Raw genomic sequence first — 245,522 nt, forward strand, 5'->3', positions numbered from 1 at the left:
CCACTCTGCCATCGTGTGTGTCCTGGGAAGGAGAGGCCACCTTCCACAGTGCCAGAAGTTCAAAGCATTCTGGTTTATGTCCAGACAACAGCAAGGTAGCACACCAACAGAAAGAAGAGATACCAGCACTAAACATGTAACCTGTGCAGCCTGTGTTGGTGTTTCCAATTCAAACTCAAACCTTACCCTCAGACTGCAGCAGGGACCTTTTCTTCAAATAAAGAAATAATCACAGAATCCTTTAGGTTGGAAAAGACCTCTGAGAGCATCCAGGCCAACCTCTGACCAAACACCACCATGTCAATTAGAACATGCCACTAAGTGCTACATCCTGTCTTTTCTAGAACACCTTCAGGAATAGTGATTCCACCATCTCCCTGGGCAGTCCATTCCAACGTTTAACAACCCTTTCTGTGAAGAAATTCCTCCTAATGTCCAACCTGACCTTCCTGTGGGTCAGCTTGAGACTCAAGCAAAGTAATGATTTCAAATATTACTGGACAGAGGCCCCCATACTGTTTCAGTCCTTCGACTTCCTCTGCAGTTCCATAAATGGCAATGGCATTTTTACAAAGATCACTATAAATTGCATAGAGATTGTCAAGTCATTGATCTCTGGTCACTGAACAGTTGCCAGCAGCAAACCTGAATCATTAGCACTATAAGTTATTTTCCATGTCTTAGTTAGGAAACAAATTAATAGGCAAGTGTTAGAGCATTTGAGCTATTCAGTATTGGATATCAGTACTTGCTGTCTTGCTTTATTCAGAAAAAATAAGAAATGGCATTCTACATTTTGCTTTTTCTTATCCACAGCTGTCTGCATCTCTGTTTTCTGCTGAGAAGAATGTACAGGTAAAGCAAAAATACAGGCTACAGCAACATTTCCTGCTCTGTTGTTTTGTGCTGGCTACTACCACAGCCCTTTGATTCAGAGGGTTTGGTTGCTCTTGGAAATGCAGATGTTCCATTTCAGCAACCACAGTCCAAAGAGAGCGTTTCTGCAAGCTACAGGGTGTAGGCTTGGGATAATTTCATATGCGAAGCAGTTATTTCTAAAATACACAGAAAATGCTTCTTGCAGTCTTCATCTAAAGCAAGATGAAAATCATCACTAGAGATACAGAGCCTAATTCGCAGCGCTTTTGGGCACCTGATTTAGGCATTAGGGATGATGCCAGGCCTCAGCAGGGTGATTTGAGGCACCTAACTGAAAACAATGCAAAATTCATGAGTCTGTAACAGTGTATGGAAGAGGAAGCCTGAATTTGCAGCTTAGTGGGCAGGATCACCACTATGATCAACAGGTGCCAGTTATCTGTTTTATCCAGTGTCTGTGGGAAAACTTACAGGTACTCTTGGAAATGCAAAACACCTTGCATCCTCTCCAGATCTCCCTGCAACAAAGCTACATGGGTCTTGCTCTCTCTTGCTCTTTGCTTATTTGCATTTTTTATTTTTTTTCCACTGTGGCTCAGATTCAACACAGAAAGTGGAGAGAAGCACCATCCCATTGTTTGGCAACTTGGAGAATTCACAGAGATGAGAGCTGGGCATCAGACAGGCCCAGCCTCACATGTTTATTTGGCAGTGAAGGATCTTGTCTCTGGAGCACTTCTACCTGGAAACTTCTACCAATGTTTGTGGTGAGCAAAGCTGCTGTGTTTGTGTTCATCTGCATGCAAACTCTGTGTGTTTCAAACATGTCTGTGAGACTGGGCTTTTCTCACAACTGTGGTGGACTAAAACTGCTTGTCTGTCTGTCTCAAATAGAATAGAATTTGTGTGGGAGGTACTCATGCAGCTGTCTAGGAAACTCTGAGCACTGCTTTGAAACTGTAAAAGGCAAGCTTTGGCTACCAGCATCAAAAAGGATAATAGATTCTAATTTTTAAAAGCAGGTATGGGTTAAGTGTCCAGTGTGATAAAGTACTCATGTTGTAACGTGAGAGAGTAATGTAATAGTTTTTAATCCAGAGAACACTCATTCACATGCTGGGATCTTAAAGCCTGTTTTCACATACTTCAGTCAGACTATTTGTGTCTATATGATTAGGAACTTGCGTATTTCTGGCATTGGCCCCTTAGAAATCATATGAATCCCATCCTACACAACCAGCTAGTGCATTGAACTCTTGAACGTTGAATTGTTTTATCTTCCTGATATATAAACTAAAAATGGGTAATTTTTTATTGTTGCTTTTGTTATGTCACGTTTTGGATTGAACTAAGTTTTGTTGAGTGAGATAGGAATTACTCAACATATACATGACCTGAAAACACTGAGCTGATAAAACATGCAAACCTAAAAGATAATTTTTTCTCTCTTCAAAACCACGTCATCTCTAGTTCTTCAAAGTGTCTCTAAGTAAGTTGATGTCCATACAAAGTAAACAAACTGATAATACTAATAAAACCAAAACCATGGTACCCATATCCATATTCTCTTGCCTGTTTCATAAGATATTTAAATGTTCTTGCTTCTGCTGTGATAAAAATTGACACTGACTTAAGAACTGATTGTTTGGCAGAGATTGAAATTTCTTATTAAATACAGAATATCAGTAAACTGTTGAATGACTACATTGGCTTCCTCTAAACCATAATAAAATACTTATAAAAAGTACGAGTAATACTGTTTATTTTGCAAATAACATTCTTGTACATGAGAGTAATAAAACTGCATGTAAGAGGTTTCAGTAGTGCTCATTTCAGGAACATTTAGCAAACAGCAAGAACACAAGAACAGTGGAATACTCAAAGTATTGGCTCAGCCCTCTCTGAGCAGGTACTGTTACTTCCATCCTCTTGTGAAAAAGCTAAGAAGAATTAAGCAAAAGAGATTGTAATAAAGTCAAAGGCCATTTGCATTTTTCAGGTCACTGAGTGTGCACATTAAAAGGCATACACTCAGAATGAGAGAACAGGCTGGGACACCCATGTTCCTGAAGTAGCTGCTGACTTCAGAAGAGTTGCACAAGACAGAAATGAGACTATATCCTGTTCACCATATTAGGCCAAGTTAGTAATGCATGAGGTCCCCTCACATTCAGCTTCCAATTTAGTCAGCATGAAGGTTAAATCACATTATATTAAGCCTGCCTTTGGTCCACCGCCCTCTCTCCTCCTTTGCCCTGCAAAACTGGCTTAGTTTAGCCTCTGCTCTAGTCCTAGGGACAGTTAATAGCACAGGCCAGTGTGGCTTGAAGCTCTGGGAGGAAAACTGGTCAACAAATCCAGTCCTTGGGCAAAATATTTTATCATTGCTAAAGCCCATCTGTGCAACAGGCTACTTGCAGGAGCTTCCTGCTTCAGGCAAGGTGTGATGGATGCTCAAGCAGACATCTGAACTGACTTTGAGTAATGATAAAGTCACACTAGCATTGATCTTAGTGTGCTTGCAAAATCTGGAAGGTAAAGGCTGCGTTAGGTAATGAATGCTGGTGTCTCTAAGTAGCTGATTTAAAGTTGCAGTCACAGTGGTGACCACACTGCAGCCCCCTCACGTCCCTTGAGGACTCAACTATGCACTGAAAAGACTCCTCAGGGAATTACAGACTGAAAGCTTGAGGTGCAAAGTGCTCTGAGCAGTGAACACATTAAAATGCTCTATGAGTAGGAGAGAGAAAGTAAAGAAATGAGAGAGATATTAGTCAACATTCAGTATGCTGAGAAAAGTCATCTTGGCTCTTGATGAGGCAAAACATATGACCTATAACAGAAATAGAATAGAAGTGGCCTGGGCAATAAGAACTGCTAGCATGAGAAAACCCTTTTGCATATAATAGATCAAAAGAGAATTTCCTATGGGTAGGCACAACCAAAGCAGTATCTTTCAAACATCTGTTGGCAAACATATATTTGATGTTGAAAAGTGCAACATATACCTATACATATACAAATATGTTTTTTCTGCATGTCACCAGATTTAATAAAGGTGTGAGGGTCCAGGCATGTGGCCTTTCCTGTTCCAATGTATCCCAGCTTCCCAGCAGAGGGTAGCTGCTGCTGTTCTCTATTACAGTGCATTTTCAAGCACTGTAGTACTTGTGCTGGAACCCTGATGAGAACTTGCTCCCACTGCCTGTGAGTGGTGAGTGATGAGTAAGAAATGGGGCACCTGATTCTGAATCTTTGTTGTATGTTCTTGAACAAACTAGAAATAGAGGTGGGGAATCACCTTTTGGAACTTCATGGCTCAGTTTGATGGAGAGGATCCAGTCTGAAAACAAACTTCTGCAAGGGAGGAAGTAAACTGGATGGCATTGTCTGTTCCAGTGCAAACGCAGATGTGTTTGCTGCCAGCAGACAAGGGCATTGTTGTATAAACAGCATAGACACTCCCAAAGTAACTTCTGTTGTATCTGGAAAGGAGGGCAGCTGTGAGCCCAGAGATAGATAGCAGCTCCCATATCTGGTCACCATATGGCTTAGGCCAACATCAGCCACAAGTATGTATACAGCACAAGCTCCCTCTGCTTTTATGCTTTAAAGGTGCAGGAAAAAATCCTTTAACCAATGTATGTCAAAAGCTCACAAACTGATTTGAAAGCAAATCAAAATTCTACTGGAATACTGAAAGATTCATACCCTAGAAAGGACCATTTCCGTGGCAAATACTATTTTCCCGTTAAAGCCACTTAATGGGTACAAAAAATGTCAATATGCCAGAAATTCTTCCTTGAGAAAAAGCTTTTTTATTTTCACTACCCCAGGGCTTAAAAATGGCCCAAGTACTTCTTGTTGGAAATCTTTGAAAAGCCAAACAAATTCAACTCTAAGTCAACAAAAAACTGTGGAAAAAATTGCCTGAAAAAACAAAGGTTTCAGAAATGTAGGAGTATATTAAAGCAGGAGCTAAAAAGTAATCTCCTTATGGTCTCATTCACCAGGATATAAACAGAAGTAATACATCTTTTGTGTCTATATATTTACATTGTATACATGGAAATATAAATAAATATGTATTTCTATTAAAAGTAGAGTGATTATCATCATTTTAGACCTCTTAAAAGCTATCATGAATCTGATTTTCTACACTGCTGTTATCTTGTTAACTCTGAATCACCGCTGAAATTAAGGAGTTTTCTTCATATTTCTCCAGTTCATAACCCTAAGTGCGCTCTCTTAAAACAAATTTCTCCCACTCCACCTTACTCCTATTTCCCTGGCATACACATATCACATTTCCTCTGGTCGGATTAGTTTTGCAGTCCTTGCTCAAATAGTTCTTCTGAAGACAAAAGTTAAAAGTAAACTAGGCTGAGTTTAAAAGTAAACTAGCTTCGATTGCCCTGGCTTTGTTTTTATGTATGCTGTCCTAAATATCTACACTCCTTGTAAATGCTTTGCTCAGATGAAGACTATGACAAATCCATAAAAAGCCATGTTTTTTATCTTGGGCCTGAGAAATATTTAACAGTTTCAGCCCTTAACAGATAATTAACTTCTAAATTACACATCTCATAACTTTGCTGGTATAAACAGAGAGAACTCTGTGTGATCCTTTTCGGGACAGAACGGCAGAAGTTGCCATTCCTGACACTCACAGTGTGAAGATTCTTAACACAAGTCATAGACAATTGCTTTTATGCCATGAAGCCTCACAAGATTCTACATGTCTTGTCTTAAATTAAATGCACTCAAATTCCATTAAATATGTAGTTTTTAAAAAAATGCATGTGTTTCATATGACTATCTTCTGGATATCAAAAAAAAGTTTAGTCACTGAAAAAGAATTCAAATTCATTGCAACTTCAGGAATTATAAATCAGTTAAGTTAGTAATTTTTTGGTGAATTCTCATAACTAAATCCCAGAATCTGATTTTGTTCACAATTGGGATATTTTAAAATTCTTTTTAATCTCATGCCACTAGGCAATCGTTAACCCTTATTTTATACCAATGCTACCACTGTTGTTTTCTTTATAGAGCTCTGGTACTCTTTGGAGACATCTATAAGGTTGAGAGTCTAGTCTTAGACAACAGAGATTATTTATATATTGACTTTTATTATAATTCTGTTTTCATTTGGCCATAACAACCCAAACTCCAGAAATGAAAATTTTACAGGTGTGATCATAGACAGAAAACGATGTGTATGAAAGTGTGAGCAAGCTCTTTCTCATCAAAGAGTTAATCTTATTCTTCTTATTCTTCTCTTCCTCCCCTCTTGAAAGACACCAGACTTCCTTCTTCCTGTGATAAAATGCTATGCAAGATTGTTGGGTAATTCAACTCTTAATACTCAGAAGATGGCAATTTTATATCAGTTTAACCTCATTATTTTGCTTCTTTATTATTATAATAATATTTATTATAATTATGGCTACTCCAAATCCCCAGAACTGACTTATTTGAAATGAAGAGAAATAGGACAAGAAAAAATGGCCTCAAGTTGCAGGAGGGAGGGTTTAGATTGGATATTAGGAAAAAGTTTTTCCTGACAAACCAAAAGGATTTTCCAGCATTGAAACAGGCTGCCAAGGGAAGTGGTTGAGTCTCCTTTTCAAAGATGTGCAGATGTGGCACGAGGGGACATGGTTTAAGTGGTGGACTTGGCAGTGTTGGGTTAATGGTTGGACTTTTCCAACAGAAACCATTCCATGATTCTATAGACTCCTAATTTGATTATAGCAAAAATAATCTGTCAAAGGGACAAATCAAAGGCCAGGAACCGGCCATTTCAAAAATGTAGTAGATGCAAAGTAATACCTTCTTGATGGAGAGTTTTTAGGCAGAGGGGGAAAAGAGCCAACTCAGTTTGCTTTTTCCAGAGTCAAATAAAGCCCATCCACCAGGACTGGAGAATGCCAGCATTGTCCTAAGCTACCTCTACACCATAAGAATAGATGAGGCTGCTCTATAAAGCACTGGATTAAAAAAAGTACAAGGTGATTGACTCATTCGTGGCCCATAGCCATACTAATACTTGCAAAATTGCCTCTGGCTGATGTTCTAGACCCTTTACCACAGAAACAAAAGGTACTGTGGCAAACAAAGCTGTCCCTCAGGAGTCTTATACAATGAAAACAAAGCTGGGAACATGCATATGCAAAGCAGTATTTGTAAAGAGTTACATCATTACACCTTTGCAATCACTTTGGTTTTTGTGCCAAACTTTGCTGAAATTATGGAACAACTCAGAACTAGAGTGAGTTCTTTTAAACAGATTATTGAAACTGTAAGTACTATGACCAAATTATTATGGAGTTTGAGTTTGTTTTAATGAAAATGTCTTTTGTTTACCTGTTTGCATGGAGTTCCCAGCACTCCTTTGTGGTGGCCATGCCATCATTTTATATTCCTATGAAGGCAGAAATGTTATATTGCCTGCACTGTAAAATACCCACAGCAGCTTAGACCACATCCACAACATTTTCACAGACATGATTGTATAATCCAGCTGGCTGAGGTCAAAGCAGGTAACATGATTTACCTACTAGCCCCAGGTTTTAAGACCAGAAGTTTATCCCTTTGCTTGTCAATGTGCATGCAGAAAAGGGACATACACCTCTGTAGCTCCAGACTTACCTGAGCTAGTTTCTAGCCAGCTGGCTGAGGCACCTACAGTGACACAATCAGCCTCCACAGACCATCATGTTATTTGCCCAGGCCCCAAATCCCGTGTTGCTGAAGCTTCATGCAGCTGTTCCTCAATCAGCTGGATTACACCATCACATCCTCTGAGCACAGCATGGACATGGTCTGAATTCCTATGGGCATTTCATGGTGCTGGAAGCATAACGCTGCTACCTGCACGTGTAGAAAATGATGGCACCATCACCACAGGGGCCTGCTGGGCACTACTTCAAGTTGGATAAACACAAGACCTTTTCACAGAAGGAAACCTGAACTCTGTTATAGCTTGGATATGGTACTTGTAGTTTCAGTAATTTGAATATAGGAATCTGTCCAATTATAAAAAATCATGCAGTTATAACAGTCAGTGGTCAGTGATGTTATCTGCACTGTGGGTAACTATGGCAAGAATTTCTTGTGGCCAGTATTTCTACTATTTGATGACCTCATGATTTTTTTTTTTGGTTAGTTGTTGCTATTTCCTTCTTGACTCACTCCCAAAGGGCACTGAAACATCACAGACTTATCACTCACACAGCAATAACTGCAACTGTCCTTAAATCAGTTTTGCAAACCTGCATCCAGAGCATCCCCTACCAGAAGGGTGCATGCTCTGCATCTTGTTAAGTTGAAGTCCCCCACTTTCTATTGATGTGAGCCATGGGATCCAGCCTTTCATTTGGGCTTATTTAGACTAGATTGGGTCTGAGGGGAAGCGCCTGCAAAGCACTGGAGGTAATGCCACACCATGGGAAAATTAGGAAAGAAATGTATGTCTCCTGCAGCATGGGAGACAATCAGCTATTAGCCACCATTCTTCTCAGCTGGGTGGAGGTTTTAATCCCCCCAGCTCACCCTGGGCAGCCAACAGATCATTTCACAGCAGCCATCTTTATAGCATCTATGTGAGCATGGTGGGGTGCCTTGTACTTCTGAACAGACATTTCATTAACGTCTCTTTTCATGTCCTGATCAGACTATTGCAAAACCCCACACGCAGACTCCCCAAAATGAGTCATGTCTGCCGGCAGGGATGTCTGCAAGATGTCTTTGTGCAGAGGTGCAGAGCTGTGCAGGAAGCGTGGGAGAAGACCACCCTAGCACAGCACAAAAGCTTATTTATTAGAGAGAATGCCTTGGTGGAGCAGAGAAGGCCTAGCAGGTCTACCCCAGGGGCCAATCCATTAGCTTCCAGGTAAAATGTAGTGGGTTCATTGTGAGCTCCAAAGTCTGACTGCCATGGGGGCTGTCCCTCTATGAAATATGTCTCCCCGTGCATCTGCAGAGAATTGAAGTTTTGCTCTGGAAGGGTAATCCTCCAGTGGGACTTGGGACACTGGAACATGATCTACTCTGCCTATCCGAGTCCCCAACTTCTCCTTTCTCATGGCATGTTCTTATTTGTCTGGTTTTACACCCACTGTCCATGAGATTTTTCCTGTACATCAAATCTGATGCTGGGAGAAGGAGCTGCATTACTCATACATAATTTCAAAATTGTGGGCAAACTGGATGGTTTCCTGCTCCCATAGACATATGACTTCATCATGTCTATCTTCCCAACTTCATGCACTGATACTTTTTGCTTCAGAGGCCTTATCACCAGCTGAGAAAGAATTCCTTCCTTATCACCTGTTAAATTGAAGGATCATTTGGGGCAGCCATGTTGCATCTCCTGGTTTCTGTCTGCCAGTAAGTTAGCTGCATTCAGTTTCAATAACATGACTTTTCTTAATATGTTCATTCATTTTTTGTTATTTAAATTAGAAAAAAATAGGTTGGCATGTTAAAATTCAGACCCTCTAAAGCATAGTAGACTAATACAATAATGCCTTGATTTTGAATGCCTGACAAGTATTTTCCCCTTTGACTCCAGAGTTTTCCACAGCATAGTTGCCTGAGCAATTTACTCATGTTATTCATGAGTAAGTTTGATTAGCAATATGCTATTAATGCTGAAACCCTTTGGTTTGCTGCTATTGTCCATAAATGATAAAAAAGCACTTAGGCAGCCCAGTCCATTTCCAGCCCTACAATTTAAACTCACTAAATTACTAGGCCAAATCTATATTCAGAAATTGTTCCATCCTACTCTATATGCTTTCTCACTCTGTTTCCTCTCATCTTTTTCCAAGCATGTATTGGACAACTTACATGCAGAAAATAATATCTGTAAGACTTACCTTGATTTTTAAAATATTTATTCTCCTATCGATCAAAACACACCAAAAAATCCCAAAAAACAACCAACCAAACAAAAAACCAAGTTACAAAGCTGTGTGCAAACTGATAGAGAAATGGTAATGCAAATTTACCCATCTTTCACACTCAATAGCTGTTTCTAGTACTCTGTCTTTGTCCTTAGGATTTAATTAAATCTCTCACAGAAAACAGAATTTGCTAGTACTTGACCTTTGTTTTCAGAGCCCCGAAACACAAAAGGCATTTAGAATCAATGACAAGGCACAAAACACAACGCACTCCATTTAGCGCTCAGGGCAACACAATGCTCATCCTTCATATGGAGAGACCCGGGGTTAAAAAAGGATTAAAATTAAGCCACAGTATTCTTTTCTAGGTTGTCTCCTGAAGAATCACCACTGCTGCCTCAAGCTGATTATATGTTTTGCAGTCCATCAGCACATGATGCCCAATGCAACCCCTAATCTTTTTTTCACTACATAAACGATATCTCCACTCTTTATTTGCCTTCACTGGCTTCCTTCCTGTCGTAATTCCTCACTGCAAGCTCCTCACCCTCCACTTGAAGACCAAACACAAACTCCCGGCTCCCATTTCTGCTCCCACTTCCCCTTCCTCCCATCCGGGCCGCCTACAGCCAACTTTGTTCCAGCAGCCTTTCTGCTTTTGTTTCCCAGCTGCTCTCTCCTGCGTCTCTTCAGCTGCTCTTTATACCACTTACATCCCTTTCCTACATGGCTTTTTGCAGAGATTCCTCACACTTTCTCTTCCTTTTCTCTCACTGATTTCTTGCTGGATTTTTTTTTCTTCACTTTGGTGTTAATGGCAGAGAAATGGTGGATTTATGATAAATAGTGAGAAAAAATTCAGTTCTTGCAGAACTCATGGAAGCAAGTCTGAAAATTAACACTTAACTAAAACAAAAACTGGTAGAAAGCTAATTAAGGGAAAGCATGATGTTCAATGGCCTTGAACTACATAGAAAAAGGCCACTGAATGAGAAGCTACAGAGAATAATTTGCTTCTGTTCATGTTAACAGGGGATAGTAAGCCACACATTAATTATATTCCTCGAATTAGAAGGAGTTTTGAGAGTGAAACTCTCCTTAGCCCTCGCAGAGTGGCTCACAGTAGGAGAAAGGTGTGCTCTGCCTGTCACACCAGCCAGCCCAGCCCATAACATTTCTTTCTGTTGATCTCTTACTCATTTACCATCCCACAAGCTGCAAGAAAGCCAGTTCACAGCTTCTTTCCCATCCAGTGGCAGGCTACACCTCTGCCTGCTATTCATGCAGCTGGAAAAAGTTTGTCTGCTTCCCTGAGCTAAAAAGTGTCATTCTTGTATCTTTTAAAATATTGCCAGTCAGCACAGCTTACAGTCCCAAGGTTCACAGCCTGGCTTTTAGCTTAACTAGAACCTGGGCATGTTTTTGTTTGGGTTTTTCAGTTTTGTTTTGTTTTTTTTTTTAATGTGGGAGTAGAAGAAGCAACAAATACAAGCTAATTTATTTGAGGAAAATAATTAGAATAATTTAATAATAACAATAATTAAAATTATATTGTAACTCAAGTTATTGCCACAAGTATCCTGCAGAAGGACTACCAGGTTTGCTTTGGCATTTTAGACCCCCTCCCTCCCATAATATTGCTCACTGCAATTTATACTGCTGAGAGGCCTTCTACCTCCTGGGACACCTTCAGGGATACCTTCAGAGATACCTGGGTCTGGCCCATATGGTACAAATCACGTATTTTAAGCCATCTGTGGGAAAAGCAAAAGGTGTCCAAAACTTGTGAAAAAAAAGAAGACTGGGGAAGATGCATTGGCACTGGTCCCATTTCCATCTTCTTTGTTGGTTAAAATAGTTAAACACTGTTTTAACTAACTACTATTTTTTTTAAGTACAAATTATTCTGTCGGTCATTTCAACAAATTCCCATAATCTACACAAAATCTGAAGACTTTTAAAGGTCCCTTCCAACCCAAACACACACACACACACACACACACATATATATATATAGGAATTCACCTCTGCCTCTGCTGGGCCTCTCCAGCAGCTCTGTTGGCAGGAGCTGCTTCGAGGATGTGTGAATCACTAAGGTTTTTCCAGTTTCTACAGGCTGTTTTACCAGGTGCCAGGCAAGTTGCAAGGCTACAACCCCCAGCTGGAGGGACTCTCTCTTGCTCATGGTCCTCTGCCGGGCTCGGCACAAGCAGGGGCCTGATTCTGCAGACAGATGCAGGGGGGAAAGGCAGATGTTCTCCCGAAGGAAAAAAAACACATGAACTGAAGACACATCCTGTACCACAACCGCACATGCCTACAGAAAATGCTCCACATTACTCTGCTCCAGGACTTGCACTTCCTTTGATTTTCCTATGACCAGAAACAGCAAATAACAAATTGGGAATCAAATGCAATACCCACCCCTGAAACCCTCTGCATTTAACAGAAACCAGCTGGTTTTCTGCAGCACTTTTACAGTAATCTATTAAGCTATTTTCAGACTGCTTCAACCAAGAATAGCAGTGAATGTCAAGTCCTTCTATGCATGGCTGTACCCTTCCTTTCTCTGCGAGATACGTTTCCAGGCAAGTATTAGGCCTCGACAACTATATCAAACGTTCAGATCAGGAAATGTTGCGTCCAAGAGGTAGATAATTCCCCCCCCTGCTGTGGCCAGAAACAATATTCTACAACCCAGCTCTTCTGTTCCTTCCCATCACATATGCCAGGCACCACTGTTTTCCTTATTCTGTCTTTGTCCAGAGTTTTGACCTCTGATTGACTTTGAAGTTTACATATGAGGAAAAACAGTCAGGCAGCTGCTAAAACAAGCAGAGAGATCAAACGGTTCTGAAAGAATTAAAAACAAACAACTTTTATCTTTTTCTTTTGTGTTTACCAATACATTAACAGATCCAGATAGATGGAGAGATACTCAAATGCGCATACATATATATTTAAATGGTAATGTTAAAAATTACATTAAAGGATATTGTTTAGAAGGATAAGGAAATTAGGAAAATTAGGAAATACCAGATTAAGACTGCTATGCTAATTTCTTTCTGCTACTGGGTGTGATTATCCTGTATTGTACAGAATGAGGCATGCATCCTGTGGGAAAGTCTAAAATCTGACTGTGTCATGGAAGGGTTTGTAAGAAAACATATGCACATGGGGAGGGACAAAAAAAGATTGTCCAGAGTGTCTTAAATCTGCCACTTTCTAATGTATCAGGAATGGAACTGTAGCTTTAGTGGCACGATTTAATGACTGGAGCATGGGGAATTGGATGTTCTAGCTTGTTTTCAAGGGAGAAAAAAGCTAGCAGAGGGAAGTCCCCTGTGACATGCATAGAGAAACACAGACTCTTGACATTTATTGAGTCATTGCAGACATTTCATTAATTGGGTTTGGAGTATCAGGCATAAGTAGGAGTTACTTGGTCTGGAGCTGGAAGACCACTTAGTAGAAATCAAGTTTTGTTTCCTCTATCATACTAAACCTTTTTAAGCTTCATCTATATTAAATTGAGTCCAGAAATTTCATTCTGCTTTTGCTGTACAATTTCTTCTAATGCTTAATCTTCTATTACTGTTTCAGTGTCAGCAAGAACTTGGGTCTTTAAAACAGTGATGTTGCCCAATTACTATACCGGCAGACTGCCTTGACCTTTCCTAGAGAAACCAGCAAGAAAAAAGCAGTGGTGGTTCCCAACAGTTTCCATCTCAATGACTCTCACATAGAAATTCACAGAACACAGGAAAAATGTTGTCTCTGAGATGAATGACTTTGAATTTCAAAGGTCTGCTGAAAGTAATAAAGATGTTAAACTTTCCAAAATATGTCAAATTTTACAAATACCTAAAAAATATTTCTGCAGATACCATATAAGTATGAATAATAATCTAAACCAGAATGTTTTAATTTACAATGGAGTTCTATTTGGTTTGTGAGAAGTTTCCTTTTTTTTTTTTAATAAGATTATTGTGGCCTGTATAATATGAACTCTGTAGGGCTCTGTAACTTGTGGCAGAGGCAAACCAGTCTGTGCATTCTCCCACCTCTTGATATTGCTTGTACATGTAAGATAATTTCCATAGTCAGTTAGTTCAAATCTGCTTTCTTAAATGCTTAAAAAGCAATAAGTTATAGGGTGAAAAATTCTACCAAATCACAACTCCCTGTGTGTCATTTTCCCTTTCTGCCATAGATAAGCCATTGTCTCTTATATGGGCTACAAATAGTGTAAAAGGACCAGTTTGGATAAATGTAAATACACTTTCCTGTGGTTTGGGGTTTTTTTTCAATGCTGAATTTCACAGATTGTTAAGATAATTTTTGTAGAGCAAAATAGTAGTATAAACAGAGGTAAAATTGTCTTTTCAGTATTAGCTTCAGAGCTGAAGCAGTTTGTGTACAGTTATCTTTTCCATCTATCCCTTGGGCATAAAGGCAGTGAAAGAATTCCTAAAGAGGGGAAGGAAATTGCGTTGGTCAAGATCAAATTGCAAGCATGCATAATTTGATGTACTGATGACTGTCCACCAGATATCACAGCAGGAGACTTGCCAAGATGTTAATTGTCCCAAGGACTGGAGTTTGATGCTTAACAAACATCTCAGTTTCCTTGTGGAATGAAAGCTATGACAGCTGGAAAGACTCCTTTTCTTAGTTACATGCGCAGTAGTGAGTAGCATTGAGAGAAATCCTGATTTTAAATGAAAATGTCTTCTGCTTGCAAATAGCAGTTATTGGTAGGGTTACTAGAGAGAGAGGAAGTGTAACTTCATAGCTTCAGTATGTGGAGTCAGTATAAAACTCCAGGGTTGACTTTGTGGCTTCAAATCAACTCAGACATTAGGGGAGCATGTAATTTTGTGTAGCTCTTTCTGCTTTTGAAAATGTCAGGTTGTATCTTAGAGACAGGCCCACAGTGCAGTCCTTGTATAAAACAACTCAAACCTCTATTTCATAGTCTTTGCATAGAAGTCTGCAGGTTGCAAATCTGGCATACTGCAAGTTGGTAGATGTCATTTGTCACCTCTCATGTCCAGACATACGAACCTACAAACAAACAGGCTACTTTTTTTACTGTTTTTGAAGCAAAGGGGTCAGTCAACAGCCCATTAAAAAGACTTATGGTGAATAAAATATTTCTAAACACAGAAGACTCCCCTAATCTGACTTCTCTTAAGCAAGCCTGCTATTCATCACCCCAGTCCTGAGCAGTGTACATAATGAGAAGAAATACTTCTCCATTTAGGACAGAAATTTTTCTCACTTTGATGGCTAGGATTTCATCCCAGATATTAAGAAAACTCTGACTGCAGTAATTGTAGATCTGCTGGTTGTGCAGGGAGCATTAGCCTCATACCAGCCAAGTAATTGTTGTCCAACTGGAGAATGGTATGGCCTTTCCCTCTGATATTTCCCCTTACCACCAGATGGAGAAGAATCCTTCGACACAAATGTTACCACGTCTGATTTGTTGTAGTTGTTAATGTGGAAAATGTACACATGGGCTTGGATTCTGTTTTTGGCTGAAGCAGATTAAACTGCAGAGGGAATAACTGGAATTAACCAAGAGCTATCACACATATGCTGGATTACTGAAGCATGTAGGTGATCAGCATTTCCCATGTGCACCAGTAAAAATAAGCCAAGTCCTTTTTCTGCAATAATCCTAATTTAATCTCAATATTCTTCTGAAAAAGAAGTGGTAGTTATGTTTATCCACAGCATATATCCATGATTGTTTCAGTTTCCTCTCTGTGTAAAACTACACAGAAAAAATGATCCAGGGTGGAATACATTAATTACTTCATTTGCTGATGAAACTGGTATCTTTGTTATAGTATTCCTAGACAGAGTTGTTGGAAACAAATGTAAGGGCAAATATCAATAAATAATGTTGAGAAAAATAAGTATATTATTATATCAAATGAGAAGAATTACTGGACTGCAGTGACTGAAAGCTGAATCTTCATCAGAAATACATCCAGATACCTAAAAATAGTGTGTACGTCAAAGCTCCGTACGTCCATATTGATGATAAGAAATAACAGCCGTATTATGGCCATTCCATAATCACTACTGGTTCCTGAAATGCTTGTCTATCTGCAAGAGATGCTGTCCAGCAATCTCAGCTGATCAAACTGTTAAGCATTTTCTTCCAAAGCAAGAGAACTTGGCATCAGCCTGGAGATCAACCTGGGGTAGGCAGGATGAGTTGTGAGCTGGGTAGAGCAGCTGTTGATCCTGCTTTTGTTTCCACTGCTGCTTGCAAGGAGTTATTTACCCTGCTACACTTCATAGGCTGCTCCAAATTGTCATGAGGCTTTTCTTTCTTTCTGCAGCATTCAAGAGAGGCAGGTCTGTAAAGTGTCTTCTCTGACTGCTCTGAATCACATTAGCCTGCTCTTTTTTGTAAGCATACCCCATAGTGATAACAGAATTCAATCAGGCAGGCAGTGTTGCTGTGCCTGCTCTTCCCCATGTGCATGTACATTCCTGTGTTCACCACCTCTTGGGGAGCTCATACTAGGGAGCAGCTTTACCCCCAGCACCAGGGCAGCTCTTGGGGCTCTCCTGCTGCAGGTGCAGGGAGGAAAACCCTACTCACCTCCCTCTGGGGAATGCATAGCCTGTGAGAAACCTACACAGCAGGGAGGCCATCCTCTAAGAGAAAAATCCCCTTGGACAGTTTTGTTTCTAGCTGCCAGGGAAAATACTGACATTTATCTGTGGCACTGGTGCCAAGTTACATTTAGGCTTGCTCATGCTCAGGAACTTTTTGGCTTGGAGAGAGAAGAAAAATAGAGCAGTTAGGCCACAAGGCTCTTTGCTGCCTTTCATTTTGTCCCTCTGGGCTGCTGCCTTTTTCCTTACTCCACAGCAATTCATGTGGGAGGGGAAAGAAGTGACTGTGGCAGAAAGGCACAACAGAAACTGGAAGCAGAAACCTGCATATTAGGGCACGGTGACCAGCAAATCTGCCAGGAGCTGGTGATAACACCCAGGGCACAGTAACCTACACTTACAGCTAGGAAAATTACTTTATGTGCTTCCAGCTTTGCTGGCCTGTTTGTGCTCTTACACCTTCCTGGGAAGTTGCTGCTTGGTGTCAATGCTGCTGGGCACCTCAAAAGAGTTTCTCCATATGCTGAATACTTGCTTCTGGGAGGTTAAGAATTTTGGTTTGCCTAAATAGTTCATATTACTCAATAATAAATTAAATTAATTATTTATTTTATTATTATAATGTGCTATGTATTTTATGTAAATATATTTGCTTCTCTAACTCTGATTTGGACTGCCGGCTTTAGTTTCCCAGGAAGGAAGAAGCCTTGTTTTGGGAGAGTGCGTATCCACCCTCTGAGGAATCGCCAAAGGCTTGAAACCCAGGTTTCTCCTGCACTATACAAAGTAAGGAAAATGCCCTTGGTGATTATTACCTTGGGCAGAACTGAGAATGAGCAACAAAATCTGAGGAACACAGTCTGAAAAGGGGTGAATTTGTTTGATTTCCCATCCTGGTATCCTCTTTGCTCTCTCTTACAGAAAGATGTTGGCCTGGATCAGTTTCTGTTTTTCTAAAGGGAGCTTGCCCTGGGACACTGGGTTAGCTGAGAACAACTGCTGAGCAAGGACATTCCCCACTTCAGTTTGAGCAAAATACTGTTTACCCCATTCTCACTCATTTGCCTCTCCCATTTCCCTGTTTCTCACTGGAGGCGACAGCTGCCTGAGGCATGGGAGTAACAACAGATCCCTCAGCTGCAACAGCTGTCAGACCAGGAAGGGCACAACGAGCCCCACAGAGTGTACCCAGGACCCTTGGAAATCTGCTCTTTGCTACATGTTACCCTGTCCAAAGTCCCCTACACCCAGGGAGATGCCACTGCATGGTCTGACACTCTTCATGCCCATACACCACACTGATTAGGGCATTCTGGCATTTACTTCCAGGTGTCACTGCAGACCATGATTATGCACAGCTAGAGACGATCCTCTTCTTCCCACCACCCTGGCACTGCTCTGAGATACAGAGGATCTCTATGGATATGAAGAGGGGTGTCTCTAATTGTGGTTTCTGGTCCCTGGTTGTGCCAGGACAACTGTCATTCATGGGAAAGTACAAAGAAGAGGCTCAGCAACTAGACCTGTGGCTGCCTGAGCTCAGAAAGTCTCAGGGTCTCAACTATTGGCACTCAGACTTGGCTTCCTTTGTGTGTCTGGCCCCTTCCTGCTTGCCCACTGTCCTCTTCAGTTTTGCCAGTCTTCTTTGCAGGAGAGACCAGGAGGCTTGGGCCAACGAGTTCTGCTAATACTTGGTGACATAGATTGAGTGCTGGTTCATCAGGACTGGTTTCTGCATATCTGTAAGGTTACTTACTCATCACAGACACCACCACCCATGGTGAAAGCCCAGGTTCTCACAGTGGGCCATGAGCGAAAATACAGCTTGCCACTGCCTGGGCCAGATTTGTCAGTGGGACAACTGATGGCAACAAGAACAGGAAAGCTCAGGAGGGGGAGCCCAGCTAAACAGCCCTGGGCATGGCACATGTGTGAAGGTAACTCTGACCTGCCTGCACAAACCATCCTGGCTTCCCATACTTGCTTTTTTTTTGAGTCCTCCCACTCTTAAATCTGACTTACAAGATTTGCTGCACCTGTCTATGCCAGATACATAGTGTGCACACAGTGGATCCAACCCACATATCAGCAAACCTGCTATGCACTGGCAGCTGCTGTTGTGGCCTGCCTTTCCAATTGGGAGACAGATGCTTTTGTCTGTGCACTTGTGCCTTAACATGGCATTGGAGCCAATGTGCTGAGGGTTGTTTCTACAGCATGAAGAAATTTGTGGTGGAGCCACTTTTCCCTGGAGTTGGTTACAAGACAGTTTCCTCAGATGGTGCAGAAGCCAACCATCAGAAGGCAGAGCCTTTGTTTGTCCTTACCAGCTCCTGCCACACAGAGCTCAGCTAAAGAGGCTCTTAATTTCAGTTTTCCTCAGAGACACATTCTCTGGTTTCTCCCCAGACCACAGGATAGAATAATTTTTTGTTCCTTTGTTTCATAGATTCTCCCATCTTTTCTGGTTTTTCTTTCATATATTTCCAGCATGCACTGAATATTTGCCATAGTTGGTTATTCCCTCACACGTGTCTTGTATTCCCTCACACGTGTCTGCTTTGCTACAGGCATTGAATTGCTCCTGTGTTTGGGATAGAGATTGCTATTGTTTGTATGGTCTAGCTACATGGAGATCCCCCCTAGAACTATCTTAAATAAGGGATGACAATTAGTCAAATACAAAGCCATGTAAAGTGAAAAAAGGTAAGCTATTTGAAAACTAGGGGAATGAGAGGCTGGAAAGCAGTGCTGCAGAAAGGGACCTGCGGGTACTGATCCATGGCAAGTTGAATCTGAGTCAGCAGTGCCCTGGCAGCCAGGAGGGGCAGCTGTGTCCTGGAGGCATCAGGCACAGCATCACCAGCCCAGCAAGGGAGGGGACTGTCCTGCTCTGCTCTGCACTGGAGCAGCCTCACCTCGAGTGCTGGGGGCAGTTTTGGGTGCAATACAAGGAGTGTCTGAGATCACTTGGTTTGTTCAGCCTGGAGGAGACTGAGAGAAGACCTTACCACAGTCTTCAACATCCTCATGTGGGGAAGTGAAGGGGCCAGTACTGATCGGTTCTCTCTGGTGACCAGTGATAGGATCCAAGGGAATGGCATGCAGCTGTGCCAGGGGAGGTTCAGGTTGGATATTGGGAAAAGATTTTTCACCCAGAGGGTGGTTGAGCACTGGAACAGGCTCCTCAGGGAAGTGGTCACAGCACCAACACTGCTAGAACTTAAGAAACGTTTGGACAACACTCTAAGGCACATGGTGTGATTTCTTGGGCTTGCCCTGTGCAGAACCAGGAGTTGGACTTGATGATCCTTGTGGCTCCCTTCCAACTCAGCATATTCTATGATTATATGTTTCTAAATGTTCGCTCACAATTGTTCCAGACTGCTCACTCAAAAGAAACTTTTTGCTTTGATCCCCATGTTCTGCTTCACATACAGGGATGACAATCCTTCACTTCACTAGAATAGAAAGATGAAGAAATACATGTGAATCTCCCAAATATTATAATACTGAGAAGCATAGAAAAGCCTAGGAAGAAGCTGATGGTTTTTCCTCTGATAATTGGACTTGGGGCAGACAAACATTTGATGAAAAAAACTTCAGTTCTACCATGATTTTTTTCTTTCTTTTCCTGCCTAACATTCAGCCCATCTCCTGATACTGTGAGACATGGGGGAATGTGTAACCACATTACAGCAGAAGAGATCCCCTATTCACCAGGGAGAATCTACTGTGGGAGTAGATTTCCTCCAGTTTAAGTTCATGCTCTGCATGCATAAGCAGAGCAAACTTGGCAGGCTGAACGGTCTGTCCCTTGGGAATATTGACAGATGAATATAAACTCAAATAACTTGCTTCTTCATTCCAGTTGGGTTACTTGTGCTGTGCAACTAAGTACATCAGCATCTGGAGTCACTCTGAACAACAGGAGAAAACATTTTCTGGTGTTGAAACTAGAATTTTGTACAGCATTTATAACTTGCAAAAAGTCAGGACGCTAGCTGTGCTTTTTTTCCCACGATCCTGAAAAAACCAAACAAACCAAAACCAAGGTAGAACGGTCACCATTGCCAAGGCCTGGGGTTTCTTCTTTTGGTATAGCTAAAAGGCTGTTAGCCATTTTGCCTATGAGCATGCACAACTGAAAGATGTAAAACCAGCTCCTGAATTTTCCTTACCATTCTCCCCACCACCACCATCTTCACTATCCATCAACCTGCCTCATTGGTGAAAGCTGAAAACACAAAAATAAACATTAGTCAATGAGTTTGCACCCGGGGGTGGTAAACAAAACTGCTCTCCATGCCTGTGAGCTCTTGAAGGGAAACTCTGCTGTAGGAAAACAAATCTCATCACAGTAAGAACAGGTCTGCCTGGGGTAGGGTGTGTGTGCAGAGAATGATAAGAATATTTTCATTTTTCTGATTTCATAATTAGGGAATGATGAGGTACAAAATCTTTCCTAAATGTGTCCCTCCAGTTAGAAAATACATACTTGCCTTATCTTTGTTTTCATTGTAGCTAGAAGCAGAATTTGATGCTAATCTGATTCCTTACTCCTCTGTAGTTTGGGACATTTCAAATACATATTTTTTGTCCTGAGATTTTGTCTCAAACGGAGACAATTGAGACTTTGTCTTGGACTAAGAGAATCAAGACTTTGTCTACAATGCAAAAATATGGTGCATGCTAAACAAAACAAGTCTTTGTGTATCATTGTTATTAAAACATTGTAGCAGCGGGAAATAGCTAGACATGGATTTTCCTTAGCTAGTTAACTGCTACTATAGATCTATTAAAGTTCAACTCATTATACATTTAAATCCTATTAGAGTAGCTGAATGCTTTGACAAAGAAAGAAACAGCCTGTAAGACCGTTCCTTGCAAAATAGTAGTGCATATATTAAATCAGCATGTTCTCACCTTACCGTGTCCTTCATTCAGTCCACACTTCTCTGAACGTGACTTTCACTCCCGCACCCGGGCGTGACCTCCTCCCGCCTGCCCAGCGGAGCATCGCCAGCGAGCGGGCAGGAACCCCCCCGGCACTCTGGCCCCCTCAGGAGCTGTACGACAGGGTCAGGTCCATCCCTTCGGCATCGCTCACCAGAGCCGGGCTCAGTCCCAGTCTTTCAGGAGCTCCTTGGGAGTCGTTGGTCAGAAGAAACCCCGCACGGTTTAATGCCCGGGGCAGGGTCTGCTCTCTCGGTCAGTGCTCCCCCCGCCGCAGGGCTGTGGTCTGAAACAAAAGCAAGCTCTAGAAAAGCAGATCTCCCTTGCCACACATTCAGGGATGGATTTTTCTCCTCTTCTTCTGGTGCTGAAATCAGGGAGAGGACTAATTCCTCTGAAGATAATGGAGCAAACCAACTCAAGTCAAAGGAGAATCAGACTGTAGGTCTGATTCCTATTACTTCCTAGGTTGTTTTTTTTTTCTGCAAATATATATATCTTTGTATTAGCTGACTTCAAAGATCTTAAATCCATAATTGTATGTGCAGACTACTGATGCAGTGTGCTGCTGATGCATAAAACACACGTAGATACTACCCAAATACACTCAGGCTGGGCTTAAATTTAGCTTCAACCACACAAAAGATATCTTTATAACTAAGAATGATGGGAAGAAAGATCTCATTCCAGACCAGATGAACATCTCATTTTTTCATTAATCCTGGATTTGGCTGATCTGACTTAAATGTGTCCTAAGACATTTCTTAGTGCTTTGGAAATTACATCAACATACTTGGGTTGGAGATGCCAGAGTTAGAAAAAAAAGAGAGGGAATTCTATTTTTAAAATTCTGCTGTTCCTTTTAAAAATAGATCAGCAAAGCATAACTTTTCCTATAGCTGTAATTTTTCAGGCTAAGCAAACTCCAGTAATTTCAAAAGCAGTGGGAACAAGGGGTCACTTGGGGCCAGGCAGACAAAACATTTAACTCTTTGCTATTTTCCAGCACAAGTTTTTGTCATGTTATTATTGTTGAAAAGAGTCAGCTTATAAATGAAAAGTTAAGCTTTTCCTTGCAAGAAAACAGAAACTGAAAAAAGTTTGCAGCAATAGTGATTTCAGACCTGTATGAGAACATTAATGAGGGAAGAGAAATAAAAACAGGAGTTCAGCTGTGCATTTTCTCAGTACTTATCACTATAGCCAGACTAGAATTTGCTAAATGACATCTGTCGCTGACAGCTGCTGTCATCAGGAGACTGCCAGGAGCTACAAACACCTTTCAGCAGCAGGAGGCTATCAGCCATGGCAGTGTACAAGCTTTTCATGACATTGCCTTCAGTGGTGAGAGCTCCAAAGCCTTTCCCTAATAATATTGCTGCAAGTCTTCTTTAGAGGGGAAGAAAGCCATGTTACAGCAGCACGACCTGACTATCTTGAAAATTTAACATTAATAATACAGATCCTTTTTTCATGATTGTTTTGTATCAGACAGCTAGACTTCCATGACCTAGTCTTTTAGGTGATTTTTAGATGTTCCATTTTATACAAATATACAAATAACCCCTCAACAGTGAAAAACCCAAGCATGGGTAGATAGGCTGTCCTTGTCATTAAGGTGTGTTTAGCATAAGGATGGACTCCCCCCGCCCAAATTCGCACCTTTGAGCTCTGGCCATGTCACAGATAAAATCCCTAGGAGTAAAACTCCATCTTCACCTAACCTGCCAGCTGTAGCTCAAGTTTGCTGATTTCAACTGGAGCTCCACTCACATTTATATAGAAGTTATTTGCCATCCTCCTGGCAAGTCATAGGGTGAATGATTCTTTTCCCCAGTACTTTCCAAGTATGGGAACGGGGGTTAAAAAAATCTGTTGGTTTCCCAAGTGGCCTCCAACAGGGTAGTGATAGTTTGGCACTGGAAATGCTTGGCCTCTGTAGTTTGAGAACCAAACTGGGGAAGCTAGGATAGATATTTGGGCTTTGGAAACACCAGCTATCTTCTGTTTGTTTGTATCTACATTTGCACTGGGATAAACAGCTCTCAGCAGAAGAAAATGCAATTTGTCTAAGTATTTCAGCCAAAGAACAGCAATTATAAAAATAAGGCACTCCTTTCCCTACCTTCAAAGCATTTGCTAGTGTCAATAACTAGGACCTGAGACAAAGTCCTGAGGCTTAAATCTCTTCTAACTGACACTAAAGAGATTAATCTCTTCCAGCTTGACACTTAAGATTTACTATTATGCATCAGACATTGTGAAATGTTACAAGCACTTTCTAGTTAGAGCTTTATTTTGTCCCTTTGACTAAGGAATAGTCACACTGCAATGATGTCACACTGCAATGATGTTTTAGACTCCTTGAGAAATGAGCTGCTTCATGCTGTAACCACAGAGTGTGATCAGTGGATAGACAGAACACCAATCAATCTTTTGTCACAAGCCATCCATATATTTCAGTCGCACTCTCTGAAACATCTACAGCTCCTCACTTGTCAGGAATGGTGTTGCCTTAATAAATCACACAAAAAACCCTTAATGGTATTTTAACAGCACTGAGCATGCATTGTTTCTAGGAAAAAAACCCTCGAACCTCAAAAAACTTGGTGATCTAAAAGTGTATACCAGGAAGGACAACACTGTAGCTACAACTCACAGTGGCTTTTATATAAAAAAAGTCTGCCATATATAAGCGATTATAAAGAATAAATTTTAAGGGCCTAATCAAATAAAATTTCTTTCACAAAAGATAAATTTCTGGAGATTGAGAAGTGTAATATAAAGATTAATTGTTTGTTTTGTGTCTGTTACTGAAAAAGTTCTGCTAAAATAATAAAAAAATGCTTTCATAATTTTTTCTTCCTCTTAATTTTCAAGTTTTCTATATTTTCATTTTTGCATTTTCTCTCCAAAAAGCAGCTTAAATTTTGGACCAAAATTACACTTGCAAACAACCCAAACTGGTACGATGTAGTGGCTCAGTGCAGACTGCTGCGTTCAAAGACAGCAGATGGATCCTCTATGAAAACGCTTCCCTGAAAATCCACTCACCTCGGGCACAGGCTGTTTTGAATTTTATAACCTAAATAGTGCCAGACTGCCAGTCAGATGAGAAATATGCAAGGAAAAAAACTGAAGATATTTTAAGGAGCTGTAGTGTGGGGACACAGTAAATTTGGGTTTAGGACTTCAGTATCAGATCAGAAGTTGGCAGTTGCATACTGTAAAACATTTTGGAAAAAAACCCTCATGCTTTTAGCTGAATTCTATTTGAAACAATCTTAACTCTGTGCAGATGTCGCTTAGGCTTGTGTTGATACTATCAGGAGAAATGTCATCAGCCAGTCCTCAGCTTCTTATTTTGTCATCTGCAGGTTGGTGTTTCCAGTCAGTGTCCTTTAATTTCAGATCCAAGTCAAAATCTAATAATCTCTGTATTGCAGCCATTTCCATAATTTGCCATAGATATATTGCATGTTCTTTTGACCTCTTTTGCATCCACCCTTTTCCTCCCTCCTCATATGCTGAAGAAAGGGAAGAAACTCGGGATGATCTCAGGAACAGATATGGGTGTCTATCCATAAAGAGGCACACTATAAGTCATGTGCACTGTTTGTATTTCCCTAGCCCTGTCTGCCAAAATTCAGCCCGATCCCAGGTTGTCAGCATACATCATGATAAATTTTACCTCATGATGAAATTTACAATGCCATTTCTATGTGGCTATCACAGGATAGATACCAAAGAGAACTGGAGCACTGCAGGGACGGAGTTTTGAGGTGAAGAGAAAGGAACAGGTGACTTGATGCAATAGGGTGCTGCTGGTTCCCGAGGTGACCAGCTCATCCGAGGAAAGTGGGTACAATGGGATCTTGAGGGCAGACTTCAAACTGAAACTTTAAGCCTAAGTGCTCTCTTATCAGAAAATAGGAAAGGATTCAAGGATTTTGAGGGGACTGTCCTAGGGGCAGCAGCCAAAGAGTAGATGGGCCGTACCTTCTTTGTCCTTGGGTGTTGTTTACAGCAGAATGTCAAAATAAAATAAAAAAACAAAACCAAAAAACTTGCCTCTGGCACAAGTAAAGAAGCCACGATGAGAGCTCTCTTCTGCTTGCAATTTTTTTATTTGTTTGTTTTATTTCTTTTGCAGGGTGCTCCAGTTTTCTGGGCACATCTCCAGGGGCTGTGTGCTTTGCCAAGCGGCTGCTTCACATTCTCAGGCAGGCAACATCCTGGTTCCACCCTATCCTTAATACGGGGAGTGCTCACACACCCTCATCTACAGTCAAGAACACTTTATTTCAGATAGATGTCTGGTGAAGAGAAATTAGACTAAATCTGCATTTCTCCCATGAACTGGCCTTATTTAGTGTACTGGCACCTATAAATATGGGCTGTAGCTTGACACAGCAGTGTTGGAGAGATCCCAGAAGAAAAGATACTCCCCGAGATGTGCACAGGCTCTTTCCACAGTCTGGTTCACAATGTTTCCTCAGGCATCATTTGCTGTGGGTTCATTGTGGCATGGTTTGACTTGAGTGACAAGGGACTTCAGCTGATTAGAAGCTACATGGATGACTGTCACATTCTCCAGCAGGGCAGAAGTTTCACCCGTGGACCATCGCCCACAGACATTTACTGTCTCCAGGGCTGGCCCAGACAGGGAAGGAAAAAAACAGAGATGCAGTTTCTAAAGCGAAAGGAAAATACCTATTTTTGTAATAGAGGAGAACTGCTTAAATTTTACAATACTGCCTCGGAACAGAGATCTATAATTCAAAGGAAAGACGATAAATCCACACGTGTAAAAGCCGGGGAGCCGGAGAAGGCAGCTGGGGCGGCAAGGGGAGGGCTCGGCCCAGCAAGCGCGCAATCCCATTCCCAGAGCAGAGCTCTGTTCCTGAGCAGCCATGGGCTGCAGCCCGCTCGCTCCCGCAGCTCCCGCTTCCAAGGAGAAGAGAGAACAACCAGCTTGGTCAGGGGAGCGAAACTTACTGCGGTGTGTGCCACGGAGCCCTGACTGCCCGTCCTGGGCAGGCCGCGCCGGGCGGCGGCGGGCCCGGCCCGGCTCCCCGCGCTCTCTGGGCCGCTGGGCGGCGCTGCGGTAGCGCGGGCCCGGCCCCGCGCCCTGAGAGGACTGGCTTGCTCGGGAGGCGCTGCGCCTGTGGGAAGCTGTGAAAATTATATCTATATATATAGTATTAAAAAAAAAAAAAGGAAAAGAAAGGAAATTAAAAAGGTGATTTTAAAAATTGGTTTAGGCGCAGAGGGAAGGTTCCGTGGGACGATGACGTCCGCGGACGTCAGCGGCGCTACTTGCGTACGGCAGCGAGCCTCAGTGGCCCTGTCCCTTTTTCCCTCGGGAGCCCGGGCCAGTGCCGATGCATCCATCCCCCGGCTCCCGAGGGTACTGAAGCACGTTCTCGTGTGTCTCCCACACCGAGGCAGTGCCGGTGCTGGAGGGTTTGTCGGGATTTCCACGGAAGGACAGAGTGACAGGCGGCACGCAGCCAGGAGGGGCGGCTGCCGTGTAGCACCACGGAAGGGCAAGGACGCTGCAGAGATGAAGAGCAGCATAAATACAGATAATAAACATTCAGAAGAAGGTTTCTCTAAATGATGGTAACAAAGGGATTTAAATATTGTATTAATTGCTATATGGGGACAGTATATAAGCGGTAGCAGTGACGTAGGGAGGGGTGAAGCTTCAAGCAACATAACTGTGCTCCAGTAGGAAACACTTCGAAGGGATTTGTTAAGACTCTGCCTCAATTTTTACTCAAGTTTGCCCAGGATTTTTGCCTATGCACCATATAAACCAAATAAAGATTTGTAATTGACCTCTTTTGGGAATTTCAATGACTACTTCAGTTCTGCATCTGGGAGTAAAAGCAAGTGGAGTCACTGCTGTGGAGGAAGAATGGGTATGTCAAAATGCTCAGAGCAACATACCAGACATTCTAACGTTAGAAAATGTGTCAGCACCCCAGAAGTTCCTACAAGCTGGCAGAAGCTTGTCATTAAAACTCACTTTCAGAAGACCTGGAAATCCAGGGGATCTCCACGGGGTCAAGAAAAAGTTCATAATGAAACAGTATTTGAAAGATACACAGAACAACCCAGGCAATTCAGGCAGTGAACTTCTGTCCAGCCCTGACATTGCCTGGATTCTCCTGGCTCTGGGCCTGATGGAAGTCCATAGCCTGAAATGTGTGCTGCCCAAGACGACTGTGTTAGTAAATACCAAGATAAAAGAAAATATACTATTTATACTAAGTAATGTGGATTTACAAAAACCAGATTTTGCTGAGATAATCTGGTACCTTTCTCAGAAGGGCAAGACATTTTCATATAAAGCTGCTAGGTGCATGAGGCTTCAGTTTTGTGCAGCTCTTTGATGGAGAGGTTGTAGTATATCAGTATATCAGTTCACAGTCCAGTAGTTAACTCTATCTTAATGTTAAACAATCATTGTTCATATCATTCATTGTTCAGGGGTATTAACTAGTGAAGCTCCACCTAGATTGTCTCCTGGCTATTTTCCATTTTGATCTGTGGTACAGAAAAAACCCCATAAACTCACCCTATGGCAACAGACCAGAGGAACAGAAACAAAAATAGGCCACTGATGTAATCAGATGGTAAACAAAAAGCAAGCATATAATATACTACCCTATTACAGGTAAACATGAATCTATATAGCTAAGAACAGAGAATGAAGGCCACAAAATTAAGATGGGAAGCTATGCTTTGAAGCAGTGGCTCTGGAAAAGACTCACGAAGGAGGGACACAGCAACTGAGCAGAAACTCCCCCTGAAAGAGGACCTAGAGGGATAAGGAAACTTTTAGATGTACAGGCAAGTGAGTTCTTGAGTTGGGCTAAGGAAGATTTTGAAATTTGTTAGTAATCTTGAAATTATGTGGAAATATTGAGTCTAGTTCTCCTATGTTTGGGTCTGGGAGGATGTTAGTGGGGGGAGAGGTCAGTGTCATTTTGCTATGTTAGACCCAAAACACACATTAAGGAGCTCCTAATGGTCCAGGGACTTCTCTTATAGACAAGAAAATGGTGTAATGCAGCAAGCAGAATGCTGACATTTGTGAAAGTAGAGCTTTTTATACCTGAAAGATTGATTTCTGGTTGTTATCAAGAATAACTTTCCTGGAACTGAAACCATTCAATACAACTAAATTTTTCTCCTAGATGGAAGTAAATACCTTTGAGGTCAAACTTTCCAGCTTCTACCTGTGACTGGGAACAAAATTATGTCCCATAGGATAGTTATCTTTCCTGAAATAGGAAAACCTTCTGCGCTTCTGAGGATAAATGTAAGACTATTTATTTTACTGGACTTCTGAAAATAGCAAATGAAGTCACAGAATCATAGAATCATTAAGGTTGGGAAAGACCACTAAGATAATTTAGTAAAACCATCAACCCAGCACTTTCAAATCTCCCTTCATTATTTTTGCAAGGGTTTCCTCAACCTCAAGCACCCTTTCCTCTGCCCTCATATTTTGCTCTTGGATTGTTTTTGTGCAGAGCAGCCAATGTCAACACTTGCCTGTGTCCCCATGTGAGCATTTATGTATTTGCAAGTTGCCTGCACCTTAACACTTCACCACTGTGTTATTTCTTTTCATTTTAGTGACAGCAGCACAGTGTATGCTAGGAGGCTGAAAGTGCCTAAAAGTGTCCTTTCTTTTTCACTGAGTCACTCTGCAGTTGCTTACTGACGATGAAAAAAGGCACAACTGGGGAGCACCTGCTCCCACCCCCTGCTCAGGACAGGGCTGATTTAACACATGCTACTCTGTGTCTTTTCCAGTCACTTGTAAATATGCCAAGGTATGAGATTCCTCAGTACCTCCAGGCAACCAGTGCTTGAAGGGGCTTCTCCCGCCCCCCCCCCCCCCCCCCATGTTGTGATGGAATTTCCATTCTTGTTCCCTGATAGGCAAGTAAGTGTCAACTGGTGTTTACAGGGAAGGCAGTATGCTTGATGGTGATGCGATGAAGGACAAACGCAGGGAGGTGGCATTTACATTCTTCAGCTTGCTCTTGGTCTTACTGGTTGCTCCGCAACTCATCTCAGTGAAACCAGATAAGATTTGAGTAGCCACGTTGTTCTCCCAGTCAGCGGGCAGTTAAACCACCAGGTAGTTGACCAAAGTCTTTGATGAAGTCAGAGCAGCTTCTGTTTCGACCAGGACTTTAATGAGCATTGTGTTTAGCTGCCTCCATTTCATGTCCACCTTCTCATGCCAATTTTAGTGATTTCTGGTTCCCTCCTTAGTTGCATCTCTTGAAAGATTTTATAAACTGTTCCCAGTATCTGTCTGTTTTCAGCTCTGACTTGCTGGCAGCACTGGACTTCTTCCTTGACTCTTCACCTCACAAGTGATGTGCTTTTTATCCTACCCTCAGCTTTATTTGGAACTGAAAAGTTCAAAGTCTTGTGATTTTCAAGTTTACGTTTGCACACTGTTCACGTTCCTGATGATTACAGCAGATGTAGACAGCACCCAAGCACCAAGAGCAGTCTCTGGCAACGCTAAAAGCTGCCACCACAGCTGGAGCCACTATCTGTAAGACATCACACAGCTCATTTGGTACTTTAGGAAAAGTGTTACTCTCAGGCAGTCTCTTGAGGAGGTTCCTGCTGAGAGAGACAACAGCATGCCTTATTTTAATTTGGGGGTGTCAAAACCCAAGAAAATCTTTGGAATTTCAACTACAAAACATTATGTAAAACTGAACTTACTTATGAGGAAAAACCTTCCTCATAGGCTAGGGAAAATAGAACAACAAACAAACAAAACCCAAAACCAAACAAGACAAAAACAAAAGCCCAATCAACTAACCAACCAAAAAGCAAAGGAGGGCAGGAATACCATATAAATTCATGGAGTGCTAAATGTCATGAGTGAACATACTAAGATACTTAAATGACTTTTTGTTAATTCAGATGAACAAAACCTCTTTTTAAATAAACTGGAAAAGACAGAGGAATTTGTTTTGCGTAACCTGGATCTGCCCTTTCTCTGGAGCTATTGGAACACAGGCCATTCTATACAATAAACATATAATAAGGGAAATGAATAGAGATTAACCCACAGCATTAATAAGTTCATGTTTTGTAGCCCTCAGGATTTTCTTGCTCTTTTTGGCTAACTGGACAGCAGCTTTATCTGGAACTGTTTCTAACCAGCAGAGCAAGTGGGCAGGTTTCCTTCCCTGGAAACAGCAATGACAATCCTGTCTGTTTCACTGTCAGGAGGTACCAAGAAACTGGTTAAAAAAAGCAATATGGAAATAAAACATGACCTGAAACTACACATTGCAGTCATGAAGATCCAAGTATGTCTGAGCTGGGACTGGGGGCCATAGATTGGTTGTTGTGGACTCCAGGACAAAGCCATGCAGGGAGTTAGTGCAGCAGCCTTCCCTGCTGGCCAACCCATATATCCCAGATTGTTTTCAAAATGCTAGCAGGGGCTCTCAATCAATTCTCTTTCACTGCTGTCACAAGAAGACCCACAGAGATCCAAATCTCTTCAGCAAGTTGTTAGCAAAGGTAATAAACTCACTATGCATTTTTTAGTACCATGTGCTTGAGAGATGATAATACAGTAAAAGACAGAAAATTACACTAATTTGATGAAACAGCTGATTTCCCTGAGACACAGACAAATCTAACTCAGTATTAAATCCAGTAGTTTTGTGAGACATTAGCCTAAATTAATCTCCCATGAAAGTTACACACAAAGAGAAAAAACAGAAGATGGGTAGTTGCGCAAAAGTATTTGTAATTAATACATTATAACTCACAAATTTATTTTTGCAATGAGATTTGTGGGCATATAGATACTTGTTTTTAGATATTTAACTTGATTTGTTTTCTTTTTCGCTTTTGTTGGAGAAACAGGAGAAACAGCTGGGAGATGAGTGACTAAAGTGTTCTGTGTCTGCACACCTGCAGAGTGCAGGTTGAGACACCTCAATGCCAAGACCCTGGAAGCTGCCCAAGAGAGGGATGGTAGGTGTCTGACATGTTTCTGAAGCTCTGTGGGAAACCTTCGCTGTGGAAAACCCAGCTGCTGGCAGGTCACACCCCATGGCACACACCTATTTTTCTTCCTGTGCTTCAAGAGAGATTGAATTGAGCCAAGATGTCTCTGCATTCACATATCCCTGTAAATTTTTCTGGAGAAGATGAAGATTTTATAAATATGGGAATAGATATCTTTGTCAGCTTAGATGTTTGCCTCCACAAGACTAAGACAGCATTTGAACCAGTTATGATGCAGTGGATGCTGGACTGAGTTCCCTTACTGGGAAGGGAGTCTGGTCTACCATGATGTATGTGGAGCCAGGAGGAAAACTGGGGGAAGAGTGAATTACTGTTACTTCTGGCAGCTACACAAACCCAGGAACTTTACCACAGGCTGCTTTAAGTAGGAATTTTTTCTGGTAAAGGGAACAGTGACAAACCCATGAATAGTTAGGGCTTGTGCAGTCTTATCTACCTCACCTTAAAAGTATTTTCCATTTGTAAGAACCCCAAAAGCTCAAATACATCTGTGACTTTCTGACAAAAACAAAACAAAGTCACAAACCAAAATGAAGATTTGATACCCGAGATAAAGGATAACTCTGCATAGATTATAGGTAGTGCAAAACACTAAAAATTCCTTGCACTACAAATATTACACTTAGATCATGGGTGACATTCCACTAAAGACATGGGTGCTGTAATTGTGAGATGAGTGTTTTTCACCTCTAAAATTACCAATTTCCATGTTTTGACTCCAGTATGGATTCAGGGCCATTTTCTCTGCTATTGTTAACATACTTGTAGTTCATAAGCAGCACCTCTTATGCAATGCAAATATCTGTTTAAGAAAAGGGCAGCAAAAATAAAGTAGCAAAGGAACTAATTGCCATTTCCCAGATGGATTCAGAATAAATATCCCAACAAATGTCACCCAACACTAATGAGGCCAAATTAAATGGAGCTCTGAGCAACATGGTCTAGTGGAAATTGTCCCTGCCAATGGCAGGGTGTTGGAACTAGATTTTCTTTAATGTCCCTTCCAACCCAAACTATTATTCTATGATTCTTTACCAACTTTTATGAGAGTCACTTCTCTTAGTGATCACAACTACAGGAAACTTTGCAAATTTGAAATTAAAAAAACTAACCATTGAGCTTTACTCTTCAAACCATGTCAGTGCCATGAAAAACCCCCCACCTCTGTAAGCTCTAAATGTAAATGCTTATATGAAACTGCAACTTATCTTTATGCTGTATATGACTAATTAGCCAGGGGACTCACAGCAAGCCTGTGAGTGGTTCTGTTGTGCAAGTCAAATGGTGAACAACAGGGAGAAATTTCTTATATCCCTGTGTTAAATGATCAGGTGATCCCAAGGAGACAGTCTGCATTCCCCCAGTATTGGTGATATGTAGGTACATAGACTAACCTAGGTCTCTAAACTCGCTCAAAAGTCAATGAGAACACAAGAAAAGGGATTGCCTTTTGAAGGTGTTCATTTAAGAATGGAATGAAACTGCCAAGTCATTTTCACTGTCTATAAATAAAGATAGATTAGATCTCAAGTTTTATACCTCTAAAAGTTAGGCAAGACTGCCTCCTCTGTAAGTAAGCCCTATTTAAAAGGATTATTTCACTCTAGGCTATAAAATAATTTTATTTGGTGGATGTGTTTGGCAATGGAGATGTGTCAATTAGGAGTAACGGATCTAAGTTTCAGTAGTGTCTCTGAAGGAGCAACCCATGGTGAAAAATCCAGAGCAGACTGGATATTTTATAGAATAGCTAGTGTTATGCATACCTTTTCCATTTTGTTGAGATTGCTTTTCATATGGTCTTGCACTTTGAAAACATTTAAACAATAGGTAGTATTACTTTTTATTACATACAATTAGCTAAGTAGCCTTGGCAAAATTATTTTTTTTAATAGTATTTCCTGATGAAGAAAAGGCTAATCTATATCTAGATATTCCAAGGGGGAAAACAAGTCTTTGATCTATGGGCCTCATGAGTATACTAACTATGCATTCAAAGATACATGGAAATTCTTTATAATGTAGTTAAAGTGAACAAATCCAACTAACAATCAGAAAACACTTCTTGAATAATTTCAAGCAGTCACCATGCTTTTAATTTCCCTTTAAAAATACTATTTTGTTATATAGTAAAAAATCTTTCTGTATCTTCTCACTGAAAGAGGTCAAAATGGATTGTGCTAATCACATAGTGTATAAAAACCAGGCTTGATCAAAAACCTGAATTCACAGTGTGATTCATTTTACTCAGCTACATTCTAAAGTAATGCACAGATTAGGTAACAAAAATGATTCCTTAATCAATAGCAAATAAAAATGATTCACTGAATGATCAGTGAATTCTGAAAATGAAATATGACATCAAAATTTGTATTAAAAAAACCCATAAAAACTATGTAGACAGTCAGCTTTGACAAGTGCTCACTTACAGAGTTTTCCATAACTGAGAACATACTTTTTTGCAATATCGTGGTAGTACCAAAAAGGGGTAGTCCTTTTTCACTACCTTATCTGAAACAAACATATTTAGAAAATTATGAAGAGACACGCTGTCTCATGTAGTTCATTCACTGTGTCTCATGTAGTTCATTTTCCCTTTAGCTGGCATCCGGGCTGCTGTTAAGGACAGGGTTCCCAGCAAAGGAAACGGCATCCTGCCGTGCCTTTCATGATGGATGCTGTACAGTTACCAATCGGTAAACCAGAGCTGACACTACTAAATATTTTATAGAAGCTTCTAAAAAATGGAAACTGTTATAGTTTCTAGAATCAGTGTGACTGAGATCTAAGTGATTAACTCCAGGGCTTTTCCACAACTATCCTTTTCCTTTTGTGAAGTGATCATCTCATTAACAGTGGTCATTCTAAATGACCTAAAACTCTATTAAAATAAAAGAAAAAAAAAATAGAAGGTATATGCCTGCCACTGACTATGTAATACTGCTGAATTTCCAGAAAAGCCTGATGATGAGTTGCTCAATTTCTATGGAGTGAGTAATGGAAAGATAAAGCAAATATGTCCTTACTAGTTGTAAGAAATACTCTTGTCTCCTTTATCTTGCTGTGCACTATCAATTTTTTTGGTAGGAGGTGTGCTAAATATTCATGCTAAAAACATGAATGCCAAAATATGGATTTTAAAAACATTACCATGAAATAACAGTGATAAGGAAGCCTAGATGTGATGACTTGGAGTTACAGCAGTGTCTGAGCATCAGATCTGAATTCAGTTCAGCTCTGCCCTCAGACTGTCTGCATTAAAGACATCTAATTTTATATACTTTCACACCCATCTCTATCTCATGCTTTCTGTTTCATCCTATCCACCTATTTCACCCATTTAGAATAAATGTTTTTGGGGCAATAGTTCATTTCACAGATGCCTTGATGTTAAAGAGACCAAATTGTATTGGTCCTAATCCTAATTACAATATTACAACTAGGGAAAGGATAATTCACATCAAAATAATAAAGGGGTAAAGTATAATGAACCTTAAAAGGTCATTGGTGATTCATATAGAAGGATAGAAGTTATTTAGAAGGTTTAAACCAGAATTATCCATCAGGATGGTGGGATTCTCTTTAGCCCCAAAAAAGAAATCAAAGCAAAGTCTGCAATCGGATTTTAGTGACAATACCAGGTCTGTGGAATTCCAACACTTCATTCAGGCAAAATTTAATACCAAAAGTTTCATAGGCTGGATCAACTAAAACATTTTTACTAAAACAGGATAGAAATTACTGGGTTTAGAATGTATGAAATCAATAGTTCACAAATAATAAGAAATTAAAGCAGAGAGTTCTCTTGTGTGACTATTTGTTTATTTCTTTGTGCTTTTTGAAACCTAATACCTGAGGCTGGATACATCAGATTATCAGTGAATATTTAGATGTAACGGGCATGACAACAATAAACACAAGCTGCAGTTCAGAGAATGATCTAAGATGAACTTGAAACTTTTGCTTGTAGGATTGAGAAAAAAGGTTGAAATCTGTTTGAAGTTTGCCTTTTTGGCTTGGAAGAGGGAAATGGACTTCCAGAGCACTATATCATAAAGGACCTTATTCCTATTGCTCTCAAACCCAGCGAATATGAAGAAAGTGAAGAGACTTATACTTATGTGCAGAGTGAAATGCAATACACAACAAAGGCTCAGGTCGGAATGATACCTATCAACTTCTGTAGTTCCACTGGGCAGTGGCCCGTCAATCTTTGCACAAAGTGTAGTATCTCACAGTATTCTTACGCAGTAGTCCTTTACAACACAACAAAGGTGATTGTATCTTGCCTTGTGAGTATGAAAATGACCATACTCCAGCCTGTGATAGACAATTTCTTCTATGTTGCCTAGTCAGCAATCAGAAAATGCCATTTGTTAGACAAGGTGCTTTTTTTATGATGCCTCTTTACCTCAGTATTAATTGACCTTGATTCCCAAAGTGAGTCTCTAATTGCTGTGTGACTGCATATCTGCTGTCAATAATTCCAAATGATTGACTTCAATTTCTCACTGCTTGAAGTTGTGCTTTCTTTTTCCCTCAAATGTCCTTTTGTTCTTGATGTCATCATGTTGCTCCAACTGTGTGGTCTCTCCTTTATTTCACTCCAGCAGCTGCTTTGGCATTCTGCTTCTTCTGTTTCAGATACATGAGTGGCTCTGCACATTTGTGTTGTGAATATCATGGCTTCAAATCCTGAAAGACTTTTATGTCCCAAAACGATCTCTTTGCAGATTTTATCCTGCCATCTGATGTGCAATATGGCCCACAGATGGTACAGATGAAACCACCCTACAAGCTGTAAATGTTGATAGTCAAAATAAGAAGTTAGAAGAAAACATATAATTAACGTCTCTTCAAAAAAGCAAAACAAAAATAAGTCCAAATAGGAAAAGAGTTACTGCATTAAAGCTACCAGAATAATTCTCACTCATTCAGTACATATCTCTAATTAAATTCAAACACAAATTTCGAGGGAATATAGACTGCAATTACTAGGATCAATTTAGATATAATTAAGTAACCTGAGTTAGAGTTATCACAAGCTGTAGCACAGTATTATACAGGCACCTTGATATGCTTTCAAATCTCTCACAAACCTTTAATAACAATAATAGTTACTATCTAAATGTGTCCAGAGCCACATGGCAGCACTATCTCAAAAGGACTGACACTGACATTACTTAATTCCATTATATTCGTGTGTAATATCAATAGCAGAGTTGACATACACAGCATAAAAATGTACCACTTAGAACTGGCAAAGTGACAAAAGTGTGATCCTGAAGCCTGACCTGCTTTGGTAAACTCTCTTAAACTCTGATTCAACTAAATTTTTAGCTACGTGTTGTTAAGGGTCATATTATTAGCAACTTTATAAATGCAGAGATACCAAGATGTTAGGCTAATGGAGGTAGCATGTCTTCAGGTAATCCATGGCAGAAGCCCAGCTCTAAGCAATTCAAGCATATGAATAGCTCTCTCAAAGACAATTGATGTAGCTATTCACATAAAATTTGCATGAAATCAGAATCAAAGTAGTCAGTGAACAACCCAGTTGCAAAGCTTTATTTGGGAGGTGCCTTGGTTTTGAACATTAAATGAATCTAGTTTTTTTCTGCCTTGGCTATAGCCATGAGTTCCAGAACTTCCTTTCATTTATTCTCCTGCCACAGTTGTTCTCATTTCTGGACCAAGCAGCATTTTTGCAGTGCCACGCTGTTGCTGTGCCACCTCTACTTTCTCCAATGGGTATGGACAGATTTTTCCCTCCCACTTTTTGATGGGAAGGATGCTGGAACTTAATGTTTTAACCAGCAAGTACAAAAGAAAAGGATGTGAGAAAAGTACTGGACTTCTTTTTCTCTATGTCACACTGCAGCAGGTTCCTGTCAAAGAAAATGAACAAACACTACCACTTTTTTGTCACTGTACACTTTTTTCTCAGGTGTTGAAGCAGAAAGATAAAACACTTTTATCATAGCATGGGATTGAGCCTTATGGTCCCAAGAGATGAGAAAGACTTTTTGAAAAGCTCTCAAGAAATATGTCCTGCAAAAAGCAAAAAGGGGCATGTTCATACACTTGCTTAATCAATCCAAGGCAGAAGGAAGGAAATGCAAAATAATTTTTCCCCAGTTCAATGGATATTTATCCTCAGAGCACCTGGCTATATTTCTAGTCTCTTTTCCATGCTCCTGCTATGTCTGACCTTCATCTTTATACACACCAAGAATCCAAACCCGCTTCTTTCCCACCCACTTGGACACAGTTCACAGATCTAATTAAATGTTCCAGATCCTTCTGTTTCCAATCTCTCCAACACAATCAGACCCCCTCATCTTTACCCACCTCAATTAAATATCAGACACAGCATCAGTTCAATTTAATATCAGACACAAATATACGCAGAGCGCCCTCCTCCTGTTCGCCTCCAACAGCCTCCTAGCATGCTAAATCCCTTCAGCTTCTTTCTACTTCAGCACCCCGGACCAGCTCCATTGCTAACTAAACCCAAACACAACCTCCCGCCCAAATTTCAGCTCCGCCCACAGTGCACTGCAGGGCCGTCTCTCACAGGGCAGATGGCACTCCCAGTGCCATCTTCTGCCCTACCGGCCACTGAGCCACGCTGAATATCCGACAGGGTTTTGACATTTCCTAGCTTGGCTCCTGTCAGTGCCCCTTCCCTCACAGACTGGAAGCTGGAAGCAGCCCAGTTCGCTCTGTCCTCACCGAGTCTCTGCCGCTCCGTCCCGAGCCTCACCTGCCTCCTCCCCTAACTCATGCCCACACTAGCTCCCGTTCCATCACCTCAGTCCCTGACACGACGCTGGCATCCCCTTCCCAGCCCCGCCGCCCTGGGGCACGGCCGGGGACGCTGCCGCCGGACACCCCCGCACCTGAGCGCGGTATTCCCGCGGGCACCGCTCGCTCCCCGCGCCTGCCGCCCCCCGACCCCTCCTCTGGCTGACAGAGCAGGAGGGGCGGCACCTGCGGGTCCGCCCCATTCTCCTCCCCTCGCCTCCCCTCCCCTCCTCTCGCCGAGAGAGAGAGAGCGAGAGAGACCGAGACCCGGAGGGAGGGAGAGAGAGAGACGGTGGCACCGAGGGCGCCGGGAGGGACTGCCTGAGCGCAGTGCTCGGCGTGAGCGGAGGGAGGGGGAGATTAAAAAGCCCAAACCAAACCCCCAAAATTTCAAATATTTAAATTTAAACAAAAAAGTGAGGGAGGTGTAGAAGGAGAGTGCTTCAACTTTTTCTCTCTCTGCCCAGCAAGGTAAGGGAGCGGCACGAGGCTTTGCTTCGCTTTCTCGCCGGTTTCTGGGAGGGCACAAAGGTAGCGGGATGGGGCGGCGGCGGCATCTCCGCTGGCGGAGTCGCGCTCGGCGCTGTCATCCCGCGGAGAGCAGCCCCGGGGGCGGCGGCGGTGGGCTGCGGGCTGCCAGCGGCGCGGCGGCAGCACCCGTGTCACCCGCGGGCTGCGGGCGCCCGCCCCTGGGTGGGCTCCAGCCCTTTGTTACCGGCGTCTTGCATCGGGGCGGGGGGAATAACCCGAGCGCATGGGGCCGGTCGGGGGTGGGAGCAGCTCGGCCGCGGGGCTGCGGTAGCAAAGCAGCCGCTGTGGCCGAGCGGGCGGCGGGCAGCCGAGCCTCGGGACGAGGCGGGCGCGGGGGGTGCAGGTGGCTCGGCCGGGGAGCGGGCGGGCGGCGAGTGCGCCCCCGCCCCGCGGTGCCAGGCAGGCGGCCGCCGGCAGAGGGGCTCGGCCGCCTCGCCCTCCGCGGCCGCGGGAGGTGCGCCCGGGGCGGGGAGCGCCGGCCGTGGGTGGCCCGCGGGACGGGCGGGTTCGGGGGCGCTTCTGGACATGTGCAGGCTGCGTTTGAGGAGGGAGGGGAGGATAGGCGCCGGCCCCCCTCGTGGGTGAGGGGCTGTCGCTGTGGCGGGGGCACGGCCGTGTCCCCGGGAGACGCGGCGGCCCCGACGCGCGGTGGCGGCCCGTGCCACCGGCGGCCCGTCCGTGATGCTTCCACCGCGGGGGCAGCTGACCGACACGGCTCCTTTGCTGTTGGGAAGTACGGGTAGAACGGGGGAAAAGCGGCTGGGATGAAGCCGGCGGCGGCTCCCCGCGGCAGCTGACAGATGTATCCGGGGGCCTTTAGGTACCGCCGGGTCCGGCCCTTCTCTCCCGGCGCTCCCCGAAACCTCCGAAAGATGAAAACTTTGTGTTCACCATAGGATTTCGACCTGCTTAGCGGGTGGGCCAAGTGTTGCTGTTTGTTTAGGCCCCAAGCCTGCAAATATTTATCCGTATTCTGAAATTTAGGAATTATCAATAGTTAGATGTGTTTGAAGTGCGGGAGACTCTTTCAGTTACCCCGTGGAAAAATATTTCCCCTGTCTGCTGCTTGTCAGCGTGTTTGCTTTGAATCCGCTCAAGATAGGACCTTTTTTTACATTATTCCATTTGCCTTTCTTTGAATTGGTGCCTCTTTAGACTTTTCCACTGAATGATACTTTAAGTATTATTGAAATAATACTTCATATTCTTCATACTTCGTTGATACCTTGTTACTGAGAGCTTTTTAAAAGATGGAAATAAAAAGGCTGCTGAGAAGAAAGTGTTGTGTCTTATTGCCTGACTAGGAATTACTGAAGCTTTATTTTATTTAATATATTTTTACAGTTGTTACTCTTGTTTAAGAGGTGAAGCAAATAGGTGCATAGTTCAGTTCCAGGTACAGTTATATATGTGGCTTCTGAGACAGGAAAAGCTTTCAGCACTTTTAAATACTGTAAGGCACACCTAAGTTTGGGTTTTATTAAGGGATATACCCTCTAAAGATAAACAAGGATGGGCCTTATGTTGATTGAAAAACTTACTACGTATGTGCTAGTGGGTTAAAAAAAATCTTTATCCTGTTGAATTTGCTTGTGAGTACAACAAAAGCACTCATGAAGCTGGAGGATTAGCTTGTTAAATATCTCTGTGCAAAGGAATAGGGATTGTGTGAGTATTCTCAGAGCTGTTGAGAAATATTTAGTTATTTGTCATTTTTAACATTGGTGGATTTTGTGCATATGCTTACTTTTTCTCATGTATTCTCAAGTATTCCCAGCAAAATGCTCCAGAAAGTCAATGAATAATGCTCAATATGTGCCTGCCTGTTTAAATGATTGGGTTCTGAGCCCTGAAGGTTTAATTCAACATCTGTAAATACAGACAAAAATTACAGTGTTTATTTCTACTTACTGTTAGTAGTGCCAAACAATTTTTTTCTAAGGTGTTCAACAGGAAAAAAAAATTAGCTCTAAGAAACAATTTGTACATACCAGGAATTTTTATTGGTTGGGTTTGGCTGTAGATAATGTAGCAATCATAAATAGTGAGGATTTTTTGGTAAGGCAGTTTTTAAGTCCGGGATGTATTACTAAAGGAAATAAGTAGTAATAGGCGAGCTGATTACTGAGCTTTTACTGGGATAATTAAATTATGTGAAGTTTCTTAAGATGGCATGAGGACATCACAGATGAAAGGAGGGGTGATCTGACTGTGTGAAAAGTTTGTCTAGAATTCAGAAAAAGCACATTTGGTTCAAGGTCTTCCGAAACACATAGCTACTGGCATTGGTATTTGGCAGTTCAACAAGTCATGTCCAAAGTGTTTTGCAGATAAAACGTAAAGAAAATTTGGAGTCCAATTTAGAAGACTCTAATTAGGTGCTATGGGATATAGAGAATTAAACTGTTTTTTTGAAGGAAAAATGTCTGTACCTTGAAGCCAGTCACACTATGAATGCTAGGCTGTTTATTCAGTGTAAAATTAGACTCGGTATAATGTCAAAAATATACTCTAGGAAACCTTATAGTGAAAGCTGAAAAAAAAATTGAATGCTTTTCTCTCTAATTTTCAGTGCTTCTAGGAAATTTGGAGTGGGCATAGGACTGTAAGGATTTTACTTTCAGTGGCGTAACCAGTTTTGTAGTACCTTTTATATTAAGCATGTGGTTTTTAAAAGTGCTTTTTTTGCTTTGTACGGTTCTGTACCATATGTTTTTTATTTAATTCTTTGAATGGCCACTGAAACGCAGCCAACTTTGGGTAAATGTGGCAACTGTTAACTAGTGCTTAGCAACAGTGCACAATAATCACGACGGGAAGTGAGGAAGAATACCATGTCTAATTGAAACTATGGGGGGCATTTAGCTAGGTAGGACGTAATTAACAAAACATGGAGCTTGGACATGATATTAAGGCATCACATCTTGACTCTTGCCAAAAAAGGATTGTGAAATCAATAATGTAAAAAAACATTTCAGATACTTTGCACCTTGGAAGAACAGCCTCTTTGAGATGTATGTTCTTTGCCTGTTCTTGCATAAGCATTCCTTCTTGCATGTAATGCAAAAGAGCATTTTCTTTTGTTTCTACAACATAATTGTGAGCAGGAGAACTGTTGGGAAAACCAACAAATGAAGAAGTAATAAGCCTTGACATTCTGACATTCTGTCTTTTACAGAACTAGTCCTGTGAACTGGAGTTCATTAGATATAGTAAGCAATTAAGAGATGTCTAATATCCTGAAACAGATTACAGCAGCAGTCATAAAACAGCACTAAACTTTTACAATTAATGTGTTACTTTTTTCCAGAATTGTTGACTTTCCTCAACCCTGTCTTGTCATTACTTTCCTTAACATGTTAACAAAAGTATTTTTTGTAAGAGTCCGTGTTCAAAATGCTTTTGCCTAGTGTAGTTTCAGGTTTTACTTTTTAAAAATTCCAGACCTGATCATTTTGTTTCATGTTGTATTCTGTGTGGAGATACATTCATGGACCAATTTTATGTCTTGTATAACCCAAAGACATCTTGTTTCTAAGAACTCTGAAGATATCCTCACATAATAAGGAGAGACCTAGTGAATAAACGATCAGTGAGTCATTGCAAAAGACAATCTGCAACTCTGAGCAAGCTACTGTAGCCCCTGTTAATGGATTTGAATTTGCAGGTAGGTAGTGAAGATGATCCGAAATCAAGGAGTCATTCTTTCTAGGTGCATGTATTGGGCTCTTAATAATTAAATAGAATCATTAATGTTTTTAAAATCTGGAAGTAAAAAACACAGGATATCTGTTGGAAGAATGTAGATGACAGAAATTTGGAGCAGTGTTTATTCACAATGGGGACAGCCAAATTTTGTACACTGTTGTTCTTGGCTTGGAAGTATCAAACAGAAGTATGGAGCTCTTATAGAAATTACAGGCTGGATTGGTGGGCCAAGGCCAATTGTATGAGGTTTAACGAGGTGAAGTGCCAAGTCCTGCTCTTGGGTCATGATAACCCCGTGCAACACGACAGCCTTGGGAAGAGTGGCTGGAAATGTACCCAGTGGAAAAAGGACCCAGGAGTATTGGCTGACAGCCAGCTGAACATGAGCCAGCGTGTGCCCAGGTGGTCAAGAAGGCCAGTGGTATCCTGGCTTGGGTCATACTGTAGCCAGCAGGACCAGGGCAGTGATTGTCTCTCTGTATTCAGCACTGGATGAGGCTGCACCTTTAATCCTGTGTTCCATTTTGGGCTGCTCAATTCAGGAAGAGTGTTGAGGTGCTGGAGCATGTCCGAAGAAGGGCAACGGAGCTGATGATGGTTCTGAAAGTCCTATGAAGAGCAGCTGAGGGAGGCAGGATTGCTTAACCTGGAGAAAAAGAGGCTCAGAGGGAACCACCTTGCTAGATGGGTGTTGATCTCTTCTGCCAGGTAACAAGGGATAGGACAAGAGGAAATGGCCTCAACTTCCACATAAATTCTGCATGGAAAGGTTTGTCCAGCATTGTAACAGCCTGCCCAGGGAAGCTGCTGAATCACCAGCCTTGGAGATATTTATAAGTAGTGTAGTCATGGCATTTAGAGACATGGTTTAGTGGCGAACTTGGCAGTGGTGGGTTGATGCTTGGATTCAGCGATCATATAGGTCTTATTTGACCTCAATCCTTCTCTGTGATTCTAAAATGTAATTAGGTTTGGTTTGGATGACTGCTGAAGCCTGGTGAACTGGTTTCTGTTGTCTTATTCTATTACACAATAATGTCACAATTTCTGTGAAATCCTTTTGGGACATGAGAGACCATAGAGAATTGTGTAAATTACTACTTTCATTGAAGTGTATTTAATGTTATTCTCATTGAGTTAACATTTTAAGTTCCATGGCACCTCAGATGTTTAGTAAAAAACCTCCATATACTTGACCTGAAAATCTTGCATCATGTACTGCCAAGTGCTTTGGTTAATTTGGATTTAATTTTTTAAAATATTTATATAAAATGTAAAAGATAGGAAGAACTATATGTTGTGACATAAAATCACAGAAGAATAAGAAGGTAGGGAACAGCCTGAGTCAGTATGACAAGATATGATTGATTAATATTGGTCATGTAAGGTTTTAGAGAGGTTATTTTGAGTTAGTTTTTCAAACTGCTGGAGCTGTGCACAGAAAACAGTGTGGGCAGACCTAAGACACGGTTACTTAAGAGATTACCAGACATCTGTTGCACTAGTTCCATGAACAAGCCTGGAGAGACTAGTTTTGTGAAATGCTGTGCAGACATCCTCTTGTTCTCTGTCTCCTATCTCCATGACTGCTTGTAATTAGCTCTTTAAAGACCCTTGCTGTGATTTGATCAGAGCACTTTGAGACAAGTGTGATGTAGTTAGATACTGAATGTAACAGTGATCTGAAACACACTCTATTAATAGTCTTCATTTTTAAAATGAAGATTCATCTGTGTCTCACCAAAAGTGATAATATTTCCCTAGAACTTACAGTGTGAAGCTTCTTTAGATAGTTATTTCAAGCTGCTGAACATTTTCCTGGTACTCCTGTCCTTTTGCACCAAATTCTGCTGCACCTCCCTCTGCAGCACTGATTTCTCTGTTGAATGGAGTGCACAGCACCAAAATTTCAGGGACATCAGTAGCCTTTTTTGAAAGGCTCTGTTTATGCCGCTGTTTTTCTCTAGAGCCATAGTAAATTTAAATTTGCCTTCATAAAGAATTAGTGTGCATATGAAACATTTTACCTCTAGAATTCTGCATACTTGAGAGCTATGATTCGTCCCTCCCCTTTCTTTTATAATGCTACCTCCAACTTCAAAACTTGCTTTCTTATAGACTCCCAGGTCTGTAGGCATAAGGAAACCTAAGCACAATTTTTCTGGGAGTGTGATAGTTAAATTATGCTTTTAATTTGCTAGAATTCCCTTATGCCACCCCCTTCCCCCTCCCCTGCATTACTTCCAGCTGTCCTTTAAGGTAGAGGTGGTCATGTGCAATTGTAATGCCAGTGCTCAGGGAGACTTGTGTATACTCTGAGTTGTATGGTCCCTTGTGGTGTTATCACTCAGGAGTAATTGAGTAATTAGAGGAGGGTTTGGAAATTGCTGTGAGCCTGATCCTCCACAGTCTTCCTAGTAAAGAGGAAATGATCACTTATTAAAAAAGCGAAGTGTGGCACAGTGAGGTCCAAGCTCTGGGCTTAGTGAGATCCAAGCTCTTTCTCCATCACACCCACTTCAAAGAGATAGTGTAGTGGTAAGGAACAGCAAATGCAGATAGCTGAGCTCAGCTGCCTCTGATGCTGTAAGGACTCTGGGCAGCTGCCTCTTCACACTGGAATCACTGGTGAAATAGGGGTGTTCACAGCAACATTTTATAAATATTACTGTTGCCTGCCCACGCTCAGAATGAAGAGCGTATGTGACAAAACTGTGTTTTGGTGGCTTGATTTGGGATTTGCAGAGAGCCAAGTGCTCTGTTCCCTGTCCTGAGCCAAGTGTCCTTTTCCTGATGGTACAGTACTTCACTGCTTTTAGTTCTCTTCTTACTTATGTAACGTGTTTCACAGTGTACAACTGCATCTTAGTTTTGCCATTCAGCAGAACAAGCCTTCTACTTTTGCTGCTTTTGTTCCTGCCTCACTGACCATCTCCCTGTGGCTTCTCAGGAAGTCTACCAAACTGTGTTGCTCTGCAGCATTAGATGGCTTTATTCTCCTGCTCTTTTACACTTTCAGTGCACTTGGAGAACAGCTGTTTAATAAAGAAAGCTTAATCTTGTAATTTCTTTGAACCACTTATGCAGAATCAAATTCTCAGTGCAATGAGGTGATTCCTTTGGGAAGACTGAGAAATAGGTCTTGATTTTTACAACTACAATGCACTGAATCAAGAAGTGGGTGAACAGCTTCCTGCCAGTAATATTGTATGTGACATTTAAGAACATGTTGGTTTCCCATTCTTGTAAAAAATGCTTTCAAAAATTAATATGTATAGATAAGACGTTAAGATACTCTTGTTACTTTTTTGAATCTTAATCTCTTAGAGGGAAATTTCTGGTTGTGAGAACAATCAGAAATTAGGTGGATTAGCTAAGTGATCAGTACCACCCCACAGAGGAGCAGTTATGAAGAAAACGTACAGGAGAAGGGTGGGAAAGGCAAAGCCATTCAAGAACACTTTAATGGCTCCAGGCATGCCAGAGGCACACTGAACTACTGATGGGATATTTGAAGCAGAAGTCCAGAGTGAAAAATATGCATATCCTCAGAGTCCCTTTTGCAGCAGTTTTGGTAAATTTTGACAGTTAGTGCCTGCCATATTTTTTTTCAGTAGAGTAGTCATCACTCAATTGCCAGGCCTTTTGAGCAGGATGAAGACAACTTGCTTGCCAGACTGTGGACTTGGAGGCAGAAGGTGAAATAACAATCATGATTATAGCAGATGTGGAAGGTGAGCTGGATTTCAATGGCACAAAGATTAAAACATTAGCAGTCACAAACTTTTGTGTCAAGAGCTATGAAATGACAGGGCATCTAAACATACAGATTTTTTGTTTTGTTTTGCTGCATTAACTTAGTAATACTGTTCTTTCTTACTACACATCTGAAAATGTTTTGGGTGCTGCATGGAAAATACATAGGCAGTTGCCTTCTCCAGAGTACTCAAAGCTAGAGAGGATAGTGTGTATGTTTGTGCATGTACATATATGTACATACATGAAAGAGAAGACAAGAATTAGAAATACTGAGGTCTGATATCATACTGGTCCAATACATTAGTGGGTCTTTAAAGAAGATTCTTTTTTTTAAATTATTGACTGGCTGAGATTATTTATACTGGTTTTTTTGTGTTGTTGACAGATTTCCTTTAGAGACCAGAAGTTCTTAGTGGGTAGTAGATGTGCCACTAGTAACGTTATTCAAAACAGTATGCCTTGGAAGCTTTTAAACAAAGGCCACCACCACAAAAAAACAACAACCCAATTTAATTTTAAACAGCAGATGTGACCTTGTGGCAGAAAAGCCTGAGAAGGAAGGGGAAAAACAAGGATTCTTCTGGCTGCTCTTGGCTATCATAATGAACAGTGTTGCTTGTTGACTGCCCAGCTTGGCTGTTTTATTGAGAGAAGTCTTGTGTCTGGTGTCTGTGCAGATAGATGCTCAATTTTCATCTGCAGCACAGCTGACTGGCTTTCTGTCAAGCTTGACTTTGGGGTGATTCCAGTTGTCAGATGGATTTGCTGTAGAAGGAGGGAGGCCATGCTTGCAGTAGGAGTTAAGCACTCCCCTACACACTGCACTGTCGGTTTTCAGCTCCATTTGCTGTCAGTGTAGTAAATCCATTTCTGATTATGTGCTAAAGCCAGACAGATTAACTGACAAATTGAACTTGTGAAGTTGCATGTGTGTTGCCAGAGTCCCTCCTGCTGGAAAAGGCAGATCTGTATAACCTGTAGACTTAGAACAGTTGAAAATTCATCCTAACATTGTTGCTTTGATGTCTGTTTGAAAGCAAAAAAACACGTTTGCTTTTGATTACCATGTTTAAAGGATGCTGTCCCAGCAGTGTAATAAATGAAAATTGGATCTGGGACTTAGTTTCAGTAAAAGACAGCGTTCTTCCAGATGCTTTTAAATTGAATCTTCCTGTGAAAATGGGCTCAACTTTGAATTCAATAAACATGCAGTTCAGGGGTTTAGGGCTGAAAAAGACAGCGGAATGCAACAGATGCTGCATAGTTTTGATGCTTCTTATGTCGGATGATACTGATACTTTACTGATACTGTTCTCTGTTCTGATTCACTGTATAAACAAGAACAGCATGAACCTCAGTGTATAACCTTGACAGGACTGGATCTTTATAGGTCACTAACAGTTTGTCTAAATTGCAAAAACTGCATGTTGGGAAACAGATGAAGTATTTGCATCAATAAAATATTTAATTTCCATTTAACAAAAGCTTTTTTGTGCCTTGGGCTTTTTATTTTTAAGAAATAGACCTTCAGTCCTTGATTCATTGTACTCCAGCTGTGAATCACTGAGAACCTCACAGTTAGATTTGACAGAATAATAAGTCAAAACTATCAATGCAGATCAGCCATGAACTAAAATACATCATAATATGTGTTGTTTTAATGGACTTTCCAACATGGCCCTGCCAAGAGTGTGAATTTGCACTGGTTGACCTTCAAAGTTCTGTTTGTTGTAAAATGGGGTAGTACAAAACCCATAAAACTTGTCAGTATTACCTATTGGTAAGGTACAGCTTCCTGAAACAATTCATCTGGCCCAAGGCCTTTGCAAAAATATCAAGGAACAGGCTACGGGCAGCCTGAACTGGTTTGGTAACCTGCTTTACACTTTTCTTCTTTCTGGCCATTTTTCTGCTATGTGCTGGGTGTGCTTTCTGTATATCATCAGAAATGTGTGCTGGTTGCACATCCAGTGTTGCAGATGCTGGTTGCACGTCCAGTCACACGCATCGACAGAGAGACTCCATGAGCTCTGCTACTGGCAGCTCTCTGCTGGTCTTGTCACCTTGGTGGATGGCAACAGAAATGGTCTGGTGATTGAGGCATCGCTGGGCATGTGTTAATAGGAAGGGGTGCAAAGCTTGAGTGATTCCCTAAGAGGTTGTTTGGCCTGTCTGAGATGGAAGATTGAGCATCAAAGGGTAATAATGATACCTGATGGATTGACATTGTTGCATTGTCTAAAATCAAGTCTGTCTAGATTCACGTTCATAATTGAATATTTTACTCTAAGGAAACTTGGAATAAGCCCAGTAGTATTAATTTTAAAGCTTTTTCAGGGCTAAAATAAAGCATGCCTAAAAAAGAGACACTTGTTATTTCAGTCAATCACTTCTACTACTTATTTTGTTAATTAGTGAGATTTGGGAACTGCAGTTTTCAATGACATGCCCTCCAGCATCTTTCTGTTGAGTTGTGTGTGTGTGTGTCCATATGTTTTATTTTTCTGGACATATTGATTCTTATGTGATGATTCAGTATGTGGGTTGCAGTTTCTCCTTGACGTATTCTAGCTGAACACACTCCATATGTAGAGGAAAACCAGCCAAGTGTGGAAAGAAGGGGGTTGTGCTTTTTTTGCTGCAATTATGAAAAGAGACACAGAGGCTGGATGATAAAATACCTTTTCCTGCTTCAAATGATTATCTGAATAAACCATGGGAGATCGAGGTTTTGTAAAAAAACATAGCAAGGGGGGAAAGAACTAGAAATTTGCAACTGCAGATTGAATTTTCTTTGAGAAATTCCACCTCAGGAAGAAGCTGACTGTCAAGTTAACAAGAGCAGAACTGTTTTATGATTCATTGTCCCAAAGACAGAAGCAAGTGCATTTTGAGGCCGTATGCCTGGAAGGAGGCAGGCCTCAGGATGAATTAATTGAAACAATTCTGTCCTCCCTGTTCCAGACTGCAGTTCATGCTGAGAGTGACTGATAAATTTCTCATTAGGAAATGCTTGTTGAAAATGTGGTCTGTTCTCTGTGTTGTCACACTGCCTTTCTGATCTGGAATAAATTACATAACCTGTGCTCCTTTCAGCCAGCCAGAGATAAGAGAATGCACGGGAATCTTGTGTCCATTCTGTCATTATGTGTGCCAGGAAAAATAGCCCCAAACTAAATATATAAGCCGAAAATTGTTTTAAGAGAAATGTCCCCTTTTAACACTTTCATGTCAAACTGGAGAGTAAATAGTTAAATGCAATGCCACCATATAGCCACATGAAGGATAATACTCAGTTTCTGATGTTCTTTGTTTTGGAAATGAGGCTTGCAATGATGTACTTGCAGTTTTTCACTGGCTTGCCTATCCCTGTAGGTTATCCCTTTTGTAATTGCTTCTCTGTTTCTATGGATAAACTTTTTTTTACTTAAGAGAGCTTTTAACTGATGATCGTTGTTCTTTACTCTTCTATTCTTCTGCCCATCCTTTAATGAAAAGTAGTGATGTTATGATTTTAATAAGACTGAGGAATGTTCTTGTGTTTTGAACACTGCCTATTGCTATTATGTTTTATGGCAAAAAAAGGGGCTTTGTTTGGATCATTCACAATACAAACTTTATTTTGCTGTTGAATGGCTTAGTTCAAGGTAAAGAGTCAAGTTAAACTAATTATTATAATAAACTGTGTTAGAAGACCTAGGGTTCTTAACCATCAGTCTGAGAGATGGAGAATCCAAAGAAAATCTGTTGTGATTTTTCTAAGGAAAGGATACTGGAATGCAGTTTCCTCAGGCCTCATTTCATAGAATCATAGAATTATTGAAAGAGATTTGAGGTAAGCTTGTGTCCTTTTACATTTCAACTAAAAAACATGCAATGTGTATGGAAATATCACCTTGGCCAGGGAATATGGAAATTTCTTTGGTCACTAGAGAAAAAGCATGATGGTTTACTTAAGAGGGAAAAAGAAAACAACCTTGCTTTCCTCTCTTAGGTGCTTCTCTCTCTCTTACCATGGCAGAGTGGTGTAAAGTACATATATTTAATATAAGGGAAAACACTCTTTTAAAACTATAATAAATGCCTGTGCAAAGCTATAATGTATGTTTGTCTCCCAGATGATGGTCTGTGTATTAGCAGGTAAAGAGTATGGAGCTTTTGCTACCATGGTATATTTCGCACCATTTACACAGATGCACAAAAGAAACAAAACCATTGCAGTCCATAATTAATGTAATATTTATAGAGAAGTTGCTAACTTGCATTACAGAAGGGTTATAGTTTTATGTCTTATTTAGCCAAATTCTGAATGTGTTAGAAAAATAAGTGTATCCATTCCTGAAAAACTCTGGGACAGACTATCATTGCCTGCCTGATTGGAGAGACTAATTTTGGTAAAGAATTGGATTTAATCTACAGGTCTCTTGTTCAGCTGTGAAGAGGCCAAGAAAAACAGCTGTAAAAATGTTGATGTTGGCTATGAATTTACATAAATAACAACTTGCTTGCTTCACATGCATACTCAGGGTGATACTACAATGTGGACTTGGGCCTGCAGAAGATCCGGTTTATTTCCAAATTCTGCCACTGAGAGATGGCACATGGCTTCTACATGCCTCAGATTCCCTCTCTCTGAACCAAGGGTATTCTTGGCCTGGGAGTTTTTGGAGCACTATAGGATGGTAATGATTTGCTGTTAAGGTTTCTTATGGCTGAGCCTGGAGGGCCCTTAGTTCAAGTCTCCTGCTCAGGTCCTTGGGCTGTTAAGCTTCATGTTTCTGTCCGAAAGCTTTAGACCTCAAAGAACAAATGGTGTTCTTGGCATACGTACAAGCAGCTATTTGGCTTTTGTGTTCAAACCTTCTGTTTAATTTCAATTAACTTAATTTTAATTAATTGAATTTAGACATCACAGTCTCTGGTTTGCCTGTGAGAACTATTTGCTGTGTGCAGAAAGCCGGGGCGGCGTCTCCACTGAGATGACTTTATGGTGAAACAGATTCGAAAGTCCAAGGCCTTTGGTCAGTGAAGCAGCCCACGGCCCGTGTTTACCCACCATAGCGGTGGCAACCAGTATGTGCTCTGGTGTCAAAGGAGTACATGAAATACCCAGTGAAAATAGGCTGTGTCTTGCAGAAGGTCTTCAGCTGGCTAAAGCAAGCAGTAGTTGAGGAGGGAGTAAATAAAGCTCTTGCAGACCACATGCTGTCACAACCTTTCCCCTCCCCCCACCCCCCCTTTTTTCTTTTTTTTTTATTGGCCATATGTTTTAGTAGTCTAAGTATGTGTCAGCAGTAATCCAGGCTCTGTGCTTTTAAAGGATGATTACCCAGTTTGTTGCCGAAGTGAGACTTTTTCTTCCCCATTTAATTAATTTCTGTGAGGGTTGTAATCGTAAACCTTTTTTTTTTTTTTTTAAATTTATCACAGATTACTCTTTGTGTGGCTAAATTTAACTCCCATCTATTTTTGCTGGCTGCCGATCTGTTCCTGGTTTGTGTGATGGACGGGAGGGGGTCAAACAAACCGGTTTGTTCCCTGGATGCTAATCTGAATTTCAGAGGCGCTGTCCTTCACCCCCGGGCTCTGCTCCCCTCCCCCTACTCCCTGATCTCTGCAAACAGCCTCTTCGGGTCTCTTTCTCCCCTCCATCCCACCCCCCACTCCAGCCCTTCTTTCCTCCACTGGCTCACCAGAATAGCAAATGTTGATTATCCTTTCCTACTCATCCCACACCCCAATTCTCACTTAGGGTGTTTGATGTATTAGGGAATTAATGCTCTTCAAATTCAAATTATTTAAAAGCTTGCTGGTCTGTGTGTTGTATTAAAGATATCATGGTGCTTTTTTTGGGAATTAAATTTTAAGGGTTTTCATGGGTTAAAGCAGGTACAGGGTTTTCTGATGAATTAAAAAAAAAAAGGTGGTGACCTTTTGTCAGGATGTGATGAGGGTCATCTTTGTTTTATATAAAACAGTGATTAGGAACTCCCCTCTTTAGGGAGTAATTTCTCAGGTCACCTTGGCAGAGCAAGGAGGGGTTACTAACTAGCATTGAGTCCCTGCTTGTAACCCGTCTTCGTGGTAGTTCTTATAGCACGGATACAGTTAACCCCCTTCTTGCCTTAAAAAAAAGGAAACATGGCTAGTGGGCATGCAGAAAGGCGTCGTCCTTGCGCAGAATAAACCCTCCTACCTGATATGTGGAAAATAAACAAACCCACAAACATACCGCCCTAGTAGATTGAAATGTATGTGTGTCGGGGAGGAGGGGAATAACACGTAGGAAAAGATTTATGCCTTCCTTTGGGCTGTTGCTTGGTAACAGAAAATGCCTCTTAAGCCTATTTTTGGAGAGGGGAGGGGTGAAACTTGATTCAGTGACCATCTGTCCCAAGCTGGTTGATTTCCTGTTGAGCTCTCCTTTGTTTCTGTCAAACAATTGATTCTTACCCTTTACAGATAAGAATACTGTTGGTGACATTGCCCTGAATCAGCAGGTTGCCTTGTGGCAACCACAAAACAGACCTATTAATTTTAATAATTTTTTAATGTTTAAGGGATTTTGTTTTTTCTGAGGCTACTGACTGGTTTTACTGGGATTTATTTATCTGTGTTGTGTTTTCGGTTTTTAGGCTTTTAGCTCTTTGGGAATGCCTGCAGTACAGTAGGCAAGTGTAATAAATGTAATTGAAACATTCTTAGAGAAGATGTAATAAGCTGGTTTTTCACTCTGAAATTGTTAGGGAAAAGAAGCCATGGTTTTGGGCCCATTAAGCCTTTTGTCAGTGGGGGGGGGAGCAGAAGTTAATTGAAGTCACTATTGAAGAAATCCCCACTGTTTCTGTGAAAACAAAACCCAGATTCTTGTTGCAAATGGAATATTTGCTATTGTTCTTGTTTAATTGTCAGAAAATCATTCTCTGTTTGACTGCCTCCTGATGTTTGCTTAGTAGTAGCGTGCTGGATAGATTTGAACTCGAGTTATTTTTAAGTCATCTGTTTTATTTATATTGCAGAAGCCGATATTTTTCCTTTAGTTTTATGCATGCAGGGTACAAGGCCCATGCATATGCCAGTATGTGAGTGCCCTCTGTAGCTGTGACTATTTAAAAGCATTCCAATGCCATTTTCTTCCCTGCCCTGAATTTCAGCATTCAGAGAAGCATTTCATAGTTCCAGGTATCTGCTGAAAGGGAATTAAGGCATGTGTGATACAAAGATACACGTAATATATGCAAAAAAACTAGTGAAGTCACCCAATGCAGTAGGAAAATGATAGTCACTGTTATTTCCTTCAGTCATTGAACCTCGTTCCTGGAGTATTTCCATGATGTTGTGTTACAGAGGAGGGTGAGAAGGAAAGACTTTCAATACAAATGTCTTGGCATCTTACAGGTCTTTGCTTATTTGAGTTTAGCCTACTTGTCACTCAGTAGATGAAATTTGGAGGTAATTCCCAAAGGTCACTTCACAGACATGGAGGTGTTAGAAAAGTTAATTTCCCTTTCTCTTCTGTTTTTCCCACGTACTTTCCAGATTGCCTTCCACAGGTAGGAGGCCTGTTGCCTGCATCTTTCAGCATGGTCCTGGATGCATGTGGACTCAGCTCTTTTGGAAGCCAATGGCAATATGCCTACTGAACAGTGATTTAGTGAATGTTGGGTCAAGGGATACTTGTGAGATTTCCATCCTTTTAAAAGAAAGCTGCATCTGTGTTTTGGCTCAGTAAGGGAGGTTGATATCAAACCATGTGAATGAGCCTGTGGCTTGTGCTCCGTCAGCCTTTGGCTCCTTGTTGGTTGCCCATTTCCTTACCCCAGTCTCAACCTTCCCCTATTTTGCAGCTGTTTGTTTGGGGCATGCTGGGATATGGCAGAATAACTGATCCACTTGGAAATCAGCGTCGTTTTCCAGGTTACTCTTCAGCTGGATGAATTCCTTGGTCCAGTTTACCCACTGAGTGGCATGCAAGCTTGACTGGTGCAGTGTAACACAGTGGGGTGGAAGTGATCAGTACTGAGTAGATTTATTTTATTTTTTCACAAACCACTAGTGCCAAATGTGCTGTGAAGTGTTTTTAAGCATACATTCTCTTTTAGGTTGAGAAATCCTACTTTTGGATTTCAGACTGGACAGCTGTAAAATTAATTGAACCTGCATATGTGCTGCTTTTTGCCTTTTTTTTTTGTTAGAAAGTGATAGGTACCACCAACATGCCTTTTGGGTATTTTCAGTCTGTCTTGAAATTATACTGATCAAAAAATGATCAAAAAATCATTTGTAGAACTAGTGCTAAGTAGGTCGATGTTGACCTGAGATTTTAAACTTGGCAGTGAAGGAGCTGTTCTGAACTGTTTTAAGAACTGATTAAATTTTGTTTCTTCCTGCAGAGTTATTTTCATGAAGGGGAAAAAAAAAAAACTTGTCAATTTTATTTCAGGCTTGAAATAAATGAAAAATGTAGCCTTGTTCTAGATACTTGGAATTTATTTTTTTGTCTGACCTAGAGAAGATGATGAGTGGTTGTTCTTCTCAGAACCCTTAAAAGAGCATTACTAAGCTGTATGACTCAAATTGCAGGGAACTGACAAAAAGTCCAGTTCTTCCGGTATCTGGGGCAAGCAGCTGAGTCCATGACCTGTGCAGATGACACAGTTAGAATACAGTCCTGCACTTGTCTTTGTGCTTTCTCTGCCTGGGTTGTACTGCGCTTCTCCCCTTAGAACTGAGCTGACATGCCCTTTGTTCCCACATAAGAGCATCTCCAGATCTGCCAGTCAGGAGGCACAGCACCTGTGGCTTACCCTACAGACAGGAGAGCAGTAATTCTAGAAAGGGAAGTTGGTAGAAGACTGGCATCTGCTTGCATTCACCTTCTCATGTTGCTTTTGCAAGAATGGAATTATTTATGAACATTTTTTCATCTGAATGCAGTCAACCAGAGTCTGAAGAACCGCTATTCAATTGTCAGGGTGTTTGGCAGGGGGTTTCTTTTGGGAGGGGGAGCACAGAGGTAGGGTCATGATGAGCTGCTTCTCCATGCTGGGTGAGTTCATTGTATGTGCCTCAGGTATTATGTCATTGTCATGTCAGTGTGCCTACTGCAGTTCTGACTCAGCAGCCATTTACAGAACTGATGGCAGTGCCATCCTTAATACGAGTTTGAGAAATCTTCCTCTCCTGTGATAAAAAGGCCAATTTGTGGTTTGCAAGACAGAGTTTGGGCACTGTAGCAATGACTTTATGCTGTAAGGATGAGAATGATGTGACCCTTTCCTCCCCAGCCAAAATCCCCAGCTCCAAAACCACATGCATCAAAGGTGCAAGTGCCAAGCTTCCCTTCCAGGAAGGTATGGCTGTCAGCGCCACTGACAGACTCTTCAGGGAGGAAGCAACAAAGAAAAGGCTTTTAGAGAGCTTTTTGTTTCCAGCAGATAGCTTTCTAAAGCTACAAAACTGAAACGACTTTGGAAAAGAAAACCCCATGTTCTTCAATGGAGTTACTTCCTAGTGTGCCACAGGCCTGTTCTGTGTTAGAAGTTACTGCTTAGGTGAACACTCACCTTTAAAAGAGCTCCAGGCCTTAGGCATACTGGGCTGTGCCCGTCCTCTAATCTTTGCTTGATGTTCTGAGACCTAAGCTAATGTCTCAAAACCTACCTGCATATTTCTGAATAAAATGTACTCTTTTGTAACCTGCTGGCTCAATGTTCTTATGAGTGTGCTTTCCTTTGTAGAGATGAGCCCATTTCCCACTCAGGAGTAGGGAATAGCCACTCCTATATATATCTAAAAAACATGTGAGTGGATCAGAAAGTATTCTTCCATTTGATTTGATCTAATATAGATCTTTTTGATTTAACTTGTAAGTTGCAGTTGCCTGGAGATGCACTGCTGTTTTGCTCTATGATCAATGCTTTGAAAGTAACTTTGATGTTTACTAATAATGTTTAACATGATCCAGACATTTCATATAATGCAGTGTAAGACCAAAGAACCCGGACTATTGCGTATTAAACAAGTGTTGCCTCTGTCTGGTGTTGCTTTATATATGGGGGTCAAGGACTGCAGAAGACTGCAAATAAGTGAAGGATGTAACTCTTACGTGTGTCTATGTTATCCTGGAATGGCAGTTTCTGTGCATAGAAAAGAAATACCTTCTCAGTTGAAAGAGAAGTGAACCAATGTAAAGCAAGGCAAGGCCAGTGTCTCTGAACTACTGTTACTCTCAAGGCTTTTTGATGTAAGGATTTTTGTCATCACATGATGATCAAGTAGACCAATACTTCTACTTTTTCATTCCCTTTGCTGAGCAAAGATGTGTTCTTCCTTTTCCCCCCCTCCCTTATTCTCATGAGGTTGAATTTCTCACTCATTTTTCCAAGGGTTTTGCTTGGAGGTTTTTTCAGATCGTTTTCCTAAGTGACTAGGTAGCAGCAAGGAATAAAATTAAACCAGCTAAAGCCAGCAGCTGGGAGATCTTTGTTCTGTTCCTTCTTGACCACAAGCTTCCCAACAGACATTGGTGGGGGTGGGGGCATGGATCTCAATTCTTTATCTTCTTAATTTTTTTTCCCCCTTCATGAGTAAAATAGAAATAAAGTGTTAGTTAAATGAGCAGCTAAATTCTTCTTAGTGTTGGTGTTGAATTAACATACTCTGTAAAGCCTGTAATAAACTGTGGGCTTACAGAAATATCCTGGGAGGATGTGCTGACTTTTTTTTTTTTTTTTCTTGCAGTACATTTGTTTAAAGTGAATTATCTAAGTACCATGAAAGTGGGTCTTCATTTTACTCTTCTTTTTGGAATGCAATTTATTAGTGATATCCAGAGGGGTCAGCAGCATAAATAATGTTTGTTTCGAGTCATGTTGGGTGCAAAGGAGGGGGGTCCACAGTGAAGAGCTGTTTTGTTTGGTGTAGCTGATGAGGAGTGAGGTTGGAATTGCTCATAGCTGTCATTCAGGTTTTGTTTCAAAGTCCAAGGACCTACTGGGAAAAACAAAAAGCTAATGAAAGCTGACTGTATTTCAACCCAAACCCTGTGGAATCCAAAATGATGTCCTGACACTGCGTGTATTCTTATTCTCCTGCATTCCCATGGTTACTAAGGTAACAGGTTTTTAGAGGCTTTACATCTTCATTGTCAAGTATTTGCTACACTTATTGTTGCTGTTTGCAGATTAGGGCAATTTAAACAATGCCTTTTGAAATGGCAACCAAAAAAAAATACAAAAAGAAATATAGTAGAAATAGATGTAATGAATCAATTACCTTCCCTTGTGTAAATTTTCAGTGCTACATCTCAGAAGCTACACACAAAATGTCCCACTGGTTTAGTGTAGGTATTTTAGGCAGAGGAAAATGCTTTCTTTTAAAGCATGTTGATAACAGAACTCCGAATACAGATGTGAGGACTACCAAATGTGACTTGGTGCCTTTTTTTGACTACAGAACTGTGAAGAAACTGAAGTTTGTGTTTGTGTCAGGGTATTGTCACTCTACTTACAGTACATCTGAGACAGTGACCCGAATCTTGTAAGCTGTGTTATCTACTGCATCTGTGAAATCATACTTGAAAAATTAAGCAGCTAGGAAAAAAACCTACTTTTTTTTTCTAACAAAGAAAAAGGCAGAACTCTTGTACTTGAACACACTTTATTGATGCTCCTCTGTCCATTTAGAGCAAGCAGAAATATGCTTGTTCACATCTTCACTGTAAAAATGGATTATAGATGAGATGGTCAGGCTTGTAAGTGTATCTCCAAGAATATGATATTTAAATTGATTTAGTACCTGCAACTTCTTGCAAATTAGTGCATTGTGCAGCAAAGATCTTTAGCATCTGTGCTAGGAGAATTGTTTTTTAAAAAAATTAGTGAAAGTAGTGAAGTCTTTACATCATGATGATTTGTGTTACGCAGCTGAGGTATGGTACATAATGATTCCACTTTGCCTGACAGAAATAAAATGTTACTAGTTGAGAAGCATCCTGCTAGACAGGGGAAATACAGGTAGTATTATTCCTGAGTGTCCTTGAAATGAGTCTTTTGCCATGGGCTCAAGAGCCTTTTGTTGGACAAACCCATGCAGTGGGTGACATCCCCGTGCTGCTGAAGTGAATCACCACCAGTGTCCATGCTGTCTCCATCTGGGCAAGACTCAGAGTATGCCCTTAAACCACTTGTTTAATAAAGGTGGGTTATAGGAAACAACTTTATTGCTGCTTATTTGCAGCTAAATATAGTTTCTTTTGGAAGCATAAGGGGTGGTGGTGGGGGGGGTCCCTGCTGAGCACCATTTTGTTACAGTTTTGCAGATGCTGCTGATGGTGGTTTGTGCTCAGCCAGGCATATGCCTGGTCTCAACCATCTCTACCCCCAATATCAGCAAGAACTAACTTTCTTGAGGTAGACAAGACTTAGGAGTCTAGTGTTCAGATAAGTACAGAGCAGATTACCCCAGAAAAAGGGAGGTGGCAGATGGGTGGCTGACGCCAGAGGGGTGAAGCCGAATGCAGACTGAATTAGTCCCTGCAACCAAGGACAGAAGGTGCTTGGCACGCAGCTCTCACAAGTTATCATTTTAAAGTGTTTGTAGGGAAGCCTTTAATTTGATTAGGTCATTTCCTTAATAGTTTTGTACTTGTGGTTGTTACATTACCCTGGACAAAAGTGTGATTTGACATCAAAATGGCTGCTAACATTTAGCTTTGTAATAAGCCATTTATATATGACAAGATCTAAATTTTTCTGGTAATTTTTTTACAAAAAGCTGAATTATGAATGTATATGTATGTATGAAAATAGGTATACTTTTGTGAGATTACTGAAGGAAAGGTCATCTTCCTTCCACCTCACTTAAAAATGTATATTGCATAAGAGAAACAAGCTGTGCAACTAAAAAAATTATGTAGTGCATCATATAAATACAATGGTTTGTTAATTTTTTTTGTTTTTATGGGTTTTTTTAAACTCCATTAGATCTGTTGTTATACCTTTAGCACTTCTTTAAGTTTTTTGGAAGTTGTAGAACAAGAGGGGAAAACAAATTTATTATTAGTGCTTTGCAAAGCTTTTGAGATTCAAAGTTACCAGTATTTGACATGTGTCAGTTGTAAGCTTACTAGGGCGGCTTGTAAATTCCTTAGTTGGAAAAAAAAAAGTCTCTGAACTGTAAGGTTTTTAAGGACCGACTTGAATGCAGAAGGGTCCACAACAACTTGTTTTTTAAAAAATAAATCAAATAGAAAAGTCATACTGCTGTTTGCCGAACTGGGGATAATCACTGAAAACTAATGTGGCAGGAGGCTGTAGCACCCTCTGGCAGAATTTTTCCTATAATAAGTATCTTCCTTCCCTATTGGAACAAGGATGAACATCCACCCATCTCTGATGTATGGAGTGTTTTAGAGGAGTTTGGAGGGGGCCTCCACTTTAGGGAGCAGGGAGGATATCAGGGTGCTTTGTTCATGCTTTGGCATTCCAAATCTGACCAAATATAATGTAAAAGCATTTGCATGGACCTCAAAGGAGCCTCCCAGTTTGATAAAGAAAATCAATCTTGCTCCTTCCTTCTCTTGGTCCCCCATCCAAAAGGCAGGAGCATGTCTTGCACAAAAACATGGTTTTCAGCCCATTTTTTTCATCGGTGATACCTCTTTTGGTTTTTTTTAAGCATAATTTTTATCCCCTTTTGGTCAACTTTTTAGATTCCACTTTTAATTCCTGTTGAAAACTTCTCTTTCATGATAATCTTAAGAAAGGTTTCTGTTGGATAGGCTCCTTTATCTTCAAGATATAATTATTTCAGACAAACTGAAAGATATTAATAAAATTATATGAAACTTAAACTTTAATGAGTCATCAGTTACATGTTTTTCCTTTCAACGTGCTGGTCAGTGATTAGATTCTAGGAGATTCTACTGGGTTCTTCTTAAGTAGGAGTGCCAGTCTTGACAGTGAATTTGAGATCAGAGTTTGGCAACCTTGATTTTTTTTTTTTTTAAGCATTGTGTTTGTTGTTGGTTGGTTTTTTAGTTTTGATTGGTTTGGGGCTTTTTTTAATGGAAGATGTTTGAATGCCTTTATTTTTAAATAGCAGCCAGAAGAATTTACTTCTTACTTACCTCTAGATCTTTCAACAGTAAATTATTACCATTCAGTGAGGAAAAGGGTATTTACTTCAGTAAGAACCGACTGTTGTTGAGTACCAGAGAAAACAGGAGGGGTTTCTTTTTCTGTATGGTTTGGCTGTTAAAAGCAAATTGAAGTTAAACTCTGAGTTGACTTAGCTGTTTGCATTCTTAAATATGGCATGTGTTTCTGCAGTTGTCTTAAAAGATTTTAAAGACTGAAAGTGTGGGTAAAACCAACAAGATGAATTAGTTGCTGGAATGTTTACTGTGCTCCTGGCTCAAACAAGGGAATGACTTTTATTCTTCGTGGATAAAAACAACTTAATGCTTTAGCAGACATATAATTTCTAGACTAATTGCATAGTATTTATAACCCATAAATGGGTTATAAATTTGCATTATCTGCAGCAGATGCAAATTTTTTCTCCTGAGCCATTAGGCAGCCTACCAGTTTATTCCCATTGACGATGATGGCTGCTGAAGAGGCACAGACATTGCAGGGTCAAGCTATACATTTAATTTCTGGCACACTGGAAGCTCTTCAAAGTGTGTTTTGTTGGCAGAGAAAATTCTTGCAATATAAATACGTATTGTATCTTGCAGCCCACACTGAAGAGAGATGGAATGAAATGTAAGAATATTCTTTGGGTTTTGATGAAGTGGTTTTCTCTGGGAGAACAGAACAGAGAAATAATTCAAGAACCCTTTTAAGGCTGCAAGATGTAAGTACTTTATATCTTCTTCAAGCAGCCTGTGCTGAACACCATTTGCTATATAAGAAACACTGACTAAATAAGTTGGGGGGTTCTCCTCAATAACTATGCAGTTATTGCATAAAAGAGAGACTGATGAAAAGCAGTACAAACCTATTCTGTTCTCATCCTCTTTTTTTCCTATAAACTGACTTTTTGGAATTTCCACACAAAATTCTTAAAGAATGTCCCATTTTTTGACATGGCGGCTCTCAAATCTGTGTGGAAAAGCTGTTGGTTATGAACTAGAGCTAAAACAAATAATCACTGGGTAACCTCTTTATCTGACACTTAGTGTTATAATAGAAAAATTATTATCACATCTCATTTATTCACACTATCTAAATGGAATGTATCCAGTAATAATTAAGTAGACAATTTTTAAAATATTTGCATTAGCCTAATAATCTTTTTCTTAATTAAGTGTATAGGGTTCTGCAGCCTCTGGTTAGATAGGTATTGGTTGAATAACCTTATAGGAAGAAATTTGGTTTTTTTCAGCTTTGTTTCACAAAACTAAAGTACTCCTAAGGCCAAACAAGTACAAAAGATCAGTTGCAACTAACTTTGGTTTGCAGCAAGGAAACCAGTGGAAACCAGAAGGCCAAGGGGGTTGTCTTCCATCTGTGCTGAAGATGCAAAGTCATGCTATCTATAGGAAAAGAAAGATGACATTGCCCTTTAGCCTGGGTTTAATGTAGGTCAGTTGGGTCACCAGATGACATGACTTTAATGGCCAAACTGCTTTTAACAATTGCCTTGGGCAGTGTTTAATTTCACTGATCCTTGCCAGCCTTCAGGAGAGGAGAGAGGAGAAATCCACCTTATCTTTCGGTTTTCACACAGTGATGATTTAATCCTCTTTTGTACTGAAATTTCTCTAATGAAACCTATTACCTAGCACACACTTGTTATAGTTGAATGCAGCCCAGGTTTGTATGAAATTTCAGAATGAGTTGACAGAGAGGTTTGTTTGTGTTCTTGGGCTGTTCAGCTGCCATGTGCAGAATTCCTAGTCTTAAGAAGTTAAGTTGGCCTATGGCTTATTATGTCTCTTTCACATGCAATATCTTCTTTCTCACTGCAAACCACTGTAACAATCATTCATACTGTAATAACAGAAGAGGAAGGATAGAGCTGAATTCCAGTTGTCCTACTGTTTTTCCATCCTGGTGATGGACTGGAATAGCAGTTCAGGGAATATACAATGTTCTCTTTTGGAAATATCTCAGTATATATCTTAGAAAGTGCCTGGATGTGTGTCAGTTTTATATAGATGCTCTGAATGGGCTACTGCTCAGAAACAATGCCATTAACGTGCTAGCTTAATGGTCTGTAATGGTAGGGGGGAAAAGAAAGAAAAGCAAATGTTGAGGCATTAGTGGGGACAAAAAAGGAAACCAAAGCAAAAAAAAATTATTCTGCCATGCACATGCATCTTCAGGATACCTACATCTTGAAGGTCATGTGCAATTTGTCTCCTTCCTCTTGCTTCTGTGATAACACATATTAAGATTGGGGAAAAATACAGAGAAATAAATAAGGTCAATCCAAGTGTAGAACAACCACTATTATGTAAGGAATAACTACATTGACTACACTTCAGCCCTGCAAGTCAGACAGCTGAGGTCCATAAAATACTGTGAGGCAGAAGGTGAGAGCTGTTCGTGTCTTCTGGAGGAAAAGAACTGTGGAGCATCAAATGAAATTAGCAGGGGCTGTGCTGAATGCAAACAAAAGGTGATAATTGCCAGTGTGAGGTGGGTTATCACACTCCTTTCTCAGGTCCCAGGCGTGGTGCTTTCTAAAGCAGCTGGATAAAAGTATGGTTCCTGTTAAATGAGCCTTGAGCTGCAGATCAGTGGAGTTTGGGAGAACATTTCAGATACTTAAAACTACAGGAACATCATGGAGTTTGTGTTCTTTGAGTATCTGCTGTTGGCCACTCTGTGACCTAGAGAAAGCACCTCTGGTCTGACTTTAGGTGTGTCTGCTTTTAGGTTGATCTGACCACTCCTTTGTTCTTCTTTGATTAGTGTGGGTCACTGTGTTGGGTGAGGTGGGCTGCAGAAAGTGTTCGGGTCTGATCTATGCTCACAGTGCATTTTCTGCAGGCAGTGAGCCTGATGAAAGCAGCATACAGTTGTCTTGTCTGCACCATGTTGGTTTGATAGGTCATAAAATTACCCATTAACAAGCAATTCGAGGGGTGCCAGAACTGAAGAAGCTAGTTTCCTCTGTTAATAACTCTGATTTAAAATGTTTTCTATATTTAGGATGTGGTTAGGATCAGCCCTTCCAATGGCTTCCTATTGTACTACCATTACACAGTCAAATGTCCTGCCTAACTGGCTAAGTTTCCTCATGAATATTGAGAAGATGAAATATTTTTCAGAGTTCTGTTCCTCTGTTTCATTTGCATGGAATTGTGGGTTTAAGAGGTGGTTGACAGTAAGCAAGCAATATGAGCCATGTTTCTCTTGGAAGCCAGGCAAACAGAAATAGTACAAAATAAATAGAAATAATACAAAAAAGCCAAAGAATCCTTCATTGTACTGCAAAGTAGTAATAATATAGTTGAAAAATCACATGAATATAAAAAATATATTAATGTTCATCTTTCTAAAGTTTTGAGTGTAATACAGGTTAGTTCAATGCTCATGGCTGTGCACAGGAGCAGTTGGGTATGAGTGTGACATCCTATTTTTCTTACATTATTTAGTAACTGACACACGCTGTGTTCTTGCTGGTTGTTAACAGCATGTGAATTATGAGGCCAAAGGGGTCTTCCTCATGACAATGGCTAATGTTTGCAGAAATGCAAAGGTCATGATCATGACTACTTTTTTTTAATGCCAGCTGGATACCAATGACAATTACTGAACGAGACAGTTCTTAAAGGGTCAGTTTATTGACTTATCTTCCCTGCTTTGGGAGGGGTGATGGAATCAAAGCAACTGCCTAGCTTCTGTTCTGATTTAAGTGACTTTAGCCTTGGATAGTTTTCCTTCATATTCCCATGAAAAATGAGAGCGACTCCTTCACTAGGTTTATTTTTCTGTGAGGTGCTACTTGATTAGAAATATTATTGTCATCTTTAAAAGAGAAAAGAGAGTGAACTTCTGAAAACATATTTTGTCGTTTTGAGATAACTTTCTTTTCCTTCTAACCTCTAGTTTAAACCTTAATGGAGGAAAAAAACTTTATGGTTTTGCACTTACAGATTGTAAGTAGGAGCTGTAGTGTACTTTTTAAAAATAAGTTTTTTGAACAAATTTGAATATTGACATCTTCGAGCTAAGCCCAGGATGTTAAATAAAACTCTTTACTTACCTATGGCTGAAAATATGTGAATAAATAGTTTTGGTTTTCTAACAGACAGAATGTGTTTGGAGGAAATTGCAGCTGTAGGACAAATGGCCATGGGTTGTATCTTCTCTTTCCCAGCTCAGATGTTCAAAACTGAGTGTCCATGAGCTTACAATTGTTTCTGAATTAATTCCTCTGTAATGCAGTGACCTTACATCTGTGGGATGCTGGAAGTCTGCACTGCAGTGTGTTTAGTTACCCCTTACGGTGATAAAAAATTTGAAGTGGAGACATGAAGGCTATTATTTGTTACTTGGAAAACCGTACTTTACAGTTACTGTGCTGAGTGATTTCTGGAGTAGTAAAATCCTAGACTGGTATTTTGAGAGAGGGCAGGTCAGACATCAGGAAGTTGAGTCACAGTTGGAGTGGACACAGTGCTAAGTATCCTCCTTAATAGCCTGAGAAGACAAGAGGTATTAGATGACCTAATCTTTTTCCTGTGAAATTTTTGCTGTTGTGACTTTATTTTCCTGGTTGCCAAGACTAAATGTGGAGGTCATCTTTTTTCTTTTTTTCTTCTTTTTTCTCTTTACACAGGAAAGTTTCATCAACATACAGCTGGTTAGTTTGAACCTTGCCTGAATTTATGGCCTTCTGATGCAGGTATGGTAGGAATATGGTAGATGTTAATTTTATCAGTTTACAAAACTGTTGATTAATTACTAAAAAGAATACTTTGGCTTTATGATAAGAATCTTTGTCTCAAAAGAGGCTGGAAATTATGCAATCAATGACTTTGTGTTTGGTAATAGCAAATCCATATGAAATTTGTCTGAAGTTAAAGAAGTTGGTCTAAAGCCAGATGTATCAATGCAACAGCTGAGTGTAAGCTTAAAAGTTCTTTTTTGCATCCTCTTGGGAGCTGGGGGGTAGTGGTGGCAAAATGAAGGTTAAAAGTCTTGCCAAGGTTAAAACAGACAGTGAAGGAAGAGTCACTTTCAGAAACAAATGACAGGAAACAGTAAATACTTTTAGACAAATTATTTTATTGTTCTAAATAACTATAGGTGAAATTTATTATCTGCGGAGATTTGCAAGTGGTTTCTCTGACACAATTTAGTATCGTAGTGCTTTACCAGACTTCAGTCATGTCTGAAACTTCGGCTTGTTGAACAGCTGTTGAAGGCTACTCTGTGCCCTTAGTTCAGCTGTTGGCAGTTTTTGGCATCAGGCACACAGCTGGAGCAATTGCTTTTCTTGCAGAAGGGAAGATAATGTGAAAACATTGTTCTTGATTGGTTTTGTTTTTTTTTTTCTTTAATCCTTGCTGTCTAATTACTTTGTACTTGGCAGGAGTAGATTTAATCTTGAGTTTACATCTTTGCTGTGTCCTCAGAAACTAGCCAAAGCTATGTAAGACCCAAAACTTCTAGTTTTTTCATGCTCAGAAACTTCCTAGTGCTGCACTGCTGAAATTCCACGTCCCCTATGGTTCTGTTTCAGCCTGCAGCTGTACAACCTTTAGTTGTACCCCCTGATCCTTAGAACCCTTCTGAAGATAACACACTGAAGCTGAGGAGGTTTTTAAGGGTGGCTGGTGTGTGTGTGTGTGTGTGTGACTGTATGACTTTACTGGTTGGATTTAGGCAATGTGTGGTGGAAGATGGTGAGGAAATGGGAATCATCATGGGGGGACTAAACAAGGAGGCTGAGAAAGATAGGAGTCTTGGAGCGAAGGATGCAGAACAAATTGAGGAGATTGGACTGGCCATGGAACACTTGTTATAGTTGAGGGCTTGGAAACTAAAGGGAAAGCACATGTTAAAAGAAATCAAGATTGGCTGGATGAGGAGGAAGTGTTTGAGAATCAGAAAGGGAAGTGAAGGGCTGTTGAAGGCAAAGCTGGGCAATAAGACTCAGAATGTGTTGACAAGGAACCTGGGAACTGCTGAGATGGGGGCGGGGGGGGGAAAGGGTACTGAAACCAAGTGTTTCTGACAGATTTATATACAAATAGGCAATGTTGTTTGTAATGAGTCTTGGGATAATGGGAGAGAGTTGCTGAACTGGGATAAAACTTCAAGAGCGGGATGAAACCCCTTTGGAATGACAAGAACTGGCTCACTGTGGCCTAGTAAACAGGATTCAGATTAAGGAAAGGGACTGGTCTGAAGTTTGACAAAACAGTTGGGAGTGGAAACAGTAGGGTTATATCAGAATAATATGTTTCCACAGAAATTTATCCATTGTAATGCCTAAAAAAGGATCAAATTTTTTTGTCACTCTTCTGCCATGTCTTGGGCTGACCCTGGCTGAACACTAGATACCCGCCAAAATCACTCCATCACTCCCTTCTTGAGCTGGATGGGGGAGAGAAAATACAGCTTGTGGGTGGAGATAAGGACAAGAAGAGATCGCTCACTCATTTCCATCAAAATAGACGTGACTTGGGAAAATTAGTTTTAATTCATTACTAATGAAGTCAGGGTAGGGTAACAAGAAGTAAGCCCAATTCTTTAAACACCTTTCCCCCACTCCACCCCTATTCTTGGGCTCAACATTATGGGTCCCCTCCCACTCAGAAGTGATATTCTGTGATATTTCTCTCCCTGCTCCCCTGCAGTAGCATTATCAGTTCATCACATGTTGTCTCTGCCATTCCTTCCTCCTCAGCGGAGGACTTCTCACACTCTTCCCCTTCTTCACCAGAGGGTCCCCTTTTCACAGGGTGAGTCCTTCAGGAACAGACTTCTCCAGCGTGTGTCCTTTATGGGGTCACAGGTCCTCCAGAAAATCTGCTCCAGCCTGGGCTTCTCTCTCCATGGGCCCTCAGGTCCTGCCATGAGCCTACTCCAGTATGGGTTTTCCAAGGGATCACAGACTCCTCTGAGCAGGGTTTTGGGTCCTCCATGGACTCCAGATGGGTCTCTGCTCCACACGGACCTCCATTGGCTGCAGGAGCACATCCTGCCTCACGGGCTGCAGGGGGTCCTCGGTTCTCGCCTCCTGAGCCTGGGGCATCTCCTCCCTGCCCTTCTTCCATGACCTTGGTGTCTGCAGAGCTTTTTCACATGTTCTCACCCTTCTTTCCAACTGCAGTTGCAGTAGCACATCAGCTTTTCCCCCTTCTTAGCTCTGTTATGCCAGAGGCACTACCATGGTTGCTGATGGGCTCGATGTTCTGCAGCATGTCCATCTTGGACTCCACTGGCATTGGCTCTGTTGGACACAGGAACTTTCTAGCAGCTTCTCATGGAAGTCATCCTTGTACCCTTCCAGCACCATAACCTTTCCACACAACCCAAACACGTACTGTCAGTAAATATCATAAATCTTTTCAGCGACAGGATCTTGCCTCATTACTGGTGTTCCACATGAAGCACCTGACTCAAGGAGAGGAACTCCAAAGAGCTTTGCTGCTCCCAGCGGACAGGCAGACGCAGGAGAACTGAGCCACCACAGTGTTCTCGCTGATCTGTGGGAATACTGGCAGTGCTGCTTGACTTCTGCTTGTCTGCATGAAAACAGACCATCAACTAATGGTTGCCCATGTCCTCCCCTGTTTGGGGATTAATTATCCCCACAGATACTCACAGCAGTCTGATCACACACTGCTGGAGCCAGGATGTTGGTGGGTTTGGCTTAGTTGTTGGGTCAGGCTGCAGCTGGGATAGAAAGGAGGTCACAGTCAGGGTCAGGAAAACCCAAGGTCAGAGACCAAAGAAGTCCAAACACATAAATCTTGAGGGCAAGGCAGGGGTGTGGATGCCCGGCTGTGATGTGGAACGTGGGAAGGGCCGGTGTGCCAGAGTAAGCATCAAAGCCCAGAGTCTGGGCTGAGGCAGAGGCTGGACTCAAACAACACACCAGAACACAGGAATGCTGAAAAAGGAGGCTGGTGAAGCAGGATGGTTGGGAGTGAGTTGCAGAGTATCAGAAAGGAGGATCAGGGATTAGATGTAGAAATTGCAGCATAATACATAGTTTTAGGAAAACTATTTTTGGCAAGCCCACAGAAAACTTTCTGTGAAGATGTACCTACCACTTTCTGATGGTAGGGTTGAATTTGGGGCAGCTGTCAGGTGGGGCAGCACAGTGGGGGACTCCTTTCATAAGAAAAGTTAAATCAAAGTACACTTGTATAAGTGAAGATAATAGTATTTTGGGGTTTTTTTTCCTAACTTACTGCAAATGCCTAGGCCTCACTCTGTATGGAGACTGTTCCACAAATGTGTTTGTAATGTGTGGTGGTTTTATTGTTTTGTCCTGAATATGGCAGGTACACTAGCATAGACAGAAGATAAATACTTCTATGGTGAAATCACCATTCTGAGCTCTGATTTTACAAAGGTTTATGAAGAAGGTCCTGAGAGCACTGTTGGGAGAGAAAATCAGTTCTCTGAGAAACAACTTAAGCCACAAATTATTACAATTATACACTTGGCTGTTTCAGAAAATTAGAATTACTGACTTTTCATTGAGGAAAAGAAGGAAGTGTGTGTGCAAGCTGGTCTGAAATGTTGAAAGAAGAAAAAGTAATTAGTGAGGTTTCATGTAGGTGAAACCAATCTCACTGTTGAAGGCTAACAAGCCCCTCATTTTCATGACTGTAATAAACACTCATTTATTCCTGACTGCTGGCAACATAAAGTAGCTGAACAATTAGTGTGGGATGGGCTCATCTGTGGGTGGCATGTGAGGTAATACCAGTCATTCCTGAGGGGAAAACTCATACTTAGCTACCTTTATTTTTACCACCACTAGCACACTCAGTGGACTGAAGTTCTGCACCTCTGGCTCCAGTGCAGCCAGGATGGAGCACGTGTGGAATTTGAATCTGAATTTCCATGGGATTTTGGCTCAAACAAATCAAGTGGCTTCCACTGCCCTCTGTAAGGTGGAAGCTCAGGTAGAATTAAGCTTAAAAACTTGTATAAACAAACACAAATTTCCAGGTTTTGAGATGTGAAGAATTCTGTGAACATCTTCCATGTTAATTCAATGCTCTGCGTGAGGAAGGAGAGAAAGTGGAGACAGAAGTGACTTGGTGTTCCTCCAGACTATCTTAGTGTATAACGCAGGTCAGAGGACTTTCCCAGTGGTTTTCATGCTAAATCTTGGGACACAAGAGAGGTATAATAATTTTATTTGATTTAATTTGGTTTTCCATCCCTTAAATTTAATAATTATCATTGACTGTTTGTTCACCTGGGTTTTTAAACTTTTGAGGCACACACAAGGTGCTTTCCTACAATTTGTTTCACAAGACTAGATGGTTTTTTGGTGTATGGACCTTGAGATTTTGTGGGTTTAGGGTGAGATTGCCTTAAAAATGTAATTTCTTGCAGGTATATAAAATTGAATCTGAAAAGCATTTCTGTGTTAAATACAGTTAGCTTTATTTTCAAATATTCTTTCAATTAATTTATTTCTTCCTTTCTTTTCTCCTCCTCCCAACTCCACTCTGTGAACTCTAGGAAAAGCCTATTCATTTGTAAAGCTTCTTCTTTCAGGGCTGGTATTTTGGGAGGGCAGTCATACTGTCAATTGTAAAGGGGCACATCAAAACATACAGTTTTTATTTCTTTTTTCTACCTAGTGTGTTCATCCTGCCTGGTTTTGGTGCAGAAAGTGTAGAATGTTGCGCAAGATGGGATGGAGAAGGGAAACAGTGACAGAGTAATATACAGTGCTAAATTTAATAAAATTTGGTTTTCTGTTTTAAAGCCTGAATTTTTATTTTGTCCTTTTTGTAACACTGGCTTTAGAGGAACATTTAAAATAGTGAATCCATTTTCTAGATTTAGAGAAGTGCTGTTTATTAGGCAGCAGTTGCAGGCAACTATAGCAAATTTTTTGTGCCTATGCACAGTTTAATAAGGTTCTAATGACAGTAAATTTTACTAAAATATTTAGTATTACCTAGGAGAACCACCAATCCACAAATTTCCTAAGTACGAGGACGTGCAGTTGGTGCAGCCAGCATTTGCTGTATCTCCCCCTGCCCCCTCCCCTTTGATTTACTAATAACTCTGATTCTCTTGAAAATTTTCTTCCTTCCCCACCCAACAACTGCTTTATAGCTGACAAAAATAAGCAATTTCCTAGCCTTATCCTCTACCTACAGAGGTCATAAAAATTGCTAATGGAAACGCTGTTGCCTTCTGTTGTGTGATTCTAATAGGAAACGGATCACTGCAATTTATGGGGTACTTACCCTTTTCGGTGCATGATGAATGGCTCACTTCAAATGATGTTTCCTCATTGATTTCCAAGTATTTATCACCAGAAAAGACAGAGCAGGAAGAACAGCATTTAAACATGAAGTTGATTTTGAAGATGTTGTCTTTTCACTACGGTGTGAATTCATGGCAATATAGCATTTGCTGTAGTAGGGAAGCAAAAGATGTGAAGTCAGTTCTTTATGTTGCTCTTAAGATTAGGTCTCCCACTTTTTGTTATGCTTTATTAGCTTTCTTGCCTGTTCTTTGGTCCGGAGAGTGTAGAGGTTTTGCTCACATTCTGCCTATTTGTTGCCATGTTCTTGAAACAAGCACATATGATATTTATATGTCAGTAGTCTCTTTGCTGTCAGGCTTTTTCAGATATTTTTACTTAATTCACAGGAAAATCTATATGCAAATAAATTCTATGTAATATTTAGTAGGTGACTGAAATATTTGTATTGGCGTGGTGTTGTTTTATTTTGCTGCATGAAGTATTAGAAGAGACCTTCTGAATCTGTTCAATTTCTGGCTGGCTGGACTGGACTGAATCAAAATAAAAACCATCTCTTTAGTGCCTGCAGTGTTCATACAATCTATTTCTGTGTGTTGCTGCATGAATCACTGGGCAAAACCACATATAAGCAAGGTAGGTCATAGGCAGATACAATCCTACAAAATATGTTTTTAAATTGCCAAGAGTAGAAAATTGAGAATTGATACATCCCTTTTCCAAGTAGGATAACTTGCTTCAATTGAGAAGCATATTGCAGTTTTGCAGTTTGTAAGACTGGCTTAAATGTCATTGACTTGACAGTCTTTGAATACTACAAATTATTATAGCTATGCAATAACTAAAAATTTCATCTTTTTAAATGGTAATGTTAAAACTTGTTTGCATTCTTAATTTCCAGAGATTCCTATATAAGATAATTAGATAATATGCTAGCAAAAATGAGGCTGTGTTGGTTAGAAAAAAGCGTGGAGTTTCACAAGTCACTTTTGATAGCTACTACTGCAATTAGGTTTACTATCAAATGGATATAAACTGATTTTTCATTAAAGAGCTATATGAAACCATTGATGTAAAATACACCTATTTCAGAGAACTTGTAACAATTTTAACTTTCACTATGTAAGAGCACACATTTATACTATTCTCTTACATTATTTACCTTCTTCTCGAGATATAACTTTGCTCTTTTCTTTCTTACTGTAATGTGATTTACAAATTTTTAGTTTCAAATCATAATGCAAACAATGGAAGTGAAGAATAAAATCTGCAGATGACAACTGTGCAGTTTCCATTTTTTCCTCTTTTTCTGAAAGCTGTGTTGAGTAAATCTCTAAAAAAGCTACCAGGCTGCACATGAATGACTGACAAAAACCACACTGTATTGTCTACTTCCATTGCCAAGTTTTATAGAATTGGTCTTCAGATGCCTCTAGTGCAAACGTACTGGATGTCAAAAGAAAACAAGTGAAGACTGTCATACCTCTCTGATCATATTTGCTCTAAAATGGGCTTAGTATAATGCACAATTTCTTTCTACATGACAAAGCACTTTTCTGTAAAACCATCCTTTTCAGCTGTCCTTTCCAAAATCAGTATTATCAAGTGTTCTGTTCTTAACTTCACCTGCTTTCTCAGGCCACATTGCAGTTACTTTCAAAAGAAGAGCTCTCATACTTGTGAGATGTCTCATGTAATATAGCAACAAAAAACTAGTTACCAGCTTTGTAGAGCACTAGATTATATGTTCATGTTCTGGGCTAAAAGTTGTCCTATAAAGGACTTCCTCAATTCTCCACAGTGTTCAAGTGGAGCCACCACAGTCAGTGATTAATCTGTGTTTCCTTTGGAAGCAGATGTTAATTGGTTGGACACTGAGTAATGGGTGATGGTGTGAAGAATAGGTGCAGCTTTAAATCTGTGTAATATTGGAACACAAAAGATAATTGAAATTGTATCTTCAAAACACAAAAATGGTGTCTGACTTGTTAGAAGGCAAGGAATAACGATATTCTTTATCTTGGGTATGTGTAAAGAGAAAAGGAAGGGAAAAATATAGTTGTTTACTGTACTTCATTTCAGTTAAAAACAAGCATTATTTAATTCAATGTATCTGCTTTTCTTTGTAACTTAGGGTTTGGTGTACATGCTTGAGGGGCAGAGGACAAAATGTACTTTTTGAAGATAATAAATGTTCTAAATGATGAGAACAACATGCACTGAACAAGCACAAATCATTCAGATACCTCTAAATTGCACGTGTTGAATTTAAGTGACTCAAAATTAGGTTGAAGTAACAATCTAAAAATACATAGAACCTCTTTTTTCTAAATTCTGCTTTTAGAATTTATGTTCTTATTGTACATCAAAGAGCTGTTGACGGCAAGTCTCTAAATGACTGGCCCAAATCTGAGTTGAATCGTATTTTGGAATGAGCTGTTCCTCGTCTTTGTTCTTCTAAACCAGCCTTGTCTCTGAAAACGATAAACATCTGTATTTGCAGTCTTGCCTTTTGCTCTTGGCGGTGGCATGGCCTGCATTGGAAATCTCATGTCTGGAGATCCTGACATTTTGTTGTAGCTAATGAGCATCTGAATCTTGATAGTCACAGAGCTGGAATGGGCTTGTTTGTAAAGCTGGAACAATGCTGGTTTTGGATAGTGCTGGTGAGTGTTGCTGGAAGATCTGTCAGCCCGGGGATTTCAAACAAGGGCAATTGCAGTAAAACGTTGACAGAATTTTTATAAAGTTAAAATTACTTTAAGAATGTTCAAACTTATTTATCTTGTCTTTTTCCTGTATTATCTGCCTCACACCGTTAATATGTAAATGTAAGAGCTGATTGCAAAAGCGATTATGTAGGTTCATGAAGTATTTTAGCAGTACTGCCCAATTCTTTCATTGCCTTTGCTGTAACTCTTGGTAGAACTTCATGGAAATGCAGTCCTCACTGAAAAATACTGACCTGAATTATTGAAACCATGTATGGCTAAGAGTAGTCCTATGAAAGCTTTGGATATAACTTGGTTTTTCTTTAGTCAAATAACTTAAAGTACTAATCTTAAATTATAAATCAGTAGTTTATAGAGAACTTTGAAAACCATTTGTATTGCTATTTGTCTTTAAGAGCACAGGTGAGAGAGACATAATTGAGAGGACTGGTAATTCTAGTGGGGTGTTGTTTTTTGAGGTCTTTTGTGGAAAAAGAAATTAAATAGGTGACTTAACAAAGTCGTGTTATCTCTAAAAACTATTATACTTTACTACTGGTCACAGTTGAAAGTAGTTATTTAACTGTAGTCTAAAATGCATTGGGTTTTTTTCATTGAAGCTGAATGTTTGAACAGAGGATTCTGTTGTAAATGAGAATTGCCTATTGCTTTGAGTTTCAGAAGGGCAGATTGTATTTAAAGTCTGCTAGCTGTGTACCACAGACAGTGTGAACACTCCACTGGGTTTCCTTCTTCAGGTACCAGGTTCTGCATTGCTGGAAGGTACAGCTGTGGCTGTAAGCAAAAAGTCAGAGGAACTGTTTCAAAATTCCACTTTGTTCCTCGCTACTTAGTGCTGTTAAATAAATACCAGCTAAGCCTGTTGTATCTACTGGGCTTTTATCTGTTTATTCTATGCCTTGTTTTTCTTCTGTGTTGTTTTTTGCTCTATCTGAAACAAGTGTTATGTGTTTGCTGTTTAGTAACTTGTAGTTTCCCTACTTTTATTTTGTGGAAAGTCAAAACTCCTGGCATATAAATGAGATGGCAAAGAAAAAAGTTGCACAACCTGTCATGAAACTTCATCACCATCAGTTGCCTCTAGTACAGAAATACATTTTGTTTCCAAAAATGCAGACTAACAAGTATTTGCATGTTCAGTGCTCAGGGACCTGACTTTTATTTTTATGCATCAGAACTTAATCACAAGCTCAATAAAATTCTCTGCTTGGATAAAGCTGATAGCAGGTTCTTGCCCATCAGTATAGGGATGGAAAGTCATGTTCTTTGCTGTGTGAAGGGAAATGATCATATCCTACAGATAGCTGACTGGTGAAACCCCTCTCAGAGGGTCAGCATGGAGAAGATGTCAGTCAGAATATTCTTTTTCAATACTCTGAGGAGTCATTCAGCTTCAGGATGGAGCTTCACTGCTGGAGTCAGCTTTTCCTTCAGTGCTCCTTCAGAGACTGATATTACACCTACAGCTCCTGGTGTTAGGACTGCACCTGCCTCTATCTGCGGTTCAGACATCAGGATGGGAAGAAGCATTTGATCTGGTTAAAGCTTGTCATGGTGCTGTAAAGTATGACTTAGAATCTTAAGCTAGCCAGAAAGTACTAGTGGAGGTTGTTAGTAAAGCAGCAAGAAAAGTCTTTATCCATAGCTTTTTCTTCACTAGAATGAATTCATTGCCCAAGTGCCCTTTGGCCTCACCTTTCCAAAGGAATTCTGTGTTTCTAGTGAAGAGAACCTTGCATTCAAACTCTGCTAGCTGGTACCTAAGTGCCCAAGAGGTATTTAGCACAGAGAGGAAAATATTTTGTACTCACTGTTGTGACTGTTAGTTCAACACAAAATCATCCACAGCTCTGCTCCATGAATTTGCTTTAAATGAATGTGCATGTGCTGACAGTCTTCTACTTAATATATACAGGGGAATAGCACCAGTAACAAATGCACTGCCTTCTTTTAAAAAGTGGCAGTTTACTATAAGGAATTTCCAGTTTGTGAATGTCCTGATCTATTCTATCATCATATAGAAAACCCACAGACATGGTATTTCTTCATATGTTTTTTCAGTGCAGTGCAAAGGTACCCAAACGTGTCTGTTTAGAGAAAGGTTGGACTTGGATAGACACTGATCCCAGGACAGCAAGGAGCTCCATGTGAGCTATCCAGTCTACTGCTCAGAACATGATGCCCTCAAAGCTGCCTGCAGCTGTGGGTGGGCTCTTTCTGCTTCTTGAGCTGCCTCCTCCCTCCAGATATCTTTGCTCTGCATGTGCTGGGAAGATACAGCCTAGTCAGGGCTGTAGGTCAGCTCCTTGCTTTGTTAACAAAAGAAACAGACTCAAAGGCATGTCTTATCTTCACAGGAGCTTTTGCAGGTCCCAGTGCTCTCCCATGCCACCACTGGGGGAGAGCTACTCCTTTGTTTTCAGGCATGGAATGCAAAATTCATCAGTCAGATACTGAAATTGTTGTATTTGTTGTTAAACTTCACCTCTGACTGACAGCTACTCAGCTTGCTTTTGGGTTTTGCAAAGAGGAAAGGGAATACAGACCTGTTGGATGTACAATGCTAGTGATTCTTCCATAGTTGGAGTCTCATTGAAAATAACCCTTTGCAGTTCTCTAGTGATCTTTAATGCCCTTGTCCAATTCCTGTGATGCAGTAATACTCTATACACTGGCAGTAAACACTTGATAAATTTTTTGCCACTGGCTTGACAACAGAGAGAGGAAATGTTCAGGTGAGGATAGAGAGCTTTTATGAACAGGAAGCTCTGTGATCTCCTCTACTCCGGGGAATTCATGTTTGCTTGGCCTGGGCATTTTTAAAGCTTGCACTTACCATTTATTGATCTACGTTTTTTCCCCCACTACTCTGACTCAGCATTTCCAGTTTTAAGAAAATAGGTGGGACTGCAATCCAGAAAATAAGCATTATTATTTCTGAGACAAAAAAGATGGCTTGCATATGGAGGAAGACAGCTTTTTTGATAGTTCAGCCTAGGGAAATGGGGAAGGAAGGAGATGGTCTTATTTGTATTTTCCCATCCCTTATATGACAATCTGCATTAGTAGCATTTGATATTTGGATTAGAGAATAAGCTCAGATTTTGCACCCAGAAGTTCCAATATTCCTTTTGTTTTCCATAGCCTTGTGTTCCACGGCCCTTTGTTCACGTTTACCTTTCCTCTGGACTCAGATTGCCTAGCCTTGCTGCTCTATGTCTCATCAATTCCAGCCTAGTCCCTTCCAGTGCAGAAAGTCTCCTTTCTCCTTTAGCAACACGCAGCAGAGACCACCTTGCTTCTTCCATCTATGTCCCTTTTGCTTCCCAGTTGGCATCCTCCCTGCATTTAACTCCAGGTCTTGGGATTTGGATGGTCTCTTCACCCATGCCAGTGTTCCCCATCTCTCCTTCATCTATCCTGTAGACACAAGGACCTAATGGTCTGTTGATTCTAAAACCAGATGGGGAAACTACATAAGGAAAAGTAGGAGACTGCAGGTGGCTGTTCCTATTGTTGCCTCAACATCTGCAAGCATAAAATGCCAGTGAAGAGACAGGGAGATCTTCCTCTAGGTTACAGTATTCTTGAGAGAAAGAATGTGTATTTTTTTAACACTTGCTCTGACATCAATAGTATTTAACTGCTCCAGCCTGGTTGGTATCCCTTGAAAATTGCATGTAGTTTATGGCAAGAACACCATGTTCACTTTTTAAAAGGCTAATTTTACTCCTAGAGATAAGTAGTGGTAGTTGTTCTGGTATGAATGAATGAAAGAAGATTGCTTGGAGAACTGGTCTGGGCCAGATAGCACAGGCAGCTATTTTTATGGAACGGTAAGTCCTGAATGAATCAGTCAAGGTCAGAATGGTGTAGTTAAACCCAGCAGTTACCAAGTTCCTCTGACCCAGATGAAGGTCTTTTTCTTGGCAACTTCAGTAAGAAAACACTGGCTCTTGTATGGCTCTAACTTGGTTGTTACATTGGTGAGACACAGATTTATATTTGAAATAGATCACCAAGAACTGAGTTGGACTTGCCCTGGCTGGCAACAGTTCACAGAGTGCCATGCCCTGGTCCTCTGTGACCTGGACTGGCTTCCTCTGTGACCAGGAACTATCAAAGAATTGAGAGTTTTTAAAAGGTATGATTAACACGATGTCCACCCTTTATGTAAGTATAGAAAATAATTAAGTGAACATATAATTATGCCCAAATATTTTGCTTATCTTTTTGGGAAGGTGAGGGAGATGAGTGGAGAGAAACTACAAAATTGATATAAAATATATATATAATATGTATATAAGAAAAATAAGTATTTCTACATGCAAACAGTGATTTATATATTGAGTATCTGTTTCTGAGAAGCGTGCAGAATCTTCTTTACATCAGGACACCTGTACTTTGGTTACACCAAATCAGTATCCTCAAAGATATGTTACTAGTGTGGGGTTTGGTGTATTTTGTAGTGTATGGTATCCCCCTTTTAGGAGCTACTGTATAATGTTTTCCCCTCAAAAACTGGGATTTCTCGCAATCTTAACAGTAAAATATGTTAGAATTTGGGGTAAGTAAGGGAAGAGGAGGAAATTTCAACTGTATTATAGGGAAAATTATTTTGATTAATTAGGAGTACCTAGCAGGCCCAGGGAGAGAAGGAAAGTGTGTGATCCTGCTCACAAGGGAGAGTGACAAGGAACCGTAATTCAATTCACAAAGCATAATCTGTGCAAAACTTTTTTCTTTACAATTTCTGCTCTTTCAGTGCGCAGTAATGCTGACTGTCTCTACAATTTGTCTGGATTTTAAATCAGATCAGTGTAATTAGCTAACTTTACTTATTAGCTTGAGCTGACTCTAGTGGCACAATGGTTGAATTGGTTGCCATTATATTTGTTTAACTGCTGTAAAGTAAGGTTCTAACAATAGGTTCCTACACTTAAATAGCACTGTCGAGCACCGGTGCCCTATCAGTCAGTCAGACCTCTCCCTCCTGCTGTCTGCTCTGATAGACAGTTCTGCTGATGGGGGGAGTCTGGAAGAAGAGATCAGGAAAAGGGATGATGGATAAAGACCATCTCCTGTCTTGGGAGGAAATCAGAGAAATCCTTTCTTTGACTATCAACAAGCTGCTTTGTCAAGGTGTCAGAAGATTAATTATGCTCATGCAAGAGGCAAGAGTGGCTGTTTTCTGTGCTGGTTTTGGTGTAATGGGGTGGCATTCTTCTGAACCATGCCAGAGAATTGCAAAGAAAGAGGCTTAAGAGATTTCAGCCCCCTAACATCACTGTCCTGTAAGCGTTTGTAAAGCTCTTAGGCACATCCATAGTGCTGTGAAGTTCTGCCAGTAATTGATTAATCAAAGTGTTTGTTCCGAGTGCTGTATGGACTTGATCTCGTGAAACATTTGGTGTCAACTGCTGTTAAAGTCTGTCAGCATTATTGGTAGTTGGGACTCTTTATATAGAATAAGCTTTCAGCAAAAAGAAAACTTTTCCACAGCATAACAGTGAACGTGAAAACATGCAACCACTCACTAGTTTTTGGAGTTTGTAAATCAATGAAAGGGAAAATCTCCAATAAGTATTTGGAGTATTACATATTGGAGCTGAGCAAATCTGCTTTATGTTTTCTTTTATCCATTATCCTTTTGTATGTTTTTGAACAAATTAGATATAAAGTATAATAAAAAAATTAATGATCTTACATTTTGAATTAATCTTCTTGGGAATAAATTTAATGTGCAAGCTTTAATTCTGAACAGATTAGATTTTGTTAAAAAAAAAAGTGGAGTTTTTCCTTAGAATAAATCTAAATCATAGACTTGAAGAAATTCACTACTTGAAATATGAATTTAAACTAAGTCACTTGATAAATTAAAATATTATCTTCAAAAGCTCTTTAAATTTTGAACAACCTATGTCAGTAAAAGGACCCCTTCCATCTGGCCTAATCTGTCTAACTTAATCCCATGCTCAGATGAAGAAGGGCATTTTTTGTTATCTGCTAATTTGATACAGTTTTGGGCTTTTTCTTGAAAGGGTCAAGTCTTGAGTTAATAAAATGGAGAGTTAAAGAGCCACATGACTTTATTAATTGTGGTTTAAAATGTTTTGAACTCTAGTACGCTGTAGTTGAAACTGTAACAAAACCAAACATTTCAAACATGACTGTGCCTGACCTTGAAATGCTGCTGATAAAAGCTAATGCTGTTAAATTGCATGCCAAATTAACCCTCATTTCCAAATTCTTTGTGTGTGTGTTTCCTGTAGGATAGGCTTTGATCCTGCCAAGCAACACTTCTTTTACAGTCAGTTATTTTTTAATGAAGGAAAATCAATGAACAAGTTTCAGTAGCTGATTTCAGCGGTAGTGAAATGAAATGTTTTGTTTTACATCTTTCTGCCACTGTGCTTGGTGTGTTGTATCAGACAGCTGACATGATGCAGTGTTTTTGTATAGAGGTTATGGTGATTTTCATCTTGAAACTTTATTTTGATGTGTGTAAACCTTATCAATGATTACAAGTTCATGTGAGAAAGGCACAGGAAGCTGGCTAATAGACTGGCCAAGGAATACTTTCGGGAGCAGTCTTTTTTTTAAGTCTTACTGAGGCTTAGCATCAGTAAAGTGGGGATTTAATCTAAATCAAGAGAAAAAATGGTAATTGCCTCACAAGTGCTTTTTGCTTGAAGCATGCAGGTTCACATCATTTTAGAAGTTGTCCGTTTTGGAGTGTTTGTTCTTAATTCAGAAGTTATGTTGGAGGAGCATCTGTCTTTGCAATCCACGTGTTTTTTTCATTTGCATATTTTGAGAAATATAGACTTGGTATGAGATTTAATGGGATAGAATCATGTCCCTTTTTGGATCAGCAGGTCTTTGTAGATCTGGTGGTGTAAACTCCACTAAAATAAGACAACAGGCATGAGCAGAAACTGCTGACATACAGATACTGGATTTCTGTTAGTTCTTGTCTGTTGAGGACCTCGAGTGTTCTCGTTTTAAAATGGAAGTGGCTCTTTTTAACCTCTGACAAATGAACTGCCATCTGCATAAATTCATTTGAGGGGGACATTATCTTCCTGTGTGAACTTTGGTGGGAAGTGCTTTCAGGCCATAAAGTGAATCACTGGTCTCCCTGGGCTGGAGCTGATATCTTGCTCTCTCTCCCTGGCATCTCCTCCAGGATGTTTAGCTCCTAGTCCTCTGTTACGTGTCTTTTCTCTGCCATTATGCATGAGCCACCCATACCATGGCTGTGTCCGGTGTAAGGTCTCTGACCTAGCTGTATTGCCTTTCATTTGGAGAGGGAAATACCACGGTCCAAGCTTCCATCTTCACCACATGAGGACTTTGTTCATTGCACTGGGCAGATGTCTCCTTATGCTTGGTCTGTGTGGCTGTTGTTTTCTGAGTGTCACCTTGATTGCGTTACTTTTATTTTTGCACTTCTCTGCCAGTTTTTTTTTGTTTGTTTGTTTGTTTGTTTGTTTTGTCTTTATAATGTTAGACCAAAGGTTTTTATCTTTTCTTTCAAGGCCCTCAAAAAAACCTCCAAACCATGAGGTTTTTTTTTCTCTCTGTTATCTGCCACTTGTTCCCCTTTGTTATTGAGATGTCCACCCCAGCGCCTAATGGGGCAGCTGACTTTGATCCAGGGCCAGCCCAGCACTGGTGAGCCTTGTTGGGTGCCCACTCCCTGGCACCATCTCACTTGCAGGGTGCTTTTGCATATGCTGAGACATTTTGGCCACAGGAATGGAAGTGTGGCCGCATGGAGACAGCTCCTGAGCCAGGGTGGAAGAGCCTTCTCCAAACCAGAGGTGGCCAGTTGCTGCACTAGCACCAGCCCTGCTCTGGGAAGGGCTTTTCTTTCACCCTGGTTCTGACCTGACCTTGCTGCTCTCAAGAGAGCTGCTTAAACATCTCTGCTCTGTGTTCCTGGTCTCTGGAATTGGATTTTCCTGTTACCCAGTGAATTCCAGCACCCACTTCTCTGTGTACTAGGGGTAACTGTATTCCTTTGTGTGGCCTCTTGGCTCATGTGGATGCCTGGGGAAGCAGCCAATCTGTAGGTCAGGGCAGCCTCCTTCCCAGTACATATATTGCCAGCTCCAAAGAACTCAAACTATTGGAAAAGTGTGTTGTGCTTAACCTGCATAAAAGTGCAGGCTATTTTAGAGACTTGTGGGAGTGGGGAGCTGTAAAGAATTGGGAGGGAGCAAGCTCAGAGAGCAAGATTTGGGATTTCCCAAAGGCTCTGTTTTGTTTGTGAGTTTTTAAAGCATCATCCCCTTTCCAGCTCTAAATACAAGAATTAACATTGCTCCAGCACAGTAAACTTTGGTGCACAGCTGTTTCTTTATGCAAGCCCACATGGTTTCCTGCCTACTTTGTAGGATGCTGGATTTGCCTCCAGGAAAATCCAGGGGCAGGGTTTCCACTTTGTGCCTGATGGTGGGGATTTGCATGGTGTGAATGGAAGCAGAGGGGAGGCCTTGCTTCTCTCTGGAGCAGAAGCAGGTGCAGCTCGTGGGCGAGTGGATTGCTCAGGGCAGTGCTGAGGTGCTGCTGGAAGGGCTGTCTGGAGGTCTAGTCCAGCTCTTAACAGGTCTGTTGCCAGCATTTGTGTTGGAAGAGGTTGAGAAGGGGATAGGGTATAACCAAAGATATTGTATATTATAGCTGAGAGAACCTTAGGAAATGCTAATAGCGAGAGGAAGAGGTGATGGGTTTGTTGTTGCCTCTTTTTAGCAGCATTTCTCTGAGAATTTAAGAGAAAATGAATTCTGCTGAAATGACCTTTTCTTCACCTCTTACTGGCTCTTGAAAAGCCTGTGCTCCCTGAGCTGTCCACACAAGCACACAAATAATCCAAAGAAAAATGCAAGTGCACGTGCTCCAAGGGATAGTTAAGCATGTCTAAAAAAAATCCTCATCGCTGCTATTATGTTAGTGGGCAGTAGTTTCTGAGTAAAATTGATTTTTTTCCCACTTTAATACCTTAAAAATGCTTTTAATATATCCCTAAGGAAAATGTGATAAGTTCTAAATAACTAACTTGAAGCTTTTTGAAGCCTGGAATATCTTTGTTGTTCTCCCTGTGCATATGTTTTCCCGAGACTAAGGGGTTTGTTAAGATGTAGAAATAATATTTAGAAAGAGATAAGGTATCTGATCTTGCTAAGTCCTATACTTTTCTGTAGAAATTCAAGGTAATTGAAGATGCTGTTTTTTCATGTTAAAATTGTGTGTACAGCAGATAAAAAGTGAGCTTCAAAAGAGGCTGTTCTGGAAAGGAAGTAACTTGAGAAAAATGGGCAATTGAACAGGAATTGGTTTTTTAGCTTTCCTTTGAGCACAAAGTGTTCCTGTTACACTCACTGCACTGACCTACCTGTCTCACCATTATTTCAGAATGTACTTATTTTCTCTTTGGTATTTTTGTCTTTCTATTCTTGGAGGAGTAATGTGCAACATTTACCTGGTACCTGACAGCAGATCAGTCACATCTCTGCCTTCCCAAATGAGACTCTTTCTGTCTAATACTATTTTGGTTTTTTCAAAGAGGAGAACCTGTATTTTTCTGCCTTGACAGATTAATGGCCATGAATGACACCTTGCAATAAAATCAGCATTCTGGCACAATCCCTGTTGGCCCTTTTGTATTTGCAGGGTAGGAATCCCTGATCACCAGGTTGTTTTCTGTGCAAACACTGGGAGAATGCTGGGACCAACAAGGTTGAGCTGACCTTATGTGCTGGCCTGCTCACTGCCACTGACTGTCATGTTTCAAAGGTTAAACTAACTGTGGATGAAATGTAATCAGTAGTGCGCTGGATCCTTTCCAGAGCTCGCTGGAGGAGTGCAATAACCAGCATTGTTAGCTTTAGGAGAGCAAGAGGCAGAGGTCATTACCTGTGTGCGTCTGAGCATGAGGAACCAACTGCCTTTCCTGCTACCTCCCACGTATGTTTATTTAAATCTTATCTGGAATTGTTATCCAGCTGGCCCCTGCTTTTTAAAAAAATACGTCTGTTTATTCTTCATACAATAATTTTCATCCTTCTGCTGCTTTCTTATAGTTTCCATGAGAAAAATGTGCTTCTCTCAAACCCTGTCATTAGATGGGATGAGAATTGATATTGGGGAAGCAGAAAAGGCTGAAAGAAAGAATTGCCGTGTTTTTAGATGACAGCCAAACCTAGACCAGGGTAAACCAGACACTGCTTTTAAGACAGACACATAATGCACCAGCAGAGGAAAGATGATCATGGTAAATTTTCCCTCCTTCACTACTGGGTAGCAAGGTAAAGAGCTGGCAAAATAGGAAGCTGGCAAGGGACAGAGAGCAAGTGTAGGAGGAGGAGGCCAAACAGAAGCACTGAAGCAAAGATAGCATTTCTGAGAATTGATTTCCTGTTTCTTTCTATAGCCAACCACTCATTTTCCCCAACTCTCTGTCATTTGTGCAGTACTTTCAGTCCCCAGCATTCAGATCTGCAGCAGGAGTCTGTTCTCAGCATCAGATAAAAAGGCTTTCTGGAAGGCACCAGCAGCATGTAGGATATGGTGGGGAAGTACTGCTTGTTGTCACATTAGGAATTTCAAGGGTGACAGGCACTGAAGTCAGTTTTGTTTTTTTTTTTACCTGTATAGCTTTTACACTGCCTGCCCTCTGAAAATGCCTGTATAATAACAATAGATTTAAGTGAGGAGCAAAAAATTGTCTTCCTTTTGAATCCTATGGAAAGATTATTTTTCACTCCATCAGAGCATTTTGTTTTCTTTATAGATAGGGGTGTGGGTATGGCCTTGAAAGCCAATACATTTAGCAGAAATGGAGACTTTGCCCTTGAAAGAAGAGAGGGACAGATGGGGGACTTCCATTCCAGAGAAAATCAGAGCTGTAGAGAGAATTAGATTATATTGATATATGTTTTGTTATACATTTGTGATTATTGTGTTATAATCAGCTGGTGGGAAAATGAATGTCTTTTTCAGGATCTTCCTGTATGGGCTTTTCATTTTGAATTAGTTTCTAAAATAGCCCCGACAAAAACAGAGCCCTGTACCTGTTAATAGGAAAGTCAGCTCCATTCACAAAAGCTCAATCTAAGTTGATTATGATGTCGCGAGAAGAAAACACCATTATCCTCCTTAGCCCGCCTTTATCAGACTCTCAGGTTTGTAATCACAAGCAGAGAGCGTTCCTTAGCACTGCTTTTATTTGTTACCCCCTCCTGTACTTCAAAAATAGAATGATCTTTTTTTTATTCCTAGTCTTCATGAGATCTCTCTACTTCAGTGTGCGTGAGAGAGGACAAGGTACTCTCTTTCTATTTACTTTTCTTACTAAATCTTATTTCTGAAAGGCCTTTTTTTTTCCTGTGGCCATTTTTTTTTTTGTTTCTCTTCATTCCAGAGCACTGGAGATGTGGAAGGACTGAATAAAAGCACTAACAAGTGTCTTTTCCTTGTGAATGCAGAGCAGTATTCTTTCCCAGTCCTGCAGTTTCACATGTCTCTTTATCTATGCTAGATTTCTGTGATAATTGTTCAAAAAGCAGCTCGATTTCTCTTCCCACCTTGAGGTAGAATGCTTCCATAGCCACTTCTGTAAATATTCCCAGACTTCTAGCATGGCAAGCAGTGTCTGGATTAGACATAATTTCTCTACGAATGGTTCCTAGTCTACTTGAATAACTATGCCAATGTCCAATATTTGTGGTCCAAAACTGTGCTCAAGGAAACTCTCTGGGCATTGTGCAAGTCTCCATATAGAGAGCTTCTCAACAAAAGCAGTTTTGATGTGAGAAAAGATGCAGACTTAAACTGCAGTCATAGAGGATGTTGGTCAGCATGAGTAGTGAAGATGCCCTGGTCTGTTTGTGGTTTTCCTATCAGGTCTATAAGGAACCCATAATTTTTCTGTGTATGTGAGGCTCTTTCTAGAGACCTTGTGCTAGCTCTGCTGAATGACTTTTGGAACAAGAAACCAGTTTCTTCTACCTCCCAGGTGTTCAATCAACTGCCCAGAACTGGGTCCATGGCATTCCCAGCTAGGGAAATACTTGTGAGTCAGGTGCTTGCCCCTATGTAGAAATAACTAGAATTCCTCAAAGAGAGGAAGGTTTTTAACATCAGTATTTCTAGGAAGGCCTGCTCATTCTCAGTGTTTCTGCACAAGAAACAGCACATAAACAGCAAGCCCTGATGGAGGTTCTGTTTTTTTGGAGTATCTTAGTGATGGGAGAATTTGGGCAACACAACTTGAAATAAATAGCCTTGCTTGGGAAAGCCATTTGTAATTCAAGTATGGCGTCTGCTTGAATTAAATATTTAAAGGTTTTTTGTTTTTTTAATATTCTGAACTGATCTGCTTCTTTGCTTAGAGTGCTCTGTTATTTTGTTAGAAAGATGGAGTGTAAAAATCACTAATCATAATCTAACTGTTCATACCAAGCATGTTGTTTTTTCTCTTTGCAGCAAGAAGGCCAACTTCATTCAAGTGGATGATTTTACGTGATTACTAGCTGCATCCATCTTTGTATTCAGACTGGCTGATTGCTATAAATACAAACACAAGTTTCTTTGAATAGTGACAGGCTGAATCTCCTCAGTATAAGGGTTCAGGATGAGCCAGGTGTACAACAGTATCTTGTGTTTACCCTCCAACTAGATTTCTACAGCACATATGTGTGCACATTTTGGCCACAAGTCATATTTCCTTTTGAAATCTCCTTTCTTCTTGATGCTGTTCTTCATACCTTTCACGTTTTCCTTCTCTGGATTTATAAAGGCATGTTTATGCCTGAGTGCTGTTTTGGGTAAGAAGATATCTTTAAAAGAACAATAAGAGCAGAGGGGCTTTTAGTCTGTCTGTCTTCTGCCCATCCATCTTTTTTCTCTTGGGTCATGTATGTGGCAAAAATACTAGAAGCAGCATGGATGCCATGGTAGTATTCCACAGCAGAGTGGTTTGGAAGCATGGAAAAACCGTATGTGCACAGTACCTACTCCATACCATTGGTCTTTTGGGCTTTGTTGAGTATGATGGCACAAATGTCCCCAGAGATGGCCATATTCTGTAATTAGAGGCCTGCATTATATCTTCCCCTTTCAGATGTGTTTCATGGCTGTGTACTTTGAAAAATTCACCAAATAGCAGAAGACGTTTGCAAAGCTTTTTCTGACAAGCCTTTCACTGAGCCAGGATTTCCAGGTCAGTGCATACCATATATTTGTGTCTGGACACAGCTGCAGGTTGTCCTTTTATACTGTCCCCACCAGACTCTGCTGAGATGTTTTTTTGGGTCTGTTTTCTCTGCATTTGTCACTGAGAGGAATCAGCTGGCTGTGGATAGGTATGCTACATATGTGAGATCCCATCCTAACTGATGCTAGCGGGTTTAGTTGCTGTATGTGTACAAAACCCAGGGAAGAAATGTGGTGTTCCAGGAAGGCTTGTTCCCTCACTGTGTGTCAGCTTTCTGTGTCGTGTGCTAGCAGCAAGAGATGCAGAGAGCAAAGCCAGCAAGCTGAAATGTTCTCTGCATACCACAGTGTTCCTCAGAAATTTCTTCTAGCTCGTGAATATTTCATAGCAGGACAATTTACTGTCTTGTGAAGAAAGGAAAATACTTGTTTTGGCTCTGAGTGTATAGAATTCTTAATTGTATAAGATAAAATTGTGGCAAATTTTCCAATTTTACCCTGGAAAGTTTTGACTTCTCTCTCTCTCTCTGGTGTCTGCATATTCTTACAGACTTTTGTGTTTGAGTTTTGCAGTTTGGTCCTTGTGGTTATAGTGTGCCTGGGCTTTTTTCAGGATCAAAATCCTGTTTTAAGCTTCTGATAAGGAATATAATATGATTCTTTCCTGTGTTGACAGTAAGTGAGGCACACATGAGGAGATGGGGACTGGAGGGAGAAGGCAGCCTTCTGGTGTAATTATATGAGAATATTGTAGTATGTGCATTTTCTGCAGGAGACTTTTAAATACAGATCAAACTAGTGAATCTGTTCCTCCAGCCTAGCCATATGTGTTAAGTCTTCTAACTGAAATCTGTACAACAGATTTAAAAATCATTATTAGACCTTTAAAACGTCATAAAGATTCAAAGACAAAGAGGCCAGTTTACCTCTTTAAATTATATGGCGTTCAAGGATGTGTTACTTCAGGAGCTTTTCCAAGACACTGCGCTGTCACAGCTTCATTGCTTCAAATGTCACTTCAAGTAGGAGCAGTTTTTATAACTACACAGTGAACTCAAGATGGTTTAATGGAAATGATTTCTTCATGTGTCAAAATGACCCCTTTGTTTCTCATTTTACTCTTTTGTTGCCTGCAGCTAATCTGGTTTTTGGGTTATCAGATCCAAGCATCTTACAATGCTGACTCTAGCAGCGGCATTCAGCTGGAATGCTGCCTTTTGTTTACTGGTTTCACCAGGCCTCCAGTGCTTTCTTTGGTCATCTGGTGGCTCCACTAATGTGATTTGCACTCCCAGGCTCTGCAGGTAGTCATGGGCTTTTAAAGGGAATTAGAGGAAAGCCTGCCACCCTGGTTGCTAATGAATCCACAGGGTATTTCTTACTGGTGTTTTGTTTTTCCAGATTCTTTTTTCTGTTTTATGGTATTTTTCTTCTGTCTGCTTAGACTTCAATTTCTAAAGTGGGTTTACCTGGCTGTGGTGTCGTGACATTCACTTTGCTTGAAATAGAAGTACCAAATTCAATTGATTAGTGTGTCCATTTGGGGTTTTCTCAGGAGCTGTAAATAAGTATGGAAAAAATTGATAGCTACACAAATACTCAAAACTTCTTTATTACAATACATATTATACAAAGATTGTTCTTGGTAATAGGGGATGTGGTAAAAAGAGACAAACTTCTACCTTCATGAAAACTTTATTAAAATAGCAAATGTTTGCTCATGTAGGGAAGTTAAAGTGTTTTGCTAATGAGGTGGCAGCTGGAATACTGAATTTTTGCAAGCACACCAGGAGAAGATGCAAGTTTATAAACACCCTCAGCAGTCTTACAAATATGAGCTAGTGAAGGACAAAATCAAAGAAATATTCTATTACAGTTTTTACAAAAAACCAAGTTATACTGGAGAGGGTTTTTTAATATGAAAAGCATATGCACAAAAGGGGATATATTATGAAAACACCTTTTACTCTTTTTCTGGAGCAAAGGAGAGTTTTGGACTCTGAGGAGTTGAGTAGCATGTCAGATGCTGAGTAAGATGCCATTCCTTCTTATATCCTCAACCTCTTACTTAAGTATCCTTGTGGATTTGAGTGGGGATTAATAGAGTGATTAGGGCTGGTTGGGGTTTTTTTCCCCCAGATTAGTCCTGCAGTTTTCTTAGGGCCAGTATTTGGCTTGCCCAAAAACAAGCACAATGTCAATGTTTTTGAAGCTTCACTCTAAGTCTAATTAAGACTCAGCCTTCTGTGGCAGGATGTGCAATGTTTTTATATTTTCATAACATAATTTTCATCCATTTCTGTTGTTTTAGAATGGAAGGGGAAAAAAATCAGTGATAAAAAGCAAAATCTCAATAAGACTTTGGAAATAAGTGGGCCCCTTCCTTGCAAAAATACTTAATATTGAATCTGTTCATATTGTTGTTTCCCTTGAGAACAAGTCTATCTGTTTACCCAAGTCTGAAGAATTTAGACTGGTAGGAGTTGTGCCACTTATATTGGTTTATAGGGTTGGGTCTTAAGAGTGGAAGAAAGCTTTAGAAAAGTTGAAGTGGACAAACATGTTTCAGTGCCCTTGCTTTGTGCTCTTCCACAGTGTCGGTGCTGTAGGATTTATGTTTATATTGTATGTGTGTGTTTATGTTTTTTAATATACAAACTGAATATCACAGCTTTAAATTGTGTTCAAAGAATGTCAGTATAGTTGTTGAATTGGTATTTTCGCTTCAGAAAAAAAACCAACCCAGTAGAAATTTGGGTGCAGTGGTTTTAATAATGGACAAATAAAATGAGTGTATTGATTGAGTTTTACTAGGCTGCCAGCAGCACTGAAGGTCCTTGTGATGCAGAAGTTTGTGACCCATGAAATCTCCATTTTCCTTCTCTTGGTAATGTACCTTGAAGTACAGAAGCCTGGAAAATGCATCCTGAGTGACCTAACACATTGATTATCTACAAACAGAAAATTTTTTGAGCTTATTGCTAAAAATGTGTTTGGTACTAGTAAATATAAGGGATAGGCTTAAATGAGATTGTTAAACAAGTGTTCCATGAGCACAAATTCACTAAGGCAACAGCCAATCCTTACAGGTATGAATAAGATCTGCTATGTTTTCCTTTAAAATGCTAATTTCAGATGCTTGGCCATTTTGCTGATTCAGCTTCATCAGCTTGCATGCCAGTGCCCAAAAATGAAAATTTTCCCTTAAAAATGGTACTTGTGTCTGCTGGAAGGAAATAAAGGGCAGTAAGGAATTGAGCAGAGTTGTTTCTAAAACGGGTAAGAAACCAAGGTTCTTGAAAAGAAGCCTGTAGCACACAGGCACACCAGCAGGCAGATTTTACAGCTCTGTCCAGAGCACGGAAAGAAGATAAATCATGGCCATCCCCCTCTCATTTTTGAAATGGTTCAACCCTGGGATTTAGCTGAAGGACTTAAGGAGTTTTTGAAGTGCAAATAGACTGGTGAAGGGTAAACCTTTTCAGAGTTTCATTTAGATGGGTTTTTTTTTTCTATGTGGATTTCTGGCACCAGCTGAGATCTGGAAAGCCACAGGATTGTTTTGTTTTTGATCAATCAAGCAAGCAGAACTTGCCATGGGGGTGTACATTCTCTGCATACATATTGATCCTATTGTGTTTAAAAGTACTTAATTTAATCAGGGCTTTTTGAAACCTTCCCTGGTAAACCTTGCATTAATGAAGCTGTCATTTCAAGGTCATGTTTCAGTGTCAATAACTTAATGGTAATGACAAAAGTTACCTGTAAGTTTATTATCAATTTTTCAGTCATTCCATGTTAAAATTGCATTGAATGAGAACTGATTTTGCATACATGCATGTAAAAAGGCTCAGCTTCAATTGGAGAATGTGAATCTCATGGAATGAGAGATTTTCAAAGCAGTCTAGAGTTACCAAACACATTAATACTAACAGTTCTGGTACTGTTCACTGCTGTTTGGATCAGTACCTTGATCTGCCCTATTCCATATGGAGTTTGGCTCCAGTAATCAATTTTACACCTTGTCTCTTCCAGCAAAATGGTTGTAATATCAGAGGTTTTTTCCAAGGCCCTTTCTAGTAGCTTTGACCTTTTACCCACATTTTGTCTTGTTTAAAAGCAGCAGCATGTGGAAGATGGATTGCATATTAATTATAAACACTTCCCTCTACTGTGATAAATATTTGGAGATAAAATGTGTAAGGGCTGGCTGCTTGATAAGATGCCCATTTGGGTGCAGAGTACAGATTTTTTAAGGCAGGATACAGTTTACTACTTTTTCATCCATATCTGATGCCAAGATTTCAGGCATTTTGGGTGAAAGCATTGAATATTTTCAAGCCTTTTTTCTGTGAGGATGTTAAGTGCAGACTTCATTATTCACTTCTTTGATTTATTTGGGTTGGAAGGAGCTTCAGAAAGTTGTTCTGGACATGGTGACACTCAAGGTATAGTGGAGTTAGTGGGTTCAGGTACCACAGCAGAATGTCCCAGTACATCCTCCAGAGTCAATCTTCTCATTTCTTTTCTTCTTGGCAGTTGCAGTATGCCTTGAGCCCTGCCAGTTGATGAGATATGAGGTGGAAAGAAGAGTCTTGCACAAAACTTTTTCAGTCATATACCAGTAATGGTCTTCTGTAGATTTTCCTCTTCATGTTTTTCCCAACTGAAGGGGATTTTATCAAAGATTTTGGTGTCAGATCACTCAGGGGCTCAGAATAGGAGAGGAACTATAAAGGTGGTCTGAGGCCCAGAGCTGGGATCCTCTTTAGGAAGGACCAAAGTGGTTTTTAGTTTAATTTCTGTGTGTTGGATGTACAAAATGGTACTGCAGAATGGTATACTGTGGGAAAATGGCTTATATTAAAAAATAGTGTATTTATAGATTACTTCTGCATTTACAGTCTGGTGGTTTGATGTGGTCTGCTATGAGAGCACAGCAGAAACATTCTACATCAGAATAGGGACCTAAAATCATAACTCATCACAAATTAATAAATATGGCCGAATACAATCAATAAGAAGTCCATGTAATGGTTTTTCCCTGACTTTACACTGGACAGGAGGTGTTTGGTTATCAGGCCTCCTATTTTATTTTACAACTCTAACTTTACATTTGTGCAACTCACATGCTCTTATGTACTGTAATGATGGTTATTTCATGAAAGGTTTGGAAACTGAACATGAGATGCTGTTTAAAGCTTTACTGAGAGACAGGGAAATTCTTTGTATCTCACCACAGACGAGGCGTTCTCAGCATTTGTGGTGCCACTTTGGCAAATATGTCACCAGGAGAAGCTAATATGACCTTCCTTTTTTTTAAGTAATATTTTCTACCACCCAGGACTCCTCAACAAGTCCTGTTCCACTGACTGGATGGAGAATTTTGGGCATGTTTCAAAACAGCAGGTTTTAGCTCAGTCTTACAAGCACAGAGGGCAGATTTTTGTTTAGGAACAGGCATCACTCTATAGCTGGATATGTGGGTGTTGGCTGGAAAAATCTATCATTTTAAATTAATTTTTTTTAAGTGATGCATGCTCAAATGTCAGAACACTGAGGGGTTTTTACTTGCAGATTACACATTTATCAAGCAGCTGTGACATTAAAGTAATCTTACTCTGGTTACAGTATGCATTTTTCAAGGGCACAGGCTTGCATGATGATTCTGAATTCCTGTGGAATTTAACTGAGCAACAGCTGGTCTGTAGGATGTGTAGATTTTAACAAGGTAATGTCTGTGTTTTGGCAAAGGACTTGTGTGACCTTCTGCTGAAGCTGTTGCAAAGTGCCTTCTTCCTCCATTCAAGTCTGTAGGGGTCCTGAAACAGTATTTGTGTGAATTTTCTCCATTTTCTCTTCTCCTCTTGATTTTATCACAAGTAAATTCTAAAAAATTCTTCAATGGGGTATTAGGGGGAAAAAAAAAGAAAATAAAAAGGTCATCAACACCACTAACTACAGCATAGGATGGAAAGAATACTCTTTTTGGCTTGTAATTGTGTCAGATTCCTTTTCCCCACGGTTGTTGGTTGGGGTTTTTTTTCACTTGAGAGAGGTTTATGGTGCTGTCTCTGCCGGGATAGCCGTGTCTCAGGGCTGAAGTTGTATTTCTCCCGGAGTTCCTAGAGGTGATGTTATCTTTTGTTCACTCAACAGTATGGTCATTCCTGAGAGCATCTGTCACTTTGGGCATTGTAAGATGGATGAGTCTCAAGTGAACTGCTGGTTGAAGCAAATGGTAAAAATAAGAAAAGACGTGGGGGTTGGGGGTCTTCAGAGGGGACAGACAACAAGGAAGCACTGTTAAAAATCAAAAGTAAGCCAGACCATAGTGGAAGAAAGAGCCAAGATGTGAGTCACGTCAGCAGATCTCACAGGTCTTGGCAATGAAGATTGGTGATTGATGAATTCTGAAGAGGTCTTCTGCATCTTGGCAAAAATGCTGTTGATTTGTTTCCTATTTCATTTGCAAGTAAAGGTGGATAAGAAGGAGATGACCTGAACATAAGATGAAAAACATATTTTTTTGTCACGTTATATTATATGGTCAGGACAAATTAATGTTGCCAATATTCTGGAAAAGGGTTAACTGTATTTTGTGTGTCTTAAATATTGTGTGATTATCTGTCAGTTCTGAGTGGGCACATAACAGTCTAAAAACCAAAGCAGCGTATCAGCAGTTTAGCTTTTGGAAAAAAAAAAAGGAAACTTAAAATTCTTAGTTGATGGCATTTCAGAAAGTACTTAATATTTTTAAAAGAGGTAAGGTTCCCTACAGCATCTCTGATTTAGCTGAACTAATTGAGTTAGACTTTTTAACGGAGAGAAAGTGGTGCAAAACCACATAAACCCCAAGAAAACTGCCTTGAATGCTCTGACAAGCAGATCTGCACCCCCCACCCCCAAGCTGAGCAAAGGTCTGTGTTTGCAAAAGCAGCCAGCAAAGGACAAAAGGCACTTACAGCCCAGTGTGTGTCAAGGTTTGGGAAGGGTCCAGGAGGATCTTGGCTTGAAAAATTATTTTGTCACCCTGTTGGCATTGGTCCATAAGGGGAAGCACTGGTTGAAAGGCGAAGAAATTAAGATGATTAGAAGCTTTAAAGCTTCACAAATGGTGGAGTATCTCTCTTCTCAATGGATATAAATAATAGATGAAAGACTGAGAGTGACAACAAAGGCTCAGGGCCTTTAAGAGAATGTGTGCAGCCTGAATAGAGGTCTGTGGCCTAGGGCCAAAGGTCCTAGCTTTGAGTGTAATTAGAAGAAAATACAAAAATGTCATTACTAGCAGGTGAAATGTTCAGCACGTGTCTGAAAAATAGCAATTTCAGAGCCAGGAGCAGCTGGAATTGGATTACTGACGTTCTGCAGTGGCTGCAGGCTGTGCAGAGCCCTACAGTTTGGTCCGGGGCTGCTGTGTTATCCCTGTTATCCCTCTGTGCCGGAGCTGCTGCCAGTGTGGCGGGGACGCGCAGGGACGTGGGGGCAGCATCGGTGCTCCCTGGCAATAGAGCTGTTTAGTGCCTTTCTTCAGGACACAACAATCCTGCCCAAAACCTTCCCTGAGCCAGAGGTGAGGGTTACAGCTGCTCTCTTAAACAGGCTGATGTTTAAAATTGAGAGGAGGAGGAGGAGGAAGCTTTAAGGGCGTTAATTTTAAAACCTGGAGTTTGAATTTGGGGTGTACATCTGAGTTCTGGTTTTGCCAGTGGGCCTGTGCCTGTAGTCCCTGATTTAAGCCTTAAAATTCCATCTGCGAGCACCAGGGAAAATTCCTTTAAATCTTTTGGCAAAATATGGTCTGTTTCTATTGAGAAACCAAACCAGTTTGTCTGCCTAAGAAAGTCTTGTCAAAGTCCACTCAATGACAACTTAATTTAAATCTTTTCCTGATGTTAATTGGTGTTCTGTACAGCCCTAGGTATTTTAGGAGTTATTATTTTGCTTGCTGCTTGCTACACCATTTTTACCATTCTTTGGGATATTTCAGGTGTATTTTCTTTTATTAAGTGCGATTTCTATTAGTAATGTTTTCACTTCAGTATTTTTATGGAAAGCCAGATAGGAGAGCAACCAGCTAATTCTGATTTAATTTTGATAGGGTAGATAACTGTTCACCCATTTAGGTTGTTTCTTTATAAATAGTAAAATAATTACTTTTGCATTATCATATATATTTTTAATGTTTCTACAACAGTTAACTTTATCATATTAATGTGATAAATTCCTAATCTGTCATATAGTGACTTCAGTGCCAAAAATGTGCAAATTCTGAGTTTGGACTTCTGGTAGAATATAGAGAAGCAACCAAGCACTTTCAACCAAGCATTCCTCTAAAGAAAAATGTGATTTTTATGATCATTGGCCCACTTTTCTCACCCTAGACCAGGTTTCCACAGGAAGGGTTTTTGTCTTGTTATAAATTATATGCTGGCATGAGTAATTCTGATTTTTTTCTCCCTTTTTATTTTTCAGGTGGTCAGGAGTTTTAAACAATGCAGCAAGGCTTCACAAACTCTTAGCTGCATCCTTTAATCATGACTGCATTTCGAATAGGTTGAAAGGAATCTGAGAAGGTACCATACTTGCCTTTCCTAATAGACAATACACTGTATGTTTGTGATCTGCATCTCTGCTTTCGTTTCCATTGACTGCATTTTAGGAGCTGTGTGGACTGTAAATAACGATTTTATTTTTGTTTCAGGCATGTAAAATATCCAAGTTCTTAAAAAAAAGTCATGAAATTCAGTTCATATAATCAAAAAGCCTTCAACAGAGGGCTGATTTGTGCTTCCATTTTTTTCTTAGATAGCCACAATGAGGTCAACTTCATTATTTAATGACACTTCTTTTGAAGCTGTAACAATCTTCTTCTGCTGTTTTACTTAGAGGCTCTGCAAATATCTAAGCAACTAGCTAAATATATGTTTTATGCACTTGGAGGGTGAATGTTTGTTTGTTTATTTGTCCTCTCAAAGGGTTTAAAACAAATGGGAAGAAGAATGCAGATCTTGGTAATGATTGGGGTGGATTTGTGCTTCCAACTGAGATTCTCACAGGTCTTTTTTTCCCCTGCCTTCTGAGAGGGGGGAGGCTTGCCTCAGTACACAATATTGGGTTCACATAGTTTCTTGCTGCATTTAAATAGCCAGTGTACCCAGAAGGCTGAAGATCTATTCCTGCTTTATGACCTGTTGTATCCCTGGGGGCAAGGGCAGCCCTGAGCGGAGCAAGGGGGTCATGGCCACAGCCCAGGTTCTGCACAGCCCTCGGGGGCTCCCAAAACCTGCCCGCAGGAACATTCTGCTTGGCAACATCTGGAACGTGGCATAAATCTGGAAGAGGGGGGAACCTCCAGGATTTTGCTCCGCCAGGTGCTAGGAGGAAGCAACATTAGCCTTTTTGATGGGGGAGGCAGATTCTGTGGACCTGAAGTTAGGCTAAACAATTGCAGAGGTCAAAGGACAGCTGAGTTCGGTCAATGAGACACCCTGGGGTGTATTTTGTTACTTAGTAAAAGGAGCACCATCCTAAAACCCTAAAGGATTCTCTTGAAAATCTGTGTTGTGAAAAGGTTTTATGAGTCTGATGGCAAAAAGTGCTGATTTAGCTAAGGAATGCTTGCTTTTGTCTAAATGAAAGGCTAATCCTTACCAAATGTTGGCAGCTATTATAGTGCAGTCAATGCAGGTCTGAAAGGACAGTTAGAGTAGAAGTGTACTTTGGGATCCCAAATGTTTATCATTTTAATGGTTCTGTAACTGAAAAGATTTCTGAAACTTTCACCCTTTATCCTAAAATTTAAACCATGAAAAAATTATCTGAAAAAGTAATAAGTAACTCTTCACTTATAATTTAAAAAACTGTTCATAAGGGAGCTGTGCCTGCCTGGTTGGTCTGTATTCCCTGACAAATTTGCTTTAGATTTTCAGGGTACCTCCTGGCTTAAAGTGTAACTTCCTTTAATCTGCTAACACTTATTAAAAGGCAGGAAAAAAATGTGTTTTTTCTGGTCTTGAGTAATTTTTACTGTTCTTATTTCAATGCTCAGGACAAAAAAAAAATAAAGAATAAGTTTGGGGTAATTAATTCCAAGAATTTGTTTAGCATTATCTTTCTTTAAAAGGACAGCTTATTAACACTTAACATTTGTCATAGAAACAGATAAGAAATCAATGTCAGAGCCAAGACCTTGTAAATAACCCGAAAGGAAATGTAATAATGGCTGACTTCACCACAGAGGTGGTGGGGGAAGGACTGGGCATGTGGCAGAAAAGGTTCAGTGCTTTTTGTTTTCCTTTGGAAGGGGGGGCTGCTGCAAGGCATGACCCAGAGCCTCTGACTCGCTGGCCCTGCGGTCTTACACAAACACTCGTGGTTGTATTAGGAAGAAAAAGGTACTTGGGAGCCAGTGGTGGTGGTGTTTTTGTAGTGACCAGCCTGGTGTTTCATCATGATCTGTAGAAGAACTCTGTAAGAAGAGCAAAAAAAAAAGAATAAACTGCGTCATTTTCAAGGTTGGGGGAAGTGAAGAAAGACGTTGACACATTGGTTTGGTTTATTTTTGAAAGAAACCTCCTTGCAAAATGCAGCTCTTTGAAGAGTTTAATTTTTAAACTCTTCAGAAGTACTCCATACAGATGCCTAGCATTGATTTATGTCAAGGTTAAGGCACCTTTAAACAAATAAAGTCGGGAATGGATAAACCTACTAAAATACAAATCGCCTATTAAACACAGAAGATGTTTGTATAGCATTCAGGTTGCCACAAAACTGACACATGTCCTGAAATTCTCCTGATAACCCCTTCTAAACTCATCAGGAAATGATGGCATGTGTTTGAGGGGTACACAAGGGAGCAGCCAGAGAGGATAGAGATGGAAGGTCAGGCTTTAGCTTTGACTTTCTCAGCTTCAGCTTCATGCTTTTGCAATAGGGTGATGGCAAATGAAGAAAGGATTAAGTGATTTATTTATCAATGAGATTGTTCTGGCTTCTGCTGTAGGAATTCAGTGAGAGGTCTGAGACTATTTTCAGCTTTATCCCTACAGACAATGACTATCACATTTTACATATATATCTATGTGGAATTAAGTGCTATATCTTTATAATTAAACTGCTTAGAAGAGTACATATTGGAGCTGAAATGCTTAATTTAGTTTGTAAATCCAGAATGTAACTACTCAGAGTACATAAAATAGGTTTAGATGTGTTATTATATTTTTTTTCTCATCTACTGGAGAAAAATGTTCTGTGTTTATAAACTGTTTATTTAGCAGGGGTTTGGGTTTTTAAAAAAATTTTAAAGCAGATTTTAGCCCACAGTGAGAATTTTATGGATAGTATTTGTATTCCACTGCGGCAACAGTCACAGAAAAATATTTTGATTATTAGTTTCTTGAGTACCAGGATTTACTGGAAGTTTTACGTGCATGCCATGAAGAATATGTAGAACCTGTAAATATTCTGTGTTGCTGACTCATTAAACCGTAATAGCAGCTTTGGGAATCAAGATTGCCTGTGCTAGCATGCTTATGTTGCATGTAAATTAAGTCCAGCCTGTAAACATCATTAAGATTTTGGGGAGAAAAGTACAGAAGGGTATCTAATGCCTCCAACAAGTCAAATATTTTATTACAATTTTTTTTCATGTAAGACACAGGTGCCCCTCCCCCCAAATTTATCGTAATGGTTGATGAGTTGCATTACAGTACAATATAAGCATTAGAAATTGAAAATTATTTCCTTCTCCTATTAAGTATTAATAGTATGTTATTTGAATTTTTTGATTTCTGTTTCAAGTAAAGATGAAGGTGGGTTTTTTTCCCAATGGTGTTGTATAAATGTTATTTGTGGACATTTATCCCACAAACAACTTTTGAGACTCCTAAGTATCTAGAAAAGGTAGCTTGAATGTCAAAACTCTTTTTTTTAGCCACATCCCTGGATATGGTGTTCAAGTGTTGTTCTGTTGATTGCCTGTTTCTTGAAAATTTCATCCTAACTAAAATCTGGGATATTGCAGATGGACCAACAGTGATGTGCATCTTTGATCTCAAACAGGGTTGCCTCCGGTAATTTCGGAGATTCTGGACAGAACTTTGTTTATTTTACAGAAGAATTTGTGGTATTCTAGGGAGGGGAGAAAGTAGAGTCAGCTTTGACACGTGACAAACACATGTTGTGGAAAAGGAAGAACTCTACAAAGCACTCTGCACTTGGAAGTTCATTTCCACTAAAATTATCTATGAAAACTTTGGACACAATTTCCCACCAGCAGGGAAGTTGCAAAAAGTGTCTGATTGATAGTAAATTGACATCACTTGTGGATTTAAGCTGATTGTTACGGTTTTGACCTATAGAGGGTTTTCTTGTCTGTTCAGAGCATCGTTTTCTACATAGAAACGGCCATGAAAGCAGCTGGTTTTGCTGTGTTGGTCTTTTCTTGTCTCTGCTGAAAATGGGCTGAAAGTGACTGCAGAAATGTTAGATGTGCCTCTGTATCTAGTGACTACATGGGAGCTTCAGATAAGAAAAATCTTGTTCCGTTTTAAAACATATTTTGAGTCCAAAAGAGCAGAAGCATGATCATTTTGACTTATTTGAAAATGGTACTTTTGGAAAAGCTGTGCCCAGGTACGTGCTCTGTGGGAACTTGACAAACATTTTGACACAAGCCTCTGTGAAAGAAGAGGGGCTCATTTCCACCTTTGCTGGTTCCTTTTTAGGGATGACTAAGCCTTGTAAAACTGAGGAGAACTCTTGTTCAGGCTTGCCTGTTTTCAAACTGGGCTCTGGAGAGAAAAACAGTCCTTTTTCGGAGGATGTGAGGAACCAACAGCTTACCTAACCTTCTATCCAAGTGCATTAGTGAAGGCTAGTTTAATTACTTAAAGCTGACTTTATTTCTTTTTGATTAAATTTTATTTTTAAATCTAGAAATCTGTGTTAGGGATTCTTTCAATAATCTATCTGAAGAGGGAGAGGAACAAAGCTTGATGGTGCTTTTGGCAGAATTATGCACTTTACAAGTGAAGGAGAAGGGGGAAATGCCATGCATGAGTCACTTGGATGCAGGGTGTTACCCTTTATACAGAGTCAGAGACACGTTCTGGCTGCAGAGACTTTTTCTTTTTCTTTTTTTTTTATTGGTAACCCTGAAATTACTTTCAAGTTGCATATTTGAAGAAGTGCCATGGTACATCTCCAGCTCTGCCAGCTTCATGGGGGAAAGAAAGTTTGCTTGCAGCAAAAGAAAGGTTGGAGTCAACAAAGTTTTACTCCAGGGCTTTATTTTTAGCCTGTTGCAGCTGTCAGAAACTAGAACGTGGATCAGATAAGATGAATATGGTGGAAAAAGAAAGTATTAAGTGGGTATTTGTGGAGAATTGGGTCATCTTTGTTTGGGAAGTTTTAAGAGCCAATGTAATCTGTATTACCATTATGGCTATTATTCAGAAAGTTTTATTTTTATTAGTGTCAGTTTGTATGTGTTTCAAGAACTGAGAACTATCAGAACCACTAATGTCTCTGTGAAATGAATAGCGATTTGTTTATATTGCTTGGCAATAAAAATATCTTTTCCTCTCTTATTTAGCAGCACTTTCACATGAGAAAACTTTAAAAAAAAAAAAAGAAAAGAAAAGAACATGGGGAAAACCGCTTTTATTGTAGATATACATATCTAAAATTATCTTTATTAAGGATTTTCTTTTTAATGCTGTACAATCTTATGTTGAGATGTGTCAAAATGGATTACATTTTAGCTTCTATTTTCTGTATCTTAATAGGGATTTTTTTTTGCTGTTTCCTATCAAGTAGTGTCATCTTGGTGAGCAGTCTTTAAAAATGTCAAGCATAAGTTCCTACACAAATGGTACTTTCTGCCTATAATAAATAATTAGCATAAGCTGTGATGTTTAAAACTTAAAATTTTGCAGCCCGGTGGCCTAAGTATTTACAATAATTTACATACTTAAATAAATAATACATATATGTATGCTAAGCCATAAGGCACAGTCCTACTCCATAGTCCTACTGAAGGCAGCACCAGGCAGGTGAATATGAAGAGTACTGAGTTCTGAAAGCAGATCAGGAGAACTGGTGTAGAGACAACTTGCAGGAAAAAAAGAAACACAAGCTGAGCAAACTCAGTGGCTGGAAATTACTTCAATATCATTAGCTTCATATGGGGGTCTTTGTTAGTCCAGTTGTGATGAAGAGTTGGTCCACGAACTGAATTGATAAGGCATTTGAAGCGTGCCTGGGATTGTTGGTGAAGTGCTCAGCTTCCAGGTGCCCAGTCCTACAGTGCTTAATAGATGATCATTCCTCTCATTTTCACGAGCAATGCCAGCTGAGATGCCATTGTGATTGCTTCTTTTTATGGCATTACATGGCTCTTTTGAAACATTGGTGACTTTGCCTTTCAATTTCTCAGGATAGAAGCAACTGGAAAAAAAAAACCAAACAAAAATATAATTCATAAAAGTCAGCAATTAGTGATAATTACCAGCGTTAAAATTGGTGACAAGCACAGACTTGTGTTTATTTAGAAAGACCATTCACTGAGCTTCCCAGTTATGGAATTTTTTTTTTAATGGTGGAATATTAGACAGTGTTCTCTTGAAATTAACATTAAATCATAATTAGAAACAAAGCTTTAAATTAATGGGTGCATCTGAGAATATAATTTACTTCATAGATTTTTGTAAACTACCTAAATAGATTTTATATCTCTAATGCTTCTGAATACTTTGTTTTAATTGGTAAATACTAAACATAGTTGTTAGCTAATAACTTACAATAAGATCTGTGTATTAACAGAATATATGTTGTGACTAAACACTTATGTATATGAAAAGTATATAAAAATAACTAAGTTTCAATTAAAATGTATTGGGTTTGAGAACAGTTACTAATTTTGAATACATTATTTGAAGAATTTGTTCTTATTTTATTATGTTAGTTGCTTACATACTATATTAATTTTATCTGCTGTGTTATTAAAAGTGGTAGCTAAATGAATTCATAGAATCATAGAATGGGTTGAGTTGGAAGGGACTTCAAGACCATCTAGTTCCAACCCAGAGCCTCACCACCCTCACAGCGAAGAACTTCTTCCTAATACTTACTGTAAATCTATATTCTTTCAGCTTAAAGCCATTTCCCCTTGTGCTATCACTCCTTGCCCTTGTCAGAAGTCCCTCTCCAGCTTTCTCCTAAGCACTGGAGGTCTGCCTGGAGCTTTCTCTTCTCCAGGCTGAGCAGCCTCAACTCTTACAGCCTCTTCTCACAGAAGAGGTTCTCTCCTATTCATGGCCCTCCTCTGGACCTGCTCCAGCAACTTTGCATCATTCTTAGTATGATGGAGACCCCAGAGCTGGATGCAGCACTGCAGATGGGGTCTTACCAGAGCAGAGCAGAGAGGCAGAATCCCTTCCCTTGGCCTTCTGGCCACGCTGCTTTCGATGGAGCGGGATGCGGTTGGCCTTCGGGTGCACATGGCTGGGTCGTGTTGCTCTTCCTGTCAACCAACACCCCCAAGTCCTTCTCCTGAGGGCTGCTCTCAGTCCATTCCCCATCCAGCCTGTATTTAGGCCTGGGGTTGTCCCAGCCCAGGTGCAGGACCTTAATGAAGTTTTCATGGGACCACTGAGAAGTGGTGAGATCCTGTGAAGCCTGGAGAAGCCTGTGAGATCCTTCTGCATGGGATCCCTTCCCACCACTCTTACCCCATTGTAGAAGATTACCAAATTTTCAGGCACAATTTGTCCTTAGTGAAGCTGTGTTGGCTGTCATCAGCCACCTCCTCATTTTCCATGTGCTTTAGCACAGCTTCCAGGACGATCTTCTCCATGATCTTGATGGGCAGGAAGGTGATTCAAACATAACTGTCTGACTGTGTGAACAGGCCAGGTTGTTGGAAGAATAAATTGTAATTCGTGTCTGCTACTAATTGCAAAATCAAAATTACACAACCAAAATAGGTCTTGATCCTGTAGCTACGATTAAGCATCATTGCTGATTTTGTTGCATTGCACTGGCATTAATAATGCGGTTAATAGTCCTGTTGATTTAGGACAGAAAACGTAAGTCAGGAAAGCTATGTATGCATGTTTTAAGGAGGCAGGCTGAGGTTTTCAAAAGTGCTCCTTGGTGATTTATTTGTGCCATCCCTGCCATGACTCTGTGAGCATATACTCCTTTTAAAATAATGAAGTCTTTTAACAGTACATAAACTTCAAAATCGAAAGCGATGGTTGTAGGTTGATAACACTTTTTCCCCTCCTGAAGGTTTTTGTATTGAAAGAGAAGTGCATCCCTTTTGTTCAGGGTGCATAGTAATGTTCCTTTTCCTATGTATACTCTGAAAGGTCCCTGCAGCATAAAAGTATTTGCTCCGTCTTCTACTAATTTATTTAGAAAACCCTACAAAACCTCCACAGTAACTTATCTGCTCATTTCATAACCATTTGAAAGGACTCCAAAAGCTTTGCAGTCAGAATAGGCTAAATCCACATAATTAACTCCTGAAAGCTTTTATATGTTTTCCTTCATCTGCTTATTACATCTGGTTTTTTAGGAAATGGCATCAAATGAAGCTTGGTACATGCTTAATCTTAAATCACCTCAGTCCTCATTGGAGGAATGTGTTGGTGCACTGGCTGCACCAGTTTTTCCCTCACTGTGTTGTAAGATTTTTAACCCATCTAGAATGCAGCATATATTTTTTCCTGAGTGGGAGCCATAATCTGGAGAAAAGTAAAGCCAGGGCCATTTTGTAAAACTTGACTTGAGCTCAGTTTGCAGCGACTTCTGTACCATTGTGCCTCTCAGTGTACTCTGTGTTTGATTGTGATTGTAAACTGCTCTTTGTGTGCACAGCTCAGTGGATAACACTGTTAAAAAGACCTAAAGAAACATTTCAAACTTGAGGTAAAAGAGATGAGATGGTGTTTCAGTTGCTATTTTTGGTGCTTTTCTTTTGCCAGCCTCAATGTCACATCACTGCTGGTTTATCCTGTGAAGCTGAAAACTCTCAGGTCATTGAATTTCTAAATCTGCAATTCAGACCTAAATTTTTGCTTTAAATCACTTGGGGGTGATTTGAAGTTCATTCATGTAAGCTCTACTTAGTAACACCATCCTGCATCCAGGTGTTAATTTTACCTTTAGTACGTTTATTGTTTTGTGCTGATCCTGAGGACTGTAGGAATGGTCTTGGGGTAGAAGGGATGGAGCAGTAAGGGCATAGCAGTCTCCATATTAGGACCACTTGTGATTTGCTTTCTGTTTGATGTTGTGGGGAAGCAGCTGCCCTCTTCCACCATCCTGCATTTGGCTGTGTAGTATATGCATTTTTCTGTCTCTGTGCAAGGAATTCTCCAAATCCCAGATAATCTGATGCAATACTCCAAGTACAGATACCATTAGTTGAGCAATAAGAGAAAGAACCTTGTCAGGAAAAAATATGTGTTTTTGATCCTTCCCATTACTTTTACACAGTAGTGGCAACATTAGACTGAATGATGAGACTCTAAATGGTATTGAAAGCAAACAATATTTTCTTAAAAATAAAATTAAAAATAAAGATGAGAGGAAAGTGCACTGTAAATAGGGTGAATCCAAACTAATAATTAATTTCTTTTGAAAGACATTGTGAATGAGTTATTTATCTGTCACTTGCTACATAAGACTGTAAGCTCTTTTACAGTTGAGTTTGAATCCCTAATGAAGACAAAACAGGGTTTAAAAAACCTTGAAAAGACCTTAAAACCTTAAAAACCTTTTAAAACCTTGAAAAGACTGTGAGGAGGGAGAAAGAGGGATCTTACAGTAGTTATTAAATAAGGTTTCTACTTCACCTTAAAATCTTGTTTTGAGTCACACATAAGTCTTCCCCACTGAATGCTACCGTTGATGCTGTACATAGACTTTTGACTTTGAAGTCTGCACTTCTAGTGAGTGTATATATTTGTTATTGTCATTATTACCTGACATTCTTTCTGCTGTATGCATGCTCAGGGTACATCCTAGTGATGCTCTAATGGGAAACAATAATACTCCCAGAACATGACTAAGAATGATGTAAACAATCAAAAACACTAGCTGTACCTGAAACAACCAGTTCAGTTTTTCTGCAGCACAAATAGATGCCTGCTCTCTCTTTGCCTGAGATAACCCTTTGAGATACAGAAGCTGTGTTGGGCCTGGCAGTGCCTTTGTGGAGGAACTTGCTTTCTTTTCCTTTGAAGAGAAACTTCTCTGTGGGGTAGGCCAGATCAGAAGCCAGATTATGTGTTTTGGAGAACACAATTACATTATTAGGTTAAACACAAAGTAAGGACTTGATAGAGCTGACTTAATGGAGGGTGTTTGCATCAGATTCATCATTCGCTATCAGGTAATTGTGAAATTGCTTTAAGCCATAACAACAACACTCACCCCCTCCCTCATCCTCCCGTTCGGTTCCTCTCCTTTAAAGTCTCTGGGGTCATGACCCACCTGGAGGCCAAATATGTGGTATCTGGTGTACTGAATGATCTGATTATATTTTTACTAGCAGAGCCTTCAACTCAATGTGCAGTTCTGGCTCCCAGGAGTTATTGAGTCATGATCCACTTTTCAGAGGTGACTTTTATTTTTGTTTGACTTTTTTTTTTTTTAATGCAAAGAAGCACAGTCATCTTTTTTTCTGTCTAAAAGTGGGTAGTGGTTACTGTGCTTACACACTGCTGGGCCTGGGCTCTGGTTTTTCTCAAACATCTCATGTCATGTTTCTGCACAGATCTTTTGAAACCTGGGTGACCACATGGAACAAGATTATGTGCTTGAATTGACAAGGCCTTTTTGTAAATTCAGCTTCTGTCTTTGAAAGAGTGATTAGAATTTCCCTGAGTCCTTCACCACACAGTGAAGTGATGCAGTGTTAAAATCAATTCTCTTTGAAATTTTGCTTTTGTAATTTCCATTTCTGTCTGCTTTGATAGAAGCTCATGGTAATTGTAGTTCTGCTTTCCACAATGAATACCCATATTAATTGTTTTATTTAAAGCTGTAGCAGTAATCCTCCTTTACCTGTGGTCAGGTTAGAGGCATTTCCCAGTTGCCTTGTTGGTGTGTCTTTGTAAGGAGACAGATGGAAATGTGAGGGCTGCCTTCCAGCTCTGTTTTAAGGCAGCTCTCACTCCAGCAAATCTCATCGTTAATCCTCTAGTTCAGTGATGGGCCACTGCAAAGAAAGCTTGAAATGGGTTTAGGAAATTGGTTTTGTAGAAGCACAGCAGAAATGGAGATGTGCTGGGTGGTGCTTTAGTATCTGAATCTTTTCAAAGAACACTGAGAGTGATAGAGCCTGGAGGTGGGGGTGATCTAAATTTTAGGAAATTCCCCTATTATTTCATGTTTTCTTTCAGATTTAATTTTGAAATTATTCAATTCTGATAATGTCTTCTAATCCCCATAGTAAGTTTTAAGGAAATTAAATAAAATTCATCTGTGTACAGTGGGAAACTTGTTGAGGGAGAGGGGAAGCCTTAGGAGTGTTGCCAAATTGGACCTCCTTCCTTGGTAGAGTGGTGGGGAAGGAAAAAGTATAGCAGCTAAATACACATACACTTTGCACATACTAACATTCTGTAGAGTTCAATCCAAAACAGAACTTAAAATGTTGTCAAGAGAAGTAGGCAACTCAAGAATTACACTGGGATCCATCCAGTGGTGCAGGTAAAAGGAAAGATGAGTGCTGGAAAACTGAATTAGAGATGTGCAGATGGCTCATTGCCAGGAATCTAACCAGCTCTGAGCTGAGTTAGCTACAATTAGTGTGCAGGTAGATATGGAAATGATTATTTACCCTCTCACCAAACCTCCTGCGCACTGGAAACGTCTCAGTGCACACAGGTAGGCTCCAGCAGAATTCCATGCCATGTTGCTGGGTGTGGAACAATGGACACGAGGGTGAGCCCTGATGTGCCAGAGTTGGCAGCATAAAAACAGGTTTGTGAGATCAGGGAAGAGCTCCTGAGTCAAGTCCAGCTCTGTTTTCTCAGTCACTATGTCAGATTGGCTCAGATGAACTCAACAATGGAATGTCTTTCCCACATCCTCCCGAGCTCACTGATGTATCATCAGATGGGCAGAATTTTAAGAAAACCTTATCTTAATTTCACTATGAAAAGCAAGAGGGGTTGGTTTGTTGTTTTGTTTTTTTTTTTTACCAAATGACCTCATATATGAATGTTGGATAGACATATTATTTGGGTAATTTTTAAACAACGAACATTAATTTAGTTATAGTAAATCATTGGCTTTGGTCATATTTAAATGCAGATATGGCAGATACATGTGTTAATAAGAGAAATGTTCTTTGGTTTTGGTGGTTTGGTTTGTTTTTTTTTTTTTTTTTTGTTTTTTGGGGTTTTTTTGCCTCCTTTAAATTCCATCAATTTATTTTTCCTCCAGGCTCTGCTGCCTCCTCAAGCCCCCTCAGCACACTGGAGTCCACTTAAAGCATGTTCTCCCCTCTCCTCTGCTGCTGCTGAGGTGTGCTCCCATTTACACTGTGTGGAGGAAAACTAACCATTTCCTAATTGCACCAGGCATTTAGGGCTAGAACTAAGTGCAGACACACTAAGGAGTTACTCCCTTGTATTGATGCTCCAATTCTGGGGAGGCTGGATCAAGCACAACCTGACCCAGGCAGCAGCTCACTGCTGCAGGGTCTTGCCACCTCCTCTCCCCTGCAGAAGGAAAAGCCTCTGCTCTCCCCTCCCCAGCTCTATTGAACTCCAAATGAGGCCCAGCTGCTCTAATGGCCTCAGGCAGTGTTAGGAAATCAGCTGCCCCGTGCTGTTCTCCAGGGCTCCCAGCTGCCTCAGCCGGAGCTCAGCAAGACCCGCGGCCACCCTGCCCCGCCGCCTCTGCCTGCCCCATCCTGCACAGGCACATCCCTGCATCCCTGCACGCCTTCCTCCCGCCCTGCTCCCTCACTGCAGGGACCAGAACTCACACAAGCCGTGCTTCCTGAGCCTTTCTTGGCATTTCCACCATCAAGCTTGTTTTCTCTTGGCAAGCTAGAAACATCCTCTGGTAGCATTAACCATTGACCATTTCTCTGGTAAATCTGTGGCAATCTCCATCCGCAGGCAAGTCTCCTTGTAGAGATGCCAGGGAAGCAAATCAAATTGCCAGCATTTTTGCTCTGTGTGTGCTATGCTTTATTAGTAGCTTCCAATCAAAATTATAATAGTTGTCATAGATTTCATACAACAGGTGGGCTGTAGAAAACATGGGGAATGAACGGACTTCATGCAGAGGTTGTGCTTTGGGAATTGAAGATTTTTTGATTCATTTTCATTATGGTGTTTTTACTAAAGTCTTTTAATTTAAATACATTCCTGAAATCTTACCTTAAGAACATCATAACTGACATAAATAGCACAGAAATTAAATTTTATTGCATGAAATTTAATAGAAGTCTGTAATGATTTCACTTATATTTATGGAAGTATCGTCACCGATTTCAGCAAAATAAGTGTTTCAGTCACTCAGATTTCCATAAATTCTTTTTTTCAAAGGCACCTGACAGGCTTTAGGCTACTGCAACCTTAATACTGCTTCAGTGTAGTTTTTTCCTTAACACACTTCATAGTTGTGTGTTTGTACACAGTCCCTACCATTTCCAAATCTAATGAAAACATAGAAGAGAAAAGAGAATCTGCTTATCTTAGGTATTTCACTGCTGAAATAGCAGAATGTGCCAGGCTAAGAAATGTCATTTTATCTGGTATTGTCTCTGGTTGGGGTAGAGAAGTGTAGTTGCCACAAAATCTATTTAAAGCCAGTCTAACTGGAACTGACTCTCTCTCCCAGGTTAGAGGTGAATAATTTGGTTTGTTTCACACCTGTGTATCCAGTAGTGTAGTAATAATTAGTTCTTAGATATTTGTCTACACCAGCAGACCTCAAAGGCTGCTGGAAGTGGCTGTCATGATTATTGCCTTTTTACAGGTGGCCCTGAAGACCTTGACCAACCTGGTGATAAAGCAGGAGTAGAGCTGTAGGTTTTCAAAATGCCAACTTATCTTCTTGGCCAAGGTCCCTTCCTCTTTGTAGGGCTAGGTGCCATCTATTGAGGGGAAGAACAAAGATAATGTGATAAGGTTTTGTACTTTTGTGTCTGTTGGTTTAACTGGGAAAACTTTTCTCTGTTGAAATAAATTTCTCTGAAAGTTCAGTCTAGTGTTCTGGTTATTGGAAAATTTTAGACTGCTGTTTCTTTGGAACAAATGTCATTTGATATAATGATCTAGCAAAGTGGAAAATTTCATATTTCAGTGGGTGCTCCTTAGCTCATTTTAAAACCTTCCATGGCCACCCTGTTACTAAATGTTTAAATTTGACTGTCCATATCCTAGTGCTGGGTGCACAAATATAACAGTCTTTGAGCTGTGTGATGCCATCCAAGAAGTGATCTACGGGTCTGTTTGTGCTTGAGTTAAATTCCTAAGTTCATCATCAATATAAACAAAAATATTAATTGTTAAAGCAGATACTTAAATAATTGTTATCACTCTATGAGTGTAAAGCATAATTTCAAATAAAGACATTTCACTACATTTGCTGCATGTGGTTTAGAAGTTATTTATTTCTCTTTTTTTATGTATATATTTTGTTATAATTAGATCCTTTGATAGGTCAGACTACATGTAAATCGCAGTATTGCATTGAAGACAGGAGGTGAAGAGATTCTGAAAAGACAGAGAAACTGACCTTCCATGCAATTTCAGTTAACATGAGCAAGAGCAAAAAATCAAGTTATTGGATGTCTTTGTGTGAAGTTTTTCTCTAGATAATGGCATACTGACAAGTGAAAAATCGTGTCAACAGACTCTTTGGCAAAAACTGATGAAGCCCAACTTGATTTTTAAGATTTTTTTTTGTTATACGTACCCTTCTGTATTCTACCCTGAATATCCTAAAAGCGCCAAATAATAATGATTTTATCTATCCTCCATTAATTTTTTTATGCCAGGCAGGTTCTTGAGGCTGTTGAGAGGCCATGTATTCAGAAGACACAGAGCAGTGTGTTGGAGATGTGCTAAAGCTTGGTGGAACTTGCATCCTTCTGATGCATCTCTCTCAGACAGAGAGAGAAACACAAGCGTGTGGTGCTAGTTAAAGATGTTGTTTGCACAGCATAGTTTCTTGCTAACTTTGTATCACTGTCATGCATGATAGCAAGATCTCAGTCTTCATTTGTACATTCTCTGTCCAATCCCCTTATCAGCTGTTTCCTTTGTGTTTTTAGATCATGGGGAATTCATATGCAGGGCAACTGAAATCTGCCCGTTTCGAAGAAGCTCTCCATAACTCCATAGAAGCTTCTCTGAGATGCAGCAGCGTTGTTCCACGGCCAATCTTCTCCCAGCTGTACCTGGATCCTGACCAGCCTCCTTTCCTGCCGGAAGGTAACCATGAAAGTATGGCACGTTTCAGTTGTTTTTCTTTGTGTGAAAAGGGTGGGGGGTGTTTCATTAAAAAAAAAAAGAAAAAAAAAAAAGGAAAAAGGCAGAAACTGCACAGCAGTTCATTGTGTGACAAAATCTGAATCTTGGACATCATTAAGGGGAAAGAATGGCCTACTGGTTATTTTAAAAGGAGATAAATGTTATATTAAAAGGAGATACTGTTGAAAAGTTTAATTTTTAGGTTATTTTTATCTTTATTTTATTATTTTTTCTATTTTTATTCTTCAGATGTGAAGCCAAAGGTAGAAGAGTTGGATAAAGAGTTAGTACATCGCTATTCACAAAATGGAAACCTGGACTTTTCTACCAACCAAACTGTTAATGAAATGGAAGATGAAGAAGAGGATGAAGACATGTCAGATTCAAGTAGTCCTCCAATCCCATACTCGCAAAAACCTGCCCCAGAAGGGTCTTGCACTACTGATGGTTGGTATCCTTTTGTTTTACTGTATGATCTTCACTACTGTATGATTCTAGTGATAATGTGCACTCTCTGCAGTTACAAATTCTTTAGCTAGAAAGTCTGAAAATACAGTTTATAGTCAAAGCCACAGATCTGACAAAATACAGTTGAGAAGATAAAGTTTAGTGTATCCTTGGAAAGCAGTGTGGAGGACTGGCTGTGGCACGTCATTAGTTTCTGAAAGCCCTTGTTTGTCTGTGGTTTTCATTGATTCACTCTCCTCAAAGAGGTTACCTGAGTTGGCATCAGTATGGCTGGTTCTCAGTCTATCCCTAAATGATTCTTGAAACATTGGCAAGGCTGGATTTAGTTGCTTCCATGGGTAGAAGGAAGAGAAGGAAAATAGGGAGGATGTTTAGTGTACTTTCTGCTGCTGAGGTGATAAGAAGGTTGGTAGTGGAAGCTTGTCTGTTTTGTCTTCCCCATGTGCCTGCTGGCCAATACTTCCTTACCCTGAGCTGCCCTGATTTGTTGCTCAAGATGAGCAAAATTGTTGACCATACTATATTTGTTTGGGTTTAAATGTGTTAAAGAAGGAACCAGGTAATTATGCGTGTACCTACTTGGCCTAAGAAAAATTGATGTGATTGGTTTATCTTATCCCAAAATTGTGCTATTCTGAAGGTTTAACTTCCTCAAAAAAAGATCTACTCATAGTTATTAGATGTGCTTCTTGTTAAAACATCTCCCTGCTGACTTCAGACACCTGAAAACAAGAACTGTTTCCACCGGGTCCCAATGGCCTTTTTGACTTTTTATTCAATATTCCCCTGAATCATGAATTCCTTGTGCACAGTTCATCAAAAGCTGTAATTTTGAAATGGTTTTGCACCTTACTGAAGTATCTGGTTGTATGAAGTTATAGAAGTAAGGATCAACCCCTGGTAATTCTTTGACATTTCTGGGGGGGGGGGGGCATTAGCAGCATGTGTTGTCATCTTTGCCTTTTCCACTTCCAAATGCAGCTCACAGGAGCATATTTACCCTCTGTAACAGCATACTGCCCGTTCCCTATAGCACAAAGAACAGAAGGGCTGGCTAGCTACTGTGAAAAGATGGGGAATATTGTTGGGAGAATTCATTATTCACACAGAAGTGTGGTTTTCTGTCCTTTGAAGGCTTGTCAGTTTGAGGGAGTAGGGAAGGAGAAAGTATAAAATGATGTATTCCTAGGAGAGTGTTCTCAGTTGAGGACAAGTGTCAATAAAGTCTGCAAAATCTCCTGTGGACAGTAGGAGCAGTGCCTTTTTCACTTCACATATTATATGTATATAATGTTAAACTTCTTAGTATGTCCTGGGATTGACCTTTCAGGGGCAGTTTTGTATTTTGATTTTTATCTATAAGGCTTTTATGATCAAAGCACTCTAGAAGAAAGTTTTGTGTGTTACATCTGCAGAATTTTAGGGGTGTTCATTACTCATTTTTAAGTTTACCATTCTGAGTTTACAAAATCTGCCTTACTTTTAGATGTTCTCAAGGAGCCAATTAAAGAGAGTAGTGTTTTTGTGTCTGGAAAAGGAATGGAAAACAGATTTTTTTCCAAATACTTCTGGTGATCTGTTAGGACAGTTTTGCATAATTGTTTAAAATGCCCTGGTTCCCAAACATTCACACAGCAGACCATATCTCAACAAGATATTAATCTGATAGCTCATCTTTCATCTCATGAGTATGCCTTCCAGAGATGTAAGACAGAATCACTGCCATTGTTTGCATCCTTTATCTTACTTATTTAATTGCAAAGGTAAATAACATTATGAGGGTGTTAAACAATACTGATAGACCATTTGAACTCACTGTATTTGGACTTTAAACTAAGCCTGTATTCCATTGCTTATCCAAGAGCAAAATATTGGTACTAGACCCTGCAGTTCATAGCTCTGCTTGCTGTTTCCCACCTTTTGGATCAGGTGGGATGAAATCTTTTTTTCCTTTGAGGTATTTGTGCTGTTTGCTTTTCCTGAATTCAGGATGTGTGCCATAGCCATCATATTATTTTCTGTGGTGACTTGTTTTTTATTCAGATGCATTTGTCAGTCACATGGATGCAGAAAGTAGATCTTAATGGTTTTAGTTGTCAGCTAAAAAAAATAAGTGCCTCACAAGTGAGTTTGTTGGATATTCTTTCTCAGCTAGTATTTGATGTCTTAACTCTTCTTAGCCCATTGGCAAGAGCAATTGTATTTGCCACTGAACCTTGCTGTTAGTCATGAAAGTAATTCACTTATTTTCAGGGGCGTTGGGGGTTTGTTTTTGTTTTTTTTTCCTGCTCAACACAAATTTTTGTAACTAAAATTTCCATGAAAATAGGGTTTCAAGAAAAATAATTTATTTGTTTTCATATGGGTATCTCAAACAGGCAACAAAATTCTTGCATTATCAAGAAGCTGTTCTTAACCGAGTGCTTGCTGTAGCTTTAAAAGAGGCTGCTTCTAATTTGTGGAATAACATTCTATGCAAGCTGTGGGAAACACAATAGTATCACCTTTCTTTTGTTAGCAAATCCTCAATTTACCTGATGCTTAAAAAAAGGCCAAGGTAGTTTCAGAAGCAATTAGGTAAGCAGGTACTTAACACCTGATCAGTTACTGTGAGGTTACAATAGCGAGTGACAGTGACCCCTAATTCATATGTAATTCCTGGAAGCTAATTCCTTATGCAAATACCCCATTTATTACAGTGCAACAAGGAGCTGGTGCCCCACATGGAAACTACCTCTTCTTGCAGTGGGGAAAGGGAAGAGAGATTCAAGTTTTGTTTTTAAGAAGATTCTAGGACTTGTAGTCGTTGACAACTGTGGGGATACATTTTCAGGAAGAAGGGACTGGGTTACTTTAAATGAAGTGATGTTGGAGAGTGCATATGTGCTTCTCAGAAGCAAAAACTAATGCAGAGAAATGCAGTTGTCTGTAAAAGCTGTTAATATTTTAATTTTTTTGTGACTGCTCCTGGTATTTGCAAATCTTTAACTAAAATATAAGTGCCTGTTCCTTATTTGAAACAAAGCTGAGATCCCGTGAGAACATGTTGTTTGTTTTGGGTTGTTTTTTTTAATAGTTCAGCAGTTATATGTCGATAAAAGATTTAACAGAAAGAAGTTGGTTTGGTTTACTGACTCATGTTTTCTTCTCTTTGTACTTACATTTTCATAAAAGGTACACAAGTAAATTAAAGTGCTGTTCCTTCTTCTTTATAGGAAATGTTTTACTGCTGTTTGACATAGAAATGTAGGTGCCAGCCCAGTTAGAAATGAATAGCTATGAAATGTAAATGAATTTTAAATGTTCTAAGTCTTAGACATCGACGGTGCAAGTTCTTCTAGTACTGAGACATTATGTCTTGTCTTTCCTAATGTGGAAATTATTATTTCTAACAGATAATTAATTACCAATGCAAAAATCATGCAAAACAGAAAAGAAAATAAGATTGGGTCTCTGTGGTGCTTGCTAGTTAGAAAAAGACAATGTAACAGGGAGAGGGTTAATCTCCCCTTCATGTCCCCGCAGTTACTTGCTTCCAAATCAGTGTGTTTTGGGTGGAATTTCCTCGTTCAGTTTCAAAAAGCAGCAGAAGCTTAAAAGAGTGCTTTTCAGGCCTTAAAGTTAAGGCAAAGAAGGATAATGAAGGGCTCTTGAAGTATTCCATCTGCATGTCTTTGAAGGAAAATTCAAACCTTTTACTGCACAGGAGCAGATTTGCATCCTCTCCCTATCTCCTGGTGGAAATAAATCCCAGCTGTAGCTGGCCAGGCCCTGCAGCCCTCCCTGTTTCTCCTGGGACAGCTGTTCCATGAGCCTGAGAAAAGTTCCTGGAGGCTCTGAGGGTCTCTGTGTGCTGCCTCTCTCCCTGCCCACCCATCGGGATCCCTTTTTCTCTCAGAAGGGGAGCCAGAGGAAACCGTTTGGTGTCAGCCCTGTTTATTATCTCACCACCTCAGAAAATGAGGTTTTGGCAATCGCCTGTGAGCTTTGAGCTGGTGGCTGCTTTCTGCCATTTCTGGTAGTGAATTATAAAGGCAGTGAATTTCAGCAAGGTTTGTGAAGTTCAGGAGCTGTTTGGATGACATCGGTGTCCCCAAACTTAAGTCCCCTGGGGCAGCAACATAATTATAGCTCTCTCACAGGCTGAACATCACAGAGGCATGTGCTGGCCAGCCAGTCTGCACATGCATACCTCTCTGATCCACAGATGTCGCCAGCCAAAGCCGAGGAGGATGCCAAAGGAGATTGTGAAAGGAGGGAGAAGGGGGAGCGTGCAAGGGGTCTGGGAGCACTGGCTGAGTAAGAGAGGATACTGGGGGTGAATTGGAGATGTTGCTTGCAGTTTCAGTAGGATGCAGCATTTCTACAGTCCAGTCCTACATATCCTAAATGGTGGGAAGTATTAAGTATATTAAGATCTACGGCCTCTCAGCTAAGAGGCTGCTGTTCCCATGATAGCAAGCTGTAACTGAATTGTGCTTGTAAACTTGTTAAGTTGTTTTTTCTTAGGACTGTCCTGTAGCTTCTCCGTTGGGGACTGATGCAGAATGGTGACACACTGCTGCTCAAAGCATAGCTGAAGTTGTTTTGCTCATAGCCCAGATAAATCTATGAGTCTTTTCTTTCACTTGGGATGTCATGGAGCACTGCTTCACTTCACTTCACTGGGGCAGCAAAACCTTCAAGCACCCCAAGGGGCTCAAAGCTTCTCATGTGATATTCACCCTTCTCAATGTTGTGTGCTCCTTCAGGAAGCAAGTCTGTATTGACACGCAACAACACTGACAACCGGGCTTATTGCTATTGCTAGGAATTCCTTCAAAAGCCTTCTCCTGTTGGGCACCATTTGTGCTTCTGGCCATTTCCAGAACATTTTTAGGTAGAGACTGGGCTAGAAGCTATTTGTGTAAAGCACGGGTTTAAGTCTGTGTTGAAATCTTACTGCATTTGCTGTTTCATAATCCTTATCTACAGATTTCCTGTTTGCCCGCATTGTCAGCAGTGGGCAATTTTTCTGTTTTAAATCAGATGTAAAGTGGTATTTCCTAAGCATGTCAGCTACTCAGATTTCACTGAATGCCTAAATATTTAAGGTCAGTTTTGAAAATTCTGGATTTAATATCCAAGTGACATAAACATTTGAATAAGCACATTTTATTTTGAATGGAAGGGACTTTTTCCCTGGGTTTATCTGAGACTGTTTCTTTCTAAATTATATCCAAAAGTCTAGATAATACTTAGCCTGGTACCTGGCTTCTTATTTGACTATGATCAATATGTTTTTAGAGAACATGCCTTAAGAAGAATTTAACAGATTAAAATCAAATGGCACCTAATCAGAAAATAACTAATTGTGCTTTAAATATGCAGATTTAATACTTCTCTCCTAAAACATATGTAAGTTTCTATTGGTAAGTTGTTGATATAATCCACTGATTCATACATGAAAACTTCAGGTGCTTCATTTCACTTCATTGGCTGGAAAAAGGTGTGTGTGAGGAGTGAATCCAAGCTAGCTTTCCATGAGCTGCTGCTGGAACTGAGCTGATTGAAGAAGTGAAGAAACCATTCAGCCAAGAACTGGTTCAGCAGATTGTGAGTGTAGGCACAAGACTGAACCTGTATTGGACCCTGTTTTCAGCAAGCTGCTGCTTGTGAGGAAATTCATGCAAGCTGATTCTGTGCATTCCACTTTGCACATGCTCTGTGCATGCTACAGTGCTGAGATAAAACCAAAACCCATTAACTTCCATAATTTTTGGTGAAACTGCTGTAGGTTTTGGCCCAGGAGCTAACAGCACAGATGTATGTATCAATAATGGCTGAGGTGGCTTTTGGTTAAGCTGTGATCACATTGTGTTACCACATGCTTACACAAGGTCTTTTTCCAGGATATTTTTTTTCTTCCTTAAAATTTCTGTGACAATGAATAATATTTACATGAGTAGTATTTTAAATGAAGTGTAAGTAATAGGTATTAATAGCTGTTGCAGTAATTCCAAATTTAACAGTAATCTTGATTCTTGTGATTGTGATTTTCTTTATTTATTGTTTATTTAGCCTGGACACTGCTCTGGGATGCCTTGCTGTGCTTTTTGTGTGACCCAGCCTGCTACCTGCTCACTGCAGGGCATAGAACAGCAGAAACTCTCTCCGGTCCCCATTTTTGCCCACTTCTGCTGCTTTAGCTCTACATTGATTAGAAGCCCAAGAGGCAATGTTATGTCCTTATTTTGTGGCCATATGGGTATTTAAGTGGGAAAAAGCCTTAAATGGGGACTTGAAAGTCATGCAGTCCACTCAGTATTCAAGAGACTCAACTGGAGACGCAGAGAAAGCATGATTCATGTCTCTAAAATTAGTGACTTATTTATCTGCTGGAATTTCTAAAATGTGTAGAGAATTTAAAAATACATATTTAATTATTTTAATACAATAAAATGATTTTTAGTAGCCACTACTAAACTTCCATCATCAATTTTTATCATACTTTAGTATTGCTTATGTGTATCAATGCTAGCTTTCTGCAAGCAACTAAGACAAAATAGTTTCTCTTGAAAAAACTGCAGACTGAAGTTTGGCAAAGAAAAAATAATCTTAGGCATGTTTTGAGAGCTGTTTTCTGTTATTAAATCACAAACTTATCCTCTTATTTTGGTTTTGAAAAATTGGATTTTGGAGCCATTTGATGTCTAATGTTCGAGCACTTAAATTTCTTTTGTGCCTTTATATGTTTAAATATGTATATTTAAAATAATGCTGTCTATTGCCTCTGAAACTCTCAGCTAGTAGTTCTGGTGAGATGCTATTTCAATTTCCTCTAATTCCCTTAAAAAGGATATATGAAAACTCCAGTTACAGCATCAAGTTGTAAAGGCCATTTGCTTTTGCAACTGATAAAACAAAGAGAATTAAATGAATTCTTCTGAAGAGTTATCATTTGTTTTGCTTTGTTCTGTAGGTTTTTGTCAAGCAGGCAAGGATTTACGGTTGGTATCTCTGTGCATGGAGCAAATTGATATCCCAGCAGGTTTCCTGTTAGTAGGAGCCAAATCTCCCAACCTTCCCGAGCACATTCTAGTCTGCGCTGTTGACAAGAGGTTTTTGCCAGATGATCATGGAAAAAATGCACTTTTAGGTAAGAGATCTTTTTCCTTTGTGCCATAATAATTCGGAGAAAAAAAAAAGCCAGTTGAAAATTATCTAATGTCATTTCAGCTAATTATCTAGTGTCATTTCTATTAGAAATATGTTGAGGACTGACTTCATTAAATCAAATCTGTAGATGAACCTGCCTTAAAAGCCCATTTTAAAACAAGTCCCTGATTCCACCATTAATCACAATTGAATCTCCCAGATTTCTGTGTGGGCAGAAGTCAATTGCAGCCCAGGCATTCTAAATGTGAGCTGTCCATATTCTCTTTATCTCAGCTGGAGCTTACAGCATTTTCATTTAAGAAGAAATATGCTCATGCAAGTACTGAAAATGAACTATATAATTTCATTTTTTTTTAAATTAAGGGTTAATTTCTGCCCTTGGCTTCACCAGGATCATTGGTCTCAGTAGAAGTTCTGGGAGCAGTTTGCTTCCCAAAAACCAATACATAGGGACACCCCTCTCTGCCTTTCCCTATTATGTCATAATCTGTTACATTTATGAAGTTTAAAATCTTACAACAATGCCTCTTGGTAATTGAAGACAGGCCTATGTGCACCTAGATTTCCTGCCTGGGTCACAACTGGTACACATTTTAACAAGCTAGTAGAAGTGATTTAATGTATTTTGGATTCTTTAGCCTGTTTTGAATTTACTCCTTAATTTCTCCCTCTAGTCATTGTTCTGCCTAGGATATATTCAGAAAGAACTTTCAACAGGAAGGAAATTTCAACAAAGGATAAATCCCCTGATTTAACTGCATTGCTCAAATTCTGGCGCCAACCACCAATATTTTGTGTAACTATTGGAAACAGCTTTGTTTTGTGCTTTAACATTACCTCTCCATTAAATCCATTTGATAAATCCATACACAGCAAACCTTTGGGCCTAAGGCAGAAATGCCCCTGGTTTGAGTTAGAAAGAGGCTGTGGTGTGATGTGCCCTCACTGGTATGACTGGGGATTTGGGATAACAGGGTACACTTCAGGATTCAGAGGAGCTTCTCCCCTGCTAAGCAGGAGAAGTGTCAGGAGTTGACCAATAAGAACTGATAGGCAGATGGTGTTTAAACCTGATTAAATGTGGTTCTGCTTGTCTTTGTTGGTAAGCCTCCCCCTCCATCCCAGCTTTTTATCCATCCATCCTCTCTGGTTTCATTTGTTAAGGTGCTGGGATTGCTGAAGTTTCTGTCACTGGCACTTGTGAGCAAAGAACTGACTCTGTAGCTCTGAGAGACCCTGATTACTCTTTCTGAAAACTGTGGAGATGCACCAGTAGATCCTGTGGGCTGCAAGGGAGTAAAGAAAGAATGATTCAATCCCAGGAAAAACAGAATGAAGAAATATGCATCTTGGCATCTTCATTGAAGCTGATAATGAGGCGTAGTAAAGCTAAAGACAATGGCCTAATTATTAAGAGTTTTATGGATAAGGCATTTTGTCAAAAACACTGAATATCTTTGTCATAAATCTGTTATTTTAGCTGATAGGTGAGTGTAGGAACCAGCATCCTCCAAGGTGTTTGTCACTGTGGAAAATAACCATAGTAGCAAGAATGAAAAATGTCTTCTCTTACAGATCTTGAACTGATTAGGAAATGGAAAAAAAACCCAAACAAACAAAAATAAAGTATTTCCACTAGGTATTAATCTGCTAGCACTTTTATAAATCATTATTGATATTCCATAGAAAATCGGTTTCATTAAGGGTTGAAAGCAATTCAGAGATAAGGGGCATGACAAGTAAGACAACAGGACTTAATTGTTCAGCATTAGATAATAGAGGGCTGATTCAAACAACAAAGATTTTAAGGCAGACCCATTTCAGAACATACTCTGTGCTTTGTTCTATGAAATCTGCCATCATTATGCCAGATTCCCATTAACACAGCTGTGAATGCCACTGAAAATCAAGGCTGCTTATAATTCTTAGTCTGGATTATATCCTCCAGATCTCAACTCAAAATTTCATCCCTTTCTGTGAAACCTTGTTGGGAACATTGCAGAAAACAGTCTTTGTCCCCAAAATGGTTACTTTCTTGAGAAGCTGTAGGTTTTTTGAACTGTTTTGAAGCACTCCTAACTCTGGCTATGCAAATCTTGACATCAAGTGATTTCTTTCAAGACTGTAATAAAATGTAATGTTCAGCTTACTTAGAAAGTATTTTATGTAAGAAGCCTTAGGGAAAATTTATTGGATGTTAATTTCAGTCATATGAAATTGCTCGGATGAATTAGCCACTGTTTTGAGAGAGATGTCTGCAATTTGGAACCCATGGTTTTTTAATATAGAAAAAATGGTGCTTTTTTTTCCCTCATGGAAATTTCCCAGTGTGGCAACATAGTTCTCCCCCTGTCAAGTAGTTATTCTTCTCTGCACTGTGTAGAGTGGAAAACTGGTGGTAGGATTTTGGCATGAGTCAGTACACCCCAAAGAGATGTAGGATTTTCAGAAGAGCTCACACTGACACCTGTGTGCTGTGCCCACAGAAACTGGCCGGCTGGAGGCCTCCAGTCCCCTGGAACTGGATGTGCAGGTAGGTTTAGACGCCCTTATTCCTAGCTGACAGTACAAGACATTTCATCTGCTTGTGTATCTTCTGCTTCCTTCTTCCAGGATTTTCTGGGAATTGTATAGGCTGTGGAGAAAGAGGATTTCGGTACTTCACAGAGTTTTCCAATCATATCAACTTGAAATTAACCACTCAGCCAAAGAAGCAGAAGCACTTAAAGTACTACCTAGTAAGAAGCTCCCAAGGTGTACTGTCGAAGGGACCCCTTATTTGCTGGAAAGGTAATGAAGGTGCCCATTCAATTTTTGTGTTTTATGCTCTTAGGGGTGATGTTGAATGAAAAATTGAAAGTTGGTGTTGAAAATGTATGCATTCAAAAGCAACTGCTTGAAGGGAGAATTCTCACTGATTTCTTGGAAGTTTGGATTTTGCCAAAGAAGTTAAAGTCTTAATAATAACCATGTGACTGTAAACACTCTTCTTTCATCTCCCCATACTTTTGGTGGCAGCCCTAGATCTTCCCATCTTAGAGTGTGCAGTCATCTTGGTAGAAGAAAAGAGGCTACTCAGTCTGATGATTCTTTTATGTGCCTGAAGCACACAGCCAGGGCTGCAGCATTGGTTTTCCACTGATATTCATCTTTGCAGGTGCAATCCAATCTGTCTCATGGCTGAGGATACCTAGCATGCTGTAAGATTAAGAAAGCTCAGGGCATTGATCTCAGGGAAAGAAAAGACTTGGATGCTCCTGCCATTTGCAGTGTTTCACACTTGGTCTTACCCTCTACTAGAGCACCCTGTGTGATATTATGTGCTACAAGAGGGTGCATTTGTGACCCCAAGGCAAGGTAGCCATGGGGCTCTCTTATTGGAGGATGCAGGGTTTTGGAGCTAGAACCATGCAAAGACTCAAGGAAAGAGTGGTTTACCCACTCACTGTCTGCCAAGTTGGTTTATGTGCAGACTACCTGACCTTTTCATCTGTGGTCTCACTCAGTGAAGACAGAGTTTGATCTGGTCCCTGTTGTTCCAAAAAGTTGATGTGAGGAGAGGGGAAGCTCTGCAGGAGAGCTGACAGACATCTGAGGAGTCACATCCTCATGTGAATAGCAGCATGACACCAGAAAGAGATGGTTATCACCGAGCTGTATGAGTGATTATAGTTTGTATCAGTTAGTGGCTCAAAAGGATCCTGGCTTCAGCTGCTTTTCTCTGTTATAAGGATAATTAACTACTGCTTTAGAGTGCATGTGTCTTTTCAACAGCATTTTTCACAAAAATGACACAAATACTTAATTTGGTAGCGAAATTCCAAATAAAGGAAGCCTTATTTTCCTTCTGGAATCTTTTTTCTGAAACCCTTCCCTGATGCTCATGCAGTTGGAGTTGGTGTGTGTCCTGGTAAAAGCAGTCAGGAGTAATGCACATGTGGAAGAAGCAGATATTGGTTTCACTTTTGGTTACATGCTAATTGCAAGTGTTCTGAGCACTCATGAAAGTTTAGAAAATCAAGCAAAAGTCAACCTCATGGGCATTATTTTGATAAGACCTATCTCCATATTGCTGCCATCCATCTGGTAACCTTTCACTCTTGACTTACATTATAGGTCTAATTAGAAGAAGAGTGCTTTTAAACACTTAAGCCCTTCTCTTACAACAAATCCTGATTAGATCTCAGTTTTAAAAATGGATTAATATGTGATTTTCAAGGTGACTTTCTCCTCCCTCAACTCAGTTTTCATCCAGAAAGACACTAACGGTGCTGAGATCTCCCTGAAGCTTGTGGAAGCATATTACAAATCTGGGTTTCAGCACAATTTCTCCTTTTAAAGGGCAACATATGATGGTTTGTATACAGGTTGTGCCACAGAAGTTGCCGAGTGTTTTCTGGGACATGCCCAATACCTTCAAATCTCTTGGAAGCTGTGATCCGAGGGCTCTTGCCATTTTGCAGCATCTGCTCTGTATTTGCCTGGCCCCCTGAGTGGCCCCCAGGGAGGTTTTCTTAATTAGAAGACAAAGTTGACAAAACTGGGAATCCGTATTTTCCTTGGATGCTGCCATTTGCCGCTGTTTGTTGTACGTGCTCTGTGTATGCTCTTAACGTTTTGTCGCCTTTCGCCACCGCGCTGCTGAACTTTGCTGCTGGGAGGAGGCCTTGTTAATATGTACTGTAGCTGCTTCATTTGCAGAGTGTAGAAGCAGGCAATCATCAGCTGCTAGCCTCTCTGCTAAGCCAAATCCTTCGGTGTCACCGTCCGCGACCCCAGAGGGTGGATCAGCTAATGGATACAAGTCAGGGTTCACTCAGACAGGTAGGAGCTGAAAGTGCTGTAAAGATAACCATTGGGGGTGGTAAGTTACCTCAGCCACTGCTGGGTCAGGGATGCTGTAAACAACTGGGTATTTACCTTGAGACATGTGGAGATTACACTGGAGAGGATGCCTTTCAAAATTTGCTTTGGCAAAGATTAAGACCCAGGTGAGGCTGAAGGTTAGATCAGTCTCAAAACAACAATTGGTGTAAAAGCATTAAATGGTCTTTTGATTAATTTATTTGATTCTGTGCCTTCTTGTTGAAACCTCTGTGTTTCATTAAATTTTTTTGTGTGTCTCAAAAAACTTCAATGACATGTTTGTAGGGAAGTGTTTGCTTAGTATATAAACTAGGCTATTTGTCTGGAAAAGGAAAATAATCTCCTTTTAGGAAGAGGGGACCAGATGTTATTTTATTTACTTGCTAATTTCCTTATTTATTTAAATTTTATTGCACGCAAAGGTGTACTTAGAACTGAAATTTCCCCATATGCATACAGTGGGTTTGTGGTATGTGAGCTAACAGGTCTCTCACAACTATTCTAGAAAGCTATCAGTAATGCCCTAAAATAAGGAGAAAATATAAAAATCAAATAGACATTGACTGACAAGGAAGCAGCATCTTAATATCATGTATCTATTTATTTATTGCAAGTAGACAGAATGCTTTTGTTTCAGCTTTCTTCCTCATTGCTTTATTGCAGCTTCATGTATGCTGTTGTATGTTTTTGTCTGTTTGTGCTATTTCTTGAAAAATTAAAAACAAGCGAAAATGGCTTGTTGCTATTAATTGATATGAATGTCCAAAACCACACGTTTCTTTAAAGCAGTATGAAATGCAGATAGAAAGCAAGATGGTTAAAATACTTTTTACACCTAGGAAGTTTGTCAAAAGGAGTAATTAACAAAAGCTGAACACAGGCATTCATATGAGACTATAATCACTGATTGGTATTTTCAGAGGCACTTCTCTCAGGTGGTTGCCCCTGTCTCTGTTGAGGAAGTGAAATGCTTTAGGTAAAATTAAATGACAGTGTGGTTAAAACACATCTGCATTTCATTTCATGATCCCTTGGCTTCCAGATCCAGGCATGAGAACTGTGCAGATGCATGAGAACCTGTTTATTTGGAGCACCTAAAGCATTCTAATATTTACACAGCTTTGTCTTCTATTGTATCTGCCAAGTTAATAGCTACACCTTTTATATAAGGCTTTCTCCTTATCACTCCCTGCCATTTTCAGTCTGCTCGGTGTTTCTGTGTGTCACTGTTTGTACTCCTGGGTCATGCTCGTCAAAACCTTTTCATCTCCTTCTCCTGTTATCTCCTAGTGAAGATAATGCCACGTACATACACAGGAATCCCCTGTGACTGGGAGAAGGGGGGAGAGCACCTTTTATTCAGTGGCATAAATTCTGATGTGTCACCTATGATGTGGGGCTTTTCTGGCTTTTTCTCTCCTCGATTCTGCAAAGCTCTTTCTACTAGAGTTTGCTTCTAGGTTGTTTTAAAATCTACTTATTAGCAGGTTGTTTTCTGAAATTGTTTTCATCTCATCATCAACTCATACCCTTTTTTTCTTTAGAAGTTGAGTAAATGTTTCTGGTGAGCAGTTCAGTCTCTGGGTTCCACAATATATATGTAGGTAGTTATAGGCAGACAGTATTAAAAATATGGATTTGGGCAGACACTTGAGTGGAAAATTCAATTCACATGTTAAGCAACTAGAAACTGGGCTTTACAAGAGAAAGATGAAGAATTTTAATAACTGGTGTTTTAATAACTATAAGTCCTGATTAGGTAACAGAGTGGTGTTTAAACATATACCAGCCACACCTACATTCACAGATAAAATTTCAAGAAAATGTATTACAATTAGAGATGGGGGACAAAAAAAAATCCCCAGAGCTTCTGGAAATTTTACTTTAAAGAAACTTGAACACCACATATTTGCTACATCATATTAATGGCAGACCACTGTCTCCCTCCAAGGGCCCAGACCTGGTGGTCTATTTTGTTAGCCTTTCAGTGTATTTCCTATGAACATGGACGAGATTTTCTGGTGGGGAAGCAGCAGCAGAGGCTTCTGTGTTTGTTCTTCATGTCAGTTGCTCTGTCTGGCAAAGAGCTTCCTCCCACCCTCCTGCACCAAATGGTGTGTGGCCTGAGGGTGAATGTGTTTAGCAGATCAAGTTGGTCTTTGTCTTCTGTTTTCTTTAGCTGGCTGTTTTACTGGGACATCTGTAGGTGAACTTAGCCTCCTTTGCCTACTTGTTGCAAACTCCTTTCTGGACTGATGCTGAGTTAATATTCTTTCACTCTGGTTGTAAGAATTTGGATTTGCCAGTGTATCAGCATCTGAATGCTATTTTTTTCTTGAAGTAAATTGCAGCTATGAAATGCCTGATGTTACATGCCGAGAGGGACTTACATGCCGAGAGGATGGAATCAGTTTGATACTGGGCAAATATTCAAATTTGTTTGTTCTTCAGTTTATCCTTCTATAAAATAAGATTTATAGATTTTAGCTGTGGTAGAGGGCTCTATGAAGTTTGTTAATTTATGCAAAGAGTTTGGGCTCAAATGCCCTTAATTTTTTACCCAGATTTATAAATGAGCATACGCTTTTTATAGTTTTATAGACAGTAGTGCTATAAGGAGGCTATGTTTTTGGGTTTGGTTTTTTCTGCCCTTAGTCAAGCTTAGCTGTGTCTGACAGAGATTCAGTAGCTTGTTGTTGAAAATCTCAGGTGATGGAGATTCCACAACCTCTTTTAGGTAACTTATTCCAGTGCTTATTCCCTATGCTTGCTGGCTGCAGGTTCCATAAGCTCTTCATCTTAGCTTCCTCATGTGAGCCATGAGAAAACTGCGTTTACTTGCCTATCCCATGAGGCTGTTTTGAGAAGCAATGAGATAACCCTTTCTACTGTTAAAATATTTTTTGAGTGTGTGCGAGTGCAAAATATTGTGGAAGAGATCAATCATGGGTTCAGTGGATTATAAGATTCTATAGAAATGCCCAGTTAAGCGTTTGTTAAAACTCCTGAAAGATACATGGTAATTTGTTAGGAGTGTAAAAAAATTGTTTGTAATTTATGCAGAGATGTGTTTTGATAAATGTGTATGTAATAAAAAAAATGTAAATTTTAATCATTAATTTAAAAACTTCTCAGATTCTTCAGTGTTCAGTCCAGCAAAATCATCTTCTGCTGCTGTTAACTTAAGTGGAACACAAGATCCATGCCGGAACAAGAACATTGTGAAACCTCTGGCTCTGTCAGTACAGCTCGTAGGAAAGGCATTTGCTGCAGGTATGGCTTTGCTTTCCAAAACATCTGAGAACCAAGGGAATCATCAGCTTAACAGCCAAGAAGAGAGAGTGTTCTTTTTTTGGTGGAAAAGGGAAAGGAAAACATTCACTAGCATTCTCCAGAACCGTCATATTCTTGCAGTCTTTGGCACAGAAATTTTTGCAATTAGTACTGTTCCCAAGCTTAAGCCACACCTTCGCTTTCAGATTTAACATCCTGGTAGGAGTTCTCTTCCTAACTGTAAGAGAGCATAAATGTCACCTCTTGATATCACGCTGAGTCCTACCTCAGTAATTGAGAGTTGTGTGCGCTTCTGCATTTCTAACCATTATAGTTCCTCCCCATACATGTGGTGGAATTTAGTCTTATTTTAAGGAGTTTTAATATATCTGCTGTTTTAATTGCTTATTTCTCTATTGTGTGTTTAATAAATTGTAACCCTCAACTGGGACATCTAAGTCCCACACTGACACTCTGTTGGGGTTATCTGATTGTTTTTTACTTTAGGTGGTTCATCTTTCAGCAATAAAAAATCATCACACTTATTGCAGTACAGTATGCTTGAATAAGAAAATATATCTATTTATTTGGTTTATCTATGCACATGAGCATATATATATGTATCATTTTATACATGATGTATTACATTTGCTATTTAGTACAACATGGTATTGCTTATGGTGCATAATACAATTATGTTGTATCTAATAAATCATTAACAGTTCTTTGTGCAAAATACCTTTCCCCCTCCATAGTTGTGTGATTTTATTTTGCACTGAAATTTCTTCCCAGCTTTTCAACCACTTTAACTGACCCATGCCCACCATATCTGCCTGTACAAAATTGTTGACTCCGAGTAGAAATGAGGAGCTTACAATGTGCAAGTGAGGTTATTCATATTTTGTAATTGGCAGTTGTACCAGAATTTATTTGGATGTCTGCAGCTGGTGAGTTGCATTGTTTTAAGCTGCATACCACATCTCTAACACTTCAGTTGCAGCTGCCATCAGCAAGCTGCTGTACCATCTCCTGGTGTTGCTCCTGGAATGTGTTCATGGGAGCTAAATCTTTGTGAAGCTGTCCAATACCAGCAAGGAACTGGAGTTTCCACTGGCCTCCGTGTTGGCAGTTTATGCCATTTTTTTTCTTCTGCAAAAACTGTGTTCTGAAAAAGAATGAGAACGATGAGTGATGGTAACTTCTGGTGATCATCCGTTGTAGATATAGCAGGTCCTGCCAGAGTGTCAGGCTTGCTGGGACTGGAGAATCACCTTAGGCCCAGGTAGCAAAATTAAGCATGGTTTGCCTCAGTAATGCTCAGGCCATGTACACTTTGCAGCAAACTTCCCCTGCCCAGTGTCCTTTGCTAAGGCTTTAGATGAGAGCCCAGTAGTGAATTACTGTGCATAGCATAGGGATGACTGGGGGAAAATTGTGTAGGTACACACAAGTGGCTCAGAAATCTTTTCAAACTGAATTAGTAATGTATATTTAAAAAAATCACTGTGTAAGAAAATATGTCACAAACTTCCCAATAATTGTGTGTGTGTGCAATTTTTTATTGTATTTTGGTGGGGCTTTCTTTGCATTTTTTCTTCCACCTATCCCTCCTCACCTGGAAATCTGGACACCCCTTTTCAAGGCTTGGTTTTGCAATCTGAATGTTTCTCTGCCAAGTACATGTCATGATTTCCCCGAAGTCTGCTTTTTTTCAGTCACGCATCTTGCCCTGTTCTTTTGCATCAATGTGTGGCTGTATTATTTTAATTGTTTGTTTTCAAGATTGTCTCAAGCCACACACTCTGTATTTTATTATACTCAGCTCCTCTTTCACTCCGTGCCACGGATGTTGCTAATGGAAACGCTAATGGAGGAAGAAATAATGCATTGAGTACTACAGTCTCTCGGCCAATGCCTCACTCGACATCTCCAAGTCCTGGCTGTGCAGCTGGAGATCAAGGTAAGGAAAACCTCTCTGATTTTTTTATTCTAAGCTGCATTGGATGGTGAGCTTGAAATTTGTGATTTTGTTCTTCTTCTGATTGTAGCTGTTCCTACCATTCAGTCTTTACAGATCCATTTGCCTTTTGGCATGACCATTAATGATAATGCTGGACATTTTAACACAGGTAACAATGTTTTTCACATCACAGTCTGGTTTTATGTAATCTAGGTATGAGCCTCTGGTGCTCTGTGATGGGATACCCTCTCAACACCGGTGGGAAATGGAGGGTGGGCTGGAATTTGGTCATTTGGGAGGACAGGGTTTAGAATTAGTTTTTGCTTTCCTTCCAGCATCCATGTCCAGTTCTGGACCACCAAAGAAACGCCACCGAGGATGGTCTCCTGGGTCCCCAGTCCCACCTCCTGGTTTAGCAGTACCTGTTCCTACGATCCGGCCTTCGACAAGAACAGGTAAAACTTGAATGACACCGAGATTTCATTTGCTAAAACATGAACTCAGTCAGCCCAGCAGCCCTGTGCTGCACCTCTCATGTGTTGCACAGCAAACATAACTGATCTTGTCAAAGTATTTAAGCACACCATGGAGTATTTAAGGACACCATGCCCCCCAAAGAGCACACAGGATTGCTTGGTTCTGGTTGCTGTAATCTAAGATGCGTCTGAGGGGAAGTAAAACTGCTGGGGGAGAGAGAGGAAAGGAAGAGGCAAATAATATTATAAAAAATATAAAGCTAAAAGAAATCCATGGTTCCCCCAGCTGTAACTCAGTTGTTCTAAAATTGTGCAGGTGTATGGATATATGAATATATTTCAAGGATTTTTCGTTAGCCTTCACCTTGACTGTTGTGTTTCAGTGTGGTGTGGGATGCTACAGAACCTGTACACTCTGTTTCTGCATGGGAAAAACACCTTTATACAATTTTGGCCTAACAAAGGACACTGATAGTGATACACTAGGTGATCTTCAGTTAAAAGCAGAGAGTGAGACCAAATGTTAGTCCTGTGTGGAAAAGCTGTAGGAGTTTAATAGCATGGCAGGAAATAGAATTAATTACAAGTACTCATTGATATCCATGTAGATACCTCATTATTCATAATGAGTTAATAAAACTATTCCCTAATTGAGTACTTTTCAGTTGTGAGATTTAGTATATTTTCTAAAGGGGAATAAAGAGTTATTTATTATTCTCTCTATAGAGTGAGAGAATAAGCATCCAAGGAGTGAAATGTGCACAATGCTTTTTTAACTCTGCTCTTGAGGACTTGATTTTAAGGTATTTTGGAATTATTTTCAGAGATACTCATCACATGAGGAAGGGTTACATGGTAATGCAGGCCTGCTTATCTGAACACCTCAGATTGCAGCTTTTGTCAGTTTCTATCTTCAGAAACCTGCTGAAGAGACATACTATAAGGCAATCTCCCCTATTTGTTGAGTTTGTCTCCACTAATCTGCTACCTCTCTTGTGTACTCCATTTTCTGTGAGTCTTTAGTAGTACTTTTTTCTGTTGGATAAACATTTCCCCATGTGAAACATTCAGGTATGCATTCATTCGTCCTGACTTTGATGTTTTTCTGTTGATGACATGGTTTGAAAAAGTGGTTGCAAACCACCAAATGAAGCCTAAGAAACTTGTGAAGCAGGCCTTACTCTGAAACCTGATTACAGATTACAAAATTCTTGCACTTGGCTTCCTTTATTTATGAAAGCTGCTGCTGCTCATGAGTAAAGCCTGATTTTTATCCTTGTAGCAACTCTCAGATTTACTTTCATGAGTAAAGCCTGATTTTTATCCTTGTAGCAACTCTCAAAGGGCAACTTGGAGATTTTGGCCTGCTTTTATTTTTCTTATCTACATATATTCTAGGTCAGAAGTTGAAGCAGTTTCTTCCCTTGTATTGAGAGGCAGTATTGGGGGGTGGCCTTTTGGCTTAGTACTTGGCTTTGTTTAAAGATGCATATTCAAACTTGTGTTTTGCTCTCTCATTCTCACCAACAATACAGTGGCCAGAAAAAGTTTTATTTTAGAAGTGGGGCTACAGGAGGATATAGGCTCTTCATTTAAATTACTTAAAACTATAGCAGGAAATGCAGAGACCTTTTGAATTTTATTACAGTTAGTGATTTGCAGTAATTTTTTTCTTATTTGTTCATAAGGCCAAATCACAGTATGAGCCTTTTAGTAATGGAAGTCTCTCTTTTCTTTATTTTATAGAGCCTCTTTTGTCAGTCCCAGTTCCTCAATCCATGTTAACTGGAATTTTACAGCCTCAACCCATCCCAGCAGGGGAGACTGTAATAGTTCCTGAAAACCTGCTGAATAACTCGGGAGTCAGACCAGTGATTCTGATAGGTAAGTCTTACACTGGGGAATGAAATGCTGCATTTTGTACTAATACACACTCCCCAGGACAGAGAGGGTTTTTTTGTTTTTTTTTTGTTGGTTCTGGCATTCAGTACAATACAAAGTTGGTTTGTCACAGATAGTTTCCTTTAGTTGCTCAATATTTAAAACTGAGAGTCAGGCGATTTCTGGAGAACCTGATTTGCAAACAGGTCACCACTAGGTTAAATTTATGCAGAACCACTGGCCAGTTATAAGTTTTATACAAATAAGATTTTTGTAAAACCCAAGAAGAGAACAATTTCCAAGTAATGAAAATACCTTTCCGGTATAAACAACTTAAAAACCAAGCAAATATTTCCTGCAGCATTTATAGTTCAGATCTTGAAGCCCCAGAATTCTACGTGAGAACCAGAAAATTGATTTGCACTGACTAAACAGAAGTAAATCATACTAACTTTTTGTTGTTTATAGTCCATAGTTCTTGTAAGCAATTGAGATAACAGATCAGGCTTCAGGCTTTTAAAATCCTTTAGCTGTATAAAGGACTTTGTTAACCCTTAGAAAGACATTGCTTTAAGAGTATGAATTTTAATGTGAATATGCCTTTCAACCTGAGTTATTTGGGCATCATACATTAAAATAGATGGGTCAGTTAGTGCTGCCAAAATTTTGATGAGTGGCTTTTTTTTCCACTCTAAATTTTATTTAGGTCCAATACAGTATAGATGGTTGTATAGAGTAGCTTCAGTGTCAACAGAACATGCCTGTCAATGGAGTCTGTGGAATCATTTACATGAAGGAATGGAGAAGTTCTCCAAGTCCTGACTTGCACAGATAATTTTAATACACACAGCTCCTGGAGAATTAACAGGGCCATGTACACCAGTAAATCTGTCAAGGATAGGGTTACGCTTCTGGTTTGTTTTGCTCAGTGTTTTTTTCTGGAAGCCGATTATAAAGCTCTGGCGTGGTGCTGTAATGGTTTTCAGAGAAACACTTCCTTATTAAAGATGAGGATGCCTACAGCCATCAGCTTAAGTGCAAATTGAATGCAGCCCTTAGGCTCTTGGAGAGCTGCCATTAAGTCCTCAGTTAGGCTAAACATTAGTGGCCCTGAGAAAGAGCGTCCTATTAATAATACAGAACCAGATGTACCCAAAAGGATGGATTTGGCAAAATCTCTGTGGAAATGCTTCTTTTGAAATGAAAAACATTCTGAAGGAAAGGAGGAGTTAGCCTGTGCTCATGTGCTTTACCTTACAGAATAGAATGTTTAGTTATCAATGTTTATTTTACCTGTTTATGAAAACAGAATGGGGAGGTGGCAAAAAAGTGAAATCAATCACAGCAATACCACAGTGGCTGAATCAATGCTAATATGACTTATGCTGCTTTTATAATGTTAAGATCAATGTACTTTTGCTTTCATTGATTTTTCTTCTTTGTACACTATATTATGGAGAATCTGTATTTAAAGGTCAGGGTAAGACCCAAACAGATAATATTCTCATCTGTATTTGGATAACAATAGTTATTACCCTGCTGGATATCATGCAGTTAATGTTAGTTCTTGCAAATGTATGTGATCACTTGTTGTAAAACACAGCAGAGGATCCTTGGCCTATAATTTGTTTTTTAAGCTATTATAATGCCAAGAACAGTCATTGGTGCAATGTATTTTTCCAGACAGCTTTAAGATGTTTGGAAATGTATTGTTGCACAAAATTTCATGTAATGGCAAATTTTATGAATTTCTGGGGGCGTTATGTTTGTTTTGTCATAGGCTATGGCACTTTACCTTATTTCTATGGAAATGTTGGTGATATCGTTGTAAGTCCCTTGCTGGTGAACTGCTACAAGATTCCACAGCTGGAAAACAAGGATTTGGATCTCTTGGGCTTGTCCAGCAGTCAGCTACTAAGTGTGGAGAATATGATACTTTTAACTGTTCAGTATCTTGTCCAGCTAGGTAAGCAATTTGTCATAACTACTTGGTTTTATTTGAGACTGTCCTTTTCTCTTCATACCTTCTTTATGTCCCTTTTAGGGCCAGTTTTCTGGCTGCTTTTGTGGCTGGAAGAGGCAAGTGGCTCCATCTAGTGTGTGTGACTTTGCCACTTGGCTCCTGAAACGGAAGAAGTGAAGTGAATTTAAAGGCTGATACTGCTTCTACTCTCCATATGGGGATTGACCAGGTCACCTTTGTGAAATGGATTTGCAATGCAGATAACTCATTTTCTTAGGGTATCAAACCATCAGTTATCACAGCCCTTTCTAAGGACACTTGGTCTGTTTTATTCAGTTTTGTGACAAATGCTGGCAGATGTGTGATGGTTGTCATTGTTTTGGTGACAGCACTGTTTACATGAAAACCACATTTGTTATTCAGACTAAGGCAAGTGATTCAGTGAATATCTCGTTCTTGTAAATGTTTTTGAAACTGACTTTTTGCAAGTTTGAGAGCAAACCAGCAAGCCATTTTTTTCTCTTATTGCTGGTCAAGTCATTTTACCTACCTTAGAGTAAAAGGAGCAGTGATAGCAGCAAGGTTTTAGAAGTTAAAAATGCAGGGTAGTGTTGGGAAACTTCTACAGTAGTCTCATCCTAACTTTTGGATTTGAAAAGATGCCGCTTATCACAGGGGAGTGTGGAGTTACTTTTGTGAAGAGTACAGTGCATCTGTAATACACAATGGCATGAAATACGCAGGTGTTCCAAAAGCAGCACAACTGCTGATAACCTTACAGTTTGGGGGCCAAACGTGCTTCAAACCCCAAACATGCAGGTTTCACCCATGAGTGCTTGCATTTCTCTGCAGTTCTGTAGGAGACATGAAGGAAATCATTTTCCATGTTGTAATACTCCCTAAGTGACCTGTTAGCTTTGTTTATCATTCTCTGCCTCACTAGTTCATTGGCTGCCATGTTAGAACTGACAAGGGGTTTCTTAATTTTTTACAGGATGTTTTTCTGTTACCTTCTTTCAGTGGGCCTGAATATCTTATTTGAGGCTTTCATCTTTATTGGAAAGTTGTAGAGTGTGTGTGGTAAAACCAGCTGCTTCACACAATTCTGCGTTGATAGAGGCAGCTTGCAAATTTGTAGCCAGCTGATAACAGCCCTTCCAGTTAAAAATAAACTATTTATTGAAACCTGTGAGTCCATGAGTCATGCTGCGTGAGCAAGTCTAACTTTAGATGGATTCATCAAGTCTATACTTGCTGCAAACTAGAGGAGGCTTCATGCAAAGCTTCTGTAGCAGAACTGTGTTCATTGAGCACTGTGACTTCAGCATAAAGCAGTTCTCTTGTTAGCAGGTGGTTAGTTTGCCTTTTGTTCTTAGCTGGGCAAAGCTGAGTAGTTTGCTGTTTGACCTTTTGTGGAGATGTGGACCAGTACTGTAAGATGAAAAAGCCTAATGAGGAGAAAAGGAAAAACATTCTGTAGAGGAGGGGATCAAAACATGTTGCTGGCTTGAATATTGCTGTAAACTTAAAATTGTTGGAATTGTGACAGCTGCACCGAAATGTAGCCTTTGTCCCATGTTGTTAAATCAAAGCAGATTAGAGATGAGTGTGGGGTGGCCAGATTCAAAAGTTTTTGACAAGAAGAGACGAATACACATATTAATTAACAATTTATTAATGTAAGCCTCTTTTTTTAATTGAGAAAGTAGGACTAATGTGTTTTTATTTTCTCCAGAGTATATTGCGAAAGAGTAAGATAAAGGCAAAGATTAAAAAGCAGGCAAAAGCATGAAAGAGAGGCTTGCCTAACTTTTTTCAGATCTCACTACTTGTGTAAAATATATTTGCAGATGACTGTGATCACAGATGATAAGAATATTAGCTATGGAAGTGCTACTTTTTGGGAAAAACAACGGGTATAGCTGAGAATTCCTGTCAGTTTTCTTGTGAAATTATGACAGCATTAATTGTAGGATGACGCTGTTGTGTTTTCAGAAATCAGCTGAGCAGCTCGTGATGATATTACAAAACAAAGTAAAAAAAACCAAATGCATTTCTGATGCTTTAAACCTTCTTTAAACCTGTGATTGTGAACTGTAGCATGGCTATAAATAAATTCCACTGACTGTGATAAAAGAATAAGTAAAAAAAAGAGAAAGAAGTGTGTTTGATTTTAGTGGGGTTTTTTTTAGTCTACCTCCGGGACTTATTTGGATTTCACATTTGTTGTCTTTGGCAGCATTCATGGTGAAGTGTTCTCAAGCTTTGTTTTTGTATATCAGAATGCCCATATTTGCACTATGGGTTACATTCCGTCATCTGCAATCATCAGCTTTTTACTATTGCACTGCCATTTCTACAAACACCATCTCGGCCTACGCAGTGCTAAGGTGGTCTGTGTTCTGGTTGAAAAAGATTTCTGAAGCCTTTGTTATACCTCCTGTTTAGGATTCTGAAATCATTCTCCTTTCTTTCTTGTTGTGGTGCATTTGAGTCATTTTGACTCTAGATTTTGTATCCTGTGACACGCTGAGGTATTTCATAGTTTTAATGTCCAAATGCACATCCAGAGTCAAGGTTCTTGCAGGGCTTTGCTTTGAGTGGAAGGGATAGTCAGAAACTAAAAGCAAGAGCTTATTCCAGTAATTCTCCTGTCTTAAGTGGTTGGAGAAGTAGTCTCTGTGGGATGTACCCTGAAGAAGATGAGTGTCATCCGGAAATGGATGACATTTGAATATATTGACTTAAACTGTAGAGAATAATGGAATAGAATTATAGCAGCATTGAATCATTTAGGTTGAAAAAAAAACTTTAAGATCAGTGAGACCAATCATTAACCAGCACTGCCAGGTTCACCACTAAACCATGTCCCCAGCTGCCACATCCATGTATCTTTTGAATGCCTTCAGGGATGCTGGATACACCAGTTCCCTGGGCAGCCTATTCCAATGCCTAAGCACTCTTATCAGTGAAGAAATTTATCCCAATGTCCAATCTAAACTTCGCCTGGCACAACTTGAGACTGTTTCCATCTGTCCTGTCACTTGTAACCTGAGAGAAGAGACCAATCCCCACCTGGCTACAGCCTCCTGTCAGGTAATGGTAGAGAGCAGTGAGGTCCTCCTGGCCCCCTTTTTCTCCAGGCTAAACAGCCCAGCTCCCATTTCCCACAGAACTTGTGCTCACCAGCTCTGCTGCCCTTCTCTGGACACGCTCCAGCGCCTCAACATCCCTCCTGTAGTGAGGGGCCCTGAACTGCACACAGGACTCGAGGTGTGGCTTCACCAGTGCTGAGTACAGGGGGGAGATCCTGCCCTGGTCCTGCTGGCCACATTTTTTCTGGTGGAAGCAAGGCATTGGCCTTCTTGGCCACCAGGGCATGTGCTGGCTCATGTTGAACCAGCCATCAACCAACATCCCCAGGTGCTTTTCCAGCAGGCAGCTTTCCAGCCGCTCTTCCCAAGCCTGTTGCACTGCTGGGAGTTGTTACCCAAGGGCAGGACATGGCACTTTGTTTTGTTGAACCTCAAACCATTGTCCTCAGCCCATTGATCCAGCCTGTCCAGATCCCTCTGCAGAGCCTTCCTGCCCCCTGTCACCTGCAAGCTGCCTGAGGGTGCTGTCTTACAGAATTACTGAATACTGGGAGTTGAAGGGGACCCATAAGGATCATCAAGTCCAACTCTTAAGGGAATGGCCCATATGGAGTTTGAATCTGCTACCTTGGCATTATTAGCACTGTGTTCTGACCAACTGAGCCAATCTCACTCAACCCCCTTGCCCATATCATCAATATTGATATTAAACAGACTGGCCCAAACTCTGAGCCCTGGGGAACACCATTTAGGACCAGATACCAACTGAATGTAACTCAGATATTAATATTTTATTATATTGTTTATTTTGCAGTTTTGTTTTTGAAATCAAGATGATCATTTGCATGCTCATTTCTGTAGAGAAGCTTCTATATATCCCCTTTTAGCATCAGTATGTTTTTCTAAGGAAACTATTCACAATCAAAATCAATATCTATCATTTTGTCTTACATCTCATCTCATATTAGTTCTATTATTTTTCTGGACAGTTGTGGAGAAGGACTGCTGTACTTTCTTATAAGTAATCTGAGTGAAATTCTCTGTATTCTCACACTGAGAATCTCCTTTTCCATTTGTACCATTATTTTAATCTTCTTGGATTCATGATGATGACCCTTGTGTTTAGAGCCTATCTCTTAAGTAGCCTCCCTCAATCAGCAAAAGCTTGCTTTAATTTCTGTTACTGGGTAACATAATTTTCATTTGTTACTTTATTTCTGCAGAGGAACATTCTTCTCAACTGATATATGTATTTTTTTTTTTAATTTTGTGGTCTTCAAGGACCTAGAATGTGTGACGCTTTTTTAGAAGGAAAAAGAAAATCCATTTTCAAAAGAGAGCTCAAAAAGAGAGCATTATGCCCATGCTGTGTTAAATTGGACTCTTCAGAATTTTTCAGTCTGCATCAAAAATGAAAACAGCCTTGCACTTACAAGTTTATAGTTGTCTTACTATCCTGTGGTAATTGGATGGTGTCACTTCCCATATGTTACTTCTCAAAAAGGCAAAAATGACAACAGGTGGCAGTTTTTACGGATTCTGTGCTGTGGGTTATTTACCCACACCCTGTTTCTCACACAACCTTTCTGTTTCCTGGCCTGAAAGAAAACATAAAACCAAACCCACTATTTCACATCTCTCTGATATTTAAGCCCCCCGTTTAGTCATAGAAAAGTAAGATGCTGAAGTGTGAAGCTGCCTCCTTTGGCACTGAAATGAGATCTTGGCAATACAAGCCATGGTTACTTTTTACTCTGTGTTCATGAATGTTTTTAACTATTCCTGAATATTTTTGACAATGAGACAAAGCTAACTGAACAGAATGTTAATTGAAGTTCAGTTGGAGGACTGATTCCAAGATAGGATGCCTTATATTCCTGTTTTCCAGTTCAATTTGACAGTATAGTTGACAGAGTCTGGGGAATGTAGATCTAAAGTTGCTTATTCTTCTTTAGGTTAGGTGCTTGCAGATTTGCTAAATTAATTTAATTAAGCTAAGGAAGAGGTTAAACATGTTTATTTGCATCCATGCTTAGTTGATTAGTATGCAAGATGAGAAAAAGCAAAATAAAGAGCACTTAAAAGGCTTTGTCAGGCTGCATAGCTGTGATTAGGGTACAAGGATAAGCATTTTGGTTTTCTGCTGCAAAAACATATGGGTTCATGCTTAATCCTTCTCCAGGCAAAAGGCACATATTTTCCCACTCCCTTGTTTGTCCCACCAGTTGCTGAAGCTAGGAGAGAGGTGGAATACCTCATTGTTTGGAGGAGAAGAAAAAAAAAGTGGTGGTGGAAGATACAAAATACAAAAGAATAAGCCGTGTGGGTAGATATTCACTGAGCAGCAAGTGTTTTTTTTTTAATGTAAAAAATATGGTGAAGGAGCTTGTCAGATCAAGACAGACACGCAATTATTCCTGGTTCAATAACATTTTTGTATGAGACACTGTTTTTCTATTTGTTTGTTTTCATTGTAGGTCCTGACCAGATACCCCTGAGGGAAGAATTTGAGCAGATCATGTTGAAAGCTATGCAGGAGTTCACTCTGAGGGAGAGATCCTTGCAAATGAGTGCACAGTGTATCTCTGTGTCACCAGGTCAACTCCCTTGGCTTGCCAGGTTAATTGCCAGCGTGTCCCGGGATCTCGTGCACGTGGTTGTCACCCAGAACTCCCTGGCAGAGGGCATCTCAGAGACCTTGAGGTCTCTCAATGAAATGAAGCATCATCAAAAGCTACCAGATTATGTAGTTGCCATTTGTGCATCCAAGATGAGAGGAAATGAATTCTGTGTAGTGGTTCTAGGTGAGTATATTTGCAGACTGCTTCAAATGGCAATGCCAAATTCTTTTTCTTGAGTTATTGATCTGGTTTTTAAATCCCTTCTGTTCTTTTTATTCTCCTTTGTATTGTTGCGCTGCAGTGTCACAGTTTACTGTATCTTCAGCAAGACTTGAAGTACTGAAGTTCATGAGAATATAAAAAAATACCTTTATGCTAGTCATTACTACTTCTTGAGAGGCCTGAGACTTTATTGTTTGTGTGATTGCCTTAGAGAATATCTTGAAGTGACCCAGTGACAAAATAGTTGCTTTGTCTTTATTTCATGTAACAACTGTGATTTTACGTGGCAGTCTTCTTCAGACTGCTTAGAACAGAATGTGCTTTTCATCCTTTTTGTCATTATTTTTATCCTTTTTATTGTGCACTGATGACTGGTTGTGCTGTCTGTGTGTGAATGGGTGTAGTCATCTTTCCTTTGGAGGCAGATAAATCAATAATGCCATTTTTTACTTTTTTAATCTTTTTTCTCCCACACTAGGGATAATTACTTTTTTTCCTATTCATCCAGAATCCTCCATTTAGTCTAAGGTGCAAATACTTATTTTGAGTATCATTTGTCATACAAGTATGCAAAATGATGTGCAATTGCAAAGAACCTGCTAAAATTAGTTATATCAACTAATTTTCCAGTCACTAATGAAGTAGACTTGAGACTACTCTCCCAGTCTACTGGGTAAAGGCAGTGGAGATCCATGACTGAAGATCAGAGTGCCCCAGACTTCTAGGATGAGGAGGTTGTGTTTACAATAAACTGTATTAAGGTTTGCTCTCACCCTTCTCCCCTTTCTTCTCCAGGTCAGTATCAATCTCGGGCACTTGCAGAGAGCATGCTTACCACCAGTGAATTTTTAAAAGAGATAAGTTATGAGCTCATCACAGGGAAAGTTAGTTTCCTGGCATCACATTTCAAAAATACATCTTTAGGTGAGTGATTCTAAGAAACAGAAGTTCTACTCAAAGCAGTCTCTTCTGTAGGGTCGGTGCGTCTCCTGTTCAGCAGTTAAAATGCACGTGGATACAGCTCTGCTCTCTCCATTGAGAGGCATTCTCTTCTTCTCTCCTCCTTGTGTGTAAAGAGTGCTTGTTTCCTTCACCTGTGTGGTGGCAGTTCATAACCCTCTGGCAAAACATTTTTAACCCTGTCTCAGATGTTGAATGTAATGGCAGGGCATGTAGTGCACCCATAAGTACACAAGTGTTTTCTAGTTTGTGCTTCTAGCAAGGTTTTAGAGGTTGTTTTATGGTGTGTATTTCTTTGTAATCATCAGATGTCACCAGTAGCTGTAAAGCCACAGACTTGAAATTATACTACTGTTGCTCCTTTTTTTTAAAAAAATTAATCCAGTTGGTAAATCAGTAGATAGAAAAGTATTCTCCCTCCCTCTCTTCCCTGTATGCCCAGTCCCTTGCCCGAGTGCAGGTTTGACACCAGCTGTGTGAGAACATGGGTGTATGTAATGTTCAATGGTGTTTCTCTGAAATGGTTTCCAGATAATTTGGTGTTGCTAATTCTGATCTAGGTGATGATTTGGACAAGCTGCTGGAGAAGATGCTACAGCAGCGAGGGGAAAGTGTCATTATTCCTTTTAATGGAGATGTTAGCGAGTGTGTGTCATCTCAGGAGGCAATTGCCATGGTTTCTACACAAGAACCAGGTAATTTTTTTACGTGCAAGATATGAAATAAGTGAGTAGCTTGCTAAACATCAAAATGCATACACCTCAGGAGAATCTGAGGGCACATTTGCAGTCAGTGTGCCAACCTTAAAATACTAATACTGCCAGCTAAATGTAGCAATACAGCAGTTGCTCAGACAGAAAATCTCTGTAATAACCTTCAGCAATTTTTTTCCCTGATGTTTTTATATTCTCAAAGCTAAAACATGTTATCTTCTGCTAGGCATCAGGCAGAGTAGAGAAGATGTTTCTTTGTAGCACTGGCAGAGTGGATTCATCTCATCTTTTAGCACAGAAAAAAGGAATGTAACCTTGAGTTTAAGGCAGAGGGGAATTGTGTTCTCCTTCTGATCTCCTCAGCTGTCCTCCTGCCTGGTAATAAGCATTAGAGACTCGAGCTCTGAGGCTTAAACTTTTAGGGAATGTGTTTTGATATCTTGGGCTGTAAGGGCTAGGCAAGTGTGATCTGTAATTTGTTGATCCCAGATGCATCTTATTCAGCATAATGTGATAAGATTCTTACGTGCAAAAGGTAAGCTAGGATTTCCTGTCTAAAATTGCTAATTTTCAGAATTGTTTAGCTATTCAGAGTTCTAAACATACTTTTCATATCATGATACTGGCAAAAGATACACTGAGCTGTTGTGAACACTGAGATTCTTTCAGGTCCAGTATCAAAGCAAATTCAACCTCCAGTAAAGCTTTTTTCTGTGAAAGAAAGGTACGCTATTGGTTCATATTAGTTAACTTAAATTCATCTATTTGGTATTAAATCTGAATGAAAGCAAAATGGTTTATTGTCTCTACATGGACTAGGAGATCCCACTAGAAGGGCTGCCAGGCACTTTGTTCTGGCACCCTCAGAAGTACAAGTCTCAAGCTTCCTCAGAGGATTAATTTGAAGGGAGAATGATCTTTAGATTCTAGGTTTTTTTTCTTCTTACTGTGTACTTATTTTTAAATCTTCATATTTTCTCAAACAATTGTTCTGAGTTAGTTTTGTCCTTAACATATGGCTGTACAGTGGTTGAAGCTATTGAGAAACTGCCTGAATAAAAAAAAAATAAAGGAGTAAGTCTCCTAGGTAATGAGAGGGACATTTCTTCCATAGCAGATCTGCTGAAATGGACACTAAGGCATATTTGAACGAGAGATAATCATGTGCACATGCACACACGAAAACACATCCCTGTATAAAACCAACACAGTAGTAAAAGTGGCATAAACAAAACACTGTAATACCATTATAAAATTTAATCTGGTAATCTGCAAGTTGAAAAGTGGTTAATGAAGCACAGATTGTTGGACATAGAATTTACCTAATGGAAATACTGAAACAGAACGTGCTTTTTATTTTGAGGAAACATGAGTGGTCTGGTCAGTCTCTCAGTTCTCTGCATCTAGTGTAATACTGACATTCATTAAGTCTAAATAGATCTGAGTTTCAGGAGAACATTAGAGCTTTGTATCTCTCTCTCTGCTTTTTATTAGATGTACACATGCACATCTTTTTATATATCTAGGTATGTGCATGCATATTATGTATGTGTTGGTTCATTTAACAGAATGCATTTCACTGTGTTGGCATTGAGGTTAGAAATCCTTAAAATGCTTAGCGCATATTAAAAAATGGTCAGTGCTGTACTTGAGGTCATCTGATATATTACCACATTTTTATCAAAGAAAGAAAGTTGGCATTTGTGATCTGGACCAAACTTTCCAGAGAGTTGAGATGTATTCTGGTGAGTGATGTTTTTTTCCTGATAATAGAGGGTAGGCTATTTGGAGGGTCATGTTTTGCTGGGGGGTGGGAAAGTAAACATGTTTCTTGCTGTGTTTTGTTTTCTTTTTCAAACAAACACGCTCTAGATTTGGATGTTGATACCTTCCAAATTTACCAGCCACAGCTCACAGTTGCCAGAAAGCTCTTGTCCCAGGTTTGTGCTATAGCAGACAGTGGCAATCAGAGCCTGGACCTGGGCCACTTCAGCAAGGTGGACTTCATCGTTATTGTGCCCCGTTCGGAAGTCCTGGTGCAGCAGACCCTTCAGCGGATTCGACAATCAGGTAAAAGGGAGGGGAGGGCAAACAGGCTGATAAACACCAGTATGGGATGTTATTCCATCATTACTGGTATAAGGGGAAAAGTAAGCTGCTCCAGCATATCTTTTGTCCTCGTAGTTTGTCTTTTATTGTACTTAAAAAAAAAAAAAAGTACAAAATCATTAAGACCCTGGAAAATACCTAATTGATCCATATTTCAGAGTAGTTTACTTCTTTAATTCAATTGGCATTCAACGTCATATACATTGCACCGTGCCTAATTTATGAATATGACAGCAATATTTCTTTACAAAGACTAGTTGTATTGACACAAACATTGAAGCAGAGCATGAAAAGTATGACATGATATGATGTATGATACGATGTGATATGATATGATATGATATGATATGATATGATATGATATGATATGATATGATATGATATGATATGATATGATAGTAGGACTAATCAATTTTATATAAATTAATGATATTTGCAAAGGAAAGGTCAGGGTGACTTTTTCTAACTCAAACAATATTAGTATATTAGCTTAATGTAGGCAAGTTTGGCCTAGGATCAATCATGGAGCGTAACCAACTGAGTGCTGCTTTGGAAATGTTTGTGGAGGCCTGATGTTTTCCCCCCGCTTTTTGATAATGTGAGAAGTTTTTGAAAGGTCTTCAGGCACTTTCTGGAGGAAATCCAGAAGCCAAGGAGCATATTTTGGCCTCCATTGTGAGAGAAATCACGTTTGGATAATCATCTTCCTACTGGGGCCTATCAGTGGTTTGGCAGACAAGTGGCAACTTCCCACTGACCTTTCATTTTTGGATGTAGTCAAAGGAAAAGATTTTTGTTGTATTCTCCTTTTTGACAGGTGTGCTTGTGGACTTGGGCCTAGAAGACAATGGGACAGCCTATCAGAGAGCTGAGAAATACGTGGTCCGGCTGGACAATGAGATTCAAGCTAAATTTGAAGTTTTCATGAGGCGGGTGAAGCAGAACCCCTACACGCTCTTTGTGCTGGTTCATGACAATGCCCACGTGGATTTAACAAGGTAGCTGCTCCAATGTGCTGAAGGCAAACCATCCTCTCCCAGCATCTCCCCTTTAGGTTTTTCAGAAGACTTACCATCTTAGACACATATTGCTTTGCCTAGGCGTTTTTAAGGCATTTTGTGCCTTATAATCAGAAAGAATCTCTTTTGGTTGCCCATGATATTTGTTGCCTAATTCTGATTTACCTGAAGGTTGGTGAGAGTAGTTTCAGATTGTTTATTGGTTGCCTAACAGGACTCTTTTTAGGGTTGTGTGCTATGGTGCTGAAATCTAGGGGAAAATGCTGGATTTTGCAAATTTCTTTGTTCTTCTTGTCTTTTTTTTCTGTTCCTCTTTTTTTTCTGTGCTCAAACCCAAATGTATCCAATGCTCACAAGCTGGTCGTGCTTTAATTAATGTTTTTATCCCTGATAATAGTGTTGTTTGTGATATGAGAAAACTTACAGACATTTAAGTTTGAATCGTAAGAAAGATGCCATAGCTTCTGTAAGAAAAGGATTTAAAGAAACAGCTGTATTGAATTTGGCTTTAGGTCTAAACACAACATGTACACACATGCAAAAACATTTATTCACACCAAATCACAACTCCATATTGAAAGAAGAATTAAGTAAAGCTGATTATTCTGTTCTTGTTCCATGAGTAAACTAAGGAGAATAATGTGCTTTAAACATGATATATAAGATTGTGGGATTATTTTCAATATTAGAAATAGGGAAAGATGTCCCTTCCCATGGTAGAGGGGTTGGAACTAGATGGTCTTTAAGGTCCCTTTCAACTCAAGCCATTCTATGGTTCTATAATAAGCAAAATACTCTCCTTGAAGGACAGCTGAAAACAGACAAAAGGAACATTATTCCTACCTGGTCTTCCCATTCACTTTTTTTTTACTGTCTTAGCTATACTTTGAATTCGGAATTTCTGAATAAATAATGGAAGTAAAGGCAATTTCAGGAGCTCAGAACATCAGTAGACTCTCAGGCTCCCCAGCCTTTTAGAAATTTGTTATTTCAGACTGGAAATGCCACTGGATTACATAAAATTGCTGCTATCTCCTATCCCCACAGCTCATGGAACAGTGTTTCTTAATGAGGGGGGTTTAATCAGCTTTGGCTTCTTTTTGGTTTCCTCTGTGTGATGCTTTTTTAAATTGTCACACTAATCCACCTTCACACTGTCAACAGATTTTGATCCTTTATTTAGGTGTTTGCTGTTTTCCCTTGTTTTCCTGAGTTTACCCACAGAGAACAGTCAAACATTTTTTGAAGTCTTTTACCTTTTCAAAGAGATTTTTGGAAAAAAAACCCATGGTTCTCTGTGTCATGTTAATTTAGAGATTTTTCTGTAGGAAGAGAGTAATCCATTGAATTTCAGGATGTCTGTAAAGCAATTCTTTGCATTCTTATTTCTGCAGTGCCATTTCAAGTTCCCTGTCACATGGTGAGCCTAATCATGGTCTGGCTGATAGAGTAATTAATTGCCGGGAGGTGCTTGAAGCGTTCAACCTCCTTGTTCTTCAGGTCAGCTCTTTCCCTTATGCCCTGCAAACACAGCAGTCCAGGATCAGCTCTAGCAATGAGGTACATTGGATACAATCTGACACTGTGGTAAGTGTTTAACTGCTAATTTTAACTGTGAATTTTAATGTGGAATTCATGCCTAGCAGAGTCTTGAAAATGTGTGTTTTGGGAGGGGAGCTCTTTCTTTGCTGGAGTTTATTCTCTCAGATTCCAGATGGACAGCCCTGAGATACTGATGGTAGAGGTAGCACCTGATATTTAGGACCAGGAATTAGAGAATTTTCTTTATCCAGTCATGCAAGATGAGAATCCACTTTCTGTGCTCTGGTCAGACAAAGCTATGTAGACATGCCATGAAGCTCCAGAGCTGGCTTTCCCTTTTCAAGCAGTCTGACTTTTGACTGTAAGTTATATATCACATAGCCCGTCAAGTCTGTTCATTACATTCCCAGTCCTAATTAAAGTTGTGTGCTAGGGTAACAAGTTTTGGTGTAGTGGGTGCTGTCATTGTGCAGAGGAAAAATCCTGTTGGATATTCTGCACTATTAACTTTTTCCATCATTTCAGCCAGCTGATTCTGAGGATGTTTTGGATAAACCTGCTAAAAATAGCATTTTCTCCTATTACTTGTTTGGTGTATTTATATCAGATTTGACTTTACAGTGCTGAGTGGACCATTTATTTCTGCAAAGTGTCTTAAAATGGGAGCTGTAAAAAATAGTTAATGTAAAATGACAGAATGAATGAATATTCTAAGTTTGCTTTTTGGTTGATTGTTAATATAAACCATGTGTTGACCTTCTAAAATGGTCTAGACAATTTTTTTGTTTCCCAAAAGTAAAAAAATTAACAACTATCTGTTTTCTGATTAAAAAAATAACCCACAAAAAACGGGGGAGACTGTAGGTGGTCAATTACATTCCTAGAGATTACTGCTGATATAAATGCACTGGGGAACACGCTGTGCTTCCATCAAAGGCTCATGAAATTTGAAACACAAATATTCTGTCTTTCTGATAGCTGAATGCAGATTTACATTCCAACAAAAAAATTTGTGGTTTCCATTAGAAGAGCATGTAGACTCTGACAATCAAGAACAACTTTGGAAATTATTAATCCTGCTCTTTTCAGGTTCTACTCTAAACAGAAATGAGATGACAGTTGTCAGTAGATTTAAAGCCAGAGATAGGGAGTCAGAAAATAATTAGCAAGATTCTAGAAACCTCCTGCAGTCACAGGTAGTAGATAATACTGAAAAATTTGCAAGGACCTACACATGTCTTTCCTAGCTGTAGGCAAATAATAGGTTAAGTAAAAAAACAATTTACATTTTATTGTATTTGTTGAAACAAATGAATAGCATCACTTAGGGAGAATGGATAAAAAGAAAGGATTCTTTGGTTGGGAAAGTGCTTTTCACTTATTTTTTAAAATGACATAAATAAAATATATGTTCTAGAAATAAAATAAATAAAAATTTGTTCTAGAATACCTTATATTTTTGCTGTTTGTGTATGAAACAGGATGATGCAGCAAATGAAGAAAAGCTGTACTTTGGTTTGAATGAATACAGCAAATCCCTCCAGTGGGGAGTCACAAGTCCCCTTTTGAGATGTGATGAAACCTTTGAAAAAATGGTCAACACGCTTTTAGAAAGGTAAATAATAACATGGAAACTTGGGATTCTGCCCAGGTTGGGATCTTGAAGATACATCTTTATGAGCCCCATTACGGGGCAGAAGACATGATGACCTTTGATGTTGATCTTGGAAAACATGAAGTATGTGCAATTTTATTTTTGTAACAAGTTTAGTGCAGTTGAAGAAGGGAGTGGATGTCCTTCATTTGTTTATAGAAGAGATCAGGCCCATTCAGCAGCAAGCTGAATTCAGCTGTGCTTCTCTCTTCTTTTGGCTCAGCCCTCACTGAGCTCAGAAGGTAGCACAGGTTTCATGCCTCGCCACTTCTGGTGTCTCTCTCGTTGGTGGTGAGGGTGCTTCAAAAACAATTTTTGTTATTTCAGTAGTTGGCCATGGTTTTGGTTCCTGCAGCTCAGGGCCTGTTAGTACCCTGCAGCTGCCTGAAAAAGCTACTTTCATGGCACATATCCAAGATACAATTCAATGTGCCCATTTCAGGAGTGAGGGGAATACTGTCATTTCCAGCACTGTGGAGTTAATCTGCTGTGTGTATCAGCAGGACAGATCCCTTATAGCATTTCAAATAATAGGTCTCATGTTTTCATATTTGCTAAAACAGGATTGTTCTGTGTTCAGTACTGTGTTTTCTGTTTTAATTAGGTCAGTATAATAGCTGTAAATGCATCTGTATTTATTAAGTAAAAGTCAATATAAAATGTGTTAAATTAGCAACATTAATAAATAACTACATCATTAATACTTAATATTGTTATTATCTACAAATAGGCAATAATAATTAAGTCAGTTCCTTAGGTTTCTCCTCTTCTTTCTGGTCAAATCCAATAGAAGAGATAGTGGTCACAATCACTCTCTTTCTGTTCATGTGTGGGTGGAAAAAAGGATGAAGGAGGATTTATTTATGTGCAAATAATCATACGAGATTAGGATAATACTAGAAATTGATGGCAGGTGAACCTCTCAACCTTGGAGCCAGGATATGTTTTTGTGTGGCAGTTTATCAATCTAGGCTCTGTTTTCAAGAAACTGGGCTGTTCTGTCTGGATGGATGAGCCATTCATCCTTACAAACTGAAAATATTGCAGACATTTTTGTATTATAAGAAAGGCTGCATTTGTTTTAGTAGCAGAAGTGCAGTGAATACTTTTATGGCAGGAAGAGTAAAAAGTGTTTTAAAAACTAACTGGTTTAATGACTAGCTTATGGTATCCAGAACAAACTACTATATCTACTGGCTAAACACAAGCCCAAAACTTTCTTTAAATGGATATCATATTGTCTATTAGATTACTCAAGAAAGAGATCAGAGAAATTTGAAACTTCCAGTTGTTTTAGTTATTAGGACTATTGTGACACAAAACCAGAACTCAAGGCGTAATAGTGTAGTGTTTTTCTGTATTATGGTGGCAGGTGAGCTCATGGGAAATGTCTGGAAATTGAGTGGAGTTTTTTTGCTTGAGTAGGTTTTAATTTTATTTCTCTTAAAATTTTACTTCATATTTGTTGTCCCTGCATGTAGCTGTAATGAAAGCAAAGATGTTGGCTATGTAAGTTAAAAGGCAAAATGGGAGTTCAGATTTGGCTCAGAGCCAGTAATTCCTATTGGTACATCCAATTTTCTGATGAGAGATTGAGAGTTGTGAAATTATGAAGTACTTCTCCCACAAACCACTCGAAGCCACGATGGTCCTCAAGTTTGTAGAAGAAAAAGCTTTCCTTTTCCTTGAAAAAGGAAAGCAAAGCAATTATAAGCATGTGTTCTGGGAATAAATTGGATCCGAGGTGTTCCTTATCTCCATCAAGCCAAAGATCTTTAGCTGAAATTTTGGACTAGATGAGGGTAACAGAAGTTTATAATTCCCGTTACTTGAGCTCAGGACTTGGGCCAAATGCAGAGAATTTTTGTTCGAAATTTTTGTCTATGAAAATGGAAAGACTTCATTCTTTGAGAGCGACTGGAAAAAATAGTCACTTCTTCGCTATGCAGTCCTGCATTTTGGCTGATTTTCAGACAGTGCTGTGATTTTGCACGTGCTTATGCAGAACCGTGTCTCCCCCAAGGTACCCGCGGCTGCACAGCATGGTGATCCGCTGCTACCTGCTCATCCAGCAGTATTCCCAAGCTCTGATGGCCCTGACCACCATGGCCTCTCTGAGGGACCACAGCACACCTGAAACACTCAGCATCATGGACGACCTCATCACAAGTCCGGGAAAGGACAAGAACGGCTGCGGCCACATGCTGGTCATTCGGGTGCCGTCGGTGCAGCTGGCCATGCTGGCCAAGGAGAGGCTGCAGGAAGTCAGGGACAAGCTGGGGCTGCAGTATCGCTTTGAGATCCTCCTGGGGAACCCTGCTTCGGAGCTCACTGTGGCCAAACACTTCGTCACACGGCTCAAGGTCAGCAGAAGCTGAATGTTTGTGTGCTCACTGTAGTCATCTGGCTGTTGTAACTGTTTTGTGGTTATTCCCACGTGTTTATAGGTGAATTATTCTATAGGGAAAGAGCAGGTGTTCTATGTCTGTTACTGTGAATGTATTTCTGTACTTTGAGCTTAAAAGGTAGAGAGACTTGGAGCAAACCTGAATTGTTACTGGTCCATGAAGTCGAACACCAGCACTTCTTAAAGTTGAATAACAGCATGCGTCAGATAGTGTTCATCTCTAAAAGCAGAGCTCAGATCTCTGTAGGCAAACTAATTATTTCCACCAACTTATCTGTCTGTCTAGTGTATCTGTTGTCTGCTCTGTTCATCCATCTTCTGCCCTTCTGATAACTGGTAAAGTATACTGTTTGTCACAGATTTCTTTCCTCAGCCCCCTGCATGCTGAAAGCCTGAAGAGGCTACATGCATATATGCCTAGCATATCTGCACCTGCCTAAAATTTTGCATGGATTTACAAGAGCATGGTTCAAGTAGCCAAACCCACTTCATGTATTGACCTCACTACATTAAACAAAGGGGCAATGGGTTGCCTGCCTTAGCTATCAGCCTGAAAGTAGTACTGGTTATCTGTCCTGATCTTTGCTCACAGAGACCTTAGTTTTCTGCTTCTACTGTGAGTTATACAGTGTGTTCAAAACCACGGAGAGCTTGCCTACAGCCAAAAGCAGATAAAATGTCCTTTAAAGAAGCTATGACTCCTGCTTCTCAACTTTATGTGCAGCAGGAGAGGGAAGAAAGTAGTCATAAATAAGACAATGACATGTGAGATGAACTGCTCTGTGCTGGTGGGTTTTTTTGCACAGGCATGAATCTCACTCTTAAATAATTCTATGTTGAATCCTATGAGGGCTTCTTAATAGTGCTTTGCCGTAGTGAGTTGCAGCCCTTACACAGTGCTGAAGCAGCCTATGACGCCTTGACTGTGGAGCTGTTGCAGGTGGATATCCACGTAGACATTGGTCTGGAATACAGGAATTTTATCAGGTAGAGAGTGAAAAACCTTCTAAATAATTCTTCTTATTCCTCTCTCCAAAACATAAGCTGCGTTTTTGGACTAAACAGAGCTGTAGGATTCTGGATTTGTTTCTTTTCTTTTTGTTTACTAGAAGAAAAGCCCTCAAATCTGAACCATGCATATGAAGGGAGTTGAGGAGAGGAATTCAGTTGCCCAAATATAAGCCTTTAGTATCTTTTTAGGTGGGGTGTCCCTGTAGCATTTCAGAATAATAAAGGTCACCTGTGAGCCCGGTGCTGTGCTACCATACCTGCACATCTGGTGCCTGGGATAACACAAGATTTCTGACATGGTGTGAGCATATGTTTGGGGAGCTGATTCCCATTATAAAATTCATCAGCCTAGGTTACTGCAGACGAATTTGATCTAGTGTCTATGCTGCTGGGCATTTGTTCTGACATTAGGTGGAGTACTGAAACGATAGGACGAGAGCCAGTGGAGAGCTTTCACTACGAGCATCCCAGCCCTTTTTTGATGTGTGCATGGGGAGGGAGCCATATGAGGCTACTGAGTGCTGAGGCTCAAAATGTGGTCCCACCAATAAATCCTCCTGGTTGCAGGAAGGATGAGACCTCATCATGACCATTTTCAGAGACAGGGAGGGAAACTTTATAGGTGTTAGTGAACCCAGCTGAAAAGTGTGACTTAACTTAGCCTCTCTTTCAGATGGCATTAGCAGGGTGTGTGATGCTACAGCAGGGCAGGGAGGGTGGGCAGCTGTCTCTGCAGTGCTGGTGGCTGCATTGTTCTGTCAGACAAGCCTGCTGGTCAGCCAGACCAGCCAGACAGGTCATTCCTCTCCATCAGGGAGTCAGAGCCACCAAATAAAACAAGAGATGGAAGACAATTTAAATAACTATTTCACTGACCAGGATGCTGTCATGGCATGCCCTAAGTGTAACAAGAATGAAACTGTTTGGGAGACATTCAGAAGTGACGTGCCCTGAGGGTTGCACCTCTCTGACCTTCCTGAGGAAGATGTCAAGAAATATATCTTCTGGATGCAAGTTTACATGTCAAAGCCCCAGGCACTCATTATTTTTAGGTCCTTATGCTAGCAAAAAGAAAATCAAGGAAAATCAAAAGAAAAATTGTCTTCCCCAGTTTCACTTTCTAGTCACGCACTTTCACAGAAACTTTGGTCTGTGGAGAGGCAGAGGAACACACAGCTGGACTAACCCTGTGGAGACAGAAATTCTCTCTCTGCTGCCAAGGCCGCTCTCCCAAGTTATTAGATACTGCTAGTTAATTGGAGAAATAAATTTTTTCAGTTAGCTCTGCTGAACCAGGGGAATTGAAGGGTGTAAGGACATGAGACTGATGCTACCAACCTTTCCAGTGCTAAGGGAAAATGGTGCAGTTTTGTGGTCTCAGGCCTTGATAGACTGTGGGTAAGAAGTTCTTTTGCGGGGAGATTACCTCCAGGGAAAGGTGAAATGTGTTTCTGTCATGTAATCTTTCCTTGTATAAAATAATTAAACAAGGTTCATTAGCTCATTTTCATACTCCACTTCAAAGTCTTACTTTAGCTTTACATTAATATCTTTTATCTGTGCAAACTGAATGCATCAATGGCTTTTTTCTCTGACAGCCCACACTAATGCCACACCTGGTGAATATTTCCAGCACTGAATAACATATGCTATGCACCCGTTTTTCTTTGCATTTAATGCTTGGCTAACAGTTGGCTACCAGAAAACAAATGCATGCCTGCACCCAAGGTCTCCTTCCTGTTGGCCATTGAGTAAGGAAGCCCTGTATACAAAGCAAAAGCAGGAACTGGTGAAAAAAGGAAACAGCAGAAGATTTAGAAGATGTCATTTAGGTGTAACTGGAATATTCTCTGTTCACAGGCTTGGAGGGGCAGTGAGCAGGATGACTGGATTCCTCGCACCTATCAGGATCTGGAAGGTCTACCTTGTATTGTTATTCTCACTGGCAAAGACCCTCTGGGAGAGACTTTCCCCAGGTGCTGTTATTACTCTTTCAATGTGGTTGCTTTCTAACATGTTTAGATAAGTTGGGTTTGATTCTATCTAGCTGTCTTTTCACAAAAGAAGTGTATTTTTGCAGACTTCAGTTAGAACTGTTTAAAGGTTTGGAAAGTGCAGTTTGTGAAAAGGTGAAAAGTCATGTGTGGGTCAGTAAGTGTCTGTGCGAAGTACAAAGGAGCACAACCTATCTGCTGAATATTTAAAAATAATTTTATATGTATGGGCTAATAAAACTGTTAATGAATTTTTAGTAACTGGTTAAAGACAGGGAGTGTTCTTCAAAGTCAGAGAAAACAAAACTTCTTTTTTCATTTGAGTTGGCTTTCCTAGGTCGTTGAAATACTGTGACCTTCGACTAATTGACTCCAGCTACTTAACTCGTACTGCGTTAGAGCAAGAGGTGGGCCTGGCATGCTGCTACGTCTCCAAGGAGGCAATTCGAGGGCCTATTGTAGCTCTTGACCTCAGTGAGAAGGAGCAGGAGAAGGCAAATGGCAGCGAGAATGACTCTGATGAGCTGCTGATAGACTTGGACCGGCCCCAGAGCAACAGCAGTGCTGTCACTGGAACCTCAGGTCAGTTATCCTGCTGTTGGTCTGGAAAACAAGTCTTTATTCCTGAGTCACTGGAATTTAGATGCAAACAGTGAGATGTTTTCTCAAATGTGGGTTGCTTAGCTGGATTCAGCTGCAGGCTAGACAATGAAATGTTAGTTGCAGATTCTTCACACAGCGAGCAATTTTCCTGTCTACTGCTAAAAGGAGACTGTGTTTCCATGGAAGGGATGCTGTGCCATAGCTTAGTGTCCCTTGTGATTTTGATTTTTAAACTTTCATTTCACATGTGTTGCTAGCTTTGTTCAGTGGATCCTGAAAAGATCTTAAAAATCAGAGCAAAAAGGGCTAGTATAAAATTCTAGGAATAGAAAAATGCTCTGAACTCTGGAAATACCTGTGGGTGAGGATGGATATCTGCCTCCTTGCCAAGACCAACAGAATGGTTGGGTTTTGTCCTACCTTTTCAGGCATCACCTCCCACCAAGCCTTCCCTTCTTTGCCTTCTGCAGACACTTCTGGTTCCTTCCCTTTATTTCCCTATGAGTCTGAGGTATTAGGACAGCTGAACTGGGTCTTTGCTATGCACCAGGTCTTCCCATACACTAACTAAACCTGACAGGTAGGGAGGAGGGGACATAGCCCGCTTCATGCCCAAGTTACAGTGAAATAAATGCTCTGTTCTTCATAGAAAGGAAGATGCAATTGATCTGTGTATGCAGTGGTTTGTTAAACTTGACTTTCAGAACATTGTACCATCAAATTCCAAATCCTGGATGGGAAATGGTAGCTAGCATATAGAGATGAGGATTGAGTACTTGGAGTCTGACCCCTGTTGCAGCAGGGCATTTGCCTCTCCAGCCAAAGGGACAGACAGATGTAAATGATTTCTTCTTACCTGGTGAATCACTGACCTAAGCCACAGCAGCATTCACTGAACAGAAGTATTTGTACATGAGGATTGTCACATAGATCAAATGAATTCATGGTTTTCTTTCATCAGTCAGTAACTTTTCATTGCCTGCTGTTTGTTTTCCCAGGCTCCCTGGCTGACAACGGTGTGAGCTCCTCGAGTGCCGCAGACAAGTCTCAGAAGCAGGCACCATCCCTGAACTTCCAGGCTGTGGCACACAGCTCAGTAGACGAGGGAGCTTACTCCAGCTTTACAGCCAGAGAGACCCTGAAACAAGAGTGTGACTCGCTGGGTAACCAGATGGCCAGCAGCACCACTCCCAAGCTCTCCTCCCTGTCATCAGTCTCCCAGACCTTCCAATGGCCTGCCCAGTCAGCCAAGGACAGCAAGGCCCTCCGTGTGGCACTGCCGCGCATCGTCATCCTGTCCAAAGCCGCCTACTGCCTCCTGAGCTCGCAGAAAAACAGGAACTTGCCTTCCTCCTCTTCCCTCCTGCCTCACGCTGACGTGGCTTGGCTGAGCTCCCTGAGGCCTCTGCTGCACAAGGACATGAGCAGTGAGGAGCAGTCCCTGTACTACAGGCAGTGGACGACGGCCCGGCAGCACCACGCGGACTTCAGCAATCAGGCCGAGGCATCTGGCAGCAGGACTTCTCACCCCCGGAGGCTGCTTTTGACAGGGCCACCACAAGTAAGTTCCTCCTGCCTTTTCAGCAGTCTGAGGGGGCCAAGTTTGCAGTGATGTGTTCTGAGATCCAAAATCAAAGTCAAATTTTAAGGCTAAGTCCATGCTGAAAGTGGTAAGGAGAGGAAGGGTGATGCTTTATGTCATGTTTTAGCCAAAGTGAAATACATGTGGGTGGCACTGGGCATAACATTGTCATCAGGAGAGAAACAATTATTACTGCTGATCTCCCTGCATACCAAAGTGACACAGGCTGTGACCATGTTGTGCTCAGAGACCAATTTAGTAAAAGTGTTTTCAGGCAGAGCTGAACACAGAGCTTTGGGGTAAGCCCAGAGGCATTTATCTGAAATTTACCAAACTTCCACTGTATACTTTGGGTTAGCATTTAGACTTTTTTCCATCTCTGGCTCAGGTTGGAAAGACTGGTTCATACTTGCAGTTCCTAAGGATTCTCTTCCGCATGCTGATCCGCTTGCTGGAAGTGGATGTGTATGATGAAGAAGAGATTAATGCCAGTAAGTACTTAGTAGGTATTCTTAAGATGTGTCTTAAAGAGCCTGCTTGTGTATTAGTCTGCAAGGAAGTTTTTAAGCTCACAAAAAGTCTGTGAATTACACCTACTGCGTTCTTTCCATTGGTGTCTGCATACATTTTAGTATAGATTGATAAAAAAGTAATGGGCTTTTGGGCTTAAGCCCAAAACTTTGTAATGGGCTTATCTGAGAACTATTAAATGTATTTTGGGTTGATACATTTGTGTGGCACTCAAACGAAAGTGAGCCCAAAGCTGTAAATGGGCAACATCTGCCCATGTTCTCTCTCCTTGCAGGATTTTAAGTGCTAGCTGCTTTTAAGCAGACAGGAGATTTAAGAACATTTTGTTCTGGCTGAAACCTAACTACTATTTATGTGTATTTAGAAGTTATATACCCATTTTCAGTAAGATTGTCTCCTGTCTGCAGTTTGCAGGTTTTATGCTGAGGATAAAGGAGAATGGGATCCTCTTTGAATTTGTGCTCATTTGTCAGATCTCACAGATCCATTAGCTGCCATGGCAGGACTTTGCCTTGAGAAGAGCAAAACCTTTTAGAAATTAGTCCTCTTCATGGTGTTCTGGTACATAATTCTCATGACCATTAGACTGGCATCCTGAAAATGTACTTGTTAAACCTTTGAAAAGACTAATATTTCTGTTCATACAGTGTTGTTAATGCAAAAGAAAAAAAAAGAGAAAAGAGAAAAATATATTTTCCTTTGATTTTGAGCTTTGGGGGCAATTATTCCCTTGTTATTTGAACTAAAATACCTCAGAAACTTAGGATGAAATATCAAAATGCGGGAGATGTTCTGCACCATGCTGACTGGCCTGTTGAGATCATGGCAATGTGTCATACCCCTGCCAGGAATGCATGGAACTCCAGCAGAAGAGCAATTTGGGTTTGGTTGGGGATTTTGGTTGTGGCTTTTTTGCTCCCACTACTTCTGTCAGAATGCTTCTCCAGAGCGCTTGTATTCTCATTATTTTAAATACTACTTTATTCTCTCCACCCCAAATATGTTTCTGTCCCATTTATACACATTCTCTTTGGGACCAGAAAACATAGTAATTTAAATTAAACTACTTATTCTCTTCTTTGAGGTTTGTTTCTTTGGAGTGGTCAGGCAGCTATCTTACCTCTCCTTCAGCATTCATCTAGGTAGTCTGGATCTTCTTACAGGATTCTCACAAATGACAGGCTCTTTAGTCTCCTTATCAGTTTGGTACTCTGGCCTACACACCTATTTTCAATTTATCCTCCTGGTGCATGGGTGAGCAGAACTGAATGTTTAACCAGCCCAGCCTACAACAGCTCATGTGTTTCCCTGCCCCCGCTGAAAGCCCCATGATTGATGAAACCTATGAATGGTCTTTTCCATTCTCCCTTTTCAGTGGCATTGATGCTTAGCTGGTACTCCAGGGTTTCTCAGTAACTCTGTCATTTCCAACCAAGGTGCTCCCAACCTGCTGCAGAAATGCTTGTTATTAATCCTTCAATGTACATATGACTGACATTTTTTCTGTTAAATATCACCAAGTTTTTGTTGTTACAGTTGTTGAGGCTGTTGAATTCTGTCCAGCTGATCTTTGATTCCTTCTCCATGTTGACAATGACTCTTAGGAGTATGCCACCAGCAAACTTAAGCCAATTTTTTGTTTAAGCTGGTGAGATTAGTGAAAATATTAATCAGTGTGCCCCTCTACTGACCTTTTAACTTTATTGGTAATCTCACCTGCCTTAATGCTTACAGTGTTACATGCTGCCATCTTCTATTTAGTCAACTCTTTCAATTTACAAACCACTTTCCATTTTCTTCAGCTGCATTAATAATTTGTCCTATAGTATCATACCAAGTACTTGAGTTCAGAAGGATAAGATTCATTGCCTCAGAGAAATAGGTATTTCATAGCCATATAATGAAAGTAACACAGGATTTCTTTAGTCAACCTATTTGCATTTTATCACATTTTTCATTTAATTCAACATCTTTAATTACTTCCTTCACCCTCTCCAAATTTTGAATATTATCCAGGTCAAAGTAATGAACTCAGAGCTCTTTAGATTACTGTCTCTCCTCTTGCATCAGGGTAGGGTGAGCATGTGCTCGTCCATATAACCAACCTTCATTTCACCTGAATTCACTTTTCTAAAATCAGTAACCTCAGTTACACACCTACTTTCATGTGTTCTTCCATCTCATTTTAATCTGAATTGACTCGTGTTCAAGCTGCATTCCAAAGCTGTTTTCTTAGGCCAGTGTTTTCTACCATTCCCATTGCTTAAACTGGATTTTCCACTTTAGACTTATCTCTGTTTCAATACAGAAAAGTTTCATTTGATCCTTGCTGGCCACATCCTATTCTGTAACTGGAGTGTGTCTTCTACTGCCTTTATCAGGTACCACCAGCTACTAGTTCATAAATATACACAGCCTCTCTTTCCATGCTTTCATCCTTCTGCCTTTGGATACTTTTGCTTCTCATTTGCCCAGTGCTCTTCATTCCATCACAGAGGGGCTCGAAACTACTACACCTGTGCCTTCTGCACAAATAGGACCATTCATCTGAGCATTTTAAGCTTAAACCAGAGTGAATTATACCTCAGCAGCATGACGGATACCTAGGAAGCTTCTTCTCCTGCACACAGTTTCTAAGGAATTGCCGTTTCTTTGAAATGGCTTTGTGTGGATGTAATTTCACTGGTAGTATTTATGATGTTCGGAGATGTTGCTCTGTGTGTGTGTGCCTGTGTGAGTTCCAATGCAACTGTAAAGCAGCAGCCACCACATAAGCATCATTTGGTGGGTATCTGACTCTGCTTACCTGAAGTGTGTTGTTGCAGATCATTCAGAAGGCAGTGAAGTTACTCAGTCTAGCAATGACCACTGGCCAGACATTGAGATCTTCAGCAAAATATCTTTCGACCTGAGTGTACATGACCCTAAGTACAAAAATATAAGTCCTGTGTACACAGAGCAACTCTCAAGAGTGAAACAAGGTAAGTAACATGTAGACTTTGTAAGGAATACTTTCCTACAGAGATTCGGTGTTTATTGTTTCATTTGAACACAAGTTCACAAGAACCTTTAATCTCCAAAATTAAATGGAAAATAATAATTTATGTATTCCTCACATTACCAGGATCACAATATCTGTTTTTTAATGCTCCTAAAATTTCTTTGTTATTTCTTTTCTTTGTGCACAGAAACAAGCAAAGAAACAAAATCAGAGGAACCTAAGAAAAGGGAGACCGTGTCCATGATGCTGACTAAATATGCAGCTTACAACACCTTCCATCACTGTGAGCAGTGCCATCAGTACATGGACATTAATCCTGCTGCACAGGTTGGTGTCAAGGTCTAAGGGTAAACTGCATCCTTGGTTTTTTGTTGTGGTCTCTCCAGGCATACTGCTCTCATCTCAGGACTCATGCTTTCACCTTGCCTCAGATGGAATTGTTTAATTCTTCCATTCTCAGGGCAGATATTGTGCTACAGACCCAGGAGCATCAACTATGTCTGGCACATTCTGCATGAGTAGTTTTCCTCTGCAGCTGCCTCTGGCAAAGGGTGAATATTGTGATTAGTTTTCTGAAGCCAAAGCATTATTCAGCCTGCCCAGAGGGTTTGCAGTGTCTCACGGGAGAAGAGTGTAAAAATTAAGAGAAATGCTTGTCTAACCTAAATGCCAGCCATTCACACCTGTGATGGGAGATGGTAAGGCCTACTTCTTGCTTGCCTTGTATGTAACTGTGCATCCTTCTCAGCAGTAGCTTATGAGTCACTGGACAGAAATGAACATTTTAATCTGTTTAGTTAAAAAAACCTTTCATTTCTAAAGCAAACAGTTATGCTCACAGAAGACTGGCAAGGAAGATTATTCCTGGTTAATAGCTGACACATTATTTCTTAACCACCAGCAGCAATTTACCTGGAAATTTCTTATCTCCATTCATTCATTCCTTGCTCGCTAATGTTTTCCAGCAGCTTGCTATTAAGATATGGCAGTGTAGACACCATGACCTGGCAGTGCACAATGCCAGTTCCCTCAGAGCAGCACCAGCAGGTCTGATCTAAACCTCATGCTTCATTAAGTCCGTTGACAGAAGCAAATCCTCCCCAAGGACATCTGTTGTTCCCTCCACTTATCTTTGTGCATGTGGTTAAACATAACTCGTACTAATAAATATAAACATCTACGTCTATGTGCCAGTGTGAGCTGCGTATATAGAATTAAGATAATAAAGCTCAGGGAAATTACACTTTCAAAGGGGAGTCACTGTATAGCAAACATTATGAAGAGAGAGGGATTCTTAAGTGCTTTAACAAAAACTAAATAAAGTTGCTTGCATTTTCCATCTTCGGCTAATCATTTCAATTTTTAGCAAAAGATTATGGGAAACTCATTGGTAAGAGTAAGTGATTTGACTTTGTAGTAAGACAGATGCTTTTGTAGGATGAAATCTATCAGCTGTGTAGGCATTTGTGTACACTTACATGGTTCAGTGAAGGGCTGGGCAAACTTAAACTCATGCAAATTCTTCATAGCCTTGTTAATTGTGTGGTCTACTTTGGTCACACAACTACTTAGGAAAGTATTGCCACAGGAACAATATTATACTGACACCAATACAGTAGTGCTCCTGCTGAGGTGTCTGAATGACAGTGCATGCTGCTGTGGAGGCACCCCCACATACTGCACTGCTCTTTGAATCTTCTAGGTAAATTGATTTGGACAGTTTTTTCCTGGTATGTATGCATGTTTGTGTATGTGTGTGTGTGTGTATGTATGTATCTGTATATTTGACTTCTCTTTGTAAATACTGAGAAGTAATTCCTAGCTGAAATGGACTTCAGAAGAGTCCCGTTTGGATAAAGACCATTACTGGTACAGAAAGCTGATTCCTTTAACAGCAAGGCCTCAGTAATGTACCTTATTGTGATGAACATGGTTACTGAGGGAGAGTGGTTTGGATGTTCTTCTCTGATGGCTTCCAGTACTGTGACTGTAAGAACTCCTCCTCCTTACATACTCCTTATGTGTTGCCTGCTTGGAAACCTGTTTTTGCTGCTTGTTTGTCTTCAGGTGTCTGACTCCACTCTGCATGCATTCACATTTTCATCCTCGATGCTGGGAGAAGAGGTTCAGCTGCATTTTATAATCCCCAAGTCCAAAGAGAACCATTTTGTCTTCAGCAAACAGGGAAAACATCTCGAAAGCATGCGACTCCCACTCGTTTCTGACAAGGTGCGTTGGTGTGCTGCTCTCACCCATCTGCTGCCTGCAGTCAGCTTGACATACATATGCAAATTAATGGGGGAGGTTTTTTCTGTTGTCGTTTTGTTTTGAAGTCTTTTGTGTAAATATTGCCTGACTATCCTTAGAATGGGTTTTTTGGGGGCAAACGTCCTTTTTTTCCATTCCTAGTGTCCAGTTCATATGTGCAGCAATAATCAGTGATGTTAAAATCTGGTATAAAAAATAAACAAATGGAAGTTCCTACCAGGAATAACCTGCTTTTTCACCCTAATGTTGCCAAAATACCTTGTGTTCCAGCAGAATTTGAATGCAGTCAAGAGTCCTATCTTCACCCCATCGAGTGGACGTCATGAGCATGGACTCTTGAACCTCTACCATGCCATGGAAGGCATCAGCCACCTGCACCTGCTGGTAGTCAAGGAGTATGAAATGCCACTTTACCGAAAATACTGGCCCAATCACATCATGCTTGTCCTGCCAGGCATGTTCAACAACGCTGGAGTTGGTAAGAGACACCATCAATGCGTTGCTGTGAAGGCACCAAAATCTACGTTGGACAATGTGGATCATGCTGTTGCAGGAAATGCAGCATCTCCTCACATAGCTCCTGTGATAACAGCAGCAATGTCTGTGCAGAAATGTGGAAGAACTGCTGTCGGGGGCATGGAATATATGTTTGCATGGATCACTGCCTTCTCAGCTTAAAGTCTGATGTTTCATGGGCCATATTCACTCATTTTACTCAACCCTGCTGTGTAAATTCTAGATGGTTTACACATATTCAAATGGCAATGTTTTAGTTAGCAGAAGGTAAATATTAACTGCAGTTGAACACTGGGGGCTTGAACTTTGGAATTTGTTTTCATGGATACTGAGTTTATTCTGCAAGAAGTTTTAAGTAGCTTCAGTTTTAGAATCTTAGCCCCTTCTTGGTTCAAATTACTTCATTAATACCCTGAGAATTGTGTTCTGCAGAGTATCTTAGAGCATCCTGTCTTCTTGGAATCTGCCTTGTGGATTTAATCACACTGCAAAAGGGACATACAGATTTCTTTTCAAACTAAGGTGATATAAGCACTAAGTTCAGAAAGGATAATGACTGCAGATGTTTGTGTTACCTTTCTCTGGAAAGAGTGATAAAGTCTAATAAAGATATCTGTACATCTTCTTTATGGTATTTCCTTAGGTGCTGCCAGGTTTCTTATTAAGGAACTTTCCTACCACAACCTGGAACTGGAACGAAACCGCTTGGAGGAGCTGGGAGTGAAGCGCCAGTGCGTGTGGCCCTTCATTGTGGTCATGGATGACTCCTGTGTCCTGTGGAACATGCACAGTCCCCACGAGCCATCCAGGTTGGTACCCATCCGTGCTGGCTCCTTGCACTGCTCCAGCACTGCCAGCAGCACATCTGTGACCAAGGATCATTTCCAACATCTGGCAGGGATGCCAGCATCAGAGCAGTAGGAAGGCCGAATGTTTGTCTTGTTGGCCACCAGCATTCAGTTCAACACCTGCTGTTGAACACTTCCACATGACTGTGCCCTTACATCTGTGTCAGTACCTCCAACAGACCTCTGTTTGTGTTTGTTCTTTGCCTAGAGCCACTCTTCTTTCTAGTGACTGTTTGAGTGATTTTTCAATATGTTACTTTCTTTTGATTCAATTTCTTTTTCTCAGGGCAAACAGTTTATTTGCGGAACTTAGAAGGCATTAAGCTCTTGACCTTCTCAGTGCTTACACTGTCCAGTACAGAGAAAATAGCATTCCAAAAATTATGTGTAAGGTGACTTCTTTTACCTTTCTAAATTGCTGTGTAAGAGCTTATTCTGCTGAAAGGCTCATTTTCTGAATGGTTGCCCTGATGAGGTGAAATTAGTTGCCTGTTGCTAAAAAGTCTTAATTTGTGTGAGTAAACATTCTCAGTCGTCAATGGAATTTTTCGGTCCTTTTTATACACACACATGTATATATATGCAGTGTATGTAATATAAAAATAATAAAATATGTTTGTGTGTTGTGTATGATCATGTTTTGCAGCCAGTCCCTGGAGCCTGGGAGTTTCAGCAAGAATGTGTCTTTGAAAAGCGTCCTCCAACACATTGAAGCCACTCCCAAAATTGTTCATTATGCAATACTGGGTGTTCAGAAATGGAACAGCAAGCTGAACACCAGGAAACCAAAGGCTCCGTTCTCCAGGTGCCATGTGCGTGATTTTATACTGCTCAACATAGACCTGACCCAGAATGTGCAATATGACCTAAACAGGTAGGCAGCACATATATATCTGTGGAAAAATAGCATATTGGCTTGATAATAACCTTGTCACAATGTTTCTGAATGCTGTTGAGATAAACAAAAATATCCTGCTTTAGGTAATGAGTGCACAATCACAAAAATAAAACACTGTGTGATACATGTTTCATCTGAATGAGTAAGGCATCAAAATAAACCTGCTACAAGCCAAGAAAACCTGGGAAAGATAGATCAAGGGCAAGGAAGGGCTTCAGAGGACTGAGAAAGTGAGGAAAGAAGAAACTTGAGGAGAAAAAATATTTGGGACACCAAAAGTACAAGAAAGGAGCCAAAATGGCATCAGTTACAAGAAGAATGGGGAGTTTCCAGAGTGCCTAGAGGGAGGGATTCCTTGTATTTCCTTCAGAGATAGCTCTCCTCCCTGCTGTCACTTGAGTTTGCAAGAAAAACAGATGAAAACATTTCTACTATTTCCTTCCTCCCCACCCCTGTGCTCACCTGACTTCATGCTAAAGCATTTGCAATAAACCAGCCGTATCATGGGCCTTTATTGCTAGCTCTCATCACAGATTGAAGAAATACCCGATAATTCTTCTCCCCAGACAAGTGAGTTCCAAATAAACCCTGTCTCTGCTGGCCATAAATGGCCCTGGTGCTTCTCACCTTGGGCTCCTGCTGCTATTTCCAGGGATCCTGTGTGTTTAAGCAAGGAACTGGAGCCTGTCAGTGCAAGCTGGTGTGACTTCTGTGTCAGGTTGACTCATGAGGTGGGAGTCAGCCCATAGAAATGAACAACATCATGAATAGTGGAGGACTAGGGTTACTTTCCCAGCAGCTTTTTCTCCCATAGCCAAGTATTTGTTAAAGCCATATTTTACCCCTTGATTCCAGTTTATGGAGAAATATGTCATATGGAACTGGTTTGTTCAGAGGTGGAGGTTGGTCACTGCAGAACTTCTGCCAAGTCCAAAATACATAACACAAAAAACCCCAAACATAAAAAGAATTTTAAAAAAATTAGTAAAGGGTGGGGAGAAAATGTTTGATGCCAGTGTGTGATGAGCATGAGAGCACAATCCAGATTTGGTGTGGGGAAGAAGCACACAGGCACACTGAAAAGTGAAGATTAGTTTGGGTTTAGGGTGACCAGCAGCTGCTTTCCTAGACCAGGAGCGCATTGAAGGAATGAGTCTTTGGAACTCTGCAGAAAATGTGTACTGGCACCGTATCAGATGATCTCCAGAACTCTCTGCTGAGCCCGCAGTGGTGCATTTCAGCAGGGGGTGTGTGAAGGTTGTGCACAGCAACCACACAGCTGGTTTAGTGATCCTTGTGTTTAATGTCCAGGTACTTCTGTGAAGATGTGGATTTTAATCTGAGGACCAACAGCAGTGGCCTCCTCATCTGCCGCTTCAACAACTTCAGTGTCATGAAGAAACATATTCAGGTTGGAGGACAAAAGGACTTTGTTGTTAAGCCAAAAATCATGGTAAGTCTGGTGTACTTGAGGGATAAGATCAGGACCTGTTTTCCCTAGAAATCACGAATTCTCTAGTACTTTACATTTATTTTGTGCTTCTTTGATGTTGGACATTCATGGCTTAATCCATGGTAGGGCTGCCACATCAAAAATAGAAAATGAGAAACATTTTGCTATTCATAAATTACTAAAAATCCTCCTAATCTATTAGAAGATGGACTGAGATTGGGAAGAGTTTGGTCTAGCTCTTCAGTGGTATCTCTGATAGAGGAAGATTTTGCAGACTCTGATCCAAAGCAAGCAAGTTGTAGCAGATTCAGTTTTTAAAATTCAGCACAGCCACAAGTTTCTGGTGTTTGCTGGTTTGTGATGACTTTCAGTCCTTGCACTTCCTAACAAGAACTAGGCTGAAGAAAGGCTCTGAAAACTGCAACCTTCTGAAATCCCCCCAGGAAATCCAAGTATTTATAAAAATATATCAAATATTTTACACAGAGTATGTTACACCTATTCCAGCTTTAAATGGAGGTGTGTTTCAAAGGATTGTCTTTAATCTAGGAATCTTACAGTTTGTGTTCCTGGTGGTTTTGAACACATCCCACACCATCTTCCTTTTAAAAAAACACCTCCCATACTTCACAATTTAACTGACTAAACTCTGGGTTTAAGTATTTTTGGGTTTAAGTATTTTTTAAGATCATTTTCTGATTTTTCTTTTCTTGTGGTTGCAGTGGAATCTGTAGTAACAGACTGGCCTATGAGAAAACTCCATAGAAAACAAGAAAACATAGAAAACATCCATTTTTATGGATGACTCCACACCAGGAGTATGTAATATCATATAATGCCCAGAAGTAAGGCAGGATGAAGGCCACTGGGACAGTTTGAACTCCACATTTTATGTCCCTTCTTTAGGCAAGCAGATATCCACGGAAGTACATAGCAAGCAGAGAATGAGGAATTAATTTATTTCTGTGCTTTGGTGCAATGTGAAAATCGAATGGGGAGTTTTGATCCTTTTGTTCCTCTTCTCTCTCTTCCTGCTCTGTCATGGCAGTCCCTTCCCCAGTTAGAGGAACTCCAGCAGATCAAGTACACAGAGTAGGTGGGTTAAAAGGGTTCCCCTTGGTTTCACTGCAGGTCTCAGACAGCGTGGCACCAATAATGCCTCTTCAGTACGTCTGTGCCCCTGACAGCGAGCACACATTGTTGGCAGCCCCGTCTCAGTTCCTCCTGGAGAAATTCCTACAATATGCAACCTACAAACTCTTCCCCAAGGCCATCCACAACTTCAAGAACCCGGTATTGGCCATCGACTGCTACCTGAACATCGGGCTGGAGGTACAAGAGATTTGCAGGGATGATGGGGACAAGAAAATGCAAACCTTTACTTCAATACCTTTGTTGTGTTGAAATGCCCTTCCTCAGCATCAAGGGTAATGCTTGAAGACTTTGGTCTCAAACAGATTCTGCTGCTGGAAGTAAAGGACCAATCCACTGGAGGAGCTGGTGGTGAAGCCTCCAGCTGGCTGGTGTGGGTAGAGACCAGAGGTCTGTGATGGATTAATGTGACTGCTGGGCTGTCCCAGGTCCTGCACTTGAGTCCAACAACTCCATGCAGTGCTGCAGGCTTGGGGTAGAGTAGCTGGGAAGCTGCACAAAGGAAGAGGACCTGAGGGTGCTGGCTGACAGCAGCTGAACATGAGCCAGGGTGTGCCCAAGTGGCCAAGAAGGCCAATAGCATCCTGGCCTGGATCAGCAACAGTGTGGCCAGCAGGACCAGTGAGGGGGTCATTCCCTTGTACTCACAGGGGAGGCCACACCTCAAATCCTGTATTCAGGTTTGGGCCCCTTAGTTCAGGAAGAACATTGAGGTGCTGGAGCGTGTCCAGAGAAGGGCAGTGAAGATGGTGAAGGATCTGGAGCACAAGTCTGATGAGAAGCAGCTGAGGGAGCTGGGGGTGTTTAGCCTGGAGAAAAGGAGGCTCAAGAGAGACCTTATCAATCTCTACAACCACCTTAAAGGAGGCTGGAGCCAGCTGGGCTTCTGCCTCTTCTGCCAGGTGACAAACGATGGGACAAGGGGGAACAACCTCAAGTTGTGCCAGGGGAGGTTTAGATTGGATATTGAGAAAAATTTCTCCATGGAACAGACTACCTAGAGTAGTGGTGGGTTCACCATTCCAGGAGGAATTTAAAAGTTGTGTAGATCTGGCATTTGGTAACATGGTTTAGTGGTGAACTTGGAAGTGCTGGGTTAACTGCTGGAGTCAGTGATCTTGGATCTCATGGACCCATGATAACAGTGGGATCTTGATGAGTGTAACCTAAACAATTCTGTAATTTGCAAAGGAATTGGGCATGTCTGTCTGAAATAATATTTCATACAAAGCAAAAACCAGAAAGTGATGCCATTCTTGACAAAACCTGGTGTTCATCCTTTGATGCTTCTGTTTTTATGAACCTGAGTTTCAAGGAAATTAGATTTTTGCAAATATGTTCTAGATGTCTGTAGGTGGGGAATTTAGAATTTTTGAACCTAATGGTCAGCTTGAAGTGGGTCTGGAGCAGGGTCAGTGTCTAACAAGGGTGCTGTTCAGACAAATTTTATGGAGGTCAGTGGTAAGATAGAGGAGGCACCCTTTGTTATATAACAGCCATCACAGCACTGAGACACAAGAGTACTTGGAACCCAAAGCACCAGGATTTCCCCTTCTTATGGAATCACTTTGTTTGATAAATGTATCCTTATTAGAATAACCTGTATAATCTATATAGTCATTATACGCAGGTAATTCGTAGAAGAAAAAAAATCAAACTGAATTACAGAAATAATGTGTTGCAGACTTGATGACCAAATTTGAATCTAGAGGTTTATTCCGTGTGTTACTTCTTTGGGAAAGTTTGCTCAGTACTGCAATCTTGTTGGATTGGATTTTTATCAGAGCACCAGCTGACTTGCCTGTTATCACTAAGCTATATTCCATTCCATATAAGTCATCCTTAGACATTTCTGAGACAGAAAGCATTTCTTTCCCCCTTGTGTTTCAGGTGGCCATATGCTACATTAGCTCTCGCCCCCACTCAGTCAATGTCAACTGTGAAGGGGTGTTCTTCAGTGGACTTCTGCTCTATCTCTGCGACTCCTTCGTCGGTGCAGACCTCCTCAAGCGGTTCAGGTTTCTCAAAGGTAACCTCACTTCTCTGCTGGGCATCCTGGCTGCCTCTCTCCAACTAATAATAGCATGGATGAAAAGGGAAAGGCAGAGGAATAAACAGCTTGATTAAACAGCTCCATTATTTTCACAGTTTGTTTTGGCACTGTTTTCAAAATAAATAGATGGAGTGGTTTTTGAGGGGTGTATGAAACTTCTGTTCCTGTTGGCAGATAATTGAACCTTAGGTAAGCGTTGATAAATGACATTCATTAAGTTATTTTAAAGGGACATCAGCAAGGATTTTGGAAATCAGGCAGTGAATTGTGCAGTCAGCAACTTGAGAGTTGTGAGCACAGATGTTAGTGATGAGGACAGGAAATTCTGCTCTGGCAATCAGTCTATAATGGCAGTAAATCTTCAGTTCTGTAAATAAGGAAGGCTTTTAGCTGAAGGACGATTTGGTCTGCCTCACCAGAACTTGATAAACCTCATAAAAATATTTATTGTCTTAATGCTGGCAATTAGCAAATTGCCAGAGGAATTCAGTAATGCTGAAGTCTGTTGCAGAGCTCCAGTGCAGTTGTGGTGGCACAGCTGAGCTGTTTCTCTCTCTTGCTGACTGAGGATAGTGCATGTGCAGGGCTACCATAGGGATGACCCTCAGCCAGTTCCAAGAACCATATTTTGAAGTTTGCTCCTCTGCCCCCTTGGGCCCTGCAGGGCAGGGACAGAGGAAGAAGGCACAAAGATGTGATGGAGATGGTCCTGAAGGTGTCCAGTTCTCCTGCTTATTAAATGATCATGTGTAACACCAGGTGGAACAAAGTTTGTAAGTTTCTTAAGCCAAAGAAGAAATTGCAGACTCTTAGAATGCTTTAGCAAGGACAGCTCTCATACTTAAGGAAGTCAGTGGATTTTCTTAAGTCAGTTGTGAGATTGGTTTGGCTTTGTAGAATTTCATCATTGATCTTCTACAAACCCAAATGTTCTATGAAATAAACAAAAAAGTAGGCTTTATTATTTGGGCTCAATTATCAGTAGTAATTTAAAGATCTAGTTAATGTTCTCTGTGCTGCAGTTGACAGTATTAGCACTGCCTGTCAGGCAGTGACATCCTGTGATCCAAAGCACACCCTACACCGTACTTGCTTCTCCGTGTCTGTGCCTTCCTGCAAATGGACACATTCATTTCTGCCCTGAGGCTCAAAGGATTGATCTGAGCCTGGACTGGCTGATGGTGATATCACTAGTTGGTGACAGACTCTTCTAATACTACTTTTTTCCTCCCTAGCAGCAGAGATTTCTTTAAAGTATCTTGGGAAAATCAGTGAAGGAAATGAGTTGTTGTTGTTGTACCTCAAGAATCTAACGTGCTTTTCAATTGAAGGTGCCACCCTGTGTGTCATATGCCAAGACAGAAGCTCGCTACGGCAGACAATAGTCCGCTTGGAGCTGGAGGATGAGTGGCAGTTCCGACTTCGGGATGAGTTTCAAACTGCAAACAGCAGTGATGATGAACCACTCTATTTCCTTACGGGACGCCACATATAAGCTTCGCTGAGACACCACTAACAAAAGAAAAAAAAGAACTTTTTTTTTTAAAAAGTACAATCACTGTGGAGCAAAGTGCAACCAATATTTATCTTGACTGCTCTAAAGGATTCCCCACATTCTGAAGTAGCTTTATTCTTTGGGGTAAAATTACCACATCGGTTATGATTTAAAGGATCCTGGATTCCAGTTATTTTCACATCATTCACAACCACTGACACCAATCACACGGCCAACTAAGCTGTAGGATCTGGGAAGAGGATGTTTTGTCAAAGAAGAATCCTTTTTATATTCAGCTGAGTTAGGGGAAGAAGCTGCTCCCCTCTTGCAGCTGTAAGCTTGAATGTGTTACATGAAACGCACCCTAGCACGTGGAATTTATCAAAGATAGGTGGAGGAGAGCCCACCGCGTCTCTTCAGCTCTGTGCTGTGGTACAGGAATACTCAGGGGTTTGAAACTACAATATAAAGTAGATATTTGTATTACGAGTAATAGTCTTGTTCTCTGTGCAGTGTTAGTTTAAAATTTGTAATTGTGTACGTATTGAAACTGTCTTTGGCAAAATTTCCACAGGTGTTCGAAGTTTACTACTTAAACCTGAACAAATGGGCAAATGCATGGCAGGCACTGTGCACCCATAGCAATGGTATTTTGCCCCAGCAGGCACCCCCTCCTCAGCTCCAGGGCCCAAAACAAAAGGCTGCTCAGAGCTGTTCTCTTCAGTTAGAGGCCAGAGTAACTTCCCAGCAAATCACCCTCAGTTTCTCACTCTCCTCAGAGCTTTGGAAACTTGCAGTCCATCCCTCTTTGTGTATGGAAATGCATCCTCCTGTTGTCCGGTGCCTTTGTGGTGGACTGCCTGCAACTCCCTCTCCATTTCCTTTACACTCAACTCCAGTTGGCTGCAGAGCTGAGATCAGGTCTGAGTTGAACCCTGTATGAAGCAACACAGCAAGAAATGCGCAGGAGAATAACAGTGCCTGAGCTGGACCCAAGAGAAACAGAAAGTATTCCACTGTAGCTCCAAGGAGGGGAGCAGAGGAGAAATCCCAGGGAGCTGGGACTGCTCAGGACTCTCCAGCAGCAGAGATGTGTGAACACATCACCTGAAACCATCATCCACGTACCTCTGTGAACACTGGCTCTGCAGCAGCCACACACTGTTGTATTTCCAGCTGCAATACTGATCCTTGTGAAGGTGTTCCGGAATTAACTCAATGCCGCAGCATTTGGCTGTCAGAGGTGTATGCAGCAGGGCTCTGCTCCTCTCACACTCAGCAGGTGGTGTCTCACTGAGGTTTGCACACACACCCCCCAACAATCATCTTTCTGCACATCATGACCCCCTCTATCAATAAGAAAAATGCAGAGTGTTCTTAAAGGCTATTCAGGAATATGAATTTACTCCCCAAAAAAGCAGTGAAATTAATGCATCTTTATACCTGACCTGCAGTCATTACAGAAGGACCTGCCAAAGCTGCATTTTTTTTAAGGCATAGTGTTAATTAAGCAACTTTTTTTATCTTGTGAAGAGATGTTTACAGATGAATAAACATAATATATTTGACAGAGGCCAAAGTAAAATGGTTTGCATATGTCTGTGTTGATGTAGCATTATTTCTGATGCCGTAAATTTAGCAAATTTCACACGAACAACCCCTTTTAGTAAATCTATTTTTATTTTCCTTCAGATACAACCTGCCTTAGCTATTTTAACACTGGGAAGATGTAGGGATATACAAGATGATTCTTGCAGCGTTTGCTACATGCCTGAATGTATTCCAGTAGCTCTGGTTTTGCCAGAGGGCTTAAGGCCAGCCCCAAGTCTTAGCATGGTGTAGAAAAGTGACAGGTATTACATGTTCAAAAATGGTTTCCTTTTTGTTCGTGTATTTGATGTTTGCACTAAGTTCTTAAAATTCCAGGTGCTGAGACTACCAGGAGGAGCTAGCCCACTGGTGGAGCAGAGCAATATCATCCTGAGGGCTGAGAGTGCATTTAGAAAATCAGTGTATTTGCTTGCCTTTACCAGCTAATAGTACACCCATTTCCTTAGTGCTGTCCCCTATGGAAGCAAGGAGTTTTGGTAATGCTCTGGCCAGAGTGCACTACACCAGCCCCAACAGCACAGGCCTGTCCCATGGAACACTTTAAACTGGCTGCCTGTGAATTCCTGGCAAAGGAGACCCTTGGTTGACAGGCACATGATTGCTATTCCATTTTGGTTTTAAGACTTGCCATTAAGGCCATTCTTATGAATGTATGAAAATTGGCCAGCGTTATACTTTACCTGTAGATGTTCTTGTCTATTCACAGGTTAAAACTGAATGTAAACTGAGATTTAAAGAATCATATGCAGATGCTTTTTGCTTAACTTATGTAATTGCTTTTTGTGACTTTTTGAAGAGGGTTGAAAACGTTGCTTTCCTAGTGTAAAGTTTTCTTAACCAAAAACTTGGTGAATCTAGCTTCACTAGTCAGTCTACCTCATGTTACTGTTTATGAACTGAAACTGTCTGAAGTTGTGGCTATGGTATGTTTATAATGTGCTTTCATTAAATTTGAATATATTAAGTTACCATTTCAGACTGCATCTCTCTTAATGGGTCCTGCTCTTCCTTTCTGAGCCCACCACAGAGGATCACTTCTAGAGTTCCTGTGCACCTGCACTGCTTTTCTGCCAAAGCTCTTTACAGGCTGCTGACAATCCCCATGGAAATTACATGTGGCAGCTTGGAAACAAACAATCTCTGCAACCCAGAATTCAGCACTGTTCTGCTACTCCAGCTTTAAGTACTCTTGAGTATTGTTTGGGATGTGGTGCCAGGTCTTTGCTTGAGCTCTAGACCAAGGCTAAGGACAGCACACCATGAACAAGTACATCCTGACTGCACACAGGTTCCAAAATGGAAACAAATGCTAAGTTTAACGAAATCTTTCCCATCTTTCATTAGGGTTTTAAACTGTTACGCAAGACTGAAGGTATCCCCACTCACCTCACCTCACTATAAACGTTTATGAGGATGGTCTTGATCCAGAGCTCCTGAGGGCATTGATCTTCAGCATGTTATGTTTTTCCCACCAAGAAAAGTATGAAATACACTGAAGATTCATTCACACTTAGTATTATACAGAGTAACTTTAAAAAAGCTATCAAGTATTTTATTTTTAATCTATCTACATTATGTACAGATCAAGAAAGGCCACAGCAGTTTTTCAACATACAAACCCTTTGAAAGAGGAGAGATTTATGAGGGAGTGACAAGTATCAAAGTGAAGTCCACTAACAAAGGTATATACTCAGTACAATACTTGAAGAATGACAAGTACACCAGTCCTTGGGCTTTTCATTCCACCTTTTACTCCAAAACTAATCTGGGGGAGAAGGGGACAGGGGCCACAACAGGATTCCGATGCTGCTGCCAGGGAGCAGGGTACAGGGGCACCCCGGAAGGCACTGGAAGGCCTGTAAGGGTTGTTGCCCACACTTCCTGCCCCAATTCCACTGGGCACAGCCTGGGACTCTGTCAGACAAGTGCTGGTAGTGGGAGCTGGGGCAGGAGCCCAGCACTCCAGTACTGGGAAGCACTGGTATATCACCTCAGTAAGAACTTCAGCATGTACTCGTCAGCCAGACTAGAGTCTTTGCATTAGTTTACAGTCCACTATGAACAATTTTCTGCTGCATGTAAACATGAATAACTAGATAAAATACAATCAAACTTTTGTAAAAGTTAATAAAATATCTTTCTTTTAAAAAAACAAAGTTAGCCTATTACTGCATTGTTTACAATTTTAATAAAATAGTACAACCGTTTGGTTGTTACCAGTCCTGAGTTCACTGTAATAAAAATGGCCCTGGCTTCTGCTGAAGGTCTGCACCCACTCCATGCAGTTTGGCAGAAGTCTCCAGTAAAAACAGAATTCCTGCAGAGCAGTTAAGTCTGGTGCTGTCCATTGAGGAAGTTGTATACCAGGAACTGGCCAGTGCCACAGTACTGTGTTGCAAAGAGCTTTCCATCAGGAGTGGGGTCAGAGAAAGCAATTTCTTCCTTGCTTAAGTATGAGCCATATATGAAGTTGCTCCTGTTTACAAGAGGGAAAAAGGAAAAATTAAAGAAGATAATTACCCTCAGAGAATCATGAAAAATATTTATGGTAGTAGGTGACAAACGATTAATTAAGTGGCACACACTCAAAAGGAAAAAGTTCTGATAGTAGGAGATGGGTCTATTTATAGGATTTATCTCCTCCTTCCAAACAGCAAGAAGGACCACTTGCTCTGGGAGGGGGTTTTATAAGGGTCTGGTGTTTTAGAAGGAATATTTGTACAGAACAATTACATCAAGAGTTCAAATTCAGAGTTCAAAATAAAAAGTTTGAATTAATTCCAAAGATTTTTTAATAGAAAAGAGACCACTAGGGCTGTGACTACAATCACTGGGAATGAAAACAAGCTATGAATCAAGTTGGGGTGCTTATGGAGAGGCCTTGAGGGACCAACCCCAAGGCATAATTTCTAAATACACATTCAGTAATTAACTATACAAAAATAAAGAACTAACTTGTTCATGAAGAGTATTTCCTGTATGCTTTAGTCTTATTTGAAGGGAGAGTGGGAATCAAGTGATAGCATTCTAATTCTCTAGCTGGCTGTGTGAGCAATTTTAGAAAACTAAATTCAGGGTTTAAGACCTCAATTGGTCTTAAAGGGGAGGTGTTATTTTATCCTTAGAAACAGAAGAAACTCCCTTTAGACTTAAGTACTTTCGTTTCTATAAAATAACCAGAAATGTACTTAAAGAGCAAGCAGGAGCTTCACTCATACAGACATCACCATTAAATACTGAGAAAAACATAATAAGAACAGAATCCTTTTTAATTACTACCAGCTTTATTCTCTTCTCTTTCATGTGTTCAGGAAGATGATTTTGCAAGGTTAAGACTGACCAGATTTCTGTGACTCCAAGGTACTGTGATAGCCTGAGTGAAATGGGGCAGACATTCTCAAAATGAACCTCGGTCTGTTACGATGCCTTCAACATTTTGAAGTCAGGATTTTGCTGGTTACCAAAATTATCCCATTCCAAGTACCTTTTGCTATGGAAAATGTTTAGGTTTAGGCTGCTGAACAGATATAAGTGCTTACTGCCATCCCAAAGCAAGTCTCACTCCTCTCCTTTGCCTTCTGCAACTTCCTAGGCTCCCTCATCTACACCAGCTCTAGAGCTCATCAGACCTTTCTACAACCAGTAATGCACCAGAATAATGCAGAAGTTTTTAGTGAATACAGCAATGAGCTACTGGAAGGCCAAACAAGCCCCAGAGCACAGCAAAAGGGGAGGTGCTCTGCATAGTAACGAGGAAAACTGAGGCCTCACTATCTGGAACAGGTCATCAAAATTGATTCTAAAGGTCCTTTAGGGCTGTAGCTGAGGAAGTAACTTCAGCATCATTTTGGGAGAGAAATCTTTCCTTTAGAAATAGTTTCTAGGAAGCTACGGAACACACTATTAAAAATCTGCCAAAAACATAAGCAAATCATCAAGTTAATACACTTATGTGAATACAGCTTTACTGTCAATAGGTCAGCCAAAACATGATCTGATCATGATTTGCTCCACCAGCTGGGCAAGATGAATTGTGCATGGCAAAACAGCTTTGCTGAGCTCTCCAAATACCCAAGGGGGTGAGGACTGGCAGAGACAGCAGTATCCGTTCTAGAAACTCCAACAAGATGAGGCAAGCACAAACCTGACAGCCCAGCCATCGTTAAGATTCGAGCAGTTCTTGCCATTATTTAGAACTGACATTTAAACTTCTTGGAAAGAAACCTAAGGTTTGGAGATTCAACATTTTTAATATTTATCTAGACAATAGCACAGATGTTTGAGTCCTTTTTATGGACTCAAACATTCAGCTGGAATACACTCACCACTAGCTACTAAAGCTCCATGGAAACTGAAAATATCCAGAAGGTTCAGTGAACCTGAGGATATATAAAAGAGCAAAAACATAACAACAGCTGGAACCACCAGACTATACCCAATAGTTTGGTGCACTGGGTTTCTGTTGCTTCCCTCTTGCTACCTCTAAGTAATGGACAATCAGCCAATGGTTGGGTCTCAGTCCATGGGTAATCTCACACTTGGACCAAAGACAGTCTTGTGCCCTTTAATCATAATTACTGTGGAGGAATTTCCCCCTGGGAGTCTGCCAGGGTGACTTGTTACAATTACATTCAAAGATTTCTGCGAAAGACAAACGACTGTAGAGTACTGACATTAGATACTGAACTCCACCTAATACTGGAACTGTCAACTGTGCTCAAATCCATATCCCCAGCAGCACCAGCAGCTTGGAAATACAAGCATGAGACACAGAAAACAATCAATGTCTTGCACTGAGTTCTGTGTAAACCACGTGTGGAATGTTCCCCTCTCACCTGAGACACTCTATCATGCGAGAAGCGATCTTCTTGCGGCGCATCATGCTGAACACCCAGATCCGACTGATCCCACAGATCGCAGGCTCTGGAGAAGTTGAGCAGCACCACGCTTTCTGTCTCTCAAATATCACCTTCTCATTTTCTGAACTGATTTCTGGAACCTTCTCTTCTATAACTCTGTAGCCCTGCAGATGATGTAAAAAACATTAGGCACTTTATAAAAGCATCACTACTGAGTGAAGAAAATTATTAATGTTTCATTTATTTCAGTTAAACATACTTGGCTGTTAAACTGCCTTGCCAAAAAGACTGTAATTTTACATCTCATTTAATTTCTCAGAACAATTTAAAAAATCGAGCAAATTATAAGAGGTTAAATAAAGAAAAAACCCTCTGAAGTTTCTCTCACTTAAAATAACAGCAACAAATAATCCAATCCTTATTACTACCTGTATTAAAGTGTTTGCATCAATTTCTCTGGCTTTGGCTAGGATTGTTTTGCTTGTTGTCTGATACTCCCAAGGGACAACAGAAAACAATACAGTTTGGAATTAAGAGACAGATTATGTGACATCAGTGATTTGTACTACAATGACTTCTTGTCCTGCCTTCCAGTGCAGTTCTGTCCTCTACTTTTATTTCCTGTGGAGCTGTTTGACCCTATGGTGATTTGACTCAATCATACAGAGCATCCACTCTTTCATCCATGTTGGATTTCTGCTGGGTAGGGAGCTGAACCTGCTTGTTGACAAGCAAGAGCACAGCCAGAGCTGTGTAACAGCAGAGGAAGAAAAATTCCACCCCTCAGCTGTATCAAGTTTTTAAATTATGAGGTCTGAGCCATCCATGTGTCTCTGCTCAGTATCAACCACACAAAATTGAGTAACCACATTTCAGAATGGTCCAATCACCCAGTCTCTTCCTCTGTGGAACAGGCACACACAGAATAATAATTTGCTGTGTGAAACAGTTATTAAGCACTGACATAGATTATCTTTCTCCAATTCAATCACTTACCCACTGGATATGTTCTGCAATTAAGCAGCCAATGACTTTTTTGTCATTAGAAATAAAAAGAAGAGTTTTAGTTCTAGAGTAGCACATGAGAGGAGTTTGCTGAAATCCCAAGTCATTGTCTACCATTTCTCTGATTTCTTCAACCTGTTAAAATAATTTTAAATGCTGTATAAGAAACACATCTAAATGCACATTTTTATAAATTTACATTAAAATCACAGATTTGCAGAAATGTATTAGGGTATCTAGAATACTGAAAGCTATTCCAAAAGTTAAGGATCAACCCAAGTAACTTGCAACACATCATCTTCATAAATGTTTCTTAAATAATAAATGTTTCTTAAACAATACTTGTCTGGAAATAGGAAGAGTAGTGACCCCTCAGACAGCTTCTATTAAGTCCAAACTTCATTAGACAAAGGCTAATAGAGAGAATGCAGATAATCAAACAGTGAGTTCTGATATTTTAGAAGTCAATTAGACCTCCAAGGAAAGTTAAAGCAGTTTAGGATTTTTTGTTATTTTTGAGGTCTTGAAAGAACTAATCCAGTAAGGGTTTTGAGCAGATAACAGCAGGCACAGTGCCAAGGCAGGTAGAAAATACAGGCATTTGTTTTAAAGGAATAACTATTTTCTCTTTCCTTCAGCTTTTTACTCCTCCACTGGATTTTCAAAGAGCAACTGAAACTAAAAATAAAATTTTGTTTAGTTTTAGCAAGTTCAGAAGAAACAGATAAACTCCAATGTGAACGTAAACGAAAGCTTATGCATGAGGTGATTATTCACTGATGGATTCCTGAACCTACATCTAGACACTGGAATAGCCTCTATCATCCCTCATCTCCTGTACGACAAAAAAGGTGCCCTCACCTATGGTGCATTAAATGGCATAAGCTTCTTGAATACATGCTGTAGTTACAGCAGTAATGCACAAGGAGAATTACTGGTGCTGTGAGTATCACAGAATCACAGAACAGGTCAGGTTGGAAGGTACCACATCTGGTCCAACCTCCCTGCTCAAGCAGGGCCATTCCAGAGCACATGGCACAGGATTGCATCCAGACAGTGCTTGAATATCTCCAGTGAGGGAGACTCCACACCCTCTCTGAGCAATCTGTTCCAATAAACAGGCACCCCCATAGTAAAGAAAGTCGTGTTAAAAATGCTTTAAAAATAATTTTTAACAGGTGTGAATTACTCTCTATTTTCCCACCTTCAGGTACTAATTATTTAATGACACATCCTATTATCTGAAACACCTAGTAAAACTTATTCTTGAAATCAGGCACCCATGGTTATGACAGCTGTAAGATTCTATCAACTTCGGAGAACTACAGAGAACTCTGTCCTAAATGACTTAATTTGCTACAGTCTTCCTTCTTTTTCTCCAGCCATTATATTAAAAAATGAATGTACAACAAATGTACTAAAATTAGGGGAATCCCACAAGAAAAATAAAACTTAAAGAACAAACTTATCTGCATCAAATGGGAAAACTTGTAGTTTCTTGTTAATTCAGTAAGTTAGACTAAAGAAACCTGCTACAGCCACACCAGAGCTGTCATCCATTCAGCCTCCAGAGGTCCCTTCCAACCTCAACCATTCTATGACCCTGTGACAGGGATACTGTAAAAAGTCCCTATTAGCCACAGCAAATCCCCAGCTAAGCACAGTCAGTGCCAGGCTACATGGAAACGACACTTTCAGATGTACGAACAGAGGTTAGCCAGTAGGACACCGAAATACCAACTGCTCTAAGTCCCCATTAGTGTGCTGGGCCCAGTTTTAGAGCTCCAAGGAAGACATGAGTCATGGCACAATTGGAGATTAGCTAGAAGACAGCATGATAATGAATGGAGATCTAAAATACATTATTTAGGAGTATAAACTAAAAAAACCAGCACATCCAGTCAACCTCCTTAAGGTAAAAAAATCCGTTTGTTCAGGCACAAAAAATCTGCTGCAAGGAGGAAAAGAAGAATGTTTTCTTTAGCTATGGCAGAATGATTAGTACTAATCAGCTTAAATTGCAGTATGGAGATTCTGTCAAGACAGATATTCATCCTAATGTTATGGTTAGCAAAGCACTGTGATACAGTCTGAAGAGGTCAGACAAACTTCTAGTGGTAGAATTTTTAGAAAGTCATCAGATGCATCATAATCACAGCAAATTCTGCTTTGGACATGACAATGGACTAGATGACTTTAAGGCCACTTTCCACCTAATTGTGTTTTTATCAGAGAGTCACGTAGAGAATGGTGCCACATTTGTGCTGTGTTAGAAAGTTAATCAATTTCACTTCATTTAAATAAAACGTGAAATTTATATTACATAAAATATCTGTCAGACATTCTGCAAGGGTGCTTAAAACAAACCAACAGCAAACTTTACAAAGTCAGTTGGCTGATGTTCTTCCCACCCCTGCCCAGGCCCAGCCTCTCTATGAAGAAACCAGCAGTGCTTAAGAGTGAGGCACCTGACCTGTCAGTGGAAAAGGGAACAGAACCACTGCAGTTTTGAGTCCAATTCAACTGTTCACATGTAAATGACACAAACTTTTCTATGAACATTCTCATTACTTATATGAAAACATCTAACAAAGCAAGACATACAAGTCCAGTCCTTCTCACCGTACCTTTTTAAGTGCATACTTTGGGTCATCAGGTAGAACCATTATTATCTTTCCATCAGGATATTCAGCCAAGATTCTCTCCTTTTTCCAACCCTAAATAAAACAAACACTTATCTAAATCATATACATGATGTACATTTACAAACAGAAGCGGCAAATTATTGTTCTAGACACCGAATTTATGCAGATTTCACAGAATTTAGCAGTTGCTTTGCTAGAGAAGTAAGCTTCATCTAGCCATTTCAAATGAGCATAACAGATAAAATGTTATTTATACAATAATTTATACAGTAACCTTACTATATCTAAGAAATAATGTGAAAGCATCTTAAAATTTCCCAACTAGATTTTTCCCCCAGAACTGCAGTGCAAACTCAGTTTTGGAACAGAAGTAACAAATTCAGCTCACATAACTGATTTCCAAACCATGTAAATACTTATTTTTTGAAGTCCAGTGTATGAGAAAGCCCTAAGTTTTATTAGAAGATTTCTTTTTAACATAGTTACCTCCACAAATACACACTCAGTTTTAAAAGTCTGGCATGCGAAAGACCTCCAGGAGGTTCTAAGTGAACTGATTGGCATGCAGCTGCCCAAAATGTAAGGAATAGTTTATTTTGTTACTGATCATAATTGTTAAAGCCACAAGAAGGATACTAGAAAAAAATTTATAACTACCTTCTAAGAATCTAATAGGGAAGGAGACTACGTTGTGTGTATCTGAAGTATAAACATACTCAAAAAAATAGAGGTAATTAACTCTTCTTCAGATCCACACTCGTGGTGAATAATGAGCAGTACCTGCATGGAAAAAAACAAAACAAAAAAGCCACTTAAATCTAGCAAGATGGGACTGGTAGATATTAGAACTCAAGTTGCTTTGATGGGACCTAAAAATATTGAATGCAGAAGTAACTTCAGCCACTAAAAAGGCTGATCTACAAGTCTTACTTCAAAGCAACTTCAAATAAAAAAGTCTTTGAAGAAACAATACTGATGGAGTGATTCTCACTGAAATCTGTACCTTCCCATAAAATAAAGTTTGACTGAAGACCAAGCAATGGAATTTGGCACTATATGAATGCCATATATACTACCACAAAAAATGTTGAACTTCAATGTTATAATACTTAATCTGCACCTCATTTTATTCATACTGATTTTACTCCTTTACCCCAAGGAGCACATGAAGAGAAAAATTTTAGAAAGGTATCTACTTGCTGCTAGCCCTGAAACTATTTAAGTATTAGTTTAGCACCCAGCACAGCAATTGTCACAACACAGACACCATTTTAATCCTGTCTGCTTTTCTTCTCAATAATAACTGAACAAATGAAGATCCTACTTGCATTTATATATATTATGGTCTGAACACAAAGGGCAGTAAACAGCAGTGTCATCATTTTTAGGGGAGCAGGAAAGTGTAATTTGTGGGATTGTAACATGTTTTTTGAGACTGTCATCAGGAAAAGCATCAAAAATCAGGCAAGGATTACTACTCTCCAACCTCAAACCTTACCTCTCTCAAATTTTTGTCTTTTTCTGCCATTTGGCTACCTGTTTGCTCTGCAAGAGCTTTTTACAGCCTATTTAAAATCATCACTCAGGATATAAATACAATCTGTTTGATAATCCTGCCATTACAGCATCCAGCCTGACACAAGACTAATGAAGAAAATTCAACACTAATTTTTAGGTTAAGGTATCCTGTTAATGCCAGGTACTTCCACAAAATGAAATCAAATAAAGAATAGAACACTTCTCAACATCACAGTATTTATGCCTTTAAGCAACAGTATATTAGCACAAGTCTAAAAATCTGAAAAAATGCAGTAATTGATTCTCAAATGTATAGGACTCACTGTTTTCATTACTGACCACCTGTTCATCTTCTTAAGTCATCTGTATAATATGGAGACTGATAATATTCACAGGAGGGGTAGTTTCTAAATTGAAGTATTTTGGAATTCAGAAATGCATCTTTTAGATGCAGCTTTCTAAAAAGTTTCTGCAAAGCCTAAGCTCATCCAGATTTTTACTGAAGCTGTTTTACAGTCATATTGAGCCTTTAAAGTCATATGCAGCTCTAATAATGTTATAAAGAAAAACTATGATTTTATATATTTATCTGCACCTTATTGCTGAGTTTTACTTCCTTTAAGCCAGACAAATGGAAGCAATGCACAAGACTGGTCACAATTCTGTGATATTATAACACTGAAGGGAAAGTGCTAGAGCTGCAGCTGGGACTAATCCTATTAGATATTTACAGTACACAAAATATGCTTTAGTGTCAGCATATTCATGTGGTCTGAAAATGACTTCCCTAAACACACCTATTAACAGTTTTTAACCAACCTCCTACTATTTTAACACTACTAAAATACTACAGTCTGCAGAGTATTTCAATCACTGAGAACTAAAGTAGGACTCTTTCAGCAGGCAGATAACAAGAACACCTCAGTAGATTAAGAAACAGAAGTCTTATATCTGCAATATATAGTATTCTACTGCAATGACAGAAAAACTGCTTTCCCTTTTCTTTTAATTGACATTACTTTAGGACACAAAGACTAATTTACTGTTAAATCAGATGCCCAAGCATTGATACACATCCCCTATGATGGCCAAGGAACTTAAAAGGAAAGCTACTCTTCCCACAGGGAAACATGTTCTGCAAGGCCTGGAGTAAAAGCACATGATCACAGCACTCATCCCTGATACTGCATGTCTGTGCCCAACAACAGATTACCTCCAGCCAGCAGCAGCAAGGCAGGCAGAGACCCTTCAGCACAGCTGGGCACACTGGCGCTGTAAGGGGGTGTGTAAGCACTGCAGCAACACCTTCCTCCCCTCCATGTTGGGACTGTTGATCCTACAAGGATTTGTAACTGCTTGAGAAAGTAAGGCAACTCTGCAATGCACAGTCAGCTCCTTCTTAGTCTAACTCTAACTTCCTCCCAATTCAAACAAGAATAAAGGCTGCTTCTGCTGTGTTTATTAAGGGGAAATGGCAACAGGACTACAAAAGACATCATTACAAAAAGGGCAATAGAGAGAAGCACCTGCTACCAGATCATGAAATAGTGTGGACAGTAGCTACCACTACAGAGTGCAGTTCATTGTTTTCACTGGATATGATGTATGTACATAAAAAATGAGGTAGAACAGAGGTGTAAAGATGGTTCCAACATTAATAATACAGTAACTAAATGTTCAGTGCCCTGTTTTTCATGAATTATGTTCTGCTTATAGTTTAAAATAATCTCTGATGTAGATTTGTCTTTAAAAGTGTACGTTATCAGACATGACAGCCTGCTTCCCAGGAATTTCCTAAGTTTTTAGAAATTCTTACATATGAGTAGGAAATGATACAGCAATGCTGATACCTTTCTGTTTATGCCAGTTCCGGCTTTTCTGTACTCACTATTTCTCAACTGAATACAAAAACATGAAAAAAAAACAAACCAGTGCTTTTTTCCTCAAAAATACTGAGGTACTAAGGAAAACATGGTTAATACTGTATAATTTTTGGTCTTCACTATGAAAAGCATTTATGAATTTTTTCCCTAGTAATGAAGTCTAGTGTGAAATTTGTAAACTATTGTCCTTGACAATTTGCAGCAGAGAAATGGGTCTGCTGCATTCTTCTTCCTGACAAGTACAGATATTCGGCCTCTCCTTCCTAGGCATGGAATGTAGAGAATGAGTTTTTCACTGCAGAACACATTAAGATCCTTGGACATAATTTCTAAACTATTAAAACTTCTCACAGAAGAATCTAATGGTAAGAACTTCATTTGTAACACTATTTTTATGTCTACAGATGCACTACTTTTGGAATTAATGCACATCAAGACAAGTATGAAATCCTTCTAAGATAACATGAAGTTCAGCACCATCTTCAATCCCAATATCCTATTAACTTCAGATGCCAAGAAGTAAAATATTGGTTTTCTTTCAATGTGAGAATCCTAAGAAGCTCAGAGACTAACTTGGGTACAGTTACAGCAGAATAGCTATAAACTTATCAAGATTACACAGCCCAAATAACAGTTTCCCCCATTTTCTTAAGCTCAAGATATTTTTAACTAAGAAGATGAGCTTGAAATACAAACACATTAACTGCAATCACATATGACACCTGAATTCACATTTACTAACAAGGTTTTGGCTTTGCAACTTCAGAACACCATTAAAAATGCCTTGCTCTTACAAAAATATTTTGCAGAAATACTAAGTTGATCCTATGTGGTATGAGAGAGAGGATGCAGAATTGATACTGTGTAGTATCACAGCTAGAAGATTTTATAAAACTGAATCATTTATCCATCCCATAGAGTTGCCCATCCTGCTGGAGCTAACACCTGATGTGTATATCACTGCTCAGTGCACACACACACAAACACTAGAATGGCATCATTTGTCTGGAGACTTTCAGATGTCTGAAACCAGAGGAAATTGAGACAGATTGCTCCATTTGTCTGCAGCTGGGGACATCTCTCATTCCTGCTCCAGTGCTATCCTTGGCCATCTTACCTTCTTGTTAATTTAATCTGCATGCTTCTATTAATAGAAAATGTCACCCTTAGGAAAACAATCCTTGCCAATCTTCTGTTCTCAAATCTAGAAATTGTCATTACACTTGTCAAATTTCCTCTCTACACACAAGGCCTAAAATTACCCTAACATCTCTGTCAAACACCAATGACAAAGCAAGTATTATCCAATACTTATTCCTTGTTAGCCTGTCCTTCTTTTGGGGTCACCATGGTATTTCTAGAGATCTAAACAGATTTTTTTACTACAAGGAGTAAGACAGGCCTTTAAAATAAGCCACCTAACCACTGTATTTTGTTGAAGATAATAAGCAATTTATTATTTTCATGCAAACTACCTTCTGACTACTCAAAACTTTTAAAAAAACCTACACAGCACCTCCAGGCAGGTGGGAAAGACATTAACAATAATGTCCATTTTCACAGTTCAAAGCAAGGAACTCTAGCATGATAATGTACATAGACCTACTTTTTTGAGTCTGTGAAATGAATCATTCATAGAACTACTAAGCCCATAACAAGAGATGCTTAAAAGGGAGAAAAAAATGAGAAAAATTTTCTCCAGTCAGACTGGGACATCATCATGTGGCATGGAGAATGTGAATGACAAGAGAATGACACATGCTTATAAAATCCCTTAGAACGGTCTCTGAATCACAAGTAATGCCAAACACATTAATTACTTATAGAAGAGTGTCTGGAGACCTAAAAAGTAACATGTCAAGGTCACGGAGACCACGCGTTCCTGGACCAGGATGTCTAACCAAGGAGTTACCAGGACTTTCCCTAGTACATTTTTTTAATCCCCTGATGCTACTGTCCAGTTAACACTGTCAGGGCAAGGAAGACAATTAAAATTTCAATGCAATTAACTACATACAAATATCCAGAAACCATCCTCCCAAGAATCCTCACTAAAAACCTCCTAGCAAAACTAGGAAAATTAGCAATCATTCCAGTATTTCTGGATGACTAAGAATTAACAAGTAGTCACTTGGTGTACTAATTCACTGCCAAGAAGGCTTATCTTAAATTGAAGTTATTTTCTAAGAGGAGGTGAGAATGTTTCTGTCACAATACTATCAACCAAGAACCAGTGACTCCAGATCAAATGACTGGTGGTAAAAACTCATCCATTTAGAATGGCAAACGTTACTCATCCATGCAGAGAACAGCATTAAGATTGTTAAGAGGGAAAAAAAAACAGAGGGGAATTTGAAGACCCCTATGAGTTCTTCTTTCACCTCTTACTCTAGTTTCCATTCCAGAACAACCATCTAAATCATGGCTCTACAGTCATCTACAATGTCATAAAATACAACAAAAGTCTCAAGAGATTACAGAGAGACAACTCTTTACTCATTGAACTATACAAATAATTTGCTTGAGTACATATTGTTGGAAGTTTTAAGAAGATGGCTAGCAACTGAGAAAACAATAGGGAAAGCTTTTTTCAAATTAAAAGCATACCTAACTCTGTATGAAATAATTTATGGCTGGTTTAAGGCAGTCTGCTCATTCACTTTCATGCTAATTATGTAGCTACCCTAGACATACACACAAGTGTGAGATTTCAGCTCTTTCAACTTCCAAAACATCCAAAACTTCAGTACAGCTTCTTACCTACATGAAGCTACTGAACTCATGTGCCAAAGAGCTTCTGTCCAAAAGAACTAAACATCATCTTCTGTGAATTATGTTTACATCTTTGGTAACATTCAAGATCTGAAAGTACTTGGGTGGGGAGAGGGAGGACAAACAGGAATAAAATGGGGAAACGTGTTTATGCTGCCATTTTAATGTAGTGAGTCCCATCACAATTTCTGCCCAGTCCCACCCAACGATGTACCTAAGGTGTACCAGAAGAGATCTCTCCAGATGTCCAGATAATTTGGCAAAAACTAACCAAGGACAGAATAAATACCAAAACTATTCACCAGAGACTTTCAAACACTTTAGGGATGAAGATATATCTTTATATTTGCAAACAGTGGGATAAAAGTATGCTTGAGATTTAAGAGTAGCCCAACAGCTATTTGGTGCCTACATGAAACAAATAGGTGGCCTCAGTTCAGTTATCCTGGAGGTCTTATCTACTCGAGTGTAGAGTACTGAAGGTAACATGTATGATAAGAAAATAGACTTTGTGGATTCTGTTCTGGATTTCAGACATGTGAACAGGCATTTCCTAGGTCTTGTAATATCAGCTAGTGTGAAGTAGCTGATTTTACAATATACTTGAAATTATACAGAATTTTTCAAATCTGAGATTTAATGAGAGATACTCAGAGACAGCATATATAATGAAATTTTCAAATACATATTTTAAAGATCACATTCTCATAAATTCAGTATAGCTTCAATATGCTATGAAATTGTATCAGTTGAATTCCTAGGCAGTGTCTCCTCAAATTACACATAATTAATGGAAAAGTAATTTCTAAGTCTTCTAAGATCACACACTTAAAAAACCAGGACAGTCAGCCCTTCATCTGACTATTAAGTCAACTGCTGCTGCAAACCCCAGTTGTAGAGAAACCTGTATTTAATACTTTCAGAAGTGACATTCCTTTGTTTTCCTATCACTACCCTCACACCTCCCCAAGATCAGATAATTGTAGCAGAAGTAATAATATGGCAATGAAACACCATTATTGTGCTAACTATTTTTATACATAATATATAACCTGTCTACCATGGCTCTTAAAAACATTTATTTCCCAAAGTGGATGATTTATGGCCTACTGTGATAATAATTTATTAAAACACAACATCATATAATATGAATTGTAACTAGTACAAAGCAAACAAAAGATGCTGTTTATGTCTTTCAAAACAGAAGGTTTTCTTACCACATATTTAACAGCACTTATGAACTGGTTGTGGAATAACAGATGTTGGGTTTCATCTTCTGGATTTGACACAGTGTAAAGCATTCCACAAATATTACAGGAAATAGCACCAAATCTCTTCTGTCCTCCATCCTATTAAAAAAAAAAACAAAACCAAACCAATAACTCACAAAGCAGGAACTTATCGATTCCTTGCACATTAAATACAGGCAAACAGAACTTTCATTGAATCAGGTATCCCTCCTAATAGCATATCTCCTGGAAAATCAACACAAAGACTAAAATGGGGTGAAACAGGAGAAACAAGCACAGAATTTAGAATTTCATCTTTCAACAACCCATATACCCTTAAAAGGCACAGGCATCAATAAAAAGGCAAACTCTACTTTAAAAACAGTAGCTCCACACCCATTACTTTTGAACAAATTACTTTTATTCTATGACATACAAAGAACAGAGATTTCTTCCTTCATTTCACCATCTGCTGAAATATAAACATCTTCCACAAAGAAAATTCCCATATCCAGCCCCACACTACTTGGTTTTCCCCACACTTCTGCTGCTGCCTTTGGTCGTGAGCTGCTTTGAGGTAGGCCACAGGTGAGCCATTTTCCTCAAAGTCTGGACGCTTATCATAAAAAACAAAAGTTATGGAAGCAATTATTAAGATCAGCAATATGTCTGCAACAGCTGATCACTACCTTCTTTGGTTTCTAATAAAATCAAATATTTCAAACAATTTTTTAGACACTGCATAGCAGCTACACTGCAAATGGAAAATCATACCGCTCATGACCTTCTAGGTTCTCCTGCTACACTATATGCAACCATTACCAAACTCGGAGCGCCACTCAATACCTACAGCTTTTTGTTTATGCATTAAAAATGTTATTAATCTGGGAACACGCTCAGATTTTGGAGAGAATGCCTAATAAAGAGTTAAGTATCAGGTGCTGGGGCTGCCTTTTGCAAAGAACAAGAGAATACCAGTTAGAATAAAATCTCTAGCCAACGAAAGCATGTGTTAGTTACAGCTTAATGCTCAACTACTTTTTTTCCTCTTTAATTACATCTGGAAACTGAGCTTATATAAGCAGCAATAAATGTCACTTTTAATTTATTTTAACATACATCACAAGCAATAGAGAAACAGGAACTTACTGTATACTGTAAACCAGTATACTACATAAGCAAAAAGACATTTGAGGATGTTTTTTAACATTAAATTGGTCTGTGTGCGCAATTTGCAAGGAAACAGATCACATGAACTTAATATTGTTTTCTAAGAGCTGAAAATATTTGTAGTAAAAAAAAAACTACAGAAGAAAGCACTTTGCAACACTGAAGTGTTTACAAAATATTTTCTATTCCTTCCATCTTCAAAAACATGTCTACCAGCTAAAGAACAGTTCAATTCTCCACACAACAGCAGCTTATTTCAAAGAAACATTAGTGCCATCTAAAGTGTAGGTACCAGTTTCTTTCCAAGAAGAGACTAAAGGCACAACAGGCCAGACAAACTCAGAGTTGAACATCTCCTTAGGAGCACATCTATGGAACTCAGTCAAAAGAAAGAAGCTGAATCTGGGAAGTCATTGCTTTAACCATACATCAATGTACAGATCCCTACCGTATGCAGGAGAAACAGGAGTAGACGATGCTTCTGAATGAAAAGGGAAAGATGAACCCTGAGGTTAGATTTGTCAAGTCAGAAGATGAGCTTTCTAAAAGCCCAAAAATTGAACCAAACACATTTTACTTCACTTGCAGATTTCCTTTAAAGCAGCAAAACAAAGTACCCACCAAAAACAAAGTAGCCACCAAAAGACACTGCATTTCAAGGGTTAATACAAGAAAGGTTAAAAAAGCAGTGCAGCTGACTATCTGAAGATGAACACACTGAACCAGATTTAATAATCCTACCTTGAAGATGCAGAACATATCCCCTACACCTAGAGCAGGATAAGTGAAAAGGAAGTGTATTTTGATGCTTGGAATATATGTCAAAAAAAACCCCACTACTTAAATTAGAAAATCAGTTGCATAAAGCAAGTCTTAAGTATTGGTACTGCATTAAGTCTCATGACACAATTCCTGCTCAAATAATCAAGAAGCTAAAGGTATTAAACTAACCTGTAAGTTTACTATCAAAAAAAATCTCAAGCCAAAGAAACCCTAATTATGCAGGAAGTAATCAGAAAACTCAAGGCAAGGATATCCTCAAAGATGCCCAGCTCCCTAGCTCATTCCATCTTGCCTAGTACATACAAATGCTAATGTTTAGCCAGTTTCCAGGAACAGATTAGTTCCCTGCAATAGTACTGCCATATTGTATTTTACAGTCAGACTTTCTCAGATGTTGCTGGTATCAGTGGCTTTGAGTTTTGCAGGGGGAGATTTTTTGTTTGGATTTTTTTTTAAGGATTTCACTGATATTACTATTCTACACATGTTCAGTTGTATCAATGGGCTACCCACAGAGGTTAATATGAAAACCCAGTTTCATCAATTATTGGAAAATACACATTGTAGTATCTAAAGCAATCTTTTGAACTCTGCTCCCCTAATAAATGTGGACTATAGCATTTAGGGAATATTTTACAGTCTCCTGAAGACAAGGAAGAAGATTTTTGTATAACTGAAGTACTATTTCAAAGTCACAGCACAGGACATAATGTTTCAGGCAAAAATTAAATGCAGGAGGTTTAAAATCCAATACAGACTGCAACAACAAAAAAAGACATGCAAAATAAAGTCAGGAATTATGATGAATGCATGTTTGTACTTCAACAAAACATCTACAGGATGACTATTTTTAAAGTGATGTCATTGCATAAGCAAAAGTGGAAAAAGGGCGTGCATCCAGAGGAAAAAAGTTCTCCCAAATCATAATACTGCATTAAATCTTGCCAGACCTTCCTAATGGGAAGAGATCAACAACAACAACCATCCAAAAAACAAAATTAAACAACTCTGAAAAAAACCAAAAAATAAAAAAGCAAACCAAACAAAAAACCCCAAACAAAACAAAACCAGAAATAAAAAAAAACAAACCCCAACAACCTAGGAGGCACAGAAGGTGTTCTGTACTATGCATAAGAGTAAATATAACAGGGATTTGAAAGTGGAGGGGTGGAATATTCTCACCAAGCATCAGACACTGAAAAATAAAGTGCTGACTTGTCACAACTAGAAAAATATGGAAGAGGTTTGACTCTCAGAACTTAACATTTACTTAATGTTTTTCACAGCAATAATATTCAGGAAAATGTGGGTTTTCAGGCAGAAAAAAATGTTGTTATTCCATTTACAATTAAGTTTTCTAAACAACAATAAAGAGAAAATATACTTTTACTTCCTAAGCAAATTTTGCACATGTACATGGCAATTAAGAATTCCAGCATCTCAGGCAATCCTGAAGTACAGGATATCCACTGTTTTAAGGCTAACTGTAATTGAACATTGAGACAATACTGCCTTAACTTCAGAAGATTTCTTAATTCTGTGTTAGACAGAAAGAAAAGTCTTACCAATATCTTCTTTGAGAAGATGTATGTCTGCTGATCCTCCATATGTGCAATAAGGAACCCTGAAAGCAAAAAAGGCATTTGGTGCCTCTGTAGGAGATGAAAAGGGGCCTTTTTTAAATTTCCTTTCTTTTCTGTCTCTTCAGTCACAGACGGAGTCACCCCCTTCTTGATTACCTAGTATTAGTTTGAGGAAAACTGTTTTTTCCTCTTTTCCTTTAGCCTTTTCACTGAACAAAGAATAAAGCCTAGCCAGAGAAACAGGCAGGCTGGAAAGGAAATACAAGAAATGCAGGAAGAAACAACACAAAGATTTTGGGGCTCTCTGAAGAAATTGAAAAGGTCAAAGAATGCTATTTCAGTGAAAGATGCATTCAAGGCTGAAACTGATGGATAGATCCCCTCGCTGACCAGGAGGATCAGAAGACATGTCCCAACTCAGAATAAAATCCAGTCTTCATTTTGAACAAAAAACCCCAACCAACCAAGAAAAAAAAAATCCCAACCCATCACCAGTGCCCATCTTCCTACAAAGGTATTTTAACAAAAGGATATAAATCAACTTGAAGCTTTCAAAGCCGTGATACAGCTAATTTTCCTTAACATATTTGAAAAATGAAAATGGAGGGTCATTATCCATAATGAAATTATTTCTTCACTGGTCATTGGCTAAAGCAATATGAAAAGCAATACAAAGTAAGAAAATAAATCTGCGCAATATTTACGACGGACAGGTAATCCATTCTGAACTCATATAAAAGTATTGAGCAGGACTATTACAGAACGTGTTCTGATGAGCACAGGTTTTGGCTTGGATAAGGTTAATTTCCTTCGCAGCAACTGCGTTGGTGCTCTGTATTAGATCTGTGACCAAAACAGGGCTGATAACACAGGGATGTTTTAGCTATTGCTGCACAATGCTTACACAGCATTCAAGGCCTTTTCTGCTTCTCACACTGCTGTGCCACTGAGGAGGATGGGGGTGCCTAAAAGCTGGGAGGTGACAGAGCCAGGACCAGCTGATCCCACCTGACCAGAGGGGTATCCCGTGCCATATGACATCCTGCCGAGCAGTAAGAGCTGGGGAAAGAGGGAGGAAGGGGAGGATGTTTGGAATTATTGACATTTGTCTTCCCAATAGTTACACACGATGAAGAGAAGGCTGAACATCTGCAAGCTGACGAACAGCAGTGAACGAATTCCTTATTTTGCTTTTTGCTTGCATGCAAAGCTTTTGCTTTACCTGTGAAACTGTTCTCCCCCATCCTACTTGGGGCCGATGAGGGAACAGCTGCACGGTGCTCAGCTGCCTGCCGGGGTTAACCCAGAGCACAGCGTGAGTAGCCTTAGTGCCCAAATTCCTGTAGCAGCTCCCAGCTAATGTTACAAAGTATTCTCACCTCCCTTCAAGACAAAGGACACCAAGTACAGCCCACCTGAATTTGCAAGACAAAGCTGGGTTGCTGCCGAGGAGAAGAAATGGGAAGAAGTGATAATAAGAGAGGATACCATCCCCGTAAGAAGAGAGCACCATTTGTGCAGAAGGAAAAAAACCTGCTCACAACTACCAAACTCCCTTTGGCTGACAAAGTAGTCACTGTCTCAAAGAGGCAGTACTTAACTAATGAGAACAATTAAAGATTGCCTAAAAGCCATTCTCCAAATCTTCAGAGAAATTGCCTAACCAGACGATACCAGTTTAGGGAAGAAAATAGCAACTTTAAATGATTGCTATTCAAGTTTCTTCACGAATTATTCTCATAAGAAATTACGCTTACACTTATTCACCTTAAAGAAAAATATTTTTTTCATGTATAACCTATTTCAGTCAAGCAGGAAACTATGCTCAACTTCAATCAAAATATATGTAAGGAAAAATTCAAACATGATATCCAAATGTGTAAACTGGATTAGCATGTATATCACATCCACATGTAGCACCAACTCAAACCTCAGAATCAAAAACACTTCCCATCAAGCAATCCTGATCCATGCACTTCATGATACTTATAAGGATCAATACATTCAATCACATTTGCTGGCATCCAGGCACTAACTTGGAGTTCTAGAAAGACAAAAAAGTCCCTGTAACTCAAAACTATCCTTCTATCACTTCAGTGATTTGTTTTCACTGTTCATTCATTTTACATGTTCTTTCCTAAAACTGATTACTTATTTTCAAACTAGTCAAATTCAAAGGAACACACCTCAAAATGGAACGAGTATACCTGTGCTTCATAAGTAATCATTTAGGAGATTTCTTTAGCATTAATGCATTTATTGTATTAATGTAGCATTAATGCTTTTATTGACTCTTATTTTTATGGTCAAAGTTTTGTCCTGGGTCTGACAAGCAAGCAGAATTTTTACAAGACAAAAACAACTGAGTTTCCTTGTCTTGCTTGTACAGCATCTCTCATTTGATGAAAACTGAGAACACATGCTTCGTGCACTTGTATTTCTTTCCATTTCAGAATTTAAAGGAACAGATCATTTCATGTTCAAGTTCTCATATTTGCAAATCCCATTCAAGTAACTGCAAAGTCAAGAACAATTTTAGTGCATTACTCTATAAAGCTTCCTATGGTTCTTCATGCAACCTGACAACCTACCAACTGAGCATTTAAATGAAGTGTAAGAGGGTGAAGTTCACAAATATTCAAAACAGACTATTCCACCAAACACCAAGTCACGGATTTGGAACACAATGAATTTTTAGCCTTGATCTTAATTTCTTTCCTCTAAGAGTGAGGAAAGAAAGAGAGGGATTTCTTTCCCCTAAAAGAGAACATAGTCTCTTCAGTCTGAACCTGAGTCTTTGCATATCACTTCAAACACCACTGTTTTCTAGCACTGCTTGCTTTATGAAGTGTCTTGGAGCATTAGATGCTTTTCTGTTCTCAGCTAAGTTCTATGCTCTGAAGACACTTGCTTTTTAAGATGTGTGACAGCAAGCAAATCTGAACAGAAAAAACCCATCAATTTGACTTAGATGTACTTCTACAAAATGAGATAATTTTATGTCTGAAAGCTACTCAGATAACTAGATGATGTGTGCTAGGAAAGAGAACGGTGCAAGTGCAGCTACTAAGTATTTCTTCTACAAACAGAATTTGTGTTATTTTACTTCTGTTACTCAAATAGCCTTAAAGCTCGTTAAAGATTATATTACTTAAGGAAAAAAGAAAATTAATCTTTTCATTCTAGTAACCATATGGGAGAAGAAGGAAGCTAAGATACACCTTTAAGGATTAAATATAAAAAGCCCAAAGCATATTGTGAAAAACAAAGCCCAGTTTTACCATAGCACACCTCTAAATATAGCTCAGGGACCAAAAAGATTAGAATACACAGACAATACTGTAACATTCCAGACTCTGAGCCTCAGATACCGCAAAAATTTGAAAAGGGCAAGTGTCAAACTTTTATATAAAAGACAAAGAAAATTCAGCAGCAAACGAGCAGCAAAACAAAAATTTTGCATTATGTGACTAATCAAATAAAAAATTAGTTTTTCAGCTTTGGTCACAAAATGAAAAAAGGATTCTGTACATACATTAAGATGGACTGGCTTGACACATCTCCAAAAGAATCAGATCTCATACTGGAGAGCACTAAATTGCATCTTTCAGGCATTTAGTTTTTTTTTAAAGTGTAACAAAGCTCTAATTAAATGTCTCTTGCTAAGAATAAAAGCATGACTTCCCAACTTTGCTCAAGGTAAAGAACAATGAAACTCCTTCTCTTAATACACCATGCCAGAAACTTGAAATAAAAATGATTTCTAGCTATTAACTATAATTTTTTAGACACTATAAATGCTAATTTAAGTGAGTTGACCTTGCATAGTGAGACTGCTCTCCACATAGGAGAAATTTCAGCCTCAGCAGTTTTTAAACCAAATTACTAATTTCTCTGTTCTCACAGAAGCATTGTGGAACTACATAAACACCTTTGAAAATAATTACTACTAATAACAGAAAAATAAGCCCAGCCATTCAGAATCCACCTTTTAAAAACTCACCATGGTTTTGCAAGCAAAACTATTAATTACAAAAAGTACCGCATTTTATTATATGCATTTAATCCCAAATCTTTTGAATATTTGTAGAAGGGAAGTCTGGTAATTTAGAAGTTAATTTAGCCACTTTTCACTTCTAGAAGCTGGCACAAACCACAAACTATTCTAAACATAACTGTGTCTCATCCCCACTGTAACCAAGGCCAAGGACAGTATTTAACAAAGTGGCTTAACTAATATTTGGGTTCTTCTACATGTTTTGACAAAAGAGCAGTTTTCCCCAAGGTAAAAGAATAACAGACCAATACTCTACCTAATGTTGTCTTCGTAAACTGAAATATAGGCATTATTAAAATTCCCTTTCCACACAATAAAAAGCTTACTCTGAACTCAATAAAATCAAAGTGAATTGGATTTGTATGAAGTGCTGAAATACGTAAGATATGGTGAAGCTGTTACTTATACATTTAGAAATTAAATACCCACTTGCATTTTCCAGAAATACACATAGAAAACCACAAAACAATTCTCTCCTGTTCTTCCTCATTTTCTCCATTGTTCTTCATCAATGAACCTTTCTTTAAAATTTTGCTTGGTAATTAGCTTTTACTGTTGTATACCTGAAGAAAAAATTACTCTCTTAATTCTAGCTGAATATAAGGATACTACCAGCATAACCAGTAACTTGCAAAAAATCTCTTTGTATAATAAACACTGCAAAGAGCTACACAAGCCCTCTTCAGTGGCCAAGCAGGAAATTCTGTATTTCTTCATGTCAAAGATCCTAGCAACTTTTCAGCCAAGTTCTATCACTGTATGAGTAAAAATTCAGTTAGTTTCACAGAAATGAAAAGGGATATACTGACAGTCCTTTTAATGTAGTTAAGATATTTAATAATTCATTTTAATTCTGTTGGTAAAATGGATTTCAAAGAGACAGTAACTGAAATACCTCTTAGATACAGTTCAGTTATCCTGTGGCTGGACATTCACATGCCTAGATTTGTATAACATCAGCAACTGGAGGATATATTTATCACTTTAGATCTTAGAAGCTCTGATTTTAAAATACCTCAGTATGGATATAACAGAGTATTCAGAATTCATTTGGTTCTATTTCAGTTAATATTTTCATGTGTATAATCCATGTATTACATGAAAAAAGAACAATTTAGTAACACATCCTATAATAAATGTTAGAGGTATAATTTCATAAGAAAACTTCTTCCTTCCTAATGGCCTGGATTCCTCTCCGTCTCTAGCTCTTCATTTCTCATTTCTGACATGTGCATTATTGAAAACACAAATCAAAACATAATCAAAAACTCCAACTGTCTCACAATCAAGTTGTGTGATCCCACACGATGACAAAACAACTGTGTCACTCCCTTCTCATTTCATGTTTTCTTGTTACCCGTATTTTGTAGCTAATAGCCAAAAGGGTAAGAATAAATAACCCAACTGGTACTACTGCTTAAATAGTATGGTAAAAATAAGTGCATGTACTGGGAAATCTTCAGGTTGGTCTCAGAAGAATGGACACTTAAATGACACAGGAACAAATCTGTTGATACTAATTCTGCACATGATCTACCAGATGAACCTCCCCCTATAATTCTGAAATTTTAAGAAACTGAGGACTTACACATAAGTAAAGGCATATTCACTCTCCCTGCCTATTTTCAATGAAAAACCATTCTATTTAAAAACTGCAGAAACTTATTTTAACAAGAAATGTAAAACATTAAGGCTTGCTGACACCATTTTCCCATCAACACTGAATGGCAATCTAGTACAGGTTCTACTTTTACAAGTCATTTACAATGGTGGTAAGTAGTCTGTATAAGTAATGATTTTTAGACAAGTTTGTTAAACCACAGCACTGCAAATTCAGAGGTAATTTCTTCAAGAAGCTCTAAGCCTTTCTAAAAGGGTATTACTTACTGTGATCAGCTGCTTATCACCATCTTTTCCTGCTTCTTTTAACTTCTGAATAGGTTCCTCAGATGATAGCAAGTTACTGCATTTTGATGCTAATGAAGGATTTGACAATGGGACCCTTGAAATAGAAATATATTTCAAGTTAAAAACGGAACTGCTTATACATGTCATGCCAGATACTCAAAATGTTGTGATTAGTACAAACTTAACCAAGATGCAAATCCAAATTAATTAAATAAAATACAGTCCTGGTATATTTTAACATGCAAATCAAATGGAAAAATAAGGAAATAGAAGGATTAATCAAAAACACAGTTTGTAATTACAAGGTTTTTTTGGTTTCTGAAAAAAAAATTTATTATCAAGTGGGTAGGCTGGCCTCAACCATTAACACCAGCATTTAAAAGAGGCACTATCAGCGCATGACCAATGGTGCCTAATGCTATGTATTTCCAAAGTAAGATTTAGGTATCATACATCAGGCTGCTAAAAGAGACCATGTAAATATATTTTCACAAATCTAAGTCAGATGTCAAATCCCTACAATTCAAACTTATCCTCCTCTAACAGGCGGCAGTGAAGGGAGGAAGACCCAAGGAATAAATGCATCGGTATCACTGCAATTTTACTCAGTTTAAACCTCTCCTTGTCACAGCTGAAAGAAACATTGGAAAATAGAATAAACTATTACCAAAACCATTCTATGTACTTGCTCCTATATTCAGGAAATAAAAAAAGACATTTGTTCCAGGTTTGGATAAAACTCGTAGAGATTGCCAAAGCAAAGCACACAAAATAATACACATACTTCAACCAGGTATTTACATATTTTTCTGTTCCTGAGCAAACTTAATTGTGGCACCTCCTGTAGCACAGGCAGCAGGTTAACCCAGTGAGCTTTTTAAAAAATTAACTCTTCCAGACATTTTTAAAGCAGCATTTTGTGCTAAATCAGGAGTAATTTTTTTATTTCCTTCATGTGCCCTAAAATTTGCCTTATGCAGCTACTTCAAGGTTTGCCTTTTCCTACAAAGCCCTAAAGAGAGTTACATGTTGATATGCACACAGGTACAGATTACTCTATTTTATAGAGGGATTACCACAGGAAGAACAATGGCTTAAATGTTGGGTATCATATAGAAAACAGGGTAAGAAAGGTCTCAGAATTAAAATATATATCCAGATAACAGCAAAGCAATATGAACTTGTTCAGGTAATAAAGGTACTAAATTTAAGTATATACCATAAACCTGTTTGGCAGTTGAGAATAAAAATATAAAGAATCAAAGTTATTGCAGCGCTTATCAGTACATTTTAAACTACTCATTCAACTAGTTTGCATCTACCTCACCAACTATCTTCTGTGAAGTTCCACAGAAGCAGAGTTTTTCAACATGTACAAAAGGGCTGGTTAGTCAAAATTGTTAATCTGGCCTCAGAGAGGTGTACTGAAAATTACCTGAAACATTTCTTCTTGTCCCCATTATGAATACAGAAAACAGTAACAACACACTGACCACTGCTGCTGCACAAGGTATCGGGTACAAAGAAATTTTTGTCTTAACTTGTAATTGGCTAAAACCAGAGCCTATGTCAGAACTGCTCAAAAATGGTAACAGTCAATGTGTTTAAGGCTTAAATACAAACTTGAACTGTAAGACAAATTTAGTACTAAGAACTTTTTCTTTTTAAAATGGCTGCTTACACCTTCATTTCACAGCAGTCACAAAATTCTGAATTAAAGCCCCTCCTCCTCACCTAAAAAAATGCACATGTACAACACTCCCATAGTACAAGGAGTAGAAAAACTCCTGCAGATGTAAGTGAAATAATTCAGTACATGAAAATCACATGGCAAATCCTTCCCCTACTCCCTGATTCTCATCTGATTTGAGGAAGAGACCAGTATAAATGTTTTTCCAACTCTGTTAAATAATACTCTTTGAAATAAATGTGCAGCTACAAATATCTTAATTATTTTCTTACCAAAGCAAAAACATCCCTAAACAATGGAATAAATGAGAGTCTGTTTTTCCAAAGGACAAGTCACTTATTTGAAACTGAAAACTGAGGCTGGGAGAAAACTATTTTATAATAAATTCTCTCATAACTCTATCCATGCAAGGTTACTGTAATTTCATAATATATGAAATACCATACCTGTCCTCAGATTCAGAAGTTTGACTTGTTAATGAAGTTTGCATCAACTGTGTGGGAGCCAAATCTACAATTAATCAAAGATTATAACTTCATTATAAAGTTTTTAGTTGCAAAAGAAATTTGAGTTACATAAACAGTAATTTTCAAAAAAGATATTCAAAACAATTTTGCAATCTGTTCATGGCCAATAAAAAAAATATTCGAGTTTGAGGCAGTATTCACATGTTTCTCCAAGTATACTTTAGAAAAAAGGCATTTTTCTCCAACATTTTGACAGCAGTTCTGCAGGACAGTTTGCCAGAAGCTAAACAAAGCCAGCAGTGAACTACACAGGAGTTTAAATATGTTTACACTGACACACATATAAATAGCTGTCTGTATTTTATTAGAATCATAAATGTATACAGTATGCCCCCATCTGAGGCATGTTCTACAACACTTAAGGAAAAGAAACCATCAAAAACAGCAAAAGAAAGAATTTTTTTTTAAATTCTGTAACAGAAATGAAGAGTAGTTACCCTTCAAAAGTATCCTACAATGACAGGCAAAAAACTCCAGCTATTTAATAAAGCTAAATAATAAAACAGTGCACTCAAACTAAGGGTCAGATTAAAAAAATACATGAAAATCCCAGAAAATACCCCTCACCACTAAGAACAGAAAAAAAAAATAACAAAGAGACAACTTAGTGATTTATTGACAGTATTTCTTAGTCAAATGCACTTCAGTCAAAATATTCACATCACACTCATCATAAACTTTGACAAACTGCATTCACATGCTCATAAATGAAGACTACATAATAAAAACAGGAGAGTGATTATTCAATCAATAATTTGGTTAAAATCAAGTAGAAAAAATTAGAAGAAACAAATGTAGATACTTATTCAAAGGAAACAGAGCAGAGAAATAACAAAAACCAAGCCAAGAGAAGAAGCCAACTGAAATATGCAAGTTTTACTGCTTTATTACATGGAAAAGGAAAGAATTTGGTTGGGTTTCTCCTCTTTCCTACTCCACAGCACAGAGAAGAAAGCACATTTCAGTGCTACTCAAGTGGCCCTGCGTGTGACACAAAGGAATACAAAAGCCCCTGGTCAAAAGTTCCAACTCCTGAAATTTAGTTCTGCACCAGCTAAGCCTTACTCTGTGAATCATTCCTCTTAAAGGGAGACTTATCCTTCCTACAGAACTGATCAAACCAAGTGGAGAAATCTGCAGTAGAGAATTACCTTGAGGCTCACTTTCTCTGGGTTCTTTTTTTAATTGTTTTGGTGGTCTAGGAGCTGTAACACACTTTACAGGAGAATTTTCCGGACTTGGTTCCAAATGTAATCGAAAGTTCTAAGCAAAAGAGAAAACATTAAATTAAAAAATGTCCAAATTATTCAATGTCTAAATCTTTAATTGAACTAAGTATTAAAATTTTGAATACAGCTTCAGTTTTATGTTAATTTAAGTAGACAAAATGCAACTTATTAGCTAGTCTATAATGAAGTTTGTGATATTAATTTAAAAAAATATTTTTCGTTTTATATATAAGCTTGTAAAATATTTTCTATAGAGCACAGTTATCCTTAAAATCCTAAATTTTAGTAGAAACACATTCAGATAAAGAAATGAGAGGAAAATAAGTTCATTTACTCCAAACGTGTAATACACCTTTGCAAAACAAAACAGTTAGAGAAGCTGAAGTGTCCATGGAAGTGTATGGATCCATACAACCTTTAGCTCCAGCACAAAATTTTATTGATCAACATTTAGTTAAACAACAGAATCTAGGAGGGTGAAATCTATTAATTTTTCACCCTACTATCACCCATCTATAACAACACAGCAGTAAATTTCTAATACATTTGAAAATTTTAAGTTACTGTAAAGGAAAGTCATTGTGAAAACAATTCTGAGCATGGGATTCTCAGAAAACAGAATAGATTTAGAACACCCTCCCACTATACACCATAATTAAAATAACTTACCTCATCGGGTCTTGGCTCACATAAATGTTTTGTCAAGTTAGGCAACAGACCATTTTCTGCACCTTTCCTTGTGGGCTGCTTTGTTTCTAATGTCACTTCTTTAGCTTCAGCTCTTTCAGATGAAGGACGTGATTTCTCCTGTGCACAAGTTGTACTTTCATTCTCAAAGAGTCTTGCTGACAGCTTGCCTTGTGCCTTTGAAAGCTCGGCTTCTGCAGCCATTTGACTTGCCTCTGAAACTTCAGGGAAATCTTTTAAAAAAGGAAGCCTGGGGACATTTGGAAAATTTGAGTTACTTTGCTTCACATTACTAGCTTTCAGCAATTTAATTTTGGTCCATTTAGAGTTTTTGTTTGAGGAGTTATTTCGACCATTCAGAGTGCATTTGACAGGCATTGCTTTTTTGCTAGGGAAAAACCGTTTGCACTGAGTACTTTGACTGGCCTCTTTCTGAGTAAGCATTTCACTTTGCTCTGTGTCATCGTGCTTTTCTTCTGCTTTGCTATCCTCTGCATTAGGGGAATCTTTTCTCACTTCCACTGTATCTGACTCAATCTCACCTGCAATTTCTTCACAAAGTTCAAGGATGCTCACCCTTTTGGATTTTGCATCGTTCTCTGGTTGATCAGCCACATTTGTCTCACTTACAGATGGCTGCGAAGTATTTTTTGGTTTTGTACTGGGTTTTATGTTCTGATGTGTTTGTTGCTTTTCCTTAGATGCTGTAGAATTTGGCTTAAGAGAATTGGTTTCCACTTTCTTTGCGTTGCTAGAATTAGGAGATACATGGCCCACTTGGTCTTTCTTGACTTCCTCAAGACTCTCAGCAGGACATGACAAGGACCCTTGAACATTTTGTTGAAAGCTACTGGAATTATCCTTTTTATTGTCTGCTTTGCACTTTTTCTCTTTCAGAGAGCTGGTCACTCCTACACGTATTTCTTTATCCTTGTTTGTATTGTTTGGCTTTATCTTTGTGTTTTTCTGTTCCGTTTTCCCTCCAGCAGATTTCAGTGGTTTTGCTGCAACACTGTGTGTGTGTTTTTTTGCCTGGCTACTGTGCTTAACTTCTGGAACTTTTTCTTCTTTAACTTCTCTGCTGCGCAGGGATCTTGCTGGAACATGCACGTGTGTTAACTGCTGCAGTCTCTGTGATCTCCTCATTACTGGCTCATTTGGTGCAATTAAGCATTTTGACTTGGAAATTTCTTGCACAGATTTTTTCTGGCATACCTCCTTATTTTTTGCAGATTTAGGCTGCTGTTGAACTGTTTTGCCAGGTATTGTTTTATTATTTGAGTTGAGTGCTGATGATCTTGTAGTCATGCGTGTTCCTACTTCAGGTTCATTGGTGTTATTACTGAAAGAGTCAAATAATATTTTTTTTCAGCATCAAGAAAGTACAATCTGTTGTAAGATTATTTTCATTCCTCCTCTGCCTCTTTCTTTTCTTTTTAAAAACACTAGATCTTATACTCTCACTATTTTTGGAATAATTTGCTCAAGAATTATCCCAAAAAGGTGGTCACTTCCACCTAGTTACTCTTAAGTGCTGTATTTAATGTTTTTTATGCATGGCAAGACTGAACTATGAACCCCAGATGAATACTTTATAACATTTCTAGCAGTTTTTAATCACTGACGCTTGTGACTTTCAAATGAAGTCTGAGTTACATATATATAGATAGATAATATTAGATTTATTTTTGCTTCAGAAACTTTTTTGAAGGAGGTCTTTCTGGATTTCAAGGCACTTAAGATGGTTCCAGGGAAATATCATGTAGCAGTCAGCATACAAAACGATTTAAATCTGATCTCCCTTCTAGCACTAATTAACTATTTACTGAATCTTTAACTCAGATTCCCTCTGCTTAGATTGCTTCTGCACTAATGTAGTCTATCAAGGCAATGCAGAATTATGTAATTTTTTTGTCACTGACCTGTTTGGTTTGACAGAGGTTTTGAGCACAGCTTTCTCCCCCACTGCACACTGATTGGGCTTTGATTTATTTGAGCCATGTTTTGTATCCGACACTTCTTTTTCCTTCTTTGACAAAGACGGTTTGCTGTTCTTGTCCAGCTTTGGACGTTTAGCAGAAGGTTCTACTAACGTAGACTTCCTTTTCTGAGCTGCCATTTCTGTAAAAAAACAAGCAACTCAGCTTTTAAACTCTTTGCCAAATATCATAACTTTTCATTTTCATATATTCACTTTCCTTTTACAGCCAGATCATGCTGTGATCAGAAAGTAAATCATTAAAGCAATCTCAAATCAAATTACACTCATTTTACTTACAGGTTTTTACAAGAGGCAATCGATGTTTAGGCCAAAGTAACTTATCAACGTGTGACAAGAGCATTCCTTATGCATATGCTTACAAACAGGATGTTTCATGCCACCTATGAAGAACAGAAAATGTTCATGCAGTAAACACTTCATAACTTCCTATTCAAGACTGCATTCCCACCCTCTTCCATCCCCTCAAACAATGCTTACTTTTAGAGTTTCATTGATAAGGAGCTAAAAAAAAAAACCCAAACCAACAACCAACCAAAAAACAACAGACAAATTTCAAATTTTATTTTTTATTTCCACATCCAACACTTTTTGGCACTTTGCTGCCTTAAGTGCTATCCTTTTACCTTTTGAAATGTGGCAAGTAACAGTACAATTCAAAAGGAAGTTTCTCAGTCTTTCACCTTTTTCCAGAAAATAGTGTGCTGCTCTCTTTCAGAGCTGGCAAAAAACGTGGGACTGCTGTCAATCCTGTGCTTCACAGCAACAGGGAATAAATCCATTAGACTCAGTTACCAAGTTTTGTGGCTGCTACAACAGAACTTCACAGACATCAGCAGCCACCTACAACTGTTCCTTCTAATATGACTTAAGCTACAAATCAGAGATGGAAAGCCTAGAAAATAGCATTGTTAGAGACATTTGCCTTGGGCAGTTAAAGGCAATGTTTTCATGAGAATGGAAATTATGTTAACGATGCAGAAGTTACTCTGCACAAGAGTCTGAAAGCTAACAGAGATTCTTGATAAAAATATCTTCACAGATTTGGCTGATCATCCCTTTCATATACATTTCTGACTTGTGAAACTTTTCAGTTCCCTTAATCAAAGACACCATTATTGTATTATGATATAGGTAATAACTGTTCAATAAAGTTTCACTAATAACTTTATAAAATAAAGTTTACTGGAAGACTCAGTGGTCAGAACTTCCATATCACCTTTTTCAATCAAGAATTACCTATTAATTTTTGGCACTGACAGATTTACAGATTATATACAGGTTTCTATAAAACTACATTGCTTTTCAAGCCTTAACTGATCTGATGTTAAACCTGACACATTTTTAAAGTCAAACAGGAACAAGTCACCGATTCTGTAACACAGACCAGACGCTTTCAGTTCATTACAACTAAAGTACAACTTCCAGTATTGACAAATGTGTCTTTCCCCAACAACTTGGAAGATATTTATGTTAAGCTTCTTTTAATAACTCATCATTATCCAAAAGGGAAAAGTAAACAACTGTACTTTTTCTTTTCTTTAGACTTTATAGTGTCCTTAACCTCATTTTCATTTATCCACTTTTGAAAGCATTTCTAACCATGCAAAACTCGTAATTTGTTACAAAGCTGATGAAAAACAGATTCCAGACACCAGTGCTGTCTTCTGATGTTCTCCTTTAAAGAAGATACATGATAAACAACCCATATTTGAGGTATATTTTTTTTTCATTCTAGCCAGGAAAGCAATCTCTAACATCACTTTTTGTGGCGCTATTTTCATGTCTCTCCCTAAGGAGCAGGCAGTAGAATTTGTGTGCCTACGTTGTAACAGCTCACGAGCTCCATGACACCTCACAAGTCTATGGGTTTCCACCACTCAAAGGAACCCCGTCAGAGATGGAGTACGGTCACTCATCCTGAAAATAGCAGCCCTAGTTGCTGAATAGGTCTTTGGTCTCTTAGAGCACAACACCGACCCTCAGAATTTGAGAATATCATGACATTGTATACACCTGGACCTTCTTTGGTTTTTTCCAGATATGACATGGCACACTTGGGGAAGACTTACAAGTACAAAACAGAAAGTACAGAACTTCCCTCGCTGGTACTCCTTCTCAAGCAACTAAAAAATACAATCTCCTCCCACGGAGCTCTTGAACGTTAATTTCTTTCCTACTAATACTTTGTACAACAGAGCAAAGTCTTTTCCAGACATTCCAGAACTGGCAGTCTCTGCCCTGGAGAAGTCACCCCCGAGTAAAAGCCGGATTATGGAAAGCAGGGAAGACACAGAAGTGCAGGAACAAACTAGAACACGAGTAAAGAAAGGTCTGGCGCAAGAAGTACGGGGAGCCCCGAAAACAAAACAGAGCAAACAAAAACCTCAAACCCAAAAAATCCAAACCAACAAACGAACAAAACAGAGAAACGCGAGCCTCACAGCTTCCAGTCCTTAGAGCAGGAGCTGAGGCAAGTTGCCCACCAGCTGGACAGGGCGCGGGGGTCTCGAACCTGAGCGGTCCCGGCTGAGGGCCACGGCAGCACCTGGCAGCCCCTTCGGCAGAACGGGAAGGGAAGGGAAGGGAAGGGAAGGGAAGGGAAGGGAAGGGAAGGGAAGGGAAGGGAAGGGAAGGGAAGGGAAGGCCTCCAAGCGTGGCCCGGTGTCAGCCGCCCCAGCGCCCCGCGGTGACAGCCCTCCCGGGGCAGGGCCTGGCGGCGGGACCCCACTCCCGGCCGGGAGCACCCGCAGCCAGGGCCGCCGGGGGCAGGGTGGGGGTGCCGGGATAAGGCCGGGCGCCCGCCACGGCTCCCACTCCCGAGCGGGCACGGCCGGCCCGCTCCCCCCGCGACAGCGGCGGACAGGCCCGGGGAGGAGCCGCCGCCGGGCTCTCGGCCCCGGGCGGGGGCGCGGGTGGCACTGGGCACGGGGCAGCCGGGGTGACGGGACCCGGCGGGACACGGGTGGGGTGGGGAGTGTGGGGAGAGCAACTTCCTCAGCGCCCCCTTCTCCCGCCCCACGGTCTGCCGGCGGCCGCTTACCTCGCGAGGGTGTCAGCGACGCGCCGGCGCTGGCAGAGGCGGCGAGCCCGAGCCTCGAACCCGCCCACAGCCGGGCACCGCCGCGGCACCGCCCCGTCCCGCCCGCCCCGGAGCGCTGCGCCCCGCCCGCCGCCGGCCCAGCCTCCCCCGGCGGGGACTGGGCATCTTCCGGCGGGAGTCGGAACGGGCAGGGCGGGAAGCGGCGGAGTGCGCGCATGCGCAGCCGCCTGCGAGGGTGGCTGCCGTGTGGGAATGTTAAGTAAGGAATGCAGAGACGGTACTAATTAAAACAGGCATCTAAGGACTGGAGGGTGTTTACAAGACCACCTATTGACAGAACTAGGGGGAATGGCGTCAAACTGAGAGAGAGTAGGTTTAGGTTAGGTATTAGGAAGAAATTCTTTAATGCGAGGGGATGAGGCACTGGAACAGATTGCCCAGAGAAGCTGTGGATGTCCCATCCCTGGAAGTGTTCAGGGCCGGGCTGGTTGGAGCTCTGAGCAACCTGGGTTAGTAGGAGGTGTCCCTGCCCACGGCAAGGGGGTTGGAACCAGACAATGTTTAAGCTCCCTTTCTGGCAGCAATGTCCCAATGGCTCAGCCTGCACGCACTGCCGGGTGCCCAAGCCTCGTCCTTGGGCCAAAAACAAGGGGGAAAAGCAGCGCCATGTGTTGTGCGGCCACTGGGGACGAAGTGATTGCGGTGGTGGCCTGCGCTGTGTCAGGGGCTGACGCCTCACATCTGGCAGCCACAGTGAAATGAAAAGAGTCAATTGAAGAGTCAGCTGGGAAGGGGCCTCATCAATGTGTATAAATATCCAAAGGGAGGGTGTCAAGAGGATGGAGCCAGGCTCTCCTCAGTGGTTCTAAGCAGTAGGACCAGAGGCAACGGCCAGAAACTGATGCACAGGAAGTTCCACCTGAACGTGAGGAAGAGCTTTACTGTGTGGGTGACTGTGGACAGGAAAAGATTGCCCAGAGAGATTGTGGAGTCCCCCTCACTGGACATATTCAAGAATCATCTGGGCACAATTTTGTGCCATGTGCTCTTGGACAATCCTGCTTGGGCAGGAAGGTTGGACCAGATGACCTTCTGTGGTCTTTTCCAACCTGACAGATCCCATGTTTCAGTGATTCTGAGTCCCACCAAGTTCCTGGTGGTATTACAGCAGATGTGCTTCCAGCAGCGTTTCCTTAGTGTTTGTGGGCCCCTTCTCACAATTATGTTTGCAGACACCTTTGAAATAGATTACTCAGCTGCTGCTCAGCTGTGCAGTTGTGCAGACAGCTGCCAGCCCTTGGTACAGGTATGTCACTGTATCAGTATATGTCACTTAGGTGTAAAGCAGGAAGGATGCTTGTCTGTGTCTGGGAGATTAAAGAGGGTTCTTGGGTGTGACTTGGCACTGCACTGTGTCCCCTCCTCTCTCCAGAACACTGAAGTCTATCAGTGAGCTGCCTTTTTGAGTCCATTTGTCCAACTTGTTTTGCTTTCCTAAGTCCAGCAGTAACTCTGAAGGTGCCAGCTAGCTCTATTGTTCTGTGTATTCTGCACAGTGTTTCACAACTCACTCTATAGCATAACCACCTATTTGTGATTTTTGCCATGGTCTAGGACATTTCAGTCCTTGCTACACTTTTAAAGTGTTTATACCTCACCAAACCTTATGTCATGGCTTCCTTGCCTCAGGATATTTATGTGTCTGAGCTTGTTGTCTGCATTGACAAGTATGAGAAGTTCTGAAGAAAAAGCTGAAGATCTGACATCCATACCACTGATGTGGCAGTCCAGCTTTTGTCACTATGGATGCAGTGACAACTGGAGTTTGATTAGATTGAGTATGTTCCGGGTGTGTAACTGTGGGTTTGGTTTCCTTCAAAAGGAATCCATTATCCACACTCCATGACCCTGGATGGTGAGTGGGAGCCATCAGAGGATTCCTTTCAAAAGTGAGCTGCTGATCCTATCTAGATTACTGATGCAGAGGTACCTCATGCATTCCTAGTGTGCTCCATCCATATTACTTTCCTAGGGATAACCTGGAGTAGGTCCTACCTGAAATGCACATAAGTGTATCAAGATCTCGACATGCGGTATCTTTGCTCTGCATGCCCACTCCTATCAGTCTATGCTTGCCAGTATAGACACAGCCTCAGTTTATTTGACTGTGAATTCACCTAGTGATGTGTATACACCACTGGAGAACAGTGTGATGAATCTCAGCCAAAAGCCATGAAAAGTTTTAGAGGAAAAGATAGTACGTGACGGGGTTTCTCACAGAGAGTTTTAATTTCCTTCACAATTTCTGGTTACAGTTCACTGATCTAAAGGAGACCACAGAAGTATTTTATTATTTGGTTCTGTAAATATTCATTTGTTAATGCTTGAAGTATTTAAAAAAGGGCTATTTTTGTTTTTATAATAAACATTCTAGGTCTGTTTTATAATCTTCAAAACATTTTAGTGATTTCTATTGTTATCACATTTATGGGATTGTTGGAAATTGCTGTCAAGTTTCTAACTAGCATAAATTTGTTTATTTAAATATCAAATTTACCTGGAGACACTCTGTTTTGCTTGTAAAGTTTTCTGTCTCTTTGTCAGCTGGAACACGGAACTGCTTTCCTTGATAAGTCCTCTTTCTGGACACACTTCACTGAAGCACAGTTTGTACTGGATAAATGGGAATTTTCAGCAGCTGTAGTTTTTTTTAAAAAGCTGATAGGAGATGTTATTTATAACTCCCTGTAGCAGCTCCTCTTTAATGCATGATAATCTGCTGTGACTTTACAATGAACCACATGTGGTCTCCTGCTCTCCTTCAGTAACCAACAGAATATTTTCCAGATGAAGGATATTTTAATCACTAGGCTGCATGTAAATTTCCTGAAGGATGATAAAAGCATTTCTTTATGTTACCATTATCTTTATAAATTTAAAATTATGTTTTCCCATGTCTCTTTCTTAGGAACATGAAGCAAGTAAACCTAGACTTTCTTCCATCCTTCCATGAAATAGTAATTTGCTGTACAGCTGGGAAATAGTAAAGTAGCAGGCATTCTTGTAAAACATTAAATTGCAAAATTTGGAAAAACTTATTTCATGGGACAAAAGAATATCAGTAATTTTCCAGTTTTCCACAGAAGGTGGCAGCATTCTGAAGCACTGATGTCAGTGTGAACTTGCTAGCAAATGCCGCTGTTGAAAGAACACAAACTTTACAGAAATTTACTCTCCTTGGAGGTTGTGGTGAATATAAACAGGAGTGCTTGGGCATGAATTGTTGGTGAACTGGGGAACCTGGGGAGGGAGGAGAAACTGCATTCACATAGGGGGAGTATATGAGTAGGACAGATTTAACCCCAGAAGATTTAACCCCTTTGTTAATTCAGCCATGTTTATTTACCACTGCAGTAATACTGCGGGAGTGACTCTTGTCTGAAGCTATGTGAAAAATTACTTGATTTTAGGTTATGCCTTTTTTTCACGGAATAACTCAGCTGATAATGGATCACTAATTGCAGAGAATGTCCTGTTGGGCTGCAGCTTTGGGAGATGACTGTCACCAGAGAATGGAAGCTTCTCCTATTATTTTCTCCACTTCCTTTACCCACTCCCAGCAGTGTTCTCCAGCTCCTTAACCGTGCCAGCCTCCATCTAGCACCTGAGGGACCCCCATAGACATGCAAATTTAACCTGAGCTAGCAAAAAACAAAACCAAAACAACAACCAAAAAACCAAAACAAAAGCAGTGGAAAAACTGTCGTATTCTACCAGAGTAAGAAAGCCTGAGGACCGTGTGACTGGAATCAGGATAAGAAAAGACAGGGGAGGAGGAAGCGCAAGCCTTCCCCTTTTGGCATGAAGGAGCTGTTACCATTGACAGCTGCCTGTGAAACCGCAGCCTTAGGGCGGGCTGCACAGTTACAGGATTGAGCTCCTGATCCCAAACTCCATCCCAGCGGTCCTACCAGCACGCGGGTTTTACAGGCCCCTTTGACATGGAAACACGCTTCCCACCCTGCCCTCCTTTTTATCAGACATCTCATCTGAGCAAGGAAGTGGTGACAGACAACCAAAAGGCAGGAGCTGCTTAACCTTTCACCGGTAATTAACCTTGCAAGCACCGCTGGAGCCTCAGAATGCCTCAGACAGGTGAGGTAAGGCCACACGGGAAGCTCATTTAAACCAGTGGCTTTCTAATCACTTCGTATACGGAATATTTAAGGAACTGGAGGAGCAGCTGAGACAGCACAGGGCTCCAATTTTCCTCCTTTCAGCAGATTCAAAAAGTCCCTCTATCCTGCAAAGAAGGGACAAGTTGATTTTTGCATCTCCAGTAGAAGGAATGAGACAGGAAAATTGGATCCTTAAGAGGAAGAGATGCTTGCCTATCTGCTTACCAGATTTTTCCTTTTCTTCTGTTGGAATGAAAATTAAACAACAACCCAAACCCAAAAAGTGGCTGAGATATTCCACAGCAGATTGGCTGCAGCGGAGTTACCTGGGGGGACCCAGCATGTATGCTGGAGGTCAGTAGTAGGTCCCCAGGGTGAGACTCTTAGGCTTCTTTCTGCCTTTCTTATTCATTGGCTTGAGCACTCCAAGGCTCTTTTTTACAAGCTGGCATGCTGGGATGAGAACCTCAGTAAGTGGCACAGGTTGAAGTGTGCCTGTGTGTTACAGCAACTCGATGACTTAGGGAATAAATGTTTCCTTTTTTTTCCCTCGGGGTGATGATGCGTTGAGCTGAAGAGACCCGGGGAGAAGAAGACTGCAGGGCTAAAAGTCTTGTTCCTGGCAGGTGTGAGTCACTGGCAGGAGCCAGGTAGCTACAGGAGTTGTAGCTGGAAGAGGCAGTTCCCCTCTGAAATTCCTGTGTAGATGGCACATGGGACAGCAAGGAATGCAGAATGCCCTGGCTGCCTGGAGTTAAAGAGCTTTACAGGGCAGTTTGTTGAAAAAGTGGGGAGCCATGTTCAAAATGGGGAGATGTAGAATTTGAATAGTTGGTTTTCTTTTGGTGGTTTTCTTTTTGCAGGGAAGCAGGAAAAAACATTGGGCTGGGACTTGTCTACTTTGCTTGCATGCTGAATGTGAATTTGGGTTTTTGGTGGGTTTTTTTTCAGGGGAAGAGGGTAACAGGAATAAAAAAACCTGCAGATAGCTACATCTGGAGGGGAGGCTGGTATAGTTGGCTTACAGAGATTTGGGTCTGGGACAGAGTCGATATATGTGGGAGTGGTACACAGGGGTCTAGACCATTGCAGAAAAAGGGAGAAGGCTGTTGTCTGAAACATTTGGGAACTGCTAAGATAAAGTAAGCTGCTCCATTCTGTTGATTTGAAGGGCTCAAACCCTTGACTATGAGGTGTCAGCTGGAAATTGCAACTTGCAGCATGAAGAAGGTAAGGAGAAGCTTCCTGAACCACATCTGGGGAGTAATTCTTGAATGTGGAGCCCTTTTCCAATCTCTGTAATGATGAGTCTAGGCCTCGGAGTGACTGCACTGCAACAGTCAACATGTTGGTACCTGAAGTGTGACACTCAGCGCCACATTGACAGGAGCATGTTGACATGCCTGGAGTCACTGCTGCTTTATTGGCATTTTTTTGAAACCAGCTCTTGTGGAGTTGTAGACTGTCATCCACAGACCTTTCTGCTAAGTATTTTAAATGGTGCTGTTATGTGTCTTGGTTTCTGAAAAGAGCATTAATTCTTCTGTTCGGTGCGAAACATATACCATGGATTTGTTTCTCTGTATTCAAAGAACCATATTTGCCTATTGGAAATTTTCAGGTTTTTAAAGTATTTTCTTTTTTTTTTTTTTGCCAAGAGTGGACATAATAAATTACACCTTTGTCTTGGTCTTTTATGATCTGGTGCTAAGACAGCTGAGGCCACAAATGGCTCTTGGGTGACTGAAGGCCTCACAGAGAAAAAGAACTGTACTATGCATTGACTCCAAGGGATAAATGTTAAGAGGTGAATGTTCTGGAGCATGTATGTGATATGTCCTGTCTTAGTCAGGAGGGTGGAACTAGATATCTCTAGAGGACCCCACCAGCTTCAACTCCAGCTACTTTGGCATTCTGAACTAGGAAAAAAGGTTTTTTCAGAGGTAGGTGTCTGCAGCCTTTATGGCCTGGAATTTCATTTTTGTTCTACTCCATCTTTTCGGTAAAAAGTACATTGAGAACTAACAACTTTCTCCCACCTTCAGCATTACCTATCTCTGTTGATGCCTGGATACTCAGATCACATGAAAAGCCAAATAAAGACCCTGTGAATTCACACTGTTTTGAATAGAGGGCACACTGTGGACTTTGGCTCACTTTATAAAAACTGTGTGTGAGGTACAAAGTTACTACACAGCAAAAATGTTTATGGCACTTGCTTCTAGCTTGTGTGTACCCTGTAAGATCTGAGGTGTCTGCATTTTTTGTTTCAGAAAATCTGACTGGGAAAGCTTGAAGACACCCATATTAAAATTTGATTGTTACCACCTTGCACACTGTGCTTTCTCCCTAATGAAGTATAAAGACACTGTACATCAGGGGGCAGGGGGGAACACCAGCTTAACAGATTTTTGCTTGATGCAGCTTTAAAGATAAATGTCTCATGGAGTTCTGTATAGGGATCAGGCCTAAATTAAGACAGTGCAGAGAGACAGAAATTCTGGCATTAATCATAATACTTTTATTTAAATTGTAAGGTGTGATTTAATGTAAGTGGTTTTATTTTTATTAATACTATATGCTGAATTTTGAACAGTACTGTACCTAAACAATTTTACAAATATAACACTAAATACACTGTTTATTGCTCTTTTTTTTGCATGAACATAAAACCTGGAAATGAATACAAGAATAAATAAGGCACCCTACTAATATGCTATTTTTCTGTATTGTAGTAGCATGCAAAAAATTTCATTTTGCTTTTGCAAGTCACTTTCCTCATTTTTCTTACTAGAGAAAAAATAAGAGTTCATTATTTGGGGAAGTACCTGTTTGAAAAGTCAAAACTTGAAAGCACTTTTTAATTTTCTTAATTCAACAGTCCACCTTACAAAACAGCTCTCATATAGCATGTCCTAATTTCTTTTTCTAAAGACAAAAAGTATTTTTGTTCTTCCTTTGCTGTTACTAGGAAACATGCCTTGCAAGAGGAGTGTTCACGTACTGCTTGAGACAAAAGACCTGACTTGCTTTTTTTAGCTGCATTTTCTTCTTGTACTGACCCCGCTCAAAAGATAAAAATAAAAATGCAGAGGCATCTTTCCTGACTTCTTGTATGTGGCTGGGCCCAAATCAGTGATCAGCAAAAGATGGCAGCTCCAGAGATGCTGCTTAAGGGCCTGTTCTAAATTTCAGTATGCCCTAAATTAGGGCTTCCCAACAGTTTCAAAATACATTCTGTCCAACTGTCCTTTCTGCACCCTGGCTGTCACTCTGTCAGGGCTCAGGAGAACAGCGATGCCTCGGCCACCCTCACAACTTGTCAGCTGCTAGGGCAGAAGTTGGTTTGCAGTGGCTCCAGTGATTTGGCAACCTACTGCCAACATGGTGACAAATGACCAAATAAACAAACCAGACGCACGACTATGACCTCCATCCCAACTTTCTTTAAACAGTTTGTTCCATTCTTTTCAGAAATGATATTAGACAAAAGGTTTGAATTTGTTTTTCTTTTTTAATCTAAAGCAGATTATGTAATAATTTCTTGATGCTCTACTATTTATTCTTTAAAACTGAAATGTTCTTGCAAGGTAATATAAACATAGCAGGTTCAATCACCAAGTTTACCAGTTATACGAAGTATGTGTTACTTACTTATGTGACAACACCCAGCTTTACATAAACTCTGAAATGCAAAATGTCTTTTAATTACATAAGTTATTACAGTACTGTTTTAAAGGAATCTTTTGGTTATATGTAAACACTATAAATTAGCTCTTTAAAAAATAACCATGTAAGACAAGTATGGCATTGACATAGTTTAAAAAACAATAAACAGTCCTAAATCTGAATACTCTCAGGGCAGAACAGCAAAAGCAGGTATCAATCTAATACTGTGGAATAACATGCTGAAATTTCAACTTATTTGAAGAATCAGTACTTTTATTTGATCCCTCCTTTTATTTTAATATTTTAACATTTTCACTTTTAGTGCTCTAAGGAATGGGCCAAGTGGTACTATATGTGACAGGATAATATAAGCTCTTTTGAGTATTGCCATTCTAGTAGTAAAAGCCATCTAAATAAAGTCTCCTAAATAAATACTGATTTAAATTAAAATCCTGAGGAATTATAATCTCTCTACTTGATAGTTTTGGTTAAGTGCAATTTGATGTATGCAGAACACTCTTTCATTTAAGGTCATTCTTAGTAAGGCATATTAAAAATAAATATAAAAGTGACAACATAATATTTAGTTTCTTGCTACAAAATCTTAGGCAAAAATATTTTTGCATGTAGTAATAGACTTTATCCATTTGCTGGCTTACAGGAGTTAAAATTTGTGCACTAAGCTTAACTGCCCTTGTCAGAATGTGCCACTGTGGTATTACAGTGGTCCAAAGCTACATGCTAAAGATTTTATTTCCATGCTCAAACACAGCTTGCACAAACTGCTTGAAGACTCTGTCCATGTAAGTGCACTTCCTTGGCCATATTCCTTCCAGAAAACCGATATGGCCTCCGCATGAAGTCAGAACCAAAGCAACATTTGCGTTTTGTTTGGCAGTTTCTACTGGTATAGCTAAAAGGGGGGGAAAAATGTTTTAAGTCCTTTACCTTCTGTGAAATGCCAGCCATTGAAAAATTTCTCTTAAACATTTCTCATATTATGTACAAATAAATAGGTACAACATTAATATACACTTAAATGTCTTACTTAATATTCACTTAAATGTCAGGTTTAGAACCACAGCTGTATTAAAAGCCATCTTTGTCTTCATCATTAACTCACCTTACCTGTGTGATTTTTTTTCCCCTGGCTGCTGTAAAAATTCCAGCTTCATCTGTCTTTCACTCACACTGATGGAACAGCACCCATGTTAATGCATACTTAGGATTTGCTATAAATAGTGTAAGTAAAAGGACAGCCAGCCCTCTTAATTTTTAACTGTTATTGCAATATTTAACTTTAGAAAAGTTGAGGAACTTGGACCTCAGTTGCAATTGTGTGAGACTCCAAACACAGAACCTTTAATGTCAGGGTAAGATTTAGTCAGTAAGATATCCTATCAGCTAATATAAAAGATTACCATTATACCTGATCTGCCATATGTTTACACCTGCATGTTTAGAGCACACCATGCAAACACACTGGGGGATGGTTCTTGCCCTGACAAGCCCATAATCTAAGACACAAGGTAAACAGAGAAAGAAGAAGGGGAAACAACTGTACAAGGACACAGGAGCTGATCCATGCCACCCAGGAGATTAGTGGCTCTCTACCGAATAGCGACTGCTAGAAATTATTTTAGCATGTAGATTATTAGACTGGATAGTACAAGGATTTTTCTTTTGCTGGGTTAGTTTTCCTGATCTGATCAGCACCCTAATCTAGTTCCCCATATTAATGCCAACATCTGAACAGTGGCAGCCACAGTCAGATGGAGCCTTCAGTGAGGTGGCAATGGCCTACAAATAGCCTAAAGTCATCAGTGAATGACACCTGAGATATGCACTGATCTGGATATGTGTAGGAGGGAGGCTTCAGTGCCTCCTATTTTGACTCTGCATAGATGTGTGGCTTAATCAATTTCACAACCTGGGCAGTTCCCTTTCTGAAGGAAAATAGAGGTCACTTAGCACAGACTGACACCCGAGGAAGCATATGACTTTACAAAGAATACCCTGGTATCACTTGAACTGGTGGACACAGCAGTGGAGCTTTATATCAAGACTGCAAACACTACACATGTATAAAAATTAAGCTATTTAAGCAAATTCCTCTGGAGTTTTAGGTATGCTAAGTAGACATCTGAATGAGCAGAAATCTCAGCACATTTCAGTAAAGAATGCATTTCAAATAACCAGTTTTCAAGTAAGAAACTTTATGAAACAGAAAAAAATAAAAATAATACAGATTTTAGATTATTCAGGATTGACAGAAAAAGCAACAGCAAAACAAAAAAGCTTTGTCCAAAGAAGGGAGTTTCACTGCGTTGTCTAAAAAACGTTATGACAAGAAAATAATTCTGATTTTAAGTCATATACTGCTCAACTAAAAATGCTTTGTCACTACAACACTAAGCAGCAAGTTGCTCACAAGATTTATATTACTTCTTCATTTATTTTAAAGTATTTTTGAATCAGATTCAATTTTGGGCATGTTCAGTTGTTCATATCCCTTTATGACTGCACTTCCTTCAGAGACACCTTCCACTCATTCCTGTTTCTAGGAGTCTGTTCCTTTACCCCTTTATATATTTGCTATCTCAAAGGTCATTATCCTTGATTAGTCTCTATCTCTGCATATTACTGCCTTCTTCATAGATGTGCTCCTTACTTTCATTTGGATGCTGGCAAACTCATAGCTGTGTGCTTGAGATGCCAGTTTGCCTTCATTTTCAGCAACTGGAGGAAGAGCACAGAGTGACCCTTTGCTTAGCCAAAAAAGGACCCCCAGCCAGAATAAGTCACAGGAGAACTTGAGTGCAATGACTGTGGCGAACAGCTGTGCAACTTAAAATAGATCAGGGCAGAAGCAAGGGACCCGTGGAGCCAGGGGAGCAGCCTGTGCCTCAGAGGTCCCTACCAGCAGTGCCTGGAACGACATGCTCTGTTCCACTCCAGGGCCTCAGCACGGATGCAAAACCAACTGCCTGCAGAGCTGGGTTAGTGTCTGTTGTGAAGGTATGTTGCAAGCTCCCTGCCCATAATATAAGGTACCTGACCATGCACTGGGGGAGCACAGACTGAGCTCTAGAGAGCAATGGGGGCTCTCTTGCCATGTATGTGAGGTTCTTTGCTATTCAGTGCCATCCATTTCTTCTACTCTTTCCCTCCTTTCAAAATTGCAGGCATCTAAGTAGTTTGTAGATTCCAGCATTTACTATGTGACTTTGTTTCCTTACTAGAAGAAAAAAACTGTGCTTCTTACTGTTTCTACAAGAAATCCTTGGCTTTTCCTTTGTTCAATTGAAAAACTGAAAATACTGTATGCAGGATCTGGCCCTTTTAAAGCAGTACTGAGGCCAGACTAACAAGTCAATGATGTAAAAGCCTAGACTGGAGAATAGCACATGCTGAGAACATGAGATGTAGAAAACAATGTGTTATTTCTTGCAATCCAACACATGCATCATTTTCAGACTCAGCACATGCTTGTCTGGAGTTTTGCCTGAATTAATCTGCTCAGCAATCTCTGATCTGCCTCCCTTGGATTCTGTGGAGGAACACATTGCCATGTACAAAGACAGTGGCTGCAATTCATGTCACCTTCTGCTGACTGCATAGAAATTTGCCCACTTATCTGTACCAAGCCATCTGCTCTTCTTCACTCCAGTAGTCTGTGGTCCATGTTAAACAGAATCCCAAGAGAGAATTGGGGATCAGACACAAACCCCATGCCTGCTTCAGGCAATGAATCACACTTTCCACACCCGTTCTGCAGCTGTCTGCCTGGTCACTGAGGGGACTAATAAATAGGCCTCTGTGCAAGGGTATGAGAAGGAATATGTGAGGGGAGACAGATTTGACCTCCAAGTATCAGAGATAGGCATGAGAACCCCATCAGGCCTAACAGATTCAGGATCAGCTGCTAACTGGCCTGAACATACCTCTTCACTCACTAAAACAGGCAAAAACATGACAGTTATTCAGTTTGGCAGACTATTGGCAATGTGTAGGGAGAATGTCCCTTCCTGATAAGAAACTGCTTTGCTGGGGGATTAAAAGGGAGATCATAATGAATGTCTCCTCTACTGTGCCAGGCCAGCTGGGGAAGCCCTTACAGGCCACCAATCTCACCATGACCTCTGCATGTCTGTCATTCAGAGGTTTCCAGTGTAATCATAGTTCCCAAATCAGTTTGCTGGTGGTCATTCATTCCCAAACTGGTTGGCAATACCGTAGTGGGTGCCATGTGCTACCTGCCTCCACAGAGCTACAGTGGCTTTTTACTGGAAGCCTACCAGTCCTGCACTAGGATGCTGATTATTTTCCATGCCTGGTAAGGTGCAAGCCACATGCAGGTCTTCACAAATGTCATCTTCCCCATCCTGAAATTCCCTCTATTTGTCCATGTTACTCCTCCTCAGCAGAGTTTCTTGCTCTGAAGGTTCTCAGAAGAGAATTGAGTTGCTCCTCAGTGCCAAAATGCAAATGATGCTTGGCAGTGCTGTGGTACTTTTCTCAAGGCTGTTCCTAGGGACTGGTAGCCATCCAGTAAATAAAACCACAATGCAAGAGAGTAAATTTTGCAATGTAAAAGCAGATGAATGGAGCACTGGATGTATGTGTTCTAGGAGATAGGACTGCATGCCAAAAGATACCAATGTTCATTTTTGTCCACACATAACCTTGTACTTCAGTTTCTTTTGGCCAAAATCTGTACTGCTGTTTGAGCCAGCAAGCACAGACCTGATTTGTGATCACAGAACAACAATGTGAATACTTATATGCAGAATTACTTCATTCAAAACCAATTTGTTGTACATTCTTTGCCAAAAAGAAGTTATTCTTTTCTTAAAGAGCAAAAGAAAAAACATATAAGTCACTGCTGTCAGACATTCCATTTTTTGCTTGATTTCTCACTGTTCCTTAAACTTTTAAGCAAATTATTATGTCTGGCCATCTCTTGGTCATTTGGTCTCTTCTGACAACTGCATTCAACTGTGCTCTTTTACATAACAGGATGTGCACTAACACCTAAAACAATTCAAGTTTGAATTCAGGGGGACACAAAAGCTTCAGAGAATTCAATAAAATATATATAACTGAGCTTCAGACATGCGCTTATTTGTCACAGTGGATCAGGAGGGAGCTGGCATGGTACCTAGCTCCAAGGGCAGGCTTCCAGCTCAGACAGCAGCAATTAGTTAAGCATTAGTATAGTGAAATTCAAGTCAGATGCCTAATACACTGCTTAAAGTCTCTTCAGAGAAAAATGCCACTTCAGATGAAAAGTTAAATGTGACAGTGATAATGAATACTATCACACCATCTTCCTGATTTATTTTTCACATTTACAAAATACAAGGGCTTGACTTGGCTTTATTACATATTTCCTGAAGCAGTGGTTTGTTTAAATTAGTTATGGTGAGAGAAGTGTCATGCAAGGAAGAAAGCATTTGTTTTCATTAGTCAGTATTATGCAATATGAGAATTGCATTCCAGAATTAAACTACAGATACATCAGCTGCCAAGCTCTGTAAACTTTAAACAGCAACATTAAGGAAGGACTGCAAATTGATTGCTTCTTCATAATACTGGATTGAGGTCAAATGGCACATTTTCACAATATATTTAAAAATAACTGCTGGGAAGTACAAAGTGTACCAAAAAGCACATGAGAAGAAATGATCAGGTGGTAACAAGCAACTGAGGCAGCATCTGCACTTTTTAAGGGAAGTGTCTCTTTAGGTCCACATTATGTAGTGACAAAGCAGACTTAGGTTAGTATCCCTCAAGCCCTGTTACTGGAAGATAGATGTGCCTGGCTTTATGGAAACTATTTAAATACAAAGGAATTCTGGCACAACTTTCTCCCTGGTGAGTTTTCTAGGCCAGTTTCCCAGCTCTTGGAAATTACAGCTATCTCCAAGAGAACTGGAAGGTAGCTTAAAAGCTGGTAAGTATTACTGGGAGAAATGAGGCATGAAATAACCAGTCCCCAAAGTCAACAAAAGGCTGAGGTTTGGATGAGTTTGAATTTTGTGGCTGTGAATCCATGATACGGTTGTGAGTAGAAACTGCCTTTGTTTGCCACAGGCTTCTGTGTGTCCACACATAGAAGTTTTTAAGTTAGAAAAAAAAAGCCAGTTGCCAGAATAAAGTCACCTCCAAGAGTAACACCAGCCCTTTATGTTTGCTACCATAAAACAGCTCACAGAAGATGTCAAGATGAACAAACTCCATTAACTAATGGTAGCAGACATAAATCTCAGGCTGCTAATCGGGGTGCTCTGTGTCTCCTGCCAGCACAACAATTCCCACTGGGGGTACACAGCACAAATGAAAAAGGAGCCAAGGATAGACAGAAATAACAGTCATGCTATTAGCAGGAAATCAGCATTGTCCTGGTGGCCCTTTCTGAGGTAAACTTGTCTCCACAAGTACAAGGGTTTACAGCTAACAGCATTAATTCTGTGGACAAGGAATAAATGAATGCCTAACCACCCAAATATCTTCATGGAGAAAGGCTGGTTACCGTCAGAGTTTTAAGAGAAGGTGGACAGTCATTACAATAGACTCTTATCACTTCTTGTTTCAGAAGTCCTGGTGTTCTACCTCACCCCCCTCTACATTTCAAGACTTCTAAGGCATCTTCACAATAGTTTAGATACCCAATTTTACACAAACTGTTCACCAAGACTTAGTATTAGTTTTACAAAAGAGCTTCAAGGATTGAGACATTTACTACAGCTGTACTCTAAGGGGACTCAATCTTTGAGTACTCAAACTACACATTACAGAACAGCTGAGGCTGTAAGAGACCTCTTGAGATCATCTAGTCTAACCCCCTGCTCAAGCAGGGTTACCAACAGCAGGTTTTCTAGGGCTGTGTCTGGTAAGGTTGTGAGTATCTCAATAGATGGAGACCACACAAACGATGCCAGCATTTGACCACTCTCACAGTAAAAAAGTGTTTTCTGGTGTTCAGATTGAATGTCAAAGGGTCAGATCAATAGCTGGCTCTTGAGAGCTGGAGATAAAAAGGGGATGGAGTATCTGCACTACTTTTCATCTAGGTAACAAATGTCCCAGTCCCAGTCATAATGGGCTGGAAAAGGTTAAGAATTTTTTTCAGGAAATGAGGCACACTGACTGGTTTACTGCTGCTGTCACTATGCTAACTAGGTAGACCCTGCCACAGCTATTACTTAACTTTAGGCAGAAACCACAAACTGAGCTAATGCTAAACAAAGTGGTAAAGCCATTGTTCCCTCTCTCAGATACTCTGTGAAAGAAATAAGGCACAGCAGATGAGCTCCCTGCAGTACTATGGGGAAAGTCATCTCCAGGGTCCTAAGACCTATAAAAATTATCTTCAGAATCACTAGCCAGATTTTATATTTGTTCATAGATTTTAGGGTCACAGCCCATCCATTCTCATTTTCAGGCCATTATAAGCTTATGAGAGAACAAGCAACTGTCTGATTTCAAGGAAAAATAATCCCACAGAGAAAATAAAAACAAAGGGACTAACTCTGTTTCAGAAAGCCTTTGAACTGCAATTTTTTAAAGTTGCATACAGTATTCCACTATAATATTGCTATGTTTACCCAGACCTTATTTTTTTTAAGCCTCTGTTTTGGCCAATGTAAGGGATAGGTAGTTTGGCTAATCTAGAGTCACCATTTTTTCCCCTCATATTAGGTGTCTGTCACCTCTACATTGTTCATGCAAAGCATGGATGCTTTTTTTTCTAGAGAAGAAGAAATCAGACTTTTTCCAGTGCAATCTACTGGAGTGGCCCTTTTCATGTCTCTAACATTTGTCTCTAACTGGTCTTCAAACTAAAAATAGTAACATGTGTGCATGTTTTTGCATGTGTTGTACATCTGCACACAGATAAACAGTACACACAAAGAGTCTCTTCCAGTTCTTTAATTTCTGCTTGTTGTTCTGATCTGTTTGCCTGCTCACTTTCGTTTCATGACTCATTCTGCAACAATCTCACTCCACTTGTGGTGGCATAAGAAAACTTCCCTGAAATAAATCAGCTGTATAAACTGCATTTTAAAAGGTGTTAGGTGCTCATTGCTAAAGACTGTTGCCTCAAACAGCTGTTCATTTTAGTGGTTTTCTTCTACATTAGCTTTTGTTCTCCTTCTCTTCTCAGAAGCTATAACCAATACACAGACCACAGGAACAAGCATACATTTTCAGAATAGTTAGCAACAGGGTTTTGATTTTCAGAGGAAAAGGAAAATGTTCATAATGACCACATGTTTGGCATGAAACAGAAAGAAAATGGAAAATGGAGTTTTCAGCCTGTTGCTTAGCTGATATTGATGGTTATTATTCATCTCAACCTGCGTCCTTCTAGGAGCTCACCTTGTGTGTATCATTTTCTTACCCTAGATTTTGGCCTACGTGATTAGATGTAAGTAATCTAACTTAGTTGGGTTTTTTACTTTTAATTTACAGGCATGGGAGGTGACACTGAGATCAACAGATGAGGATTTCATATCATCTCAAACATAAGCAACTCCCACACATTCTTTGTAGGGATTCAAAGAATGGCAATAAAAAACCCCCACTTGTTACAGTTTGAATTCTGGATGTTATATCCAGACAGAATGACATCAGAATCCAAGTTCCTTTTTTATGGGTTCTCTTCATACTTGGTGAAAAGAAACAGGTGATTCCGAGAGGGCACTACATCTGGTATCTTCCTTACAGTGAGAAAACTCACATCCTAAATGCGCCTATTTCTTTCTTTTGACTGTAAAAACTCCACTAATGCCTAATGAGGCCACCCCATATACTTCTGCATTCTGTACTAATCAAGTCTCTCCATCATCATCTGTTTTATATGTGTCTTAACTGCACAACTGAGCCCTCCATGGAAGTTTTGATCCTACGTGCAAGTAACATTTAAATACACTTCTACACATAGGTCTGAGTTAATTCTCAAACCTATGTGGTTTGTCTTAATGACTGCATATACAGAAAAATATATTTTAAAAAGCCTAAACTTACCATGACCTGGTGAGAAAACATCATCCACAGAGTTTAGACATAACACTGGAATTCCTACTGACTTCAGCTTGCGACATGGGCTAGCATCTTCATAGTAATCATCAATTGAACGGTAGCCAAACATGACTGAAGTGAACTGCTTATCAAATTCTCTAATAGTTCTAGCCTGAAGTACAGAATTCAAATAGGGAACTATGTCAGCATTTGGAAAACAGCATCCAGCTCAAGCAGAAGTAACATTTTCACATACCTTCATCACAAGATCCATATCAAATAATTTCTCCAACATTTGTCGATGCCTAAAAAAAAGAATATAAATATTGGAGGGCTTGTATTTTTGTTATATAAACAAACATAGAAGTTCTCTGTTTTACAGATACATTTATAGAAGCATGTCTAACATGCTTGTTTTTAATTTTCTCTCATATGAATAATCTGGAATCCAAGAGCAGAATAATTGTTCATCCATATGTAGGTACATCCAGCAACATAATAAAAATCTGCGTAAGCCATGAGAAAGATGACAAAGATAAGAGAACTTAATATTTGGGAATACAAAATACACCCTGGTTTTATAAAGCCAATGATGAACTAGGTCTTTCTGTGCTTTTGCAGCCAACACCAACTTAAAAAAATTAGTATATATGCAAATCTACTCAAAGTGAATATGTGCAAGTCTAAAAATTTTAAAAATCCATTTACTTCATCTATAGATACAGAAGTAAATTAGGCTTGTTGTGAGTCCCTTGAGCAGCATATAAATTTAGTCACATTGATGATAAACTTTCTTGAAAAGATCTTTTTGATTTCAAAACTTACCAAATAGTGCACGAATGACAACTAGAGTTCTTGCAGCATTAATTTTGCCAATATTTTTATACCTGCTGTCCATCTCATGTTAAAATCCTTCCACCTTGCTAAATAGTTCAGAAGGCAACTCACCTGCTGATAGAGGATTGTAGACAAGTGGTCAAGTAATAGTTGAAAAGAAGCCAGTTTAGTGGCTTCTCCAGAGATTCTATAGATTCAAAAACATTCCAACCCGCAGAGAAAATTGCAGCTGCCATTAAAGGAGTGTCTCTGCCAGTTTTTCCCAGGTAATTTAAAAGAAGCATGCTACAAATGAAAAACAGAAACATACATACTATCAAACTGTTTGTTTCAATTTAGAGTAAATGTAACAGCCATGTTTTTGTCTGGTTTTCAGTAGTTTCTTGTATGAGCCTACAGTTATGCCTAGTACACCTAGAAGGTAGTCACCTTATCAACATATGACTCATGAAGTTTACTTTCTCCACTATCACAGAGGAACAGGGTAGGGTGTGAGTAGGAGTGCATTTAGAAATAGAAATGTACTTACTACTCTTACTTAAATCACTAAAGGGAGAGAAAAGTCAAATGATTCTTACTCATGGAACAAGTATTCCCAAGTGTTAGTAAGTTTTACCATCTTACAAGCTCCTGGTCTCCCTGATGTGATAAATCTGATCAGCGTGCCTGACAAACGCAAGCTGGCCCTGGCATACCTGCCTCACTGTGAAGAAGTCTTCTGAGATTAAGGTAGTGCCATTACCTCACCTCACACATAAGAAAGAACATAGCTCTTCTTTAACACAAAATATGTGAAGTCTTGGATAATGAAAAAAACTAGAGAAACAAAATTATGATCCAAATAAATTGCTCAGGTCTTGTCTTTCTGACCATTTGCAACTTACAGTCTCTACTGCTAATGTACACTTGAGTTGAAAATGGGGGGAGTTCACAAGTATCTACCCTTCAAATGTAGAAAAAATATAACAGCACGAAGAGAGTAAAACAAAAGTACTGGAGGAAAAGCTCTAAGTCTTACTTTACTGCCTGAGACCATAAAGTTTACAACAAACATTTTAATTCCAGATCTTCAACACAAACAACTGCAGTTGATTAGTAACATTAAGATAGCTCCCTGGATGGCCACACTCTGTACCTTGGCTCTGCTGTACTTCAGGAGACAGCAACCTTTAGCAAAGACATTATGAACCAGCCTTCCATCACAGAGACTTAATCCCTCTGCGCTGCCTACCATGTCATAGGATGGCAGTTCAATAAACCAGCCAAAAAAATGTTGCAGTAGCAGAATTCTAACTTCCCTAACAGAATTCACAGAGAATATGTGGTAGAGAGAAGGCGTAGGAATCTTTATGTTACAAAAGGAAGTCCCTTTCCACAATAATACCCACAGAAGAGAGTAGAACAGGTGGTCTTTCATTTACATTTATATATGTCTGTGAAGTGAGCATCTATTTTAACTCTTAACTGGGGCAAATCTGTCTTATATAGATTATCTGATTATTCAGAAAATTCTGAAAAGCAATAGATAATAAAAAATTCCTGTAAGCTTAAGACAAGTGGATGATTTTTGCAATATGTCCCTGTTGAGATCTTTGCTCCAGCTTAATTTTAAATGTGCAGCGCTCTGATTAATTTTGAAGCAAGGAAACAGTTCTCATGTAGACGGTTATAGACTTAATTGTCCAGTGTTCTGTACAATTAAGCATATGCTTTCTGGTTTTGGTTCAGTATTTTAAAAACATATTGGAGGGGGAAGGTGGAACACCTTGCCTAAAATTGCCCAGTGGTGCTGGTTACATATTAACCAGGTACACAACACAGATTCCCTGTGCCATTGTAACAGACTTTGCCAGTATTTTGGATAAGGCAAGGACAGAAATGACACTAAGGGCTGATGTGGCCTTTTGTACCAGTCTCAGAACTGCCAGCTTCTACCACACTTTCAGCCCTTCATAATTGCCAGGCACAGGGAATTGTAGCCATCCCAGCACCAACTGCCACAGCAAGGCACAAGCAGACCAGATTTCTGGAGAGTGTTGAGGACAGTATTTTGATATACAATCAAGGATCTAAATAGAAAAAATATTCTTTGGATCTTCTATTCATATGTAAGGAAGAACTGGTCAGGTAGAGAACAGTCTTGGCCACTGAAATTATTTGATTGTAGATTTTTAAGATGAAAGTGGGTAAAGTAAGCAGCAGAATTATAATATTGGAGAGACCTGGCTTTCATTTACCCAGGGATCTGGTTGGCAAGATCTTGCATAAGATGGCTCTGATGAGCAAAGGGAACTTTAAGGATAACCAAACATAAAGCAGAAGTGTGATACATTCTGATATGCAGGAAGTTGAGCAAGAGTAGCAGAAGACCACATGGAGGGAAAAAACCCTTCTGACCAATTTCAAGGAGGAAGTATCCTTAAGGTGGAAGACAGGTCATCTACCTGGGAAAACAGTCATTGTCCAAGCATGCAGGGATGCAGTTAGGAAAACTGAAGTTCAGCTGGAGCTGAAACAGGCAAGGGATGTGGAAGACAATGAGGGAAAGGTTTCTGCAGCAAGAACAGCTTCTGTAAGTCTTTTGGTAGAAAAGATGACTCAGAACAAACAACATCCTCAGAACAAACAACATTCTCTTCTTTCCCCTCATCAGTGAAGCTAGTCATCTCTTCATAGAATGCAATCAGATCACCTGGCCATGTTTTGTCCTTGATGAAAACTCCCCATATGCCTGGAAATGGCTCCCAGAGGATCCTCCCAAAGAACTGAAGTTAGGCTGACTATCCTTTTTCCCTCCTGGAACTACTGTTCAACAGAACAGGGAACCTAGTGACTAAAGATTTGCAAAAAAGCAAAAAATACCAGTCTTGAACAAATATGTATTTATCTCAAAGCTCCTACAAGTCATTGATAGATTAATGTCAATATATAGTAATCTGTACTAATATCAATATATGTAGGCTGTATCTGCCCATCCCCCACAAAATTTATCAGAGAAAAGGGAAGTCTCAGGAAGTTACCACTGTGTCTGCAGTATTCCTAAGGAAAATTCTCCTCTGCTACAACTTTTGTTAAAGAGGCTGCTGGAATGTTTCTGCTAGCTTCTAGCACTGGGGTTTTTTTCCTAAGAAACTGTGCTATCATTGTTCTCATTGTGCTTTCTGGAGAGAAGCCAGGACACAGCAAGTCTGAACACCACATGCTCTACCAATCCATATCAGTTTGAACAACAATACTACTTCTTGCTTCTGAGCCAGACAGAGCAGATATCCACACCTCTTCCAGCCTAACCTACCCACACACTGCAGAATACAGAGTGAAGGCAAATCTTATTGCCAGAGGTTGCTATGAAACATGGTGTATTAGCTCAAGATCCTATTTTATATCCCTCTGCTCTGAAGACAGCCTCCTTGGTTTCTGAAGACTGTATTGCCTGTTTGGCTGTCAATCTGCCTGTCACTGTTTCCGGTCTTTCTCCACCCACCTCCCCCCAGTTTTTAAATGTTAGCCAATTTCAACCTTCCCTGACACAGAGGCAAAAGCCTCAATGATACAGAGTTTCTAAAAGTCTTCTGCATATTAACTGTTGGAGAGAAACCCAACTTGCTTGCAGGTCAGTAAGCAATGTAAGTATTCCAGAGTAATAATTTACAATCAGGCTACACCAGTCTTATGATCACAGTTAAGCTGAGGCTTGTGTTACACAACCTTACCCTCCCATAGAAACACCTGCTGCCATAAATGGAGCTGAGGGGTGCAAGCTGTGCACATGATGAATAACAGTCTCTAAGTCCTCTGTGTTAGCTGCACAGTAAGTCCTTGGTGTCTGTAAGGAGTCAAGAGGGAAAAAAATGCCATCATAAGCTTTTGTATTATCCTTTAAGGACAAAGCAAACTGAACAGTGGATCATTATATAAGAAGATAAATTCAGCATTTATTGTGAAGCTTCACTAAATGGCAAATAGAAATCCAGAACGTTTCACAAGGAGGTGAAGGAAAGAGTTATACTTGTTACCATTACAAAGTAAAAGCAGTGACAGGTATCTTCAGTATCTGCAACCTCCAGGTCATTAGACAAAATCTGAAGAGAGAACAATGTGCTAAACTAGACAGAACTAGATCAGAACTAGATAGACACTGATATTTTTAAAATACCCCAAGGAAATGGAAACATTATAAAGGCTGTAGTTTACAGAAAAGGAAGTTATAACAACAATTTTACTATATTCACTCACATTTAAATGCAAAAGAAAGCATTAGATTTCAAGTTCTGTCAGCCAGCATTTGAAAACTAACCCGTATTTAGATCTTATGTACAACACAACCAAATAAACAGGTAAATAAATTCTCCAGTGTGGTTTACCTAATTTAGCAAATTATTCAATTATTAAAGCAATTAAACATATATTATCTGTTCTTTATCCGTCATTAGTGTCTCTTTAAATCCTGAATTGAGACTTGGAATGACTTCTGCTGGCATCAGGTCAGGTAACCCCTTGGGTAAGATTTGGTTAACCACTTCCCTGCTATTGAGGGAGAAGCACAACTTTTGAGCCTCCCCTGCACAGACACCAGGAACAGTCCAACCTGAGGGACTATCTGGGGCAGTATGAGGGAGACAAGTCCATTTAGGCACCATAAGAATCTGAATTTTTTTCTAATGGTGTTTTCCAGACCTCATCTACAGAGAAATAAAGTTTTTAACTTTAGACCTGCTAGGAACAAGTTAGTGTCCTCGACTTCACTATAGGTACTGACTAAACTGCCAAAATTCAGTGACACATTAAAACTAAATATAAAAACACATAACTATGAGTGAATGGAACTTTTCTGTTGCCTGAAGGAACAATGGATTTCAAAGGTGTTTTTTAAAATTGCTTTCAGTTAAACTGCCTGGCTATTTGTGGGTGATTTTAACAACACTAAACTAATTACTTAGAACACATTTAACAAGAATATTGAAATGTTGACGTCAAAGATTAGGAAATGGAAAGAAAAGCTAAATCTGGATAATTAAAACCGAAGACATTTTTAATTTCCATTTATGTTGCATTTCCATTTCTCATCCACAATAATCACTCTTCACTGTTTAACATCCCATTAATTATAAATAGTGTGAATGTGTTTTATTTTAATTAAATTGTCAACCTTACAAGGAAAAATAAATTATTTTTGGTAACTAGCATCTAATATCTTTTAAGTTAAAGTGTATTTGATTAAAATTTATAACACTAAAGATATATAATCCATTTTAAATTTAAGTAATTCCAGACAGTTTAATGTTTAGCTATTTACACTTGTATGAAGATATTTTAAAATACCATCTTAGCTCACAGTGGCTGTGGCCAATATGATATTTGATTATTCCAGAGCAATAATTCACAATAGCTTTCAAGAATCAATGAGTACAGTATTCTTTAAGTAACTATTATTTGTTGCAAATTTGAATCTATCTTTAAAGTGACTAGAAAAAGAACTGCTTACATAACTAATTTCTACTGTGGTGCTTAACTATGCTTCAGACTCATTAAGTAGGGATTTTGTACTAAAGTGTTGAAACCTCTTTGCAGAAAATGTGATAATTTTAGCTGGTTTGCTGCACCACAAGAACTTATAAAGCTTAAAGATGTAAATCCGATTACAGTAAAATACACACAATGTATCCAAACAAGGGATCTTTTCTCTAAATGATTCAGAAATTCATCAATAAGGACTTTGTGTGTCACAAAACTGCTTTGTAGATCCATCCCCAAAAGTATGCAGAAAACTACTCTTAACATGGCAATATTTGCATTGAAATGCTTTATCTGATTATGGAAAAACATTCTGAGCTTTTTAAAGTTTGAAACCAGGGGATTAAAAAAATGCTAAACAATACCGAGTATTATGCACATTCATTCCAGCTGCAGAATTGTCAACAGAACGCATATGAAAAAACAAAGCTTATTCAGCAATATTTCATCATGCCTTGTCCCTAGCTGCAGAAAATGTTTAGCTTCAAGATTTTTTTTCATCTGAGGAATGGCCTAAGCAAACATGATATGTCTTCCCCCAAAAAAATGTTTTCTGTAGCTGAGTCTGTGTCATGATTGCTGAGAAAAATATGACAATGCATTAACTTTCAGGATACAGATATCCATGTAAAGCTGGTTCATTAATTTACTAACATGTAGTATGGATCAATTTTAATGGCACACCTTTTTAACCATATCAAAATATAGTTTAAACTGGGAAAGAAATTACAGCAGATTATATCTGGATATGTGTGTTAAATCAATGGGAGAAAATTGCAATGATTGAGCAGAGATGTGCACATTTTAGATACTGCACTATTTTTGGAAAGAAAATGTAAGGATTGTTCATTTTGGTGTTACAGATATTATTAACTGAATAATTTCCTAAAATGAAATGTTCAGAAAAAATTGTGTGTTGACCAGTTGACCCTCTAGGGTTTCAAAATAAAAAATTAATATTGGCACATGATTGATCTACCAGATGGCTGAATTATCTTCTCTGCATTTTCAACCCATGCTCTGAGTTTCTCTCATTTAAATCCAACTGTACAAATAGGCACAAATGATTTCATAATTACCACTTATAAGTGAGAGATGTTTATCTTAGAAGTCATCCTTACCAAAAGCTCCTCGCCAGCAATTCCCCGATTGTTAAAAACCACGCATCTAAAAATTGAGACAGTAAATTCAATTGTGCACATTGTTAATTTCACCAGAAGAGATAACTTCAGCACACAAAAAAATGAAAATGCATAAAGAAGAATGAATAAGTTCACATCTATGAATAAGTTCAGCACATAAATATTTACAGACCTACAGATCCTAGAGGCTGACCTGTGTGGAACAAGCTTTATACCAAAATGAAGTTTGCTGAGGTCAGTGGGACTACCAGAGCTCTGTGATTTGTCGAGGTCAGATTGCAGGGTGAGAACCCCAAGGCTTAGCTGAAGCTGGTACAGACATGTCCTGCCTGCACTCTGCAATGAGCTCTGACAGTGCAGGGCCCAGTGCTGTGCTCTGAAAAAAGAACGTCAAGGATCCATGTGTAGACATCCCCCAAAGCTACATAATTCAATTAAATTGGAAGAAATGAGCCAAGTCAAAATGATAATGACAGCTGGATCTAAGTTGCAGGTTCTTGGGAATGGTTTTTTTTTTCATCTGGTACAGCAGAAGTTTCTGGTCTCTCTGTTGGTGGGAGTCTCTGAATCTTCTAGCAGTATTACCATGATTTAAGAATCCATACTTTCTCAATAAATATTACTTTTCTATTGCTCTTCTACCATCTCACTGAAATAATTTTATTAAATAATATAAATACTTAGATGGATTAAAGGCATGAAAGAATATTTATTTTTATATTTTTATCGAATGTTGCTATTTAAAAACAAAATTATAGCATTCTCTCGAAATCTGACCTGAAGCTCCACTTTTTAATATTCTACCTTCTTCCCTTAGGGGATGAAATGCAGATAAAACTTCCAGTTTAAAAATTAATAGTAACAAGTTGTTGATTTCAGGGCTTTCCTCTGATATTTTTTATTGCTAAGTTTTAAGGTGATTTAAAAAGTACTTTGAACAATTAAATACTTTCATAATTTAATAAAATAGTTATCCAAATAGAGAAGAGATAGCCAAACATGTAGATAAAAGCTAATATATACATATTCGAAGAACTTACTGGAGTCAGCACCAGAAGCCAATCTGCAAAGACAAAATCTAATATTCCAAATACAGATCCTGGAACAATGACAACTTATTTTAATGCGTAGCAGCAGCAATATGGTTACATAAAGGAGTCTACTCATCGACTAATCCACTTATTTTACCCAAATCTGACCAGAAGCCTTAAGAATGAAACTAAATTACACAGTGACAATGAAGAGGGGACAGACCCCCACGAACAGCATCAGGAGGAGGCTAGCTCTCCTTTCTGCACCCAGGAATTTGAGGCTGCTGAATCAAGCAATTTTGGCATTCAGAAGCTGACCTCCTTCAAGGCCTACTGCCAGCAACCCATCCACAGAAGTCTTCTTGGAGCTGAATACAAACCCTTTCTCTAGAAAGTGTAAAGGTTAACACCTAATATGATATAATAACTTAAAAAGCAGCAGCAAAGCCCTATGCTGACTTAGCTGGCGTTCACTGCAATCTCTGGGGCACATCTGTAGATATTAAAACAGCCCATCCAAATGGGCTGCCTGTTATATAATTCCACTATGATTATTATTACTAATAACACTTTCTTACATAAACTACTGTATTCAGATCTCATTTGCCTTAGGAAAGCATCTGATACATATACATACTGATATTGGATCCTAGCAGAGGCAGCAAAATGAACAGCAATGAAAAACAACAGTACCTATATCCCAGTGTTTCGCTTTGATGGATCATATGAAGAATGTAGGATTCCTTGCTTGTTCCTGTCAGTCCAGGCAATAACAGGACAGTGGGTCGTGTGCTGGCATCGGGATAGTATGAGCTGTCATTATTATCAAACCAATCCAACGAAATCTGTCCTCCATCTGCTGTTTTAATGAGCTCACTGAAAGGTACATTTTAAGACAACACTGATTATATTGAAAAATTCATACATGCTATTAAGAGTGCTTGCATTTTACAAATTAAGAGGTATGAATTCTGCATTTTTCATTATGTTTTAATACTCAAAGTGCCACCTGACTAGGCATGTCTGCATTCAGAAAGAGTTACACCTACAGCTGACAAGAGTTAGAACAGTCAATTTGCAGGGTAATTCCCATTCAGTAAATGAAGACAGTAAATGAAGACATGGCCTTTCATAAATTGCTGCTGATGTACTGGAAGCTTGTAACTAATGTGATTTTTGGCACTGCCTTAAGTTTTATACAGGCATTTTTGTGTACTGCAGATTTCCTTTGAATCATCTAAGAATCTTTTGATAGCACACTGGGTAATGTGATAAGCATTTATCACAATTTTTTCCCCTCTTCATCCAAAGAAGTAGAATATATAATGGATTGTTATGTTTTAAACATAAGCAGAACACAGACACACACTACTGCATCTCTCACCCCGTATCACTACAAACTGTGCTAGAATGCACTCTTATAGCATATATCTTAATAATGCAACAAATACTGTAATATCTCTGGAACATATACATGCATTAAACAATGACAAAAAAGTTTCATTCTTTTTTTTTTTGAAACATAAAAATCTTGCCACTTCCTGGAAATTTGAACAGTTAAAGTGCTACTTTACTTTCATAATTTAGAAAAGTAGTTATCCAAATAAAGAAGAGATAGCCAAACATGTAGATAAAAGCTAATATATTTATATTTGAATGGTTTGAGGGAGTTGGTATGGAAACTGCTGAAATGTAAGCCAACCTGGCATTTGATTTTTCTTTTGAAATTCTTGGTAGTGACTACTGCAGATTTTAAAGGTGACCAACCAGCCTTGTTGGACTCATTAGCTCAGCTTTGCCCTTTTTCAGTAGTGGGAAGTAGATGCACTGCTAGTGAGTACTGCCAACACAATCTAAAATGGTGCAAAATAAGCACTGCTCCATGGAACTATGTTTCTTTTCTCAAAACCCTTGAAATAAAAGTGTACAAGAAGGACTAGAAGAAGTGGACATGGCCATACCACTGAAATGTTTCCTAGTTACTAAAACTAAGGGAAGCTGCTAAATGCTAAATCTATTCTACCGTGCAAGCAGAGCTGAAACAACTTGTGTTGCATCCAGGTTCCGGCGCATAAAAGTCCTTCTCCTTAGGTCTTGTGCCAAATGCCTCATTTGCCAGACTAAGTCTCATTTCTGTGTGAAAGAGATCAGCTGAGGACAAAAAATAAATATAAGGGATTTTTTCCCTCTTAGAATGAGGGAAATGTTGCCTCTTTAGGCATGCCTCTTAGGCATGAAAGAACACAACAAAAACTCCACAGGTAAAAGTTACTCTGACAATCCCAGAAGTTCTGTATATTCAAAACAAGGCTGAATGTGGCCATGCTATGGTTAAGGGACAACGTGTTGGTTTAATGGACAGATACAGTGACTGCATGACCTTTGCAAAATTATGGCATTCGAACACCACAATATTTGATAAGCCAAGTAACTCTGTTGCCATTCAGAGGGGCCTCTACGGGCTGCAGAAATGGGTTGACAGGAATTTCACAAAGTTCAGTGAGGAGAAATACAAAGCCCTGGGCCTGGGAAGGAACAACCCCATGTACCAGGAGAGGCTGCCCATCTGGAAAACAGCTTGGCAGAAAAGGACCTGAGGGTGCTCCTGGTGGACACCACGTTGAACACGAGCCAGTAATGTGCCTTTGCAGCAAAAATGGCTAAAAGTCTGGAGGCTGTGGAGGCTCAGGAGGACTATAGCCAGCAGACTGAGGGATATGATCCTGCCCCTCTATGGAGCACTGGTGAGGCCATACCTGGAGTACTGAGTCCAGCTCTGGGCTCCCCAGTCCAAGGCAGACATGAACATACTGGAGATAATCCAGCAAAGGACCACAAAGATGATGAACAAACTGAAGCCTATCTTCTATGAGGAAAGGCTGGGACAGCTGGGACTGCTCAGCATGAAGAAAAGGCTCAGAGGGAACTTGGCAACGTGTTTACATACCTGAAGGGAAGGTGCAAAGAGGATGGAGCCAGGCTCCTTTCAGTGGTGCCCATTGACAGAACAAGAGCCAATGGGCCCAACCTGAAGCATGGGAGGTTCCCTCTGAATATCAGGAAATAAATTTTCAATGTGAGAGTGCGCCGCCGAGCACTGGCACAATTTGCCCAGGGGTATTGTGCAGTCACCATCCTTATGGAAATCCAAAAGCTATTTTGACATGATCTGGGGCAACTGGCTCTGTGTGACCCTGCTTGAGCCGGGCAGTTGGACTAGCTGACCTCCAGAGGTCTTTTAAGACCTCATCCACTGTGTAATCCTGTGAACATATCACCACACCAATTCCTATATTGTCACCCATATTTCAGTGCTACAAAACTCTGAGCTAAAATAGGGCCAGTTGGGAACACTGACCTTTCAAACCTACTTCATATTGAATCCATGATAAAGGTAGTTCCAAGTCTATGACAAAGTTGTAAAGGTGGGCATAAAGCAAAAAAAAATCCAGACATGAACTTGAGCAAAGACAGTGGGTGTGACACAGAGTAAGAGAACAGCTGGATATAAAATCAATCACTTTCCAGAATAAAGGCACTTACTTCCTGTACTGTACTTGGGGTCTAGATGTGATAAAGGGGCGCAGGAGTGTCTGTACCCGACCTTCCCAGCACCAAATCGTGGGATAGTAAGTTTCTGTCACAACGGGGCAATATTCCTCGAGAAAGCGGCAGAAACGGTCATTGCTTGCCACCAGCTGGGGTTTCTAGGAAAAGAGACTACAGTCAGACATGGGCATTCTTCTATAACAAATGAAAAAAGAAAGAAGTAAAGAAATAAAGTTTATTTAAATCCTCTCTCAGTGAACTGATTTATTTCATATAATCATTTACAATGCTCTTACGTTTAATGGTACAGAGAGAAGTACATGAGAACCAAACAAAATGCCAAAATGCCCAAGCGAAGAGTGAAACCCATTAAGCATAATGGAGTCCTTACCAATTTCTTATAACATACTGATCTATCTCTAATTTTACCAGCATTGTATCTTCACTGACAAATTGAAATCACATTGTTTCTTAGTAAACAAGAAAGGTTTTACCAAGTCTGTTTTCTTGGACCACACAAAAATGACATTTAATTCATGCATGCACTTTGACCGCAGTAACTTTTTTAACCTAGTAGGACACTTCCATCTCATTCTACAGTACACAAGTGCATCGGTTCCTCCTCTCTAATAATGCTCTGCATGCAGAAAATTTGCTTACAGTTTCCATTTGTTTACCAATTAACATGGAAAAGTCCCTGTATTCCAGACAGCTCAGGTTTTACCAACTACATTTCTCATACCTCTCTATCACAATGACTCCTCAACATAGAAGCATTAATAGGACAATAACACTTGCTTTGAGAAAAACCATTCCACATAAACAGCTGTAATGGCACATCCTCCCTTCGTTTTTCTCCTCTCACCAAAATCAAGTACTCTCTTCTCTGTGAAGAGGAAGGCTATGTTCCCAGCGGTTCTCTGAAGGACTGTGGCAACACTCAGATCCTCGACGGTCAAAACCCTTTTGATATGCGTATTTTCAATTGATTACGCATTCAACGAGGCGCTCTCACCAGGGGGCCACTTCAGATCTCGTCAGGCTCACTGTATCCAAGTAATTTGCGATTGCCTAATTCATCAGTAAAACTACTGCTGATGAGGAGATGCCCAAGAGCGCTCCAGCCCCCAGAACGCTGCCATGGTGCCCCCAGAGGTACTTAGGATGGTACCCACGGGGACACAAGGGCAGCAAAACTATTTGATCGCTTGCCCTGCTAGTGAACCAAGTAGGACGGGTTTGTGTTGAGGAGGGCAGTCTCCTAACCTCCCTTTCCAAAGCATGGCACCCGGCCAAGCTCTCCAACTGGTACAAATGCATTTTGGGGACTGCCGAGACCGGAGCCCCTTCCCCTCCCAGAGCGAGCAGGACCAGGGGAGCCCTCCCTGACCGCAGGCCGGCGGCCTCCGGGGGTCACCGGCGGCCCCTGCGGAAGACGCAGCCCCGGCGGCCGGGGAGGCTGCGCTGCCGGGCCCGTGTGGGCTTCGAGCGGGGTTTCGGCCGACCGGGACCCCGGGCCGGCACCTCCAGGGGACGGACGAGGGATCTGAGGACAGGGCGGCCGCAAAGCCCTGCTCTCCCCACTCCCCCCCCCACCCCAAGCCATTTCAGGTGCGATCCCCTCGCCTGCGGGCGGTGGGTCGCGGTGACCTTCGGGGCTGTCCCCATCGGCGGGACACCTGCGGAGCCCGCCCGCCCCGCCGCCCTCCCGCTCACCTTGGCGATGCTGTTGAGGTAGTAGCAGGCGTAGGCGACACCGAAACCCAGTACCAGGGACAAGCCCACGCCGGAGCCGAAGAACCCCACGCGGACCTGGCTCTCCAGGTAGAGGGAGAGCTCCCTGGTCAGCACCTGCCAGTCCATCGCACACGGGGGACGGCACGGCAGGACACCACACCCCGGCTGCCGCGGGCGAGCCCACCCCGGCGCCGAGGGAGGAGGAGGAGGAGGAAAGGGAGAAGGAGGAGCTGGCGCCCGCCTCCCGCCGCCGCGGCCCGCGGCCCGCTCCGCGCTGCAGCACCGCCCCGGGACCGCCCCCGCCGAGGCCACCGGGGCCTGGGGCCGGCTCCGAGGGGCTGGGGCTGGGGCCGGGCTGGCTCGCAGCGTGTCCTGCAGGGACCCCGCAGTCCTGAGTCCGGCTCGTCCGCGGCGGTGCTGCCGGCATCGGCCGCCCCACGGCAGGTGCTATCTCGGTGCTCCTTCGGTGTCACCTTGCCCCGTTGCTTTGCCGGGAAAGCAGGGAGGGTGTGTGGGGGTGAGATAAGAAAGGGACCCGTCCCAAACCGTAAGGAGCAGCTGATGCAGGCGTGTGGAAACTCAGTCACTGCCGGGCAGGGAAGAGGGAACACGGGCTTCCAAATGCAGCAGTGTTTAATCAGCAATCTCTCTCTAAACATTTTCCGTGAGACAGAAGTGTGCTACTGCTCTTCCACTTATCACTGCTGTTACAAGGCATTAGTGAAGACCAGAGAGGAGTAGAGGTATCTCCAATTCCCAAGAGAATTTCGGCCAGCTCCCTTTTCAGCTGTATAGATTGTTGCTTGGAGGCCCTCGTGTTTGCTAACTCAGATGCTCCCCCCTTCAGCTTCATAAAAAGACGCACAGTATCTGCGTCTTTTCCTTGGCAAAATCCTAGGAGCACAGCTGATAACGAAGATCCTGGAGCTGAGCATCTGCTATTTGAGATGCATCCATGCACCACAGTACACAGAAGTACTTTCCCTCTCCTTATTTTATGGCCCAGCTCCATGAACTGCTGAGAGAAGACAGGCGTTGCTCAGTGAGACTCTTCACTTCTTGTTTTATCTGTGTTTTCCTACTCTATCCAAATTTCAAAATTTACATAATAAAAAAAGAAGAAAAAAATGTAACCACAGAAAAGGAGATGTGGCCTTTTTCACTTACTCCTCCTAATTAAGACAGAGTTTACCAGAGAGATTCTGCTCTGATGTAAAGCATCTCGGTCCAAAATGTTCTTGTTCATCATGGAAATACTAATAAGAGTCTATTGCAGAGATCTGAAGAAATTTTAAAATACCTGTTCTTCCTATACAGTCAGCTGTTCAAAGTTGAAAAGAGTATGGGAATTGGTAAGTGGAGGCAGGGATGGTCTGGGGTTTTTTATTTTCCCCAGGGCTGTTACAGAAACAGGAAATCGAATGGGTGGAAAACTACTGTCATCAATGCTGCACTTCCTCTGCTGATGGAGAATAACCATACCCAGGTTTTGGTCCTCACTTGCTGGGAGTGTATGCTGTACACCCCAGATAAAAGGATTTATCATGAAGGGACACTCTACTGGGAGAGCTGGAGTAGATAGCTCAGTTGAAAACACGTAGGCTTCATCTGCAGCATGAACTTAGGAATCTTCAGACACAATAATTTGGCTGAACTGACAACTAGATTTTAGGTTTCAGAGGAACCTGCTACACCTGAAGGGGGAACTAATTTTGCTTGCAGCAGACTGTTCTGTATCTGAGTCCTATCCTCATTAAACTGAAGAATCCTTGAGTCACCCAAAATCTAGAGAAAAGAAAAATCCCAAATGTCTGAGAGGGAAGAGGACACAGCCTGTGTCCTTGGGTCTAGAAGGCTTCTAAATGCATGTCCACTCATTTGACTGAAAAGTGTAAGGTGTGGCTGTTGATGGTTAGAGAAAGCCTTTGAGTCATACAAATCCAGTAGTTTAATGACTTGATCAACAATTAAGAGAGATTGAATGCCTGAAAAAACATCTGGACACAAAGGTTGATGATGTTTATCTGGTCTTGGATTTCCACCTACCCTGTGTTGGTTACTCATGGGAATATCAACAAAGTCAGGCACATGTGACATGCTGCTGGCAAACTGAAACAAATGACATGTACTGAGAAGGGCTGAGGGGTTTGAGTTTTTTAGTGTGTAAACATGTTGCTACATTGACAACAGCAGAAATGCTAATAACTTCCTTCTGCTTCAAGCAATTCCCATCAGATCCTCCGGTTCTGGTGTTGGGCTTTTTAAGTCTTTAAAAGGTTGTACTTTGGCCTACAATGCATTTTGCAGAGCTGATAAAGAAAAGGCTGTATTGTGCTCATACTACAACCACTTCCAAGTGATTGAGTCATTGCAAATCGTGCATGTGTGAAAAAACGAGGTGGTCCCTACAGTGTTTTGAACACTTACTGCATTTTTCTTTTTCAGAGAAGGAGAATCCACATTCCCAGAGAGAGTTCCTGTTTGCAATATGCTCTCTTCTTTCCAAGTGCTTCATAAAACGATTGCCTCAACCCAGTACTAATGGATTATAGATTAAGCAGAAATGAAAGGGCACAGGACTGTTCTTTCATATTGTCTCCCAATTTATCTTACTTAAGCAATAGATAATAATTGACAGAAGCAATTGAAGAGTCACAGTCTGATTTTTTTTTATCACTAGAAGTCTGCACTATGTTTATGTTATCTTCTGTTTAGGGAGGTGGTTCTATGATCATCTGGGGTTTGGGGCAGTATCATTATGTTCTTACTGACATTCCAATGGACAGTTGCAAGTTGGCCCCACTGCAGTTCTCTGGAATGGATTTCAGTGCGGTACCTCTGAGGAGGGGCAAAGTGACTTTTAACCTCAGAGCTCTAAATTCAAGGTTCTGTTTGATTATATTCTTTTAATGTTTGTGTAACTTTAGTATTCATCTAACAAAATGGGATAAATACCTTTGTGTCAGCATAAACTATCTTGGGATACTTAAAAAGTGCAAAGTCCATGCATAAAACATCTGAAAAGTTTTTTTTTCCAGTAAGAAAAGGCATCTAGTGTTGGTGATATTTATTATCAGCAAGGGAATGGGAGAAAAAAAGTGCATTTGAAAAATTCAATTCAGCATTTCTCAAGACTTCCTCATGCATATTATTTATTTGTCTTTCCTTAAAATATGAATGAAGTCAGTGAAAATGCTCTGTGTTGGAGGCTCTTCAAATTTCAGATGGAAAAAGCCAGGCTGTGTTTGTGTTTGTACTCTCAGTGCTCATGAAAAAATCAATGATTGTGGCATTAGGAAGGGCTGCTTCTGTTGTCCCTTTCTTAAGCTTTGCTACTCTTACTATTATCTTCATATTCCCATGCATCCATATATTTTTCTTCCATGGTTCTTCTCTTCACTCTATCAAGGAGTATTTCTTGGCCCTTCATGGTGGTAAAATTGGTAGGAAAAAAGTGTTCAAAAAGAACTTATTTGGGACATGTTGGTGAGTGAGAAACTCAACTTGACCTGGCACTTGATTGCAGCCCAGAAGGCCAACAGCATCCTGGACAGTGTCAAAAGCAGGGAAGGGAGGTGATTCTCCCGCTCTAATTTTTCCTTGTGAGAAATTCCACTGGAATGTTGCATCTGGCTCTGGAGTCCTCAGTACAGGGAAGATGTGGACCTGTTGGAGTGCCACAAAAATAATTAGAGGCATGGAGAACCTTTGAAGACAGACTGAGAGAACAGAAGTTGTTCATCCGGCAGAAGAGAAGGCCCTGGGGCCGCCTAAAGCAGCTTTTGAGCACTTAATGGAGGGCTACAACAGAGCTGGAGAGGGACTTTTTACAAGGGCTTACAAGGGGGAATGGCTTTAAACTGGATGAGGGTAGATTCAGAGTTTTCAGAGAAGTTGTGGATATGCCATCTCAGGAGGTATTCAAGGCCAGGGTGGGTGAGGCTTTGAGCAACCTGGTCTAGTGGAAGGTGTCCCAGCCTATGGCAGGGGGGTTGGAACTAGATTATATTTATGGTCCCTTCTAACCCAGACCATTCTATGATTCTATGATAATTTCTCTTCTTCCCTTAACTATGTTTCCTTCAATTAAATGTATTTCAATTCATCAGGCATAGCAGGTATTGTTTTACTCTCTGTTTGGGTGACTGAAGATACCTTCAACAGCTGCTGCAACCGGAAGACTGCTCAATATTTGTCTCCCTTGGGATGACTCTTGTAGGATCTGATTTGCATGAAACCAGCTCCCTGCCTTTGACTACAGCTGGCAAACTGCTAAATACAAAATCATGGTTAATAGAGGACCATTGAAAGTGAGCAACTATCTTGAGGACATTTGCCTTATCAATTTTTTCATTAAAAATATTAACAGAAGCTGCTACAGAACTTAGAGAATTTTTGAAAAAGCACAGTAGAACTGGATGTTGAATCCATGTTCAATTTCTTCCCGTCTTCAAGGAAGATTTATTGCAGTAAAGCCTTCTCAGTTTTATTTACCTGTTTTCATTCCTTCATAATCACTTCAAAGCAGTGATTATCACAAAAGGAAAAATAGTTGCATTTCACACAAAAGACCAAAATATCTTAGAATGCTTTATAATCATGTAACACCTCCCTCCAAAATGAAATAACTTCTGTATACATTTGGTAAACTCTTTTTCTGTGTAACATTAACACTGTGGCACCAGCTGAATTCAGTGAAGTCAGAAATAAGCTCAATGAATCTTCTTCCTTTAGGCAATTTCTTAGATTTTCTTCAGCATGTTAAGAGTGAAGATTATTTATAAAAATTGTATACAAATGAAATTTTTAATTTTTAAAAAATTTCTAGCCATGTTTTAGATAAATACAGATTTCAACAAGTCTGTCACAGTGTACTGCAAATATGACTTCTTAGAATTTAGGATTACATAATGTTGTGACTGGAACAATTTTCTTATGACAAAACATAGAAAATTTAGACTCTGATTGAGTTGCTCAATGTTTGTTACTATTTTAGAGGATTGTTAACATTAAACAGAGGTATTTTTTGGTACTAAAGTCATCTTTCAGGCATTACTTAGTGCATCTTGAATACCTTTGTAGAACAAGACAAACCTGTACTTGACACAGGACACTGTATGCACACGATTGGCCCCATTGATTGCAACAGAAATTATCATGCACATAAAGTAGGAACATCCTTAAAATATCTTGATGACTTGTGGAGATGGCTTATTTTCCTATCAGTCTAAAAATATGACCTAACTGGTTCTGATTACATCTTAGAATTTCAAGTAAGTACTTTCTTTACAATCTTTGCAATCAGGAAATGTAATACCAGGAAGAAATTAATCCCTCCTTGCAGCGCATCACCTAATTTAAAAATCATCTATAAATTAAACAACGATATTTGGCTAAACCCTTGGAAATATCAGGTAACTATACGTTTTTGAATCCTTTAAAGTATGCTAAAGTAGGAGAATTTGTATAGATGTGCAAACATCAGTACGTGGTATTGTAGTGTGTATGCTCTGGATTGCTGCATAATTTTTAGTGGGTTTTTTTTGAATATTTAAAACTTCAGCATTAACTTCACAGGTTTCTTGTTTTCTCTATACTCAAAAGAGTTCAGCACACTAAAACTTAAAACCTAAACCAAGAAAGAAGATTCCAGGATGCTCATTTTTATTATCCTAAAACACTTTTTTCAACATGTTGAGGTTTTTGGCTACATACAAAAACAAAAGAAAAAAAATTCCCCAAAAAACCCCATTCTTTTTAGCAGATCTCCACAGGAGTGCTTCTGTTTCACAGCAGGGAAATGAAATGAAGTCTTTTTATTCTGTTCTCTGCTAAGCTGTTTTTCTTTTCTAGAAAAGGAGATAAAACTCCTTAGAAAAAAAAATCCAGTGTCATAGACATTGTGGATTAATGCATCTGTTCTAATTAACAGTTTCATAGAGGATGCCACTAGCATAGTGAAAACCAAACCCACCAAAGCAATTTGCTCTGGTGCATGTCAACTTGCTCACTACTTTACATTAAAAATATTTTAATCTGCAGAAACTAGGGAAAAAAAAGCAATGCCAATTATTCATGACACTTCTGAAAATTGAGGAAGAAAATTGGATTGTGCCGGGGTAATGATACTGGTAAATAAAGCAGAGGAAATAAGAGTGCGACAAGTGAAGACGACGGGTGATTTTTAGCATTAATGAGAGATGGTTCACGGCCACGCGATGGCAGCAGAGGCTGCGGAATGAGGGTTGTTTTTAACACTAAACCACGGATAAACGGGATATACCCTGGTACTTCGGATTCCAGAAAATATACATTATGTACATTTACACTTAAAGAACTGGCATGTTTATCAGACCAGAAGTTTCTGTGGAGCGGGGCTGCATACTTTTTATCACAAAAAAAAATGTTTGGGGCAATTTTTTTTCCAGTAAGACAGTTTTTTTAATCTCATTTGCCAATATTTCTGTCTTCCTCAGTTACTCAATTTAGTTACACAAAGGATAGATAATTTCAATAAAAACAAGACAGTTGCTTCCTTTTCCCTAATTTTTTTTTCTAGTACTTTTCTCCACAGGAAAGAACTGTGGTATAAAATCCCTTTTGGGCAAAACCAGAAAATTAAAATCTAGAATGCTTTCAGTTTTCAGGAGGAGGACTAAAAAACATGCTTGTTTTAAAATAGAGTCTTGAACTAAGGAAGCAGAATTTTTTTTCTCAGATCAGTGTAAATGAATAAGCTCTACCTCTGTAATTTAAAAAGAAAACTGCAATCTGCTCATTGTATCCAAGATAGCTGTTCTTTCTCAATTCATAGGCAGCTATTTATATATATATATTCCTTCATATGACAAGTTCTAAGAACTCAGGATTTGTGCAAGATAGTAAACAAAATATTGCAACTCTACAAGTTAAAAAATATCTTTCCAAGAAGTTGAGATTTTTTTCTTCTGAAATGTATAAAAGCAAGACTTTCCTATAGAATTCTTTCCTGCAAAAGACACAGTTCCTTTCTGTGTTCTGTTTCCATTATGTGTTCCAGATACTACACTGCAAGTTCAGCTTTAATCAAACAAGACAGTCCAGGAAAACCTCAATCAAAGCATCTCTTCAATCCAGGCAAATACTTATATTAGAATTTCCTGCTGGAGCATGACATTTTGCAGATCTGAAAGGCAGCCAGGCAGAGTTTGGACCAGCAGCTCTCTCTATGGCTTTGATAGACAGGAGCACGAGCTGGATGTTCTCCAAAGTCCTATTTCCTGTGACTCTGTGAGAGTTGTCTTGAAAATTGCCCTACCCTTCAGAAGGGTGGCAGCTGCTCTTACAGAAAGTCACTCGCACAAAAGTGTATGCTTTCCAACAAAACCAAGGAGGCTATAGGGTATGCACAGCACTGAATTCTGCACAAACCAGAGGTCTTCTCTCTTGGCCCCTTAATGGATTGCTCCAATATGGCAGAAAGTAGTGAGGAAGACCATAATCTCCAGCTGGGGGATTGACCCAGCAACATACATAATTTTGGGTAGCCAGAAGAGAACTTGTTCACTAGCTCATATTGCACATCCAAACTCCTGCACTGGATGAATATGAATGAGTCTTTGCAATTAGAGAGAGTTTGCCTAAAGCACGGTGGATTCCCTTCCTCCAACCTCTGATTCAACTGCTCTGCCATGACTACCTGAGGTGTTCAAAGCAAGCACTGTCTCAACAGGGCCAGCAAGACTGTAAATAAGCCTTTCACAGATAAGCCTTGCTTGCTCATGATGCAGCAGCTTAAGGCATTACTGCTCTGCCAGTCTGAAAGTGGAAAAAAACCCCATAGTCCCATTCTTCTACTGGTCCTAGGTTGGAGGGGGGTTATGAGTATAATTTTTAGATTGTAGACCTAAAAAGCAAATAAATAAATTATCTGCCAGCTCTAGTACTGATGGTTTAGATGGCATTTTCTCCCACAATCTGAGGACTGATAGATTAAATTACCTGCAGTGTGAACACATGGATTCACAAGGGACAGTCCTCTTTAACCAATGTGATTATGATACAGTCACACATCTATTGGCTGAAGGGAAGACAGTGAATGCAGTTTTTCTGGATTTTAGTAAGGCTTTTGATATTGTCCCTCACATCATCATTTCTGACAAGTTATCCAAACATGGGATGAGCTGGTTCACAATGCACTGGGTGAAGAACTGGCTGAAGGACAGGGCTCACATGGTTGTGGTGAATGAGTTCACATCTGGGTGGTTACTGGTCAGCAGCAGTGCTCCTCAGGGCTCAATCCTCTTCTCTTCTCTTCTCTTCTCTTCTCTTCTCTTCTCTTCTCTTCTCTTCTCTTCTCTTCTCTTCTCTTCTCTTCTCTTCTCTTCTCTTCTCTTCTCTTCTCTTCTCTTCTCTTCTCTTCTCTTCTCTTCTCTTCTCTTCTCTTCTCTTCTCTTCTCTTCTCTTCTCTTCTCTTCTCTTCTCTTCTCTTCTCTTCTCTTCTCTTCTCTTCTTTCCTCTTCCTCTTCTCTTCTTTTTTTTTTTTCTTCTTCTCTTCTCTTTTTTCCTCTTCCTCTTCCTCTTCCCTTCTCTTTCTCTTTCCTTCTCCTTTCTCGTCTTTTCTGTAAAATGACTGTTCTGTGCAATTAGGGCCAAATGCAAGTTTAGGAGATATGAGAAGCTCTCAGCATATATCAGGAGAAGAAAACAGTCCTATTGAGGGACCAGAGACTTGTTAGAGACAACTGCAAATCTGCATGCATTTATTCTGCACAACCACCCAGCCAAGGAGCTAACTCCTGCCCCACAAAAGGCCTTAAGTCTACAAGGGTTTTTTTTTCAGCTGAAAAATGAATGAGTTCTTTCCTTAAGGTGTTATGGTAGCTAGTTTCCCAGTTTCTAAAGAAAATGCTGACACATCTCTGAAAATGAAGTGTCTGTTGCTTTTCTTGTCACAATATGTTAATTGGATCCAACTTCCTATGGAATCTCTATCTTGTTTATACTTTTACTTGTTTTATTTCTTATCTTAGTTCAGCTTCTTTTCAAAACGTAAAGCTCTCTTCTTCCTTTTGCTATTACATTCTGATTCTTCTATCTACACCCTTGTGGTCCTTACTCAGAATTAGATTCTCTTGCTTATTATTCTACCACTAATGCTGTTGTATATTCTTGTGGCTGATACCAGAAAAATATCAAGATAGGACCACTAACTGTCCAACTTAACTTGAAAATCTTTCCCCAAAGCTATATCCTTTTCCTATGCCTGATGTGACTTTTTAAATCTCCATCTGAAAACAGTATTTACTCTTATTTTGAAGGCTAATTAAAATAAAATATTTAAGAGCTAAATATCTTTTTTCTTCTTTACTAGTTGGTGAAACAGGTGCACAGAATATGGAATATAAAGTATGATTTAAAGAGATAATACAGTAAAATATTTTCGATTCTGGAGAACTGGATCATGTAGCCAATGACAATTTTGCAACTTCCACAACTTTGTGGCCATACAGGAGTAGAAATGACAGGAGATTCGAAATGCAGAAATTATTCATGTACTCATTGGCATGTGAATGCATCAGTCCAGTGTATCCAGCCTTTATCTTCTACCACTCAAAGTAGTACAAGACTCTGTATTTTGAGCTGGTAAAGAACTCCCTGTCAGCTATTGAGGGAGCAGTCTCATTCAGTCCAATAGCCACTGGGTTCCATGTGTGTGTTCCATGTCCTTGTGTGTCTAAGCCACCTCTGAAATGATCCAGGCATCCTTAGAGATTCTGGTTTTTGCAAGTAAATCATCTGATAGAAAAAGCAGGTGAGTAGGAGGAGAGGCACAGGTTATTGTGATAGAGCATGAGTTGTCAGAAGGATTATTGGGAGAGGAGAAGCTCCAGGATAATATCTACCCACATGCCTTGGTGCTGAACTGCAGCAGCAGCAGCAGCTTCTCTTAAGATCTGTAATTTGTGGAAAAATTAATCATATTCTATAAAATATTAGCAAGGTTGTATGGAGTGAAAGGAAATCCTTGAGTGTCACGAGAGTGGTAATGAAGAGGGTTTATGAAGAATTTATGAGAGTTTGTGAAGAGAGTTTATGAAGAATTGCATTGCAGGTATTGGCTCAAAGTTTGAGCAGGTACATCCCCTGCAAAGGAACCTCTGAGGTGGGAAGGGCAGGTGGAGGTACTGATTCCTCCCTTTGGCAGGCTGGAGCACCTGAACACCAGCTTAAAATGCTCCTGGGTACCAAAGTATGGCCCCACCAACCTCACCTCGGTAGTACACAAGCCTCACTTCCACAGTTTGAAAATAAAATGGGACGGGAGAAAAAAAAAGTGAATCGAAAATGAGAAAATCAGTACACAGGTTTAGAATCATAGAATTGTAGATTCATAAAATGCCCCATCCTTGGAAGTGTTCAAGGTTGTGTTGGATGAGGATTTGAGTAACCTGGTCTATTGGAAGTTGCCCCTGCCCATGGCAGGGGGGTTGGAACCAGATGATCATCAGGGACCCTTCCAGGCCAAACCATTCAATAGTTCCGTGGTTTACCTAAGGTAGATGGCTCATGACTTAGTTTTTACAATTGAATTGATAATCCCTCTGCCACTGAAGCATAGGCGATAGGAACACCTTGTGCATGGAGAAGGAGGCCGCCGGTTCGGC

At 40.0% G+C, this 245,522-nt stretch overlaps 3 protein-coding genes across 8 annotated transcripts; 1 reads left to right on the top strand and 2 right to left on the bottom strand.

The window, feature by feature from the left end:
• The first annotated feature begins 38,568 nt into the window (after positions 1 to 38,568).
• On the top strand, positions 38,569 to 170,719 carry GREB1L (GREB1 like retinoic acid receptor coactivator). Of its 5 annotated transcripts, none has more exons than XM_030969324.1 (35): positions 38,569 to 38,765; positions 65,094 to 65,159; positions 95,165 to 95,265; positions 110,004 to 110,175; positions 110,452 to 110,649; positions 117,632 to 117,808; positions 120,442 to 120,618; positions 122,515 to 122,652; positions 125,830 to 125,967; positions 127,790 to 127,927; positions 128,263 to 128,382; positions 130,150 to 130,287; positions 132,065 to 132,250; positions 137,820 to 138,146; positions 138,981 to 139,109; positions 139,706 to 139,840; positions 141,731 to 141,928; positions 142,785 to 142,965; positions 144,381 to 144,573; positions 146,010 to 146,143; positions 148,206 to 148,545; positions 151,461 to 151,576; positions 151,932 to 152,176; positions 153,196 to 153,758; positions 154,168 to 154,270; positions 157,136 to 157,291; positions 157,499 to 157,638; positions 159,379 to 159,540; positions 159,853 to 160,057; positions 160,739 to 160,904; positions 161,590 to 161,817; positions 163,153 to 163,294; positions 164,426 to 164,626; positions 166,337 to 166,475; positions 167,831 to 170,719. In XM_030969324.1, the coding sequence occupies exons 4-35, from the start codon at positions 110,007 to 110,009 to the stop codon at positions 167,992 to 167,994; spliced, it is 5,946 nt and encodes a 1,981-aa protein (XP_030825184.1). In that variant the 5' UTR covers positions 38,569 to 38,765; positions 65,094 to 65,159; positions 95,165 to 95,265; positions 110,004 to 110,006; the 3' UTR covers positions 167,995 to 170,719. The 5 variants fall into 5 exon arrangements, with proteins under 5 accessions (XP_030825184.1, XP_030825208.1, XP_030825201.1 ...); XM_030969348.1 differs by having other exon boundaries at positions 122,530 to 122,652; XM_030969341.1 differs by having other exon boundaries at positions 110,004 to 110,163.
• A 363-nt stretch (positions 170,720 to 171,082) lies between these two features.
• Positions 171,083 to 204,287, bottom strand: ESCO1 (establishment of sister chromatid cohesion N-acetyltransferase 1). 2 transcript variants are annotated; one of them, XM_030943246.1, is made up of 12 exons: positions 204,193 to 204,287; positions 201,429 to 201,532; positions 201,073 to 201,271; positions 199,133 to 200,492; positions 198,386 to 198,497; positions 197,154 to 197,217; positions 194,997 to 195,111; positions 185,505 to 185,636; positions 178,097 to 178,186; positions 175,461 to 175,604; positions 174,441 to 174,628; positions 171,083 to 172,081 (listed from the first exon to the last, which is right to left on the bottom strand). In XM_030943246.1, the coding sequence occupies exons 3-12, from the start codon at positions 201,267 to 201,269 to the stop codon at positions 171,934 to 171,936; spliced, it is 2,550 nt and encodes an 849-aa protein (XP_030799106.1). In that variant the 5' UTR covers positions 201,270 to 201,271; positions 201,429 to 201,532; positions 204,193 to 204,287; the 3' UTR covers positions 171,083 to 171,933. The 2 variants fall into 2 exon arrangements, 1 of the variants encoding a protein (XP_030799106.1); XR_004060515.1 differs by lacking the exons at positions 171,083 to 172,081; positions 174,441 to 174,628 and adding an exon at positions 178,772 to 178,894 and having other exon boundaries at positions 175,562 to 175,604.
• Positions 204,288 to 210,868: 6,581 nt separating this feature from the next.
• Positions 210,869 to 235,140, bottom strand: ABHD3 (abhydrolase domain containing 3). The gene is made up of 9 exons (XM_030971178.1): positions 234,856 to 235,140; positions 233,134 to 233,297; positions 230,284 to 230,466; positions 228,539 to 228,584; positions 225,617 to 225,729; positions 222,015 to 222,188; positions 221,323 to 221,371; positions 221,073 to 221,238; positions 210,869 to 212,952 (listed from the first exon to the last, which is right to left on the bottom strand). The coding sequence occupies exons 1-9, from the start codon at positions 235,000 to 235,002 to the stop codon at positions 212,774 to 212,776; spliced, it is 1,221 nt and encodes a 406-aa protein (XP_030827038.1). The 5' UTR covers positions 235,003 to 235,140; the 3' UTR covers positions 210,869 to 212,773.
• Positions 235,141 to 245,522: the final 10,382 nt, after the last annotated feature.

The sequence above is a fragment of the Camarhynchus parvulus genome, chromosome 2 (assembly GCF_901933205.1).
Source record: "Camarhynchus parvulus chromosome 2, STF_HiC, whole genome shotgun sequence".
Taxonomy (NCBI): domain Eukaryota; kingdom Metazoa; phylum Chordata; class Aves; order Passeriformes; family Thraupidae; genus Camarhynchus; species Camarhynchus parvulus.

Bases quoted from the DNA above. Each gene is read 5' to 3' on its own strand.
- GREB1L (XM_030969324.1), top strand. From the start codon at position 110,007: ATGGGGAATTCATATGCAGGGCAACTGAAATCTGCCCGTTTCGAAGAA. The intron at 139,110-139,705 runs GTGAGTGATTCT...ATTCTGATCTAG, and splicing joins TTTCAAAAATACATCTTTAG to GTGATGATTTGGACAAGCTG. The intron at 152,177-153,195 runs GTCAGTTATCCT...TTGTTTTCCCAG, and splicing joins TGCTGTCACTGGAACCTCAG to GCTCCCTGGCTGACAACGGT.
- ESCO1 (XM_030943246.1), bottom strand. From the start codon at position 201,269: ATGGCAGCTCAGAAAAGGAAGTCTACGTTAGTAGAACCTTCTGCTAAA. The intron at 200,493-201,072 runs GTCAGTGACAAA...TGACTCTTTCAG, and splicing joins ACCTCTGTCAAACCAAACAG to TAATAACACCAATGAACCTG. The intron at 172,082-174,440 runs GTGAGAGGGGAA...TCTTGTAAACAG, and splicing joins CGCATGATAGAGTGTCTCAG to GAGCAACTTCATATATGGCT.
- ABHD3 (XM_030971178.1), bottom strand. From the start codon at position 235,002: ATGGACTGGCAGGTGCTGACCAGGGAGCTCTCCCTCTACCTGGAGAGC. The intron at 225,730-228,538 runs GTAAGGATGACT...GACTCCTTACAG, and splicing joins TTGCTGGCGAGGAGCTTTTG to ACACCAAGGACTTACTGTGC. The intron at 212,953-221,072 runs GTAAGTTTAGGC...CCCCCCTTTTAG, and splicing joins TGTTTTCTCACCAGGTCATG to CTATACCAGTAGAAACTGCC.